The following is a 288,358-nucleotide window of genomic DNA, read 5'->3' as shown; positions in this document are numbered from 1 at the left end:
TAATAAATATAATAAAGTCCTTTTAAAGGACTTCGTACAGTACAAAGGCACTAGAGGATATGTGCCAAACAAAATAGGATAGCATCTCTGCTCTAGAGGATTTATAATCTAGGAGGATAGTTTAAGAGGGATGGCCTCAAGGTTTAAAAACAGGAACTTCCTACCTAAAAAACAATGGCTGAATTTCATTTACCTATTCTTTAGGTAATAAGTAGCCCCTTGGAATTGTTTTGCTACCTTCAAATGCATTAGAGGGTAGGCCAGAGCATATGAACGGTAGATTTATATACTGACTCAGCAAACAAATATTGAGTACCTATTCAACAAATGAAAAAACTGTATTTTGTAATACCTAGTCCTGCAGAGAGAAAACTGTATTTTTGAATGTAGGTGACATGTCCATCAACACACACATAAGCACATGCATGCATGCACACAGCGCAGTCTCTGAAGAAATAGGGACTAGTTGAGTAGATAGAAAACAAGTTCTATCTTAGGATAATTATATGGTGGCTAAATAGCAGCAGTTTAATTATTTTCACATTGTGGTAGGTTATCTTTTATAAAAAAAATAGAATTCAGAATTCAACCTTTCAGCTGGGATACTTCAGATGTTGGACTCTCTCACTCACTTCCTACCATCACACTTGTATCCCCAGTGCCTAGCACCCTGTTGGAGCTTAGTAAACATTTGTTGAATAAATATAGCAAACAAGTCTGTAGCAGCTACTGTCTTTTATGCTGTCTGTTACATACATTGACTCAGGTAATACCCCCAATAACCCCAATTATTATATGTTAATAAATACAAATGAGGAAACTGAGACACAGAGAAATAAAGCAACATACCTGAGGTCACATTACATGACTAGTGAATGTTGGACTGTGCCCCAAAACATATGCTCTTGGCTGCTGTGCTCTGCCATTTCTGAAGAAAAAAAGTGGCATTCCAAGTGAAAAGATGAGAAAGAGGAGAAGAAATTAACAGCATCATTGGCCCCACAGTGGCATGAAAGGATTGAGATGTCTAGGACAGCCTGGAGATGTTGACAGCCAGTGAAGAGTGGGGAAGTGCTGTGGTTTCAGGCATCCCCAGGAGGTTGCTTTTGGACAGCCTTTGGATAGTGGGATTGACAGTGACTGTCCGATGAGGAAGAAATGTGTAAAGAAGCTCCTGTAAAAATCAGAAACAATTTGTGGTCTTCCTGGGCAATTTTTCTTCTACCAAACTCTCTCTAGTTCATTCTCTTTATGACATTTTCTTTCTTTGTCCCTTTCCTCTACTTCCCATTTAGTCTATTACAATGTTGACCTAAATTTTGAAATATTTATTAAATCAAATGTCTATATCGTCACACACTCTCTCTCCACTTCCATTAGAAGAAAACAACTGAAGTAACTTAAAAATGATTTCTTATTGGTGAGGAACATGGAGGTCAGTGACTCTCAGCAGAAGAATAGTGTCCCCAAGTGGACTATAAAAAGTAAGAGATTATGAAAAATAAATCTTGGTACTCTTGTCACTTCAATATTAGAAGATATGGCCAAATCTTAAATACAAAGCATTTCCCATTAAAATTTAACATTTTATTTTACATTTTTTTAAACCCCCCATTTAGATTTAGGAACATTGATTAGACCCTTCACTTTATAATGGGAACAAGAAGTTCATGTGTGCCTAATGTAGGCTGAGGGATAGTTTACAGAATGCTGAAATCTCTGAGTTTCAGTAAAGAACACTAAATCATTGATAAGCTGTATTTATGCATTTAACTGTGAGTATATAAAAATAATTGTTAGTTACTTAAAGGAGATGTCTGGGGAAAATTCCTAGCATCACCAGGCATCTGTGTCTACTGTGGCACAAATAGTGTTTGGACTAATGACTTAATCTGAGTGTACTTTAATGAAACAGAGTGCAAATAGATATATATAATATGTATACACATACATATATACATATAAGTGTGTGTGTGCACAGATGGTCAATTTGCTACAGGAACAAGCACTTGTTTGTTAAAGACACTACAAATGACTGACATTGCAGCAATCTCAACCACATAACTTGACAAACACATGTAACTTGAGTGCTGCAAATATTAAGTAAGTTAAAACCCGTATCAGGGACTGACATCAGGAGCACATGCACTGGCTCTATATTGCCTAGCTACAATGTGTTTTAGTGTGGTATGTGCAATGTAAAATCCAGACAACAGGGATCCCAGTTTAAAGAGATTGATTTGGGGTGAGGAAAGGTGACATGGTATTCATCTCTGTACAGCTTCTTAAAACTGATTTACTGCAGTGGCTTGTGGAAGTAACAGATGTTTATTTGAATGAATATTCATTTGCTGACATCAAGTCCCGGTAGATGACAGTTTCCACTTAAGAGGTCATATTTTCCTCTTACAGAGTATTTGCTATTGTAGTTGCCAATTGTCTATTTAGGAGTCATAATATTAAAGGAGCTAGGTAAAGTGGAGTATTGATGTATAATCTGAACCAGAGGTAAACGTGCTAGTTAGAAACTGCAATAATGCTAGATATAAACATCTTAGTGACTTACCTTAACTTTCTTGACAGCGTCATGACAGCTTCTCATCAACCAATCATGAATTTTCTTTTAAATTACCTTATTAGTATACCACTTGAGCTGGAAAGATATTTATTTAAGAACATTACCAAGGAGTCAAGTGACTTTAAATAACCACAGAAACCAAATGAAGAATTTTATTATAAAGAAGCTTTACAGATTATAAAGTTATATGTGAATAGAAAGTATTATTTGGGGACCTAGCTGCATCTCTACCACCTGTTATACAAAATCTTACTTTCTTCTATGTGTATTTTTCAAGAAAACAGTAATATCAGAAGTACAGATAGCCTGTTACTATCTGTTTGTTTCATAAGTTCATGCATTGGGGCCAGCTTATCATACCTAAAGTTACTTTGGCTCTGCAAAAGATTATTTTGGCAGAAGTTTTATTAGTGTATCAAATTGTCTTTTAAGAAACTTGGCCAGGATTACTGCCCAAGATGGCAAGTTATAAATTTTAAACCTTTTTACTACACACTCCCACCCACACCCCAAGACAGTAGTACTATTGGATTTTATGGTGGTATGATCCAAACACAAATTCGTTATATAATTCTAAAAACAAATAAGATAATTTTAGGAGCAAAGTTATAATGAGATAAGGATCTGGTTATATTTTTTGGTTCATGAAATGCCTAGAGTATTTGGCAACAGAACTAAGTCTCCATTATCTATGGTGTTATAAGAACATATATAATATATACAAGGAAATCTGTAGCTAATTCAAAAGTATCACTGTTAAGCTATTTGAGTCAGCCTTCTTTCTCAAACTGACAGATGTGTTTTTGATTATCTAACTCTTGATATTAGTGGTTGTCAACTTTGGCTACACGTTAGAGTCATCTGGGGATGATTGAGGAGCTTTTGAAAATCCTGATGCACAGGCCATACTCCCAATCAATTAAATCATAAGCTCTGGGGTGAGACCCAAGCATTAATATTTTTTTAAGCTCTCCTATGTGATTCCAATGTATGGTAAAGGTTGAGAATCACTGCTTTACATAACTTAGTGGTAGGGATGTGAATAATCAGTATTGTGGAAAAATGGTAAGAAAATAATATCTACTTGCTAATTAAAGAATGAACATTAGTGATTGTTCAAATTGCCATAGACCAGTGATATATAGAAAGAGATTATTAGGCTGGTTTTTTCTGATTCATTGAAACATCCTAACTTCAGTTCCATCTATTGCATGAAAGAATGTGATAGAAATGTGATCTGAAGTACACCAGTAAATCACTTGCCCCTGTATTTTCATCTATGATAACTATTTTTTCCTATAGATTTCCTCTGTGGTCATATAAGAACTATTTTTAATTTGTTTAGTCATTTTTCGAACAAATGGTTTTGAAGTATAATATACACATTATTGTGTAGTCATGAGGCAGAATGAATAATTTTCAAATGGGTAATTGGAGGTGGCAGGTGTCCTTGGGAGATTGATTTTTAAGCCATTCTCAATTTAGGGAAAAAAGATAAATCTATGCTTTCTGCTATTATTCCTTAATTATATTCATTTTCATAAAGTATGTTTTCCTAAGGTATCTTAGAGTTATCCAGTAAGAAAAATGAGTTATAGTAGAGATACAAAAATTCCCTCCAACTTTAATGTAATTTCAGTAAGTTGGAAGCAGTTATTTATTTGATTAGATATAATCAATGTAGAATATAGAAGACTGTCTAGGACACTGATTAGACTCAAACAAACCAGGACTCAAAACCTAGCTCTGCCCCTCCTAGCATGTTTCCTGGAGCACATCACTTACCTAGTCTAGGGTTTCACTTTTTTTCATCTATAAAAGGATTATATTTATATTGTCTGTGTAAGGTTGTTAGTTGTGGGAGATTAAATGGGGAAAATGTTGACAGAATTCTTACCATAGTGCATGGCATGTAGTAGGTCCAGAATAAATGGTAGCGGTTTTTAGCTATTCAAACAGATTTTTTGAAAATCTGCTTTTTTTTTTCTCCCTGGGAATATATGTCTATTTTCTGTAACTACCCATGGTAGACCTTTGCTATTTATTAGGGCTATAGGAAATCTTTGCATATACTTAAATTTAGGCATCAGATGGCAAGGAGAGTGTCTGTTTCTGCATGAGTGTGCACTCATAGCTGTGCAAGTTGAGTGCATAATCCACCAGGCTCATTCACTAACTGAGGAACCCTGTCCTGTGCACCAGACAGGAAACATGTACAATGTGTTTCCCAGCAAAGCAGAAATCACCTCCCATCCCGAACCATCTCAGTTACTACCAAAGAGTGGGAATCAAGAATCAACATATTCTAACAGTCTCCCTAATATATAATGTCATTGATTCAAAATGCACAGTTTAACATCTCTGAAATCAAAATATACCTTCCAATCAATGATGTCTTAAATCACTCTCAGCCAGGCAGCATTGGTGATATAGTTGTCATTGCCTGTGACTGCATGAACTTGGCCATAGCTCTTCATATTGCTATGATGTATGATAAAAATATAAGTCCAATTAAGCTTAAGAAAATTTTTTCAATAAACATAAAGTAACAATTCTAAGTAGTAAAAAAAAAAATCATCATAGTTTAACTGGCAGTGACTTTTCTTCCATAGTAGCACATAAAATAATGATTCATCATAGAATCAAATTTTTAATTTGATTTAATAGTGGGCTATTGTTTAATTGACAATTTTTCTTAGAAGTTTATAAAATAATGACATTTTAGAATCAAATTTTCAATTTTATGAAATATGATAAAAGCACATACTAATTTTTAAGATTAGTCATATTTATCAAACTGTTGAATATGATTGTTAAATAACTCAATTAAAATTTTAATTTAATAATAAAATTCTTAAAAATGGAAAAGTGAGGCAGAAGTATAGAGTCAAAGAAGGAGATGTGTTTTGAGAAGGACTCAATTGCTGTTGCTGGCTTTGAAGATGGAGGAAGGAGCTATAAGCCAAGGAATGTGGGAGGTTTCTAGAAGCTGGAAAAAGGAAAGAGATAGTTTCTCCGCTAGAGCCTCCAGAAGTGAGTGAACTTTCTTCCGGTGAGATCTACCTCAGGCATCTTAACCTACAAAACAGTAAGATAATACACTGTTGATGTAAGTTTGTGGTAATTTGCTACATCAGCAATAAGTAATTAATACAATTAATAAGGTAGAAAAATTCTTGTGATTATCTGCATTAGGTAAATGGTTACTAAACTTATGAATTTAATAGGCCAGTAAAAGTTCCAAAAAGTGCTGGAACCAATTGCTAGCTTTTAATTTTACTGCCTTATTCTAAACTTATTGCTTAAAATTATAACACGACAGTGGCATATATAATCTTACATGATAATAATATAAATATAACAGATAAGAGCAAATGCATAAATAAATTTAATTTTGAAAAAACTCATTACATTGTCTTTATTTTTCTCACTTCATCCAAGGACCAATTAAAAATATCCTATGCCAGCCTCATTCTATGGTCAGGCATTTGGAAACTATGTACTGACTGCATTTTGTTTGTGCAGATTTTGGAGTTGCCTAAAAAGAGGGAGATTGCCATTAGAACAACAACAAAACATCCTCAGATTATAAATTCCTAGTAAAAAATTCCCAGGGGTTTGGAAAATTTTATTCAGTGATAACATTATCATCACTTTTGCAGCAACTTTTTTGATTTCCCTTATCTTTTCTTGCTATGTATCCAAAACATGTTGTATTAGTTTGCCATGGCTTCTGTAACAAATTACCATGAAGTTGGTGTCTTAAAATAACAAATACTTATTCTTTTATAGTTATGCAGGTCAGAGGCCTGAAATAAGTTTCACTGGGCCAGCACCAAAGTATTGTTGGAGCCATGCTCTTCCCAGAAGTTGTAGGGGAGAATCTGTTTCCTGGTCTTCCAGCTTCTAGAGCTGTGGTTCTTGCACTCTTTGGTTCATGACCCCATTACTCTTTCTTCAAAGCCAGCAGCATAGCATCTTTATTTCTTTTTTTTTTTTAATTTTTATTTTTAGTTAGGGAGTACATGCTCAGGATGTGCAGGTTTTTAACACAGGTAAATGTGTGCCATGGTGGTTTGCTGGACATATCAACCCATCACCTAGGTATTAAACCCAGTATGCATTAGCTATTTTCCCTAATGCTCACCCTCCTTCCCCCACCCCCCAAAACATAGCATCTTTAAATCTCTTGCTCTCTCTGCTGAGATAGTCACATGACCTTCTCTCTTCTGTGTCAACTATCTCTCTGCCTCCCTTTTACAAGGATATGTGTGATAACATTCAGAAGCCACTCATATAATCTAGGATAACTCTCCCATTTTAAGATTCTTAATTTAGTCATGTCTCTAAGTTCTCTTTGGCATATAAGTAACATTTACACTTTCCAGGGTTTAGGACCTAGATATTTGGGGACGATTATTCAGTCTGCCACTTATGCTTAGGTTCTGTACATATTGCCCATCTGTTGTATTTACTTTACATTTATTCTGAGTTACCCATTAAAGTTGTGACACATTCTAAGATGTCTAGATCCTGGAGAGTCATGTCTATGACTACCAAAAAAGGGAGCCATAACACAATTAAGAAGTTTTGATTAATAACCTATTTCTTGTGTACAGTGTCTTTTACAGAAAGCCTTCTCCTAGGTAGTTAAATAAGAGCTACTTGTGAATATGCCACATTGATTTTGGAACATTCTCTGAAAACCCTGGTGCAAAAATGACACTCAGACTGCTAGGGCAGAACAGTCTACTGAGAACTCTCAACAGATGCTCAGGCGCCCCTCCTTTCATTGCAGCAGTTTATTCCTGAGATCGGCTGTTGCTCAGGCATATACAAATATAATTTAAGAGAGCTTTGAGGGCCTCTTCTTCCCTTCTCCTAAATTGCTGTCAGACAACTGGAGGATCCATTGCACTGTGGGGAAAAAGGCGTAACAAAACAAGTTGGCAAACCCAATCCTGTGGTGGACACTGGCCGTTCTTTCAGACCATTGCTGTTGTGGTTTGGTAAACAGTATCTGAGTGACTCTGACCTAGCCAACAGCCAATTAACTGCCAAGGAAGAACATGGGTGTAGGGCAGATTTGTCTTTAAGTATCAGTTCCTATTAAATAAGACAAACATCTACTTGTCTGCCTAGAAAAAGAGAGCTATTCTAAGTTAGTGGTTTCAGATGCAGTTTCAGGTACTATGGAATTCAGAGGTACCTCAAGCAAGGATGCCAGAGATGGGGCTCCCAACCTAGTTCCTCTAGCCTCTTACGTTATTGAAACATAACCTAATATATGGTTATGGCAAAGATAGAGTAAAAAAAAGCAGAGCTTGAAACAGTGTATATAGTGTGACCTGAATTTTAAAATTATTAGTACAATAAGACCAACCATTTAAAAGTTACTGAATGGAAACTTAACCATGCAGCAGTCACATCCATATAAAGAGATTGCATCCTTCTAAGCAAACCATTTGCACATATCTGGTTAATTCCTTTGAATAAATTCCAAAACATGTAAATGATCCAGTATGAGGTATATTGCCATCTTTATTTTTTAAGTGTTTTATGTTACATTTTCAAATAGTCATCCAGAAGCGTTATATCAATTTACATATTTCCCTTGTAGGCAAGCCAATTTCTACTTATGTGTACCTGTCCTACAAGGTCTTCTTTATATTTTTTTATTTTCCAAATTATCTACCTTAAATGTGAATGTTTTAAAAATAAAAAATACTTACACATATGAAAAATGACTGTAAATGTATATTGGAAATGCAGACCAAATAAGTTAGAATATCACTTCCCTCACCAGTGATTGTTGGGAGTTTCCTAGAACCAGCATAAGACCCACATATCAACCAAGTATCTATCTACCTACCTTTCTTTCTTTAAGTGGTTCATATTTCTACTTGCCTGTCTCACCATCCATCTCATGGTGAGATGGGTCTCCCAACCTAGTTCCTCTAGCCTCTTCATTTCTATCAGTGGTACTATCTTTCTCTCCCACTTGAAATCTTGGTACCATCTTTGATTTCTCCTTCCTTGCCCACCACATGCAGTTGCTAAGTCAGAACATTTCCTAAACCTTTCCTCTGTCCTTCCTTTGCCATTTCCATAGCTCCCACCCTAGCACAGGTTTTTATTACCTCTTTTATACAACAGATATGTATTGTGGACCTACCCTGCACAAGGCATTATACTGTGGCAATATAGGATAAATGCTTTCACTCCGTCACAGAATTTATAGTCTAACAAGGCAGACAGAGAGTAAATGACAAATTGTAAAATTAGTCATACAACTACAATTATGGTAGTTTCACAGATGAAAGAAAAGTTGTAACAGCAAATAACTAGAGAGACAGATCTAGTCTGGAGGGCTCAAGCGAAGATTTCTTGAAGAAGTGCTATTTACCTTGGGCTCTGAAGCAGTGCATTAACTAAATGAAGCAGAGAGAGAGAGCAGTCTAGGCATAATGGAACAATGTGCTGAAAGAAACCGAGGAGGAAAGGACCTGGGGCATTTATGATGCTGAGTCAAAGCCAGTTTGGGTGGAGGGCAGAGAATGGACTACCCTGAGGCTGAAAAGGTAGGTGGCCAGATCATGTAGCTCTTTGTAGACTATGTACTAGATTATAGCCCTCAAACAGCTTAAAATTAGCCTCTTTGCCTCCAGGTTAGAGCCCTTTCAGTCACTATTACCCACAACAACTAAGACACACTTATTTAAAAGACCTGTTGGAACATGTCAGCTTCCTGACTGAAAGAAAACAGAAAAACCATTAACAGCACACAAAAAATCTTTACTTAGTGGCTCATCATTGCCAATGGACTCAAGGAGACTCCCCGGGCTTTGGTATGGGTTGAACTGTGTCTCCCCAAACTTCGTATGTTGAAATTCTAATCCCTAATTCCCCAGAATGTGACCATATTTGAAAATACAGTTGTTGTAGGTATAATTAGTTAAGATGAGGCCATGCTGGAGTAAGGTGGACGGCAAATCCAGTATGACTGGTGCCCTGATAAAAAGCAAAATTTTGGACACATACAGAGAAACGCAGACACACACACACACACACACACACACACACACACACACACACGGGGAGAGGAGAAGGAAGGGAGAATGCCATGTAAGACTGGAGCTGTGCTGCCATGAGCCAAGGAACTAGCAACAGCTAGGAGGCCTGGAACAGATCATTCTTCACCTTAAGCATTCTTCTCTGCCCATCACAACATCCCTTTCCCAGGGGTCTCAGAGCTTTGGAAAACTAAAAATCGATCTCCATAAAAAAGAATTAAAGAAGTTAAGCCTGAGATGTATATATATTAAAGGGTGTTCAATAAAAAACCCATAATTTAAGAAAAGATACAACAAATAATATGTGCCTTTCCTATTATAGGTCTAGTTTTGCTATTACATACTAATGAAAAAAAATGAAGCTAATAGCATGAAATTGGCTTTAAGCAGGATAGGAAATTTCTGCCATGGTTCAGACGGGGATAATAATCTATTTTTTGCTGGTTTTTCAAGCTATAAGAGATGTAAAATTTTGTCTTCCTAAACAAATTAATATTTATTCATTAAAGCCTTAACAGAGGTAGAAGGTTAAATTGTCATGGTTATATTAACTGTTAGTTTATTTTAAGGAATCACATTGAACCACCTAGAGACATATATTAGTTTATAAGTAGAGTATGGTTAATTCAGTAATTAAAAGAACATTATTTCCCCTTTAGTTAAGAAGAAAAGTCAAATGATGCCAGTGGTGATAGTTAAAAACAGTAGACAATATCTATAGCAAGTGACTATTTTCATTTGTTATATTTTGGTGGTGAGGAATCTGAATTATGTTGAGAACTAGGGCATTAACCTGACACTAATTCCAAAATAAGCATAGAAATAACCATTTTAATAACTATTAGATGGGTTGTGCCCACAATATGCTGTCTCAAAAGCCACCTCTACATAACATGAATTCATTTCAAACATTGAGCTTTAATATTATTTTAAGGGCTGTCCTCTTTGTTATTTGATTTCATCACCTATATGTCTGTGCAATTTTACCTGTAATATTCTGCTATGTTTTTCTGACTAAAATATATTTGAAATACAGAGAATATATTTCTGGTACGCAGTCTGTAAGATGGCCCCCATGATCCTCACCTCCTGATATTCACACCTTTTATATCACTTCCCCTTGAGTATATGGTGGCCTCAGTGGCTCAGTTCTGACAAATACCGTGTGACAGAAGCAATGTTATATTCCTTTTGATATTAGGTTAAAAAAAGACTGCAGCTTCTCTCCTAAGTACTCTTGCTCATTCTCTCTTGTTCTTTCTTGAATGTTGCTCTCTCTTAAGTTGATCTTGGGAAACCCAGCCACCATATTGTAGGCTGTCCTGTGAAAAGGCACATGTAAACGATCTCGGAAGTAGAGCTTCTGAGGCTTGCCAACAGCCACGTGACTGAGCTCAAAAGTCTGGATACTTCAGAGACTCCAGCCCTGGCTGATAGCAGAACTGCAACCTCATGAGTGACTTTGAGCCAGAACCATCCAGCTAAGTAACACCCAGATTCCTGAGCCAGAGAAACTATTTGAGGTAATAAATATTTGTTGTTTCCAGCCACTAAGTTTTGTGATAATTTGTTACACAGTAATAAATATTAGAACATTGAGTACCTTAGCTTTCTTTCTGTCTTGAAATTTATCCAGCCACATTTTGGGGATTGAGTATGGGGCTGCTATGTTAAGTTTGGCCTTAAGTGGAGAAACATGTCATTATGTCTTATTTTCGGTGGAGAGTTCCACAATTAACCTGAGTAGACTACAATGCCCCATTGTGTTCTGTGTGGTGTGTGTACATTTATTTCAAAGATCTTGATGAAATTCCTGATAATGCAAATAAAAGAAAAAAGAAAAAGTGAAAACGCTAGCAATTTAGTATCTGTTAGGTGTAATATCCTGGCACTATGCTTACATGCTTATATATTAAAGTATCAAGAACTGCCATATGTTTGGAATCTATTATATGGTTCATTCACCCCTTCATTCATGCAATTTCTCATTAATCCATTTAGAAAGTGACTGTTGAGCCCTTATTATGACCAGGCATTTTACCTGGTCATACCAGGTATAATAGACATATCAAGTGGAATATTACTAATTCTGCCCTCTAGAAACTTAAGGTCTAATAAGGTAGACAAACCAATAATAATTACAATAGAGGGCAATAATTGACAGAAATGACAGTTGGCCCTGGATGCTATTAGCACAAAGAAGAGGCTTTGGAAGGAAAAGCTACCTTTAGAAGTCATGCCTGATGTTGAAGGATAAATAGAATTTAGTCAAGGAAAACATGAGGAAATTATTAATATTTCAAGCAGAAGCAAGATGTGTGTCAAAGCACAAAGTACAGATAGAGTTTAGAACTTTCAATTTTGTGTGAATAAACTTGATGCGGGCCCTCTTGGTGCTAACACTTCAGTGAAGGAGGAAAAAATGAACAAATAAATATGAAATTACAAATTGTGATAAAGTTGAATAAAGGGAAAAACAGAACACCAAGAACCAGAAAAGGGATTTGTACATAATAGTATTGTTAGAGGAAATGATTTTCATGTTAGACATATTTTTAGGTGCATATGGGGTAGTCCCTTGGAAAAGTCCCAGCACAATTACAGAGAGTGAAACTTGAAGGAGAAGGTGGCACTGGAGCTAAAGATTTGGACTTCATCACACACTGGTGTTAGTTAAAGCCATGGAAATGTGTAAGATTATCAAATTGTCAATTATGCCAGGCAGAGTACTTTCTGAACTAGATTTTCAAAGCATCTTTGTGGGTTAATTCTATTCTGAGAATCTGTTACTTTTTTACATCAGTACAGGGTTTAAAAATAATTTCGAGTAATTTTCCTTAAGTCATAATATTAGCAACCACAAAAGTTGTTACTAATGGAGAATAGTGTGCTTTTAGCAGTTCCATCTGGTAAGTCTGTGAGACTGTGAGGCAGTCAAGCCTAATGCTTAAAAAGCCCTGAATACTGGGATCGCTACCTGGTTCCACACATAGGCTTCAGCTCTTACTGTGTGGCGCTAAGTTAGTTACTTAAAATCTTTCATCTCAGTTTGCTTTTGGTAAGCCTTTATGTGTATGGTGAGAAAAATATGAGAAAATGCAGGCAAAGCCTGTGACAAATTGCAAATGCTCAACTAGAAAACGGTAGCTCCTCATATTGTTATTATTATTATTAATATGAATATCAGTAATAATGGCAGCAGTAGCCAGTCATAGTAGTAGTAAATGCTTTTCCTGTGAGAACATTCTAAAAAACTGGGGTAGCTTGGGCTATAAAATTATTAATATTTGGATATTTTTCCAATTGGTATTGCTGTTTCTCATATAAACATAAAAAAGAGATTTGTTTCTTTTCCGTGTTTGAGGTGGGGACATGGGGTTAAAAAAAAAAGGAATGTGGAAACACCAAGAAATCAGATCAGGCAACTGAAGATATGTCTTCTGCCATGGAAGCTCAAAATTTTAGGATCTTTCAAGATGCCCATTTGCTCCTGGGATTTCAGATGCTTGGTATTGCTAAGAAATGTGATCATTTCCCACTTCAAATAAATATGGAAATTAGTATTTTTATTGCAATATTACACTATTTTTAATATAGAAATGTTATTAAATTTTCTGAATTATTTGGACTCAATGTGGGTGAGCTGAAGAGCTGACACAAAAATTCATGTCTATCTTTACCCCTTCATTCTGTTTAAACATTTTTATCCTAGCATGTATGTATAGTACTTTTATAATTTAAAAACCAGTTAGTTTAAAAAAATTAAAGTCCACATGGAAAATATGAAACAAACACAAGAATTTAGATTACACTAAACAACACATGACTCTAGTAGAATCCTGGAAATGTTATCTGATAAAGAATATAAGTAGTATCATCACTTCCCTTCCTCCTTTTAAATATAGGAGTAAAGTGTTTTAAAATCTGGTGTATTATTAATATTATTTCCAGGTGTTAGCTAGCTATTTATAGATGAGTTTATTTTAAAATAGGTTAGTCCCCATGAATGGCAGACAAGGATAGATGCCTGACAAGACTGAGTGTTCTGGTGTCATAATTTAAGGACTTCTTTCTGTAGAACTTCCTTCCAACCATGAGTCTAGGAACTTCTGAATTTATACAAAACCCATCCCTTAAAATTAGAGCCAAGAATTAATTTTATTTCCATTATGATGTAGATTGTAGTAAATGATTTGTATAGCATGTATAAGTCTTTAAAACATTTTTCCGTCTATTATCTTATTCTCCTTTCAGAATAACCCTGTGAAACTGGCAAAATAGGCAAGATTGTATCTCTCAGACCGTTATCTAATGGTATAGTGCACCTTTCTATACAAGGTTTTAAACTTAGTGAAACAAAGTTTAGGGTAAACAGACTTAAACCTATGTAAGACATATTTGAGTCTATTTACACTGAGTTAATTTGAATTGCATGTAAGTATAGCCTAAATATAGAACCAACATCTTTCCTAGAAATGTCTTGTTACACTTCCCTTTTATTTTTTTCCTAAGAGACCTGTTTAGTTTTTGATTGAGGCATTATAAATACTCCTCGTGCTACATTGAGATATCAGCATCTCAACTATCTGTGTTGATCTCTACCTGATTCTTCTCCATTCTTTGCCTCACTGAGAGTAGAGGATTCAGCTGTATCAACAGTTTGTCAAAAGGAAACTATTGTGAGAACACTTTTCTTCCAAAAGTGGGATTCAGATTAAATAACACAATGCTCAAACATTCTATGAAAGGGTTATTCTCCAATAAACTCTTACATATTATTTCATCAAAGACGTTTTTAAACTGGGAGAATAACTTATTGTATTGGATTTGCTGCATTAGAACCTATAAAAAGCATCTTTGTGACAGATAAAGATTCCATTTTCTAGAATACAGGCATATAATGTTGGGCAATTTGGAGAAAATCTCTCTATTGCTCTTGTAAAAATTATGTTCTGAATAGGAGAAGAAATTAAGTACAACAAAAATAGAGAAAGACAGAAGGGAAATTGAAGATTACCTTAGGAAAAAAGCAGAATCAGGAAGAACAAAAAGTAACTGCCTTAAGGTGGTTGATAACTCTGAAATTAAAATTTAGGTTGAAAATTTCCTTACCTTTGATTGCCTCATGTAAGTTTAAATTTTTTAAAATTCTGCCCTTTCTTTCTCCTCAAATGCTGCTAAAATTAATCTTACATTGATGAACAGATTTTATGTGATCATCAATGAGAAGTGTTTTTTTTTTTTTTTTTGCATGGATGGAGAAATTTGGCTCAGAAATGTGATTATACATGTTTGGAAATGGCTTGTAAGTAATACATCGGTTTCTACTTAAACATGAGGTTGCGATTATATACGTATTTGCAGATGTGAAATTTAAATATAATATCTACTGAGTGACATAATACATTATATTAAAGCCATAGCAGAGTGAGCTTTACCATTTTAAGACTTTTTCATATGCGTTAATAATTCACTGGTAGAGTCAATTCTAGTTTTTGAGGAAGTTTTAGATGAGTATGGTATAGTCTTAGTCATTTAGGGCTGTTACTGAAAAAAATCATAGACTGGGTGGCTTATAAACAACAGACAGTTATTTCTCACAGTTGTGGAGGCTGGAAGTCCAAGATAGGGTAGCAACATGGTAAGGTGCTGATGAAGGTCTTCTGGTTGCAGACTGCCATCTTCTTGTATCCTCACATAGTGGAAAGAAAGCAAACTAGCTCTCTGGACTCTTCTTATGAGTGCACTAATCCCATTCATGAGAACTCTACCTTTATCCCAAAGACCCAACCTCCAAATACTATCATATTGGGATTAGGTTTCAGCATATGCATTCTAGGAGGACACAAACATTCTGTTTATAGCAGGTGTACACTGTTTTTTACCTAAGTAATATTTATTTTTCTTTTCATCATTACTAACAAGTTCTCATTTTTTTGATGCAATAAAGTGCATCACTAAAAATAGTGACCTCCTGATACTACCTGACATCTAAAGTAAGTAAGGTGACATAATTCTGCCAGAGAAGCAAGTGGAAGTCTGCTATGGATGTGTCAAGTGTTTTTCCTCTCCTAAGACAGGTAACTTACTCCTTCACTCTTCAATCTTATTCTTTCTTGAAACTTAGGTGTGTAGTGAACCAACTGATGACCATGGGGCATAACAAGCATGATAAGGATGACTGGGGTAGAAGATGCTAGGAGCTTGGGTCCCTGATGATGTCAATGTGCAGCTGCCCAAGCCTACACTGCTCCTAACTAGCTTTTTTAAAAACGTTATTTAAAACCCTTCTATTTGTTGGGGGGTGGGGGATTGGGGGAGGGATAGCATTAGGAAAAATACCTAATGTAGATGATGGGTTGATGGGTGAAGCAAACCACCATGGCATGTGTATACCTATGTAACAAACCTGCATGTTCTGCACGGGTACCCCAGAACTTAAAGTATAATTTAAAAAAAACCTTCTATTTAAGCCACGATGGTAAGGTTTTCTATTATTCATAGCTATTTATCTTCATAACTCATGTAGTAACCAATTCCCTTATAAATTCTTTGTCCTTTGACTGCTTTGGCAGACAGTGCTAAGTACTTAGGAGAGATAGCGCTTTATTGAAAACAGTGAAATGCTTCTGTACAATTTGTAAATTTCCCAGATCTTCCAAGTGCCAGACCCTTCCCCAGTGGTCCTGGTTACTCCCCTGAGGCCAACGGCACTTCCCACAATTCAGCAAGGAATAAGTCAATGACAGGCACAGGAAGGTGCCTCCAAAGCCTTATCCACATAGGTATTCTCCATGCCTCAATTTTGTTAAATACCTCAAATGTTATCCCAGATGAAACAACATTTATTCATAAGGACGGCATCAGTGATGTTTTATATACCTTAAACTGTAATAACATACACTATATACTGAATATTCATTTATTTCTTTTTCTTGCAGAAAACTTTCAGAGTTCTTCTGTGTTTGAATTTTAACCAGATACCCATGAATTCATTTTTCTTTATGGCACAGAATCTAAAAAACGAGCATCTTTTGCTCAGTTATGGATCGATCAATGCTTTTCTGGTTTTCTATGTCCAAGGTTATTTAATCCTATGTTCCAAAAACCTGTATCTTGGACAGGCCTCCTCATCTCCGCTTTCCTATCTTCTTACTGTCTTAACCAAGGTACAGAGAAAAACTTGGATACTGGAATGGGAAAAAGCTTTGAGTCATCTGTATTTAATATACTCATCATCATAAAGCAGGTATTTCTTACTCTTTCCAAATTCTCATTTTATGTGGCCTCAGCTCTTTCTATAACTTCAAGCCAAAGAACATGTACTTGGCTTCCTTCCTTTCTCCTTGCAGATGTTACAAGAAGGCAGTCCTGAGGCCTGCATTTACTTTTCTTTCTGCTCTTCTTTTTAAACTTTCCATACCTTTATTGAAAAAGAAAAAAATCTTTATTTACTTCTCCACCTTTATTTTATATCTAGTCTCTATTTTCTACTCCCAAATCTTACTGTTCTTAATTCGATCAATGGAGGAGCTCACCATTGCCTTAAGGTTTTTAAATATTTTAAATATCATCTCAAATAAAATAACATTTATTCATAAGGACAGCATCAATGATATTTTATATACCTTAAACTGTACTGACATATACTATATATTTAATATTAATTTACTTCTTTTTCTTGTAGAAAACATTCAGCGTTTTCCTCTCATTTTTACCAGATATCATAGGTATCTGGTATTTTAAACATAGGTATCTGGTTAAAATAATAGAAGACACCATTATATTAAAATGGAAATTCTCAGTCACTGAATGTATATACACACACACACACACACACACACACACACACATAAGGGAAGATTATGATAGGACAAGAATAGAAAGAGCTTACTAAATTCAGTGAGCTGCTCAGTTAGATAACATTTGAAAAATTATTTGAAATTGTACTATAATATATATGTGTTAAAAAATAGGCTTTCTTAAAAAGGATAAAATAATAGCTTATACAAATATGAAATTATCATATGCAAAGATTTTATTTAACTCATTAACTAATGAAGGAATCAGTTGACATTACAATCAGTTCAATAGGCAACTTACAGTCTGAGGAATACCGAAATGAATATATAAATGGATGGAAAACTGGCAAAAAAACTAAAAGGTAATTGTCCACAGGCAAATAATCAATTGCATTCTACCAGACACAATGTGCATTTCTATGGACAGGAATTATTTGCATTATCATCGGTTATGTATAATTTCTATCTCTAAAAAGTTTTAAAATAACCCAGTCAAAGACAGACAGAAGTGATAAGTAGGTGTATTAACTAGCCAGGACACATCATATGTTCCCACCTCGTTTATAATTTTTCCCTTACGTATGTGACCTAGTGAAGTATAGCCAAAAGGTTCTTGATTCCCATCCTGGGAACTGACTTAATGGCCTTTTCTAGGAGGAAAAGATAAAAATGGGAGTGAGAGAGTTGGGAGGGAGGGCAGTTTTATTTTCCTGTGTGTGTGTGTGTGTTTTTTCTTTTCTTGGGAGGACAGTTTTAAAGGACAAGACTAGAAAACTGAGGCAAATTGTCCTTTCCCACCCTACTTGGGGTAGTGTTAAGAGCTTGAGCCCTAGAGCCATAACACATGGTTCAAACTCCATGTCTGCCACTTAACATGTGTGTCACCTATTGGACAGGTTACTTAGCCTTTTGAGACCTCAGTTTATCTATATAATTTGGTTATTAGTAGCACTTAATTGATAAGTTTGTTGAAGGGGATCAAATGTGATGACCTTCTAAAATGGTTAGCAGAATAATTAGCTTGGCAATGTGCCAAATAATATTATTTATCATCGTTAATATTTTTGTCAATATTATAGTTGTCTTTTAGGTGAAACTGATATATTCAAGCTAAACCAGCTCAGAAATTTATGATACCATCAAATTAATTTTTGAAATTGCTCTATTGAGGCACAATGGACATACAGTGAACTGGATATACTTAAAGTGTGCCATTTGGTGAGTTTTGACATGTATGTACTGTGAAACCATCACCATAATGAACATATTCATCACTCCCAAAAGTTCCATCATGACTTTTTATAATCCCTACCTCCCATTGTTCCCTGCTTCCCATACCTATCCCCAGACAACTCGTTATCTACTTTTGTCACGAAAGTTTGCATTTCCCAGAATGTTTACCAATGGAATAATATAGTTTGTACTCTTTTCTCATTAGTTTCTGTCACTCAGCGTAATTATTTTGAGATTCTTGCATACTGCAGTATATATTAATAGTTCATTCCTTTTTACTGCCATGTAGCATGCATTTCATTATATGTATATACCATGCTTTTTCTTTTTTCTTTTTCTTTTTTTTTTTTTTTACCCATTCTGCTGTTGGTGGACATTGGAGTTGTTTCCCATTTTTGGCTATTACTAATAAAGCTGACATAAACATTCATGTACAAGTGCTTGTATAGACAAATGTATTAATTTCACTTGTATAAATACCTAAGAGTGGAATGGTGGAATCAGAACGTAGGTGTATGTTTAATGTTTTTAGAAACTGCCAGCTATTTTCCAAGTTAGTGTATAATTTTTCATTCCTACTAGCAATGTATGAAAGCACCTGTTGCTCCACCTCCTTGCCCACACTTGGTATGATCAGTTTTTAATTTTAGCTATTCTAACAGTTGTGCAGTGGAATCTCATTGTGGTTTTAACTTATATTTCCCTAATGACTAATGATATTGGGCACCTTTTTAATGTGCTTTACTTCTGAGTAAATACAAAGTGTTTTGCAAAAACTATTGTGGAGCTGTATTGGATGATCTATTCATGTGTAATATACTTCATTTAGTCCAAACATATACCCCCAAAAGATAAAATGTAAAAGCCATAGACAGAGTCGAAAACATGTAAACATCTTCATGGCCCATAAACCGACAGATATGTGAATGAGTAAGCAGGACTGAATCTGAAGGCCTGACAGATGATGGGCTTGGAAGCAGAAGTAAAGGATGCAAGAAATTTTCCATAGGAGATGGGGAACCAGAGCCTGTCTTACAGCTTAGAGTGCAACATCTCGCTCCTGTGAAAAGAAGCTAAGGAAAGAAAGCTTGGTGTTGCCCTCCTCCTTGCCGCTGACCTACCGCCTGGGGCTAAGGGAGCAAGAGGACTATGATTAGGAACTGAGTCAAACTGCTTTCAGGACCCAAGGCCTGAATTTTTTACAAACCCACAGGTCACAATAGTATAGGAATACCAAAACACTGGAAAACTCAATTCTGGACCTGAGGTCTGAAGGAGTGAGAGGACAAATAAACTGGGATGGGTAGAGGAGAGAAACTGCGAACAAACCCAATCCACAAATTCATACAAAACCTACCTCTCAAAATGAACCTCATGAAAGAAGTAATAATAAAAAAGCCAACAGAGAAAATGAAAAAAAATAGTTATGTGAAAACAATTAGGACAATGAGGAATCGTGAAGTAATAATGATAACAATCACCATGATAAAGCTTAGTATGTTTTAAGCCCTTGACACTTACCTAAAAGAAAAGACAGCCAAGAAAATCATCAGGACATAAATTCCCCCTGGATAAAATCAGTTTTATGGCACAATATGACAAAGATTTTTTTAAATTTTTGATTTTTCAAAGAAAGAAACAAAGAAATGAAAATCATTGCAAAGAACAGGATGACATGAAATAAAATATGCATATAAAAGAACACATGGATATGAAAAAGGAGAAGAAATATTTGAAATAAAAAGCTATTCTTGTAATACAAAGTACAGAAGATGGATAAACTATAGCAAGATATGGAAAATTGCAAAGAATGGCCATACATCCTTTGTAACTCCTTCCATCAAAAGGTGGAGTCCGTTTCTTTACTCCTTGTATCTTCAATAGGCAATGTGACTAGATTTAGCCAATGGATCACTAGCAAAGGTGATGCAAGTGGAGACTTCAAAAGCACTTGAACGTTGGGGGTCTTACATGCTCTTGCTGCTGGGAACACCAGAACCATCCTGACATAGAGCCTGGGTTAGCCTCCTGAGTGGTGAGAGATCATGTGGAGTGAGAGGTTCAGTCACCTCGGCTACCTCAAAAGCTTAGCAAAGCACAGACCCTCACTGATCTGAATGTAGTTCCATGAGCCAGTCCAGGCAAGACTAGCAGGAAAACCACATCGGCAATCCACAAAATCAAAAGAAATAAGTTGTTCTTATTTCAGACCACTAAATTTTGAAGGATGTTAGGCAGCAATAGATAATTGTTACACTGAGATAGTAAAAGACAGAATTAGCAAATGAGAAGATACTATGAAGAATTCACCCCAAACACAGATTAAAATATGAAAATGCAATGAAGACATATGGAAGAAAGATGTAGATATTCTTATGTATTTCTAACAGAAGTTCTAGAGGAAGAGAATGGAGGGGATGGTGGAGAAGTAATATTTGAAGCAATGACAATTTGAAATTTTCCAAAACTGAACAAAGTCATGAATAGTTTTAGCTTCAAAATAATTAAGGAACGTTTTATGGATTTGATAAAATAATTTATATATAAACTAAACTTTACTATTCGTATAAGCTATTTGCATATCAACTTGAAAAAAATGTGAATTCTGCTCAAATCAAACTGAAAGAGGGCAGCTTCTCTTTTTGTAATTCAAGTTTCTTAAAATTTGACAAATAACCAGTATGGTGGTGGGGAAGGTCTCCCTGTAGCAAGTGTTTGCGTGTTAAATATGCTTTGTTTTTGTCTGTCCATCTTCCCTTCTTTTAGGAATCAATGCTCCAACAAACCACATGGTTTTGGTGGTCTCAATTTCTACTCTCGCAGGGGAGGACATATGAGCCATGATACACCAAACAGTTTTTTCTCTCCCAGGAATTTTAAACTTCAGATAAATTCAATATAAAAATGTCTTACATTCTTGTATTGCACATCTTTAACATATATTTATTTCATTTATAGTATTTGGGGTGGAAAGAATAGGCACACGTGTACTCAGTCCACTATTCTGTTCTAATCTTCCTTCTGTACTCATTCTGCTTAAGCTATCCAGTTTTTAAAACAGCAGCAGGTAGTCATCGTGCTATATATTAGATCTCCAGACCTTATTTATCTTATAACTGGAAGTTTGCACCCATTGACAAAATTTTTGCCATTTTCCCCACTCCTGGCCCCTGACAATCATTCCACTTTCTGTTTCTATGACTTCAATTTCTTTAAATTCCACATTAAGCGACACCATGCCATATTTGTCTTTCTGTGTCTGGATTATTTCACTTAGCATAATATCAAAATTGGTAAAATTTTCTTCTTTTTTTAAGGCTGAATAATATAGTATAGTTGAAATTTGTTGAGAGAGTAGATTGTTAAGTGTTCTTACCACATACACAACCCTCAGTGGAGATGATTTGTGAGGTGATGGATATGTTACTTAGCTTAATTGTGGTAATAATTTCACAATGTATACATATATATCAAGCATCACCTTGTATATCTGAAATATATGCAATTTTTATTTGTCAGTGATACATCACTAAAGCTGGGGGGAGAAACCAGCAGCAGATAAAAAGCAAATTTGATAGGAGGAAAAAGGCTGCTAGAGATAATCCTATTAGCAGCATTGAAGAATGACAAATTGGAGTCTGATATTAAGAGAAAAAACAAAAAAAGAAAAAAAAAGCTTAAAATGGAGACACTGCTAGTCAAAACACACATCAATGGGATACTAATGTAGGGTGATATATATTTGCTTCATCAGACTCTAAGGGCATCAACTTATATATACAACATAAGTTGAGTATAAAGTGATAATTGTATAGGTTTTTCAGGCTCTTTAATTGAGCATATTATAGCTGTGTGGGTCATCATGCCATTTTAAAATGCTATTTTTGTAGTCTCTGTCTAATAAGGCAGGAAAGTGACAAATCTGCCTATACATTTGTAAAAATATTTCTCTCAAAACTTTCATTGTTTAAAGGAATAAACACTCATGTGTAAAATTTATTCCATACAGACCCAGTATTTTATTCCATTAGCTAAATTGTGATGGTTTAGATATTTATAAATATTTTTTGCTTTTTTTCTCTTTGTCATGCTCAGGTTTTCATAAAAAACACTCTCGAATCCCATGCTGATAAAAATAAAATGTTTTTCTTTTCTTAATATGGTCTATAATGTCTTAAATTTTATCCAAGGGAAATTTCTCTTCTTGGTGTAATTCAGAGTAGTTTTATTTTTCAAAAGGGAACTGTTTGTCCCACTAAGTTGTTTTTATTTAATGCACTGACTACTGATTGTTCTGAGCTGTAAAAAGATCAGAGCCTAATTATTTTAGCTACTAGAAAATATTGTGTAACGCTTTCCTGAAATATCCTCTTTCAGACATCTCTAGAGTTATGTTTAAAAGTGTGCTGTGTATGGACTACTTTATTATATTTAAAAACAGAAAAATAAAAGCCTAGAGACCCCAAATTACTTACCTACCCAGGCTAACGAATTTAATTGTCATTTGTTCTGCCTTTCTTTTAAAGTAGGAATGAAGCTCCTATATAAAACTCTGATAATTTTTATCTATTCTCTGCTTGAATATTTCCAGTTGCAAGGGGTTTATAATCTTGTAAGGCATCCCATTTTAACTGTATCCAGCTCAAATTGTTAAAATATTATGCTGCATACATATATTGAAGCAAATTATGTCACCTTGTAATTTATACTATTGAGTGCACAATAGTTGTTTTTGTTTGTTTCTATAGATGAGTTCTGAACCTGTTTGAAGACAATAATATGGTTTCCTTTGTATCTGTCTTCATTTGTGTAAAATAAATTTTTTTCTAATTTCTTACATTGCTATCTTTAAAAAATAAAGAAGAAACCTAAGCTTTCCTCTTTCCTCCTGTGTTCATCCATCCCTCCTTTGTTTCTAACCTTTTTTCCTTATTCAGCACAAAAGCCACCTAATGGAGCCAATTAAGATAGGAGTGTATGTGGTGGAGAGAAGATTGATGACCTAGCATAGGTGTGAGAGCCTGAGTGGGGTGAGGACACCCAGGCTTGGCTACAGATACAGGGTCAAATGATGTCATAAGGCCTCTCTCCACATCTTGGCTTCCAGGCAGCAGCAACATGGCCATTCTTACTTCAAGCTTAAATTCAAACAAATGACTGGGAATTGACTCTTAATTCCATCCCTCAATCAATATTTGTGACTGGGAATACAATGATTGGTTGTTAATCTTGGGTTTTAATTAATTTTACCCAATCAGTGGACAGAAGATAAGAAAGGGATCAGTGGACAGTCTGTATCTTGTTAATAGGAGAAGGAGAAATAGATCCTGGGTAAGCTAAAACTGTAAATGTCCACTGTGGAATAATTTAAGGTTTTGAATAATGATATTGTATCTAGACTTTTTAAATAAATACATATTTCTTACTATAAGATCGTTCTGTAAATACTCTATTTTGTGACTTGTTTTTATTTTACTTAAAACCAATAATAAACATTTTATTTTGTTAATGAATATCCTTTTAGAAAATAATTTTGATAGGTACAAAATATTAATTTTATTGAACAGTTTTCTACTTTTGAACATGTAAGTTCTTTGCATAGTTTACTTTGCTAAACAACAAGACTGTAAACACTCTTTGCATACAACTCTTTGTGTGCTTTTCTAAGTATTATTTTCCCAGGATAAATTTCTAAAGGTAGGATTAGTAGGTCAAAGAGTATGCCAGTTTTCAGCTTTTTCAACCATTTGTAACTACCATTTTTCATTTGGCGTTTAATAAACACTCAATATTTGTTGACTGTTTCTTGCCTGCCTGCTTCAGTTTGTCAAGGCTTCTTTTTATTAGTGTCAGAAAGGAGTATAATACTTCCAATATGTAGCAGATATTATTGGCACCAATACTTTCTTGTTCTGAAGGGTAATTTTTTTCTCTTGCTTAAGATTGTGTTCATTTGTGTAGTTAGCAATATTGATATTCACACCTTGTATTGTGCCCTCCCATTTTACCAGGGTTGATCTGTATGACCAACAGATTACAACAGAAATTATGGCATGTTATTTCTGAGATTCATTTATGAAAGACACTATGGTCTCTGTCTCGGTTATTTCTCTCTCTCTCTCTCTCGTCTCTCTCTCTCTCTCTCTCCTTTCTGTCTCTCTACTTCTCTCTCTTGGAACACTTACTCCACAAGAAGCCAGCGGCCATGTCGTGAGAACAGTTAGGTAGCTCATAGAGAAGCTCATACGGGAAGGAATTGAGGTTACCAGTTTAAGACCAGCAACGTACTGAGGCCTGCCAAAACTCATGTGAGCAAGTTTGAAGTGGTTTATCCTGCTAAATCTTTAGATGACTACAGCTTCAGCTGACAGATTAACTGAAACCTTACGAAAGATTCTGGGTTACAACCACCCCGTCATTTAGTTAAGCTGCTCTGGGATTCTGACCTACTGTGAATTAATAAATTCTCGTTCTTGTAGGCTGCTAAGTTTTAGGTATGATTTGCCACACTGAAATAAATAACTAATATTCCCCTTATCTGCTATAGAGATTGAATTTTTAACAAAAACATTCCCACAAAGAAAACTCCTGGCCCAAATTGTTTCACTGATGAGTTCCATCAAAAATTTAGTAATAATATCAAAGTTATACAAACCTTTTCAGAAAATAGAGGAATAAAAGATAATTTTCAATTTATTTTTGAGGCCAAATAATGCCATTATGAAAATCAGATAAAATTACTATGAGAAAAAAATTATAAACCAATTATCTCTCAGCCATAGATGCAAGAAATGTTAATAAAATATTAGCACATCAAATTAAGTAATATACTAAGACCACAATATATCATGACCACGTGGGATTTAGCATATAAATGCAAGATTCTCTTGACATTCAAGAATCAATGTAATTCAGATTACATTGTAAAAGATCAAAGCAGAAAAACACCCACAATCATTATAACACATGCAGAACCTGTATTTGATAAAATTCAGCACCTATTCATATAAAAAATTCACAGAAAATTAGGAGTAAATGAAAAAATCATTCATATGTTGGAATGCACTTATGAAAAGCCTACTCTTTAGTGTTGAAATATTAAAACTTTCCCCACCCCCACTTCTATTCAATATTGTGCTAGATAGAAGTTCTAGTCAATGCAGTGAGGCAAGAAAAAAAATGACACAAGATTGGAAAAAAAATGTAAAAAACTTTCGGGTTATATGATTCTGTACAGAAAAACCTAAAAATTTTCCAAAAACCAACTAAAAGTAAGTAAATTTAATATGCTGAGAATCCAACATCAGTGCACAGACGTCCAGTATTTTTCTCTAGAATAGTAGGGAACAATTGAAAAAGGAGACTAAAAAAAAAAATGTATCATTTACAGTAGCATCCAACAACATAAAATTCTTTATGTTAACAGAAAATGTGCAGAACTCTGCACTAAAACCCACTAAGCACTGTTGAGTTCAACTAAAGCAGACCTAAATAATGAAAAAAGATATACCATGTTCTTGGATGGGAAGACTAAACATTCTTCCCAAATTGATCTATACATTCAATGAAATCTCAATATAAATAATGCAAGACTTTTTGAAAAATTGACAAGCAGATTCTAAAATTTGTATGGAAAATTTAAAGAACCTAGAATAGCTAAAATCATCTTAAAAGTGGAAAAGTTTACACAACTTAATTTCAAGACTTGTACAAAGGTACGGCGATAAAAAAAGTGTAATATTGGTCAAAATGTAAACGATTGATTAACGATACAGAATACAAGTTCTCAATACACCTGTCTGTGTGGTCAAATGATTTGGTGCCAAAACCCAAACCAACTCTATAGGGAGTAATGTTTTTCAACCAATGGTGTAGAAACATTTGGATATTCAAATGGGAAATAAATGAACATGCCTATCTCTACCTACCCCATATCATACACAAAAATTAATTTAAGAGGGAAATGGCCCAGGCGCAGGAGTCCATCAATAGGAGAATGGATAAATTGGTATATTCATACAATAGAATACTAGTTAGCAAAAAAAGTATCGCTTGTAATCCCAGCACTTTGGGAGGCCGAGGCGGGCAGATCACGAGGTCAGGAGATCGAGACCATGGTGAAACCCCGTCTCTACTAAAAATACCAAAAAAAAATTAGCCGGGCGTGGTGGCGGGCGCCTGTAGTCCCAGCTACTAGGAGAGGCTGAGGCAGGAGAATGGCGTGAACCCGGGAGGCGGAGCTTGCAGTGAGCCGAGATTGCGCCACTGCACTCGAGCCTGGGCGACAGAGCGAGACTCCGTCTCAAAAAAAAAAAAAAAAGTATTAAATTAGTGGCACAGTCTGCAATATTGATGCATCTCAAAAACATTATGCTGAGTGAAGGAAGCCAGCATCCCCAAAGTGCATATTGTATGTTATATGAAGTTCTATGAAATTAATCTATGATAATAGAAATCAGAATAGTGTTCTTTCTGGGTGGGAGAGAAAGACTGGGCAAATGCGCAGAGGGAACATCCTCAAGAGATAGAAATACTCTATATTTTGAGAGGTGTGTGGGTTATGTAAGGTGAATGCATTTGTTAAAACTGAACAATATCCTTAAAATCTGTACATTTCACTGAATCTTAGTTATATACATCAATACATTTTAAAATATGCATACATTTTAATTGTTGTTCTTCTTTAGAGCCTTCTCTTTATCAGTCCATTAATCAGCACACGTTGAGCAGAGCAATTCAACTGCCAATGAATGTATCTATCAGAATCTCTGTTTAGTCAATGTCTATCCACTGTCTCCAAGAATATCATGAGTTACCTGATCATGTGAAATAAAGCTGTAATATATCTGTTAACACTTCTGAATATATTGGTCCAGTAATTCTAATGTTACTGATGGGATTAGACAAAGAAGTTAGTTTTAAGTTTTATAAATATTTAAGTATCCTATTTTTCATGTTTATTTTCTCCTCATTTCTTATATTTTGTGCCACATTTATTTAGCTTATTCTTTAACATATTATACAGTGTCTGTTTCTTGGCAATTTGAATTTTGCTCCAAGCTGTGAAATATACAGTATATTAAAAAGGAAGACTAGAAGAATAGGAGTAAACATAGAATTCTTCTAAACTGAATGGCAGGGAGTATGAGGAGGAATATTAGAGCGGGGGGGACTGGACAAAAGGGAGAATGAAAGGAGTTAGGGAGTCATTGGCTGAAAGATTTAGGGGTTGTGTTAGGAGCTGTCTGAGGTCTGAATCAGATGCCTCAGGTAGCCACTTTTTCCAAAGTGGTCCCCCAAATGACACAGATACTGTGGGAGAGAAGTCTTTATTTATGTTAAGTCTATGACAAGCCTCTTCATCTAGAGAGGCAATTATGGTAAAAAATTATCTAAAATATTTTGGCAAAATTATGGCAAAACAGTGTCCAATTATCTAAAAATAAAAAATATTTTAGGGAGGGGCCTGACTTAATTAAAGTGATCTTATTAAAAATATTTCACTCTATAATTGTTATATTGATTTCATTGTTATGATGATTCATAAATTAACGAGAAGCCTTTAGTTTCATCATGATCTGTTGGTAGCCAGTTCAAGGGCATGTGCATACTATAGGCAATGCTGTTCGGGACTAAGAAAGGGATGTTATTTTATAATCCTATTATTTGATGATGGTGTTTATGATGACAACACTTAGAGCTCTTTAAGTTCTTAATATATGCCAAGTAGTATGGTAATATTTTCCATGTATTTGTTTAAATAAATCTTCATAACAACACTAGGACATAGTACTGTTGTTATTTCTATTTTACAAATAAGGGAAGAGAGCTTTAAGAGTATGATAATACACTTTCATCGTTGTTCAGCTAACAATGGCTGAGCCCAAAGTGTTCCTTTTAACCAACATGCTGTGATCCAAAGCATTCAACTGCAAGTAATTGAATGCTTATATAGTTGCTCTTTTCTTTTTAAAAATATTCCACTCACAACACGTTGATACTTTTAATATCGTTTTTTCTTAAGGTTCTTTATTGTTTACTTGTGACAGCATCTTCAAAGAATAAGGACAGAATCTTATTTCTATGTTCTTTAATGTAAAAATGAAGCTTTTAGGAGAGATGGATTATCAGTGAAAATAAACGACAACATTCTCTGGCAATAAAAGTAATGAGACAGACAGGACAAAAGTAATGACATCCTCTAGCATAATCTTGGCAGAAAATAACTAAATCACCTTGAAGGAGATAAATTGTTACAAAGCACCATCCTTGTCTAATATGGATTGACAGAGAATGACAAGATTCTTCAAGAGAATGGCAGCCAACAGGCCCATATGCTTTCAAGGGATCGAAGGGACTGACACTTCCTGCCAGCCCCAGCTAAGCAGAAAGCAACTTGATTCTCTCCAGACAGATATTTACCCTAAGATATTATTTCTGGGAAAGGGAGCTTATTTGGGAAATTTGACAGCAGTTTTTTCCTACACATCCTATTAACTGTTAGAATAAAACTGGGATGAGGGATAATCTACCAAACCTGTTCTTGGAATCCAAATAATTCATAAATCTTTAGCAAGCTAGGGAAATTGACCTATTCCATAACACAATTGTTTTATGTAGGCCATGCTCAGCATTTGACTTACAGATTATTATTATTTTCTATTAACATAAAACTTTAAAAAAGTTTTGAAGTTTTTAAAAAATGTATAAATTCAGGTTATCATCCACCAAAATAGGTTTTAATAATCATCTAGAAAGCAAAATAAATAGCTTTGGTGAATCTAAATGTTAAACAATAATGAAAGGTCCAGGAAAAAAACTATAGGAGAAAAATTTATACTCGTGGGGATGAAGAGCACTTTTCTAAGGATGACATGAAATCCTGAATCCATATGGAAAAGATTTATTTGATTACATAAAATTGTGAAACACTACTAAAAAGTCAAAGACAAAGGATAAACTAATGGAAACAACATTTACATCCAGTATTAATTCATTACTTAGTGTCCTTAATATAATAACTCTTGTAAATGATTAAAAAACATTTGAAATATTAAAGTATATGAACTTTAAAGAGAGTGAGATTTAAATAGTTATTGAATATATAAAAAGATGTTAAATCTCACCACTAATCAAAGGAATGCAAACCCAAACATCAGTGAGATCTCATTTCTTATCAGACTTGCATTCAAAAGAATGACAGTGGTTTTTGATGCTGAGATATCAGAAAATACACTATATCCTGTGTCATTTGTGGATTGTCAAATGATACATGGAGGTAAAAGAGAAGAATTTTGTCCGTATCTCTCAAAATCTAAAGTATGTACATTCTTTGATTCCACTTCTTGGAATTAATCTTACAGTAATCCCTTTAGAATGATAAAAATATTCCTATACATCTTGTTCACTAGAATACTGCTTACAACTTTTATGGTTGGAATAATCTGAGATTTATAGAAGAATTTCAAGATAACTCAAGAATATACCTTTTACTCGGAATGCTCAAATGTTAACATTTCGTAACATTGGCTTTATTCTTCTCTTTCTCTCTACACACACACACACACACACACACACACACACACTTTTTTTCCTATACGGGATACTCTTTACCCCTAAATATTTCATTGTGTATTTCCTAAAACTCTAGGATATTGTTACATATTCTTAATACATTTATCGAAATTAAGAAATTAATATTGATATGATATTTTTCTAGAGAACGTATTCAGATTTCTTTAATTGTCTCAGTAATGTCCTTTATAGCAAAGAAGGCTACAGACTATATTCATTGTCTTGTCTCTTTAGTTTCATTTAATCTGGAAGAGCTCTGACTTTCTTTGTGTGTCATGACATTGCCATTTTTTAAAAAGTCCAGAGCAGTTATTTTGTAGCTTTTCTCTACCTTTGGGTTAATCTGATGTTTTCTCATGATTAGGCTCATATCAGGCATTTTGACAGGAATACTCCAGAAGTCATGTTATGTTTTCTTTGGTCCATGATACCAGGGGCACAGGCTACTGTTTTGTGCTTTTACTGGTGCTGTTACCTGTGATCACTTGGTTGAAGAATTGCTCAATAGGTTTTCCTAGCGTAAACATGCCATTTTTCTCTTTTTAATTTATAAGTATTTATGGGTATATATTGAAAGATACAAATATTTGGGTATCCCTCAAACTTTCACCTAATCATTTTAGTATCCTATAATGATGTATACCTAAATCAATTATTAGTATGATGATTGCCAAATACAGGTTTTCTAACTCCACCATTTCTTCTACATTTATTTGTTTACTTTCTATAAGAAAGATTCTCATTTTTTTACCTATTTTTTTCTTTGTGTTAGTATGGAATAATGGATTTTAATTTAATTCAAGAAAAAATATTGTATGAGGATTTATTAACGTAATATTAACAAATACAATATTTATTAAGATATAATTTTTGGTGCTCAAATTATATCAGATTTAGCAAATGAGACTGCTTTAAGTTAACTTATATGTCCCTTTGACATAGCTTGATCATTTTTGGGACACTTTCCTAGTTTCTGATACAAGAAGATGGTTCAGGCTCATTCTTATTGTCTCAGCTGTGGAATCAGCCATTTTTCTGAGGAGCCCTGTCTCCATTTAGTGGAGAGTCACATCTCAAAACCAGAATCTGTGTAGTATGTATGTGGAACACCACACTTTGCTTTTTATTGTTTTGATTTTTGAGCATCATTCTTAATAATAAAGAATTATAAATTATTGAAATGTTTATTAGAGGAATCAGTTAAAGAATTTTTGTGTAATTGAATATAGCTATTAAAAATAATGAGGAATCTATTGTAGTGATGGAAGAGGACCTAATATATATTGCATTTGCAAAAAATGAGTTAGTGAACAGTTGATACAGTTTATTTTAAATATTATATATAAGTAAATATTCAAACAGAAAATTTTTAAAATCTGAAAGTTTACACACCAAAGTACAAAACTTTTTTTTAACTTCTGTCAGCAGGATAAGAAATATGGTAAAGTTTTCATTTCTTTATAGCTTCCTATAGCCTTTTTATATAAAGCATTTATCTTTTTAAAATTTAAACACATAAATCTAAAATCAAAAAATACAAAATAAAACAACAAAAACAGTTTGGGTGGCAATGGCTTACAAAATAATAAAATTTATGAGGAAATTAGGGAAATGACCTCATTATACATTAGTAAAATTGCTAGAATTAGTCCTCATTAGTCAATTAGTTTATAATAATTGCCTCAGTCAGTAATCAGTTTTCTCCAAGTCTCATTTAGTAGCCTCATCAGTTAATTGCTTTCATCTATAAACAAATTTTCATTTAACTGGGCAAAAACTTGTCATCATATCTCCGCGTCAATGCTAGTCAATGCTTCTAGGGTGTGTTTCACATCCATGTGGCCCACTCCTGATTTCAGCTGAAGCTATGAGGGGTGGTTCCATGCCAGCTCAGGCTCACCCTGTCTTGGCAGTGACCAGCCCAAATCACATGCAGCATGCTTCCACACTCAGCCAGTGAATTCTCCCTGGAAGACTAAATGCTATTTTCTATAATGTGCTCAAGGAAGGACTTTTGGTAAGATGATATTTCAGTAGACACTTGAATTAAAGTGTGCAGATAGCTCGGGAATAACCTTTTCCAGGAAGAAAAGCAAATGCAATGCCTGGGGTGGCAGCATGCCTCTCTTATTTGAGGATCAGAAAGGAGGCCAATTTGGAAGGTAGTGACGAAGGACAGGATGAGAGATAAGATCCTAGAAGAAAAAGAAACGTGAAGGAGGACAAGAGGTTAACAGAAGGGTAGGATAGTGAATATGGAGTTTATCTTGTGAGTTCAGATGAGTGAGATGATTTAACTTCTATTTTCAAATGATCCCATTGGCTCCCATGTGTGAAGTATACAGTGCCTAAAAACCAGGTGGAAGAGTTTCAGTAGGAGCCTATTGCAATAATCCAGATGAGAGATGGAGAAGCTTGAGACTCCAGTGATAAAGGTGGAGACAGTCAGACTCTGGGTATGACTGGAAGGTAGAGTTCACACAGTTTGCCTATGGGATATGGCTCGTGAGAAAAGAGATGAGGCATGGATGATCTCAAGGTTTTTGTGTAAACATTGCAAGAAAGGAAATTTCTATACTGATATAGAAAATATGATGATAATAGAAGACTTGACAGAAATTCACATGGTAGGTTTTCTCATGTTAGGTTTGAGGTCGTTATTTGACATGTAAGAGGAGAGTTTGAATACATGAGCCTGGAGTTGAGAGTAGCGGCTGATGCTGAAGATAACCTTTATGAGGTTCACAAGTTGTTCATTTGTGGTTAGTATTTAAAGTCATGGAACTGAATGAGATCATCTAGGATATAATTGTAAAGAATGTAATGGAGAGGGATCCCAGGATTGACTCAGGCACACTGTATCATTAAGATTCAGCTTTCTTGCTTTTGTCTGGGCTGCTGACATGCCATCCAGACTGAAGAAGATCCAGAAACTTTTGGGCTATGTGAGCCATGGCCACAGCCACACTGTAAAAAAGCAATGCACTGGAAGCACCCAGGAGGCCGTGGTAAGGCTGGTGGCATGCATCACACAAGATCAACTTTGATAAATATCACCCAGGTTACTTTGGGAAAGTTGGCATGAGGCATTACCACTTAAAGAGAAACCAGAGCTTCTGCCCTGCTGTCAATCTTGACAAATTGTGGACTTTGGTTAGGGAGCAGACATGGGTGAAGGTTGCTAAAAACAAGACTGGAGCTGCTCCCATTGTTGACATGGTATGATCTGGCAACTAAAATGTTCTGGAAAAGGGAAAGCTCCCAGAGCAGCTGTCATCGTGAAGGCCAAATTCTTCAGCAGAAGAGCCAAGGAGACGATTAAGGGTGTCAGAGGTGGGGTGGAGGTGTGGGGTTGGGGTCTTGGTGGCTTGAAGCCACATGGAGGGATGTCCATTAAATGCTAACAATTGAAAAAGAAAAGATTCAGCTTTCTGATAAGACTCATCTGCCAAGCCTTAATAGATAGATTGGAGCTGCTGCTGCTCAGGATGTTGCTGTTCTTGAAGAAGAGAAAAGACACATGGCAATGCATGAGCTGGTTCTTAAAGCTCGCACTCAGAACACACACACTCACTTCTGTTCTTACTTCATTGGTCAAACCAAGTTTCACAATCACTTTCAAGTGCAATAGAAAGGGAATGTATAATCTTCCCACAGGAAGGGTTCTGCAGTGATGAACATTGCAGGGAGGGAAACAAGAATATTTGGCAAACAGAAATGTAGTTCACTACAAGAAATAAAGATATGACATTGGAAAGCTTTTGTCTTTCTTGTCTAATATAACGACTGCAAACTACTGAATTTTTTTCTTTGCTTTTCTCATCATCTGATGTCTTTCTCCATTTATGCCCAATGAACTATGTCTCAGCAGCCAAAGATCCTAATTAGACTTTTAATTTCATCTTAGGGTTCATCCCAATTGAGAGTAAAGGCGATTTCTAGAGCTGGAGCCACTGACATTTCTTGGCATTGGAGAGTTCTTATCATGAGATCCTTCTGTACAATAGTTCTTTAAATTTTTTCCAGTTGAGGACCTTGCTATTTAGGTTTACCCCCATCTAATACCACTTATTCCAGACCTAAGCTACCATTAACCTCTGCCTCTATCTCTTCTTTGAATCCTCTGATGGATTTTTTAAAGAAGCCACAGATTTTCTCATAGTTGTAACGTAACAAAAAGAATACATGATGTATTTAAAATTGAAGGAGATCTGCCTTCACCGATGTTCTGGTTCACTGATGTCACTACTTAGTCTTTCACTTGAAGCAAGTAATTGACCTTCAAGGAATTTTATCATCTGTAAAATTGAAATAGTTACACCTACTGTATTAGTCTGTTTTTACACTGCTATAAAGATACTACCCAAGACTGGGTAATTTATAAAGAAAGGAGGTTTAATTGACTCACAGTTCTGCAAGGCTGGGGAGGCCTCAGGAAACTTACAATTATGGTAGAAGGGGAAGCAGGAACATCTTGCATGGCAGCAGACAAGAGAGCTCATGTAGAAAGTGAAAGGGAAAGAGCCCCTTATGAAACCATCAGATCTAGTGAGAACTCACTATCACGAGAACAGCATGGGGGAAACCACCCCCATTACCTAACCACCTCCCACCATCTCCCTCCTTTGACATGTGGGGATTATGAGGATTACAATTCAAGATGAGATTTGGGTGGGGACACAACCAAACCATACCACCTGCCTGGTAGCACTGTTCTGAGGATTGAATTAGATAGCACGTGTAATGTGCTTCATAAATTCTAAAGTGGAAAAAAGTTGGTTCATGTGGTTGTTGCTATCATTCCAGGATGAGTTAGGAACACACAGTCATGCATGTTATTGATTCTGGAATGAGGGAAATAGGAACAGGTCTTATGAGGCCCTAATATGTTGCTTTTATTAATATTTTCTAGTGAAGGTACTGCATGATGAAATAAATAGAAAGATCAGAATCTTCTAACAAGCTTGTCTGGAATTACCATACTGAGTACACAAAGGATCTCACCATAATAAAATGAATTTCTCCTTGTCAAGATTCTAGTTCCTTAGTGACTACCACTGGGCAGACTGACTCTGGCAGAAGCAGCCTTTATGCTGGCAACCTAGTCATCTGGTAAGCTTCTGAGATAACTAACCCACAATGATAGGGGCTTATTTCTTCATGTTAGGATTCAGCTTTCTGATAAGACCAATATGCTAGGCCTTAATGCACAGAAAATACCAGCTCCTAAAGATATCAAGTCTGCATGTATTTGGAATTTAATAATTTTTATACACATCTTCAAATTTTCCACCACATGAAATAATAATTCTAAGATATTGGCATGCCAGAAATAATAGTAATCAAACTTCACTGAATAACATTTTATTTTTACAAAGACCTTTTCCATCCCATTTGGTGCTGCCAAGGCATTATCCATGCAAAATGTGTATGGATTGAGAAGAGTATTTCCACAGTTTATTTGCTTAAACCAAAGAGGAAAACATCTGGTCAAACCCATTTATCACTACATTTTCTCTGTAGTATGAAGGTATTCTTGGCCATATTCTTGGCTAATTTGTTCTTGCCAGTAACTCAAAGGGTATAAAAAATGTAATAAATTAGGAAAGAACCGAAATTCTAAAATTTCAGTAAAAACACAGATACACCTCTAACTTAGAGACTCTAAAAATGGAATATGGTATGTAATGGGTAAGAGGTTTCTTTCTTTTTTTGAACAAATTTTGAGGGTTGGAGATCTATGAAAGATGAAATTAAAAAAGAAATAACTCAAAGAAAAAAGAAAATGAGGAAGCATTAGTAAAAAAAATCAGTATTGATGTACAGTTTTCTGATTCATCTCTTTCACTTTAAAAGACGCAAAAAAAGAAAGAAGAAACTCAAAAATAATCTCTAATTGAAAAGAGAAACACAAACATCTAGAAATAATGTCAGAAAGATTAAAACCCAGAATACATTTGAGAGTTTGAAAAAAAGTTACTAAATGCAGCCTAAGTGACTTTTTAAGCTATGTTTGGAGCAGGAAGAAGAGTAAAAAGAATGACTTAGACTCTACATTGGAGACAAATGATCTCAGGTCTCTAGAAGTAACAATATCCAAAACCTGTTTTGATTCCATATTTGCTACAAAAGGGCAAAATTTCCAAATAATAAGGCAAATCAAGTTAGAGAAGCAATCATAGACCAATATATGTAAGGAGGTAATCAGAAAATAACTAAAAATGAACTTGAGTCTCTGTATGCAGATGAAGACTCCTGTCAGGATGGCAAAGAAACTTTCATCAATTAGCTACTATCTCCTGTTTAGCAATATTCCAAACCATCATAGAGTCTTGTAAAGGTTTCTGAAAGCTTGGCACCTAATAATGTCCTTCTTCCAGAAAAATATGAACCTATCTATCATGAAATGGTAGAACAAATTATTATGTAAAGGACTCATATTTAGAAAATAATATACGTTTTTACATGTCTTTTTAGGATAGAACATTCAAAAATATTTTATCATATTTTACGTTATTAGATTGTTGGGAGTGGAATGTTAAGATTGGTGTATATTATTTTCAGAAAAAAGAATTACCTCTCATAATAACCTTATGGATATGCTGGTTATGTAAGCAGAATCATAGCCCAGAGATTACTTTTAAATGTTGGCTTGCTTTGTTTATCAGGGACATAGTGCATGTCAGGTTAAAGGATATTGAGAACCTTCCTTTCTTCCTAATGCTGTCTGGATTTCAATGGCAGCTCGTGTTGGTAAGATAGAGCCTACTTTTTTTCCTCAAGGTAAGCATGAGTCCTGCTGGTAGATGCAATAGTATAGAGGAGGAAGTACTGGATTATGTTCTAGTCTTAACTGTGCTGTTTGGTAGCTGTATGACCTTGCAAGTATCCCTATCGGTAAAACAAAGATAATAATGGCTGTAAGTCCATCTTATAGGTGGCTGTGAGTTTACATAAGACTGTAGTTTTAAAAGGCTTTATAAAGACTATCTAAGGACAAATATGCAAGATAAGGGTATCATTCATATCTCTGTTTCAATCTGGAATGCAGGCAAACAGGGAAGACTGGAGGGTCCCTTTCCTCAATCCCTACTGATCAACACTTTCATCAGTGGAAATAGAAGACATAATTATTAGATTCTAAGAGCTTGGCAATGGTTGACTCAAGATTCAAAATTTTATTGCCCAACTTTATACTTCCAGGCAAAAATATCAGACCAAAACAACAAGATGAAATTTGGCAGGAATAAAAGTCTGCAGTCTAGACTTAGAAATGCAAATATGTAAGTACAAAATGGGAGGAAAAAGCAATCAGACAGCAGTTCATGTGAAACAATCTGGAGTATTTAGTTGACCACATGGTTAATAAGAATATTATGGAAAGTGTAAATCCTTTCATTCTGAGATAGTCAGATCACGTTGGCACAATCCTTGGAATGTACTAGATACATGGAAAAGTTACTTTGCTCAATTCAGCACCCTCTTCCCCTTTAATTCAAGAAAGACATCTACAATCTGTTATGGGACTGGCAGATGCTGGCAGTGTCAGAAAACTATGATCTATGGGAAATGTTGAAGGAACAGAGACAGGTTAAACTTAGGAATAAAGACTAGTGGAAAACCTTAATAGCTGTCTTCAAATATCTAAAGGACTGTTAAGTGTTGTTATAGGGATTATTTTCACTGTGTCATTCCAGAGAGCAGAGCAGGAATCAGCGAGTGAAAGCAAAAAAGAAGGCATATTGTTGGCTCAAAGAAACAACTTTATAATAACACCTCAATCTGTACAACAACCAGAAGGACTGCTTGGTGAGACAATAAGATCTCTATTGCTGGAGGTTCAAGCCAAGTCTGGCTACAATCTATTACAACACATTTCTGCTTTGGGCTGGTCTCTAAGGTCCTTACCACTCTCAGGGTCTATGATTTTATTAGATATTTGTCTTTATTTCCAAGACTTTTATATTTCCAAATGTTTATTTTCACTTTTTGTATTACATAGATATCAATAGACAATTTGCAGGGAAGTATATTATTTTTCTGCCCACAGGACATTTTGAAGAAGCTAGTCAACCCTTAAAAATTGCTGATTTACCATCTTAGCGGTTTCTTTACTCCACAGATGTAATTTATTGCACACAATTATGATATATAATATTTCTGGCTTATTAAGCATGAAAAAGCCATATTTCTGCTCTATTATGGTTGAGTTTTCTACCTTAGAAAGACTTAACATTCACAGTTAAGGTTACTATAGTAACCATAATTCAATTCCTTGTGGCTATAAATTACTCTGTATTCCTATATGTTAACTTTGATTCTTTATGTTCATATGATATCCAACTCTTCAAAGTTACAAACTATAGTCTCTGGATAAAGGTAATAAATTAAATGGGTCAAGGATCTGTTCCCTTAATAATCAGGAAAAGAATTGCTTGAAGTAGATAGTCACAACAAGCAAAAATAGAAAAATTAGTGTTTCATGTGATAACAAAGGGCGAACAAAGGTTCATGGTATATTATAGCGTGGATAGTAGTAAAACATAAAGTGAGCATAAATTCACAAAATTATATGTAGGGAAAATGTGTAAACTGTGGTACTCTGCAGATTAAGGATAAAAAAAAGTGAACAATGTATACTCAACCACTTCCCCTTTCTATTCTCATGGTAAACATCAATAATTAATTACGGCACTTTTTTTCTACTCTTCCCAGACACGTCCTCAGAATCTTTCACAACACAATGCTGTTGGCAGTCACTGTTAATTGATCTCAATTATTTTAAATTCTCATTTCTTCTAGAAATCTCTTAATTATGAATGTAGAAAAGGCAATACTTTCCATGTTATTTGCCCTAATCAGAGTCTATTGTTCCTGCAGCTAGATCTGAGATATTTGGAGGATTTATTATAGGAACTATTTGTGATACAACAGGGGAACATGGCCATATTTTATTGAAAATACTGGGAGCTTGGACTCAAAAAGATTTTAGCTGTGGCTCTTGAGGAAAGAACTTAACTTCTCTGAGCCTTACCTTTTTATGTTTAAAATGTACATAATAATGTCTATCAGCAATGCTTTTTTTTGAGAGGAAAGCACTTAGGACATTTTATGGCACATGCTCTAGGCAGGACTGAGTAATGAGGGAGAACAGTTTCACCTGCCAGGCCAAATTAATATTGGTGATTAATAGAGTCTGGACTGTTGTAGCCAGATCATCTTCATATTCAAATGCTTTTGCAGTTTACATTGCACAACCAAAAAGAGCTTAGATTAAGCTCAGCTAGTAACGAATTTGGGGTTATTATAATTTGTTTCATTTTTCCTAGCTACACTGAAATTCCCTGAGGGCAGAGATAACATTTAGTTTGACTTTGTGTCTGCAAAACAGCCTTGTGTTTATAAGACTTGAAAAAAATTAAAATAAAAAGTTAGTGACAATATATATGAAGGATCACTGTAACTTAATAAACCTTAAAAACTATAGATAAAAATATAGATTATTTCTACTGGCTAGAGAATATCATGACACAGGCTTAAACTACAATATGATGAATGTAACTTAGGTGCAAAATAAAAAAATACCACTATAGAACTATAGGACATTGAGGGAAGGGTGGTTGCAACCCAGTTCTACCAATTAATAAGCTACTGATATTTCTATTATATTATTCTGAATTTTCTGAAGTTATTAAATATCATAGTAGGCTGCCTATAGAATTGATGCACTATCCCTGAAATTATTAACAAAATAAGAAACTTTTTCCTGATATAACTACTTAGATCATCATCAATATCACAAGTATTATTATAATATATACCCCTTTTGGCCATAACTACTACATTGCATATAAATATGTCTGCTATTAGGAAACCTATACAATACATTTCTGTATTAGGCTGGTCTCTAAGGCCCTTAACACTCTCAGGGTCTATGGTTTTATATATTTGCCTTTATTTCCAGGACTGTTCTCTATCCAAATGTTTATTTTCACTTTTTGTATTACATAGATATCAATAGACAGTTTGCAGTGGAAGTATATTATTTTTCTGCCTGCAGGATATTTTAAAGAAGCTAGTCAACCCTTAAAAATTGCTGATTTACCATCTTAGAGGTATTACTAATATTAGAGTTATTACCAATATCAATTAGTAATAGATTATTAACTGTCATAGCAATAATAATAATGGTAATATGAATCATATGAAAATATGTAGCAAGCTATGTATTACCAGATTAGTAAGGAAAAAGTAATTGTAATAACAAAATAACAATAACAAGAATGTCTAAAATGCCAAGCAGGTGAAATTCATGTGGAACCTAGGCCTATGGATGATTTGGAAGTGTTAATACTTATGAAAAGAACATTTATCAGAAAGGAGAGGAAAAAAATGTGATGAGAAAGAGAGTAATATTTGGTTGAAAAACATCATTGCAAATGTTAAAAGCAATCTCCAGTTCATCCAAAATAGGTCCTTGGTCAAGGAGAACTCTAAGGCAACAAAAGTGCATCATACAAACTAAACAGAGGACAATAAACAGTGATGAGAACAAAATTGACCAAGTAGTGGGCAGTGTTGTAGAGCTCTTGGAAAGGATTTTGATAGTATGATGGGCTTCATCAGAGAGGTTGCTCTAGTTTTGGATCAAGTCTATCATATGTAGTACCATAGAGTTTTTACTATGGGGCGTAGGGCTACTGAGGTTTGTCTGTTAGAGTTTGTTTTTAGAAAAAGTACCCTCTGGGTGTTTTATGACCACAGTCCTTAGAAGAGCCTCCTAGGTTTCTAGATGGGGTCTGAAATTGTAAGCAGCCTGATGATTCTACCTTGGGTCCTCTGGTCAACTGGCCACAAGGGTATAATATAATAATAAGTCAGCAATAAAATTCAGACAGCATAAAATTCAGAAAGCCCATTGCTTGTAAGAATAGATTTGAGCAATTGTCTTGCTTTTGTTAAAAATCCTGGGGTCAGCAATCCCATTATTGGGTATATACCAAAATAAATATAAATCATTCCACCATAAGGACACATGAACATGTATGTTCATCACAGCGCTATTCACAATAGCAAAGTCGTGGACTCCATCTCAATGCCCATCAATGTAAGTAGACTAGGTGGAAGAAAATGTGGCACATATATACTACAGAATACTATGAAGCCATAAAAAAATGAGATTATGTCGTTCGCATCAACTTGGATGGAACTGGAGGCCATAACACTTAGCTAACTAACACAGGAACAGAAAACCAATACCGCATGTGCTCACTTATAAGTGGAAGCTAAACATTGAATACACATGAACACAAAGAAGGGAACAACAGACACCAGGGCCTACTTGAGAGTGGGGGGTGGGAGGAGGGTTGAGGATAGAAAAACGACCTATTAGATACTATGCATATTACTTTGGTGACAAAATAATCTGTATACCAAATCCCTGTGACATGCAATTTACCCATATAACAAACCTGTACATGTACCTCTGAACCTAATATAAAAGTTAGAAAAAATCCTAGAGTCATTCAAGTTCTGAATATTCCTCTGTGCACCATTATTTGTAAAGATAGAGTAAGACTACATGATTTTTAAAAACAGTTGAATTTTTAAAAGTAGTAACTTTCTTTTACTTCAATAGTATTATATTTAACAAACTCTAGAAAATGAGATTAAAGAAAGACACAAAATCACACTGCAATTTTGCCCTGCAGAGATAGGCACTAGTCTATAAGCTCCTTGAGGGTAAGATCTAGGCCTTCCTTGTTTTCCACTGTATCCATGGTGAAGAGTATAGTACCTGCCATGAGATAGCAATAATATACATCTGTTAAATAAAACAAATGTCGACATTTTGGTGTATGTGCTTCCAGAATTTTTTAATATATAAATATTCCTTAAAAAATGAGTATAGTTTGTAAATTTTAAATCCTGGAAAGCAGTCAAATTTTAAACACTAATCTTGGATTGAAAACTCATTTCCTCAATATTACAAGATTTGTAGATTCATAAAATATGAGTATTGGAAGAGAATGAAAGTGATTTAGTCCAAAGCTCTCATTTTGTGTATAAGTGAAACTTAGAATGGTGAAGATGTTTGCTTAAGGTTAGGGCAGAAATCCAGGCCTCTGACTTTCAGGTAGAATTCTTGCTGCCATATAATACACTTCGTTAAACTATGCTCTATCTTATTCTAAACTTTTTAAAAGTCATGCTTCTACAAGAATTGTGGTTGCATTATTATTGTGCATATGATAATTTATACAATGTAATAATTATAATTAATAATACAATTAGTAATAATCTTATTTTTGTGTATTCCTTTGAATATTTCTCATTTTCTCTGATGAAAACTTAAACATTTGGCCAAATTATCTGTGAAGGTTTTTGGTATTGATTACCATGTCTAAATAGTTTCTGACGTCCACTTTATTTTTTGTTATTAAATAACTATATTTGTTTTAATATTTAACAGTCAGCTTTAGGATATATACATATGTATAAAATGTTCTTTTTTTCAAATCAGGATATATACATATTCATTATGACTTAATTGATACATGTGTTGAAAACCCCAGTGGTTCTTCCTCCATTGCCAAAAAACAAGGAATGTGTACAATTAAAGTAACTTGCTATCCTTGAGAGCAAACATCTTTCCACTAAATACCATTCAATAATTAGATTTGTTTTCTCTCAAATATTTTAATTCTTCTTATACACCATTTCTTCTGTTATTCATCTTATTTGACCTAATATGATTTCAATTGGGTCTTCAATGGTCAAGATACATGTTTAAAGATTTTTGAAGGTGAGTGATTACAACTATGCCTGAGAATTTCCTGTGAAAATACTAATGCCTCAGACTAGTGTAATGGTAGCCTCACAAAAGGAAACATAAAATTTAAATAATAAACCTTACAACATGGTGTTTTTTGAATATCATTGTACAATATATTTAAATATGATCAAAATAAACCAAACAATAATGCAACAGCTCTGCATCTTTTCCAACTTGCCCCCCTTATTCCAGCTAGAAGTGATTTCCCAAGCTGAGAATTTCCAGCCAATCATCTTGATCGTGTACCTGGTAAATTTATAAGCCATATTAAGTCCTCCGCCCTCATGTTTCACTCAGTTTTTCTAGACTTCCTGAACATGAAAAAATTAAATTTTATTAGCCAATACCCTTCCATCTCATCCTTTTCACCATCAGTTCTTTTTCTCTCCCCTTTATCACTATTATTCTAAGATTGCAGTTGTGAGAAAACTGTGGACCTTTATGACAAAATGAAGAAAATAACAAAACTATAAAACAAATCCTGACTTTCGGTTAAGAGGCAAATAGACTGAAGAAGAGCAGGTGAGGGAGGGAGGTGGGAAGCAAGGGAGAAAGGCTAAATTATACAGATACTGAGAATCACAGACTACTTCCATTTGATGATATTTCCTTTGTTGCTTCCTACCTTAATTTTCTTTTTCTTAGATGTAAAGGTCGAACAAGAGCTGGAGTAAGCAGTTTCTTCTTTTTTCTCCGTCCTCCCATTCCCAGGCTCAGATCATCTGCTCTTCTCCAGCTGGGAACTATTTGCAGTGGTGCTTCGTGCTTAGCATTCCCTCTAATTGCTATCCATCTGTTTCCATTAACCCCCTTAGCCATTTGTCTCATTTGAATATCTTGTTCCTTTTCTAAACATTGCAAACCAAATTCTGACCTCAAATATTTACATATCATTTCCAAAGATTTCTGCATCTGTATCACTATCACTGGCCATTTTCGAAAGACTGTCATTCAGCTCTTCTCACACTGTGTTACATACACAATTATTATTACTTTGATAATATGGTAGTAAGAAGAAGTTGAATGGCGCATTAAGTTAATCCTTTTATGATATATTCCATAATTTAACTTAAGGACAGTATCTTCCTCTGATCCAACTTCAAGATAACTATCTTACCAAATTATTTTGAAATTATAGATTTTAGAAATATGACTAAACAAAACCAATTAGTAGTTGGAGGTATCACAGTAGCCCTAGAGTGTTCCTTTGATAATCTAAAACAATGGATTTAGAACATCCCTACTCTCCAAATTGTCTTGTTGCATATGAAATAAAGGTCTCAATAAAAAGCAACGAGTAAACAGATTTCATTCCACATTTACAATGATGGAAGTGGTCATTGTTTCTTCCAGAGGTAACTTACTGGATGTAATACTCTTCCCCAAACAACAACAATGCAGCAACAACAACAACACATACACACACACACGCACACACACACCCTTATTTCAAAATATCTGCATTATATTCACTGCTGTTTCTTCAGGGTGAAACAAATAGTGTAGAAACCACCAAATCATCTTACGAATGTTGCTTCCCCACTTTTAAGCAGGCACCTATCTCTAGAAATCCTGAGTGTCTGTAAAACTATAAAAAGCCACAGGGGAAAAAGTTAAATATTGTTTTCATCACATCACTTTCTTGGCTCATAAGTTTATTTTTAAATCTCTTTCCCTTATTTCATCGCTGTCCAAGGTCATTTTTCTTTTCCTTTAAACATCTTTTCTACCACCTCTTGATCACTATCCCTTATATACATATTTTACATTCTTCCCTTTGTACCTTTGCTCGTGGAGTTCCTTAATGAAGGACCTGTCAGTCACTTTCCCAATAGACCAGCAATTCAAGACATGATTCAAATTTAATTGTAGTCAATGATTTACCTTGCCCCCACCAAATTACTCTATTCCTTGAATGTTTTCTGTCTTTGCTATGAACGGAAGTAGGTCTAAGTGACTACCTTTCTTTTACAGTCTTCCCATTTTTAGCCTTATTATTTTGCACTTGTATATGTGTGGTTGTTCTTCAGTTGTCACTTCAAGCAAGTGTATGATCTACAAGAAAAAGGAAAATTCCCTTAGTCACCATCTACAAGAAAAAGGAAAACTCCCTTAGTCATCTCAGACCCTTGTGTATCCCCACATACAGGAAGTATCCAGTAACGTTTCTGGAATTTATCTACCGAGATACATCTTTTATGAGAAGAGTCCTGTTTCCTGGGAATTTCAATTCACATATACCCTAGAATGTAATTATGAAGATGTCTTCAGGATCCACTTATGGGATTGCCTTATAAATGATGATGTTATAGATGAGGTGTTTTTGTATTTCATTAATATCTCGGGATAGGGTCCTAGATTGTATTAGCCAGGGTTCCCTAGAGGGAAAGAACTAATAGGATATATATATAATATATTATAATATATATACCTATATATAATAATATTATGCCTATATATAATATATATAATATATATATAATATATATAATACCTATAATATATTATATATAGGCATAATATTATTATATATAGGTATATATATTATAATATATTATATATATATATCCTATTAGTTCTTTCCCTCTAGGGAACCCTGACTAATACAATCTAGGACCCTATCCCGAGATATTAATGAAATACAAAAACACCTCATCTATAACATCATCATTTATAAGGCAATCCCATATTATATATATATAATATATTATAATATATATACCTATATATAATAATATTATGCCTATATATAATATATTATAGGTATTATATATATTATATATTATATATAGGCATAATATTATTATATATAGGTATATATATTATAATATATATTATATGTATATCCTATTAGTTCTTTCCCTCTAGGGAACCCTAATACCTTTATATATTATATATAATATCTTTATATATTATATATAATATTTATATATAATATATAAAGACATACCTTTATATAGGTATATACCTTTATATATAAAGACAATACCTTTATATATTATATATATGACAATACCTTTATATATATATAAAGACAATACCTTTATATATTATATATAATATCTTTATATATATATATAAAGGGGAATTTGTTAAGTATTAACTTACACGATCACAAGGTCCCACAATAGGCTGTCTGCAAGCTTGAGAAGCAAGGAGAGCCAGTCGGAGTCCCAAAACTAAAGAACTTGGAGTCCAATGTTTGAGGGCAGGAAGCATCCAACACGGGAGAAAGATGTAGACTGGGAAGCTAGGCCAGTCTCAGTCTCACCTTTCCATGTTTTTTTTTCTTTTTTTTTTTCTGCCTGCTTTATATTCGCAGGCAGCTGATTAGATTGTGCTCACCAGATTAAGGGTGGGGCTGCCTTCCCCAGCCCACTGAATGAAATGTTAATCTCCTTTTCAACACCCTCACAGACACACCCAGGATCAATACTTTGCATCCTTCAATCCAGTCAAGTTGACACTCAGTATTAGCAATCACATAGATGATTCTTCCCTGTAATAAAACATATCCTAAAATCAACAGTATAGCAAGACTACAGAACCCACTCATCCCTGTCCTCCAATATTTAAATTTGCCATGTAGATTTCTACTCTATTCCTACTTAGCTAAAGGCTGGCAAAGAAGGGAGTCTTGCCAGAAACTTGGCATCTTAAATAGGCTCTACAGTGGCAATTCCAGTAAGTACATTTTTGGCTGTTTTCCTCCTTCTGACCCTTCTTTACCTCCAACACCACAGCCTTCTCTAACTCATTATCCCCTTCTCTTTCTTGAGCTCCTCCTCTCTCTCTGCCTGTTTGGGAGCTACCTCTCCACATCTGTTTTTATTCCCTGGTTCAGTTATTTTTAAATTGGGGAGCTGTTTGTTTCTGTACATTAAGGTGTTTTTTTGTGTCTCTAGTGATCTTGAAAATGTTACCCTTGTATATTATGCTCATTCCTTTTCTCAGTCCCCAAATATGCCTTTATCATCTTGTTCTGCAAAGGCTGGGCACATTAGCTGGTTCAAAGCTCACAAGCACTTTCAGAGAATAAAGGCCAATTGGTAGCTGGCACCTACAAGGAAAGCTGATAGGAAGTCATCTTTCATTTCTGCTTTTTCCTGCTTTACTTACCTCCTCTTGAACTCTCTTTATCTTCTATTTTCTGTCTCAGTCTTCAACCTTCTTCCATTCTGTCTCAGCCAAAAGCAAAGAGAATTTTCTTACTGTCTTTCTTAAATTTTAAGCCAAGTCCATTAAATGCCTCAGCGATTTTTCTTGGATACTATTGGCATCTGATTTAATTGGTTTGACATGAATTAATCTTGAGATTTACCTGTAGCCTTCTTTTTCTTTGTAATTCTTTGTTTGGCTAATACTCAAGTCTTGATCTTTTTGGCAGTAAGTTTCTGAAAGGAAATATCTGGTTATCAAGGTAATACCTAAAGACCTCCTAGAATCTATTCACAATATTAGGCAAGTAGATTATACAAATTGATCCAGGTCTTTCTTCCACTTTCCAATCAGCTTTCAGGTTCTGATAATACAAATAAGCTAAGACAAGTTGGGTGCTGAGGGGAATAGGTGCAAAGTAATTATCATTGGTAGTCCATATATAGACATTTTAGTATGTGTTTATAAATACCCATTTCTCTTTTTTGATAATTTGGCTTTGTATCTCGAAAGTCCAGTTAAAAGAAATGTGGGCCTTTCCATTTATTTTTGGACATTCATATCTTTCAGTGCTAGTGTAAAATTTAATTTGTATTCATTGGCTTTTCTTCTCTTATTCTTGGCACCAAATTTAACATAAATATCTCAATACCAATATACTAATAGTAAATGAGTCATTTCACTTTCATTACCCAAACCTTCCATTTTGTTTTTAAAATTTGACTCCCCATCAATAGTTTTTCTTTTTCTTTTGATTATTTCTAAGATCTATGATCGCAGCCTCCACTATATACTAAAATAATGAGGCCGGGTGCAATGACTCACACTTGTAATCCCAGCACTTTGGGAGGCCAAGGCAGGTGGATCACGAGGTCAGGAGTTCAAGACCAGCCTGGCCAATATGGTGAAACCCTGTCTCTACTAAAAATACAAAAATAAAAATAGCCAGTTGTGGTGGCATGTGCCTGTAATCCCAGCTACTCAGAAGACTGAGGCAGAGAATTGCTTAAACGCAGGAGGCGGAGGTTGCAGTGAGCTGAGATCCCGCCACTGCACTCCAGCCTGGGCGACAGAGTGAGACTCTGTCTCAAAAAAAATAGTAAATAATAATAATAATAATAATGAAGAAATTATACAGCATAAAAGGTTTAAAGAAAGCTCTGCCCTTATTCTAATTTATCTGAAAATACAGTTTGACATTTAACTATGTTGGTCACTCTTTCCTCCAGTTAACTTTAAAATTGTCTGTGGATTAAGATGGGGTCACCTTGCCATTATCTATTTGGCTAGGGCTCAAGTCTGGCTATTTCTTGCTCTTTAGGGACCTGGATCCCTGTTCTGTATCGGTTTGGCTCCTGCAGAATTACTTTTCCTGAACTTTGATGCTGTAGCATTAGTCAGCTTAGAGAGATGTTATAAGAAAAGGCCTAGGAGACATAACCTCCGGAGATGTTATTGTTATTGATGGTTGTTCACTACATCAGAGAGGGCCCACTTTATGACCATGCCTGGGAGAGATGTCTCATAGATCTCAGCACCAGAAATAACCACACCTACTGAGCATATGGACACTGTATATCGTAAACTGATCATGTTTTTTTCCTTAGAGCTAAATTTGTAGCCATTCTCTGGCAAGCACACTGAGCCATATGCATTCTAACCTTACTTTAGGTTACATCTTATTTTTTCTATATTCATTTTTTCCTTGATCTCAGTTTTCTTGATAATGTTTTGTATGCTATTTATAGTAAGACATTGCACTTCTGTTTGGGTGGGAGAGGCACTATAAATAAAGAAAACAAGCCAGTAAAATCACATTGCCTGTTACTTGCACACGTAAGAACAACCCGATAGGTTGCATACGTATACAACCTATAGGTATACTTTTAGGCAGATATATCAATTTGAGAAAAGCTAAGCTGCAATATAGAAAATTATGAACCTTGGCCGGGCGCGGTGGCTCATGCCTGTAATCCTAGCACTTTAGGAGGCCGAGGTGGGTGGATCACCTGAGGTCAGGAGTTCGAGACCAACCTGACCAACAAGGTGAAACCCCATCTCTACTAAAAATACAAAAAATTACCCAGGCATGGTGGCAAGTGCCTGTAGTCCCAGCTAGTCGGGAGGCTGACACAGGAGAATTGCTTGAACCCGGGAGGCGGAGGTTGCAGTGAGCCGAGATCGTGCCACTGCACTCCAGCCTGGGTGAAGGAGTGAGACTCCATCTCGAAAAAAAAAAAAAGAAAATTATGAACCTTGAGGAATCACCAGGTTTATGTTTGTATTTTAAATCTTGTTAATTTTAATGATAATTTTATTAGAGATAAAATTAGTATGTTTGAAAGAGAAACATAAAGTTACATATCTAAATATGTAAAAGAAGGCAACCTCCATAAATTATGTCAAAAATATTTTTGTTAATCATAATATTATAATTTTACGGGTAATACTGAAATTGTCCCGACGAAATTATTACTTGTGATTTTCAGCATTTGGCTTAGCTAGTTCTTAAATTATTATTATTCAATTATTCTAATAAATTACTCACCTAGAATTATTTTAAATTTATTATTTAGAATTGCCTTATAATATATTTATGATGTTTAAAAACTATTTACATGTCATTCATTCTCATACTATTTAACATGATGTATATACTCTCTAACTACTATTGCATGCTACAGACATTTTGAAATTCTTCCAGATATCCTTGTGGTCCTCTGCATTGCTTCAGGGTGTGGAATATTTACAGCCATATGTACACTATTAGGAATCTTCTGCTTCAAAATCTGAAGCTTAAAATATTGGCACCACCACAGCTAAAGCACTGTTTAATAGAAAGGCTAGATATAGAAATGAAATATATCTGATAAACTTACAAATGGAAAACTGTAAATGACATACAATATTTTCATGCCACATGACTCTAGATGCCAAGGGAGCTGGCCACTTCCAATGAGTTATGGTTAATAAGTTTCATCAATGAAAGCAAATATGGCCAAGTAATTTGCTATTTGGAAACAATCTTCCTTCAATTAACTACTGATTATCACCATATAGTTGTTTTGATCATAGACAACATGCTCTATTTATATAGGCTACACTTTTTAAAAAAATTTCATAGACCTATAAACAGGCAGTTAACAATTAAAAATTTTTTTTAAGATGGGAACACTTATGACCATGACAAAATGCTTAAAGTGTTTTCTCATATGATTTTATTCATTTCTAAGAATATTATTATTTCAAATTTACAGGTGAGAAACTAATAAATAATTCGTCCGAGGTCAAACAAACAGTAAGTGGGGTGGCAGGGACGTGTACCAAAGCCCTCTGACTTCAGCTTCCATTCTGTTTCTGGTATTCTGCCCTAAAGCTCAATTATATATTAACTATAATGTCTAGCATTGCTCAAGAGCATCATTAACTGCTGTTAAATGAAATTTAATGGAAACTATAAGTATTAATATGTAATTCTGATACTCTTTCATAACTGTAGTAATTAATATAAAGCGTAATGTTTTTAAAATTTTAGATTTGTGTCAAATCCTTTTTATAGAACACATCTGTCATTCTTTTAGCCTGAGTAATATGAAAGGATCCCTGCTGCTATTTACCTTGGTTCACTCCATATAGAATTACCTCTTTCAGAAGCAGTTCATCACAAATTAATGTCTGAAATTTAGAGTATGTTTTTCTTGCCCCTTCTTAATACCACTAAAAAGTAAAAAGATCATTTGAGATAATTGGTGATGTCCAAAGAATAAAATATTGATTTCTTTGTAAACATAGCTAGTTGAAAATTACCTAGGTTATTTTTAAATTGCCTGGGTAAGGGATATTGCTTCATTAATTAACATTTAGGAGGTTCAGGTGGCTCAGTAACTGGCCTTAACATAACCTCACTAATAGAATCACATAAACGTTTGGGTTTACTCCTCCTTTACAGGGCTCAGCAATAGTGTCAAATTTCAGACACGGAACTAATGTCACGTTCCTTAGTGAAATTTGGCATTCCTCAGTCCAGAGTACACTTAGAATCATCTAGAATAATTATGATCATCCAAGGCCAATGAAGTGAGCATCCATGGAGGTAGAGCCAGATGTTGAACATTTTTAAAGCTCCCCACTTTGTTCTAATCTGTAGTCAGGGTTTGAAAACCATGAAATCTAGTAGGAACTCATATTGGAATGAATGGATTGTTTTCTCTGCCACAAAAAAAAATGCATAACATTTTTCTTCAATCAGTAGCCAAACATCTTTTGTACTGCATATTGTTTTCTTTTAACAGGTAGTTATACGAACCTCTTGTTGTTCCCCAGGAATGTCCCCAAAGTGAAATTTTTTTTTTTTTTGCTGGGTATATACCCAAAGGATTATAAATCATGCTGCTATAAAGGCACATGCACACGTTTGTTTATTGCGGCACTATTCACAATAGCAAAGACTTGGAACCAACCCAAATGTCCATCAACGATGACTGGATTAAGAAAATGTGGCACATATACATCATAGAATACTATGCAGCCATGAAAAGGGATGAGTTCATGTCCTTTGTAGGGACATGGATGAAGCTGGAAACCATCATTCTCAGCAAACTATCGCAAGGACAAAAAAACAAACACCGCATGTTCTCACTCATAGGTGGGAACTGAATAATGAGAACACTTGGACACAGGAAGGGGAACATCACACTCCGGGGCCTGTTGTGGGGTTGGGGGGAGGGGGGAGGGATAGCATTAGGAGATATACTTAATGTAAATGACGACTTAATGGGTGCAGCACACCAACATGGCACATGGATACATATGTAACAAACCTGCATGTTGTGCACATGTACCCTAGAACTTAAAGTATAATAAAAAAAAGAAAAAAATGTTATTTTAAAATAATTGTAGATTCACAGGAAGTTGCAAAAGTAGCACAGAGACAACCCACGTACTCTTCTCTCAGTTTCCACCAATGGGTGCATCTTATATAACTATAATACAGCATCAAAGACAGAAATTAGACAATGAGTATATATGATTCCATGTTATTTTATCATATGTGTAGATTCATCAGTCTATATCATCAGTACAATCAAGATACAGAACTATTCCTTTACCACAAAGATCTCCCTCAAACTACCCCTTTATAGCTGCACTCAATTTCCTCGCCTATACCATCCCTAACTCATGAGAAACATCATTTTTTTTCCTGTCTCTGTAATTTTATCATTTCAAGAATGTTGTATAATTGAGCTCACATATAAATGTGTCCTTTGAGGATTTTCTTCACTTATTGTAATGTCTTTGAAATCCATCCAAATCATGGTGTGTATTAATAGTTTATTCCTTTTTATTGCTGTATTCCAGGTTTTGGCTATAACAACAACAACAATAAAAAACTGCTACAATAATGTTTCATTTCTCTGGGATAAATGCCCTGGAGTACAATTTCTGGGTTGTATGGTAAGCATATGTTTAATTACTTTAAGAAACAGCCAAACTGTTTTCCACAGTGGCTTAACCATTTTATATTCCCACTGGCAATGTATAAGACATCAAGTTTCTCTGTATCCTTGCTAGCATCTGGTGTTGTCACCGTTTTTTTTATGTCAGCATGTTGAAAGGTATGTAGTGATGTCTCATCATGGTCTTCATTTGCATTTCCCTAATAGCTAGTGACTTTGAACATTTTTTCATCTGCTTACATGTCTGAAATGTCTCTTCATGGGCTTTTAGGGGGTGGGGAAGGCCCGTTTTCTAATTGGGTTATTTGTTTTTACTGTTCAATTTTAAGAAATCTCAATGAGATTTGCAAATATTTTCTTCCACTCTATAGCTTGTCTTTTCATTCTCTTAAACAGGATCTTTCACAGAGCAAAAGTAGATCCAATTTATTGATTTTTTACTCGTATGGATTGTGCTTTTGGTGTCACATCTACATTTTCTTCACCAAGCCCTAGGCCCTGAAAATTTTCTCCAATGTTATTTTGTAAGTTTTGTAGTTTACATTTTATATTAAATATACTATTTATTTTGAGTTAATTTTTGTTAAATGTTTGAAGTCTAATTTTTTTTATTTTTTATTTTTATTGTTTTGCATATAGGTATCCAATTGCTTCAGCACCATTTATTGAAAAGATTGTTCCTCCACTGAATTGCTTTTGCACTTTGGTCAAAACTCAGTTCCCCATTAGGTATCTGCTGATACCACCTCAGCTGGGAGGGGAGAGATGTCTTCTTACAGCTTCCCATATGCCTCTACTAGCACTTTTGGGGTCGAGCTTGTTACCACTGAGCCACATTAAAGTACTGACTCTCCATTAGACCTCCTCTGACGGCACCTCAGTGAGAGGAGCGTGGGTGCCTTGGTGCCTCTGGGTGGGGTGGAAATCCAAGTCCCTATCCCTCTTCCCATGGACTCCCTTGACACCCTGAAGGGGATCCTCTTTACCACCTGATACGGATGACGCTCTCAGCTTTCCACACTGCCTTCTCTGACACCACTCTGGAGGTAGGTAGGACTTGCAGCACCTCTTGACAGCCTGGCAAGAGTCCAAAGACTGGACTCTCCCCTCTGCCTTTGCTTGTAGGGGTGGGCATGCAGTATTTTACATAGTGTTTGGCTAGAGTAAAGTGGTTATTGTCTAAATGTTTTCTGTCTTCCTATGCTGCTTCTTTTCTGGTCCATTGGCAAGAGAAAGCAGGCTTCCCTTGGGTTTTTATTTTTGTGTGTGTATGTGTGTGTTTTGGTGTTTGTGTCCATTAGCGTTTTAGTATTTTCGGGTTGTTGATATCTTTAGTGCTTAGTCTGAGATGATATGTGAGGCAAGATGAAAACTCAGGGAACTCACCACTGTGTAGTTCATTGAATTCCGATTTCCCAAGCTCGCCTGCCTTTTTCTTTCCATGCTTAAGAGTCTTCTTACATTTGTTTTATATATAATGTCCAGAGTTTTTAGTTGTGTCTATTGGGAGGAAAAGGGAAATTATGTCCACTCCGTCCTCTTAGAAGCAGAGATCAAAGTGGATTTTGAATATGATACCTCATTATAATTTACATGAGACTGACCTCCAAATGTAATGAAAACTATTTGTAGTTTTTGAAAGGTATGGTGATTGATATGGTTAGGCTTTGTGTCTCCACCCAAAACTCATCTTGAACTGTAATTCCTCATGTGTCAAGGGAGAGACCAGGTGGAGATAATTGAATCATAGAAGCAGTTTTTTCCGTGCGGTTCTCATGATAGTGAATTCTCACTAGATCTGATGGTTTTATAAGGGGCTCTTCCCCCTTCGCTCAGCATCTCTCCTTCCTGCCGCCTTGTGAAGAAGGTGCCTTGCTCCCCCTTTGCCTTCCATTATGATTGTAAGTTTCCTGAGGCCCCCCAGCCCCCCAGCCATGCTGAACTGTGTGTCAATTAAACCTCTTTTCTTTATAAATTACCTGCTTGGGTAGTTCCTTGTAGCAGTATGAAAACAGACTAATACAACGATATGCAGAAAATAAATTTTACTTACATATGTAATAATGACAATAGTTAGTTTTTTGGCACTTTCGGTATTCTACGTTGTTTAAAACTCTTAATACTATGTCATAAATAATATTCTTGTTCTTCTTTTACTAATGAATAAACCATGTTTAGAGAGGTTGAGTAATTTGCCTTTCACTACCTTGGTCTTTGTAATTTTAAAACCTGTACTTTTTAACCCTAATGCTGTATTATTTCAGCTCTACTAACAAATTTCCTTAGAATAATGCAGTGAAAAAATTGTATTACAAGCCAAGAGTCACTTGGTTCTTTTTTTTTTTCAAAGTCCATGCTTTTAATCACCACACTACTTTATCTTCAATGAGTCACTTGTTTTTGAACTAATTTAGACAACATTCATTCTCTGAATTTGAGCAAGTATTTTCAGCTGGCTCTTGGTTTTCTAAACTGTAGGATGAGGGCTTAATCTTGAAATATAATATTTTTGGCTAATAATTTCATAAATTTCTAAAAATCCTGGGAAAATTGCATTTGGAATTTCAAGACAGGAGGAGAATTCTGAGCAGTCTGTGGAGCTCAATCTGTAATAGTTTAGGTAGTGGTGGCAAAGCCAAGTGGAAATGAAATAAGTAGACTGTTTTAGAACTCTCATCTTCTATCTTTAATATTTATCACCAGATGTAGAGTTTAAAACACCTGTTTCTAGATATACAGGTTATGTGATTCATGGAGTAGATCCCATGAGGCTTTGACATTCAAGGCTAAAATGACAAGATGTTAACACTATTGTCATGGGATTTTAATGTAAGGTGTGCATGTGGATGCATGTGATAGAAATCTGCTACTCCAAGCATTTAGCAGGACTATTATATATTTGGATGCTTCCTTCAATGGTGAACTTCAATGGTTTATGTCCTGGTTTAAGTTTACACATGTAACATCTCTTACGATTGCTCTATTGTCTTGTGCCAATCATTTTCATTTTTTTTTGCTTTGCATTTTAGCCTCTTTGTATTATTTTATGTTCCAAACTTGCTCAAATTGTCTAAAAGGATGAACATATTGCCATGTGAAAAGATAGTGGATCTATACATCTGCTGAGTGCTCTTGTTCTCACAGAGCAACTTCATATGCATGAGAAAAATAATTCAACATAAGTTCTATGCTTTTCTTTTTCTTGTAGCTCCCCTCAGCTGTTATCTTTCTTTAAAACTATAGTATATAAATGTCTTTCAATGAACAAAGTGATTTTTAACAGGTGTTGAATGCAATTTCATAAACCTTTGCAAAACATCTAAAATTTGCCTGGATGGATGGTAGGTGCTGGAAGGGATACTAATGAAATACCATGAAAGAGCTTCCTAGGAAGATAGGTATATCTTTTCTAGTAAGTAATATGTGTTTATATGTGTGTATAATAATTGTTTTCTAAAAGTTTTTATGGTCATATATACAATGGTTTCACAAGCTGTTTCTCTTAAAATGTTAATTCTATTAGGTAGGTGGATTAAAAAAATTAACAAGTTCCTTTGCTGTGAGAATTCTCAAAATCTTCAACACACTCCTGTACATTATTATTCTTCAAGGAGAAAATTTAATTCCGAACATCATTTCCAAACATGTTGTATTTGTCTGTTTTCATGCTGCTGATAAAGATGACCAGAGACTGGGTAATTTATAAGTGAAAGAGGTTTAATGGGCTCACAGTTCCTCATGGCTGGGGAGGCCTCACAATCATGGTGAAGGTGAAAGGCATGTCTCACATGACGACAGACCAGAGAAGAGAATGAGAGCCAAGTGAAAGGAGTTTTTCCCCTCATAAAATCATCAGGTCTTGTGAGACTTATTCACTACTACAAGAATAGTATGGGGGAACCACCCCCATGATTCAATTTTCTCCCACTGGGTCCCTCCCACAACATGTGGGAATTATGGGAGCTACAATTCAAGATGATATTTGGGTGGGGACACAGCCAAACCATATCACATGTTTATCCTCCGAGTTTTTTTTTTTTTTCCTTCACAGTGAACATTGGTAACTGATAGTCTCTGAACTGGATTTTGGATAATGGGATTACAAAGAAATGGAATTCAATATCCACATTCACAATACAGATTAATGTAAAGTGGGATTAGTAAAAAATATTCATAGGGCATAATGAGGTTAGCCAGGACTTGATGGAAATTCAGGTTGTTCCAGACCCAAATACACTCAATTTATATGAAAAAGGAAAAGTTGGTAATCATATGGCTCTTCATTCTTTTCCCTTTTATTCTTCCCTTTTCCTCTGCTAACTGGTCCCAGTGCTGATATTCACCAGACTCTGGTTCAACTCTAGGAAGGCAATTGTCGAAGGGATTAATCAAAAGGGAAATAAAGCAATTTGTACACAAATATTATAACAAAACTATTTCAAGGAGTGAAAAAATAGTAAACAATGTAAGGCCATAAATTTGGAGACAGTTAAGAAATCCACTATAGAATACTGTAAGGGCATTACAGAAAAGAAATATCTCGACAAAGTTGCTCTGAGGAATTGTATGTTAAATAATGTCAAAAAAAAACTGAATCCAAAATCATTATAACTATATAATTCAGATCTAAACTGAGAAAGCTCAAAAAGATGTGTTGCACATACAGTTGGATATTTATTCTTTTTTGCATACTTTTTTGTTGGTATTCTAAATAATACTGTAAAAAGAAAAATGTCGGGAAGTTTAACTCCCTGTCTCGGGTTGGGTTTTCTGGGAGCAGATGCTTATTTAGATGGGTTTTGGAGGGTAAGATGGGGAAGGAAGGACAGGAAGCAGGACTGGGTAGAGAAAAAAGTTGAACTGGCATGCAGGCCAACAAATCTTTAACCAATTCAGCAGGAGCAATGAAGGGAATATTGTATTTCAGAGTGATGGGGCCTTTCAACCACTGCCTTGCTTAGTCAGCAGCTGCAGGCTGCCTTGAGAAGGGTGAGATCTCTGGAGAGGTGGCTCCCTACCGCTGAGGTGGACTCTGAAGTTGCTAATCGCTGGGTTGCCTCCTGACTGTCCTCCCCACGGCCCGGCAGTAAGTACTTCATTGAAGGAATTCTGGCAGAGCATCTCTGAGTGTACCACCCACGTTCATTATCAACTTCTGTCAAAGTGCATTCAAATTATCTCTAAGAGAGGCTATATCCAAAAGATTTTCCCCTCCACTGTTTTGGAGACTTTCCACAGTGGTGCACTAGATCATTATTTCCTTTGCAGCAGTTTTGGTTCAAACTGTCATTTTGTTCCGTAGTGTTCTAGACTAGAGTTGCTGTAGACTACACCACATTAAGCACCAAATGCTAAGCAAATAGGTGAAAATGAAGCTGATACCTAGCATTAATGGCTGGGATGTGCTCAGCACTGTTGAAATGATAACATTCACATACATATTTCTGACATTTGTTAGAATAATTGATTAGTTTGGAGGGGTGGATAATACCACCTCATATTTTGCATCATTTATCTAGGCCACTCGCTGAGCACCTATCTCCTTTGCAGAAGCCAGAAAAATTTCTTTATTTTAATTCTCATTTACAAAGTTAATGTAAAAAGTCCATGATGAGAAAAATATCAACATTTTAAATAAGGAATAATCAGTAACAGTGCTGTGCTGAGCTATATTAGCAACAGAAGTAAAAGAAAAAAATCAGTCATACTGATTTTATTTCTTATTTACATTTTGATTCTATGTTCATCATGGTTCTTTAGGGTACTCATTTTGATTTTTTAAAATATTGCACTCAAAATTTATTTATCTGGATTACTGAGGGTTTTTTTTTTTTGCATCCCTTTAAATTTTGTGCCTGATGTGTTTCCTTTGCCTCACTCTATTTGCAGGCCTGGTAATTAAAATTATATATATTTCCACAATGGTTGAACTAATTTACATTCCCATCAATGGTGCACAAGAGTTCCTTTTTGTCCACAACCTCACCAGCATCTGTTATTTTTTGACTTTTTAATAATAGCCATTTGGACTGGTGGGAGATGATATCTTATTGTGGTTTTGATTTGCATTTCTCTAACGATCAGTGATGTTGATCTTTTATTCATATGATTGTTGGCCACATGTATGTCTGATTTTGAAAAGTGTCTGTTCATGTCCTTTGTCTACTTTTCAATTGGGTTGATTTTTTTTTGTAAAATTTGTTTAAATTTTTATATATGTTGGATATTAGATACTAGATGTCAGATGCATTGCATACAAAGATTTTCTCCCATTCTGTAGGTTGTCTGTTTACTCTGTTGACAGTTTCTTTTATGGTGCAGAAGCTCTTTAACTACATCCCATTTGTCACTCTTTGCTTTTGTTGCAATCGCTTTTGGCATCTTTGAGTTGAAATCTTTGCTTGTGCCTCCGTCCTGAATGCTATTGCCTTGGTTGTCTTCCAGAATTTTTATAGTTTTGGGTTTCACATTTAAGTCTTTAATCCATCTTGAGGTTGATTTTGTATATTAGGTAAAGGAGGGGTCCAGTTTTAATCTTCTACTATTCCATTACAGGGTATATACCCAAAGGAATGTAAATCATTCTATTATAAAGACATACACATGTCTATGTTCATTGAAGCACTATTCACAATAGTAAAGACATGGAATTAACCTAAATGTCCATCAATGATAAACTGGATAAAGAAAATATGATACATACACACCATGGAATAATATGTAGACATAAAAAATAATGAGATCATGTCCTTTGCAGGGACATGGACAGAGCCGGAGGCCATTGTCCTTAGCAAACGAATACAGGAACAGAAACCCAAATACCACATGTTCTCACTTATAAGTGAGAGCTAAATGATGAGAACACATGGACACATACAGGGGAACAACACACGCTGTGGCCTATTGGAGGGTGGAGGATGAAAGGAGGGAGAGGGTCAGGAAAAGTAACTAATGGTTACTAGGCTTAATACCTGGGTGATGAAATAATCTGTACAACAAACCCCATGACACGTTTACCTATGTAACAAACCTGCACATGTACCCCTGAACTTAAAAGTTAAAATACACACACAAACACACACACGTATATATATGTGTATTTGTCCAAAATCTCTCAATGTTTTCTGTGGGTGGGCCGGTCTGATATAACTACTCCTTTTTTAATTGAAATGGAACTCACAAAACTCAGAGACAGTAGTTGTGTATAACAGAAATGAAGGCTTTCAAAAGGCCTTGTACAGTTTTTTTATATACAAAAGAGAAAGACCTCAGTTTCCAAGGTATCACACTCTTTCTGTAATTATGAGAGCTCACCAATTCTGCCTTGCCAATCTAGATTATTCTTGCCTATTCAAGAGATGGCAGATGTATGCCATTATCTAGTCCCCTAACTTCCAAGCAGGTATTACATATTTGTTCCAGAAATTAAAAAAAAATGCTACTATGAAGCAAGAAATATTGTTAGTTAATGTGTGCCTGGTATGTTTCCTTTTAATTTAACACTTGTTGTGTTGAAGAATAGAATCTTAACCATGTAAATAATGTCACCAAACACTATAATTATAATTTCCTATAACAAAAACATGTGTGATATATGCTATAAACAAGACAATATCCTGAATAGGTTAAACTATTATGTATAGCACAATTTTGCCATCTTTTACTAAACAGTAAGGGATACACTTAAATTATAATATGAAATCTGGGATGGGAAGAAGGGAACACAATTATAACTGTAAAGAGCAGTAGTATTTGCTCCTTTTTCAAGGTGCGTATTTTTAAAATGGAAAATAGATATGTAATGAAATAATGTAGTTTAAAGGTGTACCATAGTCTGTAAATGCTTTTTCTCCTTTTTGATTGGGTCCTGAATATAATTGGGCCCTTTTGAGGTTTGCCTCTTCTATCCTGCCATGTCCAAAACAAACACACCTGCCACATTCATTAAAACAAAAAATGTCTTGAAAAGCAATGGAAAACTTTGTTAAAGTTTATTGGGGGACCTAAGGGGGCTGTTAAACAGACATCTCACAGAAAATCATATTAAATTTATCTCTACATATTTTCCTCCCAGATCCACATCTTTACTGCAGTCACATATACTGTTCCCCCACCCCGCCAAGAGACTCTACCTCTCCTGTGTCAGATTCTCCTTGGCTCTTCTGTGTCAATCCTTACTTCTCCCCTTCTCCCACTTGCTTGCTCCCTCTGTTAACAACTATAGGTCCTTTTATTTCTTTTCCTCCTTTGCCCCCTACATTTCTTTTCTATTGTAGGGCAAGATCACTATAGTTATCTAGTTTCCTTACTTCTATATCTATACCAGTACCTCCAGCACCACCGCTTTGAGTTGACATAATGAAAAAGTGTGGTGGACCAATTAGAAGTCTCTTTCACAGGCAGAAAAGAAGAGAGATGATGAACATTTGACTTAATATTTTGATCTCTTCTATCCTAGTCTTTATTTCTGGTGATTGTTATCTTGTTTTATATAACTTGGGTCAGGTCCAAATACCAGAGTCTACTGAGATCTGTAGAGGTGAGTGGACATTATACACAATTATACTCAAACAAACATGAATATACAACATCTTTATGCCACATTCATAATGTATTGTCTGATATGTAGATTTAAAATAGACCCCAAGTTTTAGCATCCTTTTCATAATCACAGGGCATAGTTAAATTGGACACCAAAGAAGGTAGTATGACATGTGTTAATTTCTTCTTTATCATGAGATTTTACATAAATGATTACCATGTCAAGCTTCTGCCTTCCACAAATAAAGGGCTTTAAATATTTCTAAGCAGTCCTTTGGGGCTACAATCAGGCAAACTACAGTAAAACTATGAATATATGCGATACTTGTCAAGTACTTCTGTCAGAGCAGGACTGGTATCCAGAGGAACATGCTTAAAACATATTTCCACTCAACCACCATCCCGTAAATAATCACAAAATCAGGGGAAAGAAAATAACCTTATTTGTTGTATGAGAGTTTTAGTAGAAACAAAAAATAAGAGACCTTGAATTGGTTTTCATTCTTGGCCTTTAGGTTTGATGTCAAGTCTTATATTAGTCAGGGTACAGTCAATCTGGGGATGGGAACCACAACAGTAAGTTGAGCACAAAAACGTAAATATCTTAGTTATCCATTAGGTATAGGATGGTTAACTATTAAAATGGTAAGAACTCTAAGGTATTTAGAGGTAGCAACTGAAAAAAAAAATGCTACTACCCCTAGCACTTAGGGAAAAGTGAAAACGGAAGGGACTTAGAAACAGAAGCAAGGATCTCTCACAAACCTATAAGATTCTTATGAGAGGGACAGCTACTGCAGGAACATGCTGCCCGGCGCTGGATTGGGGAGGAAAGCGAATGGAGGCTATCCACTGTGGCAGAACTGGGAGAGTTGCTGCTCTTTGGGGAAGCCCTCTGGGACCCCTGGCACACTGATTTGCTCAGCACGGCATGAAAAACAGAACACTGGGAAGAGAAGAAAATCCCTTCTTCCTCTTCCAGCCTTGCAGTCTCTCTCTAGCGCCCTCTATTGCAAGAACCTAAGACTGCTTAGGTTCTTTTCGCCAGCTGGCAGAGGTGTGTGGTCTGCATAGCCCAGCTCCCGTTATCAAAAAAAAAGGACCAAAAGGTTGCATGTGGAGGTGAGAGGTAATACACTAATAACTAGTACTACTATTTAAAAAGTTCTGTCACTAAGCAGTATTATCTCATTTCTAGCACTTTTAATTTGGCACATGATAGCTTGAATGATAAAATCAACAAAAGTGCAATTCAAGTTTCCTAAATTTACACTCTTTTATGTAATATGTATGATTCAAAACAGGAGTTTTTATTAGCTTTTGTTTGTTTATATACATCATAAAATAAAACAATGTGCACACAGAAAAATTCTTCAGAGGTCATCTTATCTAGGCTTCCAGTGTATATGAGAATTGTGACTATAGTTCACCCTCTACCTTCTGGTTGAATATTTCCTACAACCAGGGGTTAGTTCACTAGCTGATGAGCCACTTTCTTGTCTAGAAATTTCTAATTTTAAGAACGTTTTTCTTACCCTGTGTCCAAATCTGTTTTTTCTTTTTTCTTTTTCTTTTCTTTTTTTTTTTTTTTTGACGGAGTCTCGCTCTGTCACCCAGGCTGGAGTGCAGTGGCGCGATCTCGGCTCACTGCAAGTTCCGCCTCCCAGGTTCACGCCATTCTCCTGCCTCAGCCTCGCGAGTAGCTGGGACTACAGGTGCCCACCACCACGCCCGGCTAATTTTTTTTTTTTTTGTATTTTTAATAGAGACGGGGTTTCACCATGTTACCCAGGATGGTCTTGATCTCCTGACTTCGTGATCCACCAGCCTCGGCCTCCCAAAATGCTGAGACTACAGACGTGAGCCACCGCACCCGGCCCAAATCTGTTTTTCTTAACTGCCTGCCATTAGTCCTCATTTTGTCATATGGGATGTGCTAAAACCTTCTCTGGTAACTTTTATGACAGCCCCCCAAATATTTGAAGGCTCTGTATTGTCTCTGTTAACTATTCCTCATATGGTAAAGTTTCTGTACCCCCACATTATTGGACTCATACTCCTATAACCTCACTATACTTTTTTTTTTTTTTTTTGAGACGGTGTCTTGCTCTGTCACCCAGGCTGGAGTGCAGTGGCACGATCACGGCTCACTGCAACCTCTGCCTCCCAGGTTCAAGTGATTCTCCTACCTCAGCCTCCCGAGTAGCTGGGACTACAGGCGTGTGCCACCATGCCCGGCTAATTTTTTTTTTTTTTTTTGTATTTTTAGTAGAGACGGGATTTCACTGTGTTAGCCAGGATAGTCTTGATCTCTTGACCTTTAATATCTCTTTTAAGAAACGCAGCTCTCAGAAATTAACCTGATGAGTTAGACATAATAGAACTGAGGCAAAGTACAATGGATATATTACTTTTAGGATCAGGTAATATAGTTCCATGAATGATGCCTTAAGAATTGACTGGCTTTTTCAACAATTGCATCACAGTTTTGCTTTTCTTACCACTATCCCACTCCCCTACCTTAGAGGCATTTTATAAACCTCGAGTTCTTTTTTTTTAAAGGAGCAGTGTTCACTGAATTGTTTTTAATCTAGAAAAGTATAACAGATCTTGTACCAAAAATATAGTAAGTAATAAATTATTTTTCACTTCCCCTCAGACAACCCTCCCAACTGGAATGGCAGGAATAGCTGGTGGAAGCGCTCCTTGACTCTTCCAAATCTCCTTGTAACCTTTTAACGTTTACCTTAGAACCTGGGAAAGCAGTGTTTCCCTCTGACTACGAAGCCAAAAGTGAGAGTTGGATATTAAGCAAAACTACTTTTAATTCCCCCATATCCTCAAGGAGGGTTCATGACATATTCATTTCCTTCATATTACCTAATGTGAAACATACCAGGACAGAATTAATTCTTTACAAAGCAGCATTTTGTAATGAGAGTGCTGCTTCCTTCACTTTGCCTCCTCTGGACTCCACAATGTTGATTGTAGTTGGAATCTATCTCTAATGACACTTGAAAGAGTTCTTTAAGCTCAGTGGTTTTGAAGGCAAGAAAATGATTTGTTTGGAACAAACTCACATTCAAAATGTATTTTATTTTCTGTAAAATGATTATATAGGTAAATGAAATATTCGTTTTACTGCACAAAAATTTCAACGTACACACATCCAACAATGTATGGGCTGCATATTCATTACCTGGAATGTTCTTTCCTCAGACTAATTCTCTCACTTCCTTCCAGTGAAGGAAGATTGCACCCTTTCAATGAGGCAGGCCTGGCTTGAACAACCATTTAATATCGCAAACTGTCTCTTCTACCTTCTCCCAGCCTCGTCTTCCTCTTCTTACTCCACTTTTTCTTTTTTTCCAGAGCACTAAGTATTTTCTAACACACTGTGTCATTTACTTATTTATTACGTTTAACACAATGCAAATCTGTTTTCCCTGTACTCTCCCACCCCCTCCCACCCCCAACGTAAGTTCCTTAAGGGTAAGTATTTTTGTTTCCTTGTTTACTTTGTACGGGGATGTAATACAATAAATATTTGGTGAATTAATGACATTAGCTTTCAGTTCCTTCTTACAAATGGGTGATCATTATTGCAGACAAGAGTGCATTCTTTGCTCTGGGTATGTCAAACTTTTTTTCTTCTCAATTGTCCAAGTTCTTAAGTTTCCTTTCTGTGCATTTCATAGTATTTTTGCTCTTGCAGGCTGCCCTGCTTGATGTTTCATTGTTTCAGCTCATTCTCCAGCTCTGTACACTTAAAGTTTGACCTTTAACAGATTGAACCTGAAGCTGTGCTTGCCTTTGAAATGTTCTGTAAAATGCAGGTGACTGGCTCCGATCACCCTGCAGGTCCTTTTAACTGAATCACCTCCATCCCCAGCCTTCTCCACTCATCTCTAGAGAGGGTTACAGTTTATAATCGTCCTTTTTGGCAAGAAAAGTAACTTTCTGGCTGGAAACTGCAATACAACTCATTTTTTTAAAAGTGTTCAGTACTGTGTTACTTCCAGTATAACACCATTAGACATCCCTTTTGTAGAAGCAATAACTCAGGAGCATTCCTGCTTAACCATTTCCTGTCTGACTTCTGACCAATACCTAACCATGCTGCATAAAACCCTCTTATTCCATGAGTCACATGGCTGACATCACCATTGTTCAGCTCTTAACTTAAATGCTAATTCTCTAGGGAATCTTTCTTGGACCATTTATGATGGGTAATTAACCCTTTACAGAAATACACTGTACCCTGGTTATTTTCTTCACACTTCATGTATATATATTTGTTTATTATCTGTCTCTACTAGACTGTAACCTCCAACATACCTGTTTTATAAACCAGAGAGCAGTCATTCAATAAATAAACAGATCTGAGGGCCAACTGGCATGTTGTCAACTTACAATATTGGAAGTTTACATAAATTTAAGAAAATCTTTAAAAAATAAAATAGGGCATCACAACTTTTACCAGAAGGTACACATTTTATAATTTATACTTGCACAAAGCAATAATAATGAACTATAAGTCTCAATATGCCTTACCTCATTTATCCTCAATTATTTGAATTCAGCATTGTCTTTTTTTTTTCCAATTTACAGAAGAGAGAACTGAAGTTTAGTGGTTAAATAACGTACCCAAAGTCATGCAGCTAGAAAGCAGCAGCCTTCTGAAAGAACAATTGATCTTAACTACTTTGCCCTACTCCTCCAGCAGACTATTCAAACGATAACTTCCTGGTACCATTGCTTATAAAAGTAAAATATTTTAATGGATGCAGTGAAAAAACAGCATTAAATAAATTAGGAGAAATAATTTCTGTTATACTTTTTAAAAAACTATCTAAGTATAAAGGTTACAGATCTCCAAACGAGCAGGCAGTAAATTTATTTTTCTTGTAATTTGAAAATAGTAGCCATGTTTCCCTCTTAATGTTTGAGTTGGGGTTGGGATGGGTGGAACAATGCAGAATCATCTCTGTAGGTTTGTATTCACTGCCTTCTCCAACACTGTGCATCTACCACTTTGTACTCCTGTCAAGTCAAGGTTACAGAATGTCTATTCTATAGTCCAAATACCATGCAGAAAACACCCATAAATAGTCTGTTTTCATGGGACTAATTCATTTTTATAGCACTTCCCCTGAGGCTCTAAACAGAGAACCAATGCTGAGGATGGGGTTTCCAAGGTAATTATATCTGACAGAGCCAAAAATGTGAGACAGACATGGAAAAATTATAATAACTTGAAATCCAGAGCTAATACTCCATCAATTCCTACTGTGATTAGTTTAGTTTGACACTTTTCGAAGCACAAAACTAAGCTATTGAAGTGATTTGTGCTTCATTTCAGTTTGCAAATGCTTCTTTTTCCTTAGAAAGTTTCCAATCTTTGACTTGATTGACAGCCAGTTGATTTTTATGTAAGAGAAAAAAGGAGACAATGAAGTAAATTAGTTTTACGCTTTTCTCCTTTTTTTAAATTATTATTATACTTTAAGTTTTAGGGTACATGTGCACAATGTGCAGGTTGGTTACATATGTATCCATGTGCCATGTTGGTTTGCTGCACCCATTAACTCGTCATTTAACATTAGGTATATCTCCTAATGCTATCCCTCCCCACTTCCCCCACCCCACAACAGTCCCCGGAGTGTGATGTTCCCCTTCCTGTGTCCATGTGTTCTCATTGTTCAATTCCCACCTATGAGTGAGAACATGCAGTGTTTGGTTTTTTGTCCTTGCGATAGTTTACTGAGAATGATGGTTTCCAGCTTCATCCATGTCCCTACACCCCTTTTTTTTTTAAAGGACAAACACTAGTAATTTAACTAGGTTCTGATCTAGCAATAAATTTTGGTCCAATTATCAAATTTTGATCAAATGAATTTTTTAATATGTGTTAGCAAACATGACTATAGTAGTTAATGAGTTATCAAAAGACCAAATAAAATTAATCATCACTTTGGCTAATATCACGGTCTAAGCAATTTTAGAATTGTTCTGCTTCTGCATAGGTGGCCTTTGGGAAAGTCATTACCAAAAGGTTAAATAGTAAAACCTCGGGTACCTGAGCTTGGATTGGGATGCAGAAGGTAATGTGTAAGGGTCTAAACAGGAGGATTCCAAAGTCAAAAGCTTATATACAATAAGGGAAACTTTAAAACATGTTATATCAAGCCTGGAAGCTATTCTGTTCTTATCTTGCCAAAAGCTACAGTGGGATATAAAACTCCTCCAGCTGCTATATTAAACCTTACAAAAATATCTATACAAAATTGTAAACATAGCAGGGTCATCCCCAGGAAGTTGGCAACTACAGTAGCCATTTTACTCAGTTATCCATGTAGGTCAAGGCTTAAAAATGGAATGAATGATGGGAGTGTACCTTTTTTCAAAGAGTATAGAGGTTTGCTTATGCAAACAACTTCCAACAAATTACCACAATTTTGTTCTTCTTAGAAATGCAATTGATGAATAATCTGTACTAAAAGAGTAGACATGAAGCAGGTAGAGAAAGACAGTTAGACAATTTCTTCCTTTATTATCAGAAGCCCTGATAACAAAGAGTTGATCATACTGAAGCAGACAGGAATGGGATCCAGCAGGCAATAAAAGCAGATGTCAGTATAAGCTCATCACAGATCTAAGCATTTCCCAGGTGGCTAAGGGTTTCACTGTATCATGAGGAGAAGCGATGGATCAATCAATTAATACTAGGACAATACTGTTTAGTTTTTGAAACTTATTGCATTATGTTTACCCCTTAAGTAAGCAGTATATAGTTCTCAATGCATAGTGTTTGGTTTATTCATTCTCAGTAAACCTTTTTAGTGTCTTTATAGAGGTCAAACTCAAAGTTTGAGAGTTCTAAATTATCTGTAACAATATACAAAAGAATTAAAGTGTCATCATATTAACAATGTTTAGAAAAGCTTAAGTATTTTTAACAATACTAGGTATTGTTAAAGAAAAATATTTGAACTGGATGAAACTCCAAATGGTACTAAAAGTGAACAAAGCAGATAACTTGAGCATGGAAATAAGGTCTCGTCTTAGTGTGTTCCAAATTATACAAGTGACTACTGTGCTCTGTGATGCAATGCTAGTTCAAGTAGGAGGAAGCAGCTGCTCAGCCAAATGTAAACTAAGCTGCCAGTTGTTCAAGGGGGTGGATGCTAGACCACCTGCCTCTTACTAGGTAACAAAACAGAAGACTCCTGTTGATATAACTGAGAGTATAGTACTCAACTGGTGTCAAAATGGATATGCATTTTCCTCCTTGACATGAGGGTAATTTTATAAACAATTGCATGCAATTACACACATATTTTTAAAGCATCTTTTTAGAGGAAGACACTGCTTTGCAGCATGATATTTGTGTAAGTATTTGAACCATACATGATCAGATAAATGAAGTGTATATGATAAAACAAAGAGAAACAATTGTGTACTGTTTACATACCGAAATATCAAAGTATGAGACACATGTAACTTGTCTCAGGGTAAGAGCAGTTTCTTATAATTTGAGCTTGTCTAAAGGCCTTGCATTTAGACAATTAGATCAAAAGAGAATTCTTCCGACGAGAACTCAGCAATTCTTCTGTGGCAGATAGTGTTTTATTTACTAGAGCTATCAGAATTCAAATACTAAACTTTGGTAATAGTTGATGTGACACTTTATAAATAAGATAAATCAATTGAAAATGAATTATTGATGAGCTGTGACCAAAATAAAATAACCATGATAAACCCATCAAAAACCTGTCTTGAAATGGGAGAAAATGTGACAGGGCAAAATATTGGAATCACATTAAGCAAAAGGCAAAGCTATGATTTTGGAAGAAGGAAACTTGACTTACATGGACTATTGTTAACTCTAGAGATGCTCTGAAGTCAGGCATTTTGAATGTTTTGGACCATTAAACATAAAATACATCTTAAGCATGTTTATTTTTAATATTAATTGCTTGACTTTATATACTCAGGACATGGTGTTATAGTTTATTGAATAAATATTTTTAAATGCCCTTTGATTCTAAGATAATTTTAAAAATATTTTGCTTTCTATTTAAAACACGTTGGAAATAGCATTTTGCTACAAATTGGTTTTATAATGCTTAAAGGAGTTCTAAAGGTTGAAGAATGAATTTCCTAGTTGAATATTGATGAAAAGTCCTTGATATTTTGAAGTAGCGTGCATATACATTTTCTTATTGTTCAGTTATACCTATAAAGATACAGCATTGGGGAAAAAAAAACGAGACCCAAAGGAACATGCCAATTCATAAATTTTGAATTAGCTGATTTTATTGTTGAACAAAGCAAATACCCCGAATGCATGCAGGTAGCCAGCAAGTGGCTACAAACATATAGTGGGTTTTCAGCTCTGTTTATATGGAATTAAAGCTATAGTTGTTATCATTCTACTTTTAACAGTCAGCAGATATTGAATTTGCATCAGTAGTTACATGGAGCGTACTCTTACATTCTGTTCTCTCATAGTTCTCTATCAGGCTTACTCTGAGATTTTGTTCTTTTCAATTTTTTATCAGTATCTCTGAAGGCTGCCCCTGACAGTGTATCCAGTACACATAAGTAGTCACGTCCTTCAACATTCTTTAGTGAGGTTAGAGTAAGTTCAGTTTTCCTACTACAGACAATCACCAGTATTTTAACTACCTGCTCAGATGTCTGAATCCAGTAGATTTATTCTTGCATCCTTCCTCGCATCTTATATAATGCCAGCCACATATTATACTCTCACTAACTACATGCTAAAACGCAATAAATGTCTCTCATAAACATGGGTTCAGCTTGGTAGAGTCAAGAACTTCCCTCTCTTTTTTTTAATTTTTGTTTTAGATTTAGGAGTCCATGTGAACTTTTGTTACATTAACGCATGTCACAGGGATTTGTTGTACATATTGTTACATCACCCAGGTATTAAGCTCAGTACTCAGTAGTTATTTTTCCTGCTCCTCTCCCTCCTTCCACCCTCCCACCTCAAGCAGACCCCAGGATCTGTTGTTTTCTTCTTTGTGTTCTTAAGTTCTTATCATTTAGCTCCCACTTGTAAGTGAGAACATACAGCGTTTGCTTTTCCGTTCCTGCATTAAGAACTTTCCTCTGTTTCGGCTGACTTTAGAGTTTCTCCTCTTTTATCCTTTTCCATTTAAATGTTGCAGAGCACACGATGTAAGCTGACTTGATGGCATTGTCTTCTCTTCCCACTTCTTAGCTCAGCCAGGTGATGGTAGTTATTGGAAGAACTTACACTTGCTTCTTGGGTGAAGCAGGAAAGTTAGAAGGAGGGGTGGAAACCTTTGCACTGCTGACGGCTTACAATCCTCTTTTCTCTCCTTTATTTCGCCTATTTTGTCACGTTCTTACTTCCAGGACTTTGGAGGAGCAGCTCCCATAGATACCCATCAGGAAAAGTGGAATTTCCCACTCCCGCGGCAAATGGCTACTGTAAAAAGATATGCCCACCCATACATTCAAGAGGAGAACTCTGAATGCATTTTCCAAGAGAAATTTTATTCCATTTTATGATTAGCTTACAGAAGTACTGTTTCCAGTATGCTTTTAGTAGCACTATGGAGAAAATGAACAATTGTAGTCCATGTCTGGAAGTTATCTACTATCTCAAAATGTGTTTTTAATTTGTATTTTTTTAAATATGAAAAAGCTTTTAAATTTCCCAAAATTGACGAATAAAACTCTGCAACTTGATCTGTGAATAACAGAAGGGTTTTAGTAAATATTCCTGCCTACCATCCAAATCCCCCCATCAGAACCTAGGCACTCATTTTCAGCAGCTAGCACTGTTGGCTAATGGCTCAGAGTGGAATTCTTCTCCAAGAATTTCTTTCTTTCAAAGGAAGCTGCCATAATGTTATGTCCAATGCTACACTTCCTCTTTGGAGTCAGTCTTCATCCAGTGATTGGTCAATGGAGTTAAAGTCCCGGCCCCTTGTTTTATCTGGGGCATCTCTGGAGGTCTAGCTTAGTACCAAGACTACTTGCAAGTTATTCTCTACAATTGCTTCTTAGTTTATTTTTTTCCTTTGTCCTGTCTTGATTCCTTTACTCTCTTGTTAGTGTTATTCCCATAAACTCTCCCTCCCAAAGCTCTTGCACACAATTTTCACCCCAAAGGGAACCAAGCTAGAACAGAAAAGTAATGTATTACTTGGATCAACTTAAAGCTAATTTAAGTAATCACTCAAGATTTCTAATATTTCTCCTTCATATTTATTATGATAATTATATTAGCATATACACTTTTAATTTTTATTTAAAAATATGTACATGTGGTTTTAAAAGTCGAATAGTGCTGCATTATTTACAAGGAAATAGTAGTGCCTTGTCCCATGACTCTCAAAGGGCTTATCCTGTAATTTCATGAATTTTTAAACTGTAGTCATCACTCGCTGATTTTCAATTATAACAAATTAAGATTTACATCTCTTCTACTCACTCCTCCATATTCCCCACTACCATTTCCCAACTAGCCAATTTGAAAAATAGATAGTCGTTTGTTTAGATAACCTTTAGTATACGCCATTCTCATAATAATCTTTACTGCTGAGATACAGAGTGTATTTTGGTTACATTTCTTTTCCTTTTTTACTACTATTTTTCTTGAGATAAATTATTTGCTTTTACTTCTAAAATGTGGTTGGTTTATCACTTTTGTACCTATTTCTAATTCATCTCAAAACTTTACGTAAAATGCCTCTCGGTATGGTAAGGCATATCCCATTATCTTTCAGCAATACTTTTCTCCCCCCTTAGGAATATTTGACATCTGTCTTGGTTCCCCCTGTCTTTCTTTGATCTGAACTGCTTGTTCTCTATACCTGGGGCACAACTGTCATCTTGGGACTTCTCTTCTCCATTGCCCTGAAACTTGCTGTTCTCTAGTGTTAATTCTGCATATCTTGGATTGCATGCCTTCCTTTTTCTCAGCTTTTACCCTTCGTTTCGCTGGAGCTTGTTCTCCAGTACTTTCCTGAGAATGGGCGCGTCTCTGTAATCAATCGCTGAGTCAATGAATGTCTGAACTTTTTATCCTACTTTCACCTTTGCTTGATAGTTTTGTTGAGTATACACTATAGGTTGCGGATAACTATTTTTTAAAGAGAGACTTATTTCTATTTTATATTTAAGCAAATTATGTAGCATACATTGCTGATGTGAAGAAAATACACAAAATCTTTGTACATCAACTTTTTAAAAAATTATTTTTAACTGTCAATAATTGTGCATATTCATGGGGTATATAGTGATGTTTTGAAACATGTAATGTCTGGTGATCAAATCAGGGTAATTAGCATATCCATCATGTTGAAGATGATTTCTTTTCTCAGAATTTCAAAGACATTGCTCCATTATTGTTTTGAGAATTATATCATTCTAATTTTTTATTATTTATGTGTGATCTTTTAAAATGTTTGCTTTTTCTCTGTCATGTGGTTTCTTCTTATGATCTCTTTTATTCCTGGTGTTTTACAATTTAATATTGAGGATCTTGTTGTGGGTCAGTTTTAATTAATTGAATTGAAAACTCTTTGAGTTCTTTCAATCTGGAAACTCATGTACTTCAATTCTGGGGAAATTTCTGATGTTCTTTCATTGTTAAGCTCATTTCCCCTTATTTCTGTTCTTTTATTAATTCTGTTCTTTTGTTCTGGAATTCCTATTAGACAATCTTGTATCTTCTGAAATGGTTCTTTTGTTTAAACATATTTCTTGTAATATTTTCTTTGTCTTTGTGTCCTTTGTTTTTTGTTTGTTTTACTTTATGGGTAATTTATTAAACTTTATCTTCCAAGGTTGAGAAATACTATTATCTTATTTTTAATTTTCAAGGGCCCTTTTTTGTTTTCTGAATACTACTACACCTGTTTTAAAAGTAGCATTCTAGGCCAGGCACGGTGGCTCACACCTGTAATCTCAACACTTTGGGAGGCTGAGGCAGGTGGGTCACCTGAGGTCAGTAGCTTGAGACCAACCTGGCCAACATGGTGAAATCCCGTCTCTACTAAAAATAGAAAAATTAGCCAGGCTTGGTGGTGGGCAACTGCAATCCCAACTACTCGGGAGGCTGAGGCAGGAGAATCACTTGAACCTGGGAGATACAGGTTGCAGTGAGCTGAGATCGCACCACTGACTCCATCTCAAAAAAAAAAAAAAAAAAAAAAAAGCATTCTACTCTTGTTTTATAAATGCTGTGTCTCTGAAGAGATTTTTTATAGCTGCTTCAAATTTTCTTCAAGTCCCTGCATGGTTCATTTTCATTTTCTTATTTCCTTGCTTTGGCCTTGTCTTTGAAGTGAAATTCCCTCTACTTGTATCTGATGATTTTTGGCCATTCATTCATATTTAAAAGTGAGACACTAAAAGACAAATTGAAATTTTTGTGTTCACTGGTGGAATTTTCCAACTGTTGGGACTCACTGTGAGGGACTGGATGAGATAAACCATTTCTTTGGCAATCTCAACTTTCTCATATATTTTCCAGATTCTTTAGAGAAGAGAAACTTCCCATCTGATGAAATATAAAACCACAAGTGTTCTGGCAGCTAAAGTGAAAGGAGCTAAGTATTTTACATTGAGCATACAGGATTTCATCCATTACCTTCATTATTTTTGTTTTCTCCCAGTAGAGCCTCTCGGGTTCACCATCTCCAGAAATTAAACCGTTTGGCTAGAGTAGAGTAGAGAGGTCTAATTATTTTTTATACAGATTTTAAATAAATCTAATTGCCTTCAGCTTCACCTTACATGTCTGATAGCAGAGATAGCTAGTGCCTTACCCAGGCTTTTTGTGGAATTCCGAGGTACCAATTGGTTTCTCTTCTTATCACTCCCTTTCACTTCCCCCAGCATCTGCCTCTCCTCCCTACCTAGGCACTCAACAGAGAGGAGAAGGCTGAAACCTCAGCTAATGGCCAATTATCCAACTATTTTCCATTTTTCTCAATTTTGTTGACTTTTTCTATCTGTTGTATGTTCTCTCCTATTTTCTTTATCTTGGTGAGTTTGTGTATTTTTTTTACTGTCATTTTAGTGGCCTTTCAAGAGGGAGCAGAGATACACTATAGTGTTCAATCTGTCATGGCTGACTGGAAGTTTATAATTATTTGTTTAATTCTGTATTCCCTGCTCCACATTTATCTGGTTGAATTGAATGTCTGGGAATAGAGAAATGACTAACACATAAAAGGAGCTTAATAAATCTTTGTTAAATAAATGGAGAGTTGCAAATTTATTTTAGTGTATATATGGATATAAATTAACTAAAACTTACCTCATATTATAAATTACTTGTCAAACTCTTTAAAAACTCCCTCCTGGCATTATAAGTAATGCCACAATGCCAACAGGGAATTTTTAAAGAGTTTGACAAGGGTGGACTACTATAGAACAGTAGAGCTCTGGGCATGTGATGGTATTAGATCTCTGGGCATGTGATGGTATGATTAGCTAATACTAACTCTGTGATTGTCAGTTCTAAAACTGAATATTGAATTTTTATCATATTGTAGTGAAACAAACATTTTATCTCTTTTCCTCAACTTTAACAACAAATTACACCTAAAAGAGAATTCACAGATATCGCTAATTCCCTGGTAGATGCCTAAGCAATGATTTGAACTGTATATGATACATTCAAGAAGATTATTGATTAAAGAAAGAAAGCATTTTATTTGGAAGTTTTACTTTCATAATGGCCTTTCTCTTCAATTTCATCAATTTTCAGTAGAGTATTTTCATATCGTTCTTTTCTCATGGTTGGAAAATTACCATTGTGATTGTTTTTTTCAGTAATTAGCAATTTTAAGACTGTGCAACAGAATCTGAATATGGTCTGAATGATAAATTGAGAATAACATTTTAAAAGTCATAAGTTGTACTACTTTTTTGTAATATTATATGCAGTCTGTTTTTAGGGGATGGGTTTTGAAGTGACATATATAGATAATTCATCAGGGTAAAATTCAGTTACTTGATAGTTTTCATATGTTGTGTATATTGTCAAAAATCTAAAATTGCATTGCTACAAATTAGCCTGCCACATGCTGTACTCTGCCATGTAACATATGGCCCAGCATACAGCAATAATCACCAAAATCTGTGTCAGTGCCTTCAGAGAAAGTGAGAAATTGTCCCTGTAGAGGAGCAATGTTAGTAAATAAAAATGAAATCTTAAGTTTTACTTACACTTACATCTAATTCTTAAGGTTTAAAATATCACCTGAATAAGCTGTTTGGGTCATATATATAGGTCTAAATCTTTGAAGGTTTTCTCTACTATAGGCAATTAAAGTAACAATTGAGTAGTTTGTTTTGACAACTGATTTTGGTAAGTTAACTTTCACCTTACTAATTCTTTTTTGTAGATACAGTTAAACTTTCTTTGCTACCTCGGAAGATTAATTTGTTGAATCGCTGGAATTTGTATGAATTCTATCTATTTATTCTCAGAGGTACTTAATAAAAATGTTATTTTAAAATTTGTTTTAGTTATTTGATTCTTTTTAAAAATCTTTTAAGTTTTACACATTGAAATAGAGCCTGATACAAATGTTCATGTTTTATAAACTATAAAAGCATGTTGAAAATCAAATAGATTACTGCATAAAATTAATTTTGTTATATATGTGATTACGTATGTTTAATATATATTTGTGTGCATATGGTTCAATAATGACATCTTAACAATATAAAATTTTTTTCTATGATTAATTTTTTTCTAAGAAGTGGTATGAGAAACTAAGTGTTGTGGAAAATTACTTGCTATGCAAAGTTCCCAAGTGACTATTGACAATGCAAGAAGGGCTCCATTATTAGAATCTAACCTGCAACACTGCCTTGAACCCTAGAAAGGGTATGTGAGATATATTAAAAACATTGATCTTGAATATTAATGACTTCTTCCTAACATGAAGAGTTATTAAGTTCTTTGGCAAGTGGTCCTCAGGTCATCTTATTATCATATAGGCCACTTTACTTTGTCTTGTCTCTAAATACCTTTTACTTAGCTCATTGCATTGTACCTTAATTTTTAGGTTAGCTAGGTCAGTTAAGAAATTTCCACATATTCTATCTCAGAAGGTTTATTTATCGAACAGATATTTATCTGGCACACACTATGTATTGGATACTGTTTTAGGTGCTGGAAATAGAGCAACAAACAAAACAGACAAAAATCTATGCCCTTATATTCTTGTTATATCTTAGCTTACATTTTAGCGGGGGAAGATATGTGCTAAACAGGATAAACAGAACTATATATGGTATGTTAATCTGAAATTAAAGTACTAAATAAGAAAAAAGTAGGGAAGGAGACAGATGGTTTATTGGTGGAGTAGCTCTTAAGTTTTAGAGGAAAGCCTTTTGAAGAGAATAGATGTGAGAGGGAGCTGAGTGACTGTTTGCAGGAAGAGAATTTCAGATGGGGAAAGAAGTGAAAAAGTCCCAAGGCAGGAGGGTGCCTGGTATTTATAGGAGGAGCTTAATGTGTCTGGAGTAGAGTGGACACCCTGGACAGCAGTTAGAGAGGAGGTCTGGGAGGTAATGAGTGTGAATGTGAGGGGCAGATCTTGTGGGTCCTGGTAAGTCCATACTGAGAGTGAAATGGGAAGCCATTGCAAGGTTTTGAGCAAGGATGGGTGTGTCTGATAGGTTTTAACAGAATTGCATTGGGTTCTAGGTTAAGGACAGCATTAAAGGAGCAAGAGCAGAAACAGAGATCAGATAGAAGGCTAATGCACTAATCTAGAGAGAGATTGGTGACTTGAACCTGGGGAGTATTGGTAGTGATGTGGACAGAGGTTAGATTTTGAAGATAGAACAAAGAAGATTTGCTAATAAATGAGATGTGAGGTATGACAGAAATGTAATTTCCCTAATCATCAGGGAAATGTAAATCAAAACCACAGTGAAATATCATCTTATCCCAGCTAGAATGGCTATTACTAAAAAGACAAAAAACATCAGAAGCTGGTGAGGATACAGAGAAAAGGAAACTCTTATACACTGTTGGTAGGAATGTAAATTCCTATAGCCATTACGGTAAACAGTATGGAGATTTCTCAGAAAAACTAAAAACATTACTACCATCCAGTCCAGCAATCACACTACTGGTATTTATCCAAAGGAAAGAAAATCATTATACCAAAGGGACACCTGCACCCCCATATTTACTGCAGTGCTATTCACAATAGCAAAGATATGGAATCAAACTAAGTATCCATCAACAGGTGAATGAGTAAAGAAAATGCGGTATATATACACAATAGAATACTACTCAGCCATAAAAAAAATAAAATCCTGTCATTTATAGCAACATGGATGGAACTAGAGGACATTATGTTAAATGAAATAAGCCAGATGGAGGAAAACAAATATTGCATGTTCTCACTCATTTTTGGGGCTAAAAATTGTTGACCTTGTGAAGGTAGAAAGTAGAATGTTAGTAACCACAGCCTGAGAAGGGTGTGAGAGCCTAAGAGGTTGTTTAATGGGTACAAACATACAGTTAAGCAGAAGGAATAAGTTTCAACGTTCAATAGCAGAGTATTATGACTGTAGTTAACAGTGTATTGTATATTTCAAAAAAGCTATGAGAGGACTTGAAATGTTCCCAACACATAGAAATTATAAATACTCAAGGTGATGGATACCCTAAGTAACCTGACTTGATCGTTACAGAGTCTATGCATGTAATAAGATACCACACGTACCCCATAACAATGTATAAATACATAATACTATGTATTAACAGTATTTTTTTAAATAAAGAAAAATAATTTCAGTTTGGCTGTTTTAGGTATGAGATGCCCATTAAACATTCAAATGAAAAGGCTGACTGGGAATTTGGATATTCAAGTCTGGAATTTAGAGGAGAGACATGAGCATATAATTTGGAAGTTATCAATATACATAGATGGTATTCTAAGCTCTGAGACTGATGATCCCATTTATGGAAACCATGACAGTTTCTGCCATTATTAAGAAAGGTCATCATATCAGATTTTTAAAGTAATAATATTTTTAAGGTAATAGTATTTTAGGGATGCTAAAATCTTTGCAGTTTCTAGGACTAAGTATATTTCTCCAGGCTTAGAAGAGATGCATGTTATAAGTGTTTGTTATATAAAACAGAAAAAATGTTTTTATTAAAACGTTAAATAAAAAGGAGTATGCAAAATTATATACATTATTTAATCAGAATAATGTACATTATGCTTAGACAAACATGTGAAGGAAATCTGACATTTTAAATGATGATTGTCTTGAGTATTACGAGTATTGGTGAAATTTTTCAATTTTTCAAACATTTATTTATTCTCCAAATCTTTTCCATACAAATATGAATGATTTTTAAGATGAAATAAAGAAAGTTTATCTTCGAAGGTAATGGAAACATTTAAAAATTTCTTCTTGTGGCTGATCAGTTAATGCTTGGATTCGTAACAGAACCCAGTGCCTAACTGCACTGAATTTCCTCATTTACGATTGTATGTGTTATGATATAGAAACACGGAAATTGACAGTGAAGGGCAATCACCAGTCTCAGTGATTGTGATTGTATAGATACCATACAAAAAATATTTAGCTTATCTACAATTTACCAGTATCTGAAACAAGGTTTTCTAAACAAACCAAAAAGAAAACAAGTCTCATATTCACACTCAACTTAATCCATGAATCTGACTATATTCAGGCTGCCCATTATTTCCAAATCAAATTGATGCAATTTCCAGCTCCGTTTTTGGTCTCTGATCCCCTTCTCCAGCACACAGGCTCCCTTTGGGATTTCTTTTTTAACACAGACTTTCACCATGGGGCTTTTTTTTCACCTTGTTCTTCCAGACACTCTGAAGGGTTTTGATTCTTCAAGGTTTATTTCAAAGTACTTCAAAGAGGGACCTCCTGAAGTGAGGTAAAATAGATTTAACAATACCAACCTACCTCATAAGGCTGCTGTGAGGAATAATAATACAAAAGACTACAAAGCACTTTGTAAATATCAAGTTCTATACAAATGCTTAATAATAATTACTGAGCACAGCACAATGTCGTCTTTTGTGCATTTTTAGAAGTGCCAATGAGTACGTTAAGTTTCCTACCTGCAGCCGTTTTTTGATTCTTATAATAAAAGTGTTTTATTTTAAATTGTGTACAGAACATCCTTGTGCTCCATGTCTTGGATGCATTCCCAAGAAAGAACTGAAACAATGTCAGGCTTGGGAAAAGAAGCAGAGCATCCCAGGTGCAGCTCTCTTCACGTTTGAAGATGCTTTGGCACAGCAGGAAAACCAAAGATGGATAACTCTATGTTATTTTTTTTCTCTGACTGGACAGATCTATGTTTTGTCGATTGGCAGTGTATTTGTGATATGCAGGGCAGTGCTGTCTGCTTTCAGAGCAACATCAAATTTTACTTAAATTGTGCAATCTCACCTCTATTTTTGATGATGCAAGGGAATCAACCATATGCTTTAAATTTTCATCAATTGTCACTGGCATTAAACAGTTTCAAATTTCTTGTGTTTTTTAGTAGTTACTTTTACCCACCCCTTTAATTCACTGGACATTTACAGCTTTGGCCTACTAGTCTCTTTTCTCACGTCATTCGTTCAGTGTCTGAAAGGTACCCACAATCACTCTGGAGACCATCTACTTGTGGATATTAGAGTTTTCAAGAAATTATTTTTGTAATCATAATAGTTTTGATATAGAAATCTTCTTATAATTTTTTTCTGAGATTAAGTCTGTATTAATCCATTTTGCATTGCTATAAAGAAATCCCTGAGGCTGGGTAATTTATAAAGAACATAGGTTTATTTGACTCACAGCTCTGCATTGTGCTGTCATCTGCTGAGCTTCTGGTGAGGCCTTAAGAAGCTTTTACTCATGGTGTAAGACAAGGGGAGTAGGTGCATCACATGGCAAGAGAGGGAGCAAGAGAGATGCCAGGTTATTTCAAACAATCAGTTCTCAAGTGAACTAATGCAGTGAGAACTCATTCATTACTGTGGAGAGGGCACCAAGCCATTCCTAAGGGATCTGCCCTCCTCCCACCAGGCCCCACCCCCCCAACATTGGGGACCACATTTTAACATGAGATTTGGAGGAGACAAGCATCCAACTTATATCAAAGTCTGACTAAATCTTCTCCATAATAGTCTCCTATTAAAGTAGCTTTAAGACTGAACTTGATTTTCTAAAGCACAGGGCTGTATCACTGTCACATCTGAGAGAGAATAGGGCCTGCACTGGAGGGAAACTCTGTATACTCTTTGGTCTAAAAACAGGGAAATCTTTGGTGTGTAAGAGGGTAAAATTCAGTGTAGGGAATCTACATTTTTCTGATCCTTGAAAGAAAGAGATTTATATCTGATCAAGAAATTCATTCTTCAATAGACCTTGATTCAGTTGCTACTGAGTTTATGTACTGTGTATGGTGCTGGGGACAAGTTAACGATAAATAAGACGCAGTATCTGGCCTTGAGCTAATCAAAGCTTGATAGTTGAGTTAGACATATTAAAATGCAATCTGAATAAGATGACATACATATTACAATGAAGGTATTGTACAAAGTGAGATTGCAGCTGGAAAGATGCAATCTTGAGGGAGTCAGGAAATTTTCACAGAGGAAGTGACATTTGATCTGGGTCTGGGTGATAATTAAGCATTTTCCAAGCATTTGAGGAGTTTGGGAATAGTAACTGATTTATGACCTTTCATGGCATAAGTGGAAATGGTGAGAAAGTCAAAGTGGCTGAAGAATTGATTAAAAAGGGAGATGAAAATGGAAAGATCGGCTGGGGCCATAGTGAGAGGAGCCACGTGTGTTACCCCAAAGAGTTTAGGATGCCCCTATACGTGGGGGAGTTAGTTAAAGTTTGCATGATTACAGTTGTGTTTTAGAGAGACGACTCTGATACTGTATGGAGAACAGTCTAATTTAGGAAACCACTGAATTTGTTAGACTTTGTCTGAAACAAGCCTGCAAATCCTTCTGAGTAAGCATCCCAGATACTCATATCTGGATGTAGCAGTTGCTTCCGAGGCCAACCTCTCAGCAACGTCCTTAGGAATGCCTGCTAATACTTGAGAGGCGTATGGCTTCTTTCTGACTAAAACATCTTTAGCTTTGGTAAGCCACAGTGCCTCTGGCTGAATGGTAGATAAAACCTTTAGGATAATTTTAGTAGTTTGGTGATGATCAGGAATCTTCAAGATAGGTGGGAGTCTTCTTTGCTGTTTCAGTTTAATCTTGCTAACATCTCCTTCACATGGAGAGAAATCCTTAAATACAGTTTACACAACAGATTTTTTTACACTTTTCAATTAGTCTAAATATACTACAATTTCACTTGACTACAAATATAGCAAGAGCATTTATACTTTATGCCCAATTGCTGATTGCCTATAAACTAAGGATTACTTACTTTTGCAAACTGCTAGTTCAGGTTTACAGAGCATCATGTATTCAATTCATAACCTACCAGCAACATGAATTTCAATCTATATTCTTAATATATTAGATGAATTGGCTACATCCATCAGGCACCGCCTTTACTACCTATGTTTCTGCTCCTGAGAGATATGAATTTTCACCCAACCCTTTTTTAATTCAGAAATTTCATTTTATTTTTAAATCAACTTTACTGAAAAGTAATTTATATAGAGTAAAATGTACATATTTTAAGTGTACAGTTCAAAGAGTTTTGAAAAGCACATGTACTTTCAAATGAGTACCACCAACCCATTTAAAACGCAGAATTTTTTTTTCACCCCAGCACACTCCCTCAGGCCCCTTTGCAGTAAACCCATTTTACAGAGTGGTATAATGGACATCAGAGACTCAGAAGGGAGGAAGGCAGGAGGGGAGTGAGGGATAAAAAACTACATAACAGGCACAATGTACAACCACTGATCTGATTTTTATCTCTGTAGATTAGTTTTGCCTGTTTTAGGACTTCAGACAAATTCAAGTCACATAGTATGCACTCTTTTGTATTAGGTTTCTTTTTGAGATTAAATCACATTGTTGCATGTACCAGTAATTGGAGCCTCTCTTTCATGAGTACTAGTCCATTATATGAATATGTCACAATTTGTTTATTCCTTCACCTGTTGACAGACATTTGTATTATTTCTAGTTTTGCCTATTATGGATAAAATTGCTCTAAATATCAGTGTACAAGTCTTCTTTTGGGAAATAATTTTTCTGTTTCTCATAGGAAAACATTAAGGAGTGGAATTGATGGTTTTATGGAAAGCATATGTTGAACTTTATATGAAATTGCCAAATTATTTTCCACAGTGTGCCGTTTTACATTCTCATCAGCAATGTGTGAGAGCTCTGGTTGCTTCACATCCTGATTTGTTATTGCCAGTTTTAAAGTTTTAGTTGTTCTAGTAAATCTGTAGTGGAATCTTATTGTGATTTCTTGATGACTAATTGTGTTAAACGTTTTATAAATGAGTTATCTTCATATTATGTCAAGAGTTTAAAAAATTTATCCTGGCTATGTCTTTTATGAAATACATGTATTGTGAATATTTTATCCTAATCTGTGCCTTACATTTTCACTTTCTTAATGGTATCTTTCAAAGAGCAGGAGATTTAAATTTTAATAAAGTCTAATTTGTCAATTTTTTTAATTGTTGTGTTTTTTTGTGTCCTGCCTAATAAATAACTGCCTATTCAAGTTTGTAAAAATTTTCTGCAATGTCTTGTTCTAAAAGCCTTACAGTTTTATACATTTAGGTTTATAACTTATTTAAAATTAAGTTTTGCATATGGCCTGAGGTTTATTTTATTTTTCATATGGATATCCAGTTATTCTAGCACCATTTGTTGGAAAGATTTTTATTTCTTTATTGAATTGACCTGGCATTCTGCTGAAAATTAGTTGGCAATGTGTGTGGTTCTATTTCAGAATGGTCTATTCCATTCTTGTGATCTATATTTCTATCTTTTTGCCATTATTACCCTGTCTTCATTACTGAAATTTTATACAAGTCTTAAGATTGGTAGCATAAGCTGTCCTACTTGGTTCTTTTTCAAAATAATTCAGCAATTCTAGGTTCTTTGCATTTTCATATGCATTTCAGAATCCACTTGCCAATTTCTCCAAAATTCCTATTTGAATTTTTATTGATATTGCATTGAATTACATATCAATTTGGGAAGAACACACTTTTTCAAACTATTGATTCATAAACATGGTGTAACTCTCATTTATATAGATATCTTTAATATCGCTCAGCAATGTTTTGTAATTTTCTGTGCAGAGGTCCTGCATATCTTTCGTTAAATTGATACCTATGCATTTTATGTCTTTGAAAGACATGAAAATTGTATTTTAAAAATCTCATTTCCAATTATTTTTTGCTAGCATGTAGAAATACAATTAATTCCTGGATATTGACCTTTAATCTTGCAACTTTCATAAGTTCTCTTATTGATTGTAGTAGTTCTTATAAGTTCCTTAGAATCATGTCATCTGAAAATGAAGAATATTTTACTGTTTCCTTTCCAATATGTGGACTTTTAAAATTTCTTTTTATTTAAACCATTCAACAAAAAATATATTGAACATCCACTAGGTGAGCCTGGTATTGTGGTACAAACTAGAAATAAGGTTGTAAGCCAACAGACATTTATAGAGTTTATGGTCCAGTGACTTATTTAAGAAATAACTAAAGGACAAACTTGGTAGTCATTAGTAGTTATCAATAGCTTGGTAATAAAATAGATGGGTGGGGATTGAAGAAAACACAGCAATTGCTTTTGAGGTTCTAGCATAAGTTTGTTTATTTGATTATTCGTGTATTTACATTAAAGAGACATACAAAATTTACTATATGTCAGGCTCTGTTCTAAGCACTTTTTAATCCACCTAATCCCACATAACAACCCTACTTTTACGTATACCTATCTTGAGAATGAGAGGCCAAGTCAATTTTTCAAGGTTACAGAGCTATTAAGTGGTAGCACTGGAACTCTAACCCAGATAATCTTGCTCAAAAATTGTTTCTCTAAACACTAATCTAAGCTGCCTCTCACATGCAACTAGGAGGGCCTATTGCTATAGAAAATATATTTAAAAATGGATAGCTCTTGTAGGGATGATGTCAGTCTTGAGATACTTAAGAGAACATCCTCTTGGTAGGTAGCTTGCTGGATGTGAGTCTTAAGTTTAAGAAAGATGGCTGGGTTAAAGATAGAGATTTAGGAGTTGCCAATCTATGGGATTAGGGAAGGTCGAACAAGTAGGTGAGCTCACTTAGTGGTTCCCAAACACTAATCCACAGGCCATTTCAGATCCATATTGAAGTTTATAACAACTCTTTGCAAAGCAGATCAATAAGGATTGTTGAGGAGTTTAGTGCCTAAATTCTATCTTTTCCCCTTATATAATTACAGTGAATACAGAATACACACAAAATATAGTCATTGGAACTTAGCTAAGACCTAAAGTCAAATGGGCTCTATTACTCACTCCATACACCTAAAACATACCATCTGCCAAAGGAAATAGCTGTCTACACAGGAGACCCTGTCTTACCTAAAAGTTATAAGCTGAAACTCTAGGGGAAATGGCTACCCAAATTCCTCACAAATTGAAAAGAGGAATGAGGCAAGTCTAAAGAATGGGCTGTCCAGAAAAGACTTAAGATGATAATAATAATAAATTACCTAATATGAGAATATACTGAGTGATATCTACATGCCTGGCAAGAGCTTAGAACTAAATTAATGACAACATATAGAAAATTAAGCAAATAAAAGAAATAGTATTATTAATCTAGAACTAAGTAGAATTGTCATGCAGCAAAGGTAATTGTAGTGTATTATTTGGCCCGATTTTTACAGACATAATAATGTAAACACATTTTTATAACCAAAATTATTATTTACCCACATTGATGAGATGGGAATAGAAAATTGAGTGGGGAGTAATATTGGGAGCAAGGGTAAAGAGAGCTAAATTTTTATCCTCCACAATATCAAACCAATAGAAAATGACTAAAACTAATAAACATAAGAACTGTCACGTTTTATTTAGAGATACAGAAATAAATATCAAATTATCAGTGAAGAATAGGGAGTGCTGGTTTCCAATAAGAAAAAAGGAAGAATCAGGGACTACTGTTTTTCATAACACAATTTGTGGTACTATTGAACTCTACTTAACTATGTGCACACAGAATTTTTATTTGAAAGCTACATGATATGAAAACTTGTAGGTGAAAACAAAATGAAAGTCATAAATAGCAGCATTTGTATTACCAAACATTGAAATAGTGAGCTCATGAAAGAAAGGGTTGAAAAATTCCATCAGAGACAGAAAGTCCTAATATCCAGAAGACAAGAATTTCAAAAGAGAGATAAAAAAGATTGAATGGATTCTTAGCATGACAAAAAATGACAGTTAAGTATCTTATACACTGGCTTATTATAGTGAAATTTAAAGTTATCAAAGACAAAGGAAAATTTCTAAAAGCTTCTGGAGAGAAATAACAGACTACCCAAAAAAGAAATGGTAATTAGATTGACATCTGACTCCTCAACAAAAACTCTAGAAATAAAAGACAATGGAGAAATATTTTCAAAATATGGAAGAAAGAGAATTCTGATTTTAGAATATTATATCATCTCAGACTGTCATTTAAATGTAAGAGTGAAATTAAGACATTCTTATGCATTCACAGCCTGAGAGCTTCTGTGTAATAAAGATCCTCTAAAAATATTATTTAAGGAAATATTACAATAAAAAGTAGAGTACTATTAGAAACATTTAAAAAATGGGTTAGAAAGTAACTTAGATAGTTATAGTTGTACAGAAAGAGCAAGAACCACAATTAAATTTTTTTTTAAAGCAAGCAAAGGCCAGGCACGGTAGCTCATGCCTGTAATCCCAGCACTGTGGGAGGCTGAGGTGGGCAGATCACCTGAGGTCGGCAGTTTGAGAGCAGCCTGACCAACATGGAGAAACCCTGTCCCTACTAAAAATAAAAAAATTAGCCGGGCATGGTGGCATGCACCTGTAATCCCAGCTACTCAGGAGGTTGAGGCAGGAGAATTACTTGAACCCGGGAGGCAGAGGTTGCAGTGAGCCAAGATTGCACCATTGCACTCCAGCCTGGGTGACAAGAGTGAAACTCCATCTCAAAAAATAAAAATGAAAAAGTAAAATAAAATAAATTCAAGCAAAAAAGATAAGAAATTGAAGAAAACCTGAAGAGCGAGTGATACAAAATGGAAATCCATTTCAACACAAAACTGAATTTTAGAACTTAAATTCTTCCAACATAGTAACAGAACCAAAGGTAGAGAGGTGAAAAGGTAGAAAATATTTGTCTCATTTCAGTGTATATATATAGATATTGGTAAGTTCATAAAATTGGCAAGAAAAAATTAACTTTACGTGTGCATTAAAATGCTAGTGACAATAATATAAAAAAGAGAAAAAATATATATAACATCTTAATCAGCAAAAGAAAACTTGGTTTATCTAATACAAAGCAGAAAAAAACAGAAAAGAAAAATTTTTACAGAGAAAATTTTAAGTAAGGTTGAATTTTTAAGTCCCAATATATCAATAAATATAATTATAAATAAATTCAAATTTTCAATAAAAAAGAGACAATCAGATTCTATTCAAAATGCAGTATCCAGCAATACATTGTCAGAGCAATGCAAAACAAACCTACAATTCTATAACACATTTTTCTAAGCAGCAGATAGAAAATATAGCATTTTTCACTAATAGCAAACACTGTTTAATACATATGAATTAATAAAGAATTTACAGAACCTCTTGAAAAAATTGCAAAATATTGCAAAACTATTGACAGACATAAATAATCTGAATATATGAAAAGATATTCTGTACATATATAAAGAATGACTTAATATTATTGAGTTCTGTTCTCCAAAAATCATGTATAAAAGCAATGCAATCACAATTGAAATCTGGCCAGATTTTTTTTAAAGGATACAACTTATTATTATAAAGCCAAAATCACTGATTACAGATCCATGAATAGTTATGTTGACTCTTTAAAAACTGAGCAAAATTGGCAAGGGAGGTTAGCACCAAGCCTACTAGCATTCAGACACATTAAAATTCTTAAATGAGACAAGATTATAATCTTTAAATAAAAGTGTGTGTGTATATATATATATATATAGAGAGAGAGAGAGAGAGAGAGAGAAAGAGAGAGATTTAAATACATCAAAATGTATTCATTTGTTGAAAAAAGAAGATCCTAGACAAAGTAAACAAATGATGACAATATAGAAGATATTTGCAATATCTAAAACTCGACAAGATAATGATATATGGTTGGGGGTAGGAGGAACTACTTCAAGAAAATAAGAAAAGGAGAAGAAACTCAAAGTTTAAAAACAGGCATTTGAGAAAAGGGGAAGCCCAAATGTTAAATAATTGTATGAAGAAATACTCAATACCATTCATAATGAGAATAAAGTAAATCAAAACAATGAAATCCCATTTTAAACCCTAAAAAAATATGTGTTGGAAAAACTTGGAGTGTTGGTGAGGATTTGGGAAGCAGAAACCACCATGGTTCTGCTAATGTTTTGTAGAATGGTGTAGCTATTTTGGAGAACAATATGGCAGTTCTTAGTGATATTAGGGAAAAGTATACTCTATGTCCAAGAACCCCTCTACTGGCATTCCCTCACCAAAGAAATGATCAATTAGGGACATGCAAGAATATGCATATTGCAGGGGAGTTGGAACTACTTAGATGTCCCTCAGTGGAGGGACTGAACAGGATAATGTGAACAGGTGGAGGACACGTACTACAGAATATTATTCATCATTTGAAGTAATTCTTAAAACCATAATATGGAAAGGGTAAAAAACACAATGGGATTTTTGGTGAAATAACTTTTATGACATTGTCCATATGCGGGAGAACAATTGAAGGGCAATAGTATAAAAAGGAATATGCTAACATAACAAGAGAGGGGTCTTGAGGGGAGGTTTTGGTATCAGCCAAGAGAACGCTACACTCTAGCTGAGGAAGAAAGGTGAAGAAGGAACAAAGTAGGGTGGGAGGAAAGGATGGAGAACGAAAACAGGGAGGAAGATAAAGTACAAACTTAAAAATACAGACCTGTAAATACCTACAATTTTCTAGTTAAGTTAGCCTGGTTATTTTTAAGTTATGATGTAATTTGTGCATGAATTAATTTTCTTACTCTCCTAAAACTATGGGGTTCCTAGAACACCCAAATTTCTGCCACCCTGTTGATCCAAGAGGGGGGCTGAGGACCTAACAATAGACTGAGGGCATTCCCCACACAGGCCCTAGGATTCAGTTGCTATGTTTAAGAAGTCTGGGACTTTGAAGCAAGTGTATGAGCAGGGCCCAAAACAATTTGCCCCTGGACTCATTTAAGTGGTAGAATCACCTAAATCTGTATATTAAATGGTAGAATCTCTTTGGTTATATTACCATGGCCTCATCTTATTACTAAGTAAGACAGTAGTTTTCTAAAACATGCTTTTATTAAAAACCTTGATTCTTAATTCCTTCATTTTGGATTAGTGTAGAATGTTGCCAACACTCTTAATATAATAAATTGCAGTCAGTAATCATTATTGCAAGGTTATGCTTTGACAATGAAGATTTTTGGATTCCAAAAAATGAAGGATGTCCTCATGAAGGGATTTCCAGTCTCAGACAAGGGCTGGTGTGGGGCATTCATAAGAAGGAATAGAGACGGAGGAACTTCAGAAAGGAGTGGAAATTTCTTAAAGTGACAATAAGCAAGCAAAGGCAGTAAGGTAAACATTTACAAAGATGGGAAATGCCATGAGAAGATAAGGAAAGATAAGCTTTAAGAAATAACAACCAAAAAAAATAGAATGGGGAAATGGGAAATTAATAAAATATTTGCTCAAGTAAATGTATTCATTTCATCCAACAGCATTTATTGATTGCCTACTCTGTGACTGGCTCTATGGGAACACAGCTGTGAATAAAACATTACCTCTCAACAGTCCTGTGTGGAAGACAGGATAAAAAATAATGAAGATTCAAGGTGTTAAATGTGGTAATAAGGGTATAAAAATGCTGTTGAAAGATAATGGAGGGAGTAATTCTCACCACAGGGATTATGAAAGGATTCAGAGAGTAGCGTTTGACCCTCATTCCAAAAATGAAGAGCAAAGATTATTTTAGGATAATCACTGAGTAAATAATATAGTCTTATAATTTATTACTATTTTACAGTTACTAAAGACTGCTCATTTTAGAATGACCTCTAGCTAATATAGATAATAAAATAATTTTTAAAAATTATTATGGGATAACTTCATTCTGATTCTTTTGATGAAAATATAATTCGGAAAGATGACTTTTTCAGTATATTCTAAGATGTTTGACCAAACATTTCTCCTAAATTGGCCTAAAAATTACTTTTTTTAAGAATTAGATTATGTTTATGTGATGGATTACATTTATTGATTTTCATATGTTGAACCAACCTTGCATCCCAGGGATGAAGCTGACTTCATCATGGTGGATAAGCTTTTTGATGTGCTGCTGGATTCAGTGCGCCAGTATTTTATTGAAGATTTTTGCATTGATGTTCATCAGAAATATCAGCCTAAAGTTCTGTTTTTTTTGGTGTGTCTCTTCCAGATTTTGGTATCAGGATGATGCTGGCTTCATAAAATGAGTTAAGGGGGTGTCCTTCCTTTTCAATTGTTTGCAATAGGTTCAGAAGGAATGGTACCAGCTCCTCTTTGTAGAATTCAGCTGTGAATCTGTCTGGTCTTGGGCTATTTTTTGGTTGGTAGGCTATTAATTACTGCCTCAATTTCAGAGCTTGTTATTGGTCTATTCAGGGATTTGACTTCTTCCTGGTTTGGTCTTGGGAGGGTATATGCGTCCAGGAATTTATCCAATTCTTCTCTCAACAGATGCAGAAAAGTCCTTCAGTAAAATTCAACATCCCTTCATGTTAAAACTCTCAATAAACTAGGTATTGATGGAACATATCTCAAAATAATAAGAGCTATTTGTGACAAACCCGTAGCCAATATCATACTGAATGGGCAAAAGCTGGAGGCATTCCCTTTCAAAACTGGCACAAAACAAGGATGCCCTCTCTCACCTATTCAACATAGCATTGGAAGTTCTGGTCAGGACAATCAGGCAAGAGAAAGAAATAAACTACTTACTGAAATGATCATTTGTCTGAGTAACTCAAATATCTATCAGATCCTGTAGTCAAAATAATTTTCCATGTATACAAAGATTTAGTTTTTATCATTAAATAAAGTAAATAAATGTCCACACAGAAAATAATCACTCACAACAATTAACATTAATGGAGTTGTATTTAGATAGACATTAGTGCAGGAGGAGGAAAGTTCAACCCCTTTCTGAATAGCAGCAGTCATTGGCTCTCTAGTCCTCATCTGTATTTTACTGGTTTAAAAACTATTAAATTTTCATCAGCCAAGTTATATGTAAATAACAGCAGTAGGTAATATGCTGTATTTTCTCCATGACTGGGGGAAAATCATGCAGGAGTTCTTGTGAACACAAAGCTGACACAGAACAGAAATTCTAATACGTGCGGGTGGTGTAAGATGTTAGCATCTCCCTTTGTATAATTGAATGTCTGTTTTCATAAAAAAAAAAGACATTATGGCAAGTGTAGGACTCCCTTTGAATTAAAACCTAAATGCTTCAACCTGAACTTTAAAATTTGTGCTCAGAATTCCTTTTAGAGCTAGAAAAGTGAGTCCTGAGCTGTCATTTGTTTCCAAATTACATTTCAGTTTCCCAGAAGACATCGTAAAAAGGAGGGGAAGAAAAGCAATTTTTCAGAAATTGCAACAGTTTGAATAGATTTGTTTTGCTGTTGTTTAAAATAGAAAGCTCCATGAAAGCTAACACAAGTGACTCTTACAAGGAGGACACTGAGGACTGAAAGTTGCCTTTCAGAAGGTCTGTATCCTCATCCTCGCATAAAATAATTCCTTTTGAAGACAAAAGCATAGCATAAACATATACATGTTTGGTGACAAGGATCACGTTTCCTTCTCAACTTTAGTAATAGAGGTTTATTTCCTCGGTGATTTCAAAACTGTCTCAATGTTTTGATATTTTTAAAATATATTTGTCATAGATACTTATATATTTATTTTGTTCAATCATGGGGCTTAAGGCTTAGTAAAGGATGAGGTAGGATTTTATTCTTCATTCCATCAAGAATGAGCTAGATATATGACCTACCCAAAGCAAGTCATTCAAATTTCCAAAATGCTGCATTAACAGGCTTCCCACAGGTTCAGGTTGATGATCATAGGGCCCTTGGGGCAAGCGGCAGAAACAACTTGCTGTCACAAGCAAGAAAGGAAATTACCGGTAGAATAAAAAGTCTGCACATTGGTGGGAGGTAGTTCTGGAAAATGTGTGAGGCCCAAAGGGATTCTAGAAGTTAGGTATTATGAACATTCTCGCCAAAACACTAACATTCCACACAACAGTTGGATGCTCATTACCAGAGCACACCACGTCTTCATTCAAAACTCTACCATCATGAGCTCTGTCTGCCAAGGGCTGGGGAGAGAGGAATTTTCCCATTGAGCTTCCATAACAGAAGCAGGGTGCTGAAGGATCCTACCAATACTACACTCAACGTGTTCTTTCTATGACAGAAAGCAGATAAGACAAGTTGAACCGAAATGAAAAGAAAAAAACAAAAGTTTAAAAAAATTCTATGGCTTTGTTGTTCCCTCTTGTCCTCTATAAGGTATAAAATATGAAGACAAGAGTGAAATACATAAAAGCCTTCTATTGTAGGCCCACTTTATTGTCTTCCAGAGCCCTAATTTGAATGACTGTGATGCATTTGAATTTCTTAGTTAAAAGGCGATTTTCAAAACATTTCACACAACTAGAATTTCAATAAAATCTTAAACATAATATATTTACACATATCTTATAAATGACAACATGATACTAAACTGCTGGATAAAATTTGAAAGAAACAATAAATGAATCAGATATTCTGTTAGCATAGTACTGATATCTTTGGAAAGAGAGAATTATTTGAGTAGATCTTATTTTAGGGAAAATATTTGTCATTGAAATAAATATCTGATTCACAGACAAAAAAAGTATAGAAACATGAAAAAGACTGAAAGTATGGAGCATATACACTATGACATATCACATACCAGTCAAATTTGCCTTATAACATCTAAAAAAAAAACAAAAATCAAGTACAGCTGAAGTCCATTGGAATTAATTGTAAAGGAAATCAACCCATAGAAATAACTTTCAAACTTGTTTTTTTTCTTTTCCACCAACAGCTCTGTGACACTGCTCCAGACGCCTAAGTTTGAAAATCTTAGCTCAGACCCTCAGTTTTCTCATCTGGTAAATGGGAACATAATTCCCTCATAGGCTGAGATGAAGATTCAATGAAACGCCATAAACAAAGCATTTGAAATAACGCCTGACTTATTGTTTATCACCCAATAAATGTAATTATTATTACCTAAGTAAGAAATTCACATTCAGTGGACTGTAGTACTTTAAAAATTGCAACATTTTTCACAATTGTTAGACCTTGACTCTTCCTAATTGCTTGTCAAGATGCCCTAGTGAAGAAAATCATTTTAGAGTTTATGTTGTACTATCTTTCTAAGCCATGACAAAAAGCTCTGGTTATATGGAGCTTCATCAGTTACTTCAAAGTATCTGCCTTAGCCAGCTATTCTGATCAGTCTCCAAGTTTAACATATTTTGGTTATTTGAATTGTTGAATTCAACATTTTTTAAAACAAATTGGACCTGATCTGCACCTGCCATTATTTATTATTCCAAATTATTTGACTGTCATCCAGTTTTAAGACCTCATCTGTAAAAAGTACTGGCAAGCAGGGAAAAAATATATGAAACTATTGCTAGTTATAATAATATGCTTTCTCTTTTCCTGAGCTCATCTCCCCATCCCCTAAGGCATAATTTCCAAGTTATGTGGGACACAACATCAGTCTGATGATTGCCTACTCAACGTTATCAAATAGTTTTCCAGAGGGAAAGAATAATACTTTTATAATAACACGACAAAATGAAAGTAAGCAGATTTAAGGATGCATTTGTCATGAAAAATAAAATGCCTCATTACCTGAACCCCTACCAAATGATCCTGGTTATTAAAGTCAAATATAAAACGATCTGTGAACATTAGTGCCTCTTGTGATCGTTGCCAGCCAAAGTTCTAAAATTATTGTACTTTCCTCTCCAACACTCTGAAGCCCTCCTCCAGCTTATTTTTAGCCTTATTCTGCATGCTCAACCTGTAAGTATTTCAGCTATCTCTACAATAATCTTATGATAAATATGTTTAAATCAAAACAATATTAATTGGTGCCCCTAGACTTGAAAAATATCTATAAGTAGTTTTGTCTTTGCATAAATAAAATAAAATTGCAGAATCATAGAATGTAGAGTTGAATGGGAATTTGAAAATATTCTAGCTCAACCTCTTACCTAAAGCTGGAAACTTCTGTACAAAGCACTCACAATTAGCAATGTAATTCACTCCATTTCTAAATATCTTTGCTTTTAAAATTGTTTGGGTTTAACTAGGTTCAATCTGGACCTTAGGTTCTTGAAACTTCTGGATCTGCCCTATATCTGCTTCACAGAATACCTCTAATCCTTTCCTACATGACACTCTAAAAATATATGAGGACAGTAATTATACCATTCCTCTCCCTCCAAAATATGTTTGAATTACAGACAAATCTCATTTTATTGTGTTTCAGTTTATTGTATTTTGCCTTATCATGCTTTGCAGATAGTGTGTTTTTTTACAAATAGAATGTTTGTGGCAACCCTGCATTGGGTAAATTTATCAGTGTCATTTTTCCAACAGCATGTGCTCACTTCTTGTGTCTGTGTCACATTATGTTAATCTTAGCAATATTTCAGTCTTTTTCTTTATTATTATAACTGTTATGGTGATATGTGATCAGTGATTTATGATGTTACTATTTTAATTGTTTTGGGGTGCCACAAACCTTGCCCATATAAGATGATGAACTTAAGTTATAATGCTGTGTGTGTCCTGATTGCTCCAACCTGTCGCTTCTTCATTTCTCTCCCTCTCCTCAGGCCTCCTATTCCTTGAGACAAAACAATATTAAAATTAGGCCAATCAGTAACCCCACAATGGCCTCTAAGTGTTCAAGAGAAAGGAAGAGTCTCATGTCTCTCGCTTTAAGTCAAAAGTTAGAAATGATCATGCTTAGTGAGGAAGGCATGTCAAAGCCAAGATAGGCTAAAAGCTAGGCCTGTTGTGCCAAATAGTTGGCCAAGTTGTGAATGCAAAGGAAAAGTTCTTGACGGAAATTAAATGTGCTACTTCAGTGAACACATGAATGATAAGAAAGTGGAACAGCCATATTGGTGATAGGGAGAAAGTTTAGTGGTCTGGATGGGAGATCTAACCAGCCACAACATGCCCATAAGCCAATCCCTAATCCAGAGCAAGGCCCTAACTCCCTTTAATTCTTTTAAGGCTGAGAGAGGGAGGAAGCTGCAGAAAAAAAGTTTGAAGCTAGTAGAGGTTGGTTCATAAGTTTTTTTTAAAAAAGAAGCTATATACAATTAGTTCAGTCACTGTGAAAGCGGTTTGGAGATTTTTCAAAGAACTTAAAATAGAACTACCATTTGACCCAGTAATCCCATTACTGGGTATATATCCAAAAAAATCAAATTGTTCTGCCAGAAAGACATGTGCACTCACATGTTCATCGCAGTACTATTCACAATAGCAAAGACATGAAATCAAACTAGATGCTCACCAATGGTGGACTGGATAAAGAAAATGTGGTTAATAGCCATAGGTAAATTGCTTCATAATATTAGTACATATTTATGGAAAACATGTAATATTTTGTTACACAAATAGAATGTGTAATGATCAAGTCTGTGTATTTAGAATATTCATCATCTTAAATATTTATCATTTCTAAGTGTTGGGAACATTTCAAATCCTGTCTACAAGCCATTTTGAAATGTATGATACGTTGTTAACTATAATCACGCTACTCTACTATTAAACATTAGAACTTATTTATTCTGTCTAACTGTATGTTTGTACCCATTGACCAATCTTTCTTCATGCCTCCTTCCACACACACACCCTTCCCAGCCTCTGGTATCCATCATTCTATTCTCTACCTCTATTAGATAAACTTTTTTAGCTCTCACATGTGAGCGAGAACAGGCAATATTTGTCTTTCAGTGTCTGGCTTATTTCCATTAACACGATGACCTCTAGTTCCATCCATCTTGCTGCAAATTACATGGTTTTGTTCATTTCTTATAGCTGAGTAGTATTCTACTGTGTATATATACCACGTTTTCTTTATTCATTTATTTATTAACACTAAAGTTGATTCTATATCTTTGCTATTGTGGATGGTGCTGTAATAAACATGGGACTGCATGTATCCCTGTGATATACTGATTCCTTTTCCTTTGGATAAATACGCAGTGGTGGGATGGCTGAATCATATGGTGGTTCTATTTTTTGGTTTTTGAGAAATCTCCACACTGTTTTCCATAGTGACTGTACTAGTTTATATTCCCACCAACAGTATATGAGTTCCCATTTCTCTGCATCCTCAGTAGCATGTTATATTTTGTCTTCTTAACCATAGCCATTCTAATGGAGGTAAAGTGATATCTCTTTGTGGTTTTGATCTTGCATTTCCCTGTGATTATTGATGTTGAGCATGTTTTCATACATCTGTTGGTCATTTGTATGTCTTCTTTTGGGAAGTGTCTATTCATGTCCTTTACCAAATTTTTAAAGGGGTTATTTGTTTTGTTTTTTTACTGTTGAGTTTTTTGAGTTCCTTAAACAACAGATTTTCAATGCAGACAAAACAGTTTTATATTGGAAGAAGATGCCAGCTAAGATTTGCATAGCTGGAGAGAAGTTAATGCCTGGCTTCAAAGGACAGGCTGACTCTCTTGTTGGAGGCTAATGTGACTGGTAACTTTAAGTTGAAGCCAATATTCATTGGCTGTTCCAAAACTCCCAGGGCCCTTAAGAATTATGCTAAATCCTGGGCATGGTGGTGCGCACCTGTAGTCCCAGTTACTTAGGAGGCGGAGGCAGGAGAATCGCTTGAACCTGGGAGGCAGAGGTTGCAGTGAGCGGAGATCGCTCCACTGCACTCCAGCCTGGTGACAGAGCAAGACCCAGTCTCAAAAATAATAATAATAATAATAATAATAAAGAATTAGGCTAAATCTACTCTGCCTATGCTCTGTAAATGGAAAAACAAAGCCTGGATAATAGCACATCAATTTACAGCATGCTTTACTAAATATTTTATGCCCACTGTTGAGATCTACTGCTCAGAAAAAAAGATCCTTTCAAAATATTACTGCTCATTGACAATGTAGCTAGTTACACAAGAACTCTGATGAAGATGTATAAGGAGATTAACATTGTTTTTATGACTGGTAACACAACATCCATTCTGTGGCTCATGGATCAAGCAGTAATTTTGACTTTTAAGTTTTATTATTTAAGAAGTACATTCTGTAAGGCTATAGCTCTCATAGCTCTTGTACATAGTGATTGCTCTGACAGATCTGAGCAAAGTACATTGAAAACCTTCTGGAAAGGATTCACCGTTGTGGATGCCATTAAGAATATTTGTGATTCATGGGCAGAGGTCAAAATGTCAATAGTAACAGATGTTTGGAAGAAGTTGATGACATTCAGGGGTTCAAGACTTCAGTGAAGAAAGGAACTGCAGATTTGGTAGAAATAGTAAGTGAATTAGAAGTGGAAGCTGAAGATGTGAATTGCTGCAATTTTATGATAAGAGTTGAACTAATGAGGTGTCGCTTCTTATGGATGAGCAAACAAAGTGGTTTCCTGAGATGGAATCTACTCCTGGTGAAGGTGCTCTGAACGTTGCTGAAATGACAACAAAAAGTTGAAAATAATCCATAAATGTAGTTGATAAAATGGCAGCAGGTTTTGAGAGGATTGACTCCAATACTGAAAGTTCTACTGTGGTAAAATGCTACCAAACAACATTGCATACTACAGATAAATCTTTTATAAAAGGAAGAGTCCATTGATGCAGCAAACTTCATTGATGTCTTATTTAAGAAACTGTCACAGCCACCCCAACCTTCAGCAACCACCACCTTGATCAGTCAGCAGCCATCAACATTTCGGCAAGATCCTCTACCAGCAAAATTATTACAACTCACTGAAAGCTTAGATGATTGTTAGCATTTTTTAGCAATAAGATATTTTAAGATTAAGGTATGTACTTTTTTTAGACATAATGTTATTGCACACTTAATACTCTACAGTATAATGGAGTGCATTGGGAAGGCAAACAATTTATGTGATCTACCTTATTGTGATATTCACTTTATTGTGGTAGTCTAGAACCAAACCCACAATATCTCTGATGGATTCCTGTATTGAATTTATTATCTTTAAAAAGAAATAGGGGCTGGTGTGGTGGCTCACGCCTGTAATCCCAGCACTTTGAGAGGCCGAGGCAGGTGAATCACTTGAGGTCAGGAGTTCAAGACCAGCCTTGCCACCATGACAGAACCCCATCCCTACTAAAAATACAAAAATTAGTCAGGCATGGTGGTGTGCACCTGTAATCCCAGCTACTCAGGAGGTTGAGGTAGGAGAATCACTTGAACCTGGGAGGCGGAGGTTGCAGTGAGCCAAGATTGCATCACTGCACTCCAGCCTGGGAGACACAGCAAGATTCCATCTCAAAAAAAAAAAAAAAGAACAAAACAAAAAAAAAACGGAAAGAAATGGGACTCAGTCTGCACTTCTAAGTTTCCACTTCTATAGTCTAAACATTTTCAGCTCCTTTTGTTGGTGGGTGATTCATTCAGAATTAAGGAGTTATCCTTGGCCTCTCATTTAAGAAATGGAGGTATGAAAATCAAATCTATTGGGGCTAACTGTATCTCTCTTTTATCTTCAGGATTTAGCAATGCTGGGGCCTATATTGGGTTGAATGGTGGCCTCCAAAACAATATGTATACATCCTGAGCCCTGGAATCTGTGAACGTGACATTCATTGGAAAAAAATAGTCTTTGTAATTGAGAGTATCGAATTGAAATCAGCCAGATTTAAGGTAGGCCCTCAATCCAATAGTAAGTATCCTTACCAGAGACACATGAGGAAAAGAGTAGAAGACACAGAGAAGGCCATATGAAGACAGAGGCAGAAATTGGAGTTATGATGCCACAAACCAAGGAACACACGGAGCCACCAAAGCCTAGAAGAAGCAAAAAATGGTATTTTCCTAGAACTTTCAGAGGGAGCGCAGTTTTATTTTGGACTTTGGAGCTCCAGAACTGTGAGAGTGATGATTTAATATGCCAGTCCTAGGAAACTGATACAGAGCTCTCTAACATACTGAATTCCCAACTCTAGTAAGCAGAGCAGCTTGCAGGTGGTAACCTGCTCTCCCTTTGTCTCAGAATGACTTTACCTTCATCTTTCCCTGGTTTGCATTCGGCATTGACTTATTCATGACAGGTTCTTTCTTTGGACAGGCTCTCACTCTGTAATCCAGGCAAAAGTGCAGTGGTACAATCATAGCTCACTGCAGTCTTGAATTCCTGAGCTCAAGTGATCCTTCTAACTCAGCCTCCTAAGTAGCTTGTACTACTGGTGCGTGCCACTATGGCTAATTTTTTCAAAAAAAATTTTTGTAGAGACAGGGTTTTACTATGTTGCCCAGGCTGGTCTCAAACTCCTAGCCTCAAGCAATCCTCCCACCTTGGCCTCCCAAAGTGCTGAGATTACAGGTGTGAGCCACTGGGCCCAGTCTTCAATCTCATTTTTAATTCTTACTATGAGGGAAGATCCAAGAGATTACCTTGGACTCCAGATGCTGACTAAAGGTCAGATAGATCTGGAAAATCATAGGTGCAAGCTCTTTCTGCCATAAAATGCTAAACACTCATGAACTAAAGATACCATGAGAAATCAAAGTTAAAACAGGAGTAAGTGTCACATTGAAGGTTCACTCCTTCCATCTCTCTTTATTATACTCCTCCTACTAGTCATGAAATACAGGTTCTTAGAGAGGGAAATTGTGAAATTGTGCAAAGGAGAAAAAAATGTGCACCGACAGATACACACACAAACACAATTTTATATACAATTTTATGGGTCAATCATGTTGCCTCTAAAGGGACTATAGCCCTGTATTAGCTTGCTAGGTCTACCATAACTAAGTACCACAAACTGGGTGACTTTAACAACAGAAATATATTGTCTCACAGTTCTGGACATTGTAAGTCCAAGACCAAGTTGTCAGTACGGTTGGTTCCTTAAAAGGCTGTGAGGGTGAATCTGTTCCATGCCTTTCCCCTAGCTTCTGATAGTTAGGTAGCAATCCTCAGCATTCCTTGACATGTAGAAGCATCACTCCAATCTCTGCCTTCAGCTTCACATGAAATTCTCCTTATGTCTGTCTCCAAATGTTCCCTTCTTGTAGGATTGCCAGTCAAAATGGATTAGAGGTCCATCCTGCTTCAATATGACCTCATCTTATCTAACTATATCTATAAGGACCCTATTTCTAAATAAGGTCACATTATGAACTACTAGAAGTTAGGAATTTAACATATGATTTTTGAAGGGAGATGCAATTTAACCCGTAACAGCCCACAAAATTAGTTGCCCTTGAGTTATTCACTATGTGTTTGAAATTGTGCTCGTTGTCACATGAAGTAGAAAAACATGTCGTGATTTTTACTGTCAATGAATTTTCTTGACTGGACACATGAAACAATAATTTTTTAAAAAATTAAGATTATTTAATTTGTGTGATAAGAACTTTAGGTACTAAAAGTATCCTGATAAGGAGAAAACATGGGTTGTGTTTTCTTTTTAATGTCATAGATAGACATTAGAAAAGTTAATTCAAATAGACACTATAGAAAGGAGGGTCTCAAATAGGCATTTGTGCACCCATGTTCATAGCAGCACTGTTAACAATAGTCAAGAGGTAGAAGTAACCCAAATGTTCATCACCATGAACGGACAAGCAAAATGTGATATACAAATATGATGGAATATTATTCAGTCTTGAAAAGGAAGAAAATCCCTTAAATTCTACAATCTTGAGAACATTATGCTAAGATAATTAAGCCAGTCACAAAAAGACAAATACTGTATGATACCACTCATATGGAGTATCAAAAGTAGTCAAATTCACAGAAATAGGAAGTAGAGTGGTGGTTACCAAAGGATGCAGGGAGAGGGAAAAAGAGTTCTTTAATATGCATAGACCTCCAGTTTTGCAAGATAAAAAGTTCTGCAGATCTCTTTCCCAAAGATGTGAATATACTGAACATTACTGAATTGCATTTTAAAATGGTGAAGATTGAAAATTTTTTTATGTTTTGTACCAAAATAATAAATAAATAGTAAATAACTAAAGCAAAGAACTGAATAGATGTGATTTAAGAAGAGATTAGGCATAGCTAAAGAAAAAGTTAGTGAATGGGAATATAAGACAATACTCTAAAGTATGAGAAGAAAATAATAGAAAATAGAGAAAAGCAAAAACAAGCACAAAGTATAGAAGAATTAAATCTGACACGTGTGGTATTGGGATGGTAGAAGGAAGGAGGAGAGTTTCAGAGCAAGTATTTAAAGTTTTCAAAATGACAATGACATGCCATGGTTTCAAGGAGGCTAACAAACAAGAAAACCAGAAGTAGGACCAGTAGAAGAATTCTGTCACAGTCCAAAGACAAGATCTTAGAGCCTTACAGAGAAAAAAGAGAGGGCTTTTAAAAGAGTAACACTCACACCAAGGACCAACTTCCCAATAAAAACAGTGGAAACTAGAAGATTAAGTGCTCATAAAAAATACACTGCTAAACTGGAATTCGGTATCACTAAAAACTGAAAAGGAAAGTGCAGATTAAATAACAGAAAATATAAATTAATAGGAAAATTATAGTCATGATAGAATACATGTGATTGCATGCAAATCATATAGCTATATGATGAGTCATTGAAATCAAAAGTTTTATGCAGAAAGCATGTCAACTCAGAACTCTATAATAATCACGGGTCTAATAATTAGGAAATGTATGTTGATAAGGAAAACAATTTCATTGATACCAAATAATTTTCTCACTCTTTAATTGAGAAAACTTTTTTTCTCATTAGAGTGATGAAAAATAAATATTCATTAAGGACATAACAGATAACGTTAAGATTGAGCAAATATTCAAGGCTGGAGGCAACTGAAGAAAAAACACTTCCAACTTCAGGATGGGTCCTATATCAGAAAAAGGATATTAAAAACTAGTGCATTTAAAAATTCATTAATTAAAGTAATAAAAATTTTAAAATAAATAATAAAAATAAAAGTAAAAGTTGGTAATTTGGCCGGGCGCAGTGGCTCACGCCTGTAATCCTAGCACTTTGGGAGGCCGACGTGGGCAGATTTCCTGAGCTCGTGAGTTCGAGACCAGCCTGGGCAACATGGTGAAACCCCGTCTCTATTGAAACATAAAAAACTAGCCGGGCATGGTGGCATGCGCCTGTAGTCCCAGCTACTCGGGAGGCTGAGGTAGGAGAATTGCTTGAACCAGGAGACGGAGGTTGCAGTGAGTGGAGATCGCACCACCGCACTCCAGCCTGGGCGACAGAGTGAAACTCCATCTCCATTTAAAAAAAAAAAGTCTGTAATTTAGTTAATACAGTGCCAAAGTTACTTTCCTATTCTTTATAATTGTACTGTGATAAGGTAAGATGTTAACATTAGAGGAAGCATGGATTAGAATTACAAACACCTTCTTTGATCTGTTTTTCCACCTTTTCTATACATCTAAAATGTATTCATACTAATAATTTTAAAATAGACATTACGAAAGGTACTTCCAGCACAGCATAGACAGCTTTGTTCAAATCCTGGAGTCATCACTTACTAGCTGTATGATTTTGAAAAAGTTACTTAACCTCAGGCTGGGTGCGGTGGCTCACACCAGTTAATCCCAGCACTTTGGGAGGCTGAGGTGGGCAGATCACCTGAAGTTGGGAGTTCGAGACCAGCCTGACCAACATGAAGAAACACCGTCTCTACAAAATATTAGCCAGGCATGGTGGCACACGCCTGTAATCCCAGCTATGTGGGAGGCTGAGGTGGGAGAATCGCTTGAACCCAGGAGGCAGAGGTTGCCGTGAGCCGAGATTGCACCGTTGTACTCCAGCCTGGGCAACAAGAGCAAAACTCCTTCTCAAAAAAGAAAAGAAGAGTAGAGAAGAGAAAGTTACTTAACCTCTCTGATACTCATAGTCCTCATATATAAGTTGGCAATACTAACAGCATTTACTTCATACAGTTGTTATGATAGTAAATGAGTTAGTATTAGAAAAATGCCTGTCACACAGCCAGCATTGAAGAAGTAATAGATAAACTATTACTAAGAAGTTTTCGCTGATTTAGAATGCAATTAGGTAAAGTTGCACTTGGTTAATAAAATACAGAAAGCAAGGAGAAACAGATCATTGAAACAGAGATCAACTTTGAACAAAATATAGTTTTCCACTCAGGCTAAAGGAAAGAGGGTAGAGTGAATGTCTACTAATGTGTATTACTGGAAAAAGGAAGTTAGACTTTCTTATCTGAGATGCTTTAATTTTTTTTATAAAATGAAAGTAGGGATCTTGGCTAAAAATGAGTGGGAGGAAGGAGTTAAAGCAGATGGTCTGTGTGTGTTTGTAGATAGGTCAGAGGAACCTTTTGGAGAAGAAAAGAGTTCTGATGATTCTTTTAGACATGTTGATAGCTGAACTCGTTGTAAATAGACTGATGATATTTACTCTTATTTATGGAATTCTCTTAGGAGGATGTTCCTCATTTAGGTTTGCTTAAGACGAACAAATCTAGGTTCTATGAATTTATGGGGCATGGCATTCTGGAAAATGTCATGCAAGTTAGGTGACTAGTTTGAGGTATAAAATGGAGATATGGTGTAACCTAAACGTTCCCTGCTATGTAAAGTAATAACCCGTGAGCACTTCTTTGTAGACCTCATCCATTACTCTGAACCACGCACTGTGCATGTCTAACGCAGGAACAATGAACTTTGAGAGCCATGCAGATGTCTCAGACCTCTCCATACTTCATCTGTACTTCTTGATCACTTTTATTCTTGAAATTAATACAAGAAGGTCTCTCATTTATGTGAGTTGAATTGACAATCCAATCCTTTGGGTTAGCTGATTTAGTAGGTAATAGTGCAGCAGGAAGTTTGAGAAAATTAAGTTTAGAATTGAGAAGGGAGCTTATAAAGGACACATAGCTAGGCAGTGTTGGAGATCAGCAGGAACTAGAGACAATGAATGGGTATGGCATCAATACTCATGAACATGCCATTCCTCCAGCAGTGCTTGGCAACTCAGGTTGAGGAACAGAGAAGGTGGATGGCTTAGGTAACAGAATTGGATGCTTTTTAAATGTCAGTGGCTGTCGAAACTGTATAATAAAGGAATTTAGAGCAGTGGCAAAAAGAAAAGAGAGAGAAAGAGAAAGTGGTTGAAATGAGATATGGGCAAGATTGAATACGGAAAGTAATAAAAGCATAAGAGCTATATAGCGTATGCTATGAAGAAACTAGACCTGAATTTAAATAATGTCCTCCACTTCTCTTGAACAATTTATTTAACCTCTCTATGCTTCAATTTCCACAGATGTGAAATGGGATAATAACTCCTACTTCACATCAAATGGCTTAAATCAGACAATTCATGTAAAGGACTTGGGCAATCTAAGTGCACAATAAATTGTAATTTTATTGAATAAATTGGTTTAAGGAAAATAAAAAGGTTAAGAACGCCAAGGTCTTGATGAAGTGAAGGCCTTGTCTAAGCAGAAATAAAGAAGTGAAAGATTTAAATGAATATGAAGTTGGTCAGAGGACGGAATATTAGAGTTGATAGTTTTAAGGATGAAAGAGTTCCAGGGAATAAAAGGGCCCAGGATTGGAACCAAGGTTCATGGCTAGTTAACATATATGAGTCTGATGGTCACTGTCATTGATAAAATCCCAGAGCCACGAGGCTGCTCAGACAGATCCCAAAATAAGAGGCAGTGCTAACATGTTTACTTTTCACTGATATCATCATCATCATCATAAAGATACATCTTAAAATTCTACCTTATAAACTCTTAAATTAAACCTTGAAATTTGTGTTAAAAATAGGTTGATTTGATTTTATTATTTCCTAGGCAATGAAAACATTGGGAGGAAAAAGGTGTTTCTCTGTTAACTCCAGTGGATCCAGTTGCACTGTTTACCCATGAACAATACACAAACTGAGGTCAATTAAGCAATGAGACAAGAAACACTACTTAATGTAATGGCAGTTTTCATTTAAATTAGATTATAAACAATACTCCATTTGGCTAATTTACAAGATCAAAGCATAATTATTCTACCATAGTTTCTGGAAGACAAATTAGTTTAAACCACTACCAGATTTGCAAAATTAGTTATGTAATATATCATTTCAGCAGAATAAATGATTTAAACTAACTTGTTGAAATTAATAGTGGTGCACTTGAGAATAATTCAGAGATGTTTAATCAAAGGAAAATATGTAAAGATAGGAAATAAGCAAGGTTTAAAATATACTAGTATCAATGTGAATAAAATTTACCCAGTTCTTCTTATTTTAGTAATTAGTCCAGAAAATATATAGTAACTAATAATTGGAAAAAATAATCAGAACATTTAGAATCTGCAAAATGATGACCAATGCTCTTGAACATAATTATAAGGAATTACAAATGGGAAGGTAAAACTATAATTCTAAATATTATAACCACATAATATCCATATAATCTGTTTTAAGTATTAATAGTCTATTCAGAAGAATAACTTAATATCTATTGTGAATATGATAAAACATTATTACATTATATTGACAAAAATTTTTCTTTTTAAAATTTGGTTTATTTTGCAAAATACCAAGCATGCAAATATTTAGACATTAATTTTTTCTCATTCTAGTTTCTGGTTTTATAGCTAAATTTTTCTAGTTTCACATAATATTATATACTTATATTATTTATTATATTTCATTATTTTATTACAATGATAATATTTTAAATATTAATATAGTTTATTATATTCACACAGTAATGTAATAAAATGTATTAGGGTTTCACATTTATAAAATCATAATCAATGAATTTTACCACAGGTTTTTATCAAATTCATTTATTCTTTCCTAGTGAAGAAAGGAGTGGTTTGACAGCTATTTCTACTACCATTGTAGAGCAGTGACCAGCATCATTTCTGAAGTTACAGTGCAGATGTTTCTATTATTTAAACTTGTTAAAAAATTAATAGCTATTATATAATATTCATCTTAAAGGTCTAAATGCAGTTCACCTTTTTTTCTTGGTTCTCACATTTGTCCCTTTAATGAAGAATTTGACCAAGGAAGACCCTGTCCTCTGACTTCTTCTATTTTCTCTCCTCTAAAAAAATGATTGCATACAAAGTAATTTATGCTTATTCTAAATAGTTGTGATGGATAACTTGATGTGTCAACTTGATTGAGTTATGGGATGCCCAGATAGTTCATAAAACAATATTTCTAGGTGTATCTATATGCTTTTCAGAAAAAAAGATTAGCCTAAATCAGTGGACTCACCAGCGTGGGCTGGAATAATCCAATCAGTTGAGAGTTCAAATGGAACAAAAAGCCAAAGGAAGGGCAAATTATCTCTCTCTTCTTGAGCTGTCACATCCATCTTTTTCTGCCCTTGGACATTGGAGCAGGGCCTAGTGCACCAGGTTTTCTAGCTCTCAAACTTGCAAATGGTATCTCATGGGACTTCTAGGCCTCCATAATCATGTGAGCCAGTTCTCGTAACAAGTTCCTTCTTACATCTATATACATAAAATCTGTGTATATCCTCTCTTTATATCTCTCGAGAGAACTCTAATAACGCATTAATCAAATATTACAAAAAACTTACAATGAAAAGCAACAGTATCCTTCTATTTTGTTCACTAATTCACATCTATTCCCCCAAACAACCTCTTAACCATTCTGTTTTAATAACTCTGAAAAATATACTTCTATATACCTTAGATTATTGATTTAACAGAGATTTACCATGTTTATTCTTTTTTTCCACCTTTACTTTCTTCTCTTGATGTTTATAATTAGATCGTTATCTTAAATTCTCCTATTGCTTACGTTTGTCACTTTAAATAATATCTTTAACCTCTATTTCTTGTTCTGTGAATTTTAGGTAGGATCCCTTAACTCTACACTTTAAAAATTAAGATATGGTAGGATTTTTTTGGCAAGAAAAAAATTAAAAAGAAGAAAAACTTAAGCTATTCGCCTCCTTACTCTTCCTTCAACTTTTCTTCCACACCAGTGTCCTTTCCACATCCCACCATCTACCACCTACTTTTTCCTTTTATATTTCCAAGGTTGTTAACATTTACCTTCATGCAATCACCACCCAGGTTTCTGTGCTTTTTCACAGATTGACTCTAAATATAATGACCCAGAAACAGCATTTACATTGTCCTTATTGTGTAAATATTCTTTAAAGTTGGACAGAGTACTATATTAAGATTGCATTACTTTTTTCTGTGGACCAAATACAACCCCTAGGGTCACTCAAAAGAGATTGTGACGGCTTTGTAATGTGTTAGTGCGTTGTGTTACCAGCTAGGCTGACCTATGTGCTCTGGAATTCCTCTCCCTATGTGATTCATATTAGATTGGGCCACAAGAAACATTCTGTGTCAGATTTTGAAGGCAGAAATGAAAAAGTGGTTATAGCGTTTGTATGCTCAGAAGATCAAGGAAGAGGCAACAGGAGGTTTTAGCTCTCACATATTGTCTTATTTAGCAGCTCACATTGTTGGGTAGAAGCAGAAGCCCAGCCTGCAGCTGCTCCATCTTCCCCTAGGTCTTTCTGTTTCTTCTTCTTTTCGTTTCTTCTGTGCCAGGTGTGTGCTTAGCTCCATGACAAAAGGTGACAGCTTATTCTGCAGAACACACACATCATCAAAGTGGGAGGTGCTGAGACTGGCATACTGACAGTCTGTTCTAGAAGATTTCAGCTCACACTGGTGGGTTGCAGCATGCTTATACCGCTATTTTACACGTCTTCCCTTCGCCATTGTCTATCTGCAGACTTCTCCAACATCAGATGCCTGATGTCTCATGGAAACTAAATAACTTCTACAATTGTGTGTGTATTTATATAACTGATACAAATATTAGTTCTAACATCAATTTCAAGTTGATTTTTTAACATTCTACAATTACTTCCAATTGTATCACTTCTTAGTTTGCTTCATATTTTTTACTGACATTTCTAATTATATTTCTTGGTTCCTTGAATTCGTAACTTTATCATTCTTCCTCCTTCTTAATCATATTGTCCATAGAGTTCCTTCCCCCACGCCTTTCCCCTAACCCCAGAGATCCACTTATTTATTTCCTTCAATCTAGGACTATGCAAACTATAATCCTGGGATTTCTTTGACTTCTTTACCAGTTAGACACATTGTTTCCGAAATTCCATAAAACCTTTGTGCACTCTTCTGTTTTGCTTTAATATATGCTGTTAGTCACAAAAGTTGATGAAGAATAAATATTTTGAATTTTGCATGATTAAAAATGTCTTCAAACAATCATCATATATGGTTGATGGTCTGAGCATAAAACATTTTGTCTCATAAATTTGAAAAATATTTTTACAGAAGTTTTTAGTGTCTTTTCTCCTTGGTGATCTGTAAACTGTTACAAGAATATGCCTTTGTGGGGATCTTTCTGCAGTCCCAGACACCTAGTGGATCCAGATCCTTTTAATCTGAAGACTCGTGTCCTTTTCAGTTTTAAATAATTTCCTTCTATCTGTATCTTTAATAATACTTCCTCTTCCATCACCACCACCCCATCCTAACCCCAAGCATGCACTATTTTTTGTTCTGTCTTCCTAAGACTCTTACTAACCAAAATTTGAACATTCCATATTTGAATGCTATGCCTCATTTCCTTGCTAACATTTCCATTACTTTCTCATTTTGGTTTACTTTCTGGGAGATTATTATTTTTTATCTCAATGGTTATATTTCAATCTGTAGGAGCTCTCTTTTATTGTCTAAAAGTTTCCTTTGCATTACTTTCCTGTTCTTGAATTAAGATTAATAAAAAAATACTAATATCCTCTTTAAATTTCTATGAATATATTAACTATTTCAGATACAATGGAAAGGACACTGGCCTTGAGTCAGATATCTGGACCTTGATTATTTAATGTACCAAACAAGGATAATATTTACTATTCCACAGGATTATTTTGAATATTAAAAGAGATAATATATTTTAAGAGCCTTGTAAATTATAAAATATGTAAGTACAACATAAGAAAGATATTTAAGTTATTATATATCCCTTCATGACGATGTTTCTGAGCATGGCAATTAAATGCTTTTATGAACCTACGTTTAGTTATTTCCTTCTATAATGTTCTATATACATAAAACTTCAACCACATCACACAATGAAACTTTTGGAGTTATTTTTTTGAGTCCTTTGCTGTCATTCCTCCAGGCCTTGCTTTTGTTAATGGAGCAGACACTGTCATATATCCCCAATATTCATTTTCCACATCTTCAGTAATAAAATCCTGTTTTTGGCAAAACCCATCATTTCCCCACTTCTCCACCTCTCTTGAGGTTGCTTCCAGAAATAAACAGAATCAGTGTACACAACTTTTGGTAAGTGTTTGGAAATAAAGAGGGCATGCCCTTCTTCCCTACTATCCCTTTCCTTTCTGCTGGCTGGAATGCAGATATGATGAATGGAAATCATGTGGCCGTCTTAGAGCCTGAGCTGGAAGCCAGGTATGGAAGATGGTGGAGAAATAACATGGAGGGAACACCCTGGGCTCCTACCTCTGAGTACAGTACCCATGCTAGACTAACTATACCTAGATTTCTTTTATGGGAGCAAGAGACAGTTTCCTAGCTTGTCAGACAAATATAACTTGGGGTTTTCTACTACTCCATGATGAACCTAATCCTAATTAATATGCTGTTACAGTTTCTCTGCCTTTTGGTTAAGATCAGATATACTAAGACACTCCCCATCAGGACATGACACTATTTACTTATCCTTTATGAGCCAATGAAAGCATCATCCTCTCTAGTAAGTCTTGCCTAATGAGACCTCCCCAATAGGATTTAATGTCTTTATTATAGAATATATTTTTCATGAGACAAGGGATCCTGTTTATTTTATTCACTAGTATGTGCCTAGTGCCTTGAACAATGTGTGGTCCATATTAAGCAGTTTTTTGAGATGGAGTCTCGTTCTGTCACCAGGCTGGAGTGCAGTGGCGTGATCTCGGCTCACTGCAAACTCTGCCTCGTGGGTTCACGCCATTCTTCTGCCTCAGCCTCCCAAGTAGCTGGGACTACAGGCACCCACCACCACGCCCGGCTAAATTTTTTGTATTTTTAGTAGAGACGGGGTTTCACCGTGTTGGCCAGGGTGGTCTCAATCTCCTGACCTTGTGATCCACCTGCCTCAGCCTCCCAAAGTGCTGGGATTACAGGCGTGAGCCACTGCGCATGGCCTTAAGCAGTTTTTAAATAATTGTTAAAGTATGCATAACTCTATAACCCTTAGGATTTTGTGGTTACCTCAGCTAAAACATAGATACTTTTCCCAGGCCTCTCTCCCTACTCAAATTGTAAACTCACTAGCTGGTAAAACTGTATATATCTATCACTTACTTTGCTCCTTAATATATGGTACATGACTGACAGTACTTACGAATTGAATAATTTAAATGAGAATAAGTGTAATGATATATAAAAATTTATTTTTAAATAAAATTTACATAAAAGTATTACAATTTGAGATGAACTACATCAACACTTTTTCATCAAAAAATAGTGTCTTCTCTCCCCTGATTATAATGAGACAATTTAGTGGCTGCTTTTATCAAACATAATAGAGCAAACCACAATCTGACTTGGAGCAATTTACTGGACTTCCAAACCGCAGTTTTGTCATTAATAATACCAGGTTCATATCCACCACATTTGGCATCTTGGACTGTGCTTGATTAACACTTGTGCTCAGTAAGTGGTAGCTGCAATTCTTATAGTGACTAAGAAAAGGCATTATATTTAAAATTTACTGATTTAAAATTTTATATACATTCATTTATTCAATAGCTATTTGCTTGATCCCTACAATGTAACAGCAATCGAGATGCTGGGGACACAAGGTCCACCTTCCAGGAATATGGCCATGACACCAGAAATCACAAACATAATGAGAATGGAATGACTGGGGAAGAAGTGCTAGATGCTTCACTTGTAAATGAAGACCCAGCCTCCGGGGATTCAGATACCACTTCCCGGAAGAAGCTGAAGATCTGCAGATAAGTGGAGTTCACCAATGATGAGGAGCGGGATGGAGAAAGGAGGTAGGGAGGGTCATCCAAGGTACATGAGCAGCATGTTAAAAGGCAAGAAGTGAGACAATGGTGAGGTGGTGAAACTTAACAAGTCGGCCATGGCTGGGGGTGAGTGTGAGGGAGGGTGGTGGGAAATAAAGTTGCTAGGATAGGGAGAAGCCTGATGATGCAGCTTTTGCAGGACATGGTACAGATTTGGGAAAATATTGTAAGGTTTTGGGAGAGTATGGGGGATTTATGGGTCAAGTTTACATTACAAAGATTGTTCTAAAAATATTAGGCCTCCCGAGGCACTCAAGCCCTTTACCTTTCAGTTTCTACTCACCCTTTGGGACTCAGCTCAAAGGACATTTCCTCGGGGGTGCTCCCTGATACCCAGATTATGCACCCTGTGATTCTCCTTCAGAGTGTCACAAGTAGAATAAAATTGTTAATAATAGAAAAAATACCCTGTATGTAAATAGGCTACTTTAAAATGAAATCATTTCACATGTATTATATCTCTATTTAAATAAATTCTACCATTAAATTTTTGAAACATATTTACCTCTTAACTATATGGTTAGTTAAGCAAGTCCAAGTCTTTGAAGATTTTATTTTGTTGTAATCAATACTTGTAAATATATGTGGATATATAAAAATGCATATAAATGACATAATTTTAAATGTAAAAGACCAATGTGTATATTTTTTAACACATATTTTTAGGGTAATAGGTACTAGTATTATTTTAAATTATAACTTGTTCTATTTGAAGCAAGGAACTGAATACATTTATAAACCATTTATTTAATAATGTACATTCCAAATATCAAATTTAATCAACACTTTTAAGAATAAAAATAGTTTATTGAGTTTTTCTGCTTAAAATTATGGTAGTCAAGCAAAAATCCATGTATTCCCTGCTCTGGTTATCAAATCCAACATTTCTTTCAAATATTGACCAATCTATTGTGAACAACATGTTTTCCCATATATAAGGCAAACCAATTGATTTTTTTTTTTTTTTAGCAACAAAGTCAGGTCATGGGAAAAAAAAAAAACAGAAAAAGCCTGACATATTAATCCTAAAATGGCAAAGCATGTGTAAATGTAAAGTAAAAGGTTATGTAAATGAAGGAGGTTAAGACCTAAAAGGTTATGACACAGTTGGATCATTCTCATTACAGAAACATTAACATAGATGAGTACAATCTGCAGGCCAGCTAAATCTAAATGGCACGACTGCACCCAAGGGAACTGAAACAATTTCCATAGTTTCCTTAAACATAGAGCTAAACAATGTAAGTTTGAGAGAGTTGCTAAGTTATTTAGAAGAACTATTTAATCTTTAACAGTAAAATATTAAACGAAAGAGATTTTGTGATCTATTACTTATTTCTAGAGAGTAATAAATTTATTATTCACATATTCTGAATGAGCTTGCATCAATCACTACAAGACATTCAATCAAATTCATCTTGAAAAATGAAATGGCAAATGCATTTAAATTCAAGAAAGCCAATTTGGAGCAATTGACTATAATTAAGAATGTTCACTGGAATGAGGTCTACTAGATTCATGAATATATAAAAAGGAGCCTTGAAAACACTAAAAGTTAAATACCAGGATTAGGATGTGAACATTCAACTGAAAAGAATAAGATTGGAAAAACGGTTGTGTGAGTGCATGAGTAAGTGAGCGAGAATGGATGAGTGTGTATGGGCATGTGTATGCCTCCACATTTATAGAACCACAGTTAAGGTTTCTGAAAGGAGGAATTGGGATTCTTCCTCCCTCTTTAGCTTCACCCATCATCATGATCACAGAGTAGTATATTCCTTGTCCTTTCTCCTCTGATAAAATAAGAACTTGGAATCTTGTTAGTTTATACCTCAATTATGGAAAACCTACAAGAAAGGCTTTGGATTAAGAAGAGTACACCCTGTAGATACAATATCAAGCAAATTCACTTTCTGAAACCAAGCTTTTAGGAGAAGCAGAAGGTTCCCTGCCACCCTCTTGAGTGGCTACTATCTGAGCAAAAAGAATTAAAAGTTATCAGCCCTGAAACCACCAGACAGTCGATCCAGAACAAACTGTGCCTGCTTATGAAGCAAGGCTTTTGCACCCTTAGTTGGAAGCTCCAAAAGATAGAGTTTCTTTAAGTGCAGTTAAATTCATACTCTGAGTTTGCTATAGTTCCAGTAACACCTTCAAATGGCTCCTCCCCAAAGACTATCACATTAATGTTGCTGGCAGGCACAGTTGCCAATTTAATTAATACTTTTGAGTGCACAATCTTCAAAAGAGTAGTTCTAAATTTAACCAAAAGCACTTGCCATGATTTTAAAAATCAACACATTTGGTTTCCTTCACTCCTCCAACAACTGTAATTGAATCACTGCCAAATACAGAACACTGGGGTAGGTGCCTCAGGAATGTGCAGCCACTTACAAGAGTTGGGGGATGGGGGTGGGAAATACAGTCAACTCAAACACGGCAGAGTGCAGTGAATGCCAAAAGTTGGATTCAAAGGCTATGAGTGCGAGGCGAAGGCAAAGAACATAGTCCTACGTCTCTTTCCCTCCACTACTACAATCTACTTCCAAAGACCTGTCCCACTATCCCTCAACATCCAATGATTCACTTCTCTTCTGCCCAGCCTAAATTCCAGCAGAATTCAGTTTCTCTCCACCTTCAAATTCTTAACCAGTCTTTTAACTATACCCACTCTGCAAATTCTCAAAGAGAGCATTCCAAACTTTCAGTGCCTCTATTCCTAAAAATACATATTCTTGATGAAAAACCCCATGCAATTTTAGAGAATGATACCACATTTACAAATTTAAGATGTCTAACATCAAAGAAGCCTTCAGGCAACCTGTTAATCCTTTGACTTTCCTCAGCAGTTCCCTCTCTCTCATTCTTTTCATCAAATACCCAGAACTTCCAATATTCTCTGCAAATTCACCATTTCTCACTCTCAACAGATATAGCCTGAAAAAAAACAGAATGAAAATTAAGGTCACAAAGCGTAAACTCCCTCGGGGTTCAGTTTTCATACATGCTTCCACAGGCTATTTTTCTCGTGCCTCCTACCCAAGTCTAATTTTCCCTCAGTGCTCTAGAGCTCAACGAAACTCCTGCAAGACCTGCCTTCAGCAACTTTTAGTCCTTTTAATCCTCAATTGGTTCTTTTCATTGGCTTTTTTCCATTCAGCCTGCAAACATGCGTGACTCTCTCTCTTCTTTGCAAATAATCTTTCCATAACTGTGTGCCCCTCTATCTCTTTACATCACTTCACTGATGTCTGGCATCACTGCGTTTTACTGATTTTAAAAGTTCATTGTAGAATATTTGAAAAATGAAGAAATGTATAATAAAAGTTGCTGCAATACTGTCGTCCAGAGATAATTATTTTGGTTAACTTTTTAACAAATTTATGTATTCCTTCTGGTATTTCATTCTATTTATGTATATGTGTGAGCTAGTCTATTTTGTATCAGATTTTAGCTGAGGTATAATATAGCTTAAATCCTAATGTTTTCACTTTATTATATCAAGAGTATTGTTTGTCACAAAATATTTCTTTAAAAATAATTTTCATGGCTGTTAGTCCCTTATTGCTATAGCTTACATTATTTTTCCACACTGTACTATTAACAATATTTTATATTTGTCAGCTTAATAGTCATATAAGTATATATTTATTTACATTTGTATTACTTTGGTTATTGGAGAATTGGATATTATTTTATCTATGTTTACTGGTTATTTTATCTTCCTTTATGACGTATCTTGATAATTTTTGCCTGCTTTTCTATTTATTTATGAGTCTATCCATATTAAAAGTATTAACCTTTTTATGTGTGTACTAATAATATTCCCACTTATTATATGTCTTTTAATTTTATTTATGGTGTTATTTTACATACAATGCTTTTCTATTTAAATTCTCAAATTTTTTAGATTTATTCTATTGCTTTTTTGTGCCGTAAATCATTCTTCTTCCAGAAAATCTACATGATTTTCTTTTTTATGTGGTCTTCAATTGTTTATACTTAACTCTTTCACACCCCTATAATTTATTCTGAATTACAGTATGAGGTGTAGATCCATTTAACTTGATAGTTTTCATAGTAGATAACAATGATGTCAGCAGCATTTATTGTCATTCCTGTCTCCTCTGATCTGTGATGTCACCTTCACTACATATTCTATTAGGCTATACTGTATCCCTTTCTTGCTCCTCTGCTGCTTTCCTCACTACGTCAAACAGACCTATACACACTGATTTCCACACTCCCTTATTAATAGGCTTCTAGTGCTTATAATGGGAAGGGCTAGTGGGGAGAAGAGAGTAGTGAAGGTATTTCTCCCATCTTTCTGCCTCAGGTGGTATCTTAGGTAGAGGTTGCACTTTTTCTCTGATTCTTGTCCCTGCTTGGACAGGCCCACCATGATTCTACCTTCCATAAGATGACCCAGCCCCTGGGCTCTAGGAATTCTACATTCACCCAGTATTCTTCTAGCTAGAGGTAAAGCAGCAGCCTACTGTTGTTCATGTTTGGGTGGCTTCTCAGTCGCTTCTCACCTGTGGAACTCATTACCTGCATTAAGTTTTCTCTGCTTTCAATATTCAGTTTAGCTGGGCGCGATGGCTCATGCCTGTAATCTAGCACTTTGCGAGGCAGAGGTGGGTGGATCACCTGAGGTCAAGAGCTCGAGACCAGCCTGGCCAATCTGGTGAAACCCTGTCTCTACTAAAAATACAAAATACTAGCCAGACGTGGTGGTGGGCGCCTGCAATCCCAGCTATCGTAGAGGCTGAGGCAGGAGAATCACTTAAACCGGGGAGGTGGAGGTTGCGGTGAACTGAGATCGCGCCACTGCACTCCACTCTGGGCAACAGAGCAAGACTCTGTCTCAAAAAAAAAAAAAAAAGAAGAAAAAATTCGGTTTAATTTCAGATTTCCTGTTTGAAACATAATGTTTCTTATTCATTGGTGTGTAGGTTCTTTTCTGTATCAGGGCTATAATTTTAATGATTGTAACCTATATAAAATAATGCTATTCATCCTTTTAAAAATGTCATTTTCTAATTTTGTTTTAGTAAAACTAATTTTTCCAAGTGAACTTTAAAATTATTTTGTCATTTTTAACACTTTATGCCATTAATATGCTTATAGATAAATATTGAGTAAACATAAGTATATATATTTATCAAAGTTAATTACACTAGTAAAAAGTGGAAAACAATATTACATAAACGATGATATATTTATATAATGGGATACCCTAAGTCTTTAAAAATATAGAACACACACTGCTATGAAAGTATGAATTGCTACACTACAATTAATTGGAAAACTCTTTGGCAGTATCTACTAAAACTAAATACATAGATGCCCTATCACCCAGCAATTTTACTTCTAGGTATATGCCCAACAGAAACATGTGCATATGTTCACAAAAAGGCATGTACAAAAATGTTCCCAGCAGCTCTATTTATATTTTCAGTCTGGATACAACCCAAATATCCACTAAAAGAGAAATCTATAAGTTATATTATATTCATGTAATGTAACATCACAATGGAAAGAAAAAACAAACTACAAAATGACTCTCATAAATGTAATGTTGACTATAAGAAACCAGACACAAAAATAAGACTGCATTATTATTCCATCTGTATAAAGTTCAAAAATGGGCAATACTAACCAATGCTAAAAAATAAAGTCACAGTGATGGTGACCTTTCGGAGATTATAATTAGAAAGGAGCATGAGGAAAGGATGATTTCCAAACTTCTTTGTATGTATGATAGGTTTTCCTTGTAGAAGTTTAAAAATGTATAAGGTAGATCCATATGTATTGATGCAGAAAGATATCCAAGTTATGCTGCTAAGTTAAATAAAATAGTTGCTGAAGAGTATGTAAAGAAGGAGTCCATATGTGTAAAAAAAGCATATATGTGCGTGGGGGTATAAATATATATTCATGTGTGAATATACACACATATATACATACACACATACAAGAAAGGGAGAGTAAGAGAAAGAGAGACTTCATTTGATTTTTTTCTCCACAAACATGAGCTACTTTTATACTTTTTAAAAAGAAAATGTTAGTAAAACCTCAGTTGATTATTTGTGTTAATTTGCATTAAAACAATAAACTGATTTAGGAAAATATTTCTACCTTATCATACTTTTCTCTGGCCTGAAATATGCTATGTCTCACCATTTGTTCAATTTTTCTTTTATATCATTCACTTAAGATTTTTAGCTTTCTTCCAATAAGCCCTACATGGCTCTTGAGAGATTATTCCTGTGCATTATTTCTTTATTATTCCTCTTGTGAATTATGTTGTTTTATATCTAATTTCCTCAAAAGAGAAATTTAACATTTTCTCTATTTATCTATTTTCCATTCATTTCTAACCTGCTCAACCCTGATGAAGCTGTTTTGGCAGAGATTATCGGTTGCCAAGTATAACAGATGGCTTCCTTTTTTCAGCATGACAGCTTTAGACAGTTATTAATTCATTAATTCAACAAATATTTGTTGATCACTTGATATATGCTAGTCACAGTGCCATACACTGTAGGTGTAAAGGTGAAAACAAGCTCTACACTCATACTGCTTATACCTTAATGGAGCAAACAATAAACGGGAGCTTACAACACATTATACTATGTGCCGAAACAGAAAAACACCAGATTCCGTGAATATACATCAGAGAAGCATCCAATCCAGGCTTGAGTTATTAGGAAACACTTCTGAACACAGATGCTGTGTAATTGAAACCTGGGTCTTATGAGGTAAAGATAAGAATGAAGAACATTCTAGACATGGATAAAATTATCTCAAAATCTGATGAAGGTCAGAATCAAGAGAAATAACAGCATTTTTTTAGCATATTTAAAGAAATTTCAGTAATTCAATATAGCTAAATTATAGAATTTGAGAAAGGTATTTGTAGAAAATTAGGTGAAAATATCAAGTAGAGAGCAGACCACAGGGTCTCATGGGCATTTTTTTTTTTTTTTTTTTTTTTTTTTGAGACAGTCTCACTCTGTCTCCAAGGCTGGAGTGCAGTGGCACAATCTCAGTTCACTGCTCACTGCAACCTCCGCCTCCTGGGTTCAAACTATTCTCCTGCCTCAGCCTCCTGAGTAGCTGGGGTTACAGGTACATGCCACCATGCCCAGCTAAGTTTTGTATTTTTAGTAGAGACAGGGTTTCATCATGTTGGCCAGCCTGGCCTCGAACTCCTGACCTTAGGTGATCCACCCTCCTCGGTCTCTCAAAGTGCTGGGATTACAGGTGTGAGCCACAGCGCCCGGCCCTTAGTAGCATCTTTTAATGGAGGTAGAGTTGAAATTTCAGTGACTAACAACAAAAGGTATTAAAGGTAGGGGTTTATATGATACATTTGCATTTTAGAAAACTGATTCAAGCTTCGGTGTGAAGAACAGATTGAAATGGAAGGGGGAGAAGACTGGAAGCAGAAACCTTACTCATTTAAGTAATCTGGACCACGAAACTGAAAAAAAAGTATTGGGACTCCAAAAGTCATGAAGAAGTGAAAGCAAGATTTGGCAATTAACTGCTAGGACAGGGAAGAGTTGAGGGGAGTCAAGGAGGAAAGCAAGGTTTCTGAGCTGGCAAACAGTGAATTGTATCTCTGTTCACTGAATGAGGCAAACAAGAGAGAGAGCAATTTTGAAAGGATAGAGAGTGATGAGATGGTGAGTTTAGTTTGAGACGTGGAGTTTGAGATGCTTGTGCGACACAATTGGAGGCCATAGTATGTATGGGACTTGTCTCCAGGAGACATGTCTGGGAAGAAGAGCTAGACTGGAGAATCATGAGCATGTTCAGGTGAAAACATGTGAGTGGATAAGAGCAAGAGGGTGAGAACACAGACCAAGGGGCTAAGGGACAGACTGTGTTTAGTATTTGGGTATGGAACTTGTTTTTGCTACTTGCTAGTTCTAAGACCAGGCTGAGACTCTAACTTCTCTGTAAGGTGGGAATAATGACAGCACCTACCTTATAAGATTTTACAAAGATTAAAATATCATATATAAAAGCACTTAACACAAGTAAGAATTCAATAAATATTGACTGTTATTACTATTGTCTGGGTCGTTATAAGTTTGAAGACACAATTGCATAAACTGTCACATTAAAAGGAAAACAGAGAAAAGTAGTTCTGGAAGGAGTCTGAGAGGCATTGCCAGAAGGTTAGGGGGAAAATCAGGATAAAGTAATGTTCCATAGGCCAAATGTGGGGGCTGGGGGAGGTGTAGGATTTCAAGAAGAAAAGGTAGACAACAGTTTACAATGCAGTAATAGAAGCAAGTAAAATAAGGATTTATTGCATCAAACTATCTTAATGAGCATATACTCATTGGTGTTCTAGAAACAAAAGCCAAAGTACTTTAGGCTGAGAAATAAACAGAAGGTGAGAAAAAAGAACAGTCTTTATAGTCAGTAAGAGTGAAAAGAGAAAGATGGTAGTTGGGGAAAGAGATGGGGAGAAAGGTTGGCTGGTTGTTAACGAAACAGTAGAGGATGATCATGTATTATAAATGCCGGTGGGGAGAAAGCTTGTGGCAAGGAAGGTGGTAGTGTTGGAGAGGAAAGAGAGGATATAGTAGAAAATTAAAGAGGAACTGGAAGCAGATGGGATCCAGGACATAGGAGGGGGAAGAGCCTTGGGCAGAGCTGAGACATCTGCAGGAGGGAAGGAACTGAGAGAAGGGAAGGTGTGCAAATGTGGCAGGAGGAGTTTGAGTAAAGTTCCATCTGATATCCTCTATTTTGTCTGTAAATCATTCTGAATGAAGTATGAGACAAAGAGATCAAAGGCTTGAGAAAAAAGAAAATTTGAAAAAAAAAAAAAAGTACTGTGGACATTGAAAGAAGAAAACAATAGGAGATGTTTAGAAAATTTTCCAGGCAGTTTTCAGGACTTGGTTATTGTTGAAACTGGTCAGACTATCAGTCTATGGGTTAATTTTCTCCAGCATTATTTAGTAGCTCCAGAAGGAGAATGGATAAAGTAAGCATTGAAATAGGCTTAAACTTCGGTTCTGCTGGTGGATTCAAGAAAAGGGAAAAATTGGAAGAGTTGAGAGAATGGGCAAGAAGGAGGTCCAAACGCTGGAGCACGAACAGAGAAAAAAGACAGAAGAAAGAGGGGGTGTGGATAAAAGCAAAGGGAGCAAAAAATTGTAGATCCTGATGAGGTTGAAGAATAGTGGTTGTAAAAACTAGAAGGATAAGAGTTTGTGATCCAAGAGCAGGTTGTAAATATTTCAGAAAAGGAGCACTTTCTGATGAAAACATGGTCTGGGTTGGAGGTATGGAAGTGGCTATCTAAAATGGAATGAGTTTGAAGATCATTGGCTTAGAAAAAGCCAAGCCAACAAGAAACTAAGCTGTTCACTAGAAAGTGCAATGACCACTGAAGTTATCCTAGTTTATGACTGGAATAGGGATAAAAAGAAAGACACATTCGGTGACGAAATATATAATAAATGAGATGTAGTGACTGGAAAGTTTATGACAGCAAGAAAGCTGTAAAGGATGAAACTGTAAACGTGTTATGAATCTCAAAGGAGAAGAGAAGATGTGGAGTTATGTGTCCGGATGTGGAATTGAGGCAAGAGAATGTTGACCCTCCCAGCTTGGTGGAAAATAGGTGGCACCTACTTAAGACAGCTGCTACAAAAGCCCATTGTCATCACAGACTAGGGTGTGACATCAATAGTTTATGTAGCGAGTAAGGATATAGAAGAGGGACATCAAATAAAATAGGCATCACAGAAGGTGTCTTAAAAAGGTTTTGGATGTAATGGGGAAGGCATATGATGGGGCAGAGGAGAAAAAGCCTTTCAATGCAAGAATGAGAATATGGACACAATACACAGTGGAGTGTTTAAATTGGAAATAGTGACCATGAAGGACAGGAATGTGAGGCACGGGGGGATCCACTGATTCTAATTACAAACATTTATGTCTAAATCATTATAATAAACTCCTGACTGACCACTCTGCTTCCAGCTTTGATCTTGTAATTTATCATGATGTATCTGGATTATATTATATAAAATAGAATTCTAATCCTATCATTCATCCCCCTGATTAAAACCTCCACTGTTTTCATCAAATCCACAGTGCTAATTGCAAACTCCTAAAATTAGCATTAATTATCTGGCTCCTGTCCACCTTCTCACTCTGTCCCTCCTGCCACAGTGAACGACATGATTCTTCCCCAAACTCCATATACTCTAATTGGAGATAAGGGAAAAAGAATATTCCATGTGGAATAAACAATTTGAAGACAGGTGTAAAGATGGGAACATTCCAAAATGTCAAAAGATGTAATTTAACTGGACTACAAAGCATAATTAGAAGATAAGACATGAAAAAAAGGATTTCTGGAAGCTAGTACTCTTAAAGGAAGTACTGCTTCTTTGAAATGTGTTAGAATATAGGTGCTGTTAATTTTTCTCAAGGAGTTTTAATTTTATTTTCTATTAGGATACACTTGTCTGATGTTGCTTTTAATAATTACTGTACACATAATCTTTTTCTCATATTTTCAAGTTTTCTATAGTCAAGTTTTTTGATGTTGAGAGGCATATTGGTTAAGAAGTACTCTTCACAGTATGTAACTCATAATAGGCACCTTGCAAAAATGTGTGTGAGTTTGTGTATTTTTCAAAGATAATGAGGAGAAAGATTTAAAATCTGTTCAAATGTTTTCTGGCAAAATGTACATGAATCGTGCCAAAAGGAATTGCATGTTGCATGCCTTCAATCTGTTTTTGAATTATTTGTAGATACAGGCAACATCTGTTCCACTGGACAGAGATATACTACAAGTGCTAATAACTTTGGAAAGACCTGACTTTAAAAGTTTGTTCTTGGGAGTTAAATATTTTTAACCATATACATGTTGAAGTTCTCTTCTACATAAACTTAAAAATTTTAAATTGCAAAATAATAAAGAACATATTTCACAAAGTAAACCAAAGTCTGAAACTTCAGGAATTTTTTTGAATCTATTTAATTATGTGTTAAGTGTGCCTACTGGCAAACTATATTACTGCAGCTCCACTCTGTTAAACATAGATAGGGAGGGGAGAAGAAGAACTAAGAGACCTATCTGTAACTAAGGAAAAGGAAATTCATTTGGGGCAAAAGCTGTGTAGTCTTGTGAGGAGATGAATATAAGTAAAACTAAAATCCAAAAGTAAGAAAAATAATGAAAAATTATCATGGGAACTAAAGTCCAAAAGTAAGAAAAATAATAAAAAATTATCACGATACTGCAAATAAAAAGGCAATGATTCAGTAAAGATTCTGGCCAGCGCACATCAACACTCCACCTGGCTTGAGATTTGCAGACACCATAACTGTGCAGCCGCAGTAATCAGATTAATCAATCAGAGCAATATTGTTCCAGAAAATTATAGCTCTGATTTAAACTACCTGAAAATACAATTTTTTATTTTAAAAAAAGTAAAATTTATCTGTTTCACAGTGTCTCACAGTTAAATTACATAATGTGGTAAACATTTCTTTTATGGCCAGAAGGAATATCTTTGACAATGTGCTGATTGTCATTAGGCAGTATTTTTCAAATTTTAGAAAGCCATCTATTATTGGTTCACAAAATCCATTTGAGTAGAACATATTTTTGAAATGAAAAATAACAGAATAGAAACTAAGAAATTATATCACAAATAGTAGTGGTAAGAATTGTTTTCCTAAAATTTTGTTTCAATATATATGTATGAGAAAGATATAAAATTTGTTTGTTTTTGTAGATCACAGTTGAAACGGTTTGAAAACCCCTGTCAAAGGGACTACCACCATGGAAAATGTCATACTCTCTCCTCTTTGGAGGTTGACCCAGTCACAATTCAGTGTAAAAGAGCAGATCTAAATCAGAGATGATCTTGGGCCAGATAAAATCGTTGGTATTACAAAGTCCTCTGAGGACCAGCAGTACAGAGAAGCTAAGTCAGCCAAGAAACAATCTAAGGGCGGTGACAGATGGGGAGGTGGAGGCTGCAACAGTCACTCTTCTCCTGACCTTACAACTGGGAGATACTAAACTAGCTTTTGGAGAAAGATGAGGACTTTAGAGTAAAATAGGAAATTATAGCAAGGCAATACTTGGCTGGTTTTATAAGTAACAAGGAAGGTGTACCTTAATAAATATTAAAATAAACTATGGAATTAATTCCAGGGTTCTGTAGATATTGGTCACCAGATGCTAACCATCTCACTTGATTTCAGAATTAATATGCCTAAGGCAGAGAACAAAAACCAGCAGATCTAGTGATTTGAAAAGCCATTGTTGTGTAATTGAATGACAAATACAGTACCTAGCTTATCTAGCCTGATCAAAAAATGAGAAGCAGAGGGATTCATAAGGTTGGCTGATCTGGGGAGGAGAACTGAGTGGCTATAAGATATGTTAGGACAAAGGTTTAAATTTCATTGCACACACTTTTGCAATATTTGAATTTTAAAATACGCATTTTACCAGTTGAAAAAATAATAATGTGCATTTAGGAAAATATGTCTCTCACATTAGTAAAAACTTCTTAGATAAGCTTAGTTAGCTCTGTATGTGGACAACTTGTTGATTGTTTAGCCAATAGCTATTCTACTGGATACTTTTTGTTAAAAATCTCTGATTTTCTCTTGGTGATACCACGTCCAGGACCCATGAGATGAATCAAAATTAGCCTATACCAAGCCAGTGAAGGGCCTGGGGTGGGCCAATGAGAAGTAAAGTATGCTGAGGCTTCTAGAAATGAGTTTTCTCCCTGACAATTAAAAAAGACAGCATGTAGAGGGTTCTGAGGAAAGCTTTCTCTGTGCCCTACCTAGCTACCCCTCTTCCTCCTTTGAACTTCAAGTGAGATTATAAGAAGCCGAGCAGTAATCTAGTGTTCACAAGAGTGAGGCTAAGGGCATTAGAAAAACATTTGATCCAGAACTGTGATATTGTAGCTCAGCTAGATCAACTCTATAATTGGCTCCATCCGTAAATTGTGCAAGTAAACATTAAGTTCTCTTGTGGTTCAAACCTCTGTTAGTTGGGTTTTCATTAATTTCAGCTAACCTGTTAATGCACTGTTAACTGATACACACTGAAATTATCTATTTTTAAATGTAATAATTTTGAATATTTTTATAAAACCAGTACTCCTCTGCTGAATTAAATAGTATCCATTGATTTTCATTTAACTTTTACTTAATGATTTGGTATTGTCATTATGAGCATAAATTATTATAATGTAATGAATAAAAATAATATAATACAAATATATGCCCTCTAGGTTAGAAACACTTGAGGACAGGCCCAGTATCTTATTCATCAATGTGTCCCTCCTACTGCAAGCATCATAATAATGGCTTGCATACAGTGGTGGTCACTTATGAATTATAATTAAGTATTGCATTAAAATGCTGAACATATATATCTAGCTCATCTCCACCTGAAAGTCACTAGGAATTATATATATGTATGTATACACACATATACACGTGTGTGTTAATATGTAATATATGTCCTTAAGTGTATATATACATTATATATATACTTTTACTACATGCATATTTAAGAAAAATTTCCTAACAGTGCTGCTGTGCTAGAAAATAATGGAGTGTTATCAGTAGACCGGAAATTTTGAGGAGTTCCTAAGAAAAAACAGACAGAATCAAGTTGACAAAAAAAAAAAAATCACAACCTACAAGTACAGAAGAGATTGCTGCAGAGAAGGGTGGTGTTCCACACTCAGAGGCATGGATAAAAGGCCTAAGAGAGGACACAAGGCAATGATTCAGGTGCAAATATGCCTTTCAGGTTGGCTCCTTCCCATCTTTCCATCTTGTGCTAAGCAGTGAGAAGAAAAATATTTATCCACAGCTAAAGCAATAAATGTGGGTGTACATGTGTATACACACACACACACAATTTCTAAATGCAGGCAATGATAACCAAGATTAGCTTTCATCGACAGGTCATCTCAAATATGTAGATAAGAATACTATCAAAAATCATAAAACGTTTGAAGGAAAACTATTACGAAAGGAAAAAACAAATAATTTCAAAGAAATGTAAATATTTTCAGGAAGATATGAAAGGCTGTCTTATCCATGAAAAAAATAACAGGATAAATTATAAATGTTGAAAATAAAAAATATGTGGTCATTAATACTAAAAAAAAGATGGGCTAAATAGCAAAAATTATTACACCTGAAATGTACATTAGAGTACTGGAATATTAAGGTGATGGGTTTTCTATTATAATAGAGCACAAAGAAAAAAAATAAAGAGTGAGGAAAAAGATGAAAGAGCCAGAATGTCCAGCATTCATTCAGTGTGTGTTTCTAAAAGGACACATAGGAAGGAAGTCAAAAATAAAGGGAAGAGTGAAGGGGGTGCTCAAAATTTAATAAACATAAGAGAACCCATTAAATTAAAATTTAAGATAATGATAAGTAATTTTTAGAGATTTTATAAATTCTAGAATTTTTTAGAGATAATAAATTATTATAAGATAATTTTATAACATTGATACCTAAACTAGACAATGATGGCACAAAAAATAAAAACATAGGCCAAGTGTTCCTTTAAGTATAACTGTAAAACTTCTAAATAAAAATGCAATAGATCAAATGTAGCAATGTATTAAAGATTGGCCTGACACTGGTAATGCAAGGAAAGTTCACCAGTAAAAAACATTTTTAATAAAATTAATTTTTAAAAAGATTTAAGAGACAAATTCCGTTATTTAAAAGTGACACTATTTGTGATTTTTTTGGTTGATATATGTGAAATACAAGGAGAATTTTTCCTAATATGATTGAAGTATATTCAAACACTGGCAATGGTCAATTAGAACATGTAATGGAAAAAATATCCTATTCATAATTTATAACAGAAATGACAAAAAAATAAAGAAAATATGTAAGAATAAACTAATAAAAATACATAATAGCTACCATATAAAGTTTACTGTTAAACATCAAAATTATATAATGAAGTAGAGAAACATACCCTATACTAAAGTGGAAAGAAAATACAATAGCCATTCTTCACAAAATAAATTACAAAATAAATGTAATCCCATTCAAAGCCTAATGAGATTTTTAAAAATAAAACTTAGTCCAGTTCTCAGGAAAGACTCAAAAATGTCCAAATTCATATTTATCAAAAGATGGGAAAAGATGAGGATTTGTACTTTCAAATTTCAAAATATACTATAAAAATACAGTAATTAAAATTATATGGCATTGAGAAATTGAAATATATAAATGAAGGAGAACAGCATGCATAATGAAGGGACATTCTAAACTACTGGGAACAAAACTGAACAAACGGGATTGAAAAAAAATCGTTAAGATTCCTAACTTGGCCGCCAACATAACATATATTCTAGGTTGATTAAAAATCTAAATACCTAAAATAAAACCATAGGAGCACTCAAAATAAATATATTTGTAATCTTGGAGTACAGAAGAACTTTAAAAGATATAAAATGTGTATGTCATAAAAGAAACAATTGACAAATCTGACAATATTTAAAACATGTACCTGAATAGAAATAATAAAATGTTATTGGAATGCCTACCAATATTCTTAATTCTTGCCACTAGGAAATTTAGAGTCTTCAGAAGAAATGGCTCAAAAGTAAAGAAAGTATAAATTAAGGGAGGCAGAAAGAATTGCCAAATGTTTGAGGCCTACAGTGTACCAGACACCATGGCAGGGGCTTGACATTAGATATTCCATTTCATCTAAAGGAATCTTCATCAGACATGCAAAGAATGTATTATTATCATCATTTTGCCAAAGAGGAAACTTATTTTTAATCAGATATCAAGTAATCGACTGAAGTGGGATTCAAACAGAATGCTTTTAACACCATCTTATCTCCCTGCAAGATAAGAAAATATAAGAAACTTTGTGGAAAAAAATGCATGAGTGCTAAAGTGCTTGCTATACTAGTTAAGCAACTACAATAAGATGGATTAATTTAAGACAAAATTTAAATGCACACAAAGAAGATAGTTGTTTAGTATATTGTATGGTAGATCACGAAGGATGAGAGGATGAAGGCAGGAGGCTGTTAAGACATTTTAGCATAACACCTTTAGAGCTTGAGCCAGTCTTCCAGGGGCAAATATATAAAAATGTTGCAAAATACAAAATATTTAATAACAGCATAGAGAACGAGATTCAGCTGTAGAGAGATCATTTGAATCTACTCCTAGCATTTAAGCTAGACTGCTTGTGTACTAACAGCACTGATTCTGTTAGTAACAAGTAGTGGTAGCCAACTAGAAATATGTCAGTCTAAAACTTGTGAAGTTGATTGTCACAAATCTCCATTCTATGTATCTCCATTCTCAATACTAGATACACATCTCCATGTGTATCTCCATTCTGAATACGAGGTACAATGACTTTGTCTCTTGGAAAATTTCCTTGCCCACTGAGTAAAGTTAATAGAATCCTTATTTAAAAAAAAAATTCAGGAGAAATTTTTGGTCTTAGAGTATATTTCTGTTTGAAAAAAAAAAATGAATCTACTTAAGGAATACAGTATCCTATTCAAGTTAGCCCAGATCATAGAAAAATTTCTCCAGTGAGTTTCATTTTTCTTTTTTCCTGTTGCTAGAAATAATCCTGCATAATATTTTTATTATTTTGAATAGTGTGTTATAAATTGAGAGCTGAAATCCCTCAGTCTACTAGGTTAGCATCGCCTCATCCCTTAAACACTTTTAAAGTCCTGCAGTTGTTCAAACACTGGTAAACTTGGCAGTGCATAGGGCTATTCAAAGCGCAGGATTAAGATTTGGGACACCTAACGTCTTGGCTCAGAATGCAAATTAAAATACACAAAACTGCCTAGTAATCTTTGGCTTTATATGCCCCATTTACATGACTTGATGTCTACCTCAAATTTTGATTTGCTTTCCTCCACTGGAAATGGCACCCTACATCTCTCGCCTGGGCCCTGGCAAGTGTGCAGCCCTTCCAATTTCTTAGCAGGCTTAGTTCTGCATCTCTACCCACAGGCAGCAGTTAGACTGGGCTTTAACTTGAACTAACTACCTCGAATCCAGATACTGCTAGCTTCTGACTATCACCATGTTTGCTGAGCTTCCATGGTCAGTGTGACTTAGAAAGACAGTCCACCTCTTTGAAAAGAAACAGCTTTCACAGATGTAAATAATTCCCCACCAAAAAATTAAAGGGAAAATAAATACTATTTCCTAAATTGAACAAAAAGGAAGAATTGAAATGTTGAAGTTTGGTTATCATAGTACATAATCTCACCAATATAAACATATAAAACATTTATTTTGATGATAATTTTTAAAAATTAATTAATTCATATTGTTTGCTAAGGTTAATAGAATTCTTAACTGTTGTACTTTGGACATTTGAGTTTGAATGTAACATTTGGCCAGATGAAGGCTGCTGACTTGAATAAGTTGAAACAGTTTTCCATTGAAAAAAACTGGAAAGTAACTGTAAAGCAACCTGCTATATATTTGTGAGATTAAAGCCATGTAGACAGGGAGAAAAGAATGAAAAGAATGAATCTAAGCTTTTCTCCTCCAGTAAAAGACCTATAAAATAGAGAATTTTTTTTTTCTTTTTGAAAATACAATCTAGTGCCTTGAGTGGTTTCTTTCTCAACACCTAATTGATTCTGTGAATGACATTCACTTTGAGTGTGGACAGTTGTGCCTTTGGGACAGAAGCAGTTGTTTCTACCTTTGTCATTTTGTACAACAGCTATAGAGGGAGAACTATTTTCTCCCAAAATTACCACTTAAGAGACCTAGAAAATAAAACAATGTCATTTTGTATGTTTACAAAAGACAAAGCAGTCTTTCCACTATAAACCAAGTAGAGGAAAAAAGCAATTGAACTAATGGTATCTTTATCACTGGGACTATACAAGTCATTAAAAATAGAGGCATGTAAAATATTTAAGGATGCAGTTAAAATAATGGACACCAAATTTTTTAAAGGATTCAAAAAACAGAAAAGTTTTTTGCAAACTAGCTAAAAATGTTAGAGGAATCTTTTTTTGCAAAAGACTACAGACGGCCTGGCGCGGTGGCTCATGCCTGTAATCCCAGCACTTTGGGAGGCTGAGGCTGGTGGATCACCTGAGGTCAGGAGTTTGAGACCAGCCTGGCCAACATGGTGAAACCCCGTCTCTACTAAAAATACAAAAAAAAATAGCCAGGCATGGTGGCGTGCGCCTGTAGTTCCAGCTACTTGGGAGGTGGAGACATGAGAATTGCTTGAACCTGGGAAATGGAGGTCGCAGTGAGCCGAGATCATGCCACTGCACTCCAACCTGGGTGACAGAGTGAGACACTGTCTCAAAAAAAAAAAAAAAAAAAGAAAAGAAAAGAAAAAGTCTAAGACATACAAACGTTTTCAATGTATTTTTCTTATCTCTTTCCTTTTTGAGAAGAGACCTTGTAAAGAGAACAGTATGTGCCTCATATAACCAGTACATACTGGAAGAGACAGATTATGCATTAAATTATGACTAAGTAACTTTTTCTGCTAGCTTTAATAATAAATCACCATTGTTACAACTAACTCATAATTCTCATGAGCCAAGATGATAAACTTCCCCAGCTATAGATAAAAATTCTAAATCATATAACTTGAGTGAAACAAGTGTGAACTATATAAACATTATGGCTGGAAAAAATCAGAGACTAAGAATCAGTTAAGTATACTTTTTTTTTTTTTTTTTGAGATGGAGTCTCGCTCTTTGGCCCAGGCCAGAGTGCAGTGGAGCTATCTGGGCTCACTGTAAGCTCCGCCTCCCGGGTTCACGCCATTCTCCTGCCTCAGCCTCCCGAGTAGCTGGGACTACAGGTGCCCACCACCGCGCCTGGCTAATTTTTTGTATTTTTAGTAGAGACAGGGTTTCACCATGTTCACCAGGATGGTCTCGATCTCCTGACCTCGTGATCCGCCCGCCTCTGCCTCCCAAAGTGCTGGAATTACAGGCATGAGCCACCACGCCTGGCCCAGTTAAGTATACTTTAAATATAAATATATATCCACTGTTGTGCATTTCCTTCTTTTTCTAGCCCTAGGGTTTGTAGATAGATTTTATGAGTACTAAATGAGTACAACCAATAATAACCTAATTCAATATATGGCAATGAAATATATCTATAAGCAATAAATTAGTCCAGTGCACTGCTGCCAATATGTACTGCCTCAAACTTTTATTAAACACAAAATATGATAATGTTGCCTTTGTTGAATGACCTAAAATAGTGTTCTTTATTAATTATTAATATTTCACCAAATATTAAAAACCTTTTACCAATGCCTTCATGTTAGAATTCTAATGTACACATTAGAATTTATTTTAAATTGTCACAAAGTTATTTTTACTATATATATATATCAGCATTCCAAATTCCTTGAGATATTCCAAATTTAATCTTTTTAATCATGAAATTTGTTTACCTAAGTACCTGAAAAAATTAAGACAGAATAAAAGATTATTCTGTCAGCCAATTAACCAGATTTGCAACATGATTGCAAAATATTTATTAAAAACTTGTTTAGAATGTTGACCTTCCTATAATAAAAATAGATAATGTTCTAAATATTTTTATAGCTTTCTTTCGTATTTTTAGTAAAATAATTTATTGTAAATTTTCTAAACACATTTTTCCTACTGCATTTCTAATTCAACAGGGATAAAATATCAATTCGCAGACAATTTTTAGAAGTTCAACTATTGAATAATGTATCATAAAGATGTATTTTTTTCATGTCATGCTCACGAAATCAGTATGAGAAATTATGCCCCCTCTCTGCACAAGAGAAAATGGAAAGCCAATGAGGTCATGCCTTTGCTTCATCATTTAGATACAAAACAGATGCAATGTCTGTGTTTCCTAGTTTACTGATATTTTCACTTCAAATTAGCTCATATTCAGTTTCATACCTGACATAATGATAGTATATGGAAAAAAGTTTAAATGAAAATGACCTTTAATACTGTTATTATACTTATGATCACCATCATCAAATAAATGCTTTATCATTTTTATAAGGGCACGTGACTATTTTACAAACTGGCAAATATTTTTGCAGAAAGAAAAATATTTTAAACCTAAAAATAAAGTGCTTTATTTAAAGTTTTTGTCTATCTCTAGGTGATTTTTAGTAACAAGCTTAAAGTTTAGAACAAAACCTTAGATAACATTAAACACTGTAAAAAAGTATTGATATATGAATCAACTAGAAAGGCTTGTATTTGTGTAGCAGGCAAAAAAAAGTCAAATTAAAGTCAATTTTGAGGAGGTGTATGAATAAAAATGTTTGTAAAGTGTATTAGTCCACTCTCACACTGCATTAAGGACATACCTGAGACTGGGTAATTTATAAAGGAAAGAGGTTTAATTGACTAACAGTTCAGCATAGCTAGGGAGGCTTCAGGAAAATTATGATCATGGTGGAAGGGGAAGCAAACACATCCTTCCTCACATGGTGGCAAGAGAAAGAAGTACGACAGCCGAGTAAAGGGTGAAGCCCCTTTTAAAACCATCAGATCTCATGAGAACTTACTATCACAAGAATAGCATGGGAGAAACTGCCCCCATGATTCAATTACCTCTCACTAGGTCCCTCCCACCACACATGGGTATTATGGGAACTACAATTCAAGGTGAGATTTGGGTGGGGACACAGCCAAACCATATCATTCTGCCCCAGCCCCTCCCAAATCTCATGTCTTCACATTTCAAAACACAATCATGCCTTTCCAACAGTCCCCAAAAGTCTTAGTTCATTCCATCATTAACCCAAAAGTCCAAGTCCAAAGTCTCATCTGAGTCAAGGCAAGTCCCTTCCACCTATGAGCCTGTAAAATCAAAGCAAGTTAGTTACTTCCTAGATACAATGAAGGTACAGGCATTGGGCAAATAAACCCATTTCAAATGGGATAAATTTGCCAAAACAAAGAGTCTATAGGCCCCATGCAAGTGAAATCCGAAAGGGCAGTCCTCAAACCTTAAAGTTCCAAGATAATCTCCTCTGACTTCACATCTCATCAGCATCACATCCAGGTCATGCTGATGCAACAGATGGGCCTTATGGCCTTGGGAAGCTCTGCCCCTGTGACTTTGAGGGTACATCCCCCCTCCAGGCTGCTTTCATGGGCTGGTGTTGAGTGTCTGTGGCTTTTCCACACACATGGGTGCAAGCTGTAGGTGGATCAACCATTCTGGAGTCTGGAGGACTGTGGCCCTCTTCTCACAGCTCCACTAAGCAGTGCCCTGGTGGGGACTCTGTGTGGGGGCTCTGACCCCACATTTCCCTTCTGCCCTGCCCTAGCAGAGGTTTTTTCATGAAGGCTCCACCCCTACAGGAAGCTTCTGCCTGGGCATCCAGGTGTTTCCACACATCCTCTAAAATCCAGATGGAGGTCCCCAAACCTCAACAATTGATTTCTGTGTACCTGCATGCTCAACACCACATGGAAATTGCCAAGGCTTAGGGCTTGAACCCTCTGAAGCCAGCCTGAGTTATATCTTGGCTCCTTTTAGCCACAGCTGGAGCAGCTGGGATGCAGGGCACCATATCCCTAGGCTGCACACTGCAGGGAGGTCTTGGGCCTAGCCCACAAAACCATTTTTTCCTCCTAGGCCTGAGCCTGTGATTGGACGGTCTCCCACAAGTGCTCTGGAATGCCCTGGAAACATTCTCCTCATTGTCTTGGTGATTAACATTCGGCTCCTCATTACTTATGCAAATTTCTGCAGCTGACTCAAATTTATCTCCGGAAAATTTGGTTTTCTTTTCTATTTGCATCATCAGGCTGCAAATTTTCCAAACTTTTATGCTCTGCTTTCTCTTGACTGCTTTGCACTTAGAAATTTCTTCCAGCAGATACCCTAAATCATCTCTCTCAAGTTCAAAGTTCCACAGATCTCTAAGGCAGGGGCAAAATGCCACCAGTCTCTTTGCTGAAGCATGACGAGTCACCTTTGCTCCAGTTCCCAGTAAGTTCCTCATCTCCATCTGAGATCACGTCAGCCTAGACTTCATTGTCCATATCATTATGAGTATTGTGGTCACAGCCATTCAGCAAGTCTCTAGGAAGTTCCAAACTTTCCCACATCTTCCTGTCTTCTGAGCTCTCCAAGTCTCTAGGAAGTTCCAAACTTTCCCACATTTTCCTTTCTTCTTCTGAACCCTCCAAACTGTTCCAACCTCTCCCTGTTACCCAGTTTCAAAGTCACTTCCATTTCGGGTATCCTTATAGCAGCACCCCACCCCACCAGTACAAATTTACTGCATTAGTCAATTCTCACGCTGCTATAAGATCATATCCAAGACTAAGTAATTCTTAAAGGAAAGAGGTTTAATTGGCTCACAGTTCTGCATGACTGGGGAGGCCTCAGGAAACTTACTATCGTGGTGGGAAGGGAAGCAAACATGTCTTTCTTCACATGGTGGCAGGAGAATGAAGAAAGAGAACCAGGCAAAGGGGGAAGCCCCTTATAAAACCATCAGATCTCATGAGAACTTACTCATGATCACAAGAATAGCATGGGGGAAACTGCCCCCATGATTTATTACCTCCCACTAGGTCCCTCCCATCACACATGGGGATTATGGGATTACAATTCAAAATGAGATTTGGGTGGGGACACAGCCAAACTATATCACAAGGGTAAGGAGATATGCATCTGTGTACAGACTGTTTGAATATAAGATAACAGGGAGTAATGGGCCATATAAAGAAAAATGAATGTACATCCCACTTAAAGGCATTAAAGCACAAAATTTCAAAATCCCATGCTAGTAAAGCGCTGCTCAAACTAAACAATCCAGAGGCTCTCTTCAAGTGGTAGCTGCCAGTTTTCAATGCTTGTTTAGGTGAAATTCAGAAAACACAAGATACCTTGTATTATTTATTTTTTGTTTTGAGAGTCACTGAACTGGCCTCTCCTATTCTCCAAATGCCAGTTGGGCACCAGTTACTCTGGGAAAAGAGTGTAAAGATCTATTTTTTTGGTTTGATGAAGGCTGCTACCCCTAATACCCCCTTGAAATATAGTACTCGTCTCAGGAGAGGAAGGAGAAAATTTGCCTATCAACAGACATAGCTACTGGAAAGAAAGGGACATCAATCTAACTCAATCCCTACACTCAGGATTTGAGACAGTCTGACTGGGGATCATTGATAGAAAAGGACATGAGACACTGCAAAGAGGATCTTGCCATGATATAGAGGAGAATCTTAAAGCCAGGGCTGAGAAGTTTATGAACAATGCCTGAGACTGGAAGCCCCTTCAAGCCTCTTTGCCTCGTCATTTAGGTATAAAACAAGTGTTCTACACATAAATGTGACTTTCAAAAGCTGTAACCTGGATGCCAAGTATGACAACCACTCTAGTACAGGAATGTGATCCAGCAAAGATTTTAAGACTAAACAGAAAACAGTAGTCCTTGCCATATGCAAAGGAACAAATTGTAATAGCAACACTCTAGCAGAAGCAGAGGCGAGGGCAACCCTAAACCAACAAACTTCAGCAAACCAATCAGAATGTCCCACTATTCATCACCTGATCTTTAGAAGAAGCTTCAACAACCTTGGACCTGAGTACGTCTGGGGAATCTTGGATAACTGAAGCTCAGAGAGGGATTCTGAACTTCTGTCTTGAATGGCTAATGGGGATAGTGGAGAGGTCAAGTAACTAACTAAAGAAATGGAAAAGATATCATTTTTATAGTTCCATCTGGAGTGGTAAGTCTTTCTGGCTATATCCAATTCATCAAGCAAAAATTTGCAAATATACTTGTTTATGTAGAAATTTCAAAGTTGAATTCTTATTTAGAGCTCATAGTAATTAGTGCCCTTTCTTTCAGTACAGTTATGTAAAAACTATCCATGTTCAAAAAAGTGTAGACATATACCTTTAGAGTACTTTAGCTATATTTAATAAATGAAGCCTAGTAATGAAGATATGACTTTCATTTGCATCACACTTATCACTCTACTTATGCTATTTCGTTTTACCATCACTGCACTTCTGTGAATTAAGTCAACTTACAGTTTGGTTATTCCAGATTCAGAGGTTAGATAATGTTTGAAAAGTTAGACTAAGTGCCCAGGTCTTTTGGACCAAGTCACTGTCCATAAATATACAAAGAACCTCAATAAATAGCCAAATATCCCTTAAAGGACATTAGGATTAAGGATGTAAAGAGAATTCATATTTCTCTCCCTGCCCACACTGGCCACCGTCCATTTCAATGACCTGCCTCTTTGAATTTTTGGAGCAGAAAGGAAAAAGGAGAATGAGAAAGATGGAAATGCTACTTGTCAAAATAGAAGCCAAAAATTATTTTCCCTCTGATTCTTCTACCGTACCTTTTCTAGAATGTGGTCAAAGAGCTGCCTGCATCCATCACATTGGGGCTTGTTACCATAGAAGTGCCCTGGGCTCCCCTCCAGAACCTGCAACTTGAATCTCTGTAATGTGAAGTATGGAGATCTTCATTTGTAGCAGCCTTGTCCAAAAATTAATCTGCACACTAACGCATAAGAACCACTGCATACTCTCTGCAGGGACTGCCTTAAATATTAGGTTAAAATCCTGGTGTTAAAGTTGTTTGATTAACAAAATTGGCAATATCACATAATTTGTTTATAAAATCCTAATGAATAGGTCTGTGTTCAAGTTATTATGATCACATAGAATATTACCCTTTGCATGTTTCCATCCCCTACAGAAATTTTACAGAAATGGATCTGCTTGTGACTCGGCCTTTAAAATAAATTACCATGTTGTTTTTAAACGTCTCCCTCCTGTTTTCAACTATTAAGGTATGTTATGACCTGAAGAAAATATATAAAACATCAAAAGAAAAGTCAGCATTGAAATTGGAATTCTGTAATTAAATGATATGTAAAATTTGAATATTATTTGTTCAGTCTTATTCTTCCAGAACCTCACTTTCTTTTATTAATTCAGACACTTACCACAGTACTGGTCAGCTATTACTCAATTCTGATCAAATTCTAATAAAAACTTTGATTAAACAGAATTGCAAGACTTCAGTTTCTGCTTTTGAAAAAAAAAAGGTAAGTTTCTGCTTTAGGAAAAACAATGCATGGGGAGAAAAAGAAAAGTATTTGGAAGTAATGTATATTACTAAATATAAATGAATATACATAAAAGTCAATTCTTTTTCTATTATAAAAGACCAATTTTCCTAATATTTACTTACTAATACTTTCTTCAGCAGAATTCTAATGATTATGCTACTATGTTCTAAATTCTCATAGGTGCTTGGCATTAGTTCTATACCACATTGTTTCAATTATTAGAACTTTATATTATCATGAATGATACACTAGGAGAAGGCCCCTCCTGTTCTACTTTTTCGGAATTGTTTTAGACAACATTTTTGGACCATGACTCCCTGATACAGATTTCAGAATCAGTTTCTTCTGGTTTCATGTAAAATGCTACTGGGAATTTTATTTAAATTGCATTACATCTATGGGTTAATAAAGTAGAAATTTGGCATATCTCTAGTTTTAGTTTTTTCACCCATAACCATGGCAGGTCATCACATTTATTATGTGCTTTAATACTATTTTATAATTTCTTTCATAATGTTCTTACACACCTTTCTTGACATTTATTTCTGTAGATTTATATTTTTGAGGAGTATTTGTTTTCTATAAGATTTTATATTTGGTTATTACTAATGCATAAAATTGTTTTTATGTGTTTTTTGTATTTAGGAATTCTTTTATACTCTCTTTCGTGACTGCAGATTTTTAGTCTTAATGTATGTCCTATCACTTACAAATAAAAATCACTTTGCCTCCTCTTTCCTTTTCATTATGCTATTTTTAAAATTTTTCTGGTTTTAATGCACTTGCCAGATTCTTCAGTAAAATATTAAATAATAATTCTGACAGTATATGTTCTTGTCTTGACTTCAGTCAAAATGCTTCTAAATGCTTTCCTACTAAATATTTGCAAGAGATTTTTGTAGTTTTCCTTTAAATAAAGATAGTTCACTTCTCTTCCTCACTTGCAGAGAGTTTATATGTAATAAGCATCAAATTATGTCAGTTGCTTCTTTGGAAACTGTTGCTCTCTTTAACTAAATGCTTTTTTAACCTTTTAATTTGTTAATATGGTATACTGCTCTAATAGTTTTCTGATATTAACTCATCTCTATACTCCTAAAATGAAGCCTCTTGGATATGCATTATTGTTTAATCCTGATGGATTTTATATGGTAGCAATTTATTTAAGATTTTTCACAATAGCCATATTGTTGTAGCCTTCTTATTGGTTTTCTCACTCTTGTCTTCCCTGCAGTGCATTCAACACACAGCTGCCAGATGGATCCTTCTATATCAAATCATGTGACACACTAAAAACTGAAGTTCCCAGCAGAGCTCATAATATCCGACATAAGCCACCCTCTACAACCTCAAGAGATGAATGCATTTCTTCTTCTTACTCCTTTCCTTGCTATTTCTTGAACTTATCAAGAACACCTTTGCCTCAGCACATTTGCCCTTGCTGTTCCCTCTGCCTGGTGTTCTTTCCCCCAGATATCTGCATGTCTCATGCTCTAATGTCTTTAGGGATCTGCTCAAACATTACCTCATGAATGAAACCATTCCTGGCCAATTTCTATCAAATAGCACCCCCTCCTCTATCCCTCTCCTATTCAACTTGCTTTATTTTTCTTCATAGCACTTGTCATTACATGACCTATTTTTTAGTTACAGTTATACATTTATTTGTGATTGATGCTCAGGCAGCTAAAATGTGACTTTCAGGAGGGCAAGTATTTTATGGTTTTTTTTTTCAATGTTTGTATCCCCATCCATAGAACATTCCTGAACCATGGTAGGTACTCAAGAAAATTGGAGATAGCATTATGTTAGGTAACTGTCTGCCTATTGTTCATTCACCTATTTGGTAAATATTTCCCACCTACAGTATGCATAGTCCTCTTCTAGACCTCACAGCACTTATCACGGTTCAAGCTCCTGAAAGGGAGTTTGTGTCTACTCTTGTGGCCAGAAGGCAAACTGCTTAGTCATATCCCATATCAAGGTTTAACTTGGCGTCTCAGCACCATGTTCAGTCAAGCCAGTCCCTTCCTGAATCCCGGCTCTGCACTAGTGTTTCAACTCTAGCTTTTGACTATAAGGATTCTTCGAAGTGGATTCCTTTTCCACTCTAAGAGATCAATAATGCTCCTCCAACTGCTGTCTCGTGCCCCACTCCCAACCTATATTTTGTTTTGCTAACACCAACCATTTAGCTTCAGCTCCTTCTCACTTTGACTTTATGTTTCCTTTTCACTTTGGATCATGAGCATTTCTCTCTTGGATTCATAGGCATTTGTTAGCTTTCAGCCATCACGTCCATATATTGGTGACAAGAGACACCACCTTCTGCATTGGCTAAAATTTCATGGGAACTGAAATTTTTTTAGTTGTTAAAAAGCTGTGCTTATAACTCTGGATATTACAGGTGGTGAATAATTGTGTAGATCCATCTCTATGGCAATGTGCCCTTAGGAGTCTGGTGAAAAATATAAATCCTAGTTCTTTCTATATTGATTTTTCACCTCATTGTCCTTACAAATATGCTTTTAAAAGCCTTATTTCTAAATATTCCATAACTATTTCATGACTGTTTTGTGAACCATTTGTGTTTCATAGCCCTATGTGTAAATTATTATTCCAGAGACTCCAAATAATGTCATATTCAGTGTATCACACTGGAGTGGTAGGAATGGGTTACATTACTGCATCTCAAGGTGCCAATAAAATATGCTTGAAAAAGCTCTCACTAAAGATAACTTAGTATAGAACCTCTTAATATGAGCAAAGATAAAAATACTCAGAGGAGTTTAAAATGCAGAGGAGAGCCCCAGATCAGAGAAAGAATGCATTTATAATTGGATGGCTTTTACAAAGCTCAATAGAAATTGGATAGAAGGATTGTCTTCCTGCCTTTCCCATGCCAGTCCTGTAATGCCACTATAAGAAATCCTTTCCTAAGGAGCCTAGATTTCCCAATTTCATTAAACAGTTGGCTGAATGTATTCAACATTTGTTAGATTAATTTAGCCATCTTTCTTTGAAAGGAAATGCCCTCCCCAGGGCTTTTTTGTCTTCTTTATCTTTCTTTTTTAGTTTTAGTTTTTAGCAGGTTTTTAAAATGCCTTTATACCAACAATACTAATTATGAGAGGGAGATGTCCAGGCATTGTTTTTCCAAACAGCACAATAATTGCTTTGGAAACAATGATAAGGCTAGCATGTTTTGAGTTAACATCACTCACATGGCTTACCTCTGCATAATGCAAAAGTAATAGGTTAACTAAACAAGTCCCTCCCTAAAACTGAGTCATTTCAATAAATGAACTAGTTGAAATTATCTTTTCTATCTTATACAGGCAAAAGAACTAGTTAACTGATTTTGCTTTAACGAAAGAGCTGAAGATTGTCTATATTATTATTATTATTTTTGAGATGGAGTCTCGCTCTGTCCCCCAGGCTGGAGTGCAGTGGCTCGATCTTGGTTCACTGCAACCTCCACTTCCCGGGTTCAAGCAATTCTCCTGCCTCAGCCTCCTGAGTAGCTGGAACTACAGGTGTGTGCCATCATGCCTGGCTAATTTTTTGTATTTTTAGTAGAGACGGGGTTTCACCATGTTAGCCAGGATGATCTCGATCTTCTGACCTTGTGATCCGCCCGCCTCAGCCTCCCAAAGTGCTGGGATTACAGGCATGAGCCACCGTGCCTGGCCCTGTCTATATTATTTGTAATCATCTTTATGAAAGCCACTTTAGAGTATGCTCTTAGTGTAACATATAAAACTACAATCAAGGTACATATCATTCCTTTATAACATATAAAAGTCATTTAGTAACTCAGAGCAAAAAGAAAGAATCTGGGCATTCTCTGTCGAAGTCTGGTAATAAGTAGAATCAAATACTAGTTAAGAACTCAAACTCCAGAGTCAGGTTGCCTAGTTCAATCCACTTACTAGCTGTGTGACTTTGAGAAAATTACTTCCTCTGTGAAAAGTTACCTCCTCTGTAAAAAGCATATGGTGTGAGCTAAGGTTCCAATTTCATTCCTCGGCATGTGAATATTCAATTCTCCCAACACTATTTGTTGAAAAGCCTGTCCTTCCCCATTGTGTGTTCTTGGTGCTTTTCTCAAAAATCAGTGGCTATAAATACATGGACTTATTTCTGGGTTATCTATTCTATTTCATTGTTCTATTTGTCTGTTTTTATGCCAATATCATGCTGTTTTGATTACTATAACTTTGTAGTATATTTTCAAGTCAGGTAGTATAATGCCTGCAGCTGTGTTCTTTTTTCTCAGGATGGCTTTGTCTATTCATGGTCTTTTCCATATGAATTTTAGGATTTTTTTTCTATTTCTATGAAGAATGTTATTGGCATTTTGATAGGGATTGAAATGAATCTGTAGATCACTTTAGGTGGTCTGGATATTTTAACCATATTAATTCTTCTCATCCACAACATGGGATATCTTTTCAATTATTTGTATTTTCTTCAATTTCTTTCATCAATGTCTCATAGTTTTCAGTGTAGAGTTTTCACCTCCTTTGTTAAATTTATTTTTAAGTGTTTTCTTTCTTGTGGCTATTAAAAATTGGATTGTTTTCTTGATTTATTTTTCAGATACAGTCATGCATCACTTAATGGCAAAGACACATTCTGAGAAATGTGTTGTTAGATGATTTCATAATTTTGTGAATGTCATAAAGTGTACTTACACAAACCTGGATGGTATAGCTTACTGCACACGTAGAATATGTTGTATAGGATATTGCTCCTTGACTACAAAACTATACAGCTTGTTACTGTGCTGAATATGGCAGGTAATTATAGCACAATCGTATTTGTGTATCTGAATATATCTATACATAGAAACGGTACGTTACAAATAACAGCATGATAATTTTTTGGGTATATGTTGTCCATCATTTAATGAAATGTCACTATGTGGCAAATGACTGTAGTTCACAGTCAGTTTACAAATGATATTGATTTTTATGTGTTGATTTTTTTGTATCCTGTAACTTTACTGAATTTATTAGTTCTAACAGTATTTTAGTGGAGTCTTTAGGATTTTCTATATATAAAATCATGTCATCTGCAAACAGGGAAATTTTAACTTCTTCCTTTCTAATTTGAGTGCTTTTTATTTCTTCCTCTTGTCTAACTGCTCTGGCTAAATTCTTCAGCAGTATATTAGATAGAAGTAGCAATATTGGACATCTTGTATCGTTCCTGATTTTGAGGAAAAGTTTCACATTTTCCCTGTTAAGTGTGTTAGCTGTAGGATTGTGATACATAGCCTTTATTGCGTTGAGGAACATTCCTTGTATACCTAGTTTGAGAGTTTTTAATCGTGAAAGAATGTTAAATTTTATAAAATGCCTTTTCTGTATCTATTGAAATTATCGTATGGTTTTTATTATTTATTCTGTTAATGTGATGTATCACATCTACCCATACTCATGCCCACACAAACACATACATGACAGTGAGTGTCTTACTTCTTGGTGCCATTTTAGAGGTTCGGCATCAGTGGAAGGGTGTTCTGAGAAAGAGAGGACAACTTCTGGTTTATAAGAAGAGAAGTATATCAGGAAGAAAGGACTAGATAAACATTGAAGAATGGACAAGACCTTGACAGGCAGAGAATGTGGGGAGGACATGAGGTGGAGAAAGTTTCACTGGGGACAGCACAGAGGCAGGAACTGTGAAAGCATCAGTAGCTCAGTGGGGCTGGACAACAAAGGTTGATGTTTTTTGGAATACAGTGGGAGGTAAGCCGGGCTCACAGCACTGACAGTCTTGATGACCAGCTTAAGGAGTTTGCATTTGTATGGTAAGAAAGGAGGAGCTGTTAGAATTTAAGATATACTTGAATTTAAATATTTATTTTATGTTTGGATATTTTATTACATTTTAATGTAAAATTTTAATTTATAATATTATAACTAATTTGTCATTTTGAGAAATTGGGTCCCTCATATAACATTTTATACTCTATAGACACATAATTCAAAGTGAGTGCAAATGAACAGAAATAAATTTAACATAATAGTCATTTCTCAAAATGATCACTATGTGAAATTCAATATATTTTGGTAATCATTCAGTAGTTTCCATAATATACCTTCTGTGGGTAATAAGCAAGAAGATGAATTAACATCTACACAAAAGGTTGATGATAATGACTTATGTATAAAAAATGGATGCTATAATCAATCTAGATATTTGAAGTTGGATGACAATGAAGTTATTTTATTTTATTTTATTTTTCACAGAAGTTATCATTTAGGCTTAGCAAAGCCAAAATTTTAGAGAATTTGGGAAACACAGTGAAGTAAAAGAAGAACTTCAAAAATATTAGAACTTTAAAAATAACACCTTGAAGTTCTAACATTTAGATAAATAATTATTTGTATTTTCATGTATCTCTTTATAATTTCATTTCTTGGCCTGTGCTTGTGTTGAGTGTGTGTGTTTGCATGTGTATGAGAGAAAGAGGGAGAGTATTCTTAAAACAAAATCATTCTGTGGGTATGATTTTCCATCCTGCTTTCCTTTTACATAGCTTTATTTATTTATTTATTTATTTATTGAGGTATTATTAGTAAATAATAAATGGTACATTTTGAAATTTCATAATTTGATAAGTGTAACATATTTATACACCCATGAAACCATCACCACAACCAAGATAATGAACATATCTATCATCCCTAGAAGTTTCTCATGCCCTTTTGCAATATCTTCCCTCCTGCCTCTCTCTACCCCTACCTAGACAATCATGATTTGCCATCACTATAGACTAGTTTGTGTTACCTAGACTTTTACCTAAAAAAAAGCACACATTACGTACTCTTTTCCACCTACCTTCTTTCGTTCTGCACAATAATTTTGAGATTCATACATGTTGTTGTGTGTATTCATAGTTTAGCCCTTTATATTGGTGAATACTATTCCAGCATATGAATGTAATTTGTTTTTTATTTACCTATTAATGGAAATTTGCATTATTTCCAGTTTTGGGCTATTACCAATAAAGCTGCTATAAACATTTGTGTACAAGTATTTGTATGTAAGTTTGCTTTCTTAGTCCATTTGTGCTGCTATAACCAAATACCTTTGACTGGGTCATTTATAAAGAACAGAAATTTATTTTTTCTAGTTCTGGAGACTGGGAAGTCCAAGATCAAGGTACCAGCAAGTTTGGTGTCTGGTGAGGGACCTGGTCTCTCCTTTCGAGAGATGCCCCACATAGCAAAAGGGAAGGAAGGGTAGGAGAGTGTGTGCTTCAACCACTAGCCCTTTTCTTAAGGTGCTAATCACATGCATGCGGGCAGAACTCTTGTGACTTAATCACCTCTCAATTGCCACATCTTTTAATACTGTTAAATTGCAGCTTACGTTTCAACGTGAATTTTGGAGGAGATGACATGATTCAAATCGCAGCACATGCTTTCATTTCTTTGGGGTCGATACCTTGGAGTGAACTGGCAGAGTTATATTGTGGGTATGTGTCTAACTTTTAAGGAACTGACAAAGTTTTTCCCACCAGCAGTGTATATGAGTTTTAGTTTTTTCGTATGCTTGCCAACACTTTTATGATCACTCTAGAATTTTAGTTATTCTAGTAAGTGTACAGTCGTGTCTCATTGTGGATTTAATTTACATTTCTCTAATAACTGATGATCTTGATCATGTTTTCTTGTCCTCTTTTGCCATCCATGTATCTTGTTTATTAAAGTTTATGTTCAAATCTTTTGCCCATTAAAAATGTTTATTATTGCCAGGCGCGGTGGCTTACGCCTGTAATCCCAGCACTTTGGGAGGCTGAGGCGGGCGGATTGCCTGAGCTCAGGAGTTTGAGATCAGCCTGGGCAACACGGTGAAACCCCGTCTCTACTAAAATACAAAAAATTAGCCTGGCACGGCGGCTGCGCCTGTAGTCCCAGCTACTTGGGAGGCTGAGGCAGGAGAATTGCTTGAACCTGGAAGGCGGAGGTTGCAGTGAGCCGAGATCACACCACTGCACTCCAGCCTGGGCGACAGAGCAAGACCCTGTCTCCAAAAAAAAAAAAAAAATAAAAGTTTATTATTGAGCTTAAAAATGTCTTTATATTTTCTGGATATGAGTCCTATAACAGGTTTGTGGTTTGCAAGTATTTTCTCTCAACTGGTGGCTTGTCTTTTTATTATCTTACCTTGAAAACTATGTTTTATTAGCATTATGGGCAAAATTACACTTAATCATTGCTTTGAATGTTTCAATTTCTCTACTAGCAAAGTTGATTATTTTTAAAAAATAATTCAAGATTTGAATTTTATTTAGGTTTTTTTCAGTTTTTATAAGGTTTTTGTATATAATTCATTTGTAATCTAATTCATTTGCAATACTGGTTCCCAGTGTGCTGTTTATCACTAAAATTTTGTAATATATTGAAATATATGTGCCTGAAGAGTTACTGTATTCAAATTTATTATTTAATAAAAATCTATTATTGATTTCCTGATTAAGATTAGATATTTAGTCATTTACTTTTTTTTCTATGTACACAGTTTCGTTTTTGAGGAGTGAGTTTGGAAAAGACATATGGAGTTTATATTTTGATATGTGGTATGAGATAAGAATCTAAAGATTATTTTCCAAGTCAGTGTTCTCAAATTTAATAGTTTTTAGGCCTTATCAGTGTATCATGTACCATTACTTATTGAAAATCCTTAAACATGGTAATATTTACATTTAATTTGCATATCCTATCCATCAAGTCTTATGTCAGTGCAGCGTTGTTTTAATTACTGTAAGGCCGGTCTCCGTGGCTCACGTCTGTAATCCCAGAGCTTTGGGAGGCCGAAGCAGGTGGGTCACCTGAGGTCAGGAGTTTGAGACCAGCCTGGCCAACATGGTGAAACCCTGTCTCTACTAAAAATACAAAAATTAGCTAGACATGGAGGCAGTCACATGTAAGCTCAGCTACTTGAGAGGCCGAGGCAGGAGAATCACTTGAACTCGGGAGGTGGAGATTGCAGTGAGCCGAGATCATGCCATTGTACTCCAGCCTAGGTGACAAGAGTGAAACTCCGTCTCAAAAAAAAAAAAAAAAATTTTTTGTAGATGTATTATATGTTCTAATATAATATATAATATAAACTAATGCAAACCATTCCTCCCTATCTCTTGAAAAAATGTTGCAGCAGTATTGAATGCAATTGTTTAAAGTTTAAATAAATTTAAAGGCAAATTTATATTTTTAGAATTTTTGTTCTCTAATTTAAGAATATAGTCTACTCATTTACTAAGCTCATTTTCATTTCACTCTGAATATTTGTAGTGTTCGTTTATGAGTGTTACATATTTCTTGGTGATGATTTCATATTTTATGCATTTTTATCATTTTGTTATTATGATGACCAGGAACTTTTATCCATTTTGCTGATTATTGCTGCTAAATATAAAAAATAAAATTTTCACATTTATTTTTCCATGTTTAACTTACTATTTTCTCCTGTTAATTAGAAGAGCATTTCAATTAATTTTGTAGGACTTTTTTGTTGGCTAATATCTGAAAATAATGATGTTCTTGTTTCCTCTTGTTTCATCTTATTGATTTGGGCAGAACTTCTAAGACTATATTAAATCATAGTGGTGATAAAAATTATATTTATTGTTTTTCTGACTTTGATTGATATTAAGCCTACAGTTTCAATATTAAGTGTTAAGCTTTTGTTGATTTAGACTGATATTCTTTATTACCTTAAGAAAATATTGTGCTACTCACAGGCTTTTCATACTTTTAAAAAAGTCATATATGTGTCAGATATTTTATAATCAAAGTTAAATTTTTTAAAAAAAAAATATGATCATGATGACAATGCATCTAGATGTGAAAAATTCTGGCTCAATAGATAGAACATTTATAACTTTCTCTCTCTTAATTCCCACTTGATGACATAAATTTTCTATGCTCTTAAAATAAAATCATTACAGCCGAGGAAGTAAAGAAAGAATACAATCAGCTTCAAGAAATTACTGGAAAATATAAGTCCAAAATTAGTCCATTAGAGAACCTACAGCAGGAAAGAAACAGTAGTTTGACACTCAAGCCTACTTGTTCTTCATTGAGCTTTGGAGGAAATTTGTAACTCAGAATCAACTAGGCAACGAAAGAAGTTGTCAGAGAAAATGGTGATAGTAATTCATTAAAATATTTTTCTCCCAAAATAAAGCCTAAAAATGATTCTATCAATCAGCTCGGGTGTGTCACTTAACTCGAGTTAATTGTATTCACCCACCATCATATTTAATTGTTGCTTGTTGATATTTTCATTTTTGAGTCTAAACTATAGGCCAGTGGTCCCCACATTTTAATGTCCATGAAAAACATTTAAAGAGATTGTTTTTAAGCTTTTAATTTTTAATTTTTGTGGGCACATAGTACATGTATGTATTTATGGGTTACGTGAAATATTTTGATACAGGCATGCAATGTGTAATAATCACATCAGGGTAAATGGAGCATTCATCACCTCAAGCATTTATCCTTTGTGTTACAAACAATCCAATTATGCTCTTTTAGTTATTTTAGAATGTACAATTAAATTATTTTACTAGAGCCATTCTGTTGTGCTAGCAACTACTAGGTCTTATTTATTCTTTGTAATTTTTTGTATCTATTAACCATCCCCACCTCTCCCCCTAACCTTTTCCAGTCTCTGGGAACTATCCTTCTACTCTGTACCTCCATGAGTTCAATGGTTTTAATTTTTAGCTCCCACAAATAAGTGAAAACATGTGAAGTTGCCTTCCTGTGCTGGCTTATTTCACTTAACATAATGACCTCCAGTTCCATCCAAGTTGTTGCATTTAATATGCTTTTAATATGCATTTATTATTTCTTGGGTTTAGTCATATTGTAGCCCCAAGCTCAGAAAATATGGTTCAGGCATGGGGTAGGACCCAAAATCACCATAATATAGTGCTGCTGTGGGACAACACTTGTAGAAACGCGTCTTAGATAGACACGGAAGATTTTATTACAGTTGAGGATTTAAATATACATTCATATGTTTTATAAATATTATTAATGCAAAAACTATATAATTTAGAAAAATTGGGAAATGAGGGGAGGTGAAGAAGAGGCAATTGCAGATGAGCTAATTTCCTCATACTTCACAGTGAGGCATTGATCAATTTCAAAAAGAAAGAAAATCAAAGTATTACAAACGATAAAGCAAATATTGCACATCATTCCACCACTTAGAGATAAATTTTAGATGTCCACCAACTTCTTTGCTCCTGCCACAAACACACATACTAAATTTTACAAAGATGTGATCATATTCTTTATGACAATCTTTAACTTCCTTTTCGTCATTCTACCATTTACTTATTAGTTTAAGTCAGCACAGCTTTGTCTTCGAATGAATTACCAAAAAACAAAAACAAACACAAAACAAAAAACAGTGTTTAGAACTTCAGATGAAGGATTGTGGACTTAACCAACTTAATTCTGCAACAAATGTGCTAGGAAATTTCTGCTTCTCAACCTGATTAACATTGTTCTTCAGTGACTATTGGGAAATGGTTTTATGTCTCATCTCCTTTGACCTTCTCATGTGTATTAGTACATTAATAGATTTTTAAAATATTGAACCATCTTGAAATTACTAGCATAAATCTTATTTAATTGACATATTATTTTCACATTTCCTACTTGATTTAATTTAGTAGTATTTTTTAATACTCCTTGAGGATTTTTCTGCCTTCTCCCCTACCTTGCCTCTTCTCCTGTTTTTTCCCCCACTTTTTCTGTTTAGTTTCAGTGTAAAACTCTTGCTAATATGATAAAAATGAATTACAGCAAAAGAGCAGAAAAGACAGACAGAGAACTCTTAATTTATTTCCTAGTCATTGGCTTATTAGATTTTAGAATATAGACTGTGAGGACAGTGACTGTGTTGGTCTTCTTTGTTGCTATTATTTTGGTCCCTGGAATAGTGCCTGGCACATAGGGAATGCTCAATAAATATTTATCATTTAACTGATATTCAATGCTCTTTGCCTTAAAATCATTTTGTTTAATATAAATGTTTTAATTCTTTGTTTTAAAATCTGATAAATATTTAACAATTATTTTATGTTCAACATTTTAGTGTTCATTTAGTATATCTTTCATAAATAGGGTAATGATATATCCCTGTTTGCCTGGAACAGTCTGGGGTCTGGTTTACCTCTATCTTCTATGCATAATTATTGATAGTGCCTACCTTTCATTTTCAAAAGTGTCTTGATTTTGAAATAAACTACATGATCACTCTATCATAAACTACACAGAGCAGATTTTTCTTTTTCCAGTCTGAGAATCTGTCTGTTAATGAATGGAGTTAGGCAATTTACAATTTTTCTCTAATAATTGATATATTTGATTTTACTTCTGAGTACTCTTTTTTGTTTTTATTTTCTGTTTCGTAACAATGTTTCTTGTTAAATTTTTGCCTCTTTTGTTATGTAGACTATATTTTTCTGCCTTTTCTTCATCCTCTAAAGATTTCCAAGGTTTCAGTTTTCCTATCGTAATTACCATTGTGAGTTTTAAGACATTCAAATATATATTTTTCAACTTTAATAATAAAACAAAAGATTTGTAACCAACTCTACAAAGAGGGCAAATTCAATTTGCTTTTATTTCACTCCTCTCAACTGCCAGTTTTTTTGGTTTTCCTGATATTATAGTGTAAGTACATAATTTGTGGCTAATTTGATACAGAAAAAGATACACTAACTGGGGAAAGGAGACAAGATGGTAATAAAAATGGCTACTAGGGCTCTGAACAGCTAAGTCTCCATGTGTGCAGTGAGATAGATGGAAATCTCTTCCTATAATTTACTTTTCTTGCTCTGCTCATTTGCTCAAATATATTTTGGTAATATAATATTGTTCCTGAGTTCTGGCACATCATTTTTTAAACTCCAATTTTAGAGCTGTTGGAATTTCCATGAATTTATTTAATAAGAATTTATTGAATGGCTCAATAAAAGGTTTTAATTCAATACTGATCAATGAGATGTGGCAGACATTTGGCTGAGTGTGCTTCTCAAACTGTTTTTCTAAATTGTATAAAGCACATGCCAGAAGAGGCATTCAGTGTCTGAGTGATTCTGTCTTGATGTAACTTACATGTAAGTACTGCAACATCCTGTAACTATGCTGGGAAACAGCCTGGAGACAAAGCATGCACATCAAGGATAAAGATGAGGAAACAGGAGAGAATCTGATTTCTTGACAATGTTGTTGAAGAAACCAAATTAGGAGCCACCCTATCTCTGGACCTCTTGCTATCTGAGATAATCAATTTCTTTATTTCTTAAGCTAGTTTAAGAATGACTTTTCTAATACTTGTAACTTAATGTATGCTAACTAATAGATATTTCAACTGTCTCCCCATTTTTCTAAGCTCCTTATATTTGAATTTGATTTTATGTCAATTTTTGTTTTCTGAATTATTATATGCAACATGAGACACATTTGTAGGCACTTGAGAAATTAATAAGGAATGAAGAGAAGAGGAGGAGAAAAAGAAAAAGAAGACAGAAGGGAGGTGATAAGTGAAAAAGCAAGAGAGAAATGGGAAGTAGTACAAAAATAAGAAAAAGAACAAGAGAGAGGGATGTATACAAAAGAGTAGTAGTACATTCATTGACAAATAACAATACTGTATAATCATGCTTGATAGATAAAAATCTATCTGTTTTCAAAGGTGGACAAAACAGCAGAGGCCATAACAGTAATGCATTCTAGGGTTTATTGATATTTACTTTAAAAATGCTAAAAATAAAACCCCCTTTTCCATAGAATTAACATTTACTGTTTTTGTGACTTTAGTCACAGTAAGAGCTAGTTACCTGCTTGGTAAACCATCACCAGTACAATGCCTGGGAGTACCAGGAAATGGTATGCAAGGGACATCCACATTATCCTGGGGAAAGTGGTCAGGACGTCAAGAGCTTTAGAAAGTGATTTGGAACTGACTTTTCACATACAGATTAAGAGAGCCATAATTGGGCTAGGTAGAGGGATATTACAGGCAAAGGGAGAAGAAGCATGGAATAATTAAAGGAGTATGAAAAAACATGAAGCAGTCTAATATGGAAACTCTGTATTCTAAAACAGAAGCACACTTGGCATTTTCAAAGAACAGCACAGAGGCTTGTATGGCTGGAATCTGAGTACAGAGGGGGAGAGCAGCAGGAGAGGAGGTAGGTGATGGAAGACCATGTGCACAGTCAGTGGTGTTTGAAAAATACAAGAACGTCTGGAAACTACCAGTATTCTATGAAAGAAAGCATTAAAGAGTGTCCAGAGTTGAGGCTTGATGGGTAGTTAGGCATCAATACACAGAGAGTTTTGTGTATTCTGCTAAGGAGTGTGAACTCTGGGCTGAAAGGTTTGTGAAACCCTTACATTACCTTAAGCTAAGGAGTCACATGATATGATTTGCACTTCAGAAAGATCACTCTGGCAGCCTTGTAGGGAAGTCCAGAAAGACAAGATGAAGTTCTGAGTGTGAGGGGAGGAGGTGAGAGGACGCAGAGACCGGTTCTGCTATTACAATAATCAAGAAGCAAATGAGGCCAGAAAGAAGATTGTATTGATTAGATACAACTGTGGCGAGAGAAGGTAGACTGGGGTAATTTTAAGTTTGTTTTTTTTTATTTTTTTGCCCTGGAAAATGGAATGGTTGGTTGTTACCTGCAGACATAGGGAACAGAGGAGAAAATAATGAGTTTAGTTTTAGACGTGATGAGCTTGAAATGTTCGTGAGGTTGATTCTATGCACCTGGGGCTCAGCAGAGAGTTCCAAAGCTGAGAATCAAATTTTAGATTAATTGGGTGGCATGTGAAGCCATGGATCTGGGCGAGTCAGGAGTGGAGAACTTAAGTCAAAAGCAAAGTGAGGAGAGAACCTCAAAAGACCGCAGAAAGAAAACTATGGTGAAGAATTAGAGAGAAGCAGCTGTTGGAGAGATAGGAGGTTCTAGTGGCACAGAAGGCAAGATGACACAGTTTCTACAGGAATATTCTCAGGCAGTTCCAAACCTCACCGAGAGTTCACTCATTAGATTTGATTTGCTAATAGACATGAGTATTTTACTGTTAGTTTCCCCAGCTAAGCCATTTCTTGAAATACTGCCATATGGCAAGTTCCCTCTTTCTCATTCAGTCCTTCTGGGTATATCTGAAACAAAAAGTAATCTTAGTATAAATGTGTGGATAAGTTTAGTAAATTTTTTTTTAAATAGATGAAAAATTAAGCTCTGTCATTTGCTAATTTGACCATAGAGTATCCATTAATTCCTCTGGGATTTAGTTTTCTCACATGTTAAATAAGAAGATGGTTAGATAGTTTGTTAGTTTTCATCTCTGAAATTCTATGGCACCATAATTTACCATTGTCCAAAGGAATAGGTGCTCCAGTTTGCTTATTGGTCAGGCCTTAGCCTTCCTTCCTTCCTGGGTGAATGGAGGGACGTAAATGCCATGTGAACAAAACAAGGTAAGGATCAATCTCATCCACGTTTAGTATTGTCTTATTCATTGCCTTGCTCAATGATCAAAGGATTATAAATACTGAGAACAATAAATTTTAACTTAATTATGAGACTAAGCACTTGTCTCCTTAATAATCATTCAAGTTCTTTCAATAATTTTCATGCAATGTAAATGATTTATGAAAACTAGGGATATAAGACCAAAGACAGTTGAATTTGGAAGTGGGATATAATTTTAGCTACAGACTTTGGCCAGGTTGTAACAATATATGCATTATTTTATTTTTTGTTTTGCATCTCAACTCTTAATAGCTAGCCAAATCTCCCTAAAGAGCAGTAGAAACTTGGCTTCTGAGCACCCTATGGAAAATGAGGTATACAGTACTAAATTAGACAAAATTTTACCACAAACTTACATGCTATATTCTTAGTCACACTACTTATAAACATTATTTTAACTCTTTACAAGGATAATAACTTTGCATGTGTGTATTTTAGTTTAACATTTTTTTGAATTAATTATAGCTTCATATGCAGTTTTTCGGTTTCCTCCAATGGAGGCATCTTTCAAAACTGCTGCAACATCACAACAGTATGCTGACCTTGATACAGCTAAGAAACAGGACGTTTCCATCACCGCAAGGATAACTTATGTTACTCTTCTATAGCTACAACCTTTATCCTTCAACACACAATCCCCGCTTAATCCTTTGCAACCACACACCTGCTCCCCATTTCTACAGTTTTGTCGTTTCAAAAATATTGTATAAGTGGATCATAATATGTAAACTTTTGAGATTGGCCTTTTTTACTCAGTATGATTATTCGTTCAGGTTGTTGCATATATCAATAGTTTGTTACTTTTTATTGCTGAGTAGTCTTTCATGATGTAGATGTACCATAATGTACTTAAAAATTTACTCACTTAAGGACATTTTGGTTGTGTCCAGTTTGGAACTATTACAATAAAGGTGCTATAAACATTTATGTACAGGTTTTCATATGAACAAATTCTTTATTTCTCTGAAATAAATGCCCAGGAGTACAATTGCTGAGTTATATGGTAATTGAAGGTATAGATATTTAAGAGATTGTCAGACTGTTTTCCTGAATGGCCAGTACTATTTTACATTCCCACCAGTATTTATGAGTAATCCAGTTTCTCTGTATTCTCATCAGCATTCAATATTGTAATTATTTTTTCATTTTAGCCTTTCAGATGGGTTTGCAGGGTTGTCTCGTTGATTGTGGTTTTAATTTACATTTCTCTGTGGCTAATGATGTTGAACATCTTCCATAAGTTTGTTTATCATCTGTGTATTTTCTTTTGTAAAATATTTATCTGTTCCTTTTTGCCCATGTTCGAATAGCATTTTTTTTCATTGTTTAGTTTTGAGTTTTCTTCATATGTTCTAGATACTGGTCCTTTCTTGGCTATGTGGTTTGGAAATATTTTTCCCCAACGTATAGCTTGTCTTTTCATCATCTAAACAAGGCTTTTTTCATAGAGCAAAAGTTTTTAATTTTGATGAAGTCCACTTTATCATTTTTTTCTTTTATAGATTATATTTTTGGCATTAAGTATTGGAACTGTTTGCCTTGTCCTAGATTCTAAAAATTCTTTCCTTTTCTTTTTCTAAAAATTTTATAATTTTACATTTTATATATATGTCTGAGATCTATTTTGAATTCATCTTTGTATAAGGTGTGAGACTTAGGTTAGGCTCTTTTTTTTTTCTTTTCCTTGTGGAAGTCCAAATACTTCAGCACAATTTTGTATGTTTATCTTGTATTCTGCAACCATTAGGAACTCATTTATTAGTACTAGGAGTTTTTTGTAGATTCTTCAGAATTTTCTACATAGATAATCAATGCATTTGCAAATAAGGACAGTTTTATTTCTTACTTTCTGATCTGTATAGTTTTCATTTCCTTCCCTTGTCTTAGTGAATTGGCTAGAACTTCCAATAGTATAATCAATAAGAGTAGTGAGAATGCACTACTTACCTTATTTCTGAATTTAGGAAAAAAATTCAGTACTTTACTATTAAATATAAATCTTACAAAAACAAGAAATGGGGAAAGGATTCCCTATTTAATAAATGGTGCTGGGAAAACTGGCTAGCCATATGTAGAAAGCTGAAACTGGATCCCTTCCTTGCACCTTATACAAAAATTAATTCAAGATGGATTAAAGACTTAAGTGTTAGACCTAAAACCATTAAAATCCTACAAGAAAACCTAGACAATACCATTCAGGACATAGGCATGGGCAAGGGCTTCATGTCTAAAACACCAAAAGCAATGGCAACAAAAGCCAAAAATGACAAATGGGATCTAATTAAACTGAAGAGCTTCTGCACAGCAAAATAAACTACCATCAGAGTGAACAGGCAACCTACAGAATGGGAGAAAATTTTTGCAACCTACTCATCTGACAAAGGGCTAATATCCAGAATCTACAATGAACTCAAACAAATTTACAAGAAAAAAACAAACAACCCCATCAAAAAGTGGGCAAAGGACATGAACAGACACTTCTCAGAAGAAGACATTTATGCAGCCAAAAAACACATGAAAAAATGCTCATCATCACTGGCCATCAGAGAAATGCAAATCAAAACCACAGTGAGATACCATCTCACACCAGTTAGAATGGCCATCATTAAAAAATCAGGAAATAACAGGTGCTGGAGAGGATGTGGAGAAATAGGAACACTTTTACACTGTTGGTGGGACTGTAAACTAGTTCAACCATTGTGGAAGTCAGTGTGGCGATTCCTCAGGGATCTAGAACTAGAAATACCATTTGACCCAGCCATCCCATTACTGGGTATATACCCAAAGGACTATAAACCATGCTGCTATAAAGACACATGCACACGTATGTTTATTGCGGCACTATTCACAATAGCAAAGAGTTGGAACCAACCCAAATGTTGAACAACGATAGACTGGATTAAGAAAAGGTGGCACATATACACCATGGAATACTATGCAGCCATAAAAAATGATGAGTTCATGTCCTTTGTAGGGACACGGATGAAACTGGAAAACATCATTCTCAGTAAACTATCGCAAGGACAAAAAACCAAACACTGCATGTTCTCACTCATAGGTGGGAATTGAACAATGAGAACTCATGGACACAGGAAGGGGAACATCACACTCCGGGGACTGCTGTGGGGTGGGGGGAGGGGGGAGGGACAGCATTAGGAGATATACCTAATGCTAAATGACGAGTTAATGGGTGCAGGAAATCAACATGGCACATGGATACATATGTAACACACCTGCACATTGTGCACATGTACCTTAAAACCTAAAGTATAATAATAAAAAAAAAGAAAAAAAAAAGGAATTAATCAGAAAAAAAAAAAATCTTAGCTGTAGGTTTTTGAAGATGTTGTCAAGCTGAGGGAGTTCCCCTCGATTCTATTTTCCTGGGAGCTTTATATTTTTTAAAGTAACAGCAATTCTACACCTCTCTTCCAGAAAACAGATGTAGAGAAAATATTTCCTAATTCACTTCATGAAGCTTGTTTTACTCTTATACCAAAACCAGACAAAGAGAGTACACACACAAATAAACAAAGAACTGTAAACCAATATCTCTCATGAATATAAATTTTAAAAAATCCTTAACAAGGTTATTAGCAAACAAGATTCAGAAATAGCTTATGATTCTTTTAAATTATACACTATAAATAAGTGGGGTTTATGCACTATAAAGAAGTGAGAGATGCAAAGTGTCTAAAAATTCTTCCCTGGAGAAGCTTGAAGTTCTGAAATTTTTTGCTTTAATGTCATGTTTCTGAGATTTAGTCATGTCCAGGCATATATTTCTATTGCTGAGTAGTATTACTTTGTATAAACATGCAACAATTGCTTATTTATTTTCTTGTTAATGAATGTTGAACTTGTTTCTAATTTTTCAACATTACAAATAACATCTTAACATATTTCTTCATACGTATATGTAGATAATCCTTATCCATATAGATATATACACACATATATTTGTGTGTGTGTGTGTGTATGTTAGTGAAAGTCTCTATACACAGAGACACCCATCGTCCTACAAGTAGAATTGTTGGGTTATAGTGTATGTACATCTTCACATTTGTTAGATATTTTCAAATTGCTCCCCAAAGTGACTTAACTAATTTATAGTTCCAGTGGCAGTGTATGAGCTTACTCTTTTTATTCATCTTTGACAAAGCTTAGTATTGTAAGGCTGTTTACATGTTGCCAATCTTATGGTTATAAAATGATACCTCATTGTATTAATGTGCATTTTGCTGATTACTACTGAGGCTGATTATACTTTTTATATTTACAGGCCATTCAGTCATTTGTTGATTACTTATTGATTGAGAAGAACTTTTATAAATTCCAGGCATTCATTGTTTATCAAATACATGTTTTAACAATATCTTCCCTCTTTTAATATATCCACATAATGTGTCTTGCTTTTATTAAAATTTGAATGTTGATAAAATTACTAATATAGTTTTATGGTAATCTTCAAGTCTTGTTTACAAAATTCTTCCTTATCCTGATGTTTTCTAAAAGTTTTTATTTTTTAAATTTAGATTTTTAAATACCTGGCAATTTTTTTGTTGTTGTTTTCAGGTGGATATCTAATTTTTAAAATTCCATATAGTCAATTATTAATTTAGTAGTGTGCCAAGTTTCTGCATTTTGCTCATTAGATTATTTATCTATCCTAGTATCAACAAATAATATGTGCTGTTTTCTTTTTATAACTAATTAATTAATTATATGGTTTCTTTATTATTCCTTATTTATAGATCTTGATATCTGGCAAAGAAAGTTTTACCTTTTTGTTGTCTACAAAATTGGTTCTGTCAATTTTTAGAATTTGATTCTTCTATATGAGTTGTAGACCTGTTGGTAAATTCCTGTAGGGTATTCATTTGAATTGCATTAAATTTCCAGATTATTTAGTGGAGAATTAATTATAATGTCAAGTAACTTCATTAGGCAGCATAGTGAATCTTTACACATAGTCAGGTCTTTTTTTTTATGTCCTTCATCAACCGTAATTTTCTTTTAAAAGGTCTTATATATCTTTTTCTAGGCCCTTTTTGATTATTGCTACTACCGTATTATGTTCTAATTAGTTTTTGTTTGTGTAATGGAAAGATATTAATTTTTGAACACTGGTCTTACATCCAAAAAATTTTGCTGTCCTCTCTTATTAATAAAAGTTTGTTTATGAACTTTTGATTTTTTTCCTACATCCAATCATACTGCCTGAAAACAAAAACTTTGCCTCTTTTATTCTGATTCTTATACTTTTACCTTGTTTTATTGCAAGGACCTTCAGTGTGATGTTGAATTGTATGAAACCCACAGTCATAATTATCTTACTCTTAACATTAATAGTACTGCTTTAAAATTTTACCATTTACTATGGTATTTATCATAGGTTTTTGCTAAAGATATTTTATAAGGTTAGGGAAACATCTTCTTATTCCTTGTTTAATAAGGTTTTATTTTTAAAATCATAGTTGAGTGGCTACTGTATCAAATGCTTTCTCTGTATCTTATGAGATGATAACACGATTTTTCTTTCTCGGTCTGTTAATGTAGTTAACTACATTGATAAATCATCTGATAACCATTCTTTCATGCCAGCACTAAATCTTTCCAGGTCATGTGCTTTGTTTTGGTTTAAATCCATAGTTAAAAATTAGAGTGTTTTTAACTCAAGATTATGTGCATTTGATGTATTCTACAAGAGACAGAATCATTTTCTCAGACTCAGATCTTTGTTTTATGATCGCTGTAATTGGATAAGATTATGAAACTTTCACTGTTATGCCGGTGATTTGAATGTAAAGCAGTTTTATTTAAATCAATATAATTTAATAAAAACATATTTAAATTTTGGGTTAGATTAAAAGTTTTCTCTATTGCCAATACTTGGTTTGAACTCAATTAGGCTCTCTTTACATAAGAGACTACATTAAACACAGACATATATGAGGTATTTTTGAGACATTTAAATGTAATATATTGTAATTTTACCATGTATTTTTGTCTCCTAAAATGACATTTAAATAATCAGAATCTCTAGCTCAATATTCAAATTAACATTTTCTTTACTTAAAATGGTGGGTTACCTCCTTCCTGGAAGGAGCAGAATGTCAGTAACATTTCTTCCTTTCCATGTTTTTCTCAATCAAATGGCACAAAGGTTTTTCTTCACTGCTTGAAAACTAAAAAGTTTCCCAGAGTTTATTAAGTTCATATTAATTTTTAATGCAAATACCTGTTATTAAAACTCTAAGTAGGGCAGGCGCGGTGGCTCACACCTGTAATCCCAGTGCTCTGGGAGGCCGAGGTGGGTGGATCACTTGAGGACAGGAGTTCGAGACCAGCCTGGCCAACATGGTGAAACCCTGTCTATACCAAAAGTATTTTAAAAATTAGCTGCGCATGGTGGTGGGCACCTGTAATCCCAGCTACTGGGAAGGCTGAGGTAGGAGAATCACTTGAACCCAGGAGGCGGAGGTTGCAGTGAGCTGAGATCGTGCCCCTGCACCCCAGCCTAGGTTACGGAGCAACACTGTGTCTCAAACAAACAAACGAACAACACAAACAAAAAACCTCTAAGTAATAAGTCTATAACTTTACACCAAAGGGGATTTTTCTTCAGTAATTCTATAGGATTTTTGCGTTCTTTACATTAAGTTGAATACAAACATAACATGAGTTACAAAAGGATTAAAACACAGAAGTAATACTAAGGAGCAATAAATGTCATATAAAATCCCTAAGTGGAAAATAATAGACATTCTATTTTACCATTATTTTAAATTAGAATTTACATTAAATTATTTTAAAACAATTATTACCACTACCAATGTGACTCAACTGCCTATGATCAGAAAAGACAGAAAAAAGAATGTCTGAAACAACTGCTGATTTAGACTTTCATTCTTTCTGAGTTATATTCCTGCTAATGGTATGGGTTTAACACTATATGAGTAAGAACTAAGGAATTTAATCTAAGAAATGGAAGTTATAGGTGCATTAAAAGAAATTAGTAAGTGTTTTTTCAGCCTGAAAAAGAAAGGCCTTATGAGTTAAGTTATTCATATTTTATTTGGTTTTGGTGACAAGAGTGAATTTTTGAATTGATAATCTAACATTTATTTTCTGTAGATCTCTTTCTCTGATCTTTTTATTGGACATTTGTTAATTTTTAATAATCTTAGAAATGATTCTCACTCAAAATAAAAATAATTTTAAGAAATCTTAAGAATGAATGAAGCACATTCCATGCATTTTAATCCAAAGAATAACAGAGAATTGTTTGTGTATTTATAACAAGTAAATGTGAAAAACTGAAATTCCCTACTTAATAAATTAAGAATGTCTTTCTACATATGGCTAGCCACTTTTCCCAGCACCATTTATTAAATAGGGAATCCTTTCCCCATTTCTTGTTTTTGTCAGGTTTGTCAAAGATCAGATAGTTGTAGATATGCGGCATCATTTCTGAGGGCTCTGTTCTGTTCCATTGATCTATGTCTCTGTTGTGGGACCAGTACCATGCTGTTTTGGTTACTGTAGCCTTGTAGTATAGTTTGAAGTCAGGTAGCGTGATGCCTCCAGCTTTGTTCTTTTGGCTTAGGACTGACTTGGCGATGCGGGCTCTTTTTTGGTTCCATATGAACTTTAAAGTAGTTTTTTCCAATTCTGTGAGGAAAGTCATTGGTAGCTTGATGGGGATGGCATTGAATCTATAAATTACTTTGGGCAGTATGGCCATTTTCACGATATTGATTCTTCCAACCCACTGGATCCCTTCCTTACACCTTATACAAAAATTAATTCAAAATGGATTAAAGACTTAAATGTTAGACCTAAAACCATTAAAATCCTACAAGAAAACCTAGGCAATACCATTCAAGACATAGGCGTGGGCAAGGACTTCATGTCTAAAACACCAAAAGCAATGGCAACAAAAGCCAAAATTGACAAATGGGATCTAATTAAACTAAAGGGCTTCTGCACAACAAAAGAAACTACCATCAGAGTGAACAGGCAACCTACAGAATGGGAGAAAATTTTTGCAACCTACTCATCTGACAAAGGGCTAATATCCAGAATCTACAATGAACTCAAACAAATTTACAAGAAAAAAACAAACAACCCCATCAAAAGGTGGGCAAAGGACATGAACAGACACTTCTCAAAAGAAGACATTTATGCAGCCAAAAAACACATGAAGAAATGCTCATCATCACTGGCCATCAGAGAAATGCAAATCAAAACCACAGTGAGATACCATCTCACACCAGTTAGAATGGCCATCATTAAAAAATCAGGAAATAACAGGTGCTGGAGAGGATGTGGAGAAATAGGAACACTTTTACACTGTTGGTGGGACTGTAAACTAGTTCAACCATTGTGGAAGTCAGTGTGGCGATTCCTCAGGGATCTAGAACTAGAAATACCATTTGACCCAGCCATCCCATTACTGGGTATATACCCAAAGGACTATAAATTATGCTGCTATAAAGACACACGCACACGTATGTTTATTGCGGCACTATTCACAATAGCAAAGACTTGGAACCAACCCAAATGTCCAACAACGATAGACTGGATTAAGAAAATGTGGCACATATACACCATGGAATACTATGCAGCCATAAAAAATGATGAGTTCGTGTCCTTTGTAGGGACATGGATGAAACTGGAAAACATCATTCTCAGTAAACTATCGCAAGGACAAAAAACCAAACACCGCATGTTCTCACTCATAGGTGGGAATTGAACAATGAGAACTCATGGACACAGGAAGGGGAACATCACATTCCAGGGACTGTTGTGGGGTGGGGGGGAGGGGGGAGGGACAGCATTAGGAGATACACCTAATGCTAAATGACGAGTTAATGGGTGCAGGAAATCAACATGGCACATGGATACATATGTAACAAACCTGCACATTGTGCACATGTACCCTAAAACCTAAAGTATAATAAAATAAATAAATAAATAAATAAATAAATAAATTAAGAATGTCTAACTTGATGTCTTGAATAGCTGTCCAATCACATACTGCTTACACTTTAAAGATCAAATTTATCTTTAACACTTGAAAAAAGAAAGAAGAAAAAAGAAAGAAAGAAGCATGATCAACACATCAGAAATCTAGAACAGAGCTTTCCAATAGCATTTTCTGCAATTATAGAAATGTTCTGTATCTGCACTGACCAATACAATAGCTAGGAACAACATGAAGATGCTGAGCACTGGAACTGTGGCTAGTAAAAGACCAAATTTTAAATTTTATTTAATTTTAATTAATTTAATCTTAAGCACAAATATCCACATGTGGCTAGTGGCCACCGTACTGAACAGTGGAGGCCAAGAATCTTAGGTTTTCCAAACTTATCATTAAAGCTATAATCTATTATAATTTCAACATAGCTCTTGCTTTCTTCTATAAAATGTGTGCATCAAATCTGAAGTTCAAGTATCAATTATTAAAACCTGTTTGTTAATATTTAACATATATAGAGCAACTTAACCTTCTAAATAGTATATTGCCCCAAACTGCAAAGATCCTGGGCAGAGCAAATGAAAATTTTTATTCTATATAGGGAGAGCTGATAAAGAGCGAGTATGTTTGACCAGTGCATTTCTACCAGTTTCCATGCCAACAGAATTTTTATTATCATGATATTTGATGGTAATTAACATAATGAAATGAGTATAGAATACTCATCCTAAAAGCATTTTATTTTCTGGTAATGTGAAGAATCTCCAACTAGGATAACTTTTTTTTTTTTTTTTTTTTTTGAGACAGAGTCTCGCTCTGTCGCCCAGGCTGGAGTGCAGTGGCGCAATCTCGGCTCACTGCAAGCTCCGCCTCCTGGGTTCACGCCATTCTCCTGCCTCAGCCTCTCCAAGTAGCTGGGACTACAGGCACCCGCCACCATGCCTGGCTAATTTTTTGTATTTTTAGTAGAGACGGGGTTTCAAGTGCTTCCATTGAGTAGAATTTTTCCACAAAGTCTAGTTATAATAAAACTCAGAAGACCAGAAAAATAACTTAACATTTGAAACATATTAATTTCTTTTTAATTTGGACCCTTCACTGAGGTCCATATTTTCAAGGGAAATTAAACTGTCCTGTAACATTACACAGCTATGTATTACATTAACATTTTAAGAGCTAGAAATAATAAGAAACCACATTTTTGCACTGCAAATGACTACTGTTAAAAGAAATCTTTTATGTAAATCTCTTTATTGCTTAGTATTTAAATTGTAAATTAAAAATTGATGAAAAATCATTACATTTATTCTGTCTGGGGAATCAAAGGGAACAAAAATAATTTTCTCAGACCCTGGACTCAAAAGCCAGATTCTACATTTTGGTTTTTCAAAAAATATTTCTATAAATTATTTTATTCCAGATTAAGAAATAATATATAATTACACAATTTACTATGTCAAATTATTTTTTTGTGTGTGTGGCTGAATTGCAGCTATTAAATATTGTGTAGACTTTCTCTAATATGTCTTCATATTTTAAACACATATATGTATATACACATATGCATACAGAATTCTATATATACACACAGAATCGAAACCAAAATAGAACCCCTTTATTAATACTGTTTGAATAAAATTATTAGTCAATTCATACACACAGAGACACGTATGATGGCTAAAATGTTTTGAATTGCCAAAATATAATTTTCAAAACTTTAGAAATGATTCATACAAATATAAAACAAAGACATGTCAAAGATTTTAAAAATAATTAATAAGTAAACCAGCAGAATGGTAAAGCTGATTAAGAGGAGAACTTTATGAACAGCAATTCGTATCATCAGTCTGGAAAGGGTGGTGAAATAAGTTGGCTAAGTTTGAGACAAACTTGATTCATGTCCTAATTAATGTCCTATAAGGAAGTAAAACATAAACTTTGGGATTTTCTTTTCTTCCGGAAAGATGTAATTTGCATCTGTCGTGACAAAAACATACAATTTAGCATGTAATTTCTATAGTTAAGCTCTAACCAATAGTAAATATAAGTGCAACAATAAAAAGTATATCCCCTACAGAATTAAGTAGTCCTTTGAATGTGTGTTTCAGACAATGTTCCAGTAAGATGGTGAAAGGATATGCAGACATTCTTTTTCTTATTTCCAAGTTTTATACAAATTTTTTTAACAGAAAAGAAGTATTATGTTTTAATTTTTTAAATCAAGATAATTCTTTTAAAAACCAGACTGAGCGCAATGGCTCATTCCTGTAATACCAGCACTTTGGGAGGCCAAGTTGGGCAGATTGCTTGAGCACAGGAGTTCAAGACCAGCCTGGGCAACATGGCAAAACCCTGTCTCTAAAAAAAAAAAAAAAAAAAAAAAAAAAAGCCAGTCTTAGTGGAATGTATCTGTAGTCCAAGCTACTTGGGAAGCTGAGATAGGAGGATGGATTGAGCCAGGAAGGTTGAGGCTACAGTGAGCTGTGATCGAGTCACTGGCCTCTAGCCTGGGCAACAGAGTGAGACCCTATCTCAAGAAAAAAAAAGTCAAAACACTTCACTATAATAAAAAGTCATAGTTTATTTCTTGAAAAGCTTTTGAGAAATACATAATTTTATTTTGTGATTTATGAGCCAAGTTTTACCAAAGCTGATAACCTTGGAAAAAAGAATTTTATATATTTTAATATGGGAACAGAAAGAATTTAAGAATCATTTCAGTTATAAATGTTGATCAAACTAGCAGTCAAGTCTGTATACAGAAAATGTAGAGCACAATCATTCCAGTTTTCTGTCAGTGATATCACTACCATTGTAGAGACCAATCTGCTGCCATCTGTCAGACTAAGACTGCAAAAACTAAAAAGAGTCTTTGGTAGGGTTCTATTTTTTGGGGGTTGGGTGGGGTGGAGTATAAAACCTAAAACTGAAACATGACCATTATAAAGAGAAGAATCTCCATGTCTTCTCACTCCCTCCCTCTCTCCATTTTCTTTCCTTTTCGTTCCTTCCTTCTTTTCTTCCTTCCTTCCTTCCCTCCCTCCCTCCCTCCATTCCTTCCTTTTTTCCTTCCTTCCTTCTACTCTTTCTCTTTCTTTCTTTCTAGATTAAGGAAACATATGTTCCCCTTCGTATATCCTTTGGGATATAAGGTGAGAAAACCTGGACAGCCCACAATTTGGTGAAGTAAGGAGACCACAATAAGCAGCAGATAAAACATACAATGGCAGGTGCTTCTCCAAGAAAAAAGCCTGTGCAGGCTGGGTTTCTTTCTAAAGTGGGAAGTTAAAGCAACGGGAAACCACCAGGTAGGATTTTTTCCCTATGTTGGATGGTGGCACAAAGTTCTCTTCCAAATTATTCCAGGGATGCAATGCAATGCATATCAAGTCAATGGAGGGGGCCATCTGCAATATTAGATATTAAAACATATTGTAAGCCTACAATAGCGAACACAAGGCACTGAGACAAGAATAGATAAAAGGCCCTATTGCAGACACAAATTCAGCATAAGAAAAATGGTGTTTTAAAAAGATTTGTGCCAATAATTTTGGATTATATTTTTATTTTCTTTCTTTATGAGTGTTTCTCTTTTATATAACTTTAAGAATAGACCTGAATTATAATATCACATATATACCATATTTTATCAAAGTTCAGAATTATGTGGTAACCATAATATATACACTCGCATATATAAACATTACATCTCACATTTTTATTAAATTGAAAAGTAAAGTAGGGTTTTCTTTGATCTCACTTGTCAAAATTAAAGAATAATGATGTATGTATAATAAAAAAACAAGGAAAGATACAGTCTCTCATTGCTAAGATTGGATTATAGAAAGATTACTTTACCATACACTGCCCAACATTTTAGGTTTCTCTGTTTTTCATCAAAGCAGATCTGGCAGAGAAACACATGTTTGCAGTGTTGCTCCATGAAAAGATAATCTTCATTTTAGTATTCATTATGCACAATGTATGCAAAATGCAATGAGCCAACTGACTCACACTTTGGTGTCATGCAAATAAAACCTAAACACAAGAAAGTGTAACATCTAGTAAAATGTGCATAAAACCACAAAGGCTAAGATAAGAAAATGGATAGCTAAAAAATGCAATTAGCACATTCACTGAGGGCAACCAGTAGAATTTGGAGATGAGCCATACAAATATAATTCTGTGCTTTTGGCTAAGAATAATGTTACCATTATAGGCAAATAGAGGCTCACATTTGCAGAACAGTTTCTGAATTTGATAGAAAGAAAAATGAGAGCGTTTCTATGAAGATAGATGGAAGGCAGATACATAAGTGTGTCAAAATGTGATCTTTTTTAAAAAAAGGTAAGTGTGTATACTTCTTGATTTTTTTTCATGACCTTCTGATGTTTCAAGTAGTGTTCATGTTCTTTTCCAATATTAAAGAAAATATTATTTAATCATTCAACATTTAGTAATTTAGGTGAGACATAGGCCCAGGGTTTCTTCATAAAGACATGAAGATTTATTGCCTTTTCCCCACACAATAATGGATAGTTGAATGTGTGTGTGTGTGTTGGGGGGGTGTGTGTATTTATATACATATAGTTTACGGATTGATTATTCATAGTTTGAATGCTTGGCTTCTTCCAATCAATGCATACAAAATCAGTTTGACCATTTGTGTAAGTGACAAATTAGAATTTCTAACAAAACCCATAGGGCTCAGATATTTAAGTTACTAATTCTAGCAGACAATCAGGCAGTCAATTATTCCAAGTAGTTGAATTGGTTTAGGTTGTTGAGATATAACCAGAAATTAGTATGACAATAAAGGATTGCTATTCAAGAAGTCAAGCTCAAGTGTGGCAAAACAGACATGGAAAATGAGGGGGCAGCAAGAGATCATTGGTTTTCTAAAACATAAGAAAGTCACTGGAAGGAAAGGGATAAAATATAATCTTTTCTAAGGTCAGCTCTATAAGCAAAATTTAAAAGTCATTGGTCTATTTCAGTGGTTTTTCAACTTTTTCGATTTGTATCACCACTAATGGTTATCACACAAAATCAGTCACAGTATACCAAGATCTCAGACAACTAGAAAAATGGCCTTAGTCCTCATAGAATTCAAACAGTTACTGGGTCTCTATTTGAGAATAACTGATTATTCCAAATAAGTACTTTCTTAAAGACTCAAGTGACAACGATCTCTGAATTTGCTAAGCAACCTTCCATGTTACTTGGAAGCCAGCTTGAAAATACACGCACCAACCTTCTCTTCTTTCCCTCAGCAAGTCCTAACCTGCTCCACAGCAAAGCACAGGACCCCTTTTGCTCCATATTCCATCTGACAGACATTGCAATGACCATATGTATTCTTAGTTGTAACCAAAATACATTTTACACATAGCAAAATTTGGCAGCATACCTGGGAAACATTTGTGGTACATTCCCATATGCCCCGGCATGCCAGTGGAGGGCAACTGATTCAGTTGATTATTGCAGTCACATAAGAGGCAAACAAAAATGTTTGATAAACATGACCTGCAACATAGTCTAAAAAAAAAAAAAATAATGGACAAGTAACTCCTAGTTGACACCGGTTTGGAGGAGGAAAAGGCATTTGTGAGGAAGAATGGAATATGATTTTAAATTTGAGATATTCACATTGGGTTCTCTATTTTCTTTTAATTGACACTGGAGCATATCCAAATGTTTGCTGTTGATGTGTGTTTATATGGTGGAAAGGTGCAATCTGTGAGCTACAAGAGGATCATGACAGCTGGTAATTTATTTCTAGTTTATTAATTTTTTTCAAGTATATTCTTTGAAATTATTTGTTCAGGAGAAATTGAGAAATGAAATAAAATTCCTTATTGAGTGCTTTGCTGTCAATCTCAGTTTGAGTTCCAGTACTACAAGGGACTAGCTGTGCAACTTTGGGCATGGTGCTTAATCTAGGCCTTAGTTTTCATATTTGTAAAATGTGGTCAATTGATAGAGACCTCTCTCATAGAGTTGTTAAGAGGATTGGCCGGGCGCGGTGGCTCAAGCCTGTAATCCCAGCACTTTGGGAGGCCGAGGCGGGCGGATCACGAGGTCAGGAGATCGAGACCATCCTGGCTAACAGGGTGAAACCCCGTCTCTACTAAAAATACAAAAAATTAGCCGGGCGTGTTGGCGGGCGCCTGTAGTCCCAGCTACTCGGGAGGCTGAGGCAGGAGAATGGCGTGAACCCCGGGAGGCGGAGCTTGCAGTGAGCCGAGATCGCGCCACTGCACTCCAGCCTGGGGGACAGAGCAAGACTCCGTCTCAAAAAAAAAAAAAAAAAAAAAAGAAAGAAGAAGAAGAGGATTAAGTAAGATAATATGTAGAAAGCATTTAGCACAGTGTCTAAAAATAGTAAGTTCTTAAAACTGCAACCTGTTATTATCATCCAGCTTACTTGTGACTACATCCAGATATTTAAACACTTGGAAGTAAAGCAAATATAAATGTAACTCTGAATCACACAATAGAAAAATTTAGAAAGTCATAGGTCCTGAGAAGCTTAAATTACTAAGATAATGGTGAATGGCTTCCAGGAAACAGTCTGAAGAAGAGAGATATGGAAACAAAAATTATTTGGTATAAAAACACCACTATCATTTAATCTAAGATTTATGAGAGCCAAAGCATACAAATTCGTTCCTTCAGTTCTTTGAAATGTTTCCACATATCCTAAGCAGGGAGGAAGACACAAGGCATTGGGAGTCTCATGATTCTGTGAAACAAAATGAAGGAAATCAATTAGAATAATGATTGGTTTTCATTACTGAGTACTGTTTTGAAATCTATCTGGCAGGCATCAATTTTCTGTTTCCAGAGGTATCCAGAAAGTAGTTCTGTAAAGATATTTTATTTGCTAAAATAAAATGGGTATTCCCGAAGAAGAGCAAGGGTAATTTTGCCACCAGATACTGTAATACAAAATAAAGACTTTGAATATTTGAGAAAACAAAGTAGGATGAATGGGTACTTGCTGAGAGAAGTGACAGCCTGACATAATTAGGATCCAGAAAGCCACTTTGGAGAGAAGCACACCTGAGAGCAGTCTCTGCCGAGGCCACTGCCCACCCCAGCCGTCAGACTGGCCTGAGGGTGAGCACCCTTTAGAATCTAGTTAGAATAGAGTTGTTTCTCACGTCCTTGAATGGTAGCTTGAGTTCGTCTTTTACACATCCGTCTTCTACTTACAGTCTATGGTAGAACATCAACTTCAAAGTTGGTCTTTCATTTTTTGAGGAAGATTGAAATTTACAAAATAAAATGCCACAGTCTTCCATGGTCAATGACAACATCTTTCAAAAAGTAAGTTCGATTTAGTTGGGTAGCTCCCTGCTGTGCTGTAGCTTCTTAAACATCAAGAAGTTAAAAACGAAAAAAAGAAAAAGCCGAGTTAAGAAAACTGGAAGGCATAGTTCTTCTTCATTTAAAAAATAGAAGTAAATCTTAGAAAAAATGAAATCCATGAATTTCTAATCAATTTATGTAAAGAAATTCAGAGCCATTTAAAGCTTAAAGGTTTTTATAGGCCTTTTAGCAATTCTCATAATTTTTGTTTATTGTAAAGGTCATTTCATCCTATAAATTAATTCAATCTATCCTCAAATATCTCACCAAAGAGGTAAAGACCAGTCTTAACACATCAACGAACTATGTTACTCTCAGGATCTAGCTTTTGCCCTCCAGTAAAAAAGTAGTAGTTCAAGAAAATTAGAAATTCTTTAAATCATTATATGACTTTACTGTATTTTTTCTTATATCAGTATTAGAAATTATTGCAATAAATATCCCAATTTGGATATTTAATTTTAAAACATTCTGAAGTTCCATTTTGACCTAAATGAGAAATTATTTTTAAAATTGTTAGCTTAAAACTAGCCTAAAGCTAACTTTCAAATACAAAAAAGTACAAATAATCCCTCATATTCTAACTTCTAGAATTTTAAAGCACATCTTTCCCTATGGTTTAAACAATTTTAATAATTTCAATGTAATCATAACTGTCATAATTTTTGGTAGTTAGAATTACAGAAATTAAAATTTTAGAATAAGAAAGATTCCTCAAAAGATACTAAATGCATCATCCTTTCGTTACAAGTGAGGTAACAGAGTTGTGGACTGCCAGGGAAGGTGCCTGAATCATGCTGCAGTCATTGACTTATCCTTTGCTAAAATTTTCAAAATGCAATGCATTTTTCAGCACGCATAACACCATGAAAATTCTATTCTATTAAAAATAATGCACTTTAATTAGAAGTTGAAAAACATTCACAGGAAACTTGACTCAAGGCAAGGGAAAGGGAAAAGAGGAATTGAGCTTTGTAGAGCTCAATCTGCAAACTGTTTGGAATCTTGTCATTTAATTTCACACTACAAGCAGTAGGTTCTACACTGGACCAAACCACAGGTAGAATGACTCATTTGATAAAAAATTTTTTTCCAAGGAAAATAGAGTAGCTGCCTCACATCACAGATTCATCAGTAATATATAGGCCAATTATCATTCTACAGAATTGTACAAGTCCAGGCGTTGGCAATTAAAATGAATTAAATTCTCAGGGATAAAGTAAACATTTCTGAGTCTAAACCAGATTTGTAGTTCAACTCTATAGTTACATGTTGTCTTAGGTTGGATTTCCCTAGAACTCTGAGAGTCAAATGGTATTTGAGGTGTCAGTAGCTTATTTTGGACATGATCCTAGGAAGTATGAGTCGGGAAGTGGAGAAATGAAACAGAGAAAGAAAGGCAATGTATGATGTGACTAATGAGCAGATTACTACTATGGGCAATTGTGACTCAGTCCCACTGGAGACCCCTAGGAGGTGATATAAAACAAATTTCAGAGCTGTCATATCTGAAAATGAGGAGGCTGAATCTTTCTGTCGTTGGTTGTGGGCTGTTCTGAGAGGCGTTAGCTCTCTAGCATTTCTGGTCTTTCCTCTTCTTGGCTGTGCCTGGAGAAAATCCAAATGGATATGGATGGTGTACCATGTTTTCTTAATCCAGTCTATCATTGATGGACATTTTGGTTGGTTCCAAGTCTTTGCTATTGTGAATAGTGCTGCAATAAACATATGTGTGCGTGTGTCTTTATAGTAGCATGATTTATAATCCTTTGGGTATATACCCAGTAATGGGATTGCTGGGCCAAGTGGTATTTCTAGTTCTAGATCCTTGAGGGATTGCCACACTGTCTTCCACAATGGTTGAACTAATTTACACTCACACAAACAGTGTAAAAGTGTTCCTATTTCTCCACATCCTCTCCAGCATCTGTTGTTTCCTGACTTTTTAGTGATTGCCATTCTAACTGGCATGAGATGGTATCTCACTGTGGCTTTGATTTGCATGTCTCTGATGATTAGTGATGAGCATTTTTTCATGCATCTGTTGGCTGCATAGATGTCTTCTTTTGAGAAGTGTCTGTTCATATCCTTCACCCACTTTTTGAAGGGGTTGTTTTTTTCTTGTAAATTTGTTTGAGTTCATTGTAGATTCTGGATATTAGCCCTTTGTCAGATGGGCAGATTATAAAAATTTTCTCCCATTCTGTAGGTTGTCTGTTCACTCTGATGGTAGGTTCTTTTGCTGTGCAGAAGCTCTTTAGTTTAATTAGATCCCATTTGTCTATTTTGGCTTTTGTTGACATTGCTTTTGGTGTTTTAGTCATGAAATCCTTGCCCATGCCTATGTCCTGAATGGTATTGCCTAGGTTTTCTTCTAGGGTTTTTATGGTTTTAGGTCTAACATTTAAGTCTTTAATCCATCTTGAATTAATTTTTGTATAAAGTGTAAGGAAGGGATCCAGTTTCAGCTTTCTACATATGGTTAGCCCAGTTTTCCTAGCACCATTTATTAAATAGGGAATCCTTTTCCCATTTCTTGTTTTTGTAAGGTTTGTCAAAGATCAGACGGTTGTAGATGTGTGGTGTTATTTCTCAGGCCTCTGTTCTGTTCCATTGGTCTATGTATCTGTTTTGGTACCAGTACCATGCTGTTTTGGTTACTGTAGCCTTGTAGTATAGTTTGAAGTCAGGTAGCGTGATGCCTCCAGCTTTGTTCTTTTTGCTTAGGATTCATTTGGCAGTCTGGGCTCTTTTTTGGTTCCATATGAACTTTAAAGTAGTTTTTTTTTTTTCCAATTCTTTGAAGAATGTCATTGGTAGCTTGATGGGGATGGCATTGAATCTATAAATTACCTTGGGCAGTATGGCCATTTTCACGATATTGATTCCTCCTATCCATGAGCATGGAATGTTCTTCCATTTGTTTGTGTCCACTTTTATTTCATCGAGCAGTGGTTTGTAGTTCTCCTTGGAGAGGTCCTTCACATCCCTTGTAAGTTGGATTCCTAGGTATTTGATTCTCTTTGAAGCAATTGTGAATGGGAGTTCACTCATGATTTGGCTCTCTGTCTGTCTGTTACTGGTGTATAAGAATGCTTGTGATTTTTGCACATTGATTTTGTATCCTGAGACTTTGCTGAAGTTGCTTATCAGCTTAAGCAGATTTTGGGCTGAGACAATGGGGTTTTCTAGATATACAATCATGTCATCTGCAAACAGGGACAATTTGACTTCCTCTTTTCCTAATTGAATACCCTTATTTCTTTCTCTTGCCTGATTGCCCTGGCCAGATCTTCCAACACTATGTTGAATAGGAGTGGTGAGAGAGGGCATCCCTGTCTTGTGCCACTTTTCAAAGCGATTGTCTCCAGTTTTTGCCCATTCAGTATGATATTGGCTGTGGGTTTGTCATAAATAGCTCTTATTATTTTGAGATACATCCCATCAATACCTAATTTATTGAGAGTTTTTAGCATGAAGGGCTGTTGAATTTTGTCAAAGGCTTTTTCTGTATCTATTGAGATAATCATGTGGTTTTTGTCATTGGTTCTGTTTATGTGACAGATTACGTTTATTGATTTGCGTATGTTGAACCAGCCTTGCATCCCAGGGATGAAGCCAACTTGATCGTGATGGATAAGCTTTTTGATGTCCTGCTGGATTCGGTTTGCAAGTATTTTATTGAGGATTTTCACGTCAATGTTCATCAGGGATACTGGTCTAAAATTCTCTTTTTTTGTTGTGTCTCTGCCAGACTTTGGTAAAAGGATGATGTTGGCCTCATAAAATGAATTAGGGAGGATTCCCTCTTTTCCTATTGATTGGAATAGTTTCAGAAGGAATGGTACCAGCTCCTCTTTGTACCTCTGGTGGATTTCAGCTGTGAATCCATCTGGTCCTGGACTTTTTTCGGTTGGTAGACTATTAATTATTGCCTCAAATTTCAGAGCCTGTCATTGGCCTATTCAGAGATTCAACTTCTTCCTGGTTTAGTCTAGGGAGGGTGTATGTGTCAAGGAATTTTTCCATTTCTTCTAGATTTTCTAGTTTATTTGCATAGAAGTGTTTACAGTATTCTCTGATGGTAGTTTGTATCTCTGCGAGATCAGTGGTGATATCCCCTTTATCATTTTTTATTGCATCTATTTGATTCTTTTCTCTTCTCGGTCTTCCTAGCGGTCTATCAATTTTGTTGATCTTAAAAAAAACAGCTTCTGGATTCATCGATTTTTTGAAGGTTTTTTTACGTCTCTATTTCTATCAGTTCTGCTTTGTTCTTAGTTATCTCTTGCCTTCTGCTAGCTTTTGAATTTGTTTGCTGTTGCTTCTCTAGTTCTTTTAATTGTGATGTTAGGGTGTCAATTTTAGATCTTTCCTGCTTTCTCTTGTGGGCATTTAGTGCTATAAATTTCCCTCTACACACTGCTTTAAATGTGTCCCAGAGATTCTAGTACGTTGTGTCTTTGTTCTCAATAAATAAAGAACACCTTTATTTCTGCCTTCGTTTGGTTATTTACCCAGTGGTCATTCAGGAGCGAGTTGTTCAGTTTCCATGTAGTTGCGCGGTTTTGTGTGAATTTCTTAATCCTGAGTTATAATTTGATTGCACTGTGGTCTCAGAGACCGTTTGCTGTGATTTCTGTTTTTTTACATTTGCTGGAATGCTTTACTTCCAACCAAGTGGTCAATTTTTAGAATAAGTGCAATGTGGTGCTGAGAAGAATGTATATTCTGTTGATTTGTGGTGGAGTTCTGTGGTTGTCTATCAGGTCTGCTTGGTGCAAAGCTGAGTTCTAGTCCTGGATATCCTTGTTAACCTTCTGTCTCTTTGATCTGTCTGATATTGACAGTGGGGTGTTAAAATCTCCCATTATTATTGTGTGGGAGTTTAAGTCTCTTTGTAGGTCTCTAAGGACTTGCTTTATGAATCTGGGTGCTCCTGTATTGGGCGCATATATATTTAGGATATTGAGCTCTTCTTGTTGAATTGATCCCTTTACCACTACGTAATGGCCTTCTTTGTCTCTTTTGATCTTTGTTGGTTTAAAGTCTGTTTTATCAGAGACTAGGATTGCAACCTCTGCTTTCTTTTTTTTTTTTTTTTTTTGCTTTCCATTTGCTTGGTAGATCTTCTTCCATCCCTTTATTTTGAGACTATGTGCATCTTTGCATGTGAGATGGGTCTCCTGAACACCGTACACTGGTGGGTCTTGACTCTTTATCCCATTTGCCAGTCTGTGTCTTTTAATTGGGGCATTTAGTCCATTTACATTTAAGGCTAATATTGTTATGTGTGAATTTGATCTTGTCATTATGATGTTAGCTGGTTATTTTGCCTGTTAATTGATGCAGTTTCTTCATAGCATTGATGGTCTTTACAATTTGGCATGTTTTTTGCAATGGCTGACACTGGTTGTTTCTTCCCATGTTTAGTGCTTCCTTCAGGAGCTCTTGTAAGACAGGCCTGGTGGTGACAAAATCTCTCAGCATTTGCTTTTCTGTAAAGGATTTTATTTCTCCTTCACTTATGAGGCTTAGTTTGGCTGGATATGAAATTCATGGTTGAAAATTCTTTTCTTTAAGAATGTTGAATATTGGCCCCCACTCTCTTCTGGCTTTTAGGGTTTCTGCCGAGAGATCCGCTGTTAGTCTGATGGGCTTCCCTTTTTGGGTAACTCGACTTTTCTCTTTGGCTGCCCTTAACATTTTTTCCTTCATTTGAACCTTGGCGAATCTGACAATTATGTGTCTTTGGGTTGCTCTTCTCGAGGAGTATCTTTGTGGTGTTCTCTGTATTTCCTGAATTCGAATGTTGACCTGCCTTGCTAGGTTGGGGAAATTCTCCTGGATAATATCCTGAAGAGTGTTTTCCAACTTGGTTCCATTCTTCCCAACCCTTTCAGGTACACCAATTGAACGTAGATTTGGTCTTTTCACATATTCCCACGTTTCTTGGCAGCTTTGCTCATTTCTTTTTACTCTTTTTTCTCTAACCTTGTTTTCTTGCTTTATTTCATTAATTTGATCTTCAATCATGGATACCCTTTCTTCCACTTGATCTAATTGGCTATTGAAGCCTGTGCATGTGTCACAAAGTTCTCGTGCCATAGATTTCAGCTCCATCAGATCATTTAAGGTGCTCTCTACACTGTTTATTCTGGTTAGCCACTCTTCTAACCTTTTTTCAAGGTTTTTAGCTTCCTTGCGATGGGTTTGCACATGCTCCTTTAGCACAGAGAAGTTTGTTATTACCGACCTTCTGAAGCCTACTTCTGTCAACTCATCAAAGCCATTCTCTGCCTAGCTTTGTTCCATTGCTGGCAAGGAGCTGTGATCCTTTGGAGGAGAAGAGGTGCTCTGATTTATAGAATTTTCAGATTTTCTGCTCTGGTTTCTCCTCATCTTTGTGGTTTTATCTACCTTTGGTCTCTGATGTTGGTGACCCACAGATAGGGTTTTGGCGTAGATGTCCTTTTTGTTGATGTTGATGCTATTCCTTTCTGTTTGTTAGTTTTCCTACTAACAGTCAGATCCCTCAGCTGCAGGTCTGTTGGAGTTTGCTGGAGGTCCACTCCAGACCCTGTTTCCTGGGTATCACCAGTGGAGGCTGCAGAACAGCAAATATTGCTGCCTGATCTTTCCTCTGGAAGCTTCGTCCCAGAGGGTCACCCACCTATATGAGGCATCTGTCGGCCCCTACTGGGAGGTGTCTCCCAGTTAGGCTACATGGGGGTCAGGGACCCACTTGAGCAGGCAGTCTGTCCATTCTCAGAGCTCAAATGCCATGCTGGGAGAACCATTGCTCTCTTCAGAGTTGTCAGACAGGGATGTTTAAGTCTGCAGAAGTTGTCTGCTGCCTTTTGTTCAGCTATCCCTTGCCCACAGAGGTGGAGTCTAGAGGCAGTAGGCCTTGTTGAGCTGCAGTGGGCTCCGCCCAATTCGAGCTTCCCAACCACTTTGTTTACCTACTCAAGCCTCAGCAATGGTGGATGCCCCTCCCCCAGCCAGGCTGCCGCCTCCCAGTTCGATCTCAGACTGCTGCGCTAGCAGTGAGCAAGGCTCCGTGGGCGTGGGACCCACTGAGCCAGGCACAGGAGAGAATCTCCTTGTCTGCCGGTTGCTAAGACCTTGGGAAAAGTGTATGTTTGGTAGGCAGTTTTGGAGGGTCTGACTGTTCTGAGTGGGATACTTCAGCTGTTCTCCCCTTCCACCAGGGTGACCAGGTACCTCAGTTGGAAATGCAGAAATCACCCGTCTTCTGCATCAATCATGCTGGGAGCTGCAGACCAGAGCTGTTCCTATTTGGCCATCTTTGAACCAACAATTTTCTTTTCCAATGAAAATCAGTGAATTTTTGAAAAAAGAATCCAGGTCTATAACTTTGGGATTGATAATACAATATTGGTTATGACAAAGTCAAGTTTCTGGACCTGGATCACCGTAACATTGCCAATATACTATGAAGACCATCTGGTAATACCTCTTTGTGACTATCTGGTCATCAACTTTCTGGCATAACCCCTGCAACTCTCAGAAATAGGGAACTAGATTTCAGAAACAAATATACAATAATGACTTCTCTGTTTGCACATCTGTAACTCATTTATTAATTTGCAAAAAATCAGATTTCAATAACCATCGTTGTATCAACATCTAGAATAGAATGTGCAATTCAGTATTTTATTTTATTTTATTTAGTTTTTGAGCTGGAGCCTCAGTCTCGTTGCCCAGGCTGGAGTGCAATGATGTGATCTTGGCTCACTGCAACCTCAGCCTCCCCGGGTTCAGGTGGTTCTCCTGCCTCAGCCTCCCAAAGTGCTGGGATTACAGGTGTTGACCACCATGCCTGACTAATTTTTGTACTTTTAGTAGAGAGAGGGTTTCACCATGTTGGCCAGGCTGGTCTTGAGCTCCTGACCTCAGGGCATCTGCCCACCTCAGCCTGCCAAAGTGCTGGGATTATAGGCATTAGCCACCGCCCCTGTGCAATTCAGTTTAACTCTAAGTCTAAGTCAGTTGGAAAGATATTCATTTACCTATTGTATTCCTCACAACTCTTAGTCTCTCAAGGTGCTTTGTGAAAGTATTTTTGGGTTTAAGAAGTTTAGAAAACATTTTATACTCTATTTCTATTTAGAGATTCAGAACGTATATTAGCCTTTAAGGATGTGATAAGTATTGAGGATATCTGTTTAATCCAGCATTTTCCCTTTTTTCTCCATCCCCTCCCTATTTTGTGTAACCAATTATTCATTAATATCCCTTATAACACACTCGTGTATTATCATTACTATCTATTTCTTACCCTACTTCATGTGTTTAAAGTCATTTAATATTATTAAGGCTTGTAATTGGGAAAATTAATCTGTTTTTGCACATTTATAAAGGTTGAATGCATCATGATTATTTACTTTGCTCTGCAATAATATTCAAATCAGTTTCTGCTTATCTCCTTTTTACATGAGGTTTGTCCTCTTAATAACATTCAGTTTACCAAATATGGCAAAAATGCATTTTCATTTCTCACATAGCTAGAAAATCTTTGCAGTATCTGGGCAAATAATTTTCTTCCTGCATTTCCTAGTGTACATTTATTTGCTTTGCTCTGTCAATATGCTTGAGTTGCAAATGTAAACATTGAAATGATCTGAAATTCCCTCTGACAGAGAGGTTTCCACCACTGATATACATTTCTCTTTGTATGTTTTGCTGTGTGAACAATTCCTTTCTTTGTTCACACATTAAGGCTTTGCCAGAGGCAGGCGTTTATGGCATTAATATACAGAATGTTGTGGGTATCTCTTTTATTATCTGGAAGGATAGCAGATGAAAACAATACTGCATAAGTAAATACAAAAGATTTCAAAGACCAACTGCTAGCTGAAGTTTTCTTCAAGTTCAGTATATAACCATCTAACTCTGGGGGTAGAGTGTGTGTATGTGTGTATGTGTGCATGGGAGCAGGCATGTGTGTCTACCCAGAGAAAGTCATTGAGAGAGAAAGAGAGAGAGAGAAGGTGGGGAGGGGGTAGATAAAGAGAGTTTGCCTCACAGCCTTGTTTCAAATGCCAGCCTCATTTTGCCTCTAAAAAAAGAACAAAACCACAATTTTGTAATATATTTACTGATACAAAATATAGTTTGGACATATTAGAGTGAGTCCATCATTAACGATACAAGAATGTTTCAACTAAGAAGACAGTTTATATTTCTGAAAAAAATACGATGAAAAGAAGAAAACATCGAGCTACTACAACTATTTTTGTGAAAATCTTAAATGAAATTTGAAGGTATACAAAGGAAGCAAAAGCAACCAAAAGAGACACCACTACTGTCAGACTCTCCCCAGAGGTTATGTGATCAAGTGGCTGAGGCACTTTTGCTAATGAGGCTCAGGCTTAATCTAAGCTTTAAAAGGAACACGTGGAATTTGTAATGTCCATAGCACTCTCTTCCCCATTTAGCTTTCTTTTCATTATGCATGTCTAGATGAACACTAATATGTATTATATGATTTTTATTTAGCCACATCTCTGAGGAAGTCAGAATTGTATGGCTATTCTCAGCTTCCATTGTTAACCACATTAATCAGTATGAAGGAAGGAGCAGCCAGGAAATACCATTCCCATTTTATAGACAAGATAATAGAAACTGACTTCCTCTAGTTCATAGAGACAAACTGGAGTAGACGCAGGTGGACAAAGTGAGTTTCATGGCTTGATTAGCCCAAAGCTTACTACTGCATCTTTGAGCTTGGGGGCTGGAAAATAAGTCAGTGGTGTGTTCTTGGGTGCTAGAAGCAGAAAAAAGAAATGTAAGGAACCGTCTCTTTCCAACATTGTAGCATTGCCATGCAGAGGCTGTCCTTATGCATATCTTTTTTTGTTTGTTTGTTTTTGAGATGTAGTTTTGCTCTTGTTGCCCAGGCTGGAATGCAATGGCACAGTCTCTGTTCACTGCAACCTCTGCCTACCAGGTTCAAGTGATTCTCTTCTCTCAGCCTCCCAAGTAGCTGGGATTACAGGCATCCACCACCACGCCCGGCTAGTTTTTGTATTTTCAGTAGAGGCAGGGTTTCACCATGTTGGCCAGGCTGGTCTCGAACTCCTAACCTCAAGTGATCCGCCTGCCTCAGCCTCTCAAAGTGCTGGGATTATAGGCTTGAGCCACTGTGCCAGGCCCCTTGTGCATATCTTGAAGTATGAATTCTACAAATGAAATAGAGTTCAGAAGGATTGACAGTGAAGAAGTGGAGTTGACTCAACAGTCAAGCCAAATTAATTTGGAAGTTATTTTTTTTTGCCACACACTCCTCCTGAAACAAGGACAGCCCTTCTCTCCCAGTTATTACAGTATAGGACAATGGAAAGTCAGGTGGAGTCACACGAATCCTTTTCTGCTTTTCCAGACCAAACGAAAGCTGTAAAGGGAAAGAGAGAACTAGCTATTGCTACATTAAGAAAATGAGGTGCCAAGTGAAAACCCCATTACAGCCGCCAAGAAGTTTCAGTTTAGGATTCATGCTGGGAGCAAGCTGCACATCACGTGAAATTCACGGCCCACATCACAGGAGAGCGCCATCGATACTCTGGAGCCCAATGCTGTATTTGGCACAGCAAGAGACATTTGAAAATCAGAAAAGTTCACATTTCATGAGTTCCTGTCCAGAGAATTCTCTCTGGTCTCCACAGTGCTTCACTGTGAGCAGTGAAACAGCCTAAGCGAAGTAACCAGAAATCCACAGATACAAAGGAAAAGGGTTAGTTCACTTGTGTTCAGTCTCTGACATTCCTGTGAATTGCTGGGAGCCAAAGGGACACAGGCAGAGAGTATCAGATTGCCCCCTCTGCCAGTCAGCTCTTGTATTAGTTTCCTATTGCAACTGTAACACATTACACAACCTTCGTGGCCCAAACAACACACATTAATTATCTCACAATTCTACAGGTCAGAGTTTCAAAATGAGTCACACTGGGCTGAAATCAAAGTGTCGGCAGGACTACTTCCTTTCTGGAGACTCCAGGGGAGCATTGGTTTCTTTGCCTTTTCCAGCTTCTAGAGGCTCTTTCGTTGGCAGCAGTGCCAGCAGTGGAAGGTTAAGCTTTCACACTTCCCATTATTACAGCCTCCTTTTCTGCCATCACATCTCCTTTTCTGACTCTGACTCAGCTCTGTCTCTGTCTTTATTGTTCAAAGACCCTTGTGATTACCTGGGCCTATCCAGAAAATCCAGGACCCTCTTCTGATCTGAAGGTTAGCTGATTAGCAACTTTAATTCCATCTGCAACCTTAATTCCTCTATGCCCTATAACATAACGCGCTCACAGGTTCCAGATTAGGATGGGACATTTTGGAGGGAAACTTTGTTCTGCTTAAAATAGCTCTATAGCTGCCCATCTCCCCACTTGGTACCATGGTGTCTTTATATAGTTATGGTTGAGTCATACTGTGGTTTAGTCTTGCTTTTTTCTGTGTATCAACACTTTCACACATATTGCCTCTTTAATTCTTAAAATACGTAAAAAATCCTTGTTTTACGGAAGGAAAATAAGGCAAAGAAGGACTAGGTGACTTTGTCATTATCGGATATGAAATTGGGGACAGAATGGATACTGAAGTCCAGGTTGACTGTCTCTGGATTTGATGTTGCTTTTGCTGAGTAACTGCCTCTCGTGTAGATACATATATAAAGATAATCTATATAAGTGTATATAGACATGTTTATTTACACATATTTATAGTGCTTATGCATGTTCTTGGTCTCTCTGTTTATTAATGAAGTGGGGACAGTGATACTTCCCTTTCAGGGCTATTTGTAGAGTTAAAGAGAAAAGATATTTGGTATTTGACAGCTAAATAAGATCAGGAAACTGGTGGTTTTATGACTAAATTTTGCAATATCCTCCTGCACCCTTTGCAAACAGTTTGTTTTGGCTAAAACAATATTTAAATATTAGGATTTGAGAGCCTTTTGGTGGTGCTCAGTCTCTGTGACCCACTGATCCCTAGTGTTGTATACCAAGCTGGAATCAGAACTTTGTATAACCTGCTTGGGCCTCATAGGCATATAAGCTTGTATCCCTAAAATAAGTAGGAAAGAAGAAAAGAAAAACCCCTAATATTTTGGGACATTATTTTTTTCTTAACATGCACCAAATTCCAAACTTATTAGGTAAGGAATAGTGCAAAAGATTTTGCTACTTTTTAAAAGCAAATTAGGAACCACTTAGCAGAGAAATAAATAGAGAAAAAGAATACCATGGGCTTTTAGACACAATAATCTTTAGCATTAAATTTTTCTTTTTCTTTCTCTCAAATTTTTCTTCTGTGAACTAAAATTCAAGATAATGCTCCACTACAAATGATCTTCCAGAATTATAGGTCAGACTTCTGTGGTGGAAGAAATTTCCCTCATCATCTCTGCAGATGAGGTTAAAATCAGATGTGAATAAAGCACTGACATAGCATTAGGACAGAGGATTCCAGTGCTGAGAATAAAAGCAAATTCATTATTTCTTCTTGTACATATCTTTTATAATGTAAATGATTCCAGAACTGAGGAGAAATGTGTAATTTGTAAAAGAATAAATGACACTACATGCAGTAATCTGCATATAATTCTTTCACAAACAATACATCCATTTTAGTATCAAAATGAAGAGAAGACTGCCAAAAAAGGACTTGAAATTGATGCACGCAACATTTTCACCTCGAGTTCAAAGTTATCTATAGAAGCAGCAATCATTTTGTGATTAAAAAAATGTGTATGAAACTTATCCACAGGAAATAGGTACTATACTAAAGAGAATTAGGAGAAAAATAGATGCTGAGTAACTCTGTATAAAAAAACTTTTCTTCTGGCTTTCATAACTAACCTTTTCTGTAGATAATTAGTTGTGGGCTATTATCCTTTATAGAGTTTTTTGTTTGTATTTTTGATTCAAAACTATAAGAATACATTTTAGAAATAATGATAGTCATAGCTTTTAAGCTATAGAGGAGTGGACTATTTCTTTAAAAAACAATACATTCTAAAATTGTTCAGAAAGGATAACTGGTTTGAACAATACAATGCTCTTTTCTAGACAACTTATCATAAAAGCTAAGGACTAATCTCGGAAAGCATTGGAAACTAGAGACAATATTTAGGAAAATAATTGATTACATTAAACAAAACTATCTTCAGTTCTGTCTTGTAGGCTTTGATACATCTTCTGATTTGTCACTAAAAGGAGATAGAAATTCTCAATAATACTAAAAACCAATGTTATCTTACATGCTGTTGATGGAATTTGGGAACAATATCCAGTAAGCATGAGATTAATGGCCAACCTACACTTTGTCTTATGTGACCCAACAGAGTCACACAAGACACTTGCTTAATAAAAAAGAATATATGTGTTTGGGGTCGGAGGAGAAGTAATTTGTTTAATTCCTATTTTATGACTTATAGATTTGGAAATGAGAGTCTGAACCATGCTCAAAACTGAATAGCGGTCCCCTCACTCAACTTTAAGTACAATGAGTGCAGAAAATGACCTGTTTTTGCCGACACTTTTAAACCAGGGCCTACTACAGCACCAGGAATATATAGACTATATTTTTAGAATGAATGAATAGAAGTGGCTAGTAAAAACAGAAATCCAATAATTTGAAAACATTAAAAATTAAAAACAAAGAAAAGTTCTTGGGCTAAAATAAGATTCACAGATGTGGTTGAATACTATACGCTTATTTGAGGCAAAATCAAGAGATTCATACTTAAAAATATTCCAAGATTTTTTTTTTTAATTCCTAGAATAGAAAAAATTACGAGAATTTAGAGAGACATCTTTTTCTCTTCTTTTTTTTTTTTTTTTTTTTTTTTTTTTTTTTACAATTTCCAGTACAGAGGGAGCAGACACTGTTGAAAGGCATACTAGGATTGGGACTCTTTTGGAAAGGTAGCTAAACATAACCTGCCAGAAATAGAAGTGGGACATTTACTTTGAGAGCTGTTCTATGCTCACATAACAGCAGTTTGGTTACAGAAAGACTCCCGGCTTAGGAATCAGAGAACCATGTACTAGGCTCAGATGGTCACAAACTAAACAGGTGCATTTGCAAAAAATCAATTGTATTTTTACATACCAGCAATAACCAATTTGAAATATCACATTAAAACCCCCATCAAACTCTTAGGAATAAATTTATTGAAAGGTTTACAAGAATTGTACTCTGGCAACTACTAATATTACTTAGAAAAATTAAAGACCTAGATAAATGAAGAGATATATTGTAATCATAGATTGGAAAAGTTTAGTATTTTTATATGTTAACTATCTTCAAATTTGCCTACAGATTAAATCAAAATCCCAGCAGAGATTTTCATGGAAATTGATAATCTGATGCTGAAATTCATATGAAAATGCAAAGGACTAGCCTGGAAAATCTTGAAGATTAAAAAGAGTTGAAGACAACTTGATTTTGAGATGTTCACAGGAGTGGAACCCCAGAGTTATGAATCTGGCAGTTTCAGTGGGAACTGCTATACAGCTGCCCTCCTCTCCACCTGAGAGAAGAACATAAATATTATCTTCCTAATATAAGTAAATCTTTACTAAAATAAAAGTTGCATATCCTTAAAGTATAATTCTTTGGAATGAAAACAAATGGCTCCTAGTTTCATTCCCCTTTGAAGTATAAATATGTAACTTTAAATTGTGGAGAGCAAATGTTTTGGGGGAGAAAATAAGGCATTCCTTGTCTTTTTTTTTTTTTTTTTTTTTTTTTTGAGACGGAGTCTCGCTCTGTCGCCCAGGCTAGAGTGCAGTGGCGCAATCTCGGCTCACTGCAAGCTCCGCCTCCCGGGTTCACGCCATTCTCCTGCCTCCCTGTCTTTATAGCTTGTCAATTTCCGTTGCTCAGGGGGCTGGGTCTCTGTAGGAACAGTGAAAAATCCGGAAAAGACTAACTTCCCTAGTGCAGGCCATAATGTCTCTGCCTCACATGAAAGCAGTAGTATATATAATACTTTTAAAAAATGAGTGTGGCTTTGTTCCAGTGAAATCTTTTTATAAAAGAAGTAGCAGGCCAGATTTAACTCTTGGACTATATAGTTTGCCATCTCCTGCTGTGATAGTTAATTAGGTGTCAACTTGACTGGGTTAAGGGGTACCCAGATAGCTAGTAAAATATAGTCATATGCACCACATGATTACATTTCAGTCAACAATGAACCGTATATATGAAGGTGGTCTTAAAAATATTATAATGGAGCTGAAAAATTCCTATCACCTGTTGACATTGTGGCCATGGTAACATCATAGCACAATGTATCATTCATGTGTTGGTGGTGATGCTGCTGTTAAAAAACTGATTGTGCTGCCAGTTGTATAAAAGCATAGCACATACAATTAGTTATACTATAATACATAATACTTGAGAATGATAATAAAAACTGGCTACTGGTTTAGGCATTTCCAAAACTATAATTTTTGTGGTTATTTTAGAGTGTACTTCTTCTACTTATACAAAAGGGTTTACTATAAAACAGTTATGCCATGTTACCCCAATAGCAGCCTAATATATCTTGTGTTCACCGCATCTTTTGATTGCATAATTTTCTCTTATGTTTAATGTAATCTCCTGTTGTTTTGTTCAGCATGGCCTCTAAGTCTTCAAAATTCACTGCTAATATTGCCAAAAAGAGGTCATGTTCAGTGACTGACCTGGAAACGAAATTAAAAGTGATTAAGAAGTACAAAGATGAAAAATCAGTGATAGTTACTGTTCGCAGTCAGGCATGTCCCATTCCATGATTGTTACAATCTTGAAGGACATGAGCAAAGTAACAGAAACTGTTAAAGAATCTGCTTCTCTGAAGGCAATGCAACTAACATAATTTTAAAAAGGCCTATATCAAACATACAGAAACTTCTAATGACCTGGATTGAAGACTAAACACAGAAGTATATTCCTCTCAGCACCATGAAAATCAGGACGCAAGCAAAAAGTTTGTTTTTGATGTTGAAAGAAAAGGCTCGACCTGATTACCATGCTGAATTTATTGTTAGTTTTGGGTATTTTAGATGATTCAAGAATTGTTATTCATTATACAATGTGAAAGTGAGTGTTGAGTTGTGAGTGCAGTGAAGGCAGCTGAAGAACTTTTGGAAACTCTACATAAGCTGATTGTGGAGAAAAATTATTAGGGGTGGTGCAAAAGTAATTCCGCAAAAGTAATGGCAAAAACCGGAATTACTTTTGCACCAACCTAATACTTGCTGAAGCACATTTTTAATATGGATGAAACCTTTCCATTCTGGAAATGAATGCTTGAAGAGCTTTCACCCATAAGGAGGCCAAATAAATGCCAGGTTTCAAGGCTCATAAGAACAGTATAACAGTCCCGCTTGGGAACGATGCTACAGCCTATAAATTGAAACCCTTTGTGATTTGGCACAGTGGGAACCCCAGGGCCTTCCAGCACATCGATAAGTGCACACATTGTGTTTATTTTAATATTGTACTTATATCAATAAGTACACAGGCCAGTGTACTACAGCAGCAATATAAGAAGTCGTGGACAGCCCAGCTCCTCTTCCAGTGCCCTCCTGAATTGCTATGCCAGCGAAATGGAGAAGTACTGTTTGAAGAATAAGATATTTTTCAAGGTTTTGTTCATTGTTGATAATGCTCTTGCACATCCTCCTTTTACTGGTGGGCTTCATCCCAACATCAAAGTGGTGTTTCTCTCTCCAAACATCACCTCTTTGATTCAATAAATAGACCAAGAAGTTATAGCAGCTTTTAAGGCCTACAACCTATGGAGGACCTTAGTTTAGGCTATTGCTGCAACTGAGGAAGACACTGAAATTGTGGAAAGACAACATCTATGACTGCATCATGAACCTTGTTTGGACTTGGGGTGATGTTGCTATGGGGTGTATGAATTGTATCTGGAAGAAGACACTGAAGAATCATCCATGACTTCAAAGGATTTGCTAAAGATGAAGAGGTTGCAAAAATCAACAAGGTTGTGATTGATATAGCAAACAACTTTAACCAGGTGTGGATGAAGATGACATTGAAGAACTCCTAGGGGTGATTCCTGAGGAATTGACTAATGAGGAATCGTTGGAAATAGAACAGGAATGCATAGCTGAAGAAGAGACAAGAGAAAAGGGAACTATAGAAGACAAATACGCCTAAAAATTCACAGTGAAGGGCTTAGCAGAAGATTTTGCAAACCTCGATAAGCTTCTTAAAAATTTTGAAAACATATAACCAACAATGAAATATTTCCACTAATAGAAAGAAATGCTCGTGGTGCATTATCTGATTACAGGCAATTTCATGATGTTAAAAAAAAAAAAAAGCCAACCACCATGGACATATTTGTGAAAAGAGTGACACCTCCTCAAGAAGAGCCTTAGACAAGTACTTCAGGAGGCATTCCAGAAGAAGGCGTTGTTATCACAGCAGATGACAGCTCCACGCATATCATTGTCCCTGAAAACCTTCCAGTGGAACAAGATGTGGAGGAGGAAGACAGTAATATTGATGATCCTGATCCTTTGTAGGCCTAGGCTAATGTGTAGTTTTGTGTCTTAATTTTTAAATAAAAAATAAAATAAAACAAAAAAATAAAAAATAGAGAAAAGCTTATAGAATAAGGATATGTAGAAAAATTATTTTGTATAGTTGTACAATGTGTTTGCATTTTAAGCTAAATTTTATTATAAAAGTCAAGAAGTTTAAAAGTGTAAAATTTAATGCAGTAAAAAAAGTTACAGTAAGTTAAAATTAATTTATTATCAAAGAAATAATTTTTTTTTTTTTGAGACAGGATCTTGCTCTGTCATCCAGGCTGAAGTGCAATGGTACAAACACAGCTCACTGCAGCCTTGACCTTCCAGGCTCAAGGGAGCCTTTGGCCTCACCTCCCAAGTAGCTGAGACCACAGGTGCACACCATTATGCCCAGCTAATTTTTAAATTTTTTGCAGAGACAGAGTTTTGCTATGCTTCCCAGGCTGGTCTTGAATTTCTGGGCTTAAGCGACCCTCTTGCCTTGGCCTCCCAGTGTTAAGATTACAGCTGCTAGCCACCACACCCAGCCAAATTAAAAAAAATTAAGTTTAGTGTAGCCTAAGTGTACAGTGTTTATGAAGTCTGCAGTATGTACAGTAATGTCCTAGGCCTACACAGTCACTCACCACTTCCTCACTGACTCACCCAGAGCAACTTCCAGCCCTGCATTCTCCATTCATGTAAGTGCCCTACATGGGTGGACCATTAAAAAAAATCAACTATACTATATTTTTACTATAACTTTTCTATGCTTAGATATATTTATATACACAAATACTTACCATTGTGTTACAATTGCCCACGGTATTCAGTATAGTAACACGCTATATAGATTTGTAGCCTAGGAAAAATAGGCTACACCATACAGCTTAGGTGTGTAGCAGGCTGTACCATTGAGGTTTGGGTAAGTACACTCTATGATGTTTGCACAATAAAAAAATCACCTAACGACACATTTCTCAGAATATATTTTCATTGTTAAGTGACCTCTGACTGTATTTCTGTGAGATGTCTCCAGAAGAGATTAGCATTCAATTCGGTAGATCCAGTAAAGAAGATCCACCCTCACCAATGTAGGCAGACATCATCCAATCCCTCAGGGCTCTGATAGGACAAAAACACAGAGAAAGGGCAAATTTGCTCTTTTCTGGAGCTGGACACCCATATTCTCCTGCCCTTGGACATTAGAACTTCAGGTTCTCTGGCCTTTGGATTCTTAAAATGGCACCATCCAACTCCTTTCATCTTTGACTTCTTGGTCTTAAACCGGCAGTTCCCCAAGTTCTCCTGCTTTGCGTCTTGTACTGAGAGTCATACCATCTGCTCCTCTAGTTCTCAAGCTTTTGGAATCAGACTGAATCACACTATGGGCTTTCCTGGTTCTCCAGCTTGCAGATGGCATATTGTGGAACTTCTCCACTTCCATAATCACGTGAATCAATTCCCATAATACATCTCCTCTTCTATATGTATATTTATATATTCTATTGGTTCTGTTTCTCTGGAGGGCCCTAAAACATCTGTTCTGGAGTGATGGAAATCATGGCATTGGTTTCTTTAGCTGTAAGGGTTATTAGCTGACAAGAAGGTTAAAGAACTTTCAATTCTTCATTTTGATTTGTGTGGCAGTTATGTGGGTTTATATTTGTTAAAACACATCAAACTGTGCTTTTTATATCTGTGCATTTACTTTTGTAAAATTTACTTCATTAAAAAGAATGCCTACAAGCCTTGGTGTAGTGGCTCATGCCTGTAATCCCAATACTTTGGGAGGCCAAGGTGGGAGGGTCACTTGAGCCCAGGAGTTTGAGATCAGCCTGGGCAACAAAGTGAGAACTTGTCTTCCAGATAAATAAATAAATAAATAAAATAGCTAGGTGTGGGGTGTGGTCCCAGATACATGAGAGGCTGAGGCAGGAGGATCGCTGCAGCCCAGGGGGGTGAGGCTGCAGTGAGCCAAGACAGCACTGCTGCAATCTAGCCTGGGCGACAGAGTGAGAACTTGTCTCAAAAAAAAAAAAAAAAAAATTACTACAGATTCTTGCAGCTTAACATTAAAAGGATAATAAGGAAATATTATAAACAATTTTATGCTCATTAATTCAATAACCTAGAAGAATTACACTAATTCCTTGAAAACTACAAACTGCCAAAATCCAACTAAGACAAAATAGATAATCTCAATAGCCATACAGGCATTGAAGAAATTGAATGTATAATTTGATAGCTCCTGAAAACATATCTCCAGAACAGAATGGTTCCACTGGAGAATTCTACTAAACATTTAGAGAAGAACTAATATCAATTCTATGTAATCTCCTTCAGAACATACAAGGGGAGGGAATATAACACTTCCCAACTCATGTTATGAGACCAGTATTAACCTGATACCAAACGAGGCAAAGAAAACACAAAAATAAAATAAAAGACACCATAGAGACCAATATCCCTCATAAATATCACCACAAAAATCCTTGACAAAATATTAACAAACAGATTCAGAAATATCTAAAAAGAATTACACCATGACCGAGTAGATTTTATACTAAGAGTGCAAGGCGGGCTTAACATCTGCATATCAACAAAATCCAGATCTCTAGAACTTTTAGGTAATCTATGAAGCAGTAAAACTTAGTCCGTCCTCAGATTTTACTTTTCCAATAGTAAATGTTGATAAAATCTCCTGTATTTAAATGGTAAATAAAAGATGGTATATTCCAAATCTGAATTGTCTACAGAAAATGCATTCTTACTCACATGTGCATGCACATACACACATCTACCCTGGCATGTAGATAATTGAAAAAATGGTAATACTTTTGGGTAGTAGAATTATATGTGTGTTAAATTTTCAATATTTAAAATATATTTTCTACGATAGACCTGAATACATATTTAGGTCCAGGAAAAAATAAATAATCTGAAGGGATATACATGTATTGGTATTTATCCAAGTAATTTCATTCATCTCTTTTTGGATCTTGAAAATTATATCAAATATCAATATAAGCAATTCTACATAACAAGAAACACTGTCACAGATAATTCCCCTCAAATTTATGACTCTATAAAAAATTCTAAAGGACAATGTATGAGACAGTCAACTATTACAGCTTTAATGCCTGACCACCAAGCCAGACTTAACCAGATTGTAAAATGAATTAACATTGACATATTGAAAAAAATGATAGAATTTCACGACAGTGAACTATTGTGGTCAAATCATAAGGGATTAGCCTTTTAAAATGTACCTTAAAAAACACCAACTTTCCATTATCACAAATTAGGTGCCTTCCATAGACAAATGCTATTATGAAAATACAACTGAAAAGTACATCTGTGGCCATTTTTATACTAATAGCTCAGCATTAATATAATGTCCAGGAATCGGATGTAATTAGCGTGAAAGCCCCATGGCTTAGCTCTGCCACTGATTTCTTAAATAATCAATCTGAGAAGCTGAAATAGGGAGTCTAGGGGCATTTTTACCAAACAGAAAATTACATTTTCATTAAAAATAACACATCAATTTATATTTTAAGTGGACAATAATGGATAAAGGAGGCATTTGATGTTATAGCTTAGAATACCAGATGTCTCTTTTTCCAGGTTAATGTGTTATGTATTTTCAAACAATTTAAACTCCCTGCATACAAAAGTTGTAGATATGACTTTATTCTTTGAGTGAAGGAAAGTGTAGAGACTAAAAGAAAAATAACTCTGAGAGTCTTTCTTTTGTGGCTCCTACAGGAAAACACGTACACTCACGCCCATACTCATACCTGTAGGGTTTGGGTGTTAGCAGCATCTCCCTTTGTCCACAATGGAGAAAGAGCTAGAAGAGTTGGGAAAATAAAGTAAAAAGGGTCACTCACTTGAGAGAAAGAATTGGGGTTGTCACATACTTCCTTTACCTTCTCTTTCTGCTTTTAACTCATTTCTTCTACTTCACGGACCCCACACATAATCTAATTAATAACAATGGTATTAACATAGGCTAAAGCTCTTCTGGGTTCCCTGCTCTACCACAGGGGTGTAAAACCTAGAAACTACATTCCACAGACTCCCTTGCCAGCAGAATTCTAGTTAGTGAGATACTACCAATAAGAAGTACTTGCATGAGACTTGCAAGAAAGAAGAAAAGCGAAAGCCATTACTCTTCACTTTAGACAGATCCTAGGTGTTGGTAAATCGTAGAGATGAGGTTTCACTTGTGGCATTTTGATGAAGTCTTATGTATCGGCCACTCTGATGCTGCAGGTATCTGAGAACTTTGGTAGTGGTTGTTTACAATTCTTTCATATTCGGATTTCCCAAAAGAGGACTTTCTGTCCTTCATTACTTTAATGTTTCTACAGTTGTGTAAGCCTCCTAACCCCATATAATAATTTTCTTTCTACTCAACATACCTAGAGACTTTGTTTTCCTGACCAAAACTCTAAAAGACTCTTCCATGGAGAAGTTATTGATAACCTCAGATAATTTCTGGTTTGAGGCACAAATGAGCTTATTCATTTCATCTCCTTTTAAAAATGTTCTTTTCACTTAGGGAGCTAAATGGAATGAACAAATGAAACAACAGCTCACCCTGAGTGAAATCATACCTTCAGCACTGTTTAGCATCATGGAATATCAAGGCCCCCATTATCACAGTTTGAATATGTAAATTATTAAATCAATCATTGCAAACAGGAATACAATATGGTGAAGTGGCAAGTTGATAGGTGAACCATACAAAAATCAAAAGTAACTGATCTGTTTGATCCATAAAACAGCAATTTTATATGGTTTGGCCTAAAAATAATATAAAATTGGAAATTATTTTCAGTAGAAATGTATTAATACTGTCAATCTCCAGAAGAGGTTACATTCCCATTTTGAACAACAAAAAAATTAGCTGGGAAAATATGTGCCTTTTTCATGTGAAAAACCATGTCAATGAAATATATAACTCCACCCTCACACACATATCCCCTGTGACTGCAGAAGCATTTCTCCTTCTCTGGCCTCCTCTAGCTCTTGATGATCTTGGATCCCTTACCTGCCTGCATGCTCAGTCTTGCCCTCGGTTCTAGAACAGCCCAGGCTTGATGTAAGACGTGCTCCTGTTACTTTTGTCACACCCAAGCACTCCTCTGCACCGATTCCACTCAGTAACTTACATTCTGAGCCAGTGACTAGTGTCCCACTGTGTTCTTACCTATCCCCCTCCAATAATCTGGAATGCTGTTACATATTGAGGTCCTGCCACTTATGTGCAGACCCAGAATCTGTGTTATCAGGCTTCTGGTTATTGACACCCTGGGTCCCCTGTCACTTTGCTCTGTCAAGACACCTTTTCCTTCATTTTGGATCCCATGGTGTTGATAGTTGTCCCATGATGTTGTCCCAGATTATTTGAGGTTGTCCCATGATATTGACTAAGTATTACTCTAGCATTGTGCACAGTGCCTACCAAACTTCATAAATATTCAATGAAGAATAAATTTTAAAAATCAAAGGTTGTTCAGAGCAGGCCTAACTTAGTGGGAACCTAGCTAGAAACCTTGAAATAGCTAGAAAATTTACCTAGCGATTAAGGTCATGAAGATTTTGTTTGAGATTATTTTTTCCACAAAAAATTATAGACTTTAGTAGACCATCTGGAGACGGTAGGTGTGGTTTTCATCCACATGCTGACATTGGCTCATCACACCCTAGCCCACCTTGCAGCTTGCAGACAAGAGGAAAGAAATGGAGGGGAACCACCTTCCTTTATCAGACAACTAGACCTGGAAGTTACATCTATATCACATCTGCCCTCTGCCCATGGTCAGATGACCACCCTCATCTTCTAGGGAGTGTCGTGCAGCAATACCATGTGCTGGGGACTTTGAAGAAATTAGAAGAAGGCAGGGATACATTAGAAGGCATTGTAAAAGTTAAGGAAGCAAATTATGATGGTTTAACTAGTAGTTCTCAATGTTTAAAGTGATAGTTCTTAATCTCTTAAAAATTATTGATGACATTAAAGACCTCTGGTTATGGAGACCATATCTATTAATCTTTACCATATTAGAAACACAAAGTGAGAAAATTTTAAAACACAAGAATACAAAAACACATATTCTATTAATCATCAGAGTGATAAGATGTTACCACATGTTATATAGCTTCTGGAAAACTCGCTGAATATTTGGGAGAGAATAAGAGTACAATGAGCAAATAATATTTTAATATTATTATGAAAATGGTTTTGACATCAAGGATGCTCTGAAAAGGTCTTGGGGACACCCAGGTATCTCTGGATTACAAGTTGAGAGAACCACTGGCTTAAACTAAGGTCCTGTCATTGGATATGGCAAAAAGAAATACATTTAGAGACTTTAAGGGATTAGAAATAACAGGATTTGATGACATATTTCAATAAGACATAATTTACAAACACAAGCTTCCTTCAACATTAGTTAGCTTGTCATTGTTTTGAAGCTAACATTTAAGGTGCACTATACTAAGTGCTTGATATATGATTTCATTTAAACCTTACTGAAACATTACAACACGGAGCTGTTAAGGTTTTCCACAGCCAATATGTATGATGAACCTCATGCAACTGGTTTAGCAAGAGATGTAAAATTTTCTGCCTAGCAACAACCAGAGTGCTTCTAAGACATGTAAAGTTTTAAATAAAAGCTTCTTGCCCATGCCTTAGAAATGACCCTGTGCCTCCAGGGAAATCTTCTTCAAAATAAGTTTCTGATCTCTGTTGCTACAGAGGCCTGACTTCACTATTTCTCTTGGTTCTGGTTCTGACACTGTTCCTGCTCTAGTTATTCAATATTGCTTACTGCTCAATTCCTGTTCCATCTGTTTCTCCTGACTCTATCTTTAACCTGGATTCCATTCTTATTACTCAGCTAAACTTAGTTTCTCAACACCTGTTCCAACTTTCCTCCCGTTGTTACCACTCTCTTCTGGTATGTGAACAGATTTTCTTATATTCCAATTGGCAATCTGATCCAACTACCCTCAGATATTCTGAAAATTTCTCTAGGCATTATTTGCAAGGTGACACCACAGTCATCCTCTGCTCATGGTCAGCCCAGAGTTAATCCTTTGGTTTTGGCATTAGCCCTTCTGGGTCTGATATTGGAAGTGGAATCCTGCGGGAAGAGAAAGTAGGGCTTGCAGCTGAGGGCATAAATGTGTGTTTCGAACGAGAAAAAAAAAATTGCTTATTTGGATCTCCAGCAACTGCCAATAAAGTATTTGAGGTTTTTGTTTGCTTGTTTTATTTCTGTCTTTCCACCAAGATACAATACCTATAGTGATATGTTATAATTATGAAGTGTATTATGAAGATTAGATGGTGCTGAATGTTTAAAGTGATAGGGTAAGGTGAAAAAACCTTCCCGAAGCAGTGTCCTTACACAGCAATTTAAGGAAACTAGCCATTTCATTAAGATTGCCACAGGGAAGAGGTTATTTAGAGTACTGCATTTGTTTTGGCAACAGAAAATATGCAGGGGTCTTTAAAATACAGTAACCAAAATATAATTATCACAATTTTAAAAAATGAACAATAATTCAAGAACTAAATATCAAGTTAGTGTTTGCATTTCTCTGATTATTATAAACGATTCATTTTCTGGTTTACATTTTGTTTGAATCAAGAGCTAGGTCTATACATTGCAATTGTTTAATATATTTCTTAAGTCTCTTTAAGTCTATAGATTCTACCTGTGTTTTTTTTTTTTCCTCCTCTTACACTTATTTGTTGAAGAAACCAAGTAGTTTTCTCATAGAATTTCTCACAGTCTAGATCTTGCTGATTGCATCTTGTAGTGTTCCTTGTATTTCCTGTGTATTAACTGTTGGACCTAAATGCATTATCATGGCCAAGAAACATATGGAAAAAAGCTCATCATCACTGATTATTAGAGAAATGCAAATCAAAACCACAATGAGATACTATTTCACGCCAGTCAGAAAGGCAATTATTAAAAAGTTAGGAAACAATAGATGTTGGCAAGGCTGTGGAGAAATAGAAATGCTTTTATACTGTTGGTGGGAGTAAATTAGTTCAACCATTGTGGAAGACAGTGTGGTGATTCTTCAAGGATCCAGAACCGGAAATACCATTCGACTGAGCAATCCCATTACTGGGTATATACCCAAAGGATTATAAATCATTCTACTATAAAGACACATGCACACGTATGTTTATTGCAGCACTATTTACAATAGCAAAGACTTGGAACCAACCCAAATGCCTGTCAATGATAGACTGGATAAAGGAAATATGGCACATATACACCATGGAATACTATGCAGCCATAAAAAAGAACGAGTTCGTGTCCTTTGCAGGGACATGGATAAAGCTGGAAGCCATCATTCTCAGCAAACCAACACAGAAACAGAAAATCAAACACTGCATTTTCTCATTCATAAGTGGGAATTGAACAATAAGAACACATGGACTCAGCGAGGAGAACAACACACACTAGGGCCTGTTGGGAGGTAGGGGGACAAGCGGAGGGATAGCATTAGGACAAATACCTAAGGCATGCGGGGCTTAAAACCTAGATGACAGGTTGATAGGAGCAGCAAACCACCATGGCACATGTATACCTATGTAACAAGCCTGCACATTCTGCACATGTATCTTGGAACTTAAAGTAAAATAAAAAAATAAATGCATTATCAGACAACTTTAGAGGTGGTGGTGTGTCCTTTCTCAGGAGTTATATAATATCTGATTACAGCTCCTTTTATATTCTTATCTATTGATGGCCATTTTCTAGATCCATTAATTCATTCAGAATTGCAAAATGAAAATATCCTAATTTTAAAAACATTTCATAGTTCATCAGCTGGAGCAATTCCATAAAGGGAAGTTTCCCTTATGATGTAATTGCTTGTCTTGAGAAATAGCTAATTACAGAGAGGCAGGGTAAATCCTAGATTCCCTTACTCCCTTTGGCCAATGAGAGCCTATTCATGTTGCCATCTGAACCCTTTTTACTAGACTGTAGTAGTAGTCTTTAACAGCTTTTTTGCTTTCTTATATGAAAATAATTTCCAGGCTTATCTTAGAATTTTCCTACCTTAGATCTGTAGGCATCCATTTCTCAAAGGATTTTTTCACCACAATGTGAACAATGGGGATGCTCAGAGCTACTGAATCGGTCATTGTTTCTAGGCTTTTTAGCAAACAGACAGGAAATATGTTTTTCATTTGTTTCTTTTTAATATAAAGACATTCTGAACTCATACTGCTACTTTTAATTCAAATTCAGTGCTATTAGATATTTATCCAACCTGTTAATTCTACATCTTTATCTTCGTTTCTCTTTTTAAGACATGTTTCTAGGTTTTTTCCCTTACTGGGGAACTATAGTCGAATCGTTTCATTCTTCTGCCATTCTAAATAGTTTTGTATGGTTATGCCATCAAGTGATATATATTTAGATTTATTTATTTCTTTTCACTCTTGAATTTCAAGAACTGCTTTTTAAATTAATTTTTATCATTATTTAAAATATTTACATGTTTTCAAAGTAAAATTAACAAATATGTTAAAAGAAGTCAGACTTGTATTTCTGCTCTTCACACTTTTATTTCTTCATTTCCACCTGTCCTCTCCACCATTTTCTCCCTATCCTCCAAATGACCATGTAACTTTGTTCTACATTGAGACATTTTCAAAAGTGAAAAGGGGTTCTATTAATAATTGCACTTTGAAGAGAAGAATAAACCGGAACTTTTCCAGGCAAATCTGGCATATATGTCATTCTGTCTTGAAAATATTATTTAAAAATTTAGTCTTTTTACTTAAAATATATAGGCTAATACATACACATTAGACAAAACCACATCAAATTGCAGATATTTCACTGCCTTTTAACCTAAAAAAACAGCGATTTCATGCATTCAACATAAATATTCATGTCTCTTCTAGAAAAATGGTGGCATATTCTACTAACTTTCCCCCACTTTACTTTTCATTTGAATATATGCTAGAGATATTCCATAGTGGTAGATAGAGTCTCCATTTCTTTTACAGCTGCAGAGTCTACCTTGTATAGTTGGATCATTGTTTATTCAGCCAGTGGCTGTTAATGGAATTAGTTTTGTTTCTACATTTTTGGTTTTAAAAGTAGTAATGCAATCAATAGCCTTGTACATAATGTCTTTTCATGTTTTTGTCAATGTCAGTTTTGGGGTAGATTCCTAGAAAGGGAATTGCTAAGTCAAATGACAATGTGTATGTGATTTTTCAAGAGGGGGCCAAATTCTTCTCCATACGAGTTGTACTTTTTGCCTTCCCACTAGCAATGTGTGAGAGGCTTACCCATTGCCTTTTGGTATTTATCAGTTTGATATTTGCCATGAATTTTCGTTTTCCTGTGACATTGTACATGCTATGTTCTTTTATAGAATACCTTCAACATTTTTTTATACATAACAAACTTCCCCTCATGTGGCCTGCCAAGATTTCTTTGGGGTGCTCCCCATCAAGCATGACCTGACTGAGGATATGTACATCAGATTTGTATTGATATGCAATATAGTTGGGCACAAATCCCTTTCTGGAGCTTTGTGGAATAATTTGTACTGGAGTCCCCACTCCCTGTTCTCTCCTGCCAGATCATTCTTTAAGACTGTGATTAAATGTTGCTGCTTCTATGAAGCGTTTTCTAACTCTCTTCTATTTCTACAGCATTTACAGGTACTTCTGTTGTGAGGATAATCACACTGTGATTGCTAGTGCTCAGCCAAGTCTGTAGCACAAATAAAGATACATTTCTGAAAGAGTACTGCAGACAAGGTATTATTAACTGACGGAAGACTTTGACATTTACAGTGAAGAGTTTTTGATCTAGAGAGCAATGGGGATCCACTGGAATTTTTTTCTCTTATATGTTTCTGTATATATACTTTTGTCAGATTGAAAGAACAAATTACACTTGAGGTTGTATTTCTATTTATGGCTGAATAAATAATATTTGTCATTTTTCTTATTTCTATTTTTTCCACCCACTGTTACACTATTGCTTTTATTATATTAATTTCCAAAGTACATTACAGAGCATATGATCTTTCAAGGTTTTGTTCCACATGTGTTATGCATAGTAACTGCTCATTTCTATTAAAAATACTCATAAATTGAATCACATTACAAGTAAGTGCCATATACTTAACTGAGCAATATACTCACATACACATTCCTGATAGGTGATAGGCAAGAAATTCTGAGAAATTTTAAGATTGTGATCCATATCATTTGGATGGTATAGCAGGAGTGGCAGAGGGAGGAACATTCCCTAAGTTCTTCACTTACTGGCTCCTTGCAGTTAGGCAGGATCATGTCACTAGTGCTGGCCAATGTGCAGAAGTATGCTGTGCCATTTCTGGAGTAAGGGAAACGTATGTGCAATTTCTAATTTCTTTTTTCTCTTCCATTGGTACTGAGGAGGCACTGTGACCCACTGCACATTTGTAAGACAGTAAGAGCTCTGTTCGTCCGTTTGCATCTCTGAGTGACTATGTGGAATAAAATCCCCTCCGGATGTGCCTGAGATATGGAACAAGTGTAAAAATAAACTTTTATCATATTAAGTCACTGGAGTTTTATGGTCATTTGTCATGAATACAAACTAATACACTTGGTTTATGGAGAAAAGAACTAAGTTATAAAATTTAAATATTTGGAAGATTAGTGAATACACTTTTATTATTTTTAAATTTAAGTCAATGGTGATAATGTAATAGAACTTAAAATACCTTTGAAATGTTTATTTTGAATAGTGGAAGTCAAGTGAATGCTTGGGACAGAAGTGAATAAGCAGTGATAGACAAGACTGTGGTCAATGATGATCCAGGTAACATAGGTCTGTCTGCTTGTTTATTTATTATTTCCTGTGTGACTAACACTGTTGGACTCTGGGGTTGCAAAGATAAGCAAAGTAGACAATATCCCTGCCCTAAAGAAGATTTTAGCCCAGAGAAAGACAGCTAATTAAAAAGTGAATAAATTAGATAAATAATCACAGATTTTTGAAAACTGTTATGAAAGAAATCGGGGGGAGGGGTGTTGTAAAAGAAAATAATGGAGGTGATTCAGGGGGCTGAGGACCATACTTAAATGAAGTGGTCAGGAAGGAAACCTTTCTAAGGAGGTAACATTTAAACAGAGGCACGGAGGGCGAAAAGAATCCAGGAATTCAAAGAGTGTTCACAGCAGAGAAAGAGCATATAGTCCCTGAGGTGGGAGACGAAGGATGGCTGGTACATTTTTAACAAAGGAGAGATGACAAGAAATTATATTTTCAAGGTGGGTAGAAGCCAGGCTTTGTAAACCCGAGTAAGAAGTTTAGATCTGATTTTAAATATGACATCAAGAGTTTTCTATTTTATTCTAAGTGAAGTTGGGATGTGACATGATCTAAATATGGTTTTAAAAAAATGCTTTGCTCTGTGAAGAAGGTATAGGAGGACACTATGGGTGGACACTGGGAGAGCAGTTAATTGGCTCCAGGTGATGACTTGGACAGGGGAGGCCAGGGTGGGTATGGAGTGTAGTGGATGGATTTAGAATATATTTTTAGGATAAAACCATCAGAACTTGCTAATGGATTGGATGCAGAGAATGAGGAGAAGGGAAAAACCAAGGATAATTCCCAGCTTTCTAGCATAGATAGCTGAGTGAATAGTGATGACAATAATTGAAATGGGGATGAGGAGGAGGGGCAAATTGGAAGATAAATCAAAAGCTTCCCTTTGGGTCAGGCATGGTGGCTCATGCCTGTAATCCTAGCATTTCAGGAGGCCAAGGCAGGAGAATTGTTTGAGCCCAGGAGTCGGAGACAAGCCTGGATAACATAGTGAGACTTGGTTTCTACTTTAAAAAGAAAAAAAATAGCCAGATGTGGTGATGTGTGCCTGTAGTCCTAGCTATTTGGGAGGCTGAGGTAGGAAGATGGCTGGAGCCTAGAAGTTTGAGGTTGCAGTGAGCTATGATTGCACCACTGCACTCCAGCCTAAGTGACAGAGAGAGACCCTGGCTCTTAAAAATAAAATAAAATAAAGCTCTTTGAATGCGTGAAGTTTGAGACATCTTAGAGACAACTAATGTCAACTGGAGAGCTGACTATAGGAGTTTAATTCAGAGAAAAGATTTGAACTGGAGATACACACTTGGAAACTATCTCCATGTAGGTAGTATGTAAACAGATACTACCTACGTGACAACAGATGAAGTGATCTAGGGAGAAAGTGAAGGTAGAGAGTAGAAGAGTGGACAAAGAATCTCATTTGTGTTATGAAGGTTCCTATTACATAAAGTAGAATATTTCAGAAGACATCTGAATCCACATATTAAGTAATAATTTTTGATAAAGTTGGATTGTATTAACAAAATATTACTACTGGCAAAGGAACAAGCAAAAATGTGAGATGGAAATGTATATTTTAAATAACACTCAATGATGGAAAAATAGAAAGCTCTAAAAAGTTGGAAGTTTTTTTGCTTTGCTTTAATAAGACTAGCTAATGTTTTATATTTTCAAGTGAGTTAGTGTGAGGAAGGCTGGCATCATTGCTTTTTGGACGTTTGTTTGAAATCTATAATGCTGCAGAATCCATTTCATCGCACACATAAAAATGACTAAGATGGAGTAAAAAAATCTCAGTGTATCTTGATATACCTTAAATATTAAGGTGCGCTTGAGACAGGAGCCCAGTGATGAAAAATTTATAGTACTAGAAGTATAATTCTATTATCATGATAGTTTATGACTACCTGTATAGTCAGATTAAAGGTAACTTTAGAACAATGGATAGGTTTTTCAATTGGAGAATCAAGGTTGCAATTTTACAGCATATAAGCTCTCAAATCTCTAGGGGGAAATGTAGAAAAATAAAAACTTACTGAAGTAAGGCAACATGCAATCTACATTATTATGGCAACAAATCGATAATGGTATTACAATAAAATCTGGTGTAATCACATTTTCCTTCTTCGTACTGCAGTATTAATCTCTGTCTCATGGGAGATGAGATGAATCACAAGACATATAATGGAATGCAGAATATTTTGCTTGTTACAGTTAAAGCAATGGGACCAGTAATTACTGAAAGTTTTTTTTTAATTACCTCACAAATGCTTGTTGCCCTTTTCAGCCTTTTCAACAGCTTAAGTAGCGACACCTCAGAGCTATTAATATTATGCATTTTAATTTTTTTTTCTTTATCCCTTCCTTGTACCCAACTACTAGCAAAAAGGCTTGGAGCATCTGGGAATGGCCTTGACACTGAAGTCAGCAGGCAAAATCTGCTATTGCCTGAGCAGCAGGCCAAGGGGCCAAAAATGGGCTGGATTACCCTCTTGTTACCTCAGTAAAAGTGTGGCTGAAGAGAAGGACACACACTAGTTTGCCCAGTCTGAGTTTTTCTACAATCAGGAAAGTATCCATTAATTTACAAAGAAACAAAAGGCTTATAGCTTTTGTCAAAAACCAAACTCAGGCCATGTGCAGTGGCTCATGCCTGTAATCCCAGCACTTTGGGAGGTTGAGGTGGATGGATAGCTTAAGGTTAGGGGTTCAAAACCGGCCTGGCCAACATGGCAAAAGCCCGTCTCTATTAAAAATACAAAAAATTAGCCAGGCGTGGTGGCAGTCATCTGTAGTCCCAGCTACTCAGAAGGCTGAGGCAGGAAATTGCTTGGGAACCTGGGAGGTGGAGGTTGCAGTGAGCCAAGATCGTGCCACCGCACTCCAGCCTAGATGACAGAACAAGACTCTGGAAAAAAAAAATAAATGAAGCTAAAGTTTTATTATCACACCTTTCCACTTCCTTGAATAAATTCAGTAGCTCTTGTATGATTTTAAATTTATCATTTTCTATACAAGCTATAGAATGGCTTGCCTATTTTCTCTTAATTTTTTTATTGCAATTTGTGGCTGTAAATATGCAAAGATATCTATGAAGAAACATTCTACCAGAAACAAATATAAGGGGAACACATTTTCACTACATACATACTTATTTTTATTAAGGGCATATAATGACCCTTTGTTTAAAAACATATTTCTAAAATGTGGTTTCATAATCATAGAGGTAGACTCTTTATATTATAATCAGCACAAATATTCACTAAGGAGAAACATGCAAAGTATTTTTCAAATACATATTTCAGTTGAGAACTGGACCTTGAGAACTAGAGATGCCTTGATAAGCATTCGAGAAATAGCCGATCCTACCAACCAACTGTTTTGTGATTCTAGAAAAGAGTAGGGAATATCTGGACTATCTGGAATGTCTACAATATCTGGAGAGAAACCAAATTGACAAATGATATCAAATAATCATATGAATAATATCTTATTTCTGGAAGCAGTCAAATGAGACCCATGTGAGCAGTTAGGACAATATCCACTTTAAGCCGTCTGCAAACAATTTCTGTCATCTTTCCTAAACCTGCTTTTACAGCACTCATTAGTATTCTTTGGCTGTCTGGCACTTGGTGCCTCCGTGATAGATATTAAATATCTTAAAGGAGGCAGGCCCCACTAGTATGTCACAAGCTGATGCTGTGGCTCATGCAAGCCAAAGCTCCATGGAGAAGCTGATGGCAAAACCTCAGAAGAGTGACAGGTCACAGCTGTTAGCCCTAGGATAGATGCTGGGTGAATCAAGGCCTAGTGTTAAGTCCTTTTGTTCCCAATCAAACATGTGGGCCACACAATCCTTAAGGTAACCAAGTTGGATTCTCAACATGCTATTCCTAACTCCAAATGGGAGTCTCAGATTATGAATGCCTTGCATATTTTAGATGCTTAGGTTATATAATATTGATATAAGTATATTGGGTAACTGCAGACAATGCTTGCACGAAGGAATATTATGCATCTGTCTACTCAGCAAATGTATTTGTTATTTGGCTATTGTGCCTCTACCATGCCACAATGTCTCATTCCCAAATAACCAAACACTCAATTGCTCTCCTGGGTATTTTTGTTTCAAAACTTTGTGGAAGAGAACTATAACTCCTTGCTTAAATCCTTGTCATCAGATGTAAAAGCTAGAAGAAACTGCATTTTATAACCCTAGGAAAGCTTTAGAAACTCTCAGCATATTAACAAGGAAGCTTTATTTCTGGCCTATTGGGGAAAAAAATTAGTAGTTTACCTGAAGATATAAAGTCAAGTTCCCTAACAATTTTTCTTTTCTTTCCTGAAGCAGGTCCCCAAATCTTTAACTTTTAATTTACTTTTCATTTAGCATAGGATATTTTCAGTGAGATGTACCATTGTATGCATGTTTTTGATATCTAGAAAACTCTACATGAGCTATTTACATGTAAAAAGTTAATATTCAAGATATTTTGATAGTGGTAAAGCATCAAAGCAATTGTACTTCTTGAGATGCAACTTGTCACTCGGAATAAGTCAAACCTTTTAAAGTATATTAATAAAAAATGACTTTACACACAAAAAATTAATTGGATCTTGATAATTTTTATATATTATATATAATAAATTGCATGTTATGTAAAGACATTTTTTTAAAGATGGTAAGGCAAACTTTAATCTTGTGGGGGCCATAGTGATAGGTAAAGGGATCACTGGAATGGGGTCTTGAGGTGGAGGAGGGAGATTGGACTCAACTCCCTGTGTAAAGCAATTGTGAAGCTTTAGCTTACAAATGAGATTGTTTCCTTTGTGAATGGGTTAGAATGACCAGTTTTATCAATACATATGTCACAATCAACTGTAAGTGTCATAAGTCATTAACTATTGATGGTAGACAAAGTACAAAAATTTGTAGAAGATTGTCTTTAGAATACACTAGAGTTGATTCAAATTTATCTTCATATTAACATCTCTCTCACTTGTCCAGGAATATGCTTCCCAGACTGTGAGAGAGGAGAATTAAAGGAACTGGACAAGAGAGCATGACACATGCATGAGCTCCATTCCCATTTGCAGCACATGGTATGATATTGTAGTATAATCAGAAATGTGTATTTGGTCTTCATCCTCAGTTTCTGACAGAGAGCTCCCCAAACCCTTGCAGCTTCTTCAGTGATAGGAGTATCTTTTGTCATAGTATTTGGTTTTAGCTCTCAGTTCCTGACACAAGAGTTTATAAGACTCTTGAAATCTCCAGAATGATGAGTATATTTTTTTGTATGTTAAGGAGATGACTGGCGGTCCCTCGATAGCTTCAGGAGGGGGGCTGGTCCCCAGAATGACCAAGGCATGATTAGAGGATTAGAACTTCCAGACCCACACCCAGACCTTCAGAGATTGAATCAATAGCCAATGGCAAGTGATTTAATCATTTATGCTTACAAAATAAAACTTCCATTCAAAATCCCTAAACTCTGAGGTTCGGAGAGTGGCTGGTTTGGTGAGAAAATGGGAATGCTGGGAGGCGGCATGCCAAGAGAGGGCATGGAAACTCTGAGCTTCTTTCTCCTACACCTTGTCCTGCGCATCTCTTTCATTTGGCTGTTACTGAATTGCATTCATTATGGCAAGCCAGCAATAGTAAATCAACTGTTTCTCTGAGTTTGATGAGCCATTCTTGCAAATTATTGAAACTTGAGGATAGCGTTATGGAAATCCCTGTCTTTGTAACCAAGTGAAACAGAAGTGTGGGAACCTTCAGCACCCAAGACTTGTGGCTGACTTTCAAGTGGAGGCAGTCTTGTGGAACTGAGCCCTTAACTCCTGGGATCTGATGCTAACTACAGGTATTTTGTTAAGAAGGAATTAAATTAGGATGCCCAACTGGTATCCAGACACTTGGGGATTTGATTGTTGGTGTGAGGGAAACCCCCACAAATTTGGTGTCAGAAGTGCTGATAGTAAAATTATAAGGAGATGGGGTGGGGTGGTGGGGTGTCTTCGGGGACTATAGGAATTTAATCAACTTGAACAATCCACCTGTTTTACAGCCTCCTGTCTTGCAGCCTTCTTTTTCACTAAACCCTGTATGGAGTGTAGTCACCTAGTTGGCTGGAACCAGCTCCTGACAGACCCCAGCAACTTACAGATGAAACTGTGTGAACTCTACTCATTATCATGCTAAAGTCTCCACCTTGGAAGGAGCTATAGCTTTATTACCATAACCTGTGACCTATGTGCAGGCATAATGACTCACTGAATCTGCACCGCTGGGACCCCTCCCCTACATGCAACAACACACCCTCGCCCCTCTCCATGGCCCCATGACACCCATCTATCATTTTCCCTTGGAGTGACACTGCTTTGGAAAATACCCCAGGTCCTCCTTAGTTGTGACAAATAATAAAATGCCTATTGATCAAAACCTGCCTTCTTATGGAGCCATTTGTCACTCGCCAGGGGAATGAACCCAGTTTTTTTCAGGTAACAAATCCAGATTATAGTCTTATAGTCATATGAGGTAACAAGTGAAAACTACTGGGTTTAAACAAAATGCAAAATAGTGTAATATAACCAGGATAATAATATAATTTATCAAACAAACTGGGATACTTCTGAGTATAAAGGTGTATCTGTTTTTAATTATACCTGGTCATAAATATGGTTGAATACTTGAGTTATGAAGTTAAAAAAAAACAAGGTTCAAATCTCAATTATTTCATTTATTAGCCATATGACATTGGGAAGTTACTGTCTTAGCCTGTTTTCTATGGGTAAAATGGGCTTACCAATTGCTACCTCATAAAAGCACTGTGCCTGTCAGGCTCCAAGCAGGAGACAGAAACCCCGCAGTTATTTGAACAAAATAAGTTTAATATAAAGAATTATCTTCTATAGGGGACTGAGGGTGACAGAGGATTAGCTGGTAAGCAGTAAGGAGGCAGTGGCAGTTAATGAGGAGCAGCCATCTCCTTAGGGCTGAGCTAGACCACCCATGGAAAAGCCAGTAGAATTAGCTTGCTGCAAGGTGGCTCAAGAAGGTGCCAAGGGGCACTATCCATAGGGAGATGGTTTGTCAGTAACACCTGGCTATGAAGTTATCTGATGGGGTGTTGGGGAAAATTTTTGGCCACCAGGGCTGCTAGCTGCTATGTGTCCTAGGAGGCAGAGCTGGAAAAGATTCCCTTGGGGCAGGTGCCCGACCAGAGGAGCACACCAGACCCAGGAGAGAAACACTCCTTCCTCCTTCAGTGTCCCTACAAACAGTGTCTGCCAGCAAAGCTTAACCTTGTGCCATTGTGGAAAGACAAAAATATTTAAATGGCTCAGCTCTAATTTTGCAGAAAAAGGAATTAAGAATAGATTTGGAACTGAGTGGCAATAAATTGATAAATAGGACAAGCACTTTAAAGTCACAAAGTATTGTATTGAACACATGTAAGATGTTAACATTTAACATGTTTGTGTAGTGCTTAGAATATGGTAAATGGTATATAAATTCATGCATCACATACTGTTATTATATGTTCTATATATGCCACTCTATTATAGATGAGACTAGGGCTTGAATTAACGACTCTAAGAGATGTAAGACAATCGATATTCAGAAGAATGAGGCAGTATATATTCTCAGTAGAGCTAAAAAGAAATGAAAACAAGGATACTAACTACTATAGTTAAGGGAGCATTCTGATTTTTTTTTTTTAAACAGAAGTGTAAGCCCCTATCTAAGTACGTTTGCATTGCTATAAAGGGATACCTGAGGCTGGGTAATTTATAAGGAAAAAAGGTTTATTTGGCTTATGGTTCTGCAGGGTGTACGTAAAAGAAGCATGGTGCCAGCATCTGTTTCTGATGAGGGCTTCAGGAAGCTTCCACTCACGGTGGAAGGTGAAGGGGAGCAGCCATCCCATGGGAAGAGATGAAGGAAGAGAGAGAGGAGAGGGTGCCAGGCTCTTTTTAAAAATCAGTGCTCATGGGAACTATTAGAGAGAGAGTACACTCATTACCACAAGGATGGCACCAAGTCTTTCATGAGGGATCCATCCCCATGACACAAATACCTCCCACCAGGCCCACCTCCAACCCTGGAGATTAAATTTCAACATAAGATTTGGAGGGGTTAAACACCCAAACTATGTCAGCCCCTGAAATAGCAGCAACACTGTTTTGCTAGAGCTCTAGTATGGAAAATTCCAAGCTTAGAGTTTTTCATGTTCATAAAAACCAAATTTTTTAATTTATAAAAATATTGTCCCATTGAAGCTTCATCACCTTCCTTTTGTATCTAGTAAGCATGTATTATCTTATTAATCCTCAATGCTCTTGGGAGGCAAGAGTATAGAATTATTCTTTCCATTTTCTATTGTCTTCACTCCTAACAGTTGGTTTAATATCATGTTATTAAAGCCAAGTTCCCTTATTTTTCTTATTCCTAGCTATCGACTAGCTATTTTTGATCCTGAATCATAATATTTTGTTAATTTGGTATATGGCTTTTTATGCTCTTTCATTTATGCTTTTCATACCTGTCATAGGGTGTTTCAGCCTCTCAGATCACTGATTTCATGGTTAAACATTAGGGTTTTGTATTTATTCCATTTATCAAATCTCCGCCTGTGTTCCTTACCATTCTCTAAATCCAGTCTTCATTCACTGTAGTAGTTGACTCCCACATAATGTTTCTCCCCAGAATTAGTCTTTTATGTGAAGTTACATGTCTTGACCTCTCATTAAATTAAATTTACAGCCTCCCACACTTTTTTCTCTCAATGATTTCTTTTAAGCTAAAACTTGCTATGAAGTATTCATAATGACTATTTTAGATCAAGTATATCAATAGCCTATTCTTTTTATTCTAGAAAATATATTTTGTTGGATATCATACTTACATATTAAAAATACAAAATCTAAGAGCCTCCCTCTGTAATTTTCTTGAACCATGAACATATCTTCAAATCTCTGTCAATAGCTCAATTCACTTTTATGTAAATAGTAATTTGTGTGTGTGTGTTTTAAGCATTTTTATCATATCAATGAAAATATTTTAAAAATGAGATTAAAAGTCTGGAGCTAGTAGTTAGGGCAAATGAGATGTCAACTAAATTTACCTTTTCCTAAAATATACTGTTTTATTACATTTCTATATTGTCTGAAATGTTTACCAAATATAGTCTTATGAGGGAAAATAGTGCATTTGAGAAAGAGTTTGCCATTTCATATTTTACTTTGTTATAGCTCTTTTATTTATTGTTGTTTTTTAAAATGTTCTGAGGGGAAAGTAATAGCTAATAGTAAATATTAAACCAATTCTAGCTCTGTACACGAGAACCTTGTGGTGCATAATTTAAAACCTTTTCATAATTTCCACAGCCTTTTTTAAAGGTGTTTGGTCTTAACCACTCTTCTGGAATGTAAGGAATCCACTCTCCTTGAGGGAGCTTTAGACCCAGCCACATTTGTGTACTGATTATCCCAGGATCAATGATCTTGCTTCCATTGCTCTTTGCTTTTGCTGTTCTCTGAAAAATCTTTCCACACCCTTTGGCTACCTCCTCAGTTCCTAATTATACTTATGGTTTAGCTAAAATCTTCTTTCCTTGAAACAGCCTCTACTCTCCCCAGCAGACCAGCTCTTAAATTATTCTATAGCTTATTATTCTTCTTGTTAGTTTTAGTTATTTTACATATGACATTTATTGCTTTGTACTCTTATATACTTAGGTGTCATTTCAAGAGATAATACATAGATACACTTTAATGGCCCAAATACAAATGGTAAGTTCATAACATTTATTACGGTTCATGATAGCTCTTCAATAGCTATGTGTTGATTAATTGAAACACACGTTTTGTTTTGTTTTCAAATTTGTATGTAGCACCTGCTACTTACCAGGTACTGCTTAGGTTTTTGGAGAAGGAAACTCCAAGTTAAAGAATGTGCTTCTTATAGAACTGTCTGTTTAGTAGTGAGGCAGATATGCAAATAAGTATTTGAAACAGCAGAGTCCAGTCTAGGCCTGGTTCTCTTGAGAAAGAGAACTGCAGTTCAGGGAAGACTTGTTAGAAGACCTAACATTTGTGTTAAATCTTAATAAGAGGGGCAGGGAACAAATTTTAGGCAGAGGTAAAAGAGTGTGTGAAGATATTTGCTGCCTTAAAGGCAATACATCAGTAGTAGCAGACTGAATCTCTCCTACAATGGTAAGTTAAAGAGTTCAGCCTTTATGAGAGTGAAACCTGAACACCAGAGCACGTTTTGCATGCTTTTGTATAATTGGCATCTTAGTCTGTTTGTGCTACTCTAACAAAATACCTTAGACTGGGAAATTTATAACTAATAGAAGCATATTTCTTACAGGTCTGGAGGCTGAGAAGTCCAAGATCAAGTCACTGGCAGGTTCAGTGTCTGGTGAGGGCTTGTTTTTCATTGATGGCACCATTAAGGAGTCCTCACATGGTAGGAGGGATAGAAGGACAAAAAGGGATGAATGCTGTGTCCTCACATGGTGGAAGAGAGGAAAAGCAAAAAAGGCCTAAGCTACTTTCCTCAGGTCCTTTAAAAAGACACTGATTCATTTATGAGAGTGGAGATTTCATGATTTAATCATTTCCCCCAAAAGATCCACTACTTAATACTACCATGATGAGAATTAAGTTTCAACATGAATTTTAGAGGGGACACATTCAAACCATAGCATTCCTTCCCTTCTGCCCCCAAATTTATGTCCTTCTTACATGCAAAATACATTCATTCCATCCCAATAGACCCCAGAATCTTAACTCATTCCAGCACCAACTCAAAAGTCTAAAGTCCAGAGTCTATCTAAATCAGATATGGGTGGGACTCAAGGTAAAATTCATCCTGAGGCAAATTTCTCTCCAGCTGTGAATGTGTAAGATGAAACAAGTTATGTATTTCCAAAATACAATTGTGGGACAGGCCTACAATAGATTATTCCATTCCAAAAGGGAGTAATAGGAAAGAAGAAATGAGTAATAGGTCCCAAGTAAATCTAAAACCCAACCATGCAAACAACACTCAATCCTAAGGCTTGAGAATAATCTTCTTTGACTCCATGTCCTGCCTTCCAGAAACACTGAAACAGGGGATGGGCCCCCAGGATCTCAGGCAGCTCCACCAACATTGATTTGCTGGGTGTAGCCCCAACTTCAGCTCTCACACATTGAAGCTCCATGCCTGCAGCTTTCCCAGGCTGGAACTATACACAGGTGGCTCTATAGTTAGGGGGTCTCAAGAACAGCTTGCTCCCACAGCTCCATTAGGTGTTGCTCCACTGGAAAGTCTCTGTGGCAGCCTCAACCATGCAGCAGTTCCCTGGCCAGGACCTGAGCCTCTCTGAGGCATCTTTTAAAATCTAGGTGGTGGTAGCCATGACTCCACAGCTCATGCAGTCTGCATGTATGCAGAGGTTGCACCATGTGGACACTGCCGAAGTTTGTAGCTTGTACCTTCTGAAGTGGCAGCCTGAGCCATATCTGCACCTCCTTGAACCATAGCTAGGGTGGCCAAGGAGTGCTGCACTGGAATGCAGGGAGTGGAAACTTGAGGTGGCCCTGGGCAGCAAGCCCAAAGTTTTCACAGGTAGCCTGGATCCCTCCCTGGAAACCATTCTGCCCTAAAAGGCCCTGGCACTCTGGGCCTGTAATGGAGGTGGCAGCTTCAAAGACCTATGAAATGCCTTTGGGGTCATTTTTTCTTTGTCTAGATGCATATCATCTAATCTCCTTTACAAAATTTCCTGGCACACCCTTGGTGTTCTCTCTTGAACACAACTTTGCATTCTGTACAATCTGGCCAGACTGAGAATTTTCCAAATCTTTATGTTATTCTTCTCTTTTGATATAAATTCTGGCTTTAACTCATTTCTCTCCTCCCAAATTTTACTATAAGTAGTTAAGAGAAGCCACGCATCACCATAAACACTTTTCTTAGAGATTTCTACCTTTAAATATCCTAGTTCATTTCTCTTATATTCTTCTTGTAAGAAGGAATAAGACACAGAGACATGTCAACAAAGTTCTTTAAGTTTGTAATGAGGATGGCTTTTCCTCCAGTTTCCGGTAAGATATTCTTCATTTATGTCTAAGAACGTCTTAGAATGGCCTTTACTGTCCATATTTCTACCAACATTCAGTTTATAGCCATTGAGATAATCTCTGAGAGTGACATGTTCTCTACAGATCTCCTTTCCTGAGGCTTCACTAGAATTGCCCTTAATGCTCTGTTCATGGCAATCTAGACTTTTTCTAGCCTGCACCACCAAGCCCTTCCAGTCTCTACCAGTTAGCTGGTTTCAAAGCTGCTTGCACATTTTTAGGTATTTGTTATAGCAACACCCCTATTCTCTGGTACTGATTTCTGTCTTAGTCCATTTGTGCTGCTATAACAGAATACCTGAGAGTGGGTAATTTATAAAGTGCAGAAATTTATTTGTCATGGTTCTGAAGGCTGAGAAGTCTAAGATCAAGGTGCTGGTAGGATTGGTGTCTGTTGAGGGCTGCTCTCTGCTTTCTCTTTTTCTCTCTGCTTTCTCGCTTTCTCTCTGCTTTCAAGTTGACACCTTGTTGTTGCATTCTCTGGAGTTGAGGAACACTGTGTCCTTAGGTGACAGAAGGGACAGAAGACCAACAGGGTGTTCCATTCAACCTAAGCCCCTTCACAAGGGCGCTAATTCCGTGCATGAGACTGGAGTCCTCGTAATACAATCACATCCCCCAAAGGCCCTGCCTCTTAATACCAGTACAATGGGGATCCACTTTCAACATGAATTTCAGAGGGGACACAAAACCATAGCAATTGGGAAATCCCATGTATCCTCATTTGAAATCATCTTAATCCTAAATATGCAGTCATGAGTCATATAATGGCATTCCTGTCAATGACACACTACATATACGATGGTGACTCCATAATATTATAGCGTAGGTGTAGTAGGCTGTACCATCTAGGTTTGTGTAAGTACACTCTATGATGTTTGCAGAATGATGAAATCACCCAAGAATGCACTTCTCAAAATGTATTCCCATTGTTAAGTGACACAATACTGGTTAAGAGTCTTACAGGTACACAGTATTCTTTCGGTGGAAATAAGCTAATGCAGACTAAGCTAAACTATCTTTCCTCAGACAAATGCAATAAATGTTTCCATTCCAACATTTTGTAAGGATTAAAACTAGAAAGTAAGGAGTATTTTAGTGTTAAAATATTTTCACGGACCTGTTAAGAGCAAATTGATTTTCACAACTCTTAATCTTGAGTAAAATTGAAGTAAGGTTTTATCTTTTTCTTAATCAACATTAGAACATTCGGTACTGTGATATAGGCTCTTAATAAATGCCATGAATGCGAGTGGAAATTTGAGCTATATTATCCCAAAAGCACTTTCCACATAGCCTCTCCTGCTGCAGTTGTTTGTAAATGAAGCTGTACATGTAAATGCTAGATTAGACTGAATGATGAATTTAAAACAAGTGGGTGCACTCATTGTGGCCCAAATTAAGCCTTGTTCTAAAGTTGCTATAGCAACATTACCTTTACCAAATGTCCTGCTTTAAAAAATAATTGGAAACATTTCCTGTTATTTAGGAAGAAAAATAAAATCACTATTAATTTTTTGCATCCCACTACACAAATGCATTATTCTCATGCAATTTAAAAAATCAGCAAATATCATGAATGAATACATGCATTTTAATATAAGTATAACAGCAAAATCAATAAGAATGAAATTAGTTTGTAGATATGATGTATCTAAGAGTTAAATAAAATATTTAAATAAACATTTTTCTTCTTTCTTGAGTAACCCTTAAAAGCAGAGAGCCATGAATAGTTCCTTTGTGCTTTGTATGTATAAATTATTTACTTAATAGATCATGAACATATTTCTTGTTTTGTTTTGTTTGTGAGATGGAGTCTCACTCTGTTGCCAGGCTGGAGTGCGGTGGTGCAATCTCGGCTCCCTGCAACCTGTGACTCTCTGGTTCAAGCAATTCTCCTGCCTCAGCCTCCCGAGTAGCTGGGATTACAGGCATGTACCACCATGTCCAGATAATTTTTGTATTTTTAGTAGAGACAGGGTTTCACCATGTAGGCCAGGATGGTCTTGATATCCTGACCTCGTGATCTGCCCACTTTGGCCTCCCAAAGTGCTGGGATTACAGGCATGAGCTACCATGCCTGGCCCATATTTCTTTAATATTCGGAGAAAGTTGTGGAATAGCTGAAGTTTTAGGTTATGGATTGGAAAGTAAATAAATAAATTCAAAGGACCTACATACACATGACACACCAAGAAGCCGAGAAGTCTAAAATATTTTATGAGGGTAGCTAGAGGAACATATATTTGAATTGGACAACAATAACAAAATGATGTTCTAAAATTCCAGGCCCAGATGCATTTTTTTTCTAAAAAAATGATTTTAATTCAAACCTATCATTCAATTGTTTTCATAAAAAACTATTAGAAAATATTGTAACATTTGAGAAAAAGACTCATATAATTTGGAAGAAAAATAACCTCTCTACACAGCATAATATATATTGTTTAATAATCTGTGAAAATGTACCCTATATAGTTTGATTCAACATTTCAACCCTTTTTATTTTTGGTACTTTGGAAAGGCATTTTCTCTCAATGTAGTTTTAATTCTAAAGTGTCATTTCATGCTTCATTATCTCTGAGTAAGAGTTTTAGTTTATTGTTGGCCCTCAGCTTCATCTGTGAGTCATAAGTTGTATAGCTAAGGATATTTTCCCAGGCATTTGGGTGAGGTGACTAATACTTCTTTCTATATATCAATTAGGCTTTCCTATTTAACAACACTAGACTTCAAAATGAAAGTGACATGTTCGGGGAAACAAGATGAAAAATATAGAAGCAGTAACATTTTAGAAAATGCTTAAATCACTTTATTTACAAAGTGAAAATATTTTGTTTGTACAACCTTTTCTCTGCCACCTCCTTCCTCCACCCAGTTCCATCACTCTTTCCACTAGGATCAGCCATGCTGAATATTCTGGCATAGCTCAAAGCAAAATAAACAGAGAGGAGGATGCCCAGTTTCTGGGTTTTGGGTTCTAAACAACTTTCAGGCATTAGTGGTTTGCAACCAGCAGCCCTTATCTCACCTCCTATAACAGATGCTGAACCTGAGTTTGAAGGTTGTAGCTTTGCCATTTATATGTGTAAATGTACATGTGAACTCATCAGCTCCCAAAGTAACTTAAATTTGGCATGGAAACTGGGAGAAAATCGGATTGAATTAAATTTTTCCACCAAAAGCCTATGTTGTGACTGTTCAATATTAATTCCATTATAATTACAATTAACCTTATAATTAAGATTTTCTAGTCATCTACCTCATAAATCCAGCCTATTTCTAGTTCTGTGTGTTCACTTGGCCTAAAATATTCTTCCTTAAGTTTCTACCTGTATCCAAATCTTTCACATCTTCTCCAGGAAATCTTCCCTGACTCATGCCAACTGTTGTCATCTCCTATCTCCTGTCACTTGCTTTAGATGAAATGTTAGCCAAGCAGGGTATTTAAGAGCTTAAATTCTGGGGTCATATTAAACCCAAGTTCGAATCCTGGCATAGGGGCCAATAAAACAAATCCATTGAACAAATTAATTATTGGGGGCCAGACACTACTGTAAAACTGCAGTACAGCAGTGAGCAAGGCAGACAAGGAACCTATTCTCCTTGAGCTCATGTTGAGGCATGGGAAGACAATGAAAAATATTATCTAGTGTGGTAGGTTCTGTAAAGGGAGTAAGCAAAGTCATGTAATACAGGGTAATTAGGGGCTCCTATTTGAGTGGGAACAGGGGTCAGGAAAAGCCTTCATGAGGGGATGACACTTGAGTTAAGACCTCAAGATTGAGAAGGAGTCAGCCATGCTAGATGAGGGAAAAAAATGTATTCCAGTCAGAGGGAAAAAGCAAGTACCAATATTCTGAGTAGGAAATAACATTTAGCACCCAGGTGAAATAAACAGCCATGTTGCTCACACAAAGCCTGTTTGGTGGTCTCTTCATACGGACGGACGCGCATGAAATTTGGTGCCATGACTCGGATCGGGTGACCTCCCTTGGGAGATCAATCCCCTGTCCTCCTGTTCTTTGCTCCGTGAAAAAGATCCACCTACGACCTCAGGTCCTCAGACCCACCAGCCCAAGGAACATCTCACCGATTTTAAATCGGGTAAGAGGCCTCTTTTTACTCTCTTCTCCAACCTCCCTCACTATCCCTCAACCTCTTTCTCCTTTCAATCTTGGTGCCACACTTCCATCTCTCCCTTCTCTTAATTTCAATTCCTTTCATTTTCTGGTAGAGATAAATGAGACAAGTTTTATCCGTGGACAAAACTCCGGCTCTGGTCACGGACTAGGGAAGGCAGCCTTCCCTTGGTGTTTAATCATTGCAGGGACGCCTCTCTGATTATTCACCCAGGTTTCAGAGGTGTCAGACCACACAGAGACACCTGCCTTGGTCCTTCACCCTTAGCGGCAAGTCCCGCTTTTCTGGGGAAGGGGCAAGTACCCCAACCCCTTCTCTCCGTGTCTCTACCCCTTCTTCACCTTTCTGGGGGGCAAGAAACCCCCAACCCCTTCTCCTTCACTCTTAGCAGCAAGTCCCGCTTTTCTGGGGAAGGGGCAAGTATCCCAACCCCTTCTCTCCTTGTCTCTACCCCTTCTTTGCCTTTCTGGGGGGGCAAGAAACCCCCAACCCCTTCTCCTTCACTCTTAGCAGCAAGACCCACTTTTCTAGAGGGGCAAGTACCCCAACCCCTTATATCTCTGTGCCCCGATCCCTTATTTCTATGCCCCAACCTCTTATATCTCTGCATCCCAATGCCTTATTTCCACACCCCGACCTTGTATCTCTGTGCCTCAACCCCTTTCCCGCTTTTCTGAAGGGTAAGAACCCCCAAACCCCTTCCCTCCGTGTCTCTACTCTCTCTTTTCTCTGGGCTTGCCTCCTTCACTATGGGCAAACTTCCACCCTCCATTCCTCTTCTCCCTTAGCCTGTGTTCTTAAGAACTTAAAACCTCTTCAACTCTCACCTGACCTAAAATCTAAGCATCTTATTTTCTTCTGTAATGCCACTTGACCCCAATACAAACTTGACAGTAGTTCCAAATAGCCAGAAAATGGCACTTTCAATTTTTCCATCCTACAAGATCTAAATAATTCTTGTCATAAAATGGGCAAATGGTCTGAGATGCCTGATGTCCAGGCATTCTTTTACACATCGGTCCCTCTCTAGTCTCTGTTCCCAATGCGATTCCTCCCAAATCCTCCTTCTTTTCCTCCCACACGTCCCCTCAGTCCCAACCCCAAGCGTCGCTGAGTCTTTCCAGTCTTCCTTTTCTACAGACGCATCTGACCCTTCCCCCTCCTCCTCAGGCTGCTCGTCACCAGGCCGAACTAAGTCCCAATTCTTCCTCAGCCTCTGCTCATCCACCCTATAATCTTTTTATCACTTCCCCTCCTCACACCCGGTCTGGTTTATAGTTTCATTCCCTGAGTAGCCCTCCCCCAAGCTGCCCAGCAATTTCCTCTTAAAAAGGTGGCTGAAGCTAAAGGCATAGTCAAGGTTAATGCTCCTTTTTCTTTATCCGAACTCTCCCAAATCAGTTAGCATTTAGACTCTTTTTCATCAAATATAAAAACCCAGCCCAGTTCATGGCTCGTTCGGCAGCAACCCTGAGACGCTTTACAGCCCTAGACCCTAAAAGGTTAAAAGGCCGTCTTATTCTCAATATACATTTTATTACCCAATCTGCTCCCGACATTAAATAAAACTCCAAAAATTAAATTCCGGCCCTCAAACCCCACAACAGGATTAACCTCGCCTTCAAGGTGTACAATAATAGAAAAAATTTGCAATTCCTTGCCTCCACTGTGAGACAAACCCCAGCCATATCTCCAACACACAAGAACTTCCAAACGCCTGAACCGCAGCAGCCAGGTGTTCCTTCAGAACCTCCTCCCCCAGGAGCTTGCTACAAGTGCCAGAAATCTGGCCACCAGGCCAAGGAACGCCTGCAGCCCAGGATTCCTCCTAAGCCGCGTCCCATCTGTGCGGGACCCCACTGGAAATCGGACTGTTCAACTCACCTGGCAGTCACTCCCAGAACCACTGGAATTCTGGCCCAAGGCTCTCTGACTCCTTCCCAGATCTTCTTGGCTTAGCGGCTGAAGACTGACGCTGCCTGATCGCCTCGGAAGCCCCCTCGACCATCACGGAAGCCGAGTTTTGGGTAACTGTCACAGTGGAGGGTAAGTCTGTCCCCTACTTAATACCGAGGCTACTCACTCCACCTTACCTTATTTTCAAGGGCCTGTTTCCCTTGCCTCCATAACTGTTGGGGGTATTGACAGCCAGGCTTCTAAACCTCTTAAAACTCCCCAGCTCTGGTGCCAACTTAGACAATACTCTTTTAAGCATTCCTTTTAGTTATCCCCACCTGCCCGGTTCCCTTATTAGGCCGAGACACTTTAACTAAATTATCTGCTTCCCTGACTATTCCTGGATCACAGCTACATCTCATTGCCACCCTTCTTCCCAATCCAAAGCCTCCTTTGCATCCTCCTCTTGTATTCCCCCACCTTAACCCACAAGTATAAGATACCTCTACTCTCTCTTTGGCAACCGATCATGCACCCCTTACCATCTCATTAAAACCTAATCACCCTTACCCCATTCAATGCCAATATCCCATCCCACAGCATGCTTTGAAAGGATTAAAGCCTGTTATCACTCGCCTGCTACAGCATGGCCTTTTAAAGCCTATAAACTCTCCTTACAATTCCCCCATTTTACCTGTCCTAAAACCAGACAAGCCTTACGAGTTAGTTCAGGATCTATGCCTTATCAACCAAATTGTTTTGCCTATCCACCCCATGGTGCCAAACCCATATACTCTCCTATCCTCAATACCTCCCTCCACAATCCCTTATTCTGTTGTGGATCTCAAACATGCTTTCTTTACTATTCCTTTGCACCCGTCATCCCAGCCTCTTTTTGCTTTCACCTGGACTGACCCTGACACCCATTAGGCTCAGCAAATTACCTGGGTTGTACTGCCGCAAGGCTTCACAGACAGCCCCCATTACTTCAGTCAAGCCCAAATTTCATCCTCATCTGTTACCTATCTCGGCATAATTCTCATAAAAACACACGTGCTTTCCCTGCTGATCGTGTCCGATTAATCTCCCAAACCTCAATCCCTTAAAAAACAACAACTCCTTTCCTTCCTAGGCATGGTTAGTGCGGTCAGAATTCTTACACAAGAGCCAGGACCACACCCTGTAGCCTTTCTGTGCAAACAACTTGACCTTACTGTTGTAGCCTAGCCCTCATGTCTGCGTGCAGCGGCTGCCACTGCTTTAATAGTTTTAAAGGCCCTAAAAATCACAAACTATGCTCAACTCACTCCCTACATTTCTCATAACTTCCAAAATCTATTTTTCTTCCTCAAACCTGATGTATATACTTTCCACTCCCTGGCTCCTTCAGCTGTACCCACTCTTTGTTAAGTACCACAATTACCATTGTTCCTGGCCCGGACTTCAATCCGGCCTCCCACATTATTCCTGATACCACACCTGACCCCTATGAGTGTATCGCTCTGATCCACCTGACATTCACCACATTTCCCCATATTTCCTTCTTTCTTGTTCCTCACCCCGATCACGCTTGATTTATTGATGGTTGTTCCACCAGGCCTAATTGCCACATACCAGCAAAGGCAGGCTATGCTATAGTACAAGCCACTAGCCCACCTCTTAGAACCTCTCATTTCCTTTCCATTGTGGAAATCTATCTTCAAAAGGAAATAACTTCTCAGTGTTCCATCTGCTATTCTACTACTCCTCAGGGATTATTCAGGCCCCCTCCCTTCCCTACACATCAAGCTCGAGGATTCGCCCCCACCCAGGACTGGCAAATTAGCTTTACTCACAACATGCCCTGAGTCAGGAAACTAAAATACCTCTTAGTCTAGGTAGACACTTTCACTGGATAGGTAGAGGCCTTTCCTACAGGGTCTGAGAAGTCCACCTCAGTCATTTCTTCCCTTCTGTCAGACATAATTCCTCAGTTTAGCCTTCCCACCTCTATACAGTCTGATAACAGACCAGCCTTTATTAGTCAAATCAGCCAAGCAGTTTTTCAGGCTCTTAGTATTCAGTGAAACCTTTATATCCCTTATGGTCCTCCGTCTTCAAGAAAAGTAGAACGGACTAAAGGTCTTTTAAAAACACACCTCACCAAGCTCAGCCATCAACTTAAAAAGGACTGGACAATACTTTTACCACTTTCCCTTCTCAGAAGTCAGACCTGTCCTCAGAATGCTACAGCCCATTTAAGCTCCAGGTACAGCCCATTTAAGCTCTCGTATAGACGCTCCTTTTTATTAGGCCCCAGTCTCATTCCGGATACCAGACCAGCTTAGACTGTGCCCCACAAAAACTTCTCATCCCTACTATCTTCTGTCTAGTCATACTCCTATTCACCATTCTCAACTACTCATACATGCCCTGCTCTTGTTTATGCTTCCGGTTTACACTGTTTCTCCAAGCCATCACAGCTGATACCTCCTGCTGCTATCCCCTAACTGCCACTCTTAACTCTTGAAGTAAATAATCTTTGCTGGCAGGATTATGCTGAATCTCCTTAAGCACTCTCTAGTCAGATGTCCTGAGTTATCCCAATTCTTAGACCTTTTATACCTGTTTTTCTCCTTCTGTTATTCCATTTAGTGTTTCAATTCATACAAAACTGTATTCAGGCCATCACCAATCATTCTACCCGACAAATGTTTCTTCTAACAACCCCACAGTATCACCCCTTACCACAAAATCTTCTTTCAGCTTAATCTCTCTCACTCTAGGTTCCCATGCCGCCCCAATCCCACTCGAAGCAGCCCTGAGAAACATCGCCCATTATCTCTCCATACCACCCCTCAAAATTTTTGCCGTCCCAACACTTTACCACTATTTCATTTTATTTTTCTTATTAATATAAGAAGACAGGAATGTCAGGCCTCTGAGCCCAAGCTAAGCCATCATATCCCCTGTGACCTGTGTACACATCCAGATGGCTGGTTCCTGCCTTAACTGATGACATTGTCTTGTGAAATTCCTTCTCCTGGCTCATCCTGGCTCAGAAGCTCCCCTACTGAGCACCTTGTGACCCCCACTCCTGCCTGCCAGAGAACAATCCCTCCTTTGACGGTAATTTTCCTTTACCTACCTAAATCTTATAAAATGGCCCCACCCCTATTTCTCTTCGCCGACTCTTTTCGGACTTAGCCCGCCTGCACCCAGGTGAAATAAACAGCCATGTTGCTCTCTCACACACACACACACAAAGTAGAAATGTGTCCAGAATTGGTGGGTTCTTGGTCTTACTGACTTCAAGAATGAAGCCACAGACCCTCGCAGTGAGTGTTACAGCTCTTAAGGTGGCGCATCTGAAGCTTGTTCCCTCTGATGTTCAGATGCGCTGGGAGTTTCTCCCTTCTGGTGGGTTCGTGGCCTTGCTGGCTTCAGGAGTGAAGCTGCAGACCTTTGCGGTGAGTGTTACAGCTCATGAAAGCAGTGTGGACCCAAAGAGTGAGCAATAGCAAGATTTATTGCAAAGAATGAAAGAACAAAGCTTCCACAGCACAGAAGGGGACCTGAGCGGGTTGCCACTGCTGGCTTGGGCAGCCTGCTTTTATTCTCTTATCTGGCCCCACCCATATCCTGCTGATTGGTAGAGCCGAGCGGTTTGTTTTGACAGGGCGCTGACTGGTGTGTTTACAATCCCTGAGCTAGACATAAAGGTTCTCAACCTCCCCACCAGCCTCAGGAGCCCAGCTGGCTTCACCGAGTGGATCCCGCACCGGGGCTGCGGGTGGAGCTGCCTGTCAGTCCCGTGCCATGCGCCCGCACTCCTCAGCTCTTGGGTGGTCGCTGGGACTGGGCGCCATAGAGCAGGGGGCGGTGCTCCTCGGGGAGGCTGGGGCTGCACAGGAGCCCACAGAGCGGGTGGGAGGCTCAGGTATGGCAGGCTGCAGGTCCCGAGCCCTGCCCCGCGGGAAGGCAGCTAAGGCCCGGCAAGAAATCGAGCGCAGCACTGCGCGGGGACCCAGTACACCCTCCGCAGCCGCTGGCCTGGGTTCTAAGCCCCCATTGCCCGGGCCGGCCTGCCGGCCAGCTGCTCCGAGTTTGGGGCCCACCAAGCCCACGCCCACCTGGAATTCCAGCTGGCCCGCAAGCGCAGCGCGAAGCCCGGGTTCCCGCAGGCACCTCTTCCTCCACACCTCCCTGCAAGCTGAGGGAGCCGGATCCTGCCTTGGCCAGCCCAGAAAGGGGCTTGCGCAGTGCAGCGGCGGGCTGAAGGGCTCCTCAAGAGCGGCCAGCGTGGACGCCAAGGCTGAGGAGGTGCCGAGAGCGAGCGAGGTCTGTGAGGGCTGCCAGCAGACTGTCATCTCTCAGAAAGAAGGCCAGTGGTGGGTGGGGGCTTGGGGGGAAAAGCAGTACTGGATAACATTGTAGACTATTAAAAGAGAATTGGATTTCATACTAAGATTGTGATAAAAACTGTTGACTTTAATTGTCACACCAATTTTTAGAAAGTTGAATTGGATCTAAATATTTTAAAGTTATAAAATATCACATAAAATGCCACTATATAAAGTATGTACATATATGAGTTATGCATTAAGAACTCCTTATAAGAAACAATTGTGTTGACTTACAATTTTCTTACCCACTCTAGTTGAACACAAATATCCTGGGTCATGACTGGAGTAAGAAGAGTGAAGATTCCCTCGATGCCACACCATGTCACAGAGGCACCAAGTGAGTGAGCTTCTGCCTTTCCTACTTCCATATTCTCCTCTAAACAATGATGTTGATAAGAGGAGTAAGTGGGGAAACATACATTTTTGAGCCTGAAGCACAGGGAAGATGTCTAGACTTTTACTGAAACTAAGACAGGTTTGCTGGGTTTGGCCACATGAAAAGACTTGCTTTCACTTTACTTTATAGACTTGCCCTGAATTCTTTCTTGCCTGAGATTAAAGAACCCTCTCTTGGGGTCTGAATTGGGACCCCTTTCCTGTAACAATAATGCTAGGATATGTTTACATAATAAATAGCTTATTCAAATAGTACTCACTATAGCTATTCAGACAAAGACAAGAGTTGGAGCTAAGGGCTGGGTAAAAAAAGGAATTCTAGAAAAACAGCTGTGTGAATTGGACCTTGAAAGAGTACCTGGATTTGAAAACATTACCTGAGAGAAAGGTGAATTATTGGGGTTCAGGTCAATTCTGGGCAGGATCTCATCAGAGTCAGAATGTGGTCACAGAGTCCTTCATAGTGGACAGAGGAAAACTAGGAATGTGGTTGATGAGATGAGGGGAAAAAAAAGAATAGTGATATGAAAGAAAATCTTTGCCTAAATAACAACTTTATATAAAGCTAGCTTTGTGCCTCAGAAGGGAGAATTTCCTGTCTCCTTCCCTTCTGCCAGCTGCCAGCATTCACACAGTTGGTATTGATGGTTAGGTTTCTGTGGGCTAATCTGGGATTGTAATTGCCATTTATAATTCCAATTCCAGAGGGAAAAAATTCTTTTTTGTTTGAAGAATACCTTTTAGAGAAATTTGGGGAACATACGTGTTTTGTTTCATTTTGGATATTTACTTCTCAGTGACTGAGCTTGGGCCGTGAGGAAGGAGAATAGCATCAATGTTATCTGCACTATCCTCTAACAATTTTGCAAAATTTTGGAGTGAATTTCTAGCCATTTTGAGAATATGTAACTTACTTCTAGTTATTTAGTGTTTCTTAACAATAGCAATATTTATGAATCAATATTTGAAAACTATTACCTGAAAAAGATGTGGATGTTGCTTCCAGGTACATGGTGAAAGTGGCTTATACAGGTTGAATAAAAATTACTGCCATTTTCAGAATATTGATAGCACTGGAAAGAAAATACAGGGTATTTGAACTCTGGAAAGTTTTGGAAAAACTCAAAAAATTTCCATCTGCGCTTCAGAAGGAACAATGTTAACTGACCTGGAAAGATAAAATGGATTGCATAAGAAAATATATTCAGTTTCTTAATATTGTTAGATAATTGATCAAGTTCTGGAACTTCAGTGATATTTTTCCTATTCAGTTGAATTTCTCCCATTCTTCTGAAGGAATTGAATGCAAAGCAAATGAGAAAGGCAACTTTGCAAACCCCCTATCTTCATCATAAATGTATTACATTCCTCTAGTAAGAACCTGCTCTCACCCAGCAGAGGATTTCAGATGATTCTTTTTTTCTCAGGGAAAAGAGAAAAATCTGATATGCATTCAAAACCTGTGATGTCCTACTTATTAGATAACTTATTACATTCGTGTTTGATTAGTTTGAACTCCTGATTTCTAGCCTAGAGTAAGAAAAAGGTCAACTAGAATTGTATTTAAAAGATGTGTTTATCATTGTTATAATCAACACTGTTCCAGTATTGTAAGGCTCATCAGTAAAATTGCGTGTTCCTTCTTCCCATTTGATGATTTCTTTTAGGTTTTGAGCATTTAATATGCCAAATATACTGAGGTTTTCACTAATAAAGTTCACTCAAGCAGAGTCAGCACCAATTTATATCTATGACGGGGGCTACACTTTTACAAGGAAATGACATATCCAGAAGTTGTAGAGTCAATGGGGCATGGTAGAAGCTCAAATTCTGATCCTCTGCTTTTCTGGGCAGAGTGACCTTGGGAAAACAACTTCTTACTCTACACAATGTAGCATTGTTGTTAAAACTTGGCAAAATATTTTCTAAAACATGCCTACCACATAGTGATCATGTAACAAATGTATTTTCTATTCCCCTCTTTCCAATACCTGAGCACCACTCTCAAATGAAAATATCAGCTGCCGTGAGCATCACAAACATTCTGAAGAATACAGTTTTTCCAGCATTGGTTAGTATCTGTTGCAAAGGTAATGAGGGGGCCCATAGGGAAAGTTCTCAATGGATCAGCAGCAGCAATAAAATGATAGAAAAAGAAATTGTTGCTTAATCTTTTATGATTTAATGCACAGATTAAAAAATAAACAAACTGATATTTACTGAGGGCACACACAGTCTTGACACTTTTATCTCACTCATTTAATTTTTATGTGAAATCCAAAGGGATGTAGGCATTATAGTCGAGTAGGAACAGCACTGGATTTGAGTTCTGGCTCAGCCACTTGCTATCTATGTGTCACTGAGAAAATTATTAAACTTTTTAAGCTTCACATTTTCACCCAAAAATGGACATAATGATGGTATCCACTTCACAGAGTTGTTTAAGGATTATTTGTAATAATGCCTATGAAACGCAATACATTTCCTGGCATATAATTATAAATTTATTGTTAGTTGTAATAAGACACTGCAGTCTCAAAGGGTTTCACAAAGTTTGAATTAATGACTTCTTGCCTCAGAATCCCTGGAGATCTTGTTAAATAAGAAGACTCCTGGGCCCAGCTCCAGATCTAATGAATCAGAATATCTGGGCAGTGCTGGAGTTGAAGAGTTTGCTTTTTAAGAAGCTGTCTAGGTGCAGCTGAAACCAGCTACTGATGCTATCCATGATCCATTCACTCCTCTCCTGGTAACTATACATCGATTTCCATCTGGGGCAATTATTCCTCTGGCTCCAACCATTTTTGCTTTTGGCAGAGCATCTGACCTGTCACTGGTGCCTTGTTGTCATTTCCCTGGCCACACAGACTGGGTTCACTCTGTCCCAAGCAAAGATGATGTAATGCAGATAGGCTTTTGCTAGAATGGTAGGACAAAGGCGAGTCCTCTCTCCTACTGGATGAGGATGTGCTTCTGGGCATGATAGCAGCCATCTGTGACCATGAGGTAGGGTGGCTATCTGAGAGTGAAGCCAGAAGAAGCAGAGCCGAAAGATGGTAAGACAGAAGTCTCTCACGCTGATGGTGTCAACTGAAACCTTGATCTAGCTACACCTAAAGCCAGACTGATTCCTGCAGTTTTTGATTATTGAGCCAACGCATTCTTTTTGGTTAGAGCATTTTGGATATGTTTCTTTTTGTTACATGTGACCAAAGCCTAAAAAATCAGATGACCCATGTTCAATTTCTTTGTTAAATGCACACTAGCTGGGTCTTCAGTCCATACCCATCTCTGACTTGACACACTGGGCATTTTCAGATTCCTTCTGCCGAGGCTGAAGCAGGTTAAGCAGACTCCTAGATTTCTCACCTCTAAGATGGTACCTGAATCTTAGCTTACTAGGACACAAAAAGTCCAAGAAAGTCCCTTTCTAACTTTGATGCTTTGGCTAAAACTTGGTTCTGCTAGTTAGAGGTTACAAATTCCAATCTTTAAAGGGGGCACAGCAGGAAAAATGAATAAGTAAAACAGGCTGGGAGTTGGAAATATGCCACTTGCTTCTTAAGTCCAAGGAAAACATCAAGGCGAATCTGAAATTAAATGCCCAGTCTCAGTGTTAACAAGGCAACAGGGAGTAGAGATACTAGAGTATCGGAGAGCTCTTGCCTCCTTTAAAGGCAGCAGGGGTTATTTAGCTTCAGCCAAAAGTCACCATGTGGGAATTCAGTCCCAGATTACCAGAGTTATCAGGCATCTTGAATTTTATATTAAATCTCTTGAATTTTAAATAGTAACAGCTAATTCAAAATGTAAAAACATTCTATGTAAGCTGACACGGTGAGGGCCAAACATAACACACATGAAGCAGCCTAGGATCTCCTGTGTAGACCTTCCAAGAGGTGGCAGAGGACAGTGTTATCTGAAGAAAGAGGTTTTCACAATTAGGAGATTATCCCAGTTCCATCTACAGACACATGGGAGAGAAAAAGAGAAAATATCCATAATTGAACATGCCAGGCAAGGAGAAATATGTCCACTCCATCTACAGGCTAGCTTGGTAACTGGCATTAGGGAGTCCTAGGAGTTCATTGCACTTTTTTTTTTTTTTTTTGAGACGGAGTCTCATTCTATCGCCCAGGCTGGACTGGAGTGCAGTGGCATGATCTTGGCTCACTGCAACCTCTGCCACCCGGATTCAAGCAATTCTCCTGCCTCAGTCTCCTGAGTAGCTGGGATTACAGGTGCCTGCCACTGCATCCAGCTAATTTTTGTATTTTTAGTAGAGATGGGGTTTCACCATCTTGGCCAGGCTGGTCTTGAACTCCTGACACCGTGGTCCACCTCCCTCGGCTTCCCAAAGTGCTGGCATTACAGGCATGAGCCGCCACGCCCAGCCCATTGTACTCTTAACTCATATAAGATTTTCTTCCTCTCAGGGGGCAGCAAACCTTTATCTCCTTCTAGATGTTAGATCATGTTGCTAATAGTCTCTGCTCACTTGTTTTTTACTTTTCCCATCATAGAGCTGGTATAAATTTTCATTTTTTTTTTCTTTCCAGGAGATGTAATTGGCCAGAAATCTGGCCCCAGGCAACTACTGCATTAACTTTATAATGAAGAGCTCATTTGGTTAACAAATTATGTTTCTATACACTTTTAACATAGACTTATCTAAACTGTGGTAATCTCTTCCTACTCAACACATATTCATTTCACTTTTAGATATCCAGATATCTGGGTAAGGCACAGAGAGCCAACGACAAAAAGGTTTTTAAAGTTATGTCTTTCCAGTTTATTTCTATGAGATGGGGAGGCCTGTGATAATTGAATTCATATGGCCTTCTCCTTCTTAACATTTGTACATAGGTAGAAGCACGCTAAATGAACATCCAAGGTAGTCAAGAAAAGAAAAAGGAGATCCCAAGAGGGATATTATGAAAGCTTTGGGGAGTGAGGAGGTGGTCTCCTATTTTGCCTTCACACTAATGAGGAAGGATAGAGAGGTAGCTCATGGCTGCCCAGCTCCCAGTAGCCAATTTCCATGCTATTAGGGCCCTTTCCACGTACACAGAAATACTCACGGCTCTAGGCTACTCCTTTAATTTCTAATTTTTGGGCTATTCTAATTCCCTTTATTCCAGCAAAATCAGGAGAATTGGGTAACCAACAGAGAGCTATTGCTCAGATGATCAGAGAAGGTAACTGTCTCAGGAATAAATGTCTGCTATTTTCTTGACTAGTTAATGGACTACTTAGAAAAAAAATCTCAATGTAAACTGAAGGTGTAAGGAAGATGAGACTGAAACTAACATAACACTTTATCTTACTGACTAAATGAATATGAAATCAATAATATCTGTTGACTAATATCTGGTTCTTCTTTCATTTCTAGTACATGAGAGACTGTACTTGCAGTTAAGCAGGGCCATGTGACTAGTTCTGAGCAATGGAATATAGTACAGAGCAATAAAGTATGAAGCCTTTATGTACTTTCTTCTCTTGAAAGATCACATATCTCAGGGAGTACAAGCCTGGTTGGTGGAGCCACCATAACCCTGGGATCCTGAGTGTCCAAATGAACAAGCCTAAAGCTGACAAAAAATGAACACATTTCACTGGGCAAAAAAAAGTAAGCTTCAGTTGTGTTTAAACCTTCAAGAATTCAGAGTGATTTTTTAAATTGTGGCATAGCACCATTTACCCTGCCTAATAAAAAAGATGCTGAGAGGCAAGGAGATTGCTTTGTTTCTGGAGCTTGGGGAAAGAAATTAAAAGTAGGGAAGCAGCTAGCTAGTGGTAAATTTTTCTGTCTTCCTTCTGTCCTCCTGCCTTTCTTTAATTCTTGTTCTACACGTGAAAAATGCACCCATTCTGTCAATTTTCAATTCTATATTCACACATATGCCAACTTTATAAAATGAAAATAACTGGTGAAATATATAAAGTACACAGCTTAGTCTTGCACACAATTTAAATTAAAAATTTATGTATTTAAATGCATTCATGGAGAGAGGCATTAGCATGAAAAGCAGATGAGAAGGTGGTTTTCAGTTCTAGTTGGTTTTCAATTCTCCTTGTGAACTTTTCTAAACATCTTTTTGCTAGTACATACCTACCTCCTTATTCCAAAGATATCCAGAATCCTGGGGATGTTTTCTACCCTGTTAAAATCTATATCCAGAGACCACAGAATTAAAGTCATTCACACATTTTCTGTGTGGCAGTTGCTGTGGCTGTATCTACCCTCAAGGGAGCTCTCAGGTTCGTGGGAAAGCTAACATACAAATAAACCCTTTATGTGAAGAGTGTTGCAGCAGATATCAGCACAAGAGCAGGGACTGGGAGAAGCAAGAATGTAGGTGGTGGTGGTCTTGGGATGTCAAGAAAAGATTTACTGAAGACATGGCAACTTGCTCTTTAGGAAATTATTCTAGTGACATAATAGTAGTTGTCTGTAATGGAGACGGTTGGGACTGGAGGCAGACAACAACATTAAGCAGGAGGCAATGTGGTAACCAACAGTTAGCAAGAAAGATGAAGAAGAAGGGACTTGTGGCAGAGGTATTAAGAGGCAGACAGTAATAAGGATTTGATGAGAAAAGAAGAGGGAGGAGTCTAAGAATATTCTACACAGGGTTCAGGGATTTTTTTCCTACAGTGGGCAGCTAGTATTTTAGACTTTGTGGGCCATGTATAGTCTGGTGTTTTTTGGTAATCTTTCTTCCGTTTTTTGTTGTAATCTTTCAAAAATGCAAAAGCCATTCCTAGTTTGAGGCATGATTATGGTCTTTAGGCCCTAGTTTGCCAACCCATGTTCTAGATTAAGACATCCCAAGGGGGATATCTTTAGTCAGATAAGAGGAGAGAAGGTTCAGGCAGGCTGTAAAGAAAACGGAAAAGCACGGCCAATTCTTCTAACTTGTTCACAGTTTTATCACAAATAGAAATTCTCTCTCTCACTAAAGTTGAAATTTTGATATAGTGGCAAATTGCCCTTTATTGTACAATCTAATTTTACAACATATTCTTTGTTTTAGGAAATAAACCTTTGACTCATTGATCTTGTAGTGTTTTTATTCTAAGTCCTACATGCCCAGTACATGCTTTTGTTTTGCATTTGTCAGTCTTTGGCTACAAAGTCCTAAATGTTTGGTATTAAGAATATAAGTTTCTTTTACAAAGCCATAACTCATTATATATTTTTAATGGTGGTTGCTTTTTGGTTTGATGTATAATATGTGCTCAATGTTATTATTTGAGTCAATTAATGACAATGATAGATTTCCATTGAACAGTAAATTCGTGTTCATTTAAAAATCAACAGCTTTAGAAGACTTAAATGGTCCCAACTTTGGATGTATATTGAACAATTGGTAGAGATGCCCTTCAATACTATTTGTATTTTTACATTTGGATTAAAAAATGAGGCAAAGACATATTTTTGTTATATTCTAAACAATTTCTAGGCCTTCAATATGAAAAACTGCTTCTTTGTTTTCTGATTATGTATTAAAATGCACTTACAGGGGTGCATGCAATTAATTCCTGATCATCTGAAGGTGGATTAGCCTGTTTTCAGATAGAGGTAGTTTAGGTACAGCAGGGATTTGGGATCGAGTATCTTCCCCTACAAGGGCATGCAATCAAGCTGTGATTATTTGCCCTGATAATCAGCAACCCAGCTGTTGGAGGACTGGGTTCCAGGTCTGGATGACTCGGTTCCAGGTCTGGACACATGAAATCTGGCATACATCATTCACTCCAACAGCAGTCTTACCCAGAGTTTGGGTTCTCAGCTTCTGCACCTTGAAGAGCTGTCCTTCAACTCCAATCTTCTAATTACCTAATGACTCAGCCTTCCTGGGATGTAAGATCACCCCAGATATTTGACTAATCTGCAAAGTGGTTAATCTACTGAAAGTTAATGAACAGTCAACTGTGATTTGATCTGAACTGCGCATGGTTTTGAGTTATCTTTAGCTTACCTTATTTCCACCCGCCCTCCAAAATTCTATCTGATAATCAAGCATTAACTATAATTGCATATTCTCCCTCAAATTTCCCTATGCATGTAATTTTACAGCATTCTAACCAATCCCGTTTTTTCTTCCAAAAGTTTCATTTCTTTTCAGGGATCCTAAGATATAGCACTATATATTTTAAATATGATACTCATGGGCATATGTAAAAATTGCCCAACTTACAAATTTGGTTTTTGATGTTCAATTCTGAAAAACTGGGCTGAAATGATGTCTACACTTAGGGAATAGTTTCCAAATGCTTTGAGCTTTTTAGTCTAGCTAATTCTTTGCTCCAAAATGTGTTTACTTGATGACATCATCCATATCTTTTAAATTTTTACTACATTCTTTAATTCGAATACATCAAGGCCAAACAAGTAAAAAGTTTAAGAAAAGAATAAAGAACCAAATGAAGAAATATATTACTTTAAGTTGAAACCCACAAAGTGCTTTATTCTTTCATTACCAGAAAATTAATTAACAGAATGGGTTGGTGACAAGGAGATATCAGAAAAACATGGAAAGAAGAAGCAATTTAGGAATCCAAGTAGAAGAAAAGTGAGTGAAGAGAGAAAGAGAAAAAGTGAAAGAAAACCAAGAGCTCTTGCTGGCCTCATTCCAAGCTGCATGCCTTGGCTCTCAACACTTTGAATATAAGAGAAGTGGGAAGAATATTAACATTTGTAGGAAGGTTGGAGGCAGAGCACACACAAAATCCTGACATGTTTCTGAATGAAAGCTGTGGGCGTGAAAGCAAAGTGAGCTTTGTTCTCAGTTATTTTTTTTCAAGAGAGTCTCATTCTGTCACTTAGGTTATAGTGTTATAATAGTAGCATGATAATAGCTCATTGCAGCCTTGAACTCCTGGGTTTGAATGATACTCCCACCTCAGCCTCCTGAGTGGCTGGAATTTTAGGAAGCCACGACGTCTGGTTCTCCTAGGTATTTCTATGAGTCACACTTTATATCTTCTTCTTATATCTCTGGTAGGAGACTCAAGGTAAATCTTGGAGAATGCATTTACCTAGTTAGAAAACACAGCGATCAGTTTGTATGTGCCATGTTATGTCTGGTACCATATGGCTAAATCAGATTGCTCAGGGAGCCTGGCTTACATTTGGAAAATATATTAGTCTGTTTTCATGCTGCTGGTGAAGACATACCCGAGACTAAGTAATTTATAAAGACGAAGAGATTTAATCAACTCAAAGTTCCACATGGCTGGTGAAGCCTCACAATCATGGCAGAAGGCAAAAGCCATGTCTTACACGGCAGCAGGCAAACAGAGAATGAGAACCAAGTGAAAGGGGTTTCCCCTTATAAAACCATCAGGTCTCATGAGGCTTATTCACTACCACAAGGACAGTATGGGGGAAACCACCCCCATGATTCAATTGTCTCCCACCAGGTCCCTCCCACAACACATGGGAATTACGGGAGCTACAATTAAAGATGAAATTTAGGTGGGGACACAGCCAAACCATATGAGAATACACTTAGCTCCCTTGTTTCCTCTTAAACATTTTGTTTTCCTCCTCAATCCGTTAAATATTTGAACAATACAACAAAATTAAAGAGACTGAGACAAGGTAGATAATCAATAAATATAATCCCCCCTGCTTGTGTTCCTTTATCCCCTTTTCTGGAACCTTACACTTGCAAGCTTTATCGTGGATGCCCAGATCTCCAAGAGTGCTATTCTGCAGGGCTTGGGGATTGCAACACAATAGAGGTCTCCACTTATTTCCTCCTCACCCTCAGAACTTGCATGGCTCTGGTAGTCATTAAAAATGTTCAGACGTTCTACTTCTCTGCCTCCCAGGTATATCTGTCTCCTTGTGGTTGAATAAGTTCACATGACTAATTCTGGTCACTGAGTTGGGAGTATAAGTAAGGATTATCTCTTCTAGGCCAAGGGGTTGAATTACTAGTGCAAGATTCTCTAGGGTACATTTGTTCTAGGCTCTAGTGTCCAACAATATTTGAGATAGTGGCTACCCTACTAGCCTGGATTCCTAGCCTGTGAAGAGATACATAGCAGAGACCCAGCTCACCTGCAAAGGACATGGAATGAAAGTGAGAGATAAACCATTGTTTTCAGAAGCCAATACATTTTGGGGATATATTTTCCTTTAGCATAGCTGAGTTATAGCCTGAATAATACATTGTCTCATACTTCACCCCCCTCATTAGGATACATTAAAATTTAGACTCGTTGAGGGCAAAGACTTTATCTATGCTGTGATGTTCTTTTATGTATACTCAGTGCCTGTGCAGAGCCTAGAGCATGGGCAATAATCACTCAATAAATATTTGTTTACTCTAAAAATAAATGAAACACGCTACTGTTGTCATGGTGACAATAAGAGGTTAACAAATGTGGTTATTCATGCACATGAATTACAACTCTATTAGCTAAATAAGTCATAGGTTTTTGTTCCCAATACTACCTAATGGTGATTACAGATACATTGGAGGGCTGGCTGGAGATGATTCCAGTTAGATCAGTTTTCTGGGCTCTTTCAGAAAATGTCACTTGAGCAGCTACCTGAATGGCCTCATGAATAGAAAGGCTCTGAATCTACTTAAGACTAGGTATGAGTTATTGAGGGGGCTAATTCATATAACTGAGAGGAAAAGAGAAAGAGCCAGAGAGTGCCTTGAAAACTGTGTTAATAAGCCTAGCTTATCAACCTATCACCCTATCTGTAGTTAAATCTTAGAACAACTTAATTATAACTTAGTTGAATTTTTGGAGAGATTCTAGCTGTTAATTATAAAGGACATTTCTTTTTTCTTTAAAAGAAAAAGGAGCCGGGCACGGTGGCTCACGCTTGTAATCCCAGCACTTTGGGAGGCCGAGGCGGGCGGATCACGAGGTCAGGAGATCGAGACCACGGTGAAACCCCGTCTCTACTAAAAATACAAAAAATTAGCCGGGCGCGGTGGCGGGCGCCTGTAGTCCCAGCTACTCGGAGAGGCTGAGGCAGGAGAATGGCGTGAACCTGGGAGGCGGAGCTTGCAGTGAGCCGAGATTGCGCCACTGCACTCCAGCCTGGGCGACAGAGCGAGACTCCGTCTCAAAAAAAAAAAAAAAAAAAAAAGAAAAAAGAAAAAGGAAATAAAATTTTGTTTAATAGTAAACAAAATAGGTTTATTTATTTTGTCACTTTGGAATTTACTTCTTCTAAATAATTCCTAAAAAGCTTGCAAATAGGAAGATTTTATAGAATGACACCCTGTTCTGTGATTATAGTCCCTGAGTACTAAAAGCAGTTCATAATAAAAGTATCAACATCTTCTGCTAAGAACTGTGTTGGGAATTCCATGGCACGCTAGTGCCCAAAGAGGGAAGCTAACAATATGAGTGAACGTTTCTCAGAGGCTGATTCGGGTTGTGAGAGCTGGATCCTGAGACTCATCCAATTACAACATAGAAAGGTCCTGTCAAATGAGCTTCAGCCAGGCCATCTAGGGTGGATGAGGGAAGCATTAATGCATAGGGACAATAATCAGTGCTTAAACAGGTGGGTGGTGATGTTGGGTGTTAAGTAGTGCCTTGCTTTGTATCTAAACAGTGACCCAGGGTTTGTCATAAATGGCTCTTATTATTTTGAAGTATGTTTTTTCAATATCTAGTTTACTGAGAGCTTTTAACTTAAAGGGATGTTGAATTTTGTCAAAAGCCTTTCTGAATCTATTGAGATAATCATGTGGTTTTTGTATTTAGTTATATTTGTGTGATGAATCACACTTACTGATTTGCATATTTTGAACCAACCTTGCATCATGGCAATGAAGCCTACTTGATGGTGGTAGATTCAATTTTGACGGGCTGCTAGATTGTTTGCCAGTATTTTGTTGGGGATTTTTGCATCAATGTTCATCAAGTATATTGGCCTGAAGTTTTCATTTATTGTTGTGTCTCTGCCAAAATTTTGGTATCAGGATGATGCTGGCCTCATAGAATGAGTTGGGGAGTCCTTCCTCATTTTCTTGGAATAGTGTTAGTAGAAATGGTACCGGCTCTTCTTTGTATGTTTGGTAGAATTCAGCTGTGAATCCATCTGGTCATGAGATCTTTTTTGTTAGTAGGTGTATTAGTTTGTTTTCATACTGCTGATAAAGACATACCCGAGACTGGGGAATTTACAAAGGAAAGAGGTTTAATTGGACTTACAGTTCCACATGGCTGGGGAAGCCTTATAATCATGGCAGAAGATGAAAGGCTCATCTTACATGGCGCAGACAAGAGAAGAGGGCTTGTGCAGAAAAACTCCCCCTTATAATAACCATCAGATTTCGTGAGACTTACTATCACAAGGACAGCATGGGAAAGACCTGCCCCCATGATTCAAATACCTCCCACTGGGCCCATCCCACAACACGTGGGAATTCAAGATGAGATTTGTGTAGGGACACAGCCAGACCATATCAGTAGGCTATGTATTATTGATTCACTTTTGGAGCTCTTTATTGGTCTATTCATAGAAGCAATTTCTTCCTGGTTCAGTCTTGGGAGGGTGTATGTGTCCAAGACTTTAGCCATCTCTTGTAGTTCTTCTAGCTTGTGTGCATAGCCACAGCCAATATTATACTGAATGTGGAAAAGCTGGAAACATTCCTTTTGAAAACTGGCACAAGACAATGATGCCCTCTCTCACCACTCCTATTCAAGATAGTATTGGAAGTCCTGGACGGGGTAATCAGGCAAGAAAAAGAAATAAAGTGCATCCACATAGGAAGAGAGAAAGTCAAACTATCCCTATTTGCAGACAACATGATTCTATACATAGACAACCCCATAGTCTTGGCCCAAAAGATCCTTCAACTGATAAACGACTTCAGCAATGTTTCAGGATACAAAATCAATGTACAAAAGTTACTAGCATTCCTATTCACCAACAACAGCCAAACTGAGAGCCAAATCAGGAATGCAGTCCCATTCACAATTGCCACAAAAAACATAAAATACCTAGGAATACAGCTAACCAGGGATGTAAAAGTTCTCTACAATGAGAACTACAAACCACTGCTCAATGAAATCAGAGATAACACAAACAAATGGAAAAACATTCCATGCTCATGGATAGGAAGAATCAATATCATTAAAATAACCATACTGCCAAAAGTAATTTACAGATTCAGTGCTATTCCCATCAAACTACCAATAACATTCTTCAGAGAACTAGAAAAAAACTATTTTAAAATGCACACAGAAACAAAAAAGAGCCCTAATAGCCAAGGCAATCCTAAGCAAAAAGAACAAAGGTGGAGGCATCACTTTACCTGGCTTCAAAATATATGACAGAGCTACAGTAACCAAAACAGCATGGTACTGGTACAAAAACAAACACATAGACCATGGAGTAGATTAGAAAGCCCAGAAATAAAGGCATGCTCCTACAACCATCTGATCTTCAACAAAGCTGACAAAAAAAAAATAAATGTTGCTGAGATAACTGGCTAGCCATGTGCAGAGGATTGAAACTGATCCCCTTCTTACACCATAGACAAAAATCAACATAAGGTGGATTAAAGATTTAAATGTAAAACCAAAAACTATAAAAAACCCTGGAAGACAACATAGGCAATACCATTTTGGACATAGGATGCACAAAGATTTTTTGACGAAGACGCCAAAAGCAACTGGAACAAAAGCAAAACTTGACAAATGGGATATAAGTAAACCTAAGAGCTTCTGCACAGAAAAAAGAAAACATTAACAGAGTAAACAGGCAATCTACAGAATGGGAGAAAATATTTGCAAACAATGCATCTGAAAAGGTTTACTATCAAAATCTATTAGAAACTTAAATTTACAAGAAAGAAAAACAACGCCATTAAAAAGTGGGCAAAGGACACAAACGGACACATTTCAAAAAAAAAAAAAAATACATGTGGCCAACAAGCATATGAGAAATAGCTCAATAACACTGATGATATTGAGATATATTGAGAGAAATGCAAATCAAAATCACAGTGACCATCTCACACCATTCAGGATGGCTATTATTAAAAAGTAAAAACTAGGCCGGGCGCAATGGCTCACGCCCGTAATCCCAGCACTTTGGGAGGCCGAGGCAGGTGGATCACGAGGTCAGGAGATCGAGACCATCCTGGTTAACACGGTGAAACCCCGTCTCTACTAAAAAATACAAAAAATTAGCTGGTCGTGGTGGTAGGCACCTGTAGTCCCAGCTACTCAGGAGGCTGAGGCAGGAGAATAGTGTGAACCCAGGAGGCAGAGCTTGCACTGAGCCTAGATCACGCCAGTGCACTCCAGCCTGGGCAACAGAGTGAGACTCTGTCTTAAATAAATAAATAAATAAATAAATAAATAAATAAATAAATAAAACAGGTACTGGCAAGGTCTTGGAAGCCAGTAATCTATTTGGAAAAAAATAGAATACTTCTACACTGTTGGTTGGAGTGTAAATTAGTTCAACCATTGTGGAAAGCAGTGTGGTGATTCCTCAAAGGCTTAAAAACAGAAATACCATTCAACCCAGCAATCCCATTACTGGGTATATACCCGAAGGAATATAAATCACTCTATTGTAAAGACACATGCAAGCATATGTTCACTGAAGCACTATTTACAATAGAAAAAAACATGGAATCAACCTAAATGCCCATTAATGACAGATTGGGTAAAGAAAACGTAGTACATATACACAATGGAATACTAAGCAGCCATAAAAAAGAATGAGATCATGTCTTTTGCAGGAACATGAATGGAGCTGGAGGCCATTATACTTAGCAAACTAAGGTAGGAACAGAAAACTAGGTATCATGTGTTATCACTTATAAGTGAGAGCTAAATGATGAGAACTCATGAACACAAAAAAGGGAACAACAGACACTGGGGCCTACTTGAAGGTGGAGGGTGGGAGGAGGGACAGTAGCAGAAGAAATAACTATTGGGTCCTAGGCTTAGTACCTGTGTGATGAAATAATCTGTACAATAAACCCCTGCGACATGAGTCTAGCTATATAATAAACCTGCACATATACCCCTGAACCTAAAAGTTAAAACAAACAAACAAACAAAAAATAGCAGCCATCCAACAGAATCTAAACACTGTGGTACAGAAAATAGAAATGGAAGTCATGAAGAGAGAGTAGGGACCTTGCACCTCCATAAAGTAAATTGAGTTTTAGAGTAGAACTCATGTTCAACTAGAGCACCAAGCAAAAAGCTATCCTAGTGACTGTCAGAAAATGAATATAAAAAGATGTAGACAATAATTCTGTGCGAAAGTTACATTAAATATTTTTAAATAATTATTTATTTCTCTTACTACTAAAAAGTCAAGAATGACAGGAGGTAGATGAGATTTCTTTCCTTACAGTGATAGTCCTCTATAACCAACTAATTGTATGGAGTCAAGTTAACAAGACTGAAAATTGTCTTTTAAATTTGCATATTATTAGTTCTTTTTGTTTTCAAAATTTGGCAAAAAATAGAGATTCTAGATATTGTAAATATTTAACAGAACATGTGTTACAAAAGGATATAATAATTAAAATTAAATTATCACAATCATACTTAGGTTTTACTTTGTAACTAAAAATTATTAAAGAGAAATGTGTTTAATTGATAAAGTTATAATTTATGAAGAATCTGTTCTTTAAACTGTAAACTAAACATGGTAAATTTGTAAGCAAATGATTGAGCTATTCATCATATATTTGCATGTTTATAAAAAGCAGCAGACTTCTAGATTTCTTATGAGTAATAGAAGATTTAGTGTTCCACTCACGGATCTCTTTTTACCCTCATCTTGGGCGATATCATCTCTACTCATAAATTTTGCTCTGTGGTATTATAACTAGAGGACACAGCACAACATTTTAAGGAAGATTGAAGCCTATGGGCTCAGATTGCTTGGAGTTTGAATCCTGACTCCTAACTGTGTGACTCAATCAACTTACTAACTGTGACTCTTAGCCTGAATGTCTACATTTATACAATTGCTCATAATAATTTCTGCTGTATAAGGTCATTCTGGCCATTAAATGGGATGACAAATGTAAAGTCCCTTGACTTCATTAAATGATCTGTAAATTACAGATATTATTTACTATCTACACATGTGGTGTTGCACAGGAACAACACATTCAGGCTGTCAAAATAGAATTTACTGTCTTCACATCTAAATTGACTTCTCTCTGAATTCCCTATCTAACTGTTTCAAATCTAATCTCCTAGATATAACCAATCATTGAAACTAGCAATTTTACTTTATATATGTCTACCATTGCCTTAGGTTAACCCTTCACCCTTGGCAGTCCTCAGTCTCTCACCTGCACTTCTGTATCAGCCTCTACTTTGTCCCCTTTATTCTAGTGCTCCACTTCTTTTTCCCTCTTCCCACTCCATGTATTCATCCTCCGTAAAGCAGTCAGAGTGTTCCATCTAAAACACAAACCTAAATGGGTGACTCCCTTAGGAACTCCCAATGGCTTCCCCTCACTTACGGAAGTAAGTCTGAGCTCATAGCATGATTTACAAACTTTAGGTCTCTTGTGTGGCATCCAAGCTTTTACTTTATTATTTTCTTTTCCTCCAGGAAGGTATCCTTGTATCCCAAGTTAGGCAAAATATCATGCAGTTTGCCCACATGCAGTCTATTATTTCCTCTCATTGATCACTTCTATATGGCATTGAAATCATTCTTGAGGATGTCTTCTCCATTTTACTATAAGCTTCTAAATTGTTATGATATGGCTTGCTCATCTTTGCACATTAAAGGCCTGATCCTTAGTAGGTTCTTAATGTTTCATAGAACTGTTGAACTTTATTTGATTTTTCTCAATATTTCTCTCTTCCTTTCTACCATCAAGAAATAAAAGGAAAGAAGATTCTGTCTCTTACATTTTCCATACTTTTGGAAATACTACAGCTCTGTTTCTATCATTTTCCACTCTTCTATTTCAGGAATTGGGATTCTAGGGCAAAAACAGCTTACGAAGGTCCCATAATGCAAATCTTTGTGAAAAATTGGTCATCTACAGACCATTCTGAAGATCCAGAACCACTTAGAAAGAATTGAGCAAGCTCAGGGAATCTGAATTTGCCCAGAAAAAAGCAAAACTAATAAGCAAATGAAACCCATTACAGGTAAGGAGGAAAGGAAGATATAGTCTTCTCTGAGGCTAGACCAATTTAGATGACCTCTAAAGCTGTGCTGTCCAACATGGAACTAGCCACATATGGTTATTGACCACATGAAATGTGGCTTCTACTGAAATGAGACATGCTCAAACTGTAAAACACAGCATCTTCAAAAGACTTAGTACAAATAATGAAAAGTACCTCACTAATAATATTCTAATATTTATTACATGCTGAAATGATACCATTTTGGATATATTGGGTTAAATCAGTTATATGACTGAAATAAATTTTACCTATTTATTGTTACTTTTCTTACTGTGGCTGCTGTAAAATTTAAAACTATATATATGGCATACATTGTATTTCTATTGGACAGCTCTAGAAGATGGAATAACACCCTATAATTGTGTCTTCTAAGAGGATTTGAAACACAGAATACATATCTTCAGTCAGAATCCCTGAGATGCTCCTTTGGGAATCTAATATCTTGTTTAGGCAGGGTCATTGAAGAACCAACTTGTATACTTAGGAGTTCCTAGAGCTAAGTGTGAAGAAAAACCAACCTCCACAAGTCAGGTATTAATAGGATTCTTAGGCAGATCTACTTCTAATTTCTCCTTTTGGGGAGACCTGGGATTCAGTTGAACAGTCACATGTTCCCCATGGCTGAGTCACTTCCAATGGGGTGTGAACAATGGTTGGGCAACTACTGAATGTCTGCTAAGCCAGCATGTGACTAATTGGCCAAATGCCCAGATTATTACAGCCCCCTTTGGGTCAGTAACAATCCTGGTTCTTGGATGAATAACAGCTCACCTCTCTGAGGTGAATTAACTCTTTCAGGGCACTAGGGCACTATTTAGAACACTGGAAAAAAAAGTAATTTATTCAATGACCCTCTAAGGATACCCTGGAGTGCAGAGAGGAAGCTCAGCAATTTGAAGCTCACATAGCAATTCTGCAAAGCCAATTAGGGGAACAAGACAAATTAGACGGAAGTGTGTAAAGTCCAATGGAGATATAAAGACAGTTTATATGAGCAGGTTGTAATTGCCTATGTGGGAATTTGGCTAAGAAAATGAGGCTTTTCTGAGAAAGACTTTGGAAGGAAAGAATAAAGCATGGTAAGAACTCAATTCTATACAAAAACAGTTTGTATGCTTTCTACTTTAAAAATAACATTTTCAAAGTGTTGAGAATTTTCTGCATTTTTCCACTTTATTTGAGCTACTACACCCCATTTTTGAATACTAAACTGGAAATCAGGAAACTTGGCTTCAAACCGCAGTGCTACTGTTAACTAACCATGTAACCTTGGGCAAGTTTCTTTCCCTTTGTGGTTCTTATTTTCCCCATTTATTACATGATGTTAGAGATTGTGTTGAGATACAGATGCTTTTAGATAAGATTAGGTGGAAGGACCCAGGAATGCCCAATCCTACCTTAGACCAGAGCCACTGGTAGGGAGATATATCAGCAAGGAATGATAGCCCAACGAACAGAAAAGCACTTTACTGTTAGCTGGGCTTTTTGTCCCAAAGTCCAAAAAATAGCTCCAGTAAACTGGGCTTGAACATATAGCCCAAGTTTCCATATGCCTGAAACCCTAAAGCAGAATTTTACCACACTCTTACTGGCTGCAGGAAGGAAAGGAAAAGAGAGTGCAAGTGGTTTGTTTTGCTTTTTAAAAAAATAGGCTTTGGGTATGTCCCTTCCTTGTGTTACAAGAGGTATCTAGCACAGTGGATGCATTTCTGCATTCCTCACTGTTACCAGATGGCCTCATTAGACTCATCAGCCTTGGGTGATTAGGTCTCCTTCTTCAGGAGGAGTGAGAAAGCGGTGGGGGAGTTCGTCAGGGAGGAGAGATATGGAGAGTTTTTCTTTTTCAGAAGACTCCTGTTTCTTCTACTTCTGCTGCTATATCATTATGCTTTCTTCATGAAAGTCTGAGACCCTTTGCATTTACCTGACTTAGTTATTTGGCAGTCTTCTATTTTGCATTTCTAAGACAGAACAGAAAAATTTCCTGTTGATTGCTTGCTTTGCTTACCTAGGCATTTTTTGAAATCTTTTGAGAAAGCTTACTAAAGACCCCTATCTTGATAATTTAGATTAATAGCTCCTTTGACAATCAAGCAATAATAATGATATTCATCACTATCACTCTTGCAGTACTTATTATGTGTCAGATGCCATTCTAAGTGCCACAACATATCAATGCATTTAATCCTTACAACAAGCCTAGGACGTGTTTTAATTATAATTGGCATTTCTATTTTACTGATACGAATACTGAGGCACAGAGAGGTGAAGCAACTTGTGCCAGGTGTCATGGATAATGGGTAGCAGAGTCAGGATCTAAACCCAGAGTCATGGCACTTAGCCACCAGTTATACTGTTATTCAGTGTCAGTTTTATCCCTTTGGTTATACATTTTAATCACCTAATAGTTTCCATTTATAGAAAAAAATAGATTTAAAAGTTTAAAATCCCGCTTTCATATTAATTTAATTCACATAAAGTGCTTCCAGTTGTATGTAAACAGCTTATACCCAAGTGAACAGTGATTATTAAAGTGCTCTAATTAAGAACCCATGAACATATTTATATTTGTTGTAGCTAATGTTTTAATTGCATAATAAAATTTTGATAATACACTGTAGTAATTATAAAACATCTGAAAGTTTTATGCAAAAATGTAGTATAATCATGGAAGTATAATGATGTTTAGTGCCTCTATTTTCGTCAACTTTTTATTCAGACAGGCAGAGATATAACATGCAAATCACTCAATCAAAATTAAGCATAATATGCATCACTGACCTATGCCATGTTCTTGTCGTTCGTTAAGTTGCAAAATTCAGCAACTTACAACGAGTATTACTATTATTGTGCTGGTGAGTTAATATGATTTGTGAAAAAAATCATCCCTTAGATGCCTAGCAGAGGGATGACACACTTCAGGGACTTGTTTTGGTAAAGGATTTTCATTTACTATACCTCGTAAGTGAGAAATTCTGAGGCCCTTACATCAGCCAGTGGCAGTGTGGCACACAAAAGGGCAGCAGTTTGAGCGTCAAGTGTTCTAAATAATGCAGCAGGTAACTACCTCATCAGGGTTTCAAAATTCCTTAATGCTTATTTGAATTTTTCTTTACAAACACCTACCTAATACAAACCTAATACAAACCTTTCATTTTTGTCACAATTACATGCAAAATCTTGTGATTTGGATTCTGAAATTAGAACCTTATCCTCCTAGCTCTTTTCACCCACATAATTTATAAGCACTAAACATTGTTTTTATCTTCTCTGACTTGAAAGATTATCCTGAACAGGAGTAGAAATGCAAGGCCTCTGTGAGTCACATTTTCTATAATGATTTTGAAAAAATATCTGCAACTTCCTTTCCCACGTGTGACTTGATTATATGCTGCTTTGTCATCTAGGTTGAATATGCATTGTGGGTGTAAAAATAAGTATCCTGACATAAGCAAAAGGCTTATTTTTCAAATACATCATTTTCTTATTTTCTGTATAATTTTTGTTGTCACCCCTGGGTCTCCATTTTTACTTTACTTTTTACTTTCTTGTCTAACTTTTCTCTTTTTAAAATCTTATTTCGGTCTTTCCCTTCTTCACTCTTTTATTTCTGTAATTCATCACTTTAAAGGAATACCCTGTGGGTTGGAGGTTAAGAGGAATGGAGGGTGAGTGAGAAGAATGGGCAGAGGGAGGTAGCACTATATTTTAATTGTCACCATCTAGTAGAAGCAGTGAGACATCATCTTTTCAATGCTGAAATGCTGCAAACCAAAAGCAATTCTGGCTACAAAACTGCAGCTAAAATTGCCACATTAGCTAAATGAATAAAAAAGCAAGATCCAAGTATATGTTGCTTATCAGTGACTCAACTTCGACTTAAAGGACTCTCATAGTCTGAAAGTGAAGGGATGGAAAAAATATGCAAATGAAGACAAAAAGAGCGCAAAAATAGCTACACTTATTTCAGAAAATAAACTTCAGGTCAAAAACTGTAAAAAGAGACAAAGAAGGTCATTAAATAGTGATAAATGAGTCAATTTATCAAGAGGGTATAACAATTGTAAGTATATATCTGCCCAACATCAGAGCACCTAAATATATAAAGCAAATATTAAAAGATCTAAAGGAGACACAGACTGCAATATAGTGGTAGGAAATTTGAACATCCCACTTTCAACATTGGACAGATCATTTAGGCTGTAAGTCAATAAGGAACCATTGGACTTGAACTATACTTTAGACCAAATGGACCTAATAGACATATACAAAATATTCCACCCAACGGCAACAGGATACACGTTCTTTCAAGTGCACATGGAAAAGTCTCCAAGATAGATCATATATTAGGCCATAAAACAAGTCCTAACAAATTTAAGATCAAAATCATATCAAATTTCTTTTCCAATCACAATGGTATAAAATTAGAAATCAATAAAATGAATTATGGACAATTAACAGTGGAAGTTAAATAATATGCTCCCAAAAAACTACTGGGATAAAGAAGAAATAAAAGGAGAAATTTTAAAAATATCTTGAGACAAATAAAAATGGAAACACAACATACCAAAACTTACTAGATGCAGCAAAAGAAGTTCTAATAAATAAGTTTATAATAATATATGCTTACATCAAGAAAGATGAAAAATATCAAATAAATATCAAATGAAAAATAATATATAAAATAATAAAAATAAATAACAGATGAAAAATATCAAATATCAAATAAACAAGCTAACATTATATCTCAAGATACTAGAAAAAAAAGAACAAACCAAGCCCAAAGACAGCAGAAATGAAAGAGGAGACATTACAATGATAATACATTGTATTAGTCTCATAAGAGACTAATATGAATGATTATATGCCGAAAAACTCAACAATCTCAAGAAAAGAATACATTCCCTGAAACATATAACCTACTGAGACTGAATCATAAAGAAATTGGAAATCTGAACAAATAATTAATAAGGATATTGAATTAATAATTGAAAAAATGCCAGTGAACAGATGTCTTCACAGCTGAATTGTCCCAAGCATTTAAAGAACCAATACCAATCTTTCTCAAACTTTTCCATGAAACTAAAGAGGAGAGAATATTTCAAAACTAATTTTATGAGGCCAGCATTACCCTGATAACAAAGCTAGCAAATAAACTAAAAAGAAGGAAAACTAGAGGTCAATATCTTGATGAAGATGCAAAAATTCTCAATAAAATACTGGCAACCCAGGCAGGCACTGTGGCTCACGTTTGTAATCCCAGCACTTTGGGAGGCCGAGGAGGATGGATCACAAAGTCAGGAGTTTGAGACCAGCCTGACCAACTGGTGAAACCCCATCTCTACTAAAAATAGAAAAATTAGTCTGGCTTGGTGGTGCACGCCTGCAATCCCAGCTATTCGGAAGGCTGAAGGGAGGAGAATCACTTGAACCCGAGAGGCGGAGGTTGCAGTGAGCCGAGATCACACCACTGCACTCCAGCCTGGGCGACAGAGTGAGACTCCATTTCAAAAAAATAAAAATAAGAGCAAACCATATGCAATTGTACATTAAAAGAATCATTCACCACAATTAAGTGGGTTTTATCCCTGGAATGTGAAGTTGGTTGAATATATGCAAATCAATATATGTAACTCATCATATTAAAAGAATGAAGAACAAAAAGCATATGATCTTCTCAATAGATGCAAAAGAAGCATTTGCCAAAATTCAACATCATTCCATGATAAAAAGTCTCAACAAATTAGGTATAGAAGGAATGTTCCTCTGTGCAATAAAGGTCATGTATAAGCCCATAGCTAACATCATATTCAATACTGAAAATTTGAAGGCTTCTCCTTTAAGGTCAAGACAAGAAAAGAATGAAGTGAAATTGTCTGTTTACTAACAACATGCTCTTGTATGTAGAAAATTCTAAAGACCCCGCCAAGAAAGTATTAGAATTGTTCAATGAATTTAGTAAGGTTGCAGAATACAAAAGCAATATACTAAAATTAGTAGCATTTCTGTACATTAACAAAGTACTATCTGAAAAAAATAAGAGAACAATTTAATTTACAATAGTGTAAAAAATACTTAGGAGTAAATTTAACCAAGAAAGTGAAAAATAAATACTGAAAACTATAAAATGTTGATTAAAGAAATTAAAGATGATATAAATAATAGAAAGATATTTTATGTTCATGGATTGGAAAAAAATGTTAAAATGTTCGTACCAAAATTCTCTACAGATTCAGTGCAATCCCTAGCATAGTTCCAATGTCATTTTTCAAAGTAATAAAAAATTCTAAAATTTCTATGAAGCCACAAAAATCCTGAATAGCCAAAGCAATCTTGACCAAAAATAACAAAGGGGGGTGACATTACACTATGGGATTTCAAAATATATATATATATTTATATATATTATAATGTATGTTATATATATTTATATATTATATATTTATATATACTATATACATATATTATAATATATACTTATATATAATGTATATTGTATACATTATAATATATATACTTATATATTATAGTATACAATATACATTATATATACTTATCTATTATAATATATATTATAATAATGTATATTATAATATATACATAATATACATGTATATATATAATATACATATATAATATGTATATATTATATATACATGTATATTATATATAATATATATAATATATATAATAATATATATTATAAATAATATATAATATATAAAATAATATATTATATATTATATATTATATATACATTATACATATATTATATATACATTATACATATATCATATGTATATATTATATATACATTATACATATATCATATGTATATATTATATATACATTATACATATATCATATGTATATATTATATATACATTATACATATATCATATGTATATATTATATATACATTATACATATATAATATGTATATATTATATATACATTATACATATATAATATGTATATATTATATATACAATATACATATATAATATGTATATATTATAATATATACAATATACATTATAATATGTATATATTATAATATATACAATATACATTATAATATATGTGAGCATATGTAAGTATATATTGTATATAATATATATACTGCATTATATATAATATATATTGTAATATATAAGTATATATAAAGTATATATAATATACATTATAATATATATTATAAACTACAGGTATCATAATAGACAGTACTGGCATAAAAGCAGACATATCTGCCAACAGTTTAGAGAGCCTAGAAATAAACCCACACATATACCGTCAATTGATTTTATTTTTCCTTTTCTTATTTTACGTGTTATGTGACGTGGCAAAAGTCAATTAATTTTCTACAAAGGCGCCAATAGCATACAATGGGGAAAGGACCATCTTTTCAATAAATAGTATTGGGAAACTGGATGTCTACATGAAGAAGAATCAAAATGGTCCCCTGTGTCACCCATTACACTAGAATCAAGTCAATATGGATTAAAGACTTAATTGTAAAAGCTGAAACTATAAAACTACTAGAAGAAAACAGAGGAAAAGCTCCATGACATTTGTCTTAGTAGGTATTTCTTGGATATGACCCAAACACGTAAGCAATGACAGCAAAATTAGACAAATGGGATTGCATCAAACTGAAAACCTTTTGCACAGCAAGGGAAACAATTAATAAAGAGAGAATGCACAGATTGGGAGAAAAATATTGACAAATCATACATTGGATAAGGGGCTAATATCTAAAAATATGCAAGAAACTCAACATACTCAATAAGAAGAAAACAAATCACCTGATTTTAAAAATACTGAAGGATCTGAATACATATTTCTCAAAAAGACAAAACAAAATACAACAAACAAGCGAACAAAAATACAAATGGCCAAAATGATGGCAACAGTGACTCATGTGGTGCTGCCACTGCGAAGATGCTGTCTGCAGCAGGGGAGGTGTGGCTGGGGCTGCAAGCTCCAGGAAGCCAGAGGGAGCCAGGAACAGGCAGGAGCCCTGCCTTCCTGGGCATAGGAGCAGCTGCCCAGCTGTGACTGTGCACCCAAGCATCTCTGCATTCTTGAGGGCCTGGGAAGCTCCCCTGCCCCTGCAGCCTTGGAAGTGCCTGCTCCTGTTGCTGGGCCTCTCTCTGCTCCCTGCACCTGCTCCAATTTCATGACAATGTCGAGGCCAAGCCCCGACATTGTCATGGCTGGGCCGGGTGTGCACACACTTGGGGCAGTGCTGACATGCCAGCTCCTGCCACCTTGTCCCGCTCCAGACTTTGGGCACCAGTGAGCATGGGAGATAGGCCAAGGGGAGGCTGAGGGCAGCTTGGCATGGGCCTGCTGTTGCTCCTCAACACAAACAGCCTGGGTGCCATGGGTGCTGTGGAGGGTGTGTGATGATGGCAAGAGGCAGACACACTTCTGGGCAGAAAGGTGTGTGTCCCTGGTGAAGCCCCACCTTCAAGCCAGGGATGGCCTGCACCCTGGGGGCCAGGCTCTCATTTCTTGGGTGGAGTCTATAGGGGGAGTGAGAACTTATGGTGATTTTTCTGGGCCCGCACATGGCTGCCCAGGGACCAATTGGCATGCACTTCGTCGCTTCTGAAACCTATAAAAACCCCAAATTCAGCCAGACTCACAGAGACGACAGGACAACCTGCCGGCAGATAGGAGGTACTCACTTCGGGCTTCCTCTCAACTGAGGACTGCACGCTCATCATGATGACCTGCCTGCAGATAGGAGGTACCCACACCAGGTCTCCTCTCTGCTGAGGCCTGCACTCATTGGGGTGACCTGTCTGAAGAAAGGAGCTACTGACTTTGAGTCTCCTGAGAGCTGTTTTGTTGCTCAATAAAGCACCTCTTCACCTCGCTCACCCTCCAGTCGTCCATATACCTCATTCTCCTGGACATGGGACAAGAACTTGGGACCCACTGAATGGTGGGACTGAAAGAGCTTTAACACAAACAGGGCTGAAACATTCCCCCTAACTCACCACATTGAGGGTGATGAGAAGGAGAGAAGAGCTACGGCCCTTCCAGGAGCCCAGACTTAGGGGCTCCCTGAGCCAGGGCTGTGACACCTTATTTGGGGCTCTGAGGTTTCTGACATCTCCAAGCTTCTGGGCACCACTGCATCCCCTTTGTCCAGATGGAGGTGCCAACAGCAGAAGGCGCTTGTGCATCTGGTCCAGCTGCAGCCTTGCACAGAGCTGGTGCCTGTGCCAACATCTGGAGCTGCCTGCTCCGCTGCATCTGTCATGCCTGGCTGTGTGCAGTGGCAGGACCCTGTGCTCACTCACACACCCCTCACTACCCCGCACCTAGCTCTCCCTTGGCAGGTGTGGGATCTGGGCCAGTAGTGCAAGCTGAGTGCTGCTTGCCAGGCTGAGTGGGGTGAATAAGCCCAGTGGGCCTGAGCAAAACTTGGGCAAAGGTGCCACCAGCCACAGAGGTTTCTGGCTGGTGAAACGACACTCCAAGGATCCTGTGACACATAGATGTATGAAAATATCCTCAACATCATTAATCATCAAAGAAATGCAAATTAAATCCCCAGTGAAGCATCATCTCATACTAGATTGAGTCTTATTAAAAAGCTGAAAGACAACAAAGGTCAGTTAAGGATGTGCAGAAATTGTGGTATCGTAAATTAGTATAGCCATGGGAAACAGTATAAAGGTTCCTCAAAAAACTAAACATAGAATTATCACATGATCCAGCAATCCCACTTCTGGGTATATACCCAAAGAAATTGAAATCGGTATACTGAAGAGATGTCTGCACTCCCATGTTCATTGCAGCATTATTCACAATAGTCAAGATATGGAAACAACCTAAGTGTCTAACAAGAGATGAATGGATTTTAAAAATGTGGCATATACACACAATGGAATACTACTCAGTCAACTGGCATATAGCAGCTGTTCAGTATCTGTACATGTAATCTAAATGTTACAAAATTTCTGCCATACTCTTCCTGTGGTAGTGAATGTTTCACAAGATCTGATGGTTTTATAAGGGGTTTCCACTTTCGCTTCTGTCTCGTTTTCCTTCTTGCCTGCTGCCATGTAAGGATGTCCCTTGCTCTTCCACCATGATTGTGAGTCCTCCTAGACATGTGGAACTGTGAGTCAATTAAATCTCTTTCATTTATTAGTTACCCAGTCTCAGGTGTGTCTTTGTTAACAGCATTACAACAGACTAATACAATTTGCATTCTCAACATAATCAACTTGTTCAAACCTCCCTCTTATAAAAATAACCACATCCCTGGGTCCTACCTCCTCTAGGAGCCGTCCCCCGTCTTTTTCCTCTTGCTTGCTTCCTCTTCATGGCATCACTTTCTCCTCTCTTCTCCCAGCATGCTGCCATCAGGTCTCTCTCATTTCAGCTTCTTCCTTGAAACTACTTCTTTATTTAGGTGATCTTTCTTCAATCTTTATGTTAATTTACTTCTCTGTAGTTCTCAAACATCTTAAATGACTTTGACTTTCTTGAAATTCTTTCTCTTTTTTCTTTAAAGTATTCTTCTCTTCTTGGGCTTTTCTGGATGTGTTTTTAAAGTTGGCTGTATAGATTTACATTCCTTCAATAGTAGTTATGCATGTGTTTTTTCCTAATATGCTTTCCCAGATCTGTTTCTCTTCACATTTTTTCCCTAGATATCTTCCAAATACATAAATTTAATAATCTTTTTCACTCTAGTGACTTTAAAATTCATATCACAGCCCAAATCTCTTTAATAAGCTCCAGGCCAGCATTCAACACAATATATTTATTTTCTTTCCCCCAAATTACCCCTCCTCTTTCTTCTCTTATTTTTGGCTAGGGTCAATAATATCTCGTCTAGTTATCTTTAAAAAAAAAAAGCAAATCTGAGACCAGATTTTGTATTTGAGTACTCTTTCTCATTCACCTTCTCCATAGAATTTGTCTTGAGTTGAATTTGATTCTACTGCTTTAATATCTGTAGAATCTTCTCTCCTACAGTGACTGACTCAGTTGAGGTCTTCTTCACCTTTACTATACCAGTCTTCTAATTTATCTCCCTGTGTCCATTTTGTATTCATTTCAATTCTTCTTCATTTCTCATTCTAAAAGTCTACGACCATGTCAGTACCTTGCTTAAAAGCCTTTTACAATTCCTCATGACACACAGAGTTAGATTTGGGTGTCTGGCATGTCACTGAGTCCTTTGTAATGTGACATCACCCCACCAAGTCCCACCCGACTCCATCTGACTCTCCCCCTTGCCCTGTACGTTCCCTATCCCATCAAGAGGACAAGTTCACATACTGGTGTTTTTGTCCAAGCCACATTTTCTACACTTTCTACCTGGATTCACCCCCAGGCTCATTGCCCCTTGTGCCCAAACAGACACATACTACTCATATCCTGGAAACAACTACATCTTTGTTTTTCCGCCTCAGTTCAGGATTTCGGAGATCTCCTTAACATGCCAGATCTGGTTTGGATGCTCTCTTACACGATTCTGTGACACCAAATGATTTCCAATAATAAAGTTACATTTGTTAAATAAAAGGGAGTATGTTGTGTACAATTTTGTAATTTAAGCACCTAGGACCATAACCAGCATGTAGCAGATGTTCAGTACCTGTAAATGTAATATAAACCTTACAAAATTTCTGCCCTCACACAAACATCTATCACCTTTTAAGAAAAATATTTAATGGCGTCATTTCTTATATAATTTTTTAGAACTCCTATTTGGCTATACTTTCTCATTCTATTCATGAGGTCTCTTAAATATACAGTTAGGCACCACATAACACTATTACTGTATATATCATGGTGGTCTCATAAGATTGCATTACTATATTTTTATTGTACTTTTCTATGTTTAGATATGTTTAGATACACAAATACTTACAATTGTGTTATAATTGCCTACAGTATTCTGTACAGTAACACGACATGCAGGCTTATAGCCTAGAAGCAATTGTCTATACCACATAGCCTGGGTAAATCTAGCAGGCTATAACATCTATTAAGTACACTCTGTGATATTTGCACAATGACAAAATTGCCTAATGATGTGTTTCTCAGAAGTGTATCCTCATTGTTAAGTGACACAGGACTGTATTTAAAATATTTTTGACATAAGGTTAAACACAATTAGAAGGATGAGATTTTATTTCTAAAAGCAAACTTATAAGATGGATGATTACAAAGATGTATCTTTAGAGACAACTAGAAGCCATCAATTTAATGTAAGTGTGAAATGTCTGCTAGCTTCCATCACAATGACTAAAGATTTCAAATATCTATTTTCTTAAGTAATTTTTTAAAATGTGTACTTCATTTGGGTGTCAGGAAAATGTACCATTTCATTTGATTAGTGTAAATCAAATTGCTGCAAACTGCTCTCTGAACCAACACCACGCTGTTTCAGATGCGCATTAAGTAGTAAATCAACTTTATTGGAAATGCTGGGTCTCATCTTTTCAGAGGGAATGTTATGTACTTTTTCCAGAGGTGCAATAATTCTTTTACACTTCTGGAGTCTCTTTAGTAAATTGCTTCTATTTAGTAAATTATCACTGTGCTAAGTAGCCCAAAGTAATGAAAGTATTATATTAAGAAGTGTCCAAAAGTCACATCCCTGTGGTATTCCTTAGCTTTTAGCCACATGCATTTAGCTTTCTCTTCTTATCCTCTCAGAGATTTCTCAGATACCTTTGCCAAACTTTTGACAAAGATCTGCCAGCATCCATTGGCTGGGCATTATGTTTTATGACCTGCTTCCGGGCTGTTTTTGGACTAAAAGGCTGTCAATAATTAGAGCACAGTGAGGTGTTTAGTGAAAGCATGCGATGCTGCATCCCAGGGATGAAAGCGATTGTTTGTGGCCAGAATCACACTTATGTGCATCTGTTAAATTAATTCATCTTCTATGGCATTTCTCATTATGATAGAAAAATTTATCAGCAGCCTTATAAAGAGTAGGACTGGCTCAGTTTCACTTTTAAATGTGTTCCAATCACGTGCTGGGAAGTGTGATTTTAAGTATTGCTCAGAAAACAATATTATGTTAAAAAAGCTCTGTCAGGTAGAAGAAGATGCATTTTAGATATGGAAAGCTTCCTTGATGGGCAGCATAAAGTATGTGTTAGGGAAGCTTTTTTCTTAAATTAAAGCAATTTAACCTGGCCCTTTCAATATAAGATGATTACTTCTGCTTTACTGAAAATGCACGTGTATTGAATCTGCTCAAATATGACAGCATGTGTTTTCTAATCTCTGGACATACACATATTAACACATTTTAACTGCCTTGTAGTATGACATTTTAGCCCACATGGTTTTAGAAACAGTCCTTGCTACATGCTTCACCAATTGCAACTGCAGATTGAATGGTCCTTTGAAAGCACTACCATAAATATTTCTGCAAATGAGTGATCTGTTCACATTACATCTGCTAATGCTATCTTATGGCAGAGCAAACAAATAGTTCAGACATCACATCACTGCACACGAGAACAGTAAGGGGCACTCTGATGGGGTGTAGAACATCGTTTAGAATTGCATCAGTGATTGTCTTTGAGGAGCTAACCTGTCTTTTCAGAGACATATTTCTTGACAGCCTGTCACAGGGAGAGCTATGGATGTTCAGTGAACAAAGAATAATGCTAGCATTGTATATGTTAAAAAGCCACAAACTTTAGTCTCAACAGCTTCGGACAAAATGTAAACATTTTCTTAGGGCTAATAGAATTTTGAAAAAAAGAAGGATCACAAGAGATAAACACACTGACAATTGCAAAAAAAAAAAAGATTATCACATATAATTTATAACATTATTTATAATGAATTTCACAGCTGTTTTAAAATGATGATTGGGAAATTTATTTTATGTCTGAAATCTAAGCAGGTATTGTAAGTTTTACCCTGATAATTTCATTTCTCACGGCTTTCTCAGCAAAAGTTTACCAGAAATTGTTTATACCTTTCTCAGTCCAATGATTATTATTTTTATTTGTGAAACAAGAAATAATTAAAATAGTTTCCATTTTGATGGCAATGTGAGATGTACTTCTGCATGAATGGCTAAAAATGGCTGACCTTTTTAAGATCTGTCTTTGCAGAAAAAGATTCATTGTAGTTTTCAAAGGAAAGAAACTTAAATGGGAAATATATCTTTATTTTTTCATGTAACTCAACAAACTATGGAAAATAGACCAATAATTTTTTTATGATCAGTCATGTCATGTCATGTCATCTTCAGAATGAGCTGATCACAGCTAAAGATACAATATTCATAGAGTCAATCTTCTCATTTCCATAGCACAGCCAATAATCTGTCAATGAAAAGGCCTTCAGTACTCATTTGTATAGGATGCAAATGTTTCTGCTTGGCAGCTTGAAATGAAAGTTTCATTTTTAAAATCAAATAAAGATCTTTAATGCTCACATGAATCAACAAATTCTAGAAGTCTTATAACATGTGCTAGCTGCATTTCCCATGAGTTAGACTAAATAAGCTGTTCATTTCTCAGCTATGTTTTTCTGCTTTTGAGATTTTTAAGATGTCATCCTATAGGCAAATAAAACAAAAAAAGAGATTGCTCTGTCAACAGAACTTTCTTGTTCTGAGGCTTACACAAAGGAAGCTTAACTAGTAGCTTTAGTACTTTGTGAAGAAAAAAATTATACTCAAAAAGATGGTTGTGTTATAATTGAGAAAGTTTTTAAAAAATGTTTTAAAAATAGAAAATGGAGCGTAGAGAAGTTCTAGAATTTCTTCTAGTTGCACTGCTCACTGGGAGTAGGACAGAGCTCTTTTGATTTCCAGACTCCTGCTTTTCCCTACTCTTGTGTCTTCCTCTATGACAATACTAGCTTCTGCTGCAAGGAATAGATCATGTTGGGTGACCTATTGAAATTTCAGCCGCCTCCTTTCTTTGTTTTATTTCTTTTTTCTGATTCCCAAAATTCTTTTCTCCTCAACCTAATACAAATACATTATAGAATAATTGAAAGTCTTAGAGCACAAAGTACCACTATTATGAGTATCATGAGACCATTATTATTTTGAGACAGAGTTTCGCTTTTGTGGCGCAGGCTGAGGTACAGTGGCATGATCTCCGCTCACTGAAAGCTCTCTCCCCGGGGTTCAAGCAATTCTCCTACCTCAGCCTTGCAAGTAGCTGGGATTACGGGCACCACCACCCCAGCTAATTTTTAGTAGAGATGGGGTTTCACCATGTTGGCCAGGCTTGAACTCCTGACCACAGGTGACCCCACCTGCCTCGGCCTTCCAAAGTGCTGGGGTTACAGGCATGAGCCACTGCGCCCAGCCGAGACCAAGATTCTGCTTTGAGAATTTGCTGTGGCATAAAATAAAATTAGCTAGATTAATGTTCATAGAACTTTACAGTATGCACGAAAGTCACTACTAACATTGCCAAATAGATTTAAGCTAAGCACAAAAGGAAAAATATAGAAAAGCACAAATCACACAGTCCTGGTAACTGTCTTCTGAAAAGCTAATATAATTATCCTTATAGGTACATTTGATAGTCCCTTACTGTGCAGAAGTCTGTCCTAGGAGTTAAGAAATAATAGGATTCAAGAAAAACATACTCCTCTTTCTTCCGCAAGGAAATTTCAGTCTGACCAATCAGGAGTTTGTGCCACACGGCCAGCGCAGTGTTCACCTAGAAAAACTAGTCCAAACAGTGATTCAGGGTACTCCTGTGACTAATTTATATTCTCACTCAGCTGGGGAAAACCCACCCTGAGGACTTGAAATTGTGTCGGGAATTGGCGGGTTCTTGGTCTCACTGACTTCAAGAATGAAGCCGCGGACCCTCGCGGTGAGTGTTACAGTTCTAAAGGCGGCGTGTCCAGAGTTTGTTCCTTCTGATGTTCAGATGTGTTCGGAGTTTCTTCCTTCTGGTGGGTTCGTGGTCTCGCTGGCTCAGGAGTGAAGCTGCAGACCTTCGTGGTGAATGTTACAGCTCTTAAAGCGAGGCATCTGGAGTTGTTTGTTTCTCCTGGTGGGCTCGTGGTCTCGCTGGCTTCAGGAGTGAAGCTGCAGACCTTTGCAGCGAGTGTTACAGCTCATAAAAGCAGTGTGGACCCAAAGAGTGAGCAGTAGCAAGACTTATCGCAAAGAGTGAAAGAACAAAGCTTCCAAGGTGTGGAAGGGGACCCGAGCGGGTTGCCACTGCTGGCTGGGGCAGCCTGCTTTTATTCTCTTATCTGGCCCCACCCATGTCCTGCTGGTGGTCTGTTTTGACAGGGTGCTGATTGGTGCGTTTACAATCCCTGAGCTAGACACAAAGGTTCTCCACGTCCCCACCAGACTCAGGAGCCCAGCTGGCTTCACCCAGTGGATCCCGCAGCGGGGCTGCAGGTGGAGCTGCCTGCCAGTCCCGCGCCCTGCGCCCACACTCCTCAGCCCTTGGGTGGTGGATGGGACTGGGTGCCATGGAGCAGGGGGCGGCGCTCCTCGGGGAGGCTCGGGCAGCACAGGAACCCATGGAGGGCGTGGGAGGCTCAGGCATGGCGGGCTGCAGGTCCCGAGCCCTGCCCCACGGGAAGGCAGCTAAGGCCCAGTGAGAAATCGAGCACAGCGTCGGTGGGCTGGCACTGCTGGGGGACCCAGTACACCCTCTGCAGCCGCTGGCCTGGGTGCTAAGTCCCTCATTGCCTGGGGCTGGCAGGGCCTGCCGGCTGCTGCGAGTGCAGGGCCTGCCAAGCCCACGCCCACCTGGAACTCCAGCTATCCCGTAAGCGCGGCACGCAGCCCCGGATCCCGCTCGCGCCTCTCCCTCCACACCTCCCTGCAAGCTGAGGGAGCTGGGTCCAGCCTTGGCCAGCCCAGAAAGGGGCTCCCACAGTGCAGCGGTGAGCTGAAGGGCTCCTCAAGTGCTGCCAAAGTGGGAGCCCAGGCAGAGGAGGCGCCGAGAGCGAGTGAGGGCTGTGAGGACTGCCAGCACGCTGTCACCTCTCAAAATGACCCACTGAAAAGCAGTGTTTTACTATCTTATCTCCCTCTCCTTGACTCTGAGAAACAAGGGGCTGACATCCATTATAACTCCATCTAAACGTATTCTCCTTAGCTCAGGTGTGCTGACTTGTTCCTAATACCACCCAGGGATTCAGGGAGACTATTAGTGGTTTACTGTTAAGCAGCAATATCATAACAGGGAATACTTTCCTTGGCTATGGGTCTGTGTTTTGAAATACTATATGAAATACTTATAAGCATTACATCTGATTATTTAACACAGCAGCAGTCTATCCTCATAAATAACACACACACACACACACACACACACACACACACACGGAGAGAGAGACAATGGAGGAGAGAAGAATATCTGTCTCATACCAATATCTTATGTTGTATCATTTCTCAAGCGACTGATGATTAAAGATAAATATATGCAAGCTGTATAATGACTGTAAACAGCCTATGGTTCAGGAATAAACTACTTTCATGAAAAACTAATGGCCAGGATGCCTCTCTATATATGTACTAAGACTTGGAAGGAAGGAAGGAAGAAAGAAAGGAAGGAAGGAAAGAAGGGAGAGAGGAAGGGAGGGAGGGAAGGAGGAAACTGAAGAAGGTAAGAAGAAAAGAGACCTATATTTTCCTACCAAATTAAATTTCCTGCATTAAAGAGAAAAGAAAACCTGGAGGTGATATTTTGGTTGGCCTCATACATCATAAGGAACATTGTTCAGTTACATTTGGCATCAAATAAAAAGTGTTCATGTAACTTTAAGATTGACTGAGCCCCAATCCCTCTTCCAACCATGGTGAGTGATACTGCAAACTCCCTGGAATCCATTTTCTATCTGTTTGTTCAGTATTTGTTATTCACAACCACTTAGCTATTTGCATCACACAATTTGTATTTTATCATGAAGTTCAACGTCCATGTGCTCTGTGTCTTCTTGTGTGACCCTAAAGCAACTGAGGGAAGACACCATGTTGTGCAGTCTCCATCACTGGGTATCTACTGCATCTACTATCTCCAGCTACTCCAGGAGTAATAGACAGTTGTCCAAAATAGAACTTCTTATCATTAGGACCTTCAAATCATGCACAAAATTTAACAGAAATATATTATGTCCTAATTATACATGTTAGCATTACCAACAGAGGAGATCTGAGGCTCAGTTTGGGGTTCTCTTGGGCTATTGATTATTCTTGCTTTGAAAAACTTCCAGGCAGTAATCATGTCTATGAAAAACTTTGGGACCTTTTCATGAGCTGAAGTTGGGATAGTGCTGTTTTCTGAAAAATGACTTGATTCATTACAGACATTCATTTGGCCTATATCTGGACAGATAACCATCATTCTGGAGCCATCTCTGAGGTAGACTTGATATATCCAGTGACCATTTAACAGAAGGAAGAGATAATGGCAGGATACACTGAGATGTCTTTAACAATGACTTGCTTACATTAAATGTCAGGACAATATGCTTTAACAAAACATCCATGAAACAGAGTTCAGTGGGTGTTTGACAAAAAAAATGAAATATTGTGTTAGAGGGATTAAAACTGTGATAAAATCAAACTTGCATCTATTTAATTTTTTTCATCAATTGTAACTCTTTCTTTTGGTGCAAATTGGTATTGGTTAGCAACCTAAAAATAATAGGATCCAACATGTTACAACAATGTGGCTGAGTGTTCTTTTCGATTTTTTTCAGAGAAACAAAATTATAATTTTATAGGGCAGAGTATGTGTGTGTGTTTAGGGACTAGTTTTTAATAATTTTTTTATCGTATTAAAAACTATTATTACTTGATTTGGATGAATTTTGACCCTAGATATCCAAGTTCCCATATTAGTTTTCATCATAAGTCTATTGTTTTAGTTAGAATCTATTTTTAACCAAAACTAACATTGTATGAACCATTTATGTATATGGACAAAATGAAAAAAGCAGACAATAGCCCAGGTGTCTTAAGAATGCCCTGATGTTATGAAATTACATGCTGCCTTCTCGACTCATACGACTATATTCATTTTAATGGTTTTAGGGCCTTAAGCCCAACCAATCCCTATAACACTGTTACCCGCTATTCATGATATAGTAGATAGATTGAAAGAAAACATTTGGGAGGCCCAGAGGATGCATAAGGGGAAACACACTCTGAAAGATTAAGGCAGAGTAAGATTGTGGCTGATGATAAGGCCTAATTGAGGACATTTTACTTTAAATGGAGGAGCTACTGAAACAATCTGTAAGGGAGGTAAGATGGTAGGAGCAGAGGTTTAGATGAATGAGCTGCACAGTAGTGTGCCAAAGGCAATCTTCTAGAGAAAAAGAGGCACAAAAACAGGCAAAATGGAAAGAGATTCACATCTCCAGTGTTGCAAAGTAATAACAGGCAGCAGTTAGTTAATATTTAAAGATGGGAAGGATTCAAAAATAACCCTAAGTTTTCATTCCAGCTGGATAAGACAACAATTGAAAGCTAACAGCATTAAAAATATAAAGAAAAAGAAACAATTCTGGATGGCAAGCTATTAAATGTGTTTTAAAACACTGAATTTGACATAAAAAAGAAATATTCATATTAAAATATACTTAGGAGTCTTTATATTTGCATAAAGATTTATATTTTGAAGGCATTTTCTCATGGTATTTTGTAACATTCTCACAACTTTAGGCACTATTATTATGCCCATTTTACAAATACAAAACTGAAGGTCAAATAAGTTGAATGAATTATTTAAAGACACAACTTACAACTGTAGAGCTAGGATTCTAACACAAATGTCCTGATTCCTAAGTCTTTTTTTTTTTTTTTTTTTGAGACGGAGTCTTGGTCTGTCCCCCAGGCTGGAGTGCAGTGGCGCGATCTCAGCTCACTGCAAGCTCCGCCTCCCGGGTTCATGCCATTCTCCTGCCTCAGCCTCCCGAGTAGCTGGGACTACAGGCGCCCGCCACCACGCCCGGCTAATTTTTTGTATTTTTAGTAGAGACGGGGTTTCACCGTGTTAGCCAGGATGGTCTCGATCTCCTGACCTCGTGATCCGCCTGCCTCGGCCTCCCAAAGTGCTGGGATTACAGGCTTGAGCCACCGCGCCCGGCCCTAAGTCTTGAATAAATGTTTATATTTGTTATTTGGAGACAGAAGATTAGAATTTGTCCCTGAGATTTTGGAAGTTATTAGTTAAGAGAAAATAGTGAAAGACAAAACCAGGCAGAAGGAATCACAAGATAGCAGATAGGTCCAACATTTATTGTATTTCATTCATCTATGTTTCTTGGGTTGAATTGTTACCTACCTTGACTTCTTTTCCTGTCTAGCAAAATATCTTTTAAAATGATGTGAAATCTACTATTTTCCCTAGTTGATTCCCATACCATTCTCCCTCTTCCGTCTGCCCTTCCCCACAGTAGTTTTCTTTTCTCTCTCTCTTTTTTAAAGCCACAGCAGAGCACATATTATCTATCTTGCCATCTTTGCTTCGTGCCATTTCCTACTTCTGATTTTTCTCTTTTGCTGTGAAAATTATGCTTAAGTGAAAATCTGTAAGTTGCAATCTAGTTTCATGTCCTGTGAGTCTCCTAAAGTTTGCTTGAAGAGTAATACCATGAGCTCAAGCAGTCAAGATAAAAGTAACCTTGAATTCAGGGAAGAAGAGGAATTAGTCAAATGAGCCATACCTTATCCAATTAACTGAAACCTCCCTGACGATGCCTGTTGTCTCTGTATTTTCAACTATCTTTCTGTCTTGGGAATTCCCAGAATAAAAACTCCAGCTAACTGAAAAGTCTATTTTATTTTAAATGTATTATTCCACAATGTGGAAAAATAGTATATTGTTTTAAGGGGTATTTTTAATAATATAAAATAAATCAAAGAATTGGTCCCTTTTTTAAAAGAAATTGTTTCATATTGTTGGGTAGAAATTGCGTGTGTGTGTGTGTGTTGTGTGTGTGTGTATGTGTGTATGTATGACATATAAAATGGCATAGGTGAAATAATATAAAGAAATGTGCCATTATAGCCTGATGACATTTAGTGGAGAATGTTCTTTGAAGCATTGAAGGGTGGAGTTAGGCTCTAAAAAAAGGGAGAGATCTAGATGGTGGAAATAGGATGGGATTCCAACTGGGGAAAATAAAGAGAAGCAAAGCATAGATAGGCATTAGTACTAACATGTGAAAAGGACACAGAAGATGTGGACCTGCTAGAGAAAAATGAGTAGGAACAGACTTAAATTAGAAGTTAATGTCCCCCACTTAAGCTTTGACTTTCTAGGACTAGTTTAAGTAGTAGTTTTTGACTCATTTGATCCATCTTTTTTCTCTCAGTCTCACTCTCTTTATAATATCTGGCAAAAGCTTAAGGACAAAATTTAGCCAATTAAAGTTTTTCCTTAAAGTGGCATTTATTTTTTAACTTATTAAAATAATTTATTTATAGATGCTCCCCTAATTAGAGGCTAATTTAGAGGCTACCAAAAAAGAAAATAATTAGAGGCTACCAAAAAAGAAATAAAGAAAAACACTGGCCTTGGGAACAAAGATTAATATAAGTACAATTTATAGTTTTCTGGGTCTACATAATAGTACAAATACTCTTTGCCCATATTTAATGGGCAAATAGTATCAAATGATGACATGAAGCAGTTTAAAGACAAATAATGACATTTGTCTAGTAGCCCCTGGCACATCTGTTCTCAATTTCCCCAGAAGACACCTTTAAAGACAGAGAAAAAAAACAAGTCACAATGGTACCAGAAAATAGGTCTGAAAGTTTGCCTCTGCCTGAATTAGGAGTGAAGTCTTTTAAACTGCAAGACTAATGTAGCTAGGTTGGTAATTGAAATGGGAGTAATAAGGTCCTGTTATTGGTACTCCTGAAGGAAGTAGGAAGGTCTTCCAAGCCTCACCTTCCCCAGCCCTACCCCCATCACAGTTGGATTCCAGAATACCGGGCAGTTTCCTCTTTGCTTTATAGCTGTTATCCTTGGAGGGGGTTAGATATACCATCATGCTATCTCAGACATTCAGGGTTTGCAACTCCAAACATCAAGTGCATGATGTATCCTGGAAGATGCTATGAGCCTAAAAATAGGCTGGGTAGGTTTATTTTCTGTGTTGACCTTAAAATCTTTTCATATACCTCTTGGAAAATGGACTCAGTGTAGACACTTCATGGTTTGTGTTCTGCTCCTCAGCTGTTTGGGCAGACTGGTCAGAGTCATGTCTTCACACAAGGTTCCTTCAAGTTCATTAAAGCTGGAGGGCAGCTCAGCTACAGTAAAGAACTGTCCTTGAATTTCAGCTGGATACCTTTCAGATTTTCAGTTATTTCCTTGATCTAGGGATAGACTGGTGCATTTGTGAGAATTTGGGTTGCAGAAATGTCCTATGTTTCTTATTTTGGGGTTTAGCATTTCTGTGCAGACACCTTTTTTGTTGCTCTTGGTCCTCAGCAATGACAATGGCTCCTAGGAGATTACTATTTTTCCCCCCTGCTGGCACTAGTCAGAATTTAAAAAAATAAAAAAAACACTGTTTAGCAGCAATCCTTAGTATCCTTAGTATTATTTTTTTTCTGTGGTTAGAAAAGTGACTCCCAGGTAGATAATACCTATCTCTACTCTCAGTCCATCCTTGCTTCAGCCCTAGTCTTCAAAAGAAGGATATTAGCAAGGTTTTCGTTTCCTTTGAATTATTTCTACTTTCTCTTATTTTTCTGCTTTCTTGCACTGTTCTCTTAAGCAGTGGTGTCATCCTGCAGTTTGACCCAAATTGTATTATGCAAGGAGTTGAATAAATTTATATTGTCATAACTACACTCCGAAAAATTACTGAGGGGGCTTGGGAAAAGTGTTTGAGGAGCAATTTTGGATATGGCAGTGAGATGATAATGGGCAGGCTCAAGAAAAGATAGATTACCTTAGACTGCCCTCCGACAGGGGTGGTTTCTGTTAGTAGCATGACAACTAACTGGATGTGCTAATTATGCAAGTTTGGTGGAAGGTAGAGAAGTGTTTAAGTATAGCTGGGCCTCTTCCAGTCTGCCAGCTCTCAGACCTTATAGTGCAACTCCACCTTCCTGGGGGTCTCAGGAACTCATATCTGAATTTTCTGCACCATCCCAAGGTCTTTAGGTTCTGCAAAGTTGAGCTGCTCTCAGATATATCCGCACAGTTACCTCCCTTCGCCATTCCTCATCTACTGCCTAGGACTCCCTATCAAGTCTCAAGTCTGCAAGATGACACTCTGAGAAACCAAACATTGAGCATATTTGAATGGAGTAATGGAGTTGTGGAAAGAAAAGGCACAGAAGAGGGGACAAACATAAGTTTGATGACTGTGGACATCCAATATTCCAGAATTTGATGACGTTAGATAATCTCTCAGGTTTTTCCTTTTTACAGGGAAAAAAGGAGAAAGAAAAACAAAACCAAAGCCCCATTAGTTTAGCTTGGATAAATTTCTCCCATTGAATGCAGGATAGTAACTAAATCAGAGGTGATGATTTTAAAACAGGTCATCTTTGCATTGTAGCTTAACACAAACATGCAAACACAAAATGTGAGAAGATGGACATCAAGTAGATAAAGAAGGATCTCATGTGCTACTCTTCACTGGTGGCCAAATTTAGGCCGTGTTAAATGTACCATAGTAGAAACCTACCATGCCACTTCTTAGAGACTTTGTTATCCTGAGCAGCAGCATTTTAATGAATAACTAGAAAAAAATCGTATTCTTTGTGGGTTTAATGCAAATTAAGGTAAACCCAAAAATGTCTATATATTTTTAGCTTTTCCAAGGTTTGAAGTCACTATCAAGATAGAATACCATTATTGCAATCTCACTGTTAAAAAAATTTTCTTGAAATAAGGTCAGGAGGATGCAGCATGTTCTTTCAGTGTCATTCCAGGGCATTGTTAGTGAGATCAAATATGCCGGGTTGCCAAGGTCTTTCCTGGTTTTAGCTCTAAGAATCCAATGTCTGGGAAACCCCTCTGTTCCCGAAAAACCAGGGCAGGTGGTTCTCCTGAACAACCACAGATTGTCTAAGTGCCTGAAGCATACACTTTTATTTGACTTTGTTATTTACTATTATTTAAGGGCTCAAACTTGACGAAGTTGCAAGTTGATCTATAGACCTTGTCTGGTAAAGATGTAAATAGTCTAATAGAAAAGATAACCCCCAAAGGTTGTCTTTTTATTGCCCTATAGGATATTATTTAGTTTTGTGTCTACCTTAGAAGTTTTAATATTCCCTTTAAAGAGGTTTATAAAATCCACTTTCTCAAACTGCTTTACCATTAATAAATAATGGTAATAAGTTATAAATTAATAATGTGTAAATAAGTTACAAAGTAATGTCATTAAGTTAATAAATCTTTGGCATGTGTTCATTCTATGTGTAACAGTCATATTTTAACTTTAAAAAATGGATACTTTGGCATTACTAAAGAAGATTAGATCATCATGGTTTCAGTGTAGTTCCTTTAGATAATCATATTTTAGCAAAAATATACACATATTTCTCTGAGCTTTACTCATCTTCAAGTATGAGAATAATATAGGTTTTCTGTGATGGTCAAATGAGATAATGTATATAAATTATGAAGCAAAATGCCTTGTATATTATAAGGTTATATTTATGCTGTACAGTCAATGATATTAACTTACTACCAGATTCCTGCCTGTGGGGTTTTCAACATCTGAAAGCAGGAAAGTATTTCTGCTAACTTTTTTCAATGTATTCTCACTGTAAGAATCTACATGATTAGATCCTTATGATCAGTGCATGGTTTGCTGTTGATCTTAAGTCTTTTTTCCTGTATCACTATTCAGGATGCACCTTCATTTTATATTTAGGGGAAGGATTAATCCATCCTACGTGCACTACCTTGCATTTGTTCTTACTGAATTTTATCACATTTAACTCAGACAATTTCTTAATATTTTTAGCATCATTATGAATTCTTCTCAAATAAGTCTCTGAACATTTTTGTTGTTTTGTGAGGATAACATATAAAATAGAAATTCTGTATGGAAACATCCAGTTTTTTAGATTTAAAGGATCTGAAAAAATTAATTACATAATAAAAGACATTTTAATCCAACAATTTATTTCTATATTATATATTTTGAACATTTCTTTAATATCTTAAATTAACCAATTAACCTCCAGAGACTTCTATTAACACAGCCGAAGGAAAATAAATCATAAGTTTATGTTTTCAAAACTATCCAAAATTTATTGATACATTTCAGATGCTCTCTTAATATATTTTCCTTTTCATGATATTTGGAAGTTGTTATAAAATGTCATAAAACCCCTTCAGGAAAGGTATCAGAGTGACAAAAGGCACTGTTGTACTTCAGTACAAATGTAGTATAGTGCAGAGAGAAAGAGATTGCCTGTCGGGTCAGATAGACTTGAGTTCATATCCAAGAGCTGTCATATGCTAGCTATGTGATTTTTGAGTTAGTTGCTTTATCTCTCTAAACCTTAGTTTACTCATATGTGAAGCAGGGATAAGAACAGTGCTCATTTAACACGAGTCCTCTGTTGAGTCAATGAGATAATAAAGTACCTTGCAGGGTATGTGACACAAGGCATTCAATGAACTTTAGCTATTTATTTCATTATTGCAGGATGAATTATCAATTCAAAATATGGCTGTATAACCATACACACATATTTTACAATATTAGAATCATAAAGAAGGGCAGAGCAATCAGATAGTGATAGGAAGTAAGACTTATCTTGGCTTTCTGCATCCCTTATTATTACAAAACTGAGCATTGATCCAGGAAATATGACTGGTTGTTGCGGGAAGTCAGGGACCCCAAACGGAGGGACCAGCTGGAGCTGCGGCAGAGGAAAATGAATTGTGAAAATTTAATGGACATTTATCAGTTCCCAAATAATACTTTTATAATTTCTTATGCCTGTCTTACTTTAATCTCTTAATCCTGTTATCTTCCTAAGCCGAGGATGTATGTCATCTCAGGATCACTGTGATAATTGTGTTAACTGGACAAATTGATTGTAAAACGTGTGTTTGAACAATATGAAATCAGTGCACCTTGAAAAAGAATAGAATAACAGCAATTTTTAGGGAACAAGGGAAGATAACCATAAGGTCTGACTGCCTGCGGGGTCAGGCAAAAAGAGCCATATTTTTCTTCTTGCAGAGAGCCTATAAGCAGCCTAAATACACATACAGTGTGTATGTGTATTTATTACACATACAGTGTGTATGTGTATTTATTACACATACAGTGTGTATGTGTATTTATTACACATACAGTGTGTGTGTATTTATTACACATACAGTGTGTGTGTATTTATTACACATTGTGTGTGTGTATTTATTACACATACAGTGTGTGTGTATTTATTACACATACTGTGTGTGTGTGTATTTATTACACATACATAATGGAATATTATTCAGCCATAAAAAGAATGAGATCATGTCACTTGCAACAACATAAATGAAACTGGGGGACATTGTATTAAGTGTATAAGCCAGGAACAGAAAGGAAAAGATCACATGTTCTCACTCATATGTGGGAGCTAAATACTAAAATAATTGAACTCATGGAGATACAGAGTAAAATGATGGCTACTAGAAGCTGGGAAGGACAGTGCAGAGGTGGGAAAAGATGGGGTTGGTTAATGGGTGTAATAGTTATGTAGAATGAATAAAATCTAGCATTTGATTCTACAACAGGTTGACTACAGTCAAAAATTATTTATTGTAGGTTTAAAATAAGTTAAAGAGTAAAATTGAAATGTTCCTAATACAAAGAAGTGGTAAATGCTTGAGATGATGGATAATCCAATTACCCTGATGTGATTTATGAGACATTGTATCCCTGTATCAAAACGTTGCATGTACCTCATAAATATATATACCTACTATGCACCCATAAAATTAAAAATAAAAGGAAGAATTAGCAAATAATGGATTAGAGAACAAATTTGGGCTGCAGGTTGTGTTATGCTTGCCCATGAACTAAGACTGGTTTTACATTTTTAAATGATTGGAAAGAAGCAAATGATTGGAAAGAAGCAAACAAACAGAAAATGAGGATTATACAGTGGAGTCCATTTGTTATTCCGAAGCCTAAAATGTTTACTATCTGGCCCTTTATGGATAATACTTAGCAAACCCTTACTTTATATCTATTATCACAAGTCCAATTACAAAAGCCTTTTAGAATAAGCATCAGCAAACTTTTTCTGTAAATGGTCAGAAGTAAATATTTCAGACTTTGTGGGCCAAATGGCTGTGTTTCAGTAAGATTTTATTTGCAAAAACAGATAGCAGGCCAAATTTGGCCTATGGGCCACGATTTGCTGACCCCTTTTTTAGAAGACTTCTCTGAAGACCGAACTTGATATATTTACTGGACTTCCCGTTATATTTTTGCTTTGACTTCTTTGTCTCTGTACTTGGTTTATTTATTGTAGCATTTTAACCCAAATGTTGCCTTCTCCAAGCACCATGATGGAGCTCCCTATATGGACTTTCATTTTTCTAGATTTCCAGACTTCTTGGCAATGACCTCTTGCTCATTTGTATTCACATTTTCCATCAGAGCATGCCTTGTCTTTCTTTACCCATCTGTCTGAAGCACATGTCTCAGAGTGATGCTTTCTGTTTTTTCACTTAGACTAAGTCATTAAAAACAATTCTAGTCTTAGAGGAATCCTTATTTCTCCATAGGAGGCAGTTAGATATCCCAGAAAGACTGTAGGTTTTGGAATAAATTATATCTAGGTTCAACTTTTCACTTACTGACTTTCTACCAGAAAGAATGTAGACAAATTTTCTTCTTCAAACTTTCTTCCCTTATCTTTAATATCTATACTTCAGGCTGAGGATTAAACATGTAAATATATGTAAAATATTTGGCATGTTGTAGGCATCAGCCAGTATCTGTTTGATGATGATGATCCAAAATGATTGCTGTAATTGCCTCCTAGAATGATTCTGCTTTAAGTCTTCGTTCTTTCCATCTATTATGCACACAAATGTTGAATTAATCTTCTTATGATGCCTTTTTCAAAATCTGTCTTTTCGATTAAAATACTTAAAATGGTTTCCACTTGTACAGATGGACTCTAATATTCTAATAACCTGAACTCATAGATGGCGGTAGGACTAAATTTCCTCGGTTGGGATTATCCAGATTAGAAATCCTTTGAGAAACAGGGGCAAAATTTAGCTTGTATGACAATGAATTTAACTCTTTCACACAATATCTTCTACTAATTCCTGCACAGCACTCACTCATGCACTCATATATACCCAACCCAGGTAAAAAAGTAGTTCAAATGTGGCATGTACATCAGCATCTATACCTATATCTATCTAATTATACTGAAAATTTACCTGATTATGGAGTGCTAATTTAAGCCTTTTTTGAGAGATAGTTGGAATGCAATGCTAAAGACACGACTCTGTCTCTAAAGTGTCTTAGAAGCTAAAAAGGAAATGTCAGTAGGATCCTTTTGGCAGCATATGCTGAGCCCGAGTTAGGAGTGTGAGAGATTTATTGGAGGTAATGCCCGCAAAAAATATGAGGAGGAGGAGGAAGCAGGTCTGGGCAGGGAAAGCTTTAGGTCATGATGCAGACCTGACAGAATCTTGGCCAACAAAATGGGGGAGCTCCAGAGCAAAGACTGCCTGTTAAAGGAATCTTGCATGCACAGAAATGACCAGGTCTACTCCTCCTGCAGAGCTAGATCACTAGGCACTGCCCAGGAAAAGCATGGCCTTGGCTTGAAAGCTGAGGCAGATCCTGCAGAGGGAACAGCTGGAGGCTGACAGCTCACTACACCATTTACAGCTGAACAATTGTTTTCTTGAAGGAACAACTGAGTAACACATTTCCATACCTGCCACTGGGAGACAAAGGCAAAAAAAAAAAAAAGGGATTTCTGCAACATAAGAAATAATAGAAGTATATATAAGCTAAATGAATTAATGTATCAGTGCTAAGAAGGACAGCATTGAGAACAAGCTGATTTAAGTTTCATTAGATCTCAAAAAAGTGAAAAATCAAGTATTTCCAGAGAAATGTTTCAATGATCAGTGTTTTCAGACACAATATTTATATGTTTGCCTATACTTGTGTTTAAATTATTGTTTTGACTTAGAACTTTTGATTCCATAATTGCAATTTTTATGACTGAGTGGCTGGATGTTTGATTTGTGTATCCCTATCTTAAAAAATAGAGCCATAGTTGATAAATTCATTCAGAATTTCTGAAGTGGGAATACTCCATATTGCTGTAAGATAGAATATTAACATATGTCTTAAAAACATTTCATGTTCCAAGTGACTGGAGGAAAGAAAAGGAAAAACAAGATAGACATAGATCTTTATTGAAAAATTTCTAAGGGCCTTTAATGTGTGAACACATATTATAATCTCAAATGGTAGAAAGGGGCAGGGTAAAGAGAGTATACAGAATTTCTCACACTTAATGGAACATAGAGCCAAAGCTAGTCTGGGGATTGCTGAACTAATGAACTTTAAGTTTATCCATGTGAAGTAATTTAGTCAATAGTTGCTATATTTTGAAATATCAAAAAAAAACTAATTTCTTTTTCAGTTTTTATCTGTATATTTAACATTAGATAGACAAAGCCCAATTTCCCATTTCATTGTTAAAGGAAACTGTTCCTTCTAAAATAAATCTCATATTTTGAAACCATTAGTTAATACCACTAACTAGAGGCTAAAGGCAGCTATAATTATTTGCATCATCATCTGGAATTGGCTTTCCTTTTAATAGAGTCCATTTGCACTATAATAAAAAGCATGATCAGAACTGATTAAAGCTGGCTGGAGCAGTTTTCATTTGAGAATTTCTCTTCCTGCATCAGCCGATGTTTGTCTCTTAATGTTATTTTAATGCAATCGTTTTATGTTTAAAAATGAAGGCAATCATGTCAGTCCACGAGCTGGCAAAAGACAGCTATTGATTTTTACAAATCAGTCACCTTTAAAAATCCATATGAGATGAATATTTATTATTTTGAAACTACAAATCAGTTTCTGTAGAAACAAGAATGGATGCATAAAAAGGCAATGAATTTAGAAAGAATGAAAATGTGAGAAATAGCTTGCCTTAATGTGTTCCTTACATTGTGCCATTGTAATAAACATCCCTCATTGAGTATTTCTCCCAAAGTAGCAGCAATTTTCATTAGCTTGCAATGTGCCAAATGCAAAAACTGACAAACTTTAAAAATGACATACTCCGGAACCGCCTTTTGTTCACTGAATTATTACAGCTCACATGTAACAATACAAATTTGTCTAACCTCACCAACAGAAATGTTCCTGTAACCCTATGCAGAAATGATTTTGGAATCATATGATACGTGTATCAGGGCAAGGGTTTTGAACTGTCTTCTACAGAGCCTCTGGAGGAGAATACAGAAGACTTGCCTTAGAGGTTGCCCCAGGGGTGGGAGGAAAAAGAAGGGCACAGAGGTCGGGTGCTGAGCCTCTCCCACACCCCGCCTTCTACCAGGGAAGCATTAGAGTTCCATGTAATGATTCATTTGCTGCTTAAAGAAACAAAACAAAACCCCAAATGAACAAACTTTACTAGGCAAATATTCATTTTTAAATGTTTTCTTAGCGAACATTTCAAACATAAATATTAGCAACAAATTATGTAAGAACATGAGTTTTGTACATAAAAACAAATATGTGAATAAAGTAAACCTGTGTGTAGCATAAAGATGATAAAATATCTTTGGAGAACTAAAGATTCTTAATATGATTTGAAAGTTTCTTCCTTCCCCTCATTTTCTTTTAAATCCTTAACGTCAGAAAGGAGCTAGGAGTGGAAAATAGTTCCAGAAAAGTCTATGCTAAAAGTTAAAGTATGGTGAAAAGGATGATTTTTTTACCAAACTCGGGCTAGTTAACCTAAGGCAGCAAGGGAAACTATTAAACTATTATTCAATCAATGGTGTTGATGTCCATGTTGGAAATACAGATAAGGTTTCCTCTAGATTAAATCCTCAAGCTACATTTTACTCCTAGAGGAAAACAATTATTTTACTTCTCATTGGCTTCAGGTCGTGTCCTACGAGAATGGCTGCCAATCTTGGCATTTAGCTCCCCAGAAATAATTAACTTGAAAGTACAAATAAAGGTTAAAAGATCTTCAAAATGTAGCCAGACATCCAAAAAAGGTAGCATGCACTTTGACAGAAGGTTATGGACATGTGAAAGCAAATCACATCCGATTTAGCAGGGATCTGAATCCCAACTAGAAAAAAACAAATTCCTGTTATATGAGCTGAGGTATTTGGACTGGGTTCCTCTGAGCCTGACAGAGAAAGGTGTGGCCCATTTACCCTTTGCTCAGACAAAATATCTTGGGTTTAGGGCTATGCCCAAATCAATAAATCAATAAATCAATCTGTGACTTTGAACATAAAGAAATATAACCTTTCAAAATGCAGATCTTTTTCAGATGAATTAAAAAGGCTTATTCATCTGGTACATTCAATCTTTACCTTAATGATCTCAAACCCCATATTTTAGCAGAGGGGCATCTCAGTCATGGATTTTATGTGTTTGTACACGTGTGTGTGTGTGTGTGTGTGTGTGTGTGTAGCCTTGACATTGCGAAAATGCTCTAAATTCTGATTGAATAGCTTGTCCTTAAACTCCCAAACTGTTTCAACAATCATCAAGTGAGAGATGCCCAGACATTTTCTAGGAGCCAGGGAGTCTGCTGGCTTCCAGTTTCAAGTCTCTGGCACTGGAGTGGAGCTCATTAATAAATCAGAGGGATAAGAGTAATTATGGACCATTCCTAGGGAAAGTAGCATTGAATTATGGCCAAAGGAGCTTGAGAGTCAAAGGCAATGCCACTTTCACTGGGTGGAAGGTGAGAATAGTTGAAGTGAGGCAGGTTCTTCAGGTTCAGGTTCAGGGAGAAGTCTATAAAAATTTGGAAACAACATCATTGCCTTAGCCATGCAAGGCAATTAAATTGTCCTAGAGCGATTTTAATAGTCTCTGGTTCTCTTTTGAAGAGATGGAAAAATCTCAGCTTCTCTTGCTTCTCCATAGACCTAGAGTTTTTCAGTTTTTTCAGAGATAGAGAAATCAAAATCGACTTGTTTTTCAAAGAAGCAGAGTCAGTGGGTGAGTAGGTTAAGCTCTTATAATTCCTACGTTCTCAAATAAGATCCTGGTAAATGAGGGAAAAACTCAGAAAAGTCATAGCTGAGCCCATTAAAAAATGGGCTGGTAAAATTGGTTAATTGTTAGGAGAACAATTAGAAGACTGAAGAGAAGAGTGTCTGGCTCCCAAAATGAAGAGTTCTAAACTCTTCAACGTTGGCTTCACCGCAGAACATATCAGAAATGCAGATTCTTGGACCTCACCCCAGACCCATTGATTAGAATCTGCAGGGTAACAAGATACCCAGATGATTCTTGTACATGTTCAAAGCTGGGAAGACTCAAGCCTAAACCACTATGTAACTGCCTCATGGCACCAGTGAGAATAGCACATCTGCTCTCTGTCAGAAGAAAGCACTAGTCAAAAGATGTGCTTTACTAGTCGAAGACTATGCCTTTGAGCTCACTACTCCATACTATTGATCAATATTCAATTAATGGAAAGAATATTTAGGGAAACAGTCACAGAAAAATTTGAAGTTCATTCTTGGAAGACATTGGGATTTTGTCAAATCTTCCATGGTCATTTTATTTGCATGTGGGGTTATATGACTGTAGGCACTAAATACTCTAAATTTTGTTTTTGATTAAGGCTCTGTGAACTATTTATATTCTTGCCAATTTTTTTGTTTTATAAGTGCCTCATTTCAAGATTTAAAATGTCCAATCCATACCAATAACCAGAACTCCAAACTTTATTCAAATTAAAGTTTCTCCTGTCACCCCTACCCCAGGGATGCAAGGTTTCAGATCTGGAAGTTGGCCATGGGACAGGATGGCATGAACCTGCAGGGTAACAGGCTTCTCTCTATCCTCCTGGCCACTCCTGCAGTGTTCTGACTACAATAGTTTCAAGCCCAGGAAGAATAGAATATGAATGATACATTACAGTTATCATTTGGCTTTTGTTGCAGAAATATAATTGCTGTTTGTTTTGTTTTTATTTCATGGGTGCCTTTTTTGGGATTTCTAAATGACACACCCCTCCTCCCCGGGAAAGTTCAGCTGCAATTACCAGAACAAACACATGCCTCTCCCTGACTCATGACTCCTTCCTCAGGTGCAGCCATCTCTCTGCTGCTGAGCCTTCTTCTCTGCTGCTTTCCACTGTATAGCTTTTTGATAGTTTCAGTGAGCTCCCTCATGGGATGACTTGGGCTGTCAGGCAGAGGCAACTGTAGCCTCAGTCTCTTCCCTTTAGACTCTCTTAGCAAGAGTCAGATTCTAGCACCTTAAGCTCTAGGGGACATTTGATTGTTTGGCCGAAAAAGAAGATACAAAATACTATGCAATTGTCTCTAAAGAAATCCCTCCTTCTTGGCATTTCAGTACCATTCTCTCCTCCTAATCCCACATTCCCTCCCTCTCTCTCCTCTTTGTTTCTCTCTCTCTCTCTCTCTGTCTCTTTCCTCTCCCACCCGGAGTTTGTCAATCCTTAATTCCTTAATGCTGGCAGGCCTAATTTTATAGAGTCTTATCATGTTCTTCACAGTTGGTCCAGTACCTAATGTTAAAATGTGGAAGTACTTGTTCTTGGCCTTTGAGCTGCAGAGTAAACTGACTCAAAAGAGTCATATTTTGCATCTTGATACACACCAGGTCATCTAAATATCTGTCTCTCATTAGACTGTGATACCTCCCACTAAAATGAGACCATGGCGTTATTCATCATTGTATCTTTAGTATCTAAATATGTTTTGAATGTATAAGACCCGATTATTTTCTTCACCTTCTCTAACCTGTCAAATTTCTATTTATCCTTCAATGCTCAACTCAAATATCACTTCTTTTGCAATTATTCATTGACCCCATTTGGCAGAATCAAGTGTTTTCTATGCCTTTATATCTCATATAGAACTTTACTGGTACCTCTATTATATTGCTTATCCTAATCATGCTTTCTCAGATAATCAGCATGTCTCCTGTCTGTCTCCTTTAATGCTAAATGCAGGCAGAGAAGAGTACACTGTCCCTTCTCTGATGCCCTCCAAGGGATCATGCACAGGTATCATGATGAATGTTAATGAGTGAGTTTTTTTTGTGTCATTAAGAGGAATGCAGTCTTATTCTGCAAGGTGGGATTTAAGGGCTTAGAACTTTTTCATTAAAGGAAAAGAAACTTCCATTCCATCGAGCAGGCTGAATACTGAACACTGTATATTATTTGCATTTCTTAGCGGAATTTCTGCCATATCAGGCAACTAAAATGCAACCAGGACCATAGGAATTGGAATAGACCAGCTTAGACTTAACTGGCTGTCAGTTACTTAATTTCTCTGAGCCTCAATTTATGCATCTATAAATAGAGACATAATATGTATATTGGGAAGTTTATCAAAAACATATTTGTATGCATCACTTGGCTCATAGAAGGTATTTAATTAATAGTTATTATTATTAAAATTAATATTGCCAATTCATTTGGCACCATCTTTGTGCCAGACACTGCTCTTGGGAATGTCATGACCTCTTGTTTCATTTGATTAGGAGTCACTGCCCTTCCTCGAAAATTTCTCAGAAACAGAAGTGTAGAATTTACATAGTGAGATTTGTGGTGTTTGCAACTTGTATTACCTGGGTCAAGGATATACTAAACAAGTCAAAGACCATTTTTGTAAAACCATATGTGTAATGTTTAGCAAGTGAGATAACCAAGTTCCTTTGAGACATTTTTTAAAGAAGAAAAACATAAACAGATGCCTTGAGAAAGCTATGTATGTGAGAAAGATTATTCATTCTGAAAACAAAAATTGCCACCCTTATTGAGACCTCTATTCCTTATTAGTCCAGCTGCTCTGTGGAGCAAAGAACGCTTCCTGGGTGATTTGTACCTTTTCCCAAAGTAATGGAGTCTCGTATTCTAACACCTGGTACCACCTGCTCTTGTTACGCTAAATGGCTTTGCAGCCTCCTTGACTATCAATGAGAAGATAAAATGATCATGTGCAGCTAGGAGAGCATATTATGGGGGCACCGCAGCAGGAAGAGGAATAAATTAAAGCCATTTCCTCTCTATGCCCTTAGGTAAAAGCAGACTTAAGAGATTTTAAAATGTTGAACTTCGGGTCAGCTGGGCAATCAAATAAGCAGCGAAAGGATGTGGAGGGAATTTGATACCAGATATTTGAGGATCAACTGTCAAGAAGGTTTAGAAACTTTACCACAGGGCAAGGGGCAGAACGGTTTACTGTGAGTGTTCCTGATAACCCACAGGATTCTTTTAGCTTAATAGTAAACAGTAAATATAATTTTAAAATAAAGCCTATTTGCCCCTTCACTTGTTTTTTATTTAAACATATATTTTAGAAGATGAAAAATAGGTATTAATGTTGAAATTTCTTACAGAATATTTTTATCTTTTTGGCTATAATATTAATTTCATAGTAAGCAGGTCATAGAAGTCAACAGAAAATAGTATTTGGTAGAAAAAGCATACACATGAATTTTATGAGTATTCTAATCTTTTGGGCATTATTTTAAGGTAGAAGAAACTTTCACGTAGTGACTTCTATTACTTCAGATCTCTTTTCTGTGTCATGAAATACTTTCTTACCCTAAAGAGATAGAGATGCTTGAGAGGCAGCAACGGGAAACTGTTAAACCTGAAGGCCTGGAGTGGCTTCCTGAGATCAAATACTGCTCTCGTCAATTTGTAGCTGTGTGAATTCTGTGCCTCAGTTTCCCCATGTGTAAAATGAAAATAATAACAATGCTTATCTCATAAGGCTTTTGAGAGGATTTAAATGGTTAATTCATGTAATGCACTTAGAACAGTGCATAACACACAGTAGGTGTTCAGCAAATATTTGCTGATTGGAGTTTCAAAAATGTACAAATCTATTTCTGCTTTGATTCTTTTTGTTGGAAATTTTATGCTGACCTTCTTACTACCATTAGTTGCTACTGCCTTTAAAATCCTTTCCATTTCCCCCAAATGTTTAGAATCAAGCACAATAACTATTTAGGTTGCTGCAAAAGTAATTGCATTTTTTGCCATTAAAAATAAGGCAAAAACAGCAACTATAGTCAGTGATAATAATAGCTGTACTTATTGGGCTCTTCTATCTCACAGTCTTGGCATGATTTCTTGTTTGGCTAGAATATAGTCCAGAAGTCTTGCCAGACCATTGCAGTGCCTTTGTGTTCTTTCTCCCTTCTCATCTCTCATTTAGTTCAGATTTACGCTATCTGAACAACCCAGGCGATTTCCAATTACATACAGTTTGTTCTGACAGCAACACAGAAACTGCCACCATCCACTGACACACACTTAGGTACACTTTAAGGTTACAGTAACCAAAATGGCATGTTACTGGTTCAAAAAGAGGCACATAGACCAATGGAACAGAATAAAGAACCTGGAAATAAAGCTGCACACCTACAGCCATATGATCTTCTAAAATGTCAACAAAAATAAGCAATGTGAGAAGGACTATCTATCCCAAAAATGGTGCTGGAATAGCTGGTGACCCATATGCAGAAGAATGACACTGGACTCTTACCTTTTACCATGTACAAAAATTAACTCAAGATGGATTAAAGATTTAAATGTAAATCCTCAGACTATAAAATTCCTAGAAAACCTAGGAAACACCATTTTTCGTATTGGCCTTGGCAAGGCATGTAAGGCTAAGTCCTCAAAATCAACTGCAGTGAAAACAAAAGTTGACAAGTGGGACCCAATTAGATGAAAGAGATTCTATACAGCAGTGAAAACTATCAACGGAGTAAACAGACAACCTATAGAACGGAAGAAAATATTCTTAAACTATGCATCCAACAAAGGTCTAATATCCAGAATCTAAAAGAAACTGAAACAAATCAATAAGCAAAAAACATATAACTCCATTAGAAGGTGGGCTAAGGACATGAACAGACACTTCTCAAAAAAAAAAAAAAAAGACGTAGAAGCAGCCAACAAACACATGAAAAACTGCTCCACATCACTAATCATAAGAAAAATGCAAATCAAAACTACAATGAGATATCATCTAACACAAGACAGAATAACTACTATTAAAAAGTCAAAGACAACAGATGTTGGTGAGGGTGTGGAGAAAAAAGAATGCTTATATACTGTTGGTGGGCATGCAAATTAGTTCAGTCACTGTGGAAAGAAATTTGGTGATTTTTCAAGGAGCTTAGAACTACCATTTGACGCAGCAATCCCTTTACAGAGTATATATCCAAAAGAAAAGAAATTGTTCTACCAAAAAGACACATGCACTTGCATGTCATTGCAGGACTATTCACAATAGCAAAGACATGGAATCAACACAGGTGCCCATCAATGGTGGATTGAATAAAGAAAATGTGGTAAATATATATCATGGAATAATACACAGACATAAAAATTAATAAAATCATGTCCTTTGCAGCAACATCAATGCAGCTGGAAGCCATTATCCTAAGCAAATTAACAGAAAGAGAAAACCAAATATCACTATGTTCTCACTTACAAATGGGAGATAAATCTTGGGTGCACATGTACATAAAGATGGCAATAATAGACACGGGACTCTGGAGCTGGGAGGGAGGAGAGAGGGCAGGGCTAAAAAACTAACTATTGTGTACTATTCACAGTACCTGGGTGAAGGGATCACTCATACCCTAAACCTCAGCATCATGCAATGTTACCCAGGTACCAAACTTGCACATGTACCCACTTAATGTAAAATAAAAGTAAAAAAAAAAATGAGGTCAACCATCTGCTATTTCAAAATCCTCAGTAGGGCATTTTCTTTAGCAGTTATTATGGGGCTTTACAAGCATCAGGCACCAGGGTTTTGGAGTTTTATTGAGCTCTCAAACTTCTCTTTCCTTTGTCATGACTTCCTAGCTCTTTTTCTGTAAACTATCACAATTATGGTGTAAGCTAATCTACATTTTCTGTGCCATTACTACCATTAAGTAAGTCATGCAGCACTTTCTTGTGGTGGTCAAAACACTTGTCTCTGGAGTTAGGATGTTTGGTTACAAATCCCAGCTCCAGTATCACGTAATCTTGGGCAATTTGCTTTATCTGTATGGTTCTCAGTTTTCTTGTAAAAAGGAGATAAAAAATACATACTCTTTTATAATGTTATTTGGAAGATTAAATGAGCCAATATTTTAAAAATATATATGGTAGTACCTGGCTTCCTATGTGCTCAATGTGCTCAATAAGTGTTAGCCATGGTTAATAGTGAAATAAAATAGAACAAGCAAAACTCTTCTAGTTTTTTTTCCTCTCTATGCATGCACACACATGCATGCAGAAAACACAGTTGTTGAAGGGATTACCACACATGCTAATGAAATGCATACATTATAGGCATTTAATAAATATTTAAGGCATAACTCTTGTAATGCCCAATATATTTTAAAAATACAAAAGCATGTTTCTCAAACATGGCATGCCTAAATAAAAGGATTATTTTTACAAATCCTCCTTAATGGAAGAGTGAAACATGAGAATACAAAGAAAACCATAATTCCTCATGAATCCCTAACATCTTTTTGCTGTTTGTTCATTCATTAAACAATTATTAAATTCCTATTGCACAACTAACAATAAATCCTTTACTAGATAAGCTATACAATGGCATTTGACTAAAAGAATAGAATTCTAACCAATCAATTCAGTTGTCTGTATATCATTGAATTTTACCTCTTCTTCCTTTTGAAATTCTTATCTTTAGTGTAGGTGCCATGGTCAGGATATTACATTCATCTACATAGGAGAAGCAATTGGTTGGACAAATGATTTTTAAAAACATATATAATCAGATTCTAGGGAATGGGCTGGTCTGCATATTTTTGTGTCACTTCTACTAATTCATGGCTTTATGGAGGCAAGTATATACATGCTTAGAAAAAAATCTATGACTTAAATTGACATCTCTTTTTTTCTCCCAAAACATTAAAAAAAACTGTGTTTTTCAGTGTTAATGTAAGCAAAAACTGTTTTATTCTTTTTACGTGTCTTAACTAAATTACTAATATTTTTAGAAAGTTATTTTAGCTAGGTGTCCTTTCCTTTTATTAACTTGTTTTCACAGTAGACTTTTTTTTTTCTTTTTCTGAAGGATAAATCTGTGTTCTATTATAGCCAGAGGGGCATTTAAGATACTGCTTTGCACCTGGGAAACCCGTTTAATTACTCGAGCTGTCCAAATGTTTTATTGTAAACAGCTTTTCTGCTAGATCCTCTTTCCCTCCTATGAACTATCTCCCCCAGAAGACAGTCCTCTTTACAGAGGCGCTTAAAGTACAGGTGTCATAATTTAGAGAAATGAAGTTTTTATGTCTGAAAATACCCCATCCTTTTTCTCATGTCTGAATAAGAACTATTATATGTTCATTTTTTTCTAGTTTATATATATCATAAACCACTATCATATTAAGAAGATTTAAAAAATTAAATAGAATATTAATTTCTAAACTGTCTAAACTACAGGTAGAAGATTTCATCTGAAATGAAAAATCAAATATTTGAAGTTGTATGTATTCAATAAAGATTTATTAAATAAATTTAGAATGCAATCTAGCAACATAAAAAGGTCCAGATGTTACCATATTTTATAATTCACTTAAATAAACTGAATATTACATAAATAAGCTCAGGAACCAAAACAAGTTTCTGTGATACACAAAAGTCTTTTCACATAACACAGCTCAATCTGTTAAATGACTTCTTCATTTTTGGAAACCTTATTTTAATTCCAGGGCCTTCCCTGTGCTTGGAGTACCAAAAACATTAATAGTTAAGGAAAGATTTTCTTTTTTTATGCAGAGAGGCAGGGTTCCAATTTATGTACCATTAATTTTCAGTTCTGGAGTTTTCTTGGACAAGTGCAAGGGTGGTTGGTTAAGTCGAGAAATATAGTGAAGACTATATTATGGCTTTTAAAGATCATCAGCAGCTAATGGCCATAATTCGAAAAAAAATAATTAACACATTCATTTAAATTAGTCTCCTATCTACAATCCTATTGTGAAGGATAATCTTTGTACATCCTTATGCATTGATAACTGTCAGGTGAAAATATGGACAAGCCTAAACTTTCCTGTGAAATATATAGAAAATTCAAACAGATGATCTCTTATTACTAGATAGGATAACTGATAAACTAAGAAGCCTGCAACTGCAGTTAGCATAAATTATTATAGTTTCAAATGGAACTCTAAACCCAATTTTAATGAGTAGAGTTGTTGCTTTCTAACATGAGTGTGGGCATTAAACTGCCTATGCTGTTAGTACAACACAAAGTATGCTGTGGTTTTGCCCAAAGATGCTGCAATGAACCTCTATCAAACAGCATGTGAACTTGGTGGTTATTACAAGTTTTACTCATCCTACACATAACACAGACATGCACACACACACACACCACACACATGCACACACATACAAGCACCACATGCAAACTTTCTTCTTTAAGAATGAGGATTATGGTCTTTATCTAAATCAACTATTTGGGCTCTGGGTGTTCAATAAGTCAAAAAGTAACCAAGAATTTAGGAAGGTAGAAAGACTTGTAAAACTATAGACAACCGGAGAGAAATAGAACAAAGGTACTTAGAGGCAAAGAAGAGAAAATGGTGAATGAAATTAACAGTGGGAGGGGTGACAGGAAGCAGAATGGTCACATATGACATGTGTAGACCAGTAGTACTCAACCCTGGTCACAGAATAGAATTACCTGAGAACTTTGAGCAAAATATCCTTTCCTGCACTTCATCGCCACAGATTCTGTTTTAATTTGTCTGGGGTGGAGCCTGGACATGAGTTTTATTTAAAAATGCTTCAGGTGAATTTATATGTGCTGTCAGGGTTGAGAGTCACTGATGTAGATTGTGGGGACCAAATATTGGGTGGGCAGATTATAGAATACCCAGTTAAATCTGAATTTCAGATGATCACAGGGCTAAATAGTCTTTATAAAGATACATTATTCTTCACTTGTTTACATTTGAGTAATATTATGCTTGTTTGAATGTTATTTTTTTTCTCTTAAAGTAGTAGGTTCTTTGGTGGTTTAATCCAGTGTTTCTGTGATTTATTTTCGACTTTCATTTTAGATTCTGGGGGTACATGTGCACATTTTTTATGTGAGTATATTGAATGATGCCGAGGTTTGAAGTACAATTGAACCCATCACTCAGGAAGTGAGCACAATGCCCAACAGGTAGCTTTTTAACACTTGATCTCCATCCTCCCTCTCCCCTCTTGTATTCTCCAGTGCCTATTGTTCCCATCTTTATGTCCATGTGTACCCAAGGTTTGCTTCCACTTATACGTGACAACATGGTGGTATTTGGCTTTCTGTTTCTGCATTAATTCGTTTATGATAATGGCCTCCAGCAGCATTCATGTTGCTGTAAAGGACATGATTTCATTCTTTTTTATGTCTGTGTAGTATTCCATGATATATATGTACCACATTTTATTATCCAATCTACCACTGATGGACACCTGTGTAGATTCCACATCTTTGCTATTGTAAATACTGCTGCAATGAACATGAGAGTGCATGTGTCTTTTTGGTAGAACAATTTATTTTCCATTGGGTACATACCTCATAATAGGATTGCTGGGATGAATGATAGTTCTGTTTTAAGTTCTTTGAGAAATCTCCAAACTGCTTTCCACAGTGGCTGAACTAATTTACATTCCCACCCACAGTATCTAAGTGTTCCCTTTTCTCCCCAGCCCCACCATCTGCTATTTTCTGACTTTTTAACAAAAACCATTCTGACTAGTGTGAGATGGTGGTTTTGATTGTGGTTTTGATTTACATTTTTTTTTGATGATTAGTGATGACGAGAATTTTTTCGCATTCTTGTGGGCTGCTTGTATATCTTATTTTGAGAAGTGTCTATTCATATCCTTTGCCTGCCTTTTAATTGAGTTGTTTTTTGCTCATTGATGTGTTTAAGTCTCTTATAGATTCTGGATATTAGGCCTTTGTGAGATGCACAGTTTGAGAATACTTTTTCCCATTCTGTAGGTTGTCTGTTTACTCTGTTGATAGTTTCTGTTGCTGTACAGAAATGCTTTAATTAGGTTCCACTTGTCAAGTTTTTTTTTCTTTTTTTTTTGCAATTGCTTTTGAGGATTAGCCTTAAATTCTTTGCCAAGGTCAATGTCAAAAAGGGTAATTCCTGTGTTTCCTTCTAGAATATATATATATATATATATGTATATATATATATATATTTTTTTTTTCTCTAAGACACAGTCTTGCTCTGTCACCAAGGTTGTAGTGGAGCCTGGCCTCGGCCTCTCAAAGTGCTGGGATTACAGGCATGAGCCACCACACCTGGCCCCTCCTAGAATTTTTACAGTTTGAGGACTTACATTTAAACCTTTAATCTAATTTGGGTTAATTTTTGTGTATGGTGAATGGTAGAAGTCCAGTTTCATTCTTTTTCATGTGGCCTGCCAGCTATCCCAGCATCATTTGTTGAATAGGGAGTCCTTTTCCCATTGCTTATTTTTGTTGACTTTGTCAAAGATCATATGGTTGTGGTTGTGTGTCATTTCTTCTGGATTCTCTATTCTGTTCCATTGGTCTATATGTTTGTTTTTGTACCAGTACCATACTGTTATGGTTACTGTAGCATTTTAGTATAGTTTGAAATTGGATAAGGTGATTCCTCTGGCTTTGTTCTTATTGCTTAAGATTGCTTTAGGCTGGGTGCGGTGGCTCATGCCTGTAACTCCTGCCACTTTGGGAGGCCGAGGTGGGTGGATCACCTGAGGTCGGGAGTTCCAGAGCAGCCTGGCCAACATGGTGAAACCCTGTCTCTACTAAAAATACAAAAATTAGCCGCGTGTGGTGGTGTGCACCTGTAATTCCAGCTACTACTCGCTAGGCTGAGGCAGGAGAATTGCTTGAACCTGGGAGGTGGAGGTGGACCTGGGAGGTGGAGGCGGAGGTAATAGGGAGCCAAGATTTGTCACTGCACTCCAGCCTGGGCAACAGAGCAAGACTCTGCCTGAAGAAAAAAAAGAAAGATTGCTTTGGCTATTTGGGCTCTTTTTTGGTTCTATATGAATTTTAGAATAGTTTTGTTCTAATTTTGTGAAAAATGATGTTAGTATTTTGATAAGAATAACATTGGTTCTATAAATTGCTTTGGGCACCATGGCCATTTTAACAATATTAGTTTTTTCAATCCATGTGCCTGGAATATTTTTCAGTTTGTTTGTGTCATCTCTAATTTCTTTCTGCAGTGTTTTGTAGTTCTCCTTGTAAAGATCTTTCACTTTTTGATGTATTCCTAGGTATTTTATTCTTTTGTGGCTATTGTAAATGGGATTGCATTCTTGATTTGGTTCTTGGTTTGAATGTTAGTGGTGTATATAAATGCTACTGATTTTTTACACTGATTTTTTTAAATCCTGAAACTGTACTAGAGTCATTTATTAGTTCTGAGAGTCTTTTGGTGAGATATTTAGTGTTTTCTAGATACAGAATCATATTTTCAGTGAATAGAGATAGCTTGATTTCTTTTTCTACTTGGATGCCTTTTATTTCTTTCTCTTGCCTGATTGCTCTGGCTAGAACTTCCAGTACTACATTGACTAGGAGTGGTGAGAGTGGGTATCCTTGTCTTGTTCCAGTTCTGAAGGGGAATGCTTACAGCTTCTGCTTGTTCAGTATGATGTTGGCTGCAATTTGTCACAGATGGCTCTTATTATTTTGAGGTATGTTCCTTCTAGGGCATCCTGTATTTGTATGCACTGAGGTGTAGGAAGAGATTTATCTTTGAGTTCTGTTAGATGGAAGGAAAAGGCCTGGCATTTTTCTTAATGGAAAGAAAAATAGCACCAGGCTTTAGCAGATAAGTGATGGAATCAGGTGAGCGATAGAGAATAAATATAAGAATAAAACCTTCTGAGTTGACCAAATGACAATTTTTATTTTAATTCTTCCAATGACGAAGTCTCAGGAAATCAAAACTCTAGGGTTTCCTAAGAAATCTAAGCAAAATGAATTAAGAAATTTTAAAATGCAATGACAATAGATATTCCAACACCCAAATCTTGTTCTTGATCAACCATTTATCTTTGCAAGGCCTCTGAATAAAACATCATATTAGAATATAAAACAAACCAATATTAAACAAAGGAACTAATATTAGTTTAGAAATTGCCCTCAGTCTCTGAACTGCAATGTGGAATGTCAGCATGCTTGTCTGAACCGTGTGCATGTGCATACGTGTGTGTGTGTGTCCACAGTGAATAGGTGAGGACTTTTGTCAAAGTGTGGTCACCAAAATGAACAAACCCAAACATAACTGTACATACTCCCATTCCAAAGCTTAGTCTATCATGCAAAAAGGGAGTGATTAGAGATTGCTGGTCATTAAGAAGAACAGGAGGAAACGTTCTGGAGCCTTGGCACTATGCCTGGGGAAGAGAGGATCTCAACACCCCTCAGCCATCTCTGGGCCAGTGGAAAGTCACCTAGGGGTTGTCCTAAAGAGTTCCACGGGAGAAGAGATTATGTTGTCTGATGACCCCTTACTGTTTTCTCCAGTCTGTCCCTACTTGTTTTTGTCCAGCTGAGTTTATTAAACTTGTCCTGCTTCTGAGGTTGGTTTCTTTTCTACCATGTGCAGGTTTAAACCTGCTATGCTGTCTTTGCTCTCTTTTCTTACTTTTCCCAGAATTCCTACATTTACTACATAATTGGAAACTGGATTTTACTTTTCAATGAGTTTCATTTCTGAGATTTTTCTTTCAAAGCCCTAACAATAGTTTTCGGTTCATATGACAAACTCAGGAGGCTTTTCACCTGACACTGGGATACTCCCTCTGCTTCTGAGCAAACTTGGTTCTTGGAATCAAAGTGTCACAGAAATTGATCTTTTTATTTCCTACTAAATCTTTGCATACAAATTAATTCCATTAAGTTCTACTTGTATTTTCACCCAGGTTTATGACTCATACTCAATACAATAAGGTCCTCATCCCTTTTTATTTGTTCAGTATTTAACTCTGTCACACTCTAAGTTTCTGAAATGGACAATTACAATCTAGGATTTAGCTCATGATCTCTGAGGGCCCTGATCAGCAAAGAAAGTGACAGAAGGACCCAGGACGTTTTATAGAAGTGTGTGTGTGCATGCATGTATGTGTATACTTTTTTGTTTTGGTTTCACTTTAACTCTCCTAATCTGAAGACCATGATTTACAATATGAATAAATTAAGAGCACATGGTTGGAGTAATTCAGATTGGCTGCAGAAAACCCACTGGAGTCCCCTGAGATGAATCTGGCAGGGTCGCTTCTGACCAAATATGGCAAAACGGCCTAGAGCAAGGTACTGAATCAGAGACTCTATGGCAACCAACCAGGTAGTAACTTCCAGTGACTGACATTAAAATTCCAAAAACAAAACAGAATAAAACAACAACAACAAAAAAACTTATACAAAACAGCTGTGCTTGTTTTGTGGCAAGCTTCACCTGGTCAGTGGTGAACATTATATTTGCAGAATTTTGCCTGGAATACCAGTTTCAGCTGCACTGGGGTTGGAGGGTTACTCTGAACTGGTGGTTCCAATTGTGTAGTTTGTGCATTAGTAGTGTCCCTTAGCAGGTTATTAGAAATACAAATTCTTGGACCTATTCCAGACCTACTGAATCAGAACCTTTGGGGGTGAAGCCCAGCAGTTCAGGTTTTAACCAGCCCTTGGGGTGAGTTTGAGAACCACTGCCCTAAACACTAATGATCCTTTCCAATATATGAGCTTAGATTTTGATGACATTTGGTCACAATTCTGCTATTCACTTCCATCATATCTCCTCTGATCCTGAGAAATGTTGGCACTGAGAATAGTGCAGGGCAAAGAGACATGTACAGCATTATTAGCTGGGGCTTTCACTGAAAACCCCAGCGTCTCTTTCTATTGTCCCCATATGGTTGGAGTCACAAGAGTGGGAGAGATGGCCAAGCTCTCTGCAGAGGATCCTGGCAGCAGCCTGAACCCTCTTGCTACTTCCATCAGAGGAAAAAAAAATCAAATATTTGCCCCCACGAGCTTATAATATTACAGAGAACTCCACCATCCTGCCCTGCAAAATATCCTGGGATTTTACTAATACTAGAGCTACTTTTCTAGTCCTTGAGTGACTAGGAAGGAAGAACCCAAAGCTTGACTCCCCTACAGCAGTGATTCTCTGGCTTTGGTTTGCACAGGAAAGCACAGGGTCATGTAAAATACACATATTCGGGTCTGAGAGGTTCTGATGAAGATGGTCTAAGGTGTGGAGCCCAGAAATCAACATTTTAATAAGAATCCAAAGAGATCCTAATTTACTTGCTTCTGTTAAATGTTTAGAAAACCACTGCCTTACACAACTTTAGATACAACAGTTTAAGCCTGCACGTTATATCCATTTTCCAACCTTCTTATGTAGAGATTTCAGAACTTTCAGCAAAAAGGACTCATAGTTGTGTGATGATACTATTCCCACATGTTCATACAGCACTTGTACACTTTTAAAAGTTCTTTCATGTTCACCATCTCAAAATAGCAAGGGCAAAAATTGGCAATGCTTTAAGAATGCAGCTGCTTTGATTCAAATGTTTTTAAAAAGACATTTAAGAGTGTATATATATATATATATACAATTATATATATATATATTTGTGGCCATATACATTGTGGCCATATACATTGTGTAGGGATTAATGTCATGGATGAAATCAGGCACTATGGAACAAGCTTCCAAGGGAAATTCAAAAGAAGATAACTATTTTTCTTAGTAAGAATTAAGGTAATTTTACTGCAACTGCACTGGAGAGTCCCAGCCGTTTTCAAGGCGGTGGTCTAAAATATAGGATTATGTACTTTTTCCATAGTTGGAAAAACTTACAGTGTAACTTCCACAGCATACTGCCAAGTAAATACTAAGTATGTCTATTTGGAAGACATACTTTTGGCATTTGGAACAGAGATGTAAAAATCAACCAAGAATTCTCTTTAGGAGTGGAGGGAGACCTCTGAAGGACACATTTTCATTTTGTAATAGTAAAGGATCAGGACATCTTTTCAGGAATTTCCTATTGGGCTGTAGCTGAGCCAGTTACATTTGTTAGAAAAGCATGCTAATGCAGCCAAGGTTACAGGTCTGATTCTCACATGAGGAAAAAAAAAAAAAACTATTCTCTGGTCACAAATCCTGAACACTAGCCAGCTGCCTTGCAAATATGTGCCATTGATCATAAAAGGTTTTCATAAATATCAAGGCACGATAAATACTCCCATGAAATAAAGCAAAGCTTTTCTATACTGCCACCTGAAGCTGGGGCTTCATCTCTGTTGTATGTAACATTTAATTGGATTTCAAAATTCTGACTGCATTGATGACATCATCTTACTTTTGTGCACAACAGTCTTAACCATGCAACTGTTAGGGGAATCCAAGACAGAACCTCTCAAATACTGAGTAGATAACACCATGTAGAAAGATACTCATGGTTAATTCTGACATTTTAATCTGAATACCTCTATTTTATAGGCAAATTACCTAGTAAAGTTTTTAAAAGAACTTTTTAACAATTGCTAAATTGATATATGATGTGACATTGCTATAACTTTGTTTATGTTTGCTTAAGATTTTTTTTCTCATATGATTTAGGTTATAGATAAGTATGCACGATTCTAACATGGAAAGTTTATTTTTTTTTTTTTTATACTTTAGGTTTTACGGTACATGTGCACAATGTGCAGGTTTGTTACATATGTATCCATGTGCCATGTTGATTTCCTGCACCCATTAACTCGTCATTTAGCATTAGGTATATCTCCTAATGCTGTCCCTCCACCCTCCCCCAACCCCACAACAGGCCCCGGAGTGTGATGTTCCCCTTCCTGTGTCCGTGAGTTCTCATTGTTCAATTCCTACCTATGAGTGAGAACATGCGGTGTTTGGTTTTTTGTCCTTGCGATAGTTTACTGAGAATGATGTTTTCCAGTTTCATCCATGTCCCTACAAAGGACATGAACTCATCATTTTTTATGGCTGCATAGTATTCCATGGTGTATATGTGCCACATTTTCTTAATCCGGTCTATTGTTGTTGGACATTTGGGTTGGTTCCAAGTCTTTGCTATTGTGAATAGTGCCGCAATAAACATACGTGTGCGTGTGTCTTTATAGCAGCATAATTTATAGTCCTTTGGGTATATACCCAGTAATGGGATGGCTGGGTCAAATGGTATTTCTAGTTCTAGATCCCTGAGGAATCGCCACACTGACTTCCACAATGGTTGAACTAGTTTACAGTCCCACCAACAGTGTAAAAGTGTTCCTATTTCTCCATATCCTCTCCAGCATCTGTTGTTTCCTGCTTTTTTAATGATGGCCATTCTAACTGGTGTGAGATGGTATCTCACTGTGGTTTTGATTTGCATTTCTCTGGTGGCCAGTGAAGATGAGCATTTCTTCATGTGTTTTTTGGCTGCATAAATGTCTTCTTTTGAGAAGTGTCTGTTCATGTCCATCGCCCACTTTTTGATGGGGTTGTTTGTTCTTTTCTTGTAAATTTGTTTGAGTTCATTGTAGATTCTGGATATTAGCCCTTTGTCAGATGAGTAGGTTGCAAAAATTTTCTCCCATTCTGTAGGTTGCCCGTTCACTCTGATGGTAGTTTCTTTTGCTGTGCAGAAGCTCTTTAGTTTAATTAGATCCCATTTGTCAATTTTGGCTTTTGTTGCCATTGCTTTTGGTGTTTTAGACATGAAGTCCTTGCCCATGCCTATGTCCTGAATGGTATTGTCTAGGTTTTCTTGTAGGTTTCTAATGGTTTTAGGTCTAACATTTAAGTCTTTAATCCATCTTGAATTAATTTTTGTATAAGGTGTAAGGAAGGGATCCAGTTTCAGCTTTCTACATATGGCCAGCCAGTTTTCCCAGCACCATTTATTAAATAGGGAATCCTTTCCCCATTTCTTGTTTTTGTCAGGTTTGTCAAAGATCAGATAGTTGTAGATATGCGGCATCATTTCTGAGGGCTCTGTTCTGTTCCATTGATCTATGTCTCTGTTGTGGTACCAGTACCATGCAGTTTTGGTTACTGTAGCCTTGTAGTATAGTTTGAAGTCAGGTAGTGTGATGCCTCCAGCTTTGTTCTTTTGGCTTAGGATTGACTTGGCGATGCGGGCTCTTTTTTGGTTCCATATGAACTTTAAAGTAGTTTTTTCCAATTCTGTGAAGAAAGTCATTGGTAGCTTGATGGGGATGGCATTGAATCTATAAATTACCTTGGGCAGTATGGCCATTTTCACGATATTGATTCTTCCAACCCATGAGCATGGAATGTTCTTCCATTTGTTTGTATCCTATTTGATTTCATTGAGCAGTGGTTTGTAGTTCTCCTTGAAGAGGTCCTTCACATCCCTTGTAAGTTGGATTCCTAGGTATTTTATTCTCTTTGAAGCAATTGTGGATGGGAGTTCACTCGTGATTTGGCTCTCTGTTTGTCTGTGATTGGTTTACAAGAATGCTTGTGATTTTTGTACATTGATTTTGTATCCTGAGACTTTGCTGAAGTTGCTAATCAGCTTAAGGAGATTTTGGGCTGAGACGATGGGGTTTTCCAGATATACAATCATGTCATCTGCAAACAGGGACAGTTTGACTTCCTCTTTTCCTAATTGAATACCCTTTATTTCCTTCTCCTGCCTGATTGCTCTGGCCAGAACTTCCAGCACTATGTTGAATAGGAGTGGTGAGAGAGGGCATCCCTGTCTTGTGCCAGTTTTCAGAGGGAATGCTTCCAGTTTTTGCCCATTCAGTATGATATTGGCTGTGGGTTTGTCGTAGATAGCTCTTATTATTTTGAGATACGTCCCAACAATACCTAATTTATTGAGAGTTTTTAGCATGAAGAGTTGTTGAATTTTGTCAAAGGGCTTTTCTGCATCTATTGACTTTGGTTCTGTTTATATGCTGGATTACATTTATTGATTTGCGTATGTTGAACCAGCCTTGCATCCCAGGGATGAAGCCCACTTGATCATGGTGGATAAGCTTTTTGATGTGCTGCTGGATTCGGTTTGCCAGTATTTTATTGAGGATTTTTGCATCAGTGTTCATCAAGGATATTGGTCTGATATTCTCTTTTTTGGTTATGTCTCTGCCAGGCTTTGGTATCAGGATGATGCTGGCTTCATAAAATGTGTTAGGGAGGATTCCCTCTTTTTCTGTCGATTGGAATAGTTTCAGAAGGAATGGTACCAGTTCCTCCTTGTATCTCTGGTAGAATTCAGCTGTGAATCCATCAGGTCCTGGACTCTTTTTGGTTGGTAAGCTATTTATTATTGCCACAATTTCAGAACCTGTTATTGGTCTATTCAGAGATTCAACTTCTTCCTGATTTAGTCTTGGGAGGGTGTATTTGTCGAGGAATTTATCCATTTCTTCTAGATTTTCTAGTTTATTTGCATAGAGGTGTTTGTAGTATTCTCTGATGGTA

At 36.4% G+C, this 288,358-nt stretch overlaps 1 long non-coding RNA gene and 1 pseudogene across 1 annotated transcript; one reads left to right on the top strand and one right to left on the bottom strand.

Moving 5' to 3' along the window:
- The first annotated feature begins 33,163 nt into the window (after nucleotides 1-33,163).
- LOC115832287 lies at nucleotides 33,164-35,113 on the top strand (annotated as a pseudogene).
- Nucleotides 35,114-56,407: 21,294 nt separating this feature from the next.
- On the bottom strand, nucleotides 56,408-253,760 carry LOC105738214. The gene is made up of 3 exons (XR_001113961.2): nucleotides 253,424-253,760; nucleotides 221,441-221,535; nucleotides 56,408-57,069 (listed from the first exon to the last, which is right to left on the bottom strand). It is a non-coding gene; the product is annotated as an uncharacterized LOC105738214 (long non-coding RNA).
- Nucleotides 253,761-288,358: the final 34,598 nt, after the last annotated feature.

Source organism: Nomascus leucogenys, chromosome 22a (assembly GCF_006542625.1).
Source record: "Nomascus leucogenys isolate Asia chromosome 22a, Asia_NLE_v1, whole genome shotgun sequence".
In the NCBI taxonomy this organism is placed as follows: domain Eukaryota; kingdom Metazoa; phylum Chordata; class Mammalia; order Primates; family Hylobatidae; genus Nomascus; species Nomascus leucogenys.
The sequence above is the reverse complement of the archived record's forward strand: the minus strand, read 5'-3'. Positions and strand labels throughout refer to the sequence as shown.